Source organism: Micromys minutus, assembly GCF_963924665.1.
Source record: "Micromys minutus genome assembly, chromosome: 27".
Taxonomy (NCBI): Eukaryota; Metazoa; Chordata; class Mammalia; order Rodentia; family Muridae; genus Micromys; species Micromys minutus.
In genome coordinates this window covers 35,595,244-35,849,648 of record NC_137962.1, presented here as the reverse complement: position 1 = coordinate 35,849,648, position 254,405 = coordinate 35,595,244, and the positions used below count along the sequence as shown (strand labels likewise).

Sequence of the window (254,405 nt, the reverse complement as noted above, 5' to 3'; positions counted from 1 at the left end):
TTATTTGAAGACAGTCTCCCTCTCCCTCTCCCTCTCCCTCTCCCTCTCCCTCTCCCTCTCCCTCCCCTTCCCCTCCCCTCTCCCTCCCCCTCCCTCTCCCCTCCCCTCTCCCCTCCCCCTCCCTCTCCCCTCCCCCTCCCTCTCCCCTTCCCCTCCCCTCTCCCTCCCTCTCCCTCTCCCCTTCCCCTCCCCTCTCCCTCCCCCTCCCTCTCCCCTTCCCCTCCCCTCTCCCTCCCTCTCCCTCTCCCCTTCCCCTCCCCTCCCCTCCCCCCCTCCCCTCCCCTTCCCCTCCCCCTCCCTCTCCCTCTCCCTCTCTCTCTCTGTAGGCCAAGCTAGCTTCTAACTCCCAGAGATCCTCCTGCCTCTCTGCCTCCTGAGTCCTGGATCACAAGCTTGTCTCACTAGGCCTGTCTTGTTCTGTTTGATTATTGAACTGTGTGTCAACTCTTAACAAATACTCTTCCCCATCTATAAAGAGGTTGAGTGCTGCCCACACACACGTCCTTGCTTTCCAGGGGGACACTGTCTGTCTTCCTGTCACCCTTCCCCGAGGAGACTATACAATCCTAGTCTCCTCCCCACCCCGTCTGATCCAGACTTTAACTCAGATAGGGAAGTGGCTCCCAAGATGTCAGACAGAACGAGCTGAGGGAGCCTATGGTCCATTTTCTTTGGAGTGAAGGAGATAGCTTTCTTCCCAGACTCCTCTGAGGAGCTGACAATAGGCCTTACAGAGGCATCCGGAAAAAGAAGTGGGGGACACTGGGAGCAGTTGGCAGTAAAGCTGTTGTTTTTTTTGTTTGTTTGTTTGGTTGGTTGGTTTTTTGTTTGTTTGTTTGTTTGTTTGTTTGTTCTACGCACACCACTCTTTCTCTCTCCCAGACTTTCATCCCCTGGATGACTACCAGCATCCCTGTTCTTTGGTGTGTTTTGTTTGTTACAATTTTTAATTAACTTTTAAAAAAGATGAAGAATTTATTTTATGTACTTGTGTACAATATACTGTCTTCAGACACACCAGATGAGGGCATCAGATCCCATTACAGATGGTTGTGAGCCACCATGTGGTTGCTGGGAATTGAACTCAGGACCTCTGGAAGAGCAGTCAGTGCCATTTCTCCAACCCTAATTCTTTTGTTTTTTTTGGGGGGGGGTCTCCCTGGATAACCTCAACTGGCCTAGAACTCACTTAGAGCCCAAGCTGGCTTTGAACACCAGCTCCGCACTCTTCCAGGCCCAGCCTCCTAAATGCAAGGATTGCAGACTTGCTGCTGCATCCAAACTCAGGTGTTCCCACCCACTCTCCTTCCAAGAACTTACCAGGCAGGTCTCCTTCTGTCTCCTCCCATCCAGATAAAATCAGAAGGTATTGGTGTCCACTTTCTGTGCCCTTCATGCCACCTGGCACTGGCCAGATCCTCCCAGGGAAAGACAATTCTTTGCTTTGCATGTGGGATTCCAACCCACAGCAACTTCATGATGGGTTTCAGAGTCCTCAGTCATCCTAAATTGACTGACACTGAAGTGGTGTACTTGGAAGAAAAGACATATGACCTAATGCCTCAAGGCCCTGCTATGACCTAAGACCTAATTTCCTTATCACCCCTTTCCTTCAGGCATTGGCAGAGAATCCCTGGCCTAGCCCAGACCCTAGGTTCTCAGAAAAGGCTGAAGGTCATCCCATTCTTGGTACAGCGATGAGTCAAGGCCCAGAGAGAACAGAAAATTGAGTTTTTAAATTTTGTTTATTTGTTTACGTGGAGGTAGGTATCCATGTGCCACCAAACATGTGGAGGACAACCCACGAGAACTGGTTCTCTCCATCCATCTTGTGGGACCCAGATGTACTGAACTAAATATATGAAGCAGGCACTATTAGATGTAGGACGTGGGGCAAGGGTTGCCAAGACAATGAGACAGGGAAGTGCTGCTAGAAGTTTGTGGAACCTTGAACACCAGGGTGTTCTGAGTTCAGCTACTAGCTTTGGACAGAGAGGACTTGAACTTAGAGGGTCATGGACAGACCATACTATAAAGTACTCTGTGATCCAGGCATGAGATACACACCTCAGAACTCGCACCCAGAAGGTAGAAGGTGGAGAACCAGGAGTTCAAGATCATCTTTGGTTACATAATGAGCCTGAGACCAATCTGAGATACATAAGACCCTATCCCAGACACACACACACACACACACACACACACACACACCCTCCCAAATCCAAGCCACAAGAAAGCATAAGAGTTTGTGTAACTCCAAGGAAGGCTGAGTAAGAGAAGGGACCAGGGACCAATGAGAAGGACCTTTAGTGACAAGGGTTCAGACCCTTGGTCAGAGAATAAGAGAACACTCTTGGGCTTGAGGCTCACCAGCTAGGAAGACCGGGCACAGAGGCATTGGATTGAGCAAGCTGCTGGACTGTGGCCTGTTGTGAAAGACCGTCAGGAATGGGGGGACTGTAAGAGAAGCTACAGAAAGCCCAGGAAACACTTGAGTTCAGCCATGGAATAAAAAGACTAGGTGAAGCCAGCTCTGGAAAGACGCTGCAGTGAGTTAGGGTGTTGAGCTGTAAGAAGCCCTCTGGAAAGAGATGTTTTAGCTCAGATTACCCCACCAATGTCATTTGTGCTTCAGGGACCCTAGGGCCAAGGTGGGGAGGGGAGAATAAGGTTCTCCTAGGAGGGGAAGTATAGGTTGGTGTCTATATGCAGGTGAGGGCTGGCATTAGTTAGGTCAAAGTGATATATGATTGGACGGTAGAGTGGGGTGGGAACAAAGTTTTCATAAGGCAGGAGAGAAGGAGAAGCAGGAAGAATCAAGATGGAGCTGAAGGAGGAGGTTCTAGACCCAGGTAGTCTTAATTGGTAATAGGTAGATATGATTATTTCTAAGGGTTTCTATGGATCAATTTGTTTTGGGTAGTTTACATCTCTTTTTTAATATTATTTATCTATATGAGTACACACTGTAGCTATCTTCAGACACACCAGAAGAGGGTATTCAATCCCATCACAGATGGTTGTGAGCCACCACGTGGTTGCTGGGAATTGAACTCAGGTCCTCTGGAAAAGCAGTCAATGCTTTTAATCACTGAGCCATCTTTCCAGCCTGGCGGTTTACATCTTTGTCAAATGGTTGTAAGCTTATTGTGTAGATGTATTGTGGATTGAGAATTAAACAAATAAATCTGATTAATAAATTATTGATTATTGAGTCATGATTTTATCAGGCTGTGGGGAATATGAGCAAAGTTCCTGGCTGGCAGGGAGACAGTTAGGAGAGGGCAGAGCGGATTGCCTGGGTCAAAGGAAGCCCGGGTCTTCGAGTACTTAGGGGCAGCATGGAACTGCTGAGATAAAGATTCCCCACAGTGCCATGTGGCCCTAATGGTGTCGGCACTATCACAGGATAAAAGGTTACCACATTTTTAGTTTTACTGCAACAGGGAAGCAAGAACCAGACGCATAGACACATCACCCTTCCAGCTAGATCCCTGCAGGGCCTGTGAAATGTTCTGCTGTGCTCTAAGGACATAATCCCTGGGCTTTTCCAGTGTGAAGGAGACTGTGTTACAAGGCTTTTAAAAAGGAAAGCAGGGTTGGGGATGCTCCAGTAAAAGGAAAGATAAATGCAGGCCAGAGGAAAACACAAATACCTTTCTGTTGGGTGTAGGAAGGGCCCTTAGTAGGGAGGGGGCCTCCCTTGAAGTCGCACAATCCAGATCATCCCTGAGCAATCTCTAAGCAATCAGGGCTGGTCCTGTTGAAACAGGCATTGGTGCCCATGCATGGTGTAGTAATCCTCTCAGGGTGTTGCTGAAGTCTACAGAATACCAGCCAGGAGGATTCATTACCTAGGGGGCAAGAAGAACCTGGCCCAGTCCCCCAGAGAGCAACTAAAACCCCACCCAGAGCTTTCGGTCTCATCTTACAGAGGCAAGGCCAAGGTTCAGCGACACATAATTTTGCCCAAGGCCACAGCCAGACAGTGAAGCTAGAGTTCTCCTCACCTGTGATCTACTTCCTTAGGAGACTGGTTCCCCCACCATCTCCTGCCTCTGGAATGAGGTGCTTGTCTTCTTTAATGTCCACCTGGAATGTCAGGGTGGCCAGGGTAGGGAATATTCTGTCATTCCACCCAAGATGCCAGAAATGTCTACATCTTGGTTGTTGACCATGACCAAAATCTTGACCTCTCTCTCAGCCTCAGTTTCTTCAGCCTTAAACTGAGGGATTATTTTTAGCTGGGTCTGGTGGTACATGCACTTGGAAGGTGGAGGCAAGAATATATATCAGTTCAAAATAGAAAGTTTGAGGGGCTGGAGAGATGGCTCAGTGGTTAAGAGCACTGGCTGCTCTTCCAGAGGACCCAGTTTCAAATTCCAATACCCACATGGAAGCTCATAGCCATCTTTAACTCTTAAACACTTTCCTCTGGTCTCTGAGGACACCAAAAACACATGGGACATAAATATACATACAAAGTAGTAAGATTAAGACAATTCTGGCAGGGATTAGGGGTAAGTTTTAATGCCAGGAATCATTCCTTAATTCCAAAAGATCACCAAGATGCAATTGCATCTTTATTTAAGCTCGAACTTAAGCCCTCAGCAGAATGGGAGGGTGGAACCCTGAGCTCTCAGTGGGACAAGGCTTTATAGGACAAGGCAAGCAAGGGTTTCAGCCTGGCAAGCATCTAACTGTATGACATATACCTGTCTCCGGAGCATTGATGGCTAGCCTTCAGTCCCAGGACTTGGGAAGCAAAGGCAGGTAGATCTCTACGAGTCTGAGGCCATACCGATCTACATATCAAGTTCTAGACCAGTCAAGGGGTACACAGCAAGACCCTGTCACAAACTAACAAACAAACAAACTTGCTTCTACACCATTTCCTCATGGCCGATGCCTATCAGACCTCTTCTTTCTTCTTTTCTTTCTCCTTACTTTTTTGTTGTGGTTTTGTTTTGTTTGGAGATAGGGTCCCACTGTGTAGAAACTTGCTGGCCTGAAACTATGTAGACCAGGCTAGCTCCAAACCCAGATATCTGCCTGTTCTAACTCCTAAGTGATGGGACTAAAGCTTTGCACCATGACACCAGCTTTATTATTTTTAAAGTCATTTCATTATTTATGTGCATTGTGTGTATGTGCAGGTCTGAAGATATCCTTGGGTCCCATGGAGATGTGGTGACAAGTAACTGTGACCATGAGTTACCATAATGGGTGCTGGGTTTTACACTAAAATTCTCTGGAAGAGCAAGTACTCCTTTTTTTTTTTTCTTATTTAAATTGCACATTGCTTCTTTATTACATGGATCTGGAATGAGACTTAGTTGGTATGCCCAAACAAATTCTGAACCCACACGGAAGGGTCAAGTAGCTAGAACATGATTCAGTGAAAGGCAAACTTGGACATGATCAAGGGGCACTCCACCTCTAAAAACAAGGCAAAGGGATCCCAACACAGCAAGAGGCACAAGGAGTTTATCCAATCTGATGTGAGGAATGGCTTATTTTCTGGTGACCACATAGGACTGTTTCAATTGCCACCAGCAACCTCAGAGTTGCTTTTGTGTGCTGATATATGTATATATACTATTTTTTTTATAAAAATAAATGTAACACATAGACTTGACAAGATTTATCCCAACCTTCTAGAACCAGCAGCTCTTTTAGGGTCAGAGAGAAAGTAGGGTCCTTTAAATCACCATGAGGTTACTTCCACTCTCCACTGGAATGACTATGCCCCCAGTTACCTAATTGTGGGAAGAATGCAGGACAGGTTCCAGGGACAAAACTGGACCACAGCTTCTCCTCATGGTCATACAGCGCAGTTCCTCCCTGACTTCCTCCTAAGCCGACCCTTAGTAAACAAAGGACTAAGAAAAACTATAGTTACTATCTCTCCACTCTCCTTGTACAGGGAGCTGTCCCTGGATGTGGACCAAGAACCTGCACTCCAGAGGTGTTATTATGACTAGATTCTATGAAGGGAGTGGGTGCAGGGGATAAAATACTAAAATGAACACGATAGCCACAGGTCCCCATCCACAGCTACAACTTAAGATCCTGAAGATGTAGTCAGTGTGGCAGGTGCTGGGGAGGGTGCAGGAGGCAGGAACAGGCAGGGAGGGTGTAGGGGTAGGAGTCTGCCTCCTTGCCTTCACTTCTCCAACTTACCCTGAGCTTCCATGGATTTACACACGATCTCCTCATCTCCCAGGAACTGCATGGGCTTGATGGGCTTCAAGTTCTTGTCCAATTCATAGACGATGGGAATGCCCATTGGCAGGTTCAGCTCTCTTCTGAGAGACCCTCCGGATGTTTGACGATGCCCCGTACCAGCGGCTGAAGCCGTTCACCAGGTTTCAGGCAGCCTGGCCATGCCTGATCAGCACCAGCTTTTAGGTAGCCATGGCGACAGACTGAGCAAGTACTCTTAACTGCTGAGCCATCTCTTCAGTCCCCAAACCAGAGCTGGGGGCAGGGCCGGCTGACCTCCTTGGGCACCAGGTACATATGTGGTGCACAGACACTCATGCAGGTAAACCATACATTAAAAAAATAATAATTAATTGGGGGCCAGAGAGATGCTCTTCCAGAGGTCCTGAGTTCAATTCCCAGGAAATCACATGGTGGCTCACAACCATCTGTAATGAGATCTGGTGCCCTCTTCTGGTGTGACTAAAGACAGCTACAGTGTGCTGCCATACATAAAATAAATCTTAATAATAATCTGTTTCTCGTTTTGAAATTTTATATTTGCAACCTTCTTATGCTCCCAGCAGGAGCTCTCACTCCCAGGGGAAGATGCCAAAGGTCACCAAAGGTTTTAGCAAGGTGGTGGTGGCACATGCTTTTAATTCCAGCACTTGGAAGGCAGATACAGGCAGATATGTGAGTTTAGGGCCAGCCTGGTCTACAGAGAAAGTTCCAGAACAGCCAGGTCCATAGAGAAACCATGTCTTGAAAAGTAAAATAAACAAACAAACAAATAAAATGCTCAGAAGACGCTGGACTCAATGTTTCTCTTAAAGTGTCTGTTCAGGACTTCCCATCTATGACAGGTGTTGTTGTTCATAATGACAGACTGTGGATTACAACTGGGGAAGCTGAGGGAGATGGCTCTTCATCAAGTTTTACCAGGCAAGACAACTGGAGTGGAGCTGGAGGAGACAGGAGGAAGCCAGGTTGGCAGATGAGTCCCTGCACTCTAGCAGGAAGAAGCTATTCTAAAAGACACTGGTGTTCTACCCCCGCCCCCAAAATCTGGCCGTTGAAACAATGGCTCTCAAGGAATTGGAATTTCCCCCCAGATGTCTCCTGGAAGGGGAGGGAGAGGATGAAGCCTGGCACCGGCCAGAGGAGGAACCTGTCTCCCATAAAGAGGTTCCCCAGTTCTGACATTTGTAAGACCACCTCCCAGGAGAGACTGATGGGCAGGGCCACACCTCTGCCTGCTTGTTTGGGCTAAATCTCACATCAGGACCAGAAGATGGGCTAGTGAGGGTGCCATGGGGGTGGGAGGTGTCACTGTATTGCTGGGAAAAGCAAGGTTCTTTGGGGGGGGGGGTTCTTAGTCTCGTTGATAAAAAAGAATTTACCAACAGACTTCAAAGGAAGCCTGAGGACAATTTTATTAGAGATTAAGAGAAAAAACAAGGCAGGCAAGCTGTAAGTCTCAGCAGGTACCAGAAGGGAAATAGAGAACACCGCGCTGATTTTGATGGAGACGGAGAAGGGGGCTTCAGAGAAAGCGGGGAAGAGCCTGGAGCATGTTGGAAAACACTCTCCAGCCAGAATTCAGAAGAAAAGAAGTAAATAAAAGGAAATTGTAAAAGGAAAGGTTCTGCTTTCCTATGTAACTCAGAAAGTGGTTAAGAACTAAGACGGAAATCCCGCCATTGGCTGGAAGCAGCTGCCTAAGAGAAGGGGCTTCTGGGCGGGGCCAAGGGGCAGGAGGGGGCGGGAGGGGGCTGTATATTATCTCATTGAAGGGAATCCTTAGCCTCCCAGTTTGGAACCCTCCCAGATCCTCTTGGGTAGCTTAGAATACCAGGTCTTCACCAGGGATAGAAATGGAACTTAGAACAAAGTCCAGATCACTCTACCCTTGTATGAGCATCACACAAAGCCTTATACTATAAGGTAATTTAAATGCCAAGGAAAGGCAAAGCTGAAGTTTACATTTCTAGCGTTACCAGGGAAACAGGAAGTTCTGGAGCTACAGTAGTAACATTCAGTCCCTCCGCTCCAAGTGACCTCACGGAAATAGTCGCCTTTCTCTGCTTTCCACTATTCTTTGCCACTTGCATTGGGGACATCTGACTAAGCCTAGCTTGTTACAGCTGCCAGGACAAATGACCTTAAAACCCTAGATTCTGAGTCTCTGTTTCCCCATCTCTCTTCCCCTCCCCACCCCCACCTTCTGAGACAGGGTTTTCCTATGTATTCAGGCTATCCAGGAACTCACAGAGGTCTCCAGCCTCTGTTTCTCAAATACTGGTACTAAAGGCGTGCTCAACCATGCTGGGCTCCTAGCCACATACTTAACAGGGTGTGGCTCGTAGACAGAGCCCTAATTCAAACTAGCTGCGTAGGAAGGTCGTGGAATGGCTGGCTCATCAACTGCAAGAAGAATCCTTAGGAGGGAGCCAGGGTTCCTCTTTCTCCTCTCCTCTTTCTCTCTCCATGGGCATCTTCCCTCCTGGGTCCTGCCTTAATTTGGTCCAGGGAAGCCGATAAGGAGAAAAAGAAAATCTGCAGGAAAAAACTCTGATTGGTCTGTTTTGTTACATGTCTGTCTTGGGCCACATCAATGGTGCCAGGAAGTTGCCATCCTTAATTGGCTCGGTTTAGGTCAGGTGATTATTCTTTATACTGTCATATTAGTGGGGGTGGAATTAACAGGAAGATCTAGAAACTCCAGGGACCAAGGTAGTGGAGCCTGTGGAATTGGAATGTCCTCAGAAGTAGCTGCATACCCAGGACCACCGGGGAGGCTGGAAAGGGGATGCTACTGGGTTCTGGAGCTGGGAAAGGCTCTCCTTTAGCTTGCTGTGTTTCTTTGAGCCATGGAGAGATGGGCAGGGGTTCAGGAGCTTGAAGCGGGGGTGGGGGGAAGGGAGGGAAGGAAGAGAGGAGAGGAGGGGAGGGGAGGAGAGGAAAGAGAAAGTTTTTTCTGTGAATAGAAAGAGACTTGGATGTGCAGCCGGACAGTGGTGGCTTTGGCTGGGGTCATGATCTTAGATGCTGATCTTCAGTTTGCCGTTTGTGCTTGCCCTGGGTCTTAGTCAGGGTTCTATTCCTGCACAAACATCATGGCCAAGAAGCAAGTTGGGGAGCAAAGGATTTATTCAGCTTCCACTTCCACATTGCTGTTCATCACCAAAGGAAGTCAGGATTGGAACTCACACAGGGTACGAACTTGGAGGCAGCAGAGGTCATGGAGAAGTGCTGCTTACTGGTTTGCTTCCCCTGGCTTGCCCAACTTGCTTTCTTATAGAACCCAAGAAAGACTACTAGCCCAGGGATGGCACCACCCACAATGGGCTGGGCCCTCCTACCTTGATCACTAGTTGAGAAAATGCCTTACAGCTGGATCTCATGGAGGCATTTCCTCAAGGGAGGCTCCTTTCTCTGATAACTCCAGCTGTGTCAAGTTAACACAAAACCAGCCAGTACACCCTGTCTTTCTCCTGCCCTTTCCCTCTGCTTGCATTGGCAAAATTCCGAACATCTGAGCTAGGAGCAGACTCCCTGTGCACCCTCAGAAGGACTCAGCGCTCAGAACCGTCTTCACCCAGGGAAGGCTTGCAGGTCTTCCCACATAGGATGCTTTTGGGCAGCTAGAGAAGAGGACACTAGGAATGGACACAGTCCAGGGTCTCATGACTGCACAGGGCTCAGCAACAGGGTACGGGAACACACTGCCCGAGAGGGGCTTTCCAAGTAAACCCAGACTACTAGGCCAGAGAAAGGAGGTTGGCTGGGAACTGCTTGATTTTAAGCACTCCCCTCTAATTTGCATAAAGAAATTTGAAGATGGGAGCCCCAGTAGAAACTGTAGAGGTTGAGTGAGCTTTGCCAGAGCTACCTGCCCCTCAGGTAGAAACTCCTGAGGCAGAACTAACTGCACCAGGTTGAGATCAGCCTGATACCGGAGGCTGCCACTTAGAAAACAGGGACTGGGGGCTGGAGAGATGGCTCAGCGGTTAAGAGCACTGACTTGGCTTCCAGAGGTCCTGAGTTCAATTCCCAGCAACCACATGGTGGCTCACAGCCATCTGTAATGAGATCTGATGCCCTCTTCTGGTCTGTCTGAAGACAATGACTGACAGTGTACTCATATACATAAAAATAAATGTTGATTAAAAAAAAGAAAACAGGGCTGTTTGTTTCTTCGTGTAAAATGTGTGCCCAGCACACACATAAAACCTTTTGCAGTTCTTATGGCAACTCTAGGAGGTCTGGGAAAGCCTAGATCCCAGCCCTCTCTGTCTTATAGGTGAAAGAACTTGAGAGAGAGTGAGAAAGCCTCCTCAATTTACACAGCCTCACAGCAGAGGCACCTGTTGACACCCCCATTTATTTATTTATTTATTTATTTATTTATATACTTATTCATTTATTCATTCCCTCCTTCTGCCCCTCCTTCTCCTCTTCCTCTTTCTTCTTGGTTTTTGAAACAGGCTCCCTGTGTCCTGGAACTCACTCTGTAGACCAGGCTGGCCTCAAACTCATAGATCCGCCTACCTCTGCCTCCTGAGTGCAGGGATTAAAGGTGTGCACCACCATACCCATCTCATATCCTTAGGTGTGGCTACACACACTAGCTTCTTCCACAGCACACCAAACTAGAGCCTATGGAGTCACGAACTCACCATAATCATTCTCATTTTACAGGTGGGGAAACTGAGTCACGGAGAAGCCAGGTGCTAGGGTGACACCCCATTTTTAAAAATTACTTATTTTATGAGTACACTGTCACAGTCTTTAGACACACCAGAAGAGGGCATCAGATCCCATTACAGATGGTTGTGAGCCATCATGTGGTTGCTGGGAATTGAACTCAGGACCTCTGGAAGAGCAGTCAGTGCTCTTAACCACTGAGCCATCTCTCCAGCCCTCTCTCACTCTTTTTAAAAACTTAATTTAATCTAACATGTAAAAGCCCGAATGCGTGCCTGTGCATCATGAGCATGCCTGATGCTCACCAGAGACCAGAAGAGGCCAATGGAGTCTCTGAAACTAGAGTTATATAGAAGGTTGTAAGTCAACATGTAGGTTCTGGGAATCAAACCCAAATCTTCTGGGAAGAGCAGCCAGTGCCCTTAACATCAGTGCCATCTTTCCAACCTCCCCTCTACCATTTCTCCCATGTTCCTGAGAATACACCTCACAGTCCAGTAAGAATCTAAGATGGACTCACAGCAGGTAAGCTGGCCAGACACAACAGGATGGGACTAACTTGAAAAAGTACCTTTTGCTAACTGTGTGACCTGGAGCAACTGACCTAGCACCTGGCTTCTCCGTGACTCAGTTTCCCCACCTGTAAAATTCGAATGATTATGGTGAGTTCGTGACTCCATAGGCTCTAGTTTGGTGTGCTGTGGAAGAAGCTAGTGGGTGCAGCCACACCTAAAAACACAAAATAGGCATTGTTTGGATTTTTTTTATTTGTTTTGAGATAGCATCTCTTCTTTGAACTTTAAAAGAAAATGTATGTTTGGTTTGGTTTTTTTTCTTTCGAAATAGAGTCACAATAATATAGCCTAGCCTTGGCTGTCCTGGAACTCACTGTGTAGACCAGGCTGGCTTTCACAGAGATCTGCCTGCTTTTCAAGAGCTGGGATCGGTAGTACACACCATTACACCTGGTATAAAAAAAATATTTATTCATCTTAAAGTGTTTTAAAATATTTACTATCAATTTGCACATGGAGATCAAAGAGGAACCGTGGAGCTGGACTTGTCCTTTAACCTCTGTGTTGGCTCCAGGGATCAAACTCATAATTACCAGCAAAGCAAATACTTCACCTGCTGAGTCACCCAGGTGGCCTAAAACAAGGTCTCCTGGGCAGGCCTGGAACTTGCTATGCACTGGAGGAGGACCTTGAATTTCTGAGCCTCCTGCCTCCATCTCCCAAGTGCTGGATTCCAGGTGTGCAACACTCTGCCTGACTTACACAGGGCTAGTAACCCAACCTAGGGGTTTGTGCACTTCCCATGGGCCCAGTATATGCAAACCACCACACTGCTCCTCTTAATTCAAACCCAACATCACTGGAAAAATCCCCAAATAAACCGATCTCTCCTGGTCAGTTTGCAGGCGTTTACTCTCATGTCCCAGGGACACTCTCTCTATGGCATATGCAACAAAACTCAAGACACCCTAGAAATGGGAACTACATCAGCTAACCAGCCTTAACCTCATTCCCTGCCTCTTCTATAGCAAAGGGCTATGCTGAGCCTGTGTGTCTAATGACTATGTCTCACTGGTGATTGGAAAGCATCGGGTTAAGTGAGAATTTCTTCTGACACTCAGAGAATTAGGAGAAAGTTCATCAACAGCAACACCTTCCACTCTGGCTGATTCCCAAAGACAAACTCACCTTAACAGAGGCCTTCGCAGCTTAGACAACAAGCCATAACACTTCATAAGCTGTCACTGTAAATGTCTTTTAGGTTCCAGCCTCAGGTTACATGGTCAGCAATCAAACAAGTTTTATGTCAACTTGGCACAAGTCTAGAGTCACCCGAGAGGAGGGAGCCTCAGTGGACAAAATGAGGCATAAGATCAGGCTGTGGCAAACCTGCAGGACATTTTCTTAACGAGTGTTTGACTGGGGTGGGGGAGGGGAGCATACAACATTGTGGGTGATGTCACCACAGGGCAGGTGGTCCTGGGTTCTATAAGAAAGCAGGCTGAGCAAGCCATGAAGAGCAAGACAGAAAGCAGCACCCTTCCATGGCTCTGTATCAGCTCCTATAAGAGACCCCCAGACCTTAGGAGGCCCACTTAGTGCAACTGACTCCAAGATGGAAGGACCATTTAGGCTGTGAAACCCAGCACAGAGACAGCACCACCAGCCAAAACTAAAACAAAGGCCTAATCCATCAAAGCCCATAGCTCTGGAAAAGTCTCTAAATGCGCTAACCTTGCTTTTTTTTTTTTTTTTTTTTTTTTTTGCTTCTGTAATTCTGCTTCTGGGTACCTGTTCTTGGTTTTGTTGTTGTTGTTTTGTTTTTTTTTAACTGTAAATAGTTGTAGGAAGCACCCCACACCTTAGAACACTTTACTGAGGCCTTGTTGCTGAAGTTGGTAGACACTGATCGGCTATAAACGTTTTTCTGGACTTGGTCCCTGGTTACTCTGCAGAGCCCTCCCAAGTTGCTGGACCTTAGGACACCTCTGAAGAGTGGGAAGAACAGTACCTCCTAAGTGCTTCAGAGGTAAAGTGGGCATTAAAAGGGTTCTCGAGTTAGAACTGGGGTCAGGAGTGTAGGCTTAAGCCAGTGCCCCGGGCAATGTTCCCTGAGATAAGTCAAGCCCCAGCTCCCTGACCTTTCCAGAATAATGGGTGGGTAAGGGGAACAGCACTGTAGAGGGGGCAAACTTAGCATCTCTTATGTGGAAGTCATGCTGGGCTGGAGCAGCCAGCACCAAGCTTGGAGACAAAATCTTCGGGAGTGACCACAGCAGGTAAGACTGAAATGTCACTGGGAGCAGCCATGATCATGTACAGCTGCTGTAGGCGCTCCAGCTGGTTCTTGAGAAATGTCAGGTCCTTAAGCTTGGGCAGAGAGTCTTAGGACAAGGGAGAAGCTCCAGCAGACTTCATAACTGTTCTTGTTAACTGGAGTATGTCAACCCAGCACATGGTTTTTGCGCTCAAAAGCTCACCCTGAGAATGTACTACACTGGGATCCCAAACACCCAGTATAGCCACCTGTTGGCTAATAAAGACTTTCTACTGGCTTAATGTTGTGACTGAGGAGTCTTCTCTAATGGCTGCCCCACAACACTCCTCCTCCAGGTTACTGCCCCAAAGGACTATATTTTTCACAACCTACTTTAATAAGGGTTCTTAAACACTTCAACCCCACTTCTAGCCCACCACCCACCAGAGGTAGGGAAAAAGAAAGGTTAATAGAAAGGATGGGGGGGGGAGGGTTGTAGGCTCATTTAGAAATAGTTCATTATGATGATTCCATCCTGCATTGTCGGCAATCCAGTTGAATAGCAAACATCAAACACGAATCAGTAACAGAGGCTAAGCCCAACAGAGAAAACAGGGCTCCTCCAAATTAGCACAAGTCAATAGAAGCAGCAAGAAGCAGCTGGAATAACACCAGAAGTTTGGTGCCTTTCTCTCTGTGAAGTCAAGACAAGAAGATCAACAAATACCAGCAAAGTGTTACAAGGCGGACCGGTGCATGTGTTGCAAGGCAGACCAACGCAAGAGCGTCTTCTCACTGTCTGTGGGATTATATTTATATTCTTTATAAACACTGTCGCTGCCGTCTCCGACTAGCAGAAAAGGAGCGACAACACAGCGTTCTTCTCAAAACAGTTTATTCAGGAACCTTACAGCATGCCAATGAAAATCTTTTCTGTCCCCCGTCTGTCTCCTAGTTTCTCTTTCAGTTTCTCTTTTTCATCCTCCCCCATCCCCCACCCCTGCCTCTAAGCACAATCCTATTGTCCTGATCTCGAGTCACGAGTCACGGGTGCACCTTCGTGCACAGTGGGAGTGGCTAATCTGGGGGGGGGGAGCAGGAGGAAGTCAGGTGCTAGTCACAAGACCAGGCAGGAGTCCCAAGCATTATCTTGGGACTGCCACCACACCTGTTCTCCACAAAACATCACACACCCTCTCAAGCATCCTTCCTAGCAAAACATCACATGCCCTTCCATAAGACAGCTTCCAGAAAAACACCACAGGTCTGTTCCCAGCAAAACATCCCGTCTTGTGTCTGCTTCAGCGAAATGAAGTGCAAACTTAAGGGTACTTTGGAGAATCAGTAGTGTTGGATGGTGTTTTGCTGGGGCAAACATGGGAAAGAGAGTATTTTTCTGAAGTGGACACGGGTGAGAGACTAAGGCAGACTCATGAAGGAACGTCTCATTGAAGCAAACACAGAAGAGAGGATGTTCTGTTAAAGCAAACACATAAAAGGACATGTGATGAAAGATTTTTTTTTTTTTTGCTAGCAGTGTGCATGTATTGGTCTGCCTTACATTGCATTGTTGAGCTGTATTTGTCAGGACTCCTCTGACTCCGGGCTGATTGGATGCACAGACTGAAGCAAAACATGTGCTGAGGCAAGGCATGTGATGTTTGGAGGGGACAACTAGGACTCCACGAAGTGACAGGGAGCTTGGCTTGCTGGTAGAGCTTGTTGTGCAATGCTTGAGGGTCTCACATCTTCGCTGATCTTCACTTCCCTGAGAGAGGCACAGCTGACAACTTCTGGTGTTCCTGCTGGTCCCTTCTGCTGACTCACCTGTCTGTCTCCCCTAAGTCGGGTCACCACTGTTGCTAACCCAACTCTACCAAACTGGACTGCTGGTGTATCGGTGAAGTGTTTGTGAGTGGATCGAGCTGCTGCTGCCTGCTGACCTGTGACCTGAGCTGCCGATTTCCAGACAACACAGAGGGGGGGTGCTCCAAAGAACCTTTCTAAACACATCCACTTCCCCTGTATCCTCTCTTTTCCACTACCTCTGATGAGTGGTGGGCCTCTGCAGGCAAAATGTTCACACACGGAAGTTGCAGGATGTTTGATCACACGGTGAAACTGTGCAATCTGGAAAAAACCTGTTTCTAGCTGTGGTATGGCTCACACCTTTAATTCAAGAGCCTTCTGCTCATTGTGAACAAGATTAAATAAAGTCAACCATAGGCCAAGAGGTGGAGCCAGCAGCCAGTTGATGGGGGAGTGAACATATGGAAACAGTAACAAGTCACATTTTGCAGAGGTTAAACAGGCAGAACCATAAGGCCACCACACTTCCCATCGGGTCCAGTCAGGGGCAAGCAGGTACCCTGAGGTATTTTTTGCCTGAGTACCTCCCACCTATATCCAATCAAGCACATCTGGAGCACTTGGGTTAAACTAACTTGTTTAGGGGAGCAAATATATAAATAAATGCCCTCTAGCCCTTAACTGTGTTGTGGATGATTTGGGCAGCTGAGCAGGAAGGCCAGCCCAGTGCTTTCTCTGCCTCTCTGGGCTAGCAGGCCTTCACCCCAGAATCTGACTCCTGGGTCTTCGTTGGTAATATTGAACTTTTGAGATTAACAACACACATAAAATAAAATAAATCTCAAGACAAAGTTTCGAAGGTCAGATGATCGAGATAATCGGTTAATAGTTATTACCGAAAAGTCTCTGTGTTTGGGGTCTTCTGAGGACATGAATTTGAGCGCCTATTGGAGGAGCCAAAGCCAAGGCTGAAAGCTACAGACGTAAAGAAAAAGACCCTTTCTACAAGTTTTTTTTTTAAATACATATCTATGGGGTGGGGTTTTTTTCTGTTTTTTGTTTGTTTGTTTTTTGTTTTATGTATATGAGTACACTGTAGCTGTCTTCAGACACACCAGAAGAGGGCACCAGATCTCATTATAGATGGTTGGGAGCCACCATGTGGTTGCTGGGAACTGAACTCAGGATCTCTGGAAGAGCAGTCAGTGCTCTGTGTGTGTGTGTGTGTGTGTGTGTGTGTGTGTGTGTTTAATTACGAAATAGAGTTTATTCAAGTCATGAGGGAGTTAAGAGGACAGTAGAGGCAAAGAGAGAGAGAAGAGAGGAATAGAGGAGTAGAGTAGAGGCTGGCCATGAGCACAGGGAGAGAGGAGACAAGGGAGCAGGAGAGAGAACAGAGAGCAATTAGTGCTCGTAACCGCTGAGTCACCTCTCCAGCGCCCCCTTTCTACAAGTTTTAATCCAGTCTGAAGCAAGCTTTAATTCTTTAATTAGATACTATCCAGGACGATCGCCAGGTCCATCCCAGGGTTCCCAGAGTAGGGTAACAGGTCATATTTTGCCTCCTGACCTGAACTCCCCACCTGTCCTTTTGTTAGTCCTCTGTTAGATAAGCTTGTCTGACCAGGTGTAATCAGCTTCCTGGAATTCCTGAAATGGTTAGACTTCCAACATTGCTAAACCTGTGTTTTTTCTGTCCTCTCTCTTCTGGATTTCTAAACTAGCCAACTGGGCATAGACTGTAACACTGAACCTCAGTGAGGAACAGCCGAGCTCCCCCTTGAGTTAGGGATAATTATCAAAGGTCACTGGCACAGTGGCACACACCTTTAATCTCAGCACTTGGGAGGCACATTCCAGTCAGGACTACATAATGAGACACTGTCTCAAACAAAACAAACAAAACCCCCAAAAACCAGAGGTCATCTGTGCCATGTGTGCTGCTAGTTCATTGGCCAGGCTTTGGGTGGCGTGCCACTTTTACAAAAAGAAATTGCATGGCCAAGGTTTCTTCACTTTAACTGTTCCTCAGTGCAGCCGAGGTTACTCTTTTCCCACTGCATGATGAGGCAATCAAGGGGAATAGTCATCCTCAAGACCCTGGGGACCTTCCCCAACATCATTCCCACAAGTTAAAGCAAGCTAAGGCATGGTCAGACCTGGTGGCACGGGGTCACAATCCAACCTACAGGCTTCGGCTGAGGGCGGGAGTGTCTCAAGTTCAAGGCCAGCCCAGACAAATTTAATGAGACTTTATCTCAAAATACCACATGGGTGATGAGGACAAAGGTTTCATTCATATTTTACATACCAACCCCCCCCCCCTGGATTCCAGGTTCTCCCAGCATTCCCTCAGTCCCTACCTGTCACAGAGCATGGCTGGTATCCCCCACCTGAACTTTCCAACCCAGGGCCCAGGCTTCCCCTCCTCCAGTGTTCTTTCCTATATAATCCAGACTGCTTCCTCCCTCTCTCAGTCTCTCTCCCCTCTCTTCTCTACCTCTCCTCTTTTTCTCACATGCTTTCTCTCTCTTTCTCTTCCTCCCACCCTCAATCTCCGCTCCACGGTGACTTCACTGAGCCATGAACCAGGGAGTTCGTGGCGAACTTTCAGAGAGCTGTCCCCAATAAGCCTGCCTATATACTTGGCTTGAACCTACTCATGTCCTCAGCAGAGAATAACTTCTCAGAGTCCTCCAGCTGCCTTCTGCAATAGTGCTACCAGTAGATTCCATTGGGATAGAGCTCAGCTTCCTCACAGGCCACAGGGCAGCTGATGCACAGGTCTGCAGGGGAGCCAAAGTCAGCAAGGGAAAGAGGCAAAGAGCAGCTCAGAACTCCCAGGGAGTTGATTGACTCCCAAGCTACCAGCAGGGTGGAGCTTATAGCCCTGTTTCCCAGATGCTGTAACTGAGCCTCACAACCGGGCACAGGTGTCCCTACAGCTGGCTGATACTTCATCCCGGGATGGCTTCTCACGGCTGATCTACCTCTCCTGTCACCATTACATAGCCTAATGATTCCTGGGCATCACCCCACCCTACTGGGCAGATTTTCTGCAGATCAACATGAAGATATACTCTCTCGTGTAGACAAACTGATGATTTCCTGATTCCTGATAATGATTTTTTATAGGACTCCTAAACCGATACAAGTCATTTCAAGCCCTGTATAGAAAAACAAATAGAGCTCTGCGATCCTTCATGTGTCATGGGCTAATTGCACTAGAAAAAGAGAACAGGCTTGGAACAAATGTGATCAAAGAAAGCTCTCCTTCTAGGTTAGCTGTAAGCCCATTATCTGGTAACTAAAGGTCATAAACTGGGAATGGACAATTCACTGTAGGTGTAAGGACAGAAAATAAAATATTGACTAGTTTATCTATACAAAACTTTAAAACTAATCAGACAGAAGGCAGATAGATAACTTGTCTCTTGTCAAAACCATGCTAACTTGTGACATAAAAATTATTGCTTTAAACTTATAATGAACTTACAGGGGGCCTAGCAACAGATAATGAATGCTTCATCAGATACTAGTCTCACTGAAAAGACATGTAAACAATTCTGTTATAATTCCTTAAGTCTTATCAATCTACGACCTGAATTATTGCCTTAAACTTACTATGAACTTATTGGCATGTAAAAGTATTTAGAAATCATGTAACCAATTATACTGTTCTAATGGTTCCGCCTGACGCTTGTAGGAAGTAATTTTTTATAGAAAGTATAAATACTGACAACAGAAATAAAGATTTATTGGAGCTTTTCTTTTTGTCTCATCCACAGTGTGTGTGTATTTTCTACATACATGTCTCTTCTTTTCTCTCTTTTTCTTCTTTTCTTTTCTCTCTGGTTCATGAAGAGTTAATGAACTCCAAGCCTCTTGACTGGCCAGTAAGGGACCTTTGAGACAGAGAGAATAGAAACTAGGCCTTTTTTCTTAATCCCCTGCTGCTAGCAGGAACTAACCACTGGAAGTCAGTGGCTTTTAGCCTTAGAACAGCAAAGAGTTAAAGGAAGAAAAAAGAATTGACAGACAGTAAGCAACTCTTGTCCCAGCAACCACTGACACCACCCATCACTGGCACAGTCTACCTGAATGTCTAGCTGCCCACAGGTAGGTAAACAAGGAAGGGGAGACACAGTTCAGGGCACATGTGTGTGATCCTAGGGGCCAGAGTCTGGACCATAGAACCAACACAACAAACTGATATGCATTTCTATATTATTGAGATAAAACACCAAAACCAAAAACTACTTGGAGAGGAAAGGGTTTATTTAGTGTATACTTTCATATCCCAGTACACCAGTGAAGACAGCTAGGAAAGAAAGTCTGCAATTCCACACTGGAGAGAGGGCAAACCTCTACCAGCCACTAAATGCACCAGGCATGCATGTGGTGGACATATATATATATGTCCAGGATTAAACAGAGACTGGGGGAGGGGGCGTCTCACTGTGTAGTCATGGCTGGCCTGGAACTTGCTCTGTAGACCAGGCTGGTCCCTAACTCATAGAGACCCACCTACTTCTGGCTCCTGAGTGCTGGGATTAAAGTGTGCCTAGACCAGAATAAAATGAATCTTAAAAAAATTTTTTTTTTCCTGTGGCCAAAGGCCTTCCCCCCTCTCTGCTCTCTTCAGATTACTGAGGCTTCTGGGAACCTGTGACTCTCAGGGGGAGTCCACATTGAAAGACCCCCGGAGGGTATCTTCCGTCTGAAGAGACCCGTCCCAAGGAACAGCGAGACCACTCACTTCGGATGCAAGTAGCAAGAGGTTTATTTAGATACACAGGTACCTGTGGGCACACAGTCTCTCGGAGGACTTGCGCGCCGGACACAGGGGCAGTCCCCTTTTTATAGGGCTTGGGGGGCAGAAGCAAGGTACAGAAGCAGAAGCATAGGAACAGGGCTTTAATTGGTTAGTTTAAATGTGGCCAGGGAGTGAGCCCAAGGACATGGCTCTAAGGAAACAGCTCCTGATACCAGCTGGGGCTGCAGCTCCTGAGAATAGTTGCCTCGGGCTTATCTAAGTGTGGGAACTATGGCAGACATATGGCTCCAAGGACACAACTCTTGGTTCCAGTTGGGGGCTGCAGCTTATCCGAAAGCTGGGCTTGTCTGAATGTCTTCCTTTCTTTGTCTATTGCTAGCTGGCCGCCCACCGGTATCTTGCTTGGCCACCTGGGACCCTGACCCAGCCTGCACAGCCTTACAGACCCAAGTTCTCAGAAGAGGAGGGCGGCCTTGGCCCCTCCTTTGGGACAAGGAGTTGTTTTTCGTCCTTGCTTCAACATGTGTGGTGGGATGTCCTTGCCTCAACATGTGTGGCAGGATGTCCTTGCCTCAACATGTGTGGCAGGATGTCCTTGCCTTGGTCCAGGTGGTCAACTGCAGATATTTTTGTTCTGACAGAGACTGGGCTGTCCTCTGGCTCACTTTTGTTTCAGTATTTTTTTTTATCTCTGCCTGTTCTGGGCCTAGCACAAAATGGCGTTACTGCAGCTAAAGCAGGAGGGGGTCTTTCACACATGACACCATATCTGGGTATCACCAAAGCACCTTAGGACAGTCCCACATAGTGTGAACCCTGATGTCACAGTTGCAGCCTTGAGGTCCCACCTTCTCTGCAGTTTGCCTGAGTTCATCCGTCCTGTAAGCTGGAACCTTGCTGTTTCTGCCTTCGGCTGATTTCTTGCAGTCTGGTTAGAAGAAAGCCAGTTCTGTGGCAACCTCTGGCCCTGCCCCCACCAGGTCCTGTTCCCCTCCTGCCCCTGTCCTATCTAAAAACACCCATACCCCTTTCCTACTTTGGTTCCTTCCCTCCTGGGACTTGCCCTGGATGTCATGGGCTGGGCAGTTACAGGAGTGTGAGTTCCTTGAACTTATCCAGACAGAGGTGAGTAAGCAGTCCTGTGGGGTCACAAGCCACCTGCAGACTGCAGCTAAACACAAGGAGGTATTTTGGGGATGGAAGATGTGAGGGGGCTGGACTGAGAGTCTGGCTGTCCCCGGAGGCCAATGCTCAACCGTGCTCTGAGTCACAGAGGTATGAAGCTTCTTCACTAACCCAGGCCTGGCTCCATTTCTGCTCTCAGGCCAACCCTGGATAACACAAGGCTAGGGCTGGGTGAGGACGGGGCTGACGCTAACCTCCACAGGTACCTGGATGGGTGAAGAGGGGATGCCCCGTACCTGTTTCCGCTCTGGGAAGATGGAGGGGTGTGGCGTCCTGAAGGAAGACGTTCTAAATGGCTGGGTCAGAGAAGTCTCTGCAAAGTTTCCCCTCCCCCACCCCACCCCCGCGACAGGATTTTTCCATGTAGCCCTAGCTGTCCTGATATTCATGCTCTAGACCAAGCTGGCCTTGACATCAGAGATCTGCTTGTCTCTGCCTTTTGAGTGCGGGGGTGGGGGATGGGATTGAAGGCCTGTGGCGCCGCTGCCACCGCCTCCTTATCACACAGCTTCATTATCACAGCCTCGCTCTAGAAGAACAGCCTGAAGACAACAGTGCCCCCATGGGGAGAATTGGAGAATAGGTTCCAAACTAGCCAAACTTGTAAAATGACAGATGGCCAAGAGTAACCTCCGTCATTTTATCCCAGTGCCCCTCCCCTGCTCTGGCGCCCCAGCTACCTCATGCAGCTCTCAGTTTTATTATATTGAAAGACGGAATCCGGGCTGGAGAGATGGCTCAGTGGCTAAGAGCACTGACTGCTCTCCCACAGGTTCTGAGTTCAAATCCCAGCAACCACATGGTGGCTCACAACCATCTGTCATGGGATCCGACGCCTTCTTCTGGTGTGTCTGAAGACAGCGACAGTGTACTCATATAAATAAATAAAATAAAGATGGAATCCAAGGGGCCAGTGATGTAGCTCACTTGTGCTGTGTGACCGGCACCAGCTTCTAGGTTTGATTCTTAAGCATTGTGTAAAACGCTGTGGGGCACACCTGTCACCCCAGCACTGGGGAGGAGAGGACAGAGGATCAGAAATTCAAATTCTGGCCTGTGAACTGAATAGCAGGTAAAGGCCGCCAAACCTGACAACCAGAGTTCCTTGTCTCGAATTGGCACGGTGGAGAAATATCCTCTGACCTCCACGTGGCACCGTGACACGCGGACCCTCCTCCCCAGTAAAAAACTTTAGGGTATTTTTAATTTTAGATTCATTTTATTTTGCATGTTTGAGTGTTTTGCCTGTGTATAGGTATGCGACCACATGCATGCCCAGTGCTCACCAGAGGCTAGAAGAGGGTTCGGATCCCCTCTAACACATTGAAGGGCTGGAGAGATGGCTCAGTGGTTAAGAGCACTGACCGTTCTTCCAGAGATGCTGAGTTCAATCCCCAGCAGCCACATGGTGGCTCACAACCATCTGTAATGAGATCTGATGCCCTCTTCTGGTGTGTCTGAAGACTGTGTACTTATATATAATAAATAAATACATCTCTTTTTTTTTTTAAAGGAAAAGAAACACATTTAAACAGGTAGTCAGAACTTCCTTGAAGCAATGATACTTCCAAAACGAAGAGATTCCCAACAACCCAGAAGGCCACTCGTGAAAGGAGCTAGATCGGCCACCTCAGCAGATGCTGAGCTCATCCAGGGGGAATCAAGCTGAAGCCTTCAGAAAACACTACGGTTCCCCCACACCAGGAGTCACGAGGAGATTTGTCCTTTGTGAATCGGGCTGGACAAGAGCCTTGGCTGCAATGGTCGCACAAGGACCCGAATAAGGAGAGTCCATATCTGCCCCCAGCTTCCAACCTGCCCTCCTCTGTGAGTCTTCGTCCTGATAAGTCTCTGCTCCAGCCCAGATGTCTACTCCTTCACGGATGGGTTGCTCCATCTAAAAACATTGAAAAAATTGTTATCATTTCTTTTGGGCTCCACTCACTTGTGAAGATCCCCCAGAGACACAGAAAGTTAATTATTTTAATTAAAAAACATTTTCAGACAGAATTTGTCTGTTTAGCCTGCCCTGGAATTTACTTTGTAGACCAGGATGGCCTGGAACCCTCCCCTAACTCTGCCTCCCCAGTGCTAGGATTTCAGAAAGGCATGAGTCACCAACACCCAGCAAACTTTATAAAAATGACGTTTTTCTATTTCCTTGTGTGTTGGGAAGAGGGTCTGGGCCTGAGCAAGGAGGACAGTGTGTTACAGCTCCGAAGGAAAGGCTTTCCCAGTGGAAATGTTGCCACTCTGAGGGGAGCGGTTTCTCCAATAGAAGTGTTGCCGCTCTGAGGGGAAAGGTACCCTGAACAGTCCAGAGCCAAGGAATATCATATGGTCACGCCACACAAGAAACCTTACACAGAGATTTACTGGGAAAGACCCAGGGGGTGGCCACCTCTGCTAAAGTGAGAAGCCCCAAAGAGCTGAGCACAAGACAGATTTATACAGGATTTCATGGGGGTAGAGTTTTCCAGGGTGGAAATTTCTAGGGTGGGGACTGGTGGGATTTCAAGGCAAGCCCAGGGATTTATGGGTTTTCCAGCTCCAGAATTGGTAGGTTCTGGTGAATTCCTTTACCCTTCCAGACAGACATGCCAAAGGGTGTGGTCTTCTCCATCTCCTCCCTCCCTGGGTTTCCAGATGCTGTTGCACATCAGGCTGGGAAGATGAAGCAGAGTCCAGAATGGGTGGGGCCTGCAGGATTCTGGTCAGCTGAGTGTGTGTGTGTGTGTGTGTGTGTGTGTGTGTGTGTAGGCTTCTCCTACGATCATCAATGAAATAGCTCTCTGAGACAATCTTACCTTGTGTACAAATCAATGGATAGGCTTAAGGTTCTGGGGATACCTCATTAGCACGGAGAGGGATCCCAGCCTGTAATTTCCCCCAAGGATTACAGTAACATACTGTAGAGTGTAGTTTGGGCTCCCCAGATCAGATGGAGAAGAAGAAGCCCGGCTAAGAAAGAGAGTTCTCCATTTTGTGCTGAGCCCAGGAAAGCTGCCTGGACACTGTGGACTACAACCTTAGTAGGGAGGTGCAACATCAGGACCACTGCTGCAATGGGTTATCAGATCCAGAGTGGTGGGAGGAGGGGTGTCTGTAACGCAGACAACTCTGATTATAGCCCCCTGCTGTTGTCGAATCTCCTTCCCTCTGTCTTTCCTCCCACCCCTCCCTCCCTGCCTTCTATTCCCTTCTTTCCTTCCCACCGTTCTGTCTTTGTAACTTTGGCAGGTGTGTGCTGCCTGCCAGGATGCTTTGAAGAAATGGCACAGGCTCCGTGACTTCAGGAGTGGGGCAGCATCTGTAAAACAATGCGCGAATAGACCGGCTGAGACGAGGAGGTGGACCCTACAGGCAGGAAAGAGCCAAAGGAAGCGGGAGGAGGAGCAAAAGCAGATTCATATTTTCAAGGTGGTTTTCCTGACCGAGTTAAAACGGGGGAGGGGAGCTTCCTATCACACCACCCAGGGCCTCACAGCCTCAAGGAACTGGATCTTTTGATTGGGTGCTACGAACCTTCACTTGGATTAAGAGGCACTTATGAGAGGTTTGCGCTTTGGTTTGGTTTGTCAAAGCCTCCTGTAGTATCTCAGCCCAAAACAGCACAGACTGGACAATGGTAACTCTGAGCGCGCCCCAACAGCATCCTTCTCTGTGTAGCAAACAGTCCTTGGAGTGTTTTAAGGGTGATGGAGTACAGAGCTTCAGTTTAGCTGTGGTTCCCAGGTAACGGGAATTTAGGCGGGCTTAAGAGTGTGACTCCCTACTTTTCCGGGGCGGGGCTTTACACCCCTTGAGTAGTGGCAGCAGTGGGGGTTCAGATCGCTGTGGTGTTTCGGGTCATCGCAAACTGAAAATAAGTTATCACGGGCCAGAAGTAGAAAGGCACCATGGAGACCATCATCCTGGTGCAGTTAAATCCTAGGCGATCTCTACAGCTCCTTTTATTTTCAGTTAAGCGCTAGAGTCACAACAGGTGGCGCCGCCCGGTCCATTTTACTAGAAGAGCTTCTTTTTCTAGCCTTCTGTGTGGCTTCTACAGACATGACATCTCCCGGAGGACTGAAAGCACTTGCCCAGGGGTTGTGAGCCCATCTAGTGCGGGTCGGGAATGGGGTGGGAGGAAAGAGGGGAGGGAGGGGAATCTTTGTACAAAGCCGGACCCGTCTCTCCCGTGCTCTCCCAGCGTCCTCTGACGTTTGTAGTGAGCCGTGACTTCCCAGACTGCGGCAGCTGGGAGTGGCATTGGCTGGCTCTGAGCGCCCCCTGCCGGCAGCAGCTCCGCTAGCAACCCGATCTTTGACTAGGCCTGGAACATGTGTTCTCAGTTGTCTCCAAGAGGACTAACAGCACCCCACAGGGAATTTGCTGTGAATTAGTCTTAAAACACAAACGTTGCATCCGGGTGTGGTGGCACACGCCTTTTATCCCAGCACTTACGGGAGGTAGAGACAGACACCTGAGTTGGAGGACAAACCCTGCCTCCTTAGGGAAGGGATCCAGCCCAGCTGCTCTGACCCATCCAGGTAGACACAAGTCTATGATGTTCATGCCTACTCTGCTCCTTGAAGCCAATGCATGCTGCAGACATTTGCAACATTCAAAATGATGCTGTGTGGTTTCATCCCCACATGAGACCTGGGACCCCTCTTGTCATTCCCACCGCCCCCTTTTGAGACGGGGTCTCATGTAGTCTGGGCTGGTCTCACAGCCTCAATATGTATCTGAGAATGATCTTGAATTTAGGGTTCTGCCTTCACCTTCTGGGTGCTAAGATTACAGGATCTCTGTCACCACACCCAGTTGAGACCATCTGGCTGTGGGACCAGGCCTCCCAGCTTCATTTATCACCTCATTCCGAAAATGGGACCGTTTCTGACAACCCAATACCGTGGATACAGGATGCAAACAAAAAAAAAAAAATGCAGGTCTGAAACTGTAAACTGTGTGAGGAGAGTTTTCAGCCTGAGCATCCTAGGGGAAGATCACAGGATGAGGGGACCACCCCCCCAACTTCACAGACACCTGTGGGGTGCAGCCCTGGGATTATGCATGCATGACATCAGAGGACGTCAGAGGACAATGATTTTGAGCCAGTACTCTTCCCCCACCTTTATTTAGGTACTGAAGATAAAAACCCAGGCTAGCAGGTCTTGCTGTGGGGCCATCTCAATGGCCCACCCTTGAATATTTTTGATATGTGTTTTACTGAACCCATAAATGAGGAATCTTTGGTTACAAAGGCCAACAGTAGGTCCAGGCATGTGGGCCCGTCTGTAGCATGCATGACGTTCTGGGATTGATCCTTGTCCCTCCATAAAACAGGGATAATGGTGCATTCCTATAATCCTAGTACTCGGGGGAAGTGGGGACTCAAGGGAAGAAGGAATCCAGTCATCTTTGGCTGTACAGTATGCTTGAGGCCAGCCTGAGCTACAAAAACAAAACCATCACTAAGCCAACAGTGAAGTGCGCCCTGCTCCCCGGTACCCAGCTCACGGCTCTGGTCAATTGCTCTGATTATTTAAGCTTTTCATGGAAACTAGGTCTGTTTGCGGATAAAGAACTTGCCAAATGGAAGGAAAAAAAAAACAAACAAAGAAGAAACTTGCCAAAAGGGCAGAATCATGGCACAGTGGGATGAACCTTTCTCTCTCTCTCTCTCTCTATCTCTCTCAAGATGTATTTATTTATTATACATAACTACACTGTCGCTGTCTTCAGACACACCAGAAGAGGGTATCAGATCCCATTACAGATGGTGGTGAGCCACCATGTGGTTGCTGGGAATTGAACTCGGGACCTCTGGAAGAGCAGTCAGTGCTCTAACCGCTGAGCCATCTCTTCAGCCCAGCACTCATCTCTTAATGGAGATGATTACCTGCCCGTGGGGAAGGGAGGTGGGAAAGGAGGTTAACGTTGCTGTGATAGAAATCAGCCTCCTTACTGATAAGAGCAAATAATGAAACGTTGCAGTTTCTCCATCCAAGCCGGCGTGCACCTGAACCTCTCCTCTGCCTCCTTCTCTCAAGTGCTGGGATTTCAGGAGCACACACCGTGCCTGGCTGTACCTTTTTATCCCTGTCCATTTCCCTCCCTGCTGACTCTAAACTTGCAATCCTTCTGCCTCAGCTGAGACTGTAGCTGACTGTCACCATGCCCAGCTCCAACCTCCTAATTTTACCTCAGATCCAAGTATCTGCATGATTCCTTGCTTCTTCTCATAGGCAGTTCGTTCAAAGACAGATGGACTTGTTTGTTTGCTCTGACATTAAAAACCTTCTTTTTTTTTAATTGTTCATTTTGACTTTTACATCGTATACTCCAGCCACACTCATCTACCCATCCCTTCATATCGGTCCTCCACTCTTCCGACCCCTCCCTCCAAAAATAAATAAATAAAAACCAACATCTCACTGAGGTATCCCACAGTCTACCCAAACAGATACACTTGCAAATGTTCATTGCTATGACTCGTAGGTCTGGTTGGAGGCTTCTGGGTTCTTTGACACCATCAGTACTGGACCCTCACCTGTGTCATGGAGGTCCTGCAGCTCTGGTTCTGCAGGACCGGACCATCCCTTCCACATGCTCCTGCTGTTCACAGACACAGTGGATGTTGGAAAGGGACAGCTTAGAGCCCTGGCTCTCGACCTGGTTGGAAGCTGAGTTGGTCTTCCACCTACACCACCAGGGCAAGCTCTCCTGAAATGCCCCAGGAGCTGGGCCCCAGCGCTCCTGCTCTTACACCCTCAGGCCAGCTCTACAGCGCTGCCCAAGCCGGGTGTGGACCTGCCGCTGGTGAGAATAGCTGGAAATTTGTAATTGTTTGACCAAGTTGGCCTTGAACTCATAGAGTTCCGGTCTCTGCCGCCAGAATGCTGGAGATAAAGGTGTGAAGTTGCCGAGTCCTGTACAGCCTCAGGGAACTATAACCCCAGAAGGGAGTCTTGGCGGTCATGAGACTTAGCTGCCAAAATACATCTGTAGCTGCTTCATCGGGTCATATCTCACTTCTTGAGATAGCTCACCATCTCATGACTGGTGTCATGACTGTCTGTTATAACATGTCAGTTCTGGAACTGAGGCTTCCCACTGAAGGTGTAAGTTTGATAATAGCTGGTCGGAGAGCTGAGACGGTTCTCAGGCGTCCCCCACTCCACCATTTACCTATCTCCCCACTAACCGTCTGTTTTATCAGTGTCTTCTGGGAAGTCACGCCACACAGTGGCCTGCGTCTATTTCCTTCCTTTGAGGTGTGTGGTGTGTTCACAAATCTGTATGCTAATGGGTGTTCCCAATTTCTGACCTGCTGTATGTTTTAGACAAGGTTGAAGCTGGAGTTTCTGGGTTTGGTGAGACTGTCTGGTCAGCAGGTCCCAAGGATCCTCCTGTCTCTGCCTCATCAGCACTGGGTAGCAGGTACAAGCTGCCATGCCTAGCTTCTTCACGCTAGTGCTAGAGATCCAAATTTGGTTTGTGCAGCCATTACCACAGCCCTTGGCCTGCAACTGACAGAAAGTTCTGTGACAGGTATGGCTGACTTCCCCTTGGTAGCTCTCTTATAGAACAATAGATGCTTAAATCTATTCTTTTTTATTTTTAATATTTTTCATATTTATTTTTTATGTGTTATGAGTGTTTAGTCTGTATGTATGTATGCGTGTATTATGTGCATCAAATGAGTGCTTGGTAACTGTAGAAACCAGACAAAGGCTCCCATGATCCTGTGAACCTAGGGTTACAAACAGGGGTGAGCCACCATGTGGGTCCTGGGAATGGAACCAGTGCTTCTAACCACCAGATCATCTCTACAGCCTTGCACTAGACTGTAAACTCAGTACTTGCTTTCTTTTTTTCTTTTTTAAAGGTGTATTTATAAACCTTTATATATAAGTACACAGTGGCTGTCTTCAGACACACCAGAAGAGGGCATTGGATCCCATTACAGATGGTTGTGAGCCACCATGTGGTTGCTGGGAATCGAACTCAGGACCTCTGAGTGGAGTTTTTTGTGGAGTTTTTACTGAGAAAAATCTGAGATAAAGCCCTTGTTAAATTATAAGTTTCTGGAGCCTTGATTTGGTCAGAGTCCGTGGCAGGGAGCAATGATAGGACAGGGCAGGTGGGCGGACCAGAGCAGGTCCTAGAGCCACCAGGGACCAGCCACTGCTGGGACCGCTAGAGTCCTGATTTTACCGGGTTGCAGGGAATGTGAGCAGAGTTCCCTGCTGGCAGAGAGACAGCCAGGAGAGGGCAGCTAGAGAGTGCCTGGGGGTAGTGTGGTGTGGTGCCATGCTGGTCAGAGAGAGCCAAGGGCAGAGGCATGCGGAGTGGAACTTGAGGGAATTGGGCCTGTCTTTTTAAATACTCACTGTAACATAAACACAGGGTGTTGGAGAGATAGCTCAGTGGTTAAGGGTACTGGCTGCTCTTCCAGAGGTCTTGAGTTTAATTCCCAGCAACCACATGGTGGCTCACAACCATCTGTAATATGATGTGATTCCCTCTCTGGCATGCAGATTCAGTACTCATAGATATAAAAATAAGCAAATCTTTTTAAAATAAAATAAACACAGGAGTGACAAGGTAGCAGTGATCTCTAGGCTAGCTCTGTGGGGTGAATGTGGATGCAATGGTAGGAGCTGGAGCAGCCATTGAGGACCATGAAACAAAAGCTGAATGTTCAGAGGCAGAGAAAGATTTCAGAAGCCTGGGATGTTTTGGAGGACATTATTAATTGAACCCCCATTCTCCCGTTTCTAGCCTCTTACCTCAGAGAAACCAAGTCTTTTTTGGTCTAAGTTATTAATCCTATCTGTCTGTTTCATGCCTGAAACTCTAATGTAGGGAAGATGTTATCTAGCCAGCTGGGGTTCCAGCAGCTAGCCCAGGATGTCTCTGGTCCCTGCCAGTCCTGTGGTTGCAGGAGGCAGCAGGGCTGGACTGTAAGCTCACCCATCTTCTCTCATTCCCTCAGACTCCAGTCCTAACTGTTCACGATTGACCTGGGGGTTGAACTACATTTAAAACTAAAATGGAAGAAGAAAAACAGTCCAAATGGAAAAATTAGCCACTGCTTGGAGACATGCTTTTCTTGCAGTCTCTCTGAGAAGCCAGAGCGTTTACAGTTGTTGCACAACATCCAAGAGAAAGCTTATAAAATATTATTTCTTTTACCCCCTCTTACCAAAACATGAGTCATTTTTTAATTGACTCTGAGTGTTTTTTTAAAAATACTTAAACATTTTTTAAAGACTTACTTATTTATTATGTATAAGTACACTGCAGCTGTCTTCAGACACACCGGAAAAGGGGATCAGATCTCATTACAGATGGTTGTGAGCCACCATGTGGTTGCTGGGAATTGAACTCAGGACCTCTGGAAGAGCAGTCGGTGCTCTTCACCACTGAACCATCTCTCCAGCCCAATTTTTTTTTTAAAGCCTGATTTCCGAGCATGCCTAGGACATAGCCCTTCCCAGTGAAGAAATATTTAGGCTCCCGTGGTTTCTCTGCAGTCTGGCAGACAGCCTGGATTTCCCGCGCGATAGGGGGCAGAATGGGAAGGCCTAAGGCTTGGGATATAGGAAGTCAGAGCTGGGAGAGGGATGACTGGAGCCTTCCGCACAGCAGAAATGAGGCAGGCCAGTGTCGGGCAGTACCGTGGGACACACAGGTTTTTGCTGACACGATAGGATGCCCAGCTGTTGCTTCCAAGGGCACAGCCTCACCTGTGGCCCGTTCTGGGATGGGCAATGCTATTGGCATCCCTGCCTAGTCAGACTGGGCCACCTTAAGAGAAGCAGAAATCCAGCAGAGGGCGTGGGGAGAAGGCTCCGTTGGTAAAGTGTGCGGCACACAAACAGGGAGACATGAGCTGGATACTCAGAACCCGCTGGGGGAAAGGCTGCTGGGAGTGAGCCACTTCTGTCACTCCTGTGCTGAGGAAAGACAGGTGGGTCCCAGGGGCTCACTGACCAACCAGCCTAGCTAATTAGTGGGCTCCAGGCGAAGTGAAAGACCCCATCTTAAAAAATAAGGTGGGGCCCGGAGAGATGGCTCAGCGGAGTAACACTGACTGCTCTTGCCGTGGACCTAGGTTGAATTTCTGCTACGCACGTGGGGGCACATTACCACCTGCAATTCTAGTCCAGGAGATCTGACATTTTTTTCAGGCCCCTGAAAGCACTGCACACACGTAACACAGAGTCATGGCGGAACATCCATACACCTAAAATGAAAATAAAGGGGAGAAAAAAGAAAGTAGAGAGTAATTTAGGGAGATAGAAGAACATGTAGTATCTACCTCTGTCCTCCACACATATATGCACACCACACACACATATATATTCACATACATACCACACTCACATACACACTCACACACATATATATTCACATACATACCACACTCACATACACACTCACACACATATATAGTCACATACATACACATTAACATACAACACTCACATACACACACAAATATACACACAGTTATACACACATAAACACACACACACTCACACACACAAATATATACACATACAGTTAGACACACATAAACACACACATAAATATACACGCATAGTTATACACACATAAACACACACTCACACACACAAATATACACACATACAGTTATACATACATAAACACACATACTCACACATGCACTTACACATACACATACACACATTTACACACACTCATACAATACCGAACATACTCCCGAACACTTACACACAATTGCACATAGTCACATATACACAGTCTCACACAAGTCACACATACATAATCACACACACACACACACACACACACACATACACACTCAATCCAGGTAGTCTAATATCCTGAGTTTAGTCTCTGGAACCCACATGGTGGAGAACAGTGACTTCCTGATGTCATTCATTCACACCATGGCACACACACAAACACACACATACTCAGAGAAATAAATAAATAAATGTCATATAAAATTATTTTAATAAAAGATAGAAAAAGGGTTGTAGCCCACCTAACTATCCTATCAGCCCCAGATAGACAAAGACACCATAGGGCTGGTTTGGCTCTTTAAATAGACAGTTACAGCAGCCCAAAGTTTCTTTTGACTGACAGACATTGCGGGAGTCCTGGAGTGGAGGTCTAGGTTAATACACGGAGCGTTGACACCACACATCTACAGGTGAACCTGAGGTTCAGCCACTGAGGCTCACAGCCTTTGCGATGTCACTGCACACCATTCTGTTGCTATTGAGACAGGGCCTCTGCGTAGCCCTGGCTGGCCTGGAATTTGCTGTGTAGATCAGGTTGGCCTTGAACTCAGAGATCCACCTGCCTCTGCCTCCCAAGTGCTGGAATTAAAATAGGAACCACGTTGGGGCTAGAGGGATGGGTTAGTGGTTAAGAGCTACAAGTTACTCTTGCAGAGGTCCCAGATTTGATTCCCAGCACCCATGTGTGGCTCACAACTGCCTGTGACTTCAGTTCTGGGGGATATGATGCTTCCTTTGGTCTTTGAGGGCACCAGAAACACATGTAGTACACACACACACACACACACACACACACACACACACACACACTTACATATACATACATGCAGGCAAAACATTCATACACATAAAATAAATAAACCTAGCTTAAAAAAAAAAACAAACAGCACGAGCCACTGTGCTCAGTGTAGATTTTTTTTTTTTTTTTTTTTATTGATACAGGGACTCATGTAGCCTAGATTGGCCTCAAAGGTGTTGTATAGCCAAGGAAGAGTTCAAACTCCTGATCCTCCTGCCTCTACTTCCTAAGTGCTGGGATTACAGTATTATAGATAGAGATCATCATTCTCAGTTTGTGCGGTGCTGGGAACTGAACCCAGGGCGATGTGCATGCTAGGCAGGTACTTTACCAACTGAGCTACAGACTGTCTTATTTTACTTTTGAAGACAAGGTCTCACTAGGTAGCTCTGGCTGGGTTTGGAACTTGCTACATAATCCAAGCTAGCCTCAAACTTGTGCTACTCCTCCTGTGTTAGACACCTGAGTGCTGGAACCACCAGCTCCTTCATAACCATTGTCAAGTATGCAACTCAGTGCTTGAATTGTTGTGATACATCACTTTCTGAAAAGAAAGATTTATTTATTTTATTCATATGAGTACATTGCAGTGTCCTCAGACACACCAGAAAAGGGCATCAGATCCCATTACAAGTGGTTGTGGACTACCATGTGGTTGCTGGGATTTGAACTCAGGACCTCTGGAAGAGCAGTCAGTGCTTCTAACCACTGAACCATCTCTCTGGCCCTGTACTACATCACTTTACCTATTATAGTAGAGGATGGCTTTGACCTTTTGGCCTTCCTGCTCCCATTTCTCAAATTCTGGGATTACGGCATTCACCAAAACAGTGGGCATATTTGTAATGAATTAGATCAAATCAACCCCAGGACTCGGTTTTGCTCTGAAGTGAAGGGTGATATGTGGAAGTTATGACCAGTTCTTCCTCCCATCCACATGCTTCCAGAAACAAGACTCAGACTCAAAATATATTTATAAAAACCTTGGCCATATAGCTAGGTTCTTCTCTCACTAGATATAACTTGGAATGTTCCCTTTATTTCAGCCTACATTCTGCCATGTTGCTGGATACCTGTGCTCAAGTACCAGGTGTCAGGTGAATCTCCTGCTTGTCTCTATCCCAGAATTTTCTCTGTCTCCCAGATGTCCCACCTCCTGTTTCCTGACCAAGCCATAGGGCACAGGCTTTTTAATTGACAGGTGATGTATCCATACAATACACAAGATTTTCTCTCTATAGTGATAGAACTAGGGGACAGCCCTCTGGGGTCAAGATGATAGCCCCCCCCCACACACCTTGTCCCCACCTTGGCTCAGCAACACAACACAGTGTGTGCAAATATGCAGCTGTCACCCAAAACCCAGAGGGAGTTTTCTACGCTAGAGTAGGTGGTTAGTAGGCAGTTGGGTCTGTGACTCCAGCCAGGTGTGACACAAGGATGGCACCCTGATGAAGAAGCAGAAGTTATGACCCCAGCTGGGGACAGGACATAAGCATGTTGATTCTGGCTTACAGGTACAGTGAGTTGGCTGAGCCAGTGTAATGCAACCGGTAGGGTGTTAATGTAACTTTCATTCTCCTATAGTGATTGTCTCTGAACCCAGGCCTAGCCTTGGAAGTGTCTCACCTCTGTAGAACCTTATCTAGACCTAGACATTTTCAGCATCTAAGACTTAGTGCCAAATAAACTCACCCTTTCTTGTTCTTTCTGAACTCTGCCTGGCAGGTTCAACTCAGCTGTTCTGGCTCAAACTCCTCTCCATGCTGACTGATTCGATCTGGCTTCTCTCTCAGCCTCTGACTGAATTGCTTTGCTTGGCCTGATATTTACTCTCACAATCTATTCTTATCTTCTGGCTCCTTCTCATTCTCTGGCTTGTTCTGTCTTCACTAGTTTGTTTTCTCTTCAACCTGTCTCATTGAAACTCTCGATAAACTGCCTCCCTCCTTTCCTATGCACTGCCCCTTATATAGCTTCCCTTTCCTGTCTCTTCTCATGAGAGTCGGGTGTGTCCTATTCTGTCAAATCTTTCTCTGATTCATCACTTTGTCTGCCACTCAATTAGACATCACTTCAAACATGGCTGCTTCCTTCTTCAGGTGTGTACTAAGGGCGTGCTTGTATTCCAGCCAGAGGGATTAAAGGTATATGCTAAGGCTGAACCAAGCCACTAGAAACAGGTTTATTTTTTCAGTAAATAACAAAATCTTGGATTGACAGTGCTATCCAATATCCTACACCGGTAGGGAAGTAGGGAAATTTGAGGGTCTCTGTGACTTTAATGGAGAGCTGAGGAAGGAGTCATGGGAGGCAGTTCAAAATTCCAGTGAGCTCAAACTTTAGGAGCAGACTCTGAAGTGTTTAGTTTAGGCGTTTCTAAACACAGCACGTTCTGGTGATAGACTATCCTTGTGATGATTAACTCAAACCTGCATTCACAGCAGAGCCTATCTAAATCTCCAAGGAACAAAGTAAACGAAATCCATCAAAACCCTTTGAATAGCACATGGGATACCTTCCATGAGGATGGGTTCTTCAGATAGACTGAGAAAAACAAATCTACAGGAAGGCTGTACTGGTGAGCACAAAGACCTGTGTTCCCTACAGGGAAGTCCATGTCACAGAAAAGCCCTTCCCAGTTCCGGACACCTGGAAAGCTGATGGTATCACCAAAGCCTGAAGCAGGTAGCCGGAAACCCGGGATGCTGGAGTGAGTCCTGCTGTTTGCAGTCCCAGCCTGATCCTGGAGGGATAGGCCAGGGTGGAAGAATGTGGCCCAGGCCCTGCCGGAAGAGACCCTCTCACCCTGTTCCTTCTTACTTGGAGCCTCAGGGACTAGGTCATCCTTCAGACACCGAAGGCAGGCCTTTCCTACCAGTTGCTAACTTCCCAGAATACCCCAAATAGGGTTCCACTGCATTGTTCCCACTGTGTAGCTGCTTCAAACACCAGCTCAAGGGTGTCTGCCTCCTCTCCCCAAGCCCATCTCCGGGTGTGGCAGCTGCTTCTTGAGAGACCACTCCTTGTTCTTCCTCTCCGCCCCTTCTAATGGCTTGTCTCACTTCTTTTTCTAAGTTGCCTATTACATTCTCCCTTCCCTTTCTGATTTTCTTTTCAGACAGGATCTTATGTAGCTCAGGCTAGCCTCAAACTTAATACATAGCTGAGGTTGGCCATGAACTTGGGATCCTTCTACCTCTACCTCACAAGTGCCGAGCTTACTGGGCATACCTCTGTGCTTTGTGCATTCTTTGTGATAAAATAGTTGGCAAGGTTCCTGACTAAGCACGCTGCTGGTTTGCCGTGACTCTAAGAGAGGCCCAGGCTGGATAGTCAGCTTGAGAAAGAGAAGGGTTTGTTTTGGCTCAGAATTGTAGACATTACAATCCATGGCTAAGCAGGTATTAGACTTCTGGTGGGGTGCTGGATGGGAAGGGAGAGAGCACAATGCTTGCTTTACCCTAGTGAGCAAAACAGGAAGGGACCGGGTCCCAAAATTTGAGGGCATGCCTTCCATTGCCTTAAAAATCTTCTATCAGGCTGAAGCACTGAAGTTCCACCATTTCCCAGGAATACACCTTTAGGGCATTCAACAGCAAACGATAGCAGGAACCCTGTTTTATTCATTCGGCTACCAGGGTCTCTTCCATTCATTTAGCAAGCAGCCATGGGTCTTCCCCGCGCCAGGGCTCAGGAGTGATGACGTCAGGCTCTCGGATAGATCGATGGCAGAGGCAGTCATCATTAGAGGGAACTAGCCTTAGGTCATTTAGCTTGAGGTTCTACTTTCCTTCCTCTTCTTCAGTGCCTGTGTAGAATGTGGTCATGTTATGTTCAGCCAGATGGGATGTGAGCAAAATTCGAGTCACGCAACTGAATTATGTCCTTAGACACTAGTGTACACCTGTTTGGTTGACTGGAAAGTGGCCATAGTTGAATCCTTTACAAACTACAGCCCAGGGAAGGCTGAGACAAGACTGGCTTTTGACCATGTGAGGAAGACACGATTTTTGCAAATCACTGGGCCTTTTTTTTTTTTTTTTTTTTTTTTTTTTTGTTATAGCAGCTTTCAGGATACTGTTCCAATCTGTCATGGACAAATAGGAAGTTTTGCAGTGGCAGCTAGGTGCCTCTGGGGTCCCACTTGCTTCCCTTTGGGAGTTGACTAAACTGGGTGGAATTTGGGTTTTGTTGGTGGCTTAAGGACATGAGGAATGGCTTCTGGTTTCCACTTCCCTGTCACCACCAAATAAATGTTTTTGTTTTTGTTTTGTTTTGTTTTTTTTTTTCAGATTCTACTGGAAGTACTTTATTGCTGGCTGGTTTTATGTCAACAGGACACAAAACTGACATCATTTGGGAAAAACAAAAAACAAAAAAAAACAAACCTTGGCCTGGAGAGATGGCTCAGTGGTTAAGAGCACTGACTGCTCTTCCAGAGGTCCTGAGTTCAAATCCCAGCAACCTCATGGTGGCTCACAGCCATCTGTAATGAGATCTGATTCCCTCTTCTGGTTTGTCTTAAGATAGCTACAATGTATTTATACGTAATAAATACGTCTCATAAAAAAAAAAAAAGAAAGAAAGAAAGAAAGAAAAAACTCAGCTGAGGAAATGCCTTCACCAGATTGGCCTATGAGGCAGCCTGGGTGCATTTTCTTAATTAATGATATTAGAAGGCCCAGCCCATGATCCGTGGGGCCATCTTTGGGCAGGTGGTCACCGGTTCCATAAGAAAGCAAGCTGTGCTAGCCAGGAGGGGCGAGCCAATAAGCATTATCCCCTCCATGGCTTCTGTACCAGTTCCTGCCTGTGTGCATTCCTGCCCTGACTTCACTGGATGACAGACTCCAGACGGAAAGATGACATAACCCCTTTCCTCCCCAAGTTGCTCTTGGTCGTGTTTTATCACAGGAAGAGACCCTAAGTAGGAGATGCTTGCTTTCTCCACTGCCCTGCTCCAGGAGAGATCATACTTGAATCTTTGCCCACTCTAGACCTCCAGCCTCACAAAACTCCCAGCATGCCTAGCGCCCAGCTGAGCCTAAGCAGAGGCTTGTAAGTCCAGCAAGAAAGCAGACTTCCGGGAATGGGGTCCACAGTGCTCTTCGATCCTTGGCCTCTGTTCAAGTGCTCCGATGGAGCAAGGTCCAATTTAATATTTAAACAAGAGGCTTAATGTCGATATAGGAGCGGGAAAAATTAGTCCCCTATCCCTGAGCTTCTGAGAAAGACTTTCCTGCTGGCCAGTGCCTGGCTGGCCAGCCTGGAATCTTCATTAGGTAACTGATACATAACTTGCCGTGGGCCCCTCCGGGTTCTGTTGTCCTCAGCCATGGGCAAAAATTATCTGTGAACAGACCAGTCAGTGAGAAACCATAGCACAGGGAACACATTCTACCCAGGCAGCCTCTCCCCTTTCCTTTCTCAGAATCCAGCTGCGCATCCAGAGAGAGGCAGCCTGAGGTTGCCAGGGTATCCACTCTCTGGGGGGTTGGGCCTGGACTGAGGGTCTAGTCTGTGGATGCACTGAAGTCATGAGAATCCCAAGCTCCCAGCCCACACAGCTCCACAAGCCTGTACCTATACATCGCTAACATCACATAGGGTCTGGACCGAACCTCCACTTCCCGATGTGGAAGATAGGATGTGATAATGAAGGATTTGAGTGCACACAGTGTGGCTCCTCTGATAGTCCACACTGAAGCCAGCATGGCTCAGCTCCTTTTTGCAAAACAGGAACAAGCCTAAACTGGCCACAACTCAGAGGCTGGCGGCTGGCAAAGGGCTTTAAGCTGGACATTAAACTAGACTTCCCAGCCCAGTACATGAAGGAAGCCTGTGATGCTGGATGCTGGGATCCCCTCACTGGGCCTCAAGGCCTCTCATCTGGGAATGAGTCAGCCCTCGGCTCCTGTCCTCCAGGTCCTGCCTCCCTACTTTCTGCCTACTCACCTGGGTAGGCTGTTATTTCTGGCACACTGTATTTTGACTGGCAGTTTATGGCAGCTGGAATAAGAGGTCCAGAGTGAAGTGGATGGGCAAGACATGGGCTGTTTGGATGAAGGGTGGAAGAAAACAAAGAACCTCTCTGTTTAGTTGTTGATTCTCTAACATTCGATCGCTGCTTTTGGATATGGCCCAGCTAGCCATGACTTGAGGAAGGTCTGGGACCAGGGCTGCCTCCTGGATCTGTCAGAAGGGCCTGCCCAGAGGTCAGAGAGCACTCTGCCACTGCTTCATCCTGCAGAGGGGCCCTGGGAATGAACCTGAGATGCATTTGGCTAAACTGGGATGATCCCGAGGTACTGTGTGGCTGGAGGAGGCTCAGTCCCAGGCTTCCAAAGAGGCAAGTCTGCATTGTGGGTTAGCAACAAGAGGTGGTTTGGGAGAAGCATTGCAGGAAACATGGCAGAGGCATGGTGTTAAGATGCTGCTATGAGAAAGAGTTCTAAGGGGCCAAAAATTAGTTTAGTATGAATAGTTATAGGAAGGCCTTGAGCAGTGTGCCTAAGTGTTTTGTTTTTCCAGAGAGCTACGGAAGAGTTTATGGGGAGGGAGAGATGTATTTCACTCCTGTGTTCAAGCATGTTTAACTCTCATGAGACTGAACCCCCAAACCTAAAGGGTTATTTCACTTTTTCACAAAGAGTGTGTGTGTTGTTAGAATAATGCCTGCAGTTCTAAAGCAGCAAGAAATTAAAGATCGAGGAAGCTGAGCCAGGTAGCTCATGCCTGTAATCTCCTCTTGGGAGACTGAAACAGGAGAATTCCTGAAGATTGCACAGCAGCCATCCTGGACTGTAGAGACTGTGTGTGTGTGTGTGTGTGTGTGTGTGTGTGTGTGTGCGCGTGTGCACGTGAGCTCAGGAGCTAGCGGAATCCAGAAGACATCAGGGTTCTTGGGGCTGGAGTTATAGGTGGTTGTGAGCTGCCAAACTTGCCCCAAACTTGGGCAAGCAATCTCGAGTCCTCTGGAAAAGTAGCAAAAGTGCTCTTAATGGACGAGCCATCATCACTCCAGCCCCTTCGGTGGAGACCTTTTCAAATGATAGTTATGACTGACTAGAGAAATAACCGGCTTACAATTAATTTATTGTCATCACCAAAAACCTCCAGGTCTTGGATACCTTTGGAACCAGACAACTCATCTCTTCACTGCCCAAGTGCAGGCAGCACACAGAGGCTGGAGAGCAGTTAAGGGCTCCCAGCAGCCTCCTGGCTTCCCACCCATCCAAGCGAAGAATCAGCTGTGGCTGCAGAGATGTTCCTAGTACTGCATAGCAGGACACTTCCAGAAGTCCAGTACCCAGGCCAGGCTTCCAGGGTGAGGCCAGAGTTCCCTTCCAGGCTTGGCTAAGGCTAGCCCCTATTCCCATGCCTGTGGTTCACACTGAACCCCATTTAGGCTAAAATAAATCTAGGCTTATTAAGGGTCCCAAGTAGGCTGGAACTCCACTTCGGCTAACTGGGAGCCTTGAGAAGTGAGGTAAAACCACAGGCTGCTCCCATTGTCAGCCAGCCCCGGCCTGCTTCGAGCACAGCCTCTCCAAGTGAATTTTGTGACCCCAGTGAAATGACCACCCTCCAGCCTGTCCCCATTTGTAGAACAGTGAGCACAGAAGTCTAAGTTCACATGTGTGCTATGTGACCATGTGGCGTTACATGTCGATGAGTCACTTTTATGATAGCCCCTAGTGTCTACAACAGGGAAAAGATTTAAAACCATTTTCTTTGGAGCCTAACGAATTTCCACATCCCTGGACACTGGAACAGGCTGTGACAGATCTTCAGAGCAGTGTCCCAGGGGAGGAAAGATGGTGTTCCCAGGGAGCTCTACTCCTCCACATTTCTACAAAGGTTTTTCAGAGCTGTGCTTCTGACTGTACCTCGAACCAACAACAGTCTTTCACCCACCTTAGAACGCTCCCTGTTTTTTTTTTTTAAGATTTATTTATTTATGTATATGACACTGTCATCTCCAGACACACCAGAAGAGGGCATTGAATCCCCATTACAGATGGATGTGAGCCACCACGTGGTTGCTGGGAATTAAACTTAGGACCTCTGAAAGAGCAGCCATCGCTCCAGCCCTCTTCAGTGTTGTGATCTAGCCCGTTAAGACCCCAGATGCTAGTAATTTGGGAATCACTGGTTCGCCTAGAACACTGGACAAAGTGTATCTCCCAGTCTCCCTCTGGCCTGGAGGGGCAGGTTTGGAAGTGGCATATGTTTCCCAGGCCAGCTTGGTCTCCTGCAAAGTCAACAGTAGCATCTCAGAGCCCCTTTTTTCCTGTCTGCTCATCTTGCCTCCCTGGAAAGGCAGTGACAATGTTGATAAGGCTGCAGCCTGCTAGGCTGTCACAAGTACATTTTCATGGCTCTGTGTGTCGTAGGGCAGTAGCGAGCATGTAACTGGGCCAGCAGAGCCCTGGACGTGGCCTCTAGATGTGTACCCTGACTTTTCTTGTTCCACACGTGGACAGCATAGGTGGCATTGAACAGCTGGACCAGCCCCGCGGGGCTGATGTCTTCAAAGTATTTCTTCCAGTTCTGCCAGGGGATGGGGTAGAAGGCTTCAGGGGGCAGGGCAGTGACCCCACGGCAAGCATGGCTCTCTTTCAGGCTGTGGATGGAACACCACCTCTTGAAGACTCGGGTAAGCAGTTGGGGGCCCTGGTGGCCCCAAATCCAACCATTGTAGTGGGTCACAAAGTCACGTATACACAGTTTCAAGAACTCATGCTTGCGCTCGAAGGCTAGGAAGGCACCGTTTAGGACATAGCGGGATTGGGTGCCCAGCATGTTGGTCAGGTTTCGAAGGTTCTTGAGGACGATGAAGTCTGTGTCCAGGTAGATGCCACCAAACTTCCAGAGGAGTGCAATCCGGGAAGCATCAGACAGTACTGGCAACAGGTAGGGCTCCCACCTGTGCTGTGCCTTCGAGTACCAGGCTGCCAGTGGCGTGTCCTCAAACAGTTCTCGCAGGTCCAGAGGTCGTATCCGGACATTGGGAAAGCAGCTCAGAAGAGAGATGCCGAGGTTCCGGGGCCGGGCTGTAGTGTCTCTAGGCAGCCCTTTCATGAGTACCACCACCTGGGACTCAGGGTGTGCCCTGGCAGCTGATTCCACTGAACACATAAACAGAAAGCTGGGACTGATCCTGTCTGATGTCTCTAGAAAGAAGATGTTGCCTGGGGTGGAGACTCTAGGAAAGGCCAGCTGGGGGCAGGGGAAGTCCACTGGTAGGCTATACTGCTGTCTTTGGTCCTTAGGTGCACCCACCGTGTGCCAGTAGATTAGAATGGAGACCAAGAATGAGAACTTGAAGCTGATAATGAAGAGGGTGAACACCCGCTGTCTGGGGGTGCCCCTGAGCATCCGAGGCAGGCAGTCAGGGGGCTTGGACATGGTCTTCTCCAGGTCAGAACAGGAGATGCCCATAAGGATGGACTTGTCTGTAAGACAGGAGCATCAGCATTCAGGTAGGCCACACGTAGGCATTTGCGACCCTCAAGTATCATGTTCCCTGCCGACACCAGGGAGAGATAATATTCCAAAGCCTAGGGTCTCTGGGACCCAGGAGGCATGAGCTGCACCCTGACAAGCTGGCTGCTCATCCGTGAAATAGGAGCTGTAGGTAGTGTCTGGGCAAGGTCCTTTTTGCTCCTTGTGTAATAAACCTGTGAATGTCTAGGGACCAGAAGCAATGTAGCTCACAGTGCACAGCGAGTCTAGCACATGCAAGGATAGTCAGAAGCAACAATTTTGTCACATAACACCTTCTACCAGACCAAGTTGGCCTCTTCTGGATATTGGGGTGGTAGCTTGTCCTTTGACCCTTTTGCTCCATGAACAAGCTTTGGCTTACTCAAAGACAGGTCACACTAAGTGCCTCAAACACATTTGGCATAAAGACCCGGGTTTAGGATTGCAGAGATGTCTCATGCCCAAGTATGGGTACCTGCGTTCTGATCCAGGGAGCCCACAGGAGAGACAGAAGCAGCAGTGCATGCATAGAACCCTAGCCCTGGGGGCATAGAGACTTGGTCCATGTGATTTTTTATTTTCCCTAAGGATTTATTATATACCATTTATTTTATGTGCATGGGTGTTTTTCTGTGTATTTCTGTGTACCACATGCATGAAGTACTCTTAAAGACCAGAAGAGGGCGCTGGATCCCCTGGGACTGGAAATGGGAGGTTGTGAGTGGTGTCATGTGGGTGCTGGAAACCAAGCCTGGGTTTTCTGGAAGAGAGAGAGTCCTTGAAACCACTGGGCCATCTCTCTAGACTCAAGTTATTTCATTTTTAATTACTGGGGGGAGGGGCATTGCACATACGTAGATGCCTGCAGAGACCGAAAGAGACTGTTGGATCACCTGGAGCTACCGTTACGGGTGGATGTGAGTCACCCAACATGGGTCTTAGGGACCAAACTCAGGTCTTTTTTTTTTTTTTTTTTTTTTAAAGATTTATTTATTATATATACAGCTTTCTGTCTGCATGTATGCCTGCAGACCAGAAGAGGGCCCCAGATCCCATTACAGATGGTTGTGAGCCACCATGTGGTTGCTGGAATTTGAACTCAGGTCCTCTGGAAGAGCAGTCAGTGCTCTTAACCTCTGAGCCATCTCTCCAGCCCCAACAGGATTAACAACATCTGCTGCTACCCCTGGCAGACTTTTTAAGTTGGTGAGGAAGACCTTGAGTTTGCAATATAGACCAAGCTGTTTTTTGACTCGTGATCCTCCTGCCTCAGCCTCCCAAGTGCTGGTATTGCAGCTCTGTCCCACCATACTGAAATGCTTCAGACATTTGCTCTTTCAATAAATGTTGACTATCTAAGATAGGGTGTTTCACACATAAAAACTGGCTAAGCCCTTACAGGCAATGTGACACAGGTTAATCCTTGCCTCTCCTCACCTGATTTAAGGATGAGGAAATGGACACAGTCTATATGTCCTCATGCTGTCCCCAGGCAGAAAGTGACAGGATGTGCAAAGGGAGGAGTGGGCGGGGTGGGCTGTCTGGGGAATAGCTAGCCCTGGAAGGCAGTAGTTAAGGGTGTGTGTCTGGTTCACTGGATGAACTCTGCCCTATAACCAGAACATTAACACCCTACCTGCTGTATGTTCTGGGCTGCAGTCACGGGACTTCTCTATGTAGCCCTAGATGTGATGCCCTGGAACTTGTTCTTTAGACCAGAGACCAGGCTGACCTCAAACCCACAGAGAGATCTACCTGCTTCTGCTTCCGGAGTGCTGAGATTAAAGACATGCACCCCTACCACCCAGCCAATTGTGTTACTTTGACATTAGGAACCAGAAATTTAGAATGGGAAGAGGTCACAGGACTAGACCGAGCCAGGGAGTTGCTATCAGGAGCTGAGAACTGAGTTCCTCCTGGGACTCTTGGAATTATCGTCCCACAGGGATGGGGGGTTTGGGCCACCTTGCTGAACTCTTTCCAGGTTAAAGAGCTACTGACCAGCTTGGGCAGTCCATGACAAGGAGCTGGGGGTCCTAGCAGCCTGCAGGCATCCTGGACATGTGCACTGGGTTAGGAGCTGATCTTCTGTGCCAACAGGAATATATGGCTTCTCCTCGCATGCTCAGGCCTGCCAAGCCTACCTGCAAAAGATGGAAGGCAAAAAATTCTGAGCCAGCTAGAGGCCATCAGCAAGTACACCCTCCCATCCAGAAGGGCAAGCCAGTCAGATCTGGCTTTCAGAGTCCCGCCCTGTTGCCAAACTGAGCACATTTGCCTATGCTCAGCCCTGTAGGAGCACTGTCTGGAAATAGAGGGACAATCCAATTGATTAGAGCCCCCCTGGGTAAAGTGGCACTTGGGCTGGGCACCAGAAAATGAAAGGAGAGCCAGTCAAATGGAGGAGGCACTGGCCAGTAGGAGCCTGCACCTTTGTTGGCAGCACAGGCTGGAAGGGACCGTGGGAAGCACCAAGGAAGGCCGCTCACATACTTGTCCCAGATCAGCTCATTACTCAGCCAATGAGTCAAAGGCTGAATCTCAGCCCTGGAGAGGCAGAGGCAAGAGGATCTCTATAAGTTCCAGGCCAGCCTGGGCTACACAGTGAGACCTTGTCTCAAAAGCCAAGAACCAGAACAAGATGAAACAAACCCAAGAGCTGTGCTCAGTGACTGGGGGACATTTTGAGTTCACATACAAGTTGGTAGGACCAGCTTGGGCAACAAAGCCAGGGGCAATTTGAGAGCAAATTATAGGTATAGCGTTAAATGCCTTTAATCCCAGCACTCAGGAGGCAGAGGCAGACAGATCGGGAGTTTGAGGCCAGCCTGGTCTACAGAGTGAATTCCAGGACAGTCAGGACTACGCAGAGAAACCCTGTTTCACAACAAGCAAACAAAAAAACAATCATTGAGCTGGATAGCTCAGTAGACAAACCTACTGTAGCTGCATCAGACTGGAGTTTAGACCCCGCCACCACTGGTTCACAGTGCCTGTAACTAAACACATGTGCACACACAGAGAAATAAGTACATATAAGTAAAATGAGTCTTAAAAATCTGGGGGTCTAGAAAGACAGCTTAGCAGTTAAGAGCACTGACTGCTCTTCCAGAGGTCCTGAGTTCAATTCCCAGCAACCACATGGTGGCTCACAACCATCTGTAATGGGATCCAGCACCCCCTTCTGATGTGACTCAAGATAGCCACCGAGTGCTCATAAATAATAAACAAACTAACAAATCTTTTAAAAATGTAATCTGCCTTTAATCCCAACACTTAGGCAAGGCAGGCGGCTCTGAGTTCAAAGGTAACCTGGTCTCAAACAGAGGAAGTTCCAGGACAGTCAGGGCTACATAGAGAAACTCTTGAAAAGCAAAGCAAACCCACCAAACAATGTTTTCATCACTACAAAGATGAGACAAGAGGATCTAGACTAGCTATAGTTACTATAGTTACTATAGCTATAGTTACTTACTATAGTGAGTTTAAGTGATCTTGTACAGACCTCAAGAGACTCAGGTCCCCCTGGCCCTGCATATGCCTTGTAACTGTGTTTTCCTTTATACCACTCTCTCCCTGCCTCCTTATCTAAGCCACCCGTGAGTGTCTCAGAACTCAACCCCTTGCCTCAGAACCTGCCACTCTCTCTGCTTGGGTGGCTCTCTCTCCACTCATACCTCACGCTCAAGCCTCTAGCACCGTACTCTAGAGCTCCCTGCCTTCTGCTTTTGTTTATTCTCCCCCAATACTGTGCTTACTGTATAGGTAATTTATTTAAAAATAGCCCAATATGGTAATTCGGAAGAAAATGGCTCCCATAGGTCCATAGGGAGTGGCAATGTTAGGAGGTGTGGACTTGTTGGAGTGTGTCACTTGGGGGTACGGATGGGGAGAGGTCCCAGATGTTCAGGCTACACCCAGTGTCTTTTTCTCCCTGCTGCCTGCAGATCTCTATGTAGAACTCTCTGCTCCTTCTGCAGCACCGTGTCTGTCTGCGTGCCAACATGCTTCCCACCAAGACTATAATGGACTGAACCTCTGAAACTCTAAGCCAGCCCCCATTTAAATGTTTTCCTTTGTAGGAAAACATGGTCAGGGTTACCATGGTCGGGCTGGAGACACGGCTCAGTGGTTAAGCCTGCTGTTCTTCCAAAGGTCCAGAGTTCAATTCCCAGTAACCACATGGTTACTCACAACCATCTGATGCCCTCTTCTGGCATGCAGGTGTATGTGCAGACAGAGCACTAATACATTTAAAAAAAAAAAGTTGCCACAGTCACAATAAAATGTTAAGACATCCAACAACAATAGACATGTTATTTTATTGAGTAACCCATGTAGAGCAGACTAGTTTCCTAGTCTCCAATTTACTATAAAACTCAAAGATGACCCTGAACTTCTGATCCTTCCTCCTCCTTCCACTTGTGAGCAAGGTAAACACTCTACCAACTCTGCTACGTCACAGCCTTATGTTTCTGTTGTCTCTGAGCCAGGGTCTCGGGCTAGCCTCGAACTCCAGATCCTGTTCCCAACCTTCCTTCCTGCTGGGAGGAGAAGCTCACGAAGGAAAAACATATCTGGAGTTCGTATTTGTTCAGCCTCTGAAATCCAGCTCCATAGGTGTTGTTAACAAATGGGCAGGAGGGAGAGTCAGGGAATGATGACAATGATGAGCCAAGGCATGAGGAAGTCTGGGAGCCAGGAGATCAGTGGCTGATCAGGGTAGCGGCTAAATGACCAAGAGCACCAGGGAGCGAGCAAAACCGGAGCCAAGGTCAGTGAGGCCTTGTGGGCCCAGCCGGAGTCATACGTGTGGCAGAGCTGAGACAGACCGAGGCAAGACAGGATCCCTGTCCTCCTCCTTTGAGGAGTGAGGCTATTTGGGTCATAAGCATTTTGGTTTCTTTTATTTTTCAAGAAAGGCAGGGTTTCTCTGTGTAGCCCTGGCTGTCCTGGAACTTATTCTGTAGACCAGGCTGGCCTGGAACTCGGAGATCTGCCTGCCTCTGTCCCCTGGGTGCTGGGAACCCAGGACTACAGGTGGATGTATGGACAGCCATCAGCAGAGTGGACCCCCTGAGTCCTTGAGACCATGGTGTACGGTGGAGACCAGGCCTGAAGTATGCTAAGGTGTTCACAACTGGAGGGGCTAGTCTCCGGCTACACCATATTTGGTATCAAATATGGAGCTGAAGGTCCAGGAATAGAAGCTACGTACCCGGCCAAGTTGGCCACAGCTCAATACCCATGTGACTTTAGATTCAAAGTATGGTCCCATCCCCCACTGGATGGGCCTTGCGGCTGCACCCAAGCCCTAGCCCTTGTCAGAAGAGCCTGGTATCCTGTTACCTTCCCACCCCACCATCCTCAGGCTTCCTTCCCTAGGGCAGGGACTGGTTGGTGTGTTAACTGCTCACACTGATGCTCTAAGCCCTTCCCAACACCCTCCTATCAGGACCCTCCATGAGTCACTGTAGGCCATGAGACTGGGCAGAAATACAGACTGGCAGAGACAGAGCTTGGCACCAGGTCCAGCGCTGTTTTCCAGTCTGAGAGCAACACTCTTAATGGGTGTACCTCCATCTGTTTCCCTAGCTGACCGTGAGCCAAGATGGTATCCTGGGGATGCTCAGATGCTGCCCACACTGAACCCCATAGACCTCACCTCTGGGCTGAGTACCAACAGAGTGAGCCAATGGAGAGTCAGGCGTTCTGCTGCGGATACAGGAATACAAGTATGAGAGAGATGGTCACTCAGGCAAGGCCCCCACCCAGGCTTCCTATGGGTGGTAACCCACCAGTCCCTCCCCCGAAACCCCCCAGGCCTCTGCAGACAGAATATGCAGCCCTATCGAGAAATCACAGAAGACTCTATTCTACAACCAAGCAGAAGCTCATGGGGTCACTGCTCGGAAAACCAGGGACATAGAGCTTAAGGAGCTGAGTAGGTGTTGTACAGTGGGGGGGGGGGGGATCCCAGGAGGTCCTTGCAAAGTGGGATTGGTGGTGGTAGCTCCTTAGAGAGCATGGGCAGGTCTGCTGGGGTTTTCAGGCCACCAGAGAAACTCAGGCCTGGATGGGGTGAGTCCTATGGCATGTGACCCTAGGAGCGGCAAGACAAAGCCCCAGGTTGGGTGAAGGCTCTAAGCTTTAGCAGCTTGGAGAACAGAATGTGTGTCTGGGACCCTGCCTGAAAGACAGGTCTCCACAGACCACAGTGACACGTGTATTTTTGTCAGCATCTGTGACTGGGGGAGGGGGATGCGTAGGGGAGCTACTGCGCAGTCTCTAGGGTTAGGGAGTTCCAAGTTCAGCCTCTGACCAGGACTGGCCCTCTTTTTTTTAAATACCATCCCCTGAGCTCTCAAGAGTGAACGGTCAGAACACAATTCCAACTTTATGGTTTCACTTACTTCCAGCGTAGTCAACTCAGGTCCTTCTCCCATTGCCTTCTCCCCTGCTAGACACAGACTAAGGGATCCCAGAGTTCCCCAGTCCACTTCAGTGCCTTTCCCAGGAGGGCTGTGTACAGGACACATAGCACAAGGCAAGTCACCTCCCTGAGCCTTGGGTCCCTTGCCTGTTCATTAGAGTCTCCAGGGGGCTGTAGGAGGCTCAAGGAAAGTGCCATTTCAGCGGCCTCGTGAGAAAGCAGGGGGGAGAAGAGGCTCTGTCTCAGTGGGAATAAAGTAGCTTAGTTGTGACTGCTCTTCTGTGGAATCAAACACAGCACAGAAAAATAAAGTGATGGCTTTAGAGAAATCGAGGGTACTGAGAAAACCCTAAATTCTCACGCACACGTAAGCATGGTCCAAAGCACCTGTGAGGGGCATTGGTGGCACTGAGGTGGAGGAAGGGGACGGATGCACAGGGACCCAGGGACAAGGACCCCAGAAAATTTCAGTGGTTGCCAGTTCCAAGGGTCACTACTAAGAGGGAGATGGGAGGAGGCAGGAGGTGTGGCCTAAGTAGACCAGAAGGGTGTTCAAGGTAATGACACGGCCCTCTCACAGTATGGTTAGCTAATTAAACGTTGTAGTCTACCATTTTCTGAATAGCCTTCTGAAGTAGGTGCAAAATGGCAGACTCCCTTACCAGCAGGACTTCTTCTCTGACCTTGTATAGGGAACTCGAAATCCTCACAGACCTCTACCTGCAGATTTTCACATAACCTTGGGTAGATTACAGTTTCAATTCCTTTCTACCATTAAGAAACCATTCAGTAAGCACTGAGATCCCTGAAATGCCCCTCCATGATACTGAGGCAGCTCAGTCCCTTAGCCTTCAGCGTAGGATCTCTGCCTACCCTGAATACTCCCTACTGGCTTTCCCAAAACTATATAGAACATTGATTCACACAGAGTAAAGTTGATCTGTCTCCCCAAAGCTGACCCTGGAGAGACATCTGCTATTTCTTTTGTTTGTCTAATCTGCTCCCTTAGTCCTTGTGGCCAATGACTGACCAGAGTGGAAGGGGGGAGAGAGACCCACATTAAGGGGAACAGCTGGAGGCATCTGGAAGAGTTCAGATGCACAGAGAGAAAGAAGTAGTCCGAATATGGACCCAGCCACAAGAAAAGCAGGAGCAGAGCAGAAAGATGGCGGTGGGGGAAGTGGAAAAGAAAGAGAGCAAAAGATACAGTTCGCAGGCAATAGTAGGATTACAAGGAGAACAAGTGAGAAGAAAGAGCCCAGGGGATGGCAAAGCTTAGGGAGGAGGGGAAAAGATGTGAGGAGAAGGAAAAGGATGGGAGGGGACGGGATGCCTGCAGGGACACACACTTCTGACCCTAAAGGAGCCCAAGGCCTGCATGCCCTTTGGTACACTAGTACGAACCACAGGTAGCCTTTTGTCCCAGTGATAAGGGAAATGGCTCCTTTGCAGAGAGGGAACTGGCCTCACAAGTTCCTGAGAAATGCTGGTTTTTTGTTTTACTGTCAGAATTTGGGAGTGGGGGTAGAGTTTTCTCTGAAATTGCCAAAGTGGTTGGAGACACCTGACTTCCCAAACGAGGGTAGCTCCAGAGAGAAACCATCAGGGCAACCACAAGAATAAAGGGGGGAGGGGAGGAAGAGGAGGCAGCAGCTTTTTAACAGAGACCTAGGGCTTAGCCCCCCCCCCCAACTTCAGGCCCCTTGGGATGGTGCAAACCTTTAATTTGGAGGCAGACACAAGCAGATGCTCTGAGTTCAAAGCTAGCTTTGTCTACACAGAGATTCAGTCTGGCCAAGAACAAAAAACAAAAAACCCAACAACAACAAAATCCTAAACTAAACTTATTCACTGCTGGCCTAGAAAAAATATTATTTTGAACAAGGGGGAGTAGGTAAATTAGAGAATTAAAGGTTAGTGAAAACACCACTTGAAAGAAAAGAGATCCGGTGAGGAAATCTAATCTCCTCACATGGGGCACCAATGAAAAAAAAGAGAATGTTAGGAAAAAGATGGGGGGTGTGCTCCATGGAGGTGAATCAAGGCCTGGGGGCAAGGGAGATGCCTCTAGGGGGCTCATGTTGGGAATCCCTTCCCTGAGGAACCAGTCACACAACGGTATAGTACAGAATAGCGTTTATTCAGGTCGTGGGAGGAGTTAAGAGGGTAGTAGAGGCAGAGAGAGAGAGAGAGAGAGAAAGAAAGAGAGAGAGAGAGAGAGAGAGAAGAGAGAGAGAGAGAGACAGAGAGAGAGAGAGAGACAGAGAGAGAGAGAGAGAGAGAGAGAGAGAGAGAAGAGGAGAGGAGAGACAGGACATGAGCACATGGAGAGAGGGGGAAGGAGAGAGAACAAGGGTGTAAGAGAAAAAGAGAGAAGAGGGGGCAAGTAGCCCCCTTTTATAGTGTCAGGTAAGTGGGGCAGAGAATACCTGGCTGTTGCCAGGTAACTATGGGGCATGGTTTACAGAATCACAACACCACTGCTTTGGCAGATAAGAAGAAAATTGCTGGCCCAGGAAAATATTATTAATTTGAATATGGAGGGAACTAGGGAATTAAAGGTCCAGGGGAACACCACTGCTTTGGTGATATGAAGAACATCTGGCCATCCCTATCAGCCACATAGTCAGGGGAGGTTTGACTGGGTCTGGAAGGACGGAACTATTTTCTCTCTTTTTCTGTCTCTGTCTCAGCCTCAGGTCTTGGCTAGAACTTAAGCATGTTCTTTCTGGTACTGCTAAGATTTACACCTTGCCAGTCCTAAGCTGTTTTTCTTCTAAACTCTGATAGAATTGTCTTCTGACTTTTAAAAAAAAAAAAAAAAAAAGGACTGCTTGAGATTCAGAGAGATGGCCTCAGGTAAAGGTGCTTATGCTTAAACCCGCCAGACTTGACTTGAACTCAGGCCCTAAAACCCACATGGCAGAAGGAGAGAAGGGTTTCTGTGTCCTCTGACAGACAGAGCATGCCCAACCACCCACGATAAATAAGCAAATGTAAAATAAATTAAGAAAAGAAAAAGAAAGAAAGGAAGGGAGGGAGGGAGGGAGGAAGGAAGAGAACCATGAAAATATGGCAACCCAGTTGTTATGTCCCAATCCCTCAGCTCAGGCTAAATTCTGAAGGATTGCTGGTGGCTAGATAAATGATTATAGTTGGTGCTCCTTGGGAATCTATAGAAGGAACCCTTGGCTCTCTGGCTCTCTATTGGAATATACCTGTGGTTCTGTATCTAAGCTCATGCTGACCCCAGGTTAATTCCCAGCCTCGGAAGTCAGGCCCATAGTTAACATTTACCCGTTACCAATATCAAAACCTGGGGTCCCAGAAACTCCAGAGGCAGGGGGATTTCTGTGAGTTCCAAAGTTCAGCCAGGGCTACAGAATAAGACCCAGATCTCAAACAACATCAAACCCAGCAGGGTATGGGGGTGGAGTGGAGTAGGTGCTATCAGGAGACATGGCTTTATTGGTTAGATCCCTTGCCTAGAATGCATGAAGTCCAAGATTCAAACCCTGGCAAAGCCGAAAACCAAACCAAGAGAACAAACACAAATCCCTGAACACCTGTCGAAAGAGCCAGAAGGAAAAGGAGAAGTGGACTCCTTGTGGTGGCTGCACCCTTGCCCTGCAAGGGATAAAAGCTAAGACCTAAACTGTGAGGGTTCAGGGTGTTTATAAAGTGCAAAGATAACGCAGATGAAGGGTAATTGGGTTTCATTTTTATTGACATTTATCTAGGAAACCTGTTCAAAAGGTGTACCCTTATCATCATGCACCAATAAATAAAATGGTACCAATTGTAGAGGCTGATATCTTTTATCGTGCAGAGTGTTGGGGACTGAACCTAGGCCTTGCTCACGCTAAGCACCAGTGTGCAATCAGTCACGGCTGTGAGGCCTGGCTTTGCTGTGGTTTGGCCCTCTGCCATCTACTGCAGGTGGACATGACCTCCCTGTGGCCTCTAGAATTCTTCAAGCTGCTGAAACCACTTCTAGTTTGTCTTTGAAACAGGTATAAATACTCAGTAGCTCTGGGTCGATCTCTGTGGAAGCCCATTAGGGAAAGTTATTTCTCTGGCCTGGAGGTGTCATGGGGGGGTAAGCATTTGGAGCTACCTGAAGCATAAAAGGCTGGTTGTCTGGTTGGGCAGGTTAATTACCTGGCTAAAGGATCCGATTCTCAGGAGGGCAGGACTACCCCTACCAAAGTAGTCCATCCACCCTAAACCTCACTCAAGAGATGGAGGAATGACCATGCTTTTGAGATAATGTATTTCTCCTTCCCAGAATTCCCAGTCCTAAGCATACCCCTCCCCACCCACCATGAAGTTCTGTTGAGTCCTTTCCCAGTGCAAGGCAGAGCTTAAGTACTCTGGGCTTCTTACTCTTTCTGAAAGCCTCTCTCTCTGTGACCTTTATGCCACGTGGCTGCTTAGCTGACACAAACTGAGCTCCACTCCTAACTCGGGAGGAATAACTCACTCCGTTTCTCCCTCCCTCTCTTTTAAAGATTTATTAATTCATGTATGTGAGTACACTGTTGCTGTCTTCAGACACACCAGAAGACGGTGTCAGATCCCATGACAGATGGTTGTGAGCCACCATGTGGTTGCTGGGAATTGAACTCAGGACCTCTGAAAGAGTAGTTAATGCTCTTAACCACTGAGCCATCTCTCCAGCCCCCTCCCTCTCTCTTAAAACATCCCCTCTGTGGTTCTTTAATTCTATTTTTCAAATTCTCAAGGCAAGAACCCAAAAACCCCTGGGTTCTTGGGACCCCAGCTCCCAGAATGAGCCCATGGCTCTCAATGATTCTCATGGTTCTAAATATTACCATAATTACCAATATTACCATGAGGCTAGGAAGCTGCTTTTGCCAAAAGCATAGGCTCCTTGCCTGAGTTCATTACAATACCAAAGTCTGGCATCTCTAACTCATGTGGTGCTCATTTCTCTTACTCTGGTTGAAGGCACAAAGGCAGAAGTCATTCTTAACCTTTCCCAGAATCCATTTGGAATAAAATCAGGCAGAACAAAACATCCCCGCTCCCCCCATTCTAAGATCAGAAGGGAGCACCCTGTAGCAGCCAGACTGGATACCCTACCAGCAACAAGGGAGAGAAGAGCTTTTTCCCTGTTGTCTTACAGAACTCGAATTGCAACACCAGCCAGACCACATCTTGACATGGGCTGCCCAGCTCTCCCTCTTTTTCAACCTAAAGCACATGTCGTACTTCACAGATGGACTTGGTGGGGTATTGTTCTTCCCCAATGTGGCCGCGGTGAGAAGTCTCACCTCTGTCATTCTCCACTACTGGGATGCCCAGGCTTTCTACTGAAATATGCCAGGGGAAAAAGTCACTCTCTCTCAGTCAGCCATTCAAAGTAAGTTGACCCCAGAGAGAGACTGCTAGGGTCTCTTCACTGCAGGGTTTTCTTCCTCTCTCTCTCTCTCTCTCTCTCTCTCTCTCTCTCTCTCTCTCTCTCTCTCTCTCGGCCTGGCCATAGCAGGAGATATGACTGTCTGAATTCCATGGGTCCTGAACTGATGGTTGGTGAGCATTCATCTATGGAGTACACAGGCCTTGCCCTCCGTTTGCCTTGTCAGCTTGGAGGCTCTTTTGAGCAAGTCTGGAGTTCTACTGGACTGTCTGCCACCGGTTTTTGGGTTCCTTTAAAGCAGATGTGGGCTCTGTTGAAGTAACAGGGGTGCTTACATTCTATAATTTTGTGATGTTAGCCACCCAGAAACAAAAGTGGTTGGGCATGCACATTTCTATCGGAACATATGGAACTATGGGAAATGCTAAGTCTGAGAGAGCTCGATGGCCAGGGGAGAATTCTGGAAAACTAGCCTTTCATTAACATATCTAGGAGTGTCCTCTGTTTCAGCTGTGTGCAGACATGTGCATATGTCACATGTATCAGCCAATTTGTGTGCACGGAGGGGAGGGTACACGTGGGAATTGGTTTTGTCATTATTTTCAAGAGGGTCTCTTTGGTCCTTGAGTTCTATGTATCTGAGGATGACTTTGAACCTGTGATCCTTCTGCACTTGAAACAGTGAGATTACAGTCCTGTACCGCCACGCCGGGCTTATTCAGTGCTACAGATGGAACCCTGGGCTTCCTACACGCGAGACAAGTAACAAACTGAGCTGCAGTCCCCACTCATGGCTCTCACCTTAGGCAAACTAGACACAACCACACACTGTCCACTCTAAGTCATACCTCTCTATAATATAAAAAACAGACATTAGTCACTGTGTTCGTTATTTTTAAAAAGTCACTGTCCCCAAAACCACACAGAAAGAAGCTTATGGGCTTGTTTAGTGTCCATCATGACAGAGAGACTGCACGGGGTCCAGTTCCTGGTTCTCTCCTTCTTCACTGTTCTTTCAGCTGCTCTAAGGATCTCCCCTCCCCCAGCCTGGGATAATACAGCCCACTTCAGGCTGAGTTCTTGTTCCTCAGTGTTGTTCTATGGAACCCCTCAGAGCTTCAGCAACACCCTAATCTACACGTTTCTCAACCCAAATAAACCAAAAAAAAAAAAAAAAAAATTACATACATTTCTAAAAATAGCATTAATGGGAGTTGGAGAGATGACTCTGTGGTTAAGAGTGCTTGTTGCAGGACTGGAGAAATGGCTCAGTGGTTAAAAGCACTGACTGCTCTTCCAGAGGTCCTGAGTTCAATTCCCAGCAATGTGGCTCACAACCATCTGTAATGGGATCTGGTGTGTGTGTCTGAAGACAGTGTACTCATATAGTTCCCAGCATCTATGTAGATCAGATTGCAACCACCCCTACACACACACACACACGAGGGAACAAAACTTAACAACACTGGATGGTCCTGACATAACGCTGTCTATCAAAAATATCATCCTAATTTGCTGAGCTCACAAGACATGACTGGACAGTTTCCTCCACTGCTGCATCAGCAGTTAGACTCATGAAAAACAAACACTCTAACAAGGACTCATTTCTTTTTAGGTCTCTTTCTGTTTCCTGAGGTTATTATTTTTTTTTTTTTTATGTGTCCTTTCAACTCACAGTGACTTGTCTGCTGACATTCCACATAAGATAAACAGCTCACACTTTAACCCAAGCAGACAGACAGCATTAAATGTGAGGACAGACTCTACGTTCTGTCCTAATAGTCTCCTTCCAAACCTTTGGCCTTGTTGAATTTGGCCAGAAAGGGTTTGCCAGCAGGGGCTCCATCCCAGGCCAACAGGGGCAGCTCCCACCCTGGTGACCAGGCACAGTTAAATACACAACCAGAGACCTAGTCAATGTCTTCATGGAAAATTGTCCAGAGATGAGGTGGGAAGTTGTTCAGAATTAAAGTAAAGTGACCCAAGCCCAGTGGCACTTGACTCTAGTCCCAGCACTTTGGAGGCAGAGGTGGGTGAATATGAGTTCGAGGCCAGCCTGGTCTATAAGACCAGGGCAGGGCTACACAGAGAAACCTTGTTTCAAAAACAAAACAAAGGAATGAAGTGTCTGGGGTCATTGGGACAGGTATGAAGTCTGGGAGGCTGAAACAGGAAGGATTGAGACCCTGTCAGTACACACACCCTTTTAGAGACTAAGGCCTAGATGAAGCTAATTACCTATCAGTAGGAGACTACACCCCACTATGACAGTGGCCATCATTTGGAAGAACCACTGACCTACTTGAGCAATGAGAGCAAGGATTTCTGACCACATTGACCAGACCACACTTTGACTGTTTCACTAGCATGCCTCCCCTCCCCCCCCCCGCCCCATTTCTTCCACCATTTAAACCTAAAGCACACCAGTCACCAAGGTGGCCAGACCACACTTTGACTGTTTCACTAGCATGCCTCCCCCTCCCTCCCCTCCACCCCATTTCTTCCACCATTTAAACCTAAAGCACAACAGTTACCAAGGACGAACTAGGAGTGACTAGACTTCTATTCCCATGTGCTCACACCGAGTGAACTGGCTTTCACCAGTCCTCCTCCCTGCTGTGTGCTGGGTAGGTGGCCTCCCCAAATCTGATGGGATTGCTATGATCACATCCCTGGCTTTTGCCCTAAAAACTGTAGCTACGGGGCCAAGGAGATGGCTTCGCTGCCCACTGTGATGACCTGAGTTTGATTCTCAGAACCCCTGGTGGAAGGAGCAGAACTGTCCCCATGTCACACATGCTATGGGCCTCAATGGCGCTGAGAGATGCCAGAACTCTTAGAAGGCTTGCTAGAGCTAGCTGCTCATAGTATCAGCTAAAATAGGGCAGAGCTAGAGGAAGGAGAGACAAAAGGCACCCCTCTCTGTTCACAGAAGGGAAACAATGTTACATGGGGGGGACTGGGGGGGCTGGAACTTTTATCATTATAAATAACCACATGTGAGCCAGCCAGAATTGACTATGAGCACCTGTTTTCCCAGGACTTTGGAGATGGAGAATGGGGTATCTTGAGTTCAAGACCAGCTTGGGCTACAGAGCCAAGACGCTATACAAAAACCAAACCCAAGAGATGGGTCAGAGAGGTGACTCAGTTTGGTTAAGTCCACTTGTTCTTACAAACGATTCAGATTCAACTCCCAGCACCAATATGGTGGCTCACAACTATCTGTAAATCCAGTCCCAGGAGATCGGATGTCCTCTTCTGACTTCCTCAGGAACAGGTATGCACATGGTTTGCATATACTTGAGGCAAAACACTCATGTATGGGTGGTCGAAGGACAACTTTAATGAGTTGAGGGCCTGAAATTAACCGTAGTTTTGCTATGTTTTTTAGGTTTATTTTCTGTGTCTGAGGAGTTTGCCTGCATGTATCTACTCGTACTATATGCTTGCCTTTTCCTTGAGGAGGGCCTCAGATCCCCTGGAATTGTAGTTATGGATGTTTGAGAGGCATGTCGGTGGTAGGAACTGAACCCAGGTCTTCTGCAAGAACAGCCAGTGCTTTTAAACATGGAGCCATCTCTCCAGCCTCTAGTTATCAAGAAGCAAAGTCCCTTTAGGATGGTTAAAAAAATCTTCCCAGCCCATCACATGGCAGAGAAGACTGAAGACATCTGTCTCATGAGTAAACAGGATAGACTCACTTAGCTTGTTCTGTCTCTCTCTCAAATAGTTTGACCCCAATTTTATATTTGAACTCACATGTCTTTAAGAAGAAAAGGATTTTAAAAGTTACATTATTCGTTCACTTGTTTTATTTTGTGTGTGGTCATGGTGGCAGGTACATGTGCCATGGTTTACTCCTGGAGGTCAAAGGACAACCAGTGGGCGTCACTGTCCACCATGTGGGCCCTGGGGATTGAACTCAGATCACCAGGCTCTGGGCAAGTACCTTTACCCACTGAGCCTTCTGGCCAACCCTGTCTTGTAGTCAAGAGACAAGCTGGGCTTGGTGGCATATGCCTGGAGAGGTGGAGGCAGGAAAAACAGAAAAACCAGGAATTCAAGGTCAGGCTGCACACTGAGTTCCAGTAAACCCTGCCATAAAGGCTGGAAGAAGGGATGAGATGGGGGAGGGGCAGGGACAATGTCAGCATGCCCTTAATTCCAGTATTCTGGAGGCAGAGATGGGGGGATCTTTGAGTTCCAGGCTAGTCTGGTCTACAAAAACTTCTGAGACAGCTAGGGCTAAGTGGAGAAACATTGTCTCAAACAAAACAAACAAACAAAGAACAAGTGCTCTTAACTGCCCCGCTCTCTCTCCAGCTCCCCCACCCCCAATCTTTAAGACGTTTCAGAGCAGAGATAAATGGAGAAACATTCGTAGGCATGTTAATTTGAACATAGGATGATCCTCCAAGCCAAATTGCCCCTACCCTGAAGTTCTGCTGGGCCTGCCCACCCCAATCCACAAAATGGGCAAGGGACAATTTGAACACACACAAAATATGACCCTCTAATAATTATGCTAGATCAAGTATAGTTATTTTGTTGCTGTTTTAGGGACAGTGTCTCAAGATGCCCTGTGGGCCTTAAACTCCCTATGGGGCTGAGGAAGAGCTTGAACTCCAGCTCCTGCCTCCACCACCGGAGCTTCATGCATGTTCCACGGGCAATTCACCAACTGAGTCACATCCTTAGCTCCCAAGGACATTTTTCAGTGGAGGAGAAATAAAGAGACATATTCAGGCGACATCTCTCAAAACCCCAAACACTGGCTTTTAGAAAGGCTGGAGGTTAAGTATGCATCATGCAGCATGTCTATGGCTGCAGTGAAACACGGTGACCAAAAAGCCAGTTGGGGAGGACAGAGTTTATTTGGCTTACACTTCCACATTACTGTTCATTAAGGGAAGTCAGGACAGGAACCTAGAGGCAGAAGCTGATGCAGAGCCCTTGGAGGGGTGCTGCTTCCTGGCTTGCTATAAATGGCATGCTCAGCCTGCTTTCTTCTAGAACCCAGGTCCACCAGCCCAGGGATGGCCCCCACCCATAATGGGCTGAGCCCTCCCCCATTGACCCCTAATTAAGAGAATGCCTTACAGCTGGATTTTATGGAGACATTCTCTCAATTGAGGCGCCTTCTCTGATGACTCTAGCTTGTGTCAAGTCATAAAACAGATTAATAATAATAGGCATCTGGGCAAGGAGATGGCTCATCAGGTAAAAGTACTTGCTCTTTTCTCTCTCTTTTTTTTAAAGGTTTTATTACTATATATAAAAGTACACTGTCACTGTCTTCAGACACACCAGAAGAGAACATCAGATCTCATTATAGATGATGTGAGCCATCATGTGGTTGCTGGGATTTGAACTCAGGACCTCTGGAAGAGCAGTCAGTGCTCTTAACCACTGAGCCATCTCTCCAGTCTCCAAGTACTTGCTCTTAAAGCGATGAAAGCAGCCTGAGTTAAATCCTTGATACCCATAGTGAAAGAATCAACATCCTTTGATATCCACACGTGTGCATGCTCATGAACACACACACATGTACACATGCACACACTCGGGCACACACACATATCATACTCACACATGCAACACTAATTTTTAAAATATATGGAAGGGTATGTTACCTCAATGGCAGAGTACATTTGTAGCATGCATGAATGCAAATAAGGAAAATATAGTGCCTAGGTATGGTTGAGGAGGTGTTTATTCTAAATCTGAGAATACAGTCAGAGGCGTCTGGCAGAGTCCAGACTGAATGGGAACCTGGAGATGAGAGAGGAGGAGGAGGAAGAGGAGGGCCAGTGGACCGAGTGAGGAACGGAGGACCCAGGGAGGAGCAGAACCGAGAGAATTCACGGCTGAACGGCAGGTTTCTATAGGAAGGAGAAGCTGGCCCCTGGGTTGGAGAGGTGTAAGGTGGATCCTTAGTTACCCATGAGGGCTGGTCCAGAAGTGTTGGGAGGAGCCACAGGTACTGAGTGAGCCTTGTTCTGGGTTTCATTCCTGACAATGCACAAGGCTTTGGGTCCAAGTCAGCGTCAGAGAAATTAACTTAAAAGCATGTGGAAGATGTGTGCAGGCTGCATGCAAACCCCGTGCTAGGTCATAGAAGCTACTTTAGTGTTCTGGGACTCTAGAGCAATGCCTCATGGGTCGCTAAGGATCAGTCTGTGTGGTGAAGCCCCAGTGTTAATGGATCCCAGCCCCTATCTTCAAAGCATCCCTCCCCTCTTCCTGTGGGGGAAGGTTGCTGCCGGCCTTACTCCTCTTCCCCACTTTGCTGCCAGAAGCGCTTTCCACCTTTGGACTTTCAGAAACGCCATGGCAAACTTATATCCTCATACTTATCATTTAGAAAATCTGAAATTACTCCAATATGGCTAGCTCCTGGAAAGGAGAGTTCTGGGTCAAAGGCAGGTAAACGACCCTTTACAGACACAGTGACAGCCTGTTTTCTCACCGGGCACAGGGCTGTGCTTCACGCTGGTACATCAATTGCTTTGTGCTCTTCAGCCTGTGAGGCACTTTTCTCAGGTGAGAGTCTTTTATACACCCTGCCCCCAGGTTAAGTACATCAACCTCAGAAGTGGGTAGAGGAATGGTCACCAGAAGTTAGGGAGGGGGAGAAGGGGTGGAGCCTCGGATTGCTGCAGACCCCAGACTCTGTTAGCTGGTCTGCCAGCTTATATTCAGGTAGCAAACTGCCCCCTGAACATATCCTAAAAACACTGCCCCTCAATCCGATTTGGTTCTTTTCTGGGGGGTGGGAGGGAAGCAGGATCTGTCTTGTGTAGCCCTGGCTCTTCTAGAATTAGATCTGTAGAACAGGCTGGCCTTAAATTCAGTGATGCATTTGTCTCTGCCTCCCAAGTGCTCGCCTTAAAGATTTGAGCCACTACGCTCTGTTCAATTTGTAATCTTTTTTAATAAGGTTTTTTTAAAAGACGTATTTATTATTTATGTGAATACACTGTCGCTGTCTTCAGACACACCAAAAGAGAGCATCGGATCCCATTACAGATAGTTTTGAGCCACCATGTGGTTGCTGGGAATTAAAAACTCAGGACCTCTAGGAAGAATAGTTAGTGCTCTTAACCACGGAGCCAACTCTCTAGATCCTCAATTTGTAATCTTAAAGAGGGTTGAAACCAAAGCCCAGCTGGGAAATGGAAATGCTGGGTGGGGTTCAAACATCATTTACCAGTAGAAAGAAGTCAATCGCTTGAGCGGGGGTGGGGGGGTGGGGGGGTGGTTCAGGGTCACGGTGACAAAAAAGGCTGGATCTAAGTTTTGTCTCAAAAGGACAGCTGAGATTAAGAATAGTCTGGCCCCTTGTGGGGCTGCCACCGGAGACCTTCCGGAAGGAGCAATGGGACACTACTAACACTTGGATAAGTGTTCCTGATCAAGTATCTCTGTCCAGTCCTCTCTCCCCTCACCATCCACACTGATTTTAAACTCCCCTGACTCCTGCCTGTAGATGTGAGCCACTGCACCTGCTTGGGAACAATGTCAACCCCTTTATCATTTTCCCATATCCAGCTGGCTTAGAGCTTCTTTCTTCCCCAAGCCTCCGGTTCATTTGACAGTTTACACCGGGAGGTGTGGCCTCAGAGGCTTCGTTGTTAGATGTTAGGTGGAGCGAGCTTGTGAGAATTGGGGTCCAGGGGAGAGCTTCAGGCTCAAGGGTGTACAGACCCTGGAAAGGAAATGCCGTTCCTCACCGGGACTGTTGGGCTCCAGTTTTTGAGATTTACCAGACAGAAAGCTCAGAAGGGAAACAACCACCTTGAGTATTTCTCCATCTCTAGTGTGTCAGGGGTGGGGTGGGGCAGCGTGTCAACACCTGGTATCTCACATGTGAGAGGACTCCAGAGACTCAAACAGCAAGTCCAACCCTAGCAGAAGGCACTAAAAGATCTTTCGTCTGGTTGCAGAAGCCTTGCCCTCCACTGAGGCGTCCCATCTTCCCCAAAGGTGGTCAAAGAGTGATTTCTAAGCCCCTTTCCCAGTTCTTGCCTGTACCTCCCTCCAGAGTAGGCTCATTCTTTCTCCGGTCCTGGGTTCCCTGAGGCTCAGTCTATTGACCAGCCACCCCGCTTCCTACACCTGGGCCTCCTGCAGACCCCCTTTTCTAGCTGTTCCCAATCCACTTCTAAATGCAGCCAAGACTCTCCCTGCTCACTCGTGGAGATAAAGCAAAATTAAAATTAAAAGCATGTTCCTTGGAGCTGGGGGTGGAACCCAGCTTCTAGACTGCTAATATGAAGGTAGCCCTGGGTTTGATCCCCAGCACCCTATAAAATGCCCATGATAGTCTAGGTAGTCCCAGGACTCTCTTAAAACAAACAAAAAACCCTAAACTAATAAAAACTCAGTTTCTGGGACTGGCTCAGCAAAAGAACACTTGTTGCTCTTTCAGAGGATCCAGGTTCGATTCCCAGCAACCACACAAAGACTCCCAACTCCACTTCCAGGGGATCAGACACCCTTTTTGATCTCCAAGAACTCCATGCACGGGTGAGGTGTATATACCAACCGGCAAAAAATGCTCATACATAGAAAATGAATAAATTCAAAACCAAACCAAACAACAAAAACAAAACACTCCGGCTCCTCAAACATATCCATGTAAACTACAATAAAGGAGACACACTTTGCCAAAGAGCAGCCAAGGGGCAAAGCCCTCACTGCAGAGTTCACACACCTGGCAAACAGCACACAAACTCTTAGCTGCTTGCTGTTTGACTCAGTGGTTTGGATTCTAGGGAAAACAGGTACATACCTGCAGTCTGAGGATGCCCAGGCTAGGGGCTTCAGCAGAGCCAGCTGCTGAAATGGTCTCACACACTGAACAGCTAATTCTTTTTCAGGAAAATCTAACCATTAGTAAATTGTATGCATTTATAACGATGTAACAGTATCTGGGTGGGCCATGGTGACAAGGACCTCTAATTCCCAGCACTCTGAAGGCAGAGGCAGGCAGATCTCTGACTTGGAGACCAGTCTGGTCTACACAGTATTCCAGGGTAGCTAGCTAGGGCTACACAGTGAGACCCTGTCTCAAAGGGTAGCAGCATCTAAAAGAATACTGGCTGGAGAGATGGCTCAGTGGTTAAGAGCTCTGTTCTTCAGAGGTTCTGAGTTGACTTCCCAGCAACCACACGGTGGCTCACAGCCATCTGTCATGGGATCTGATGCCCTATACATAAAATAAATACATCTTAAAAAAAAAAAAAAAAAACCAAATGCATTGATGAGGCTCAGAAAGTAAAACTTACTTGGGGCCATTGATGGTTAGGACTGGGAACCCCATCTTCTACCTGTTTTGGGGTGCTATGGTAGGTCACAGTTGCTGAAATCTAGAGATTTCAACCAACCCCTGCCTACACCCTAGACATTCATCACTAGTGAACAACCTTTCTCTGGGACTAATCCTTGTTAAGTGGAATCTGCCAAGGAGATACGAACTTCTAGCCCCAGATGCTCGCCCTAACGTGAAGGGGGCGGATAGGATAAATCTCCCAGGTGCAAACTCTCCCAACCCCAGCCGGCTTCCGATCCCACCTCAATTGTTCTCATCTGAAGAAGGGGGTGATCCGGGACCAAGCTCTGGGACGGGGGGGAGGGGGTGTGCTCCGTGCCTGCTTTCCTTGCTCCCCAGCTTTTTCCAGGCTACCCACCCCTCCACCTGAAAAGCTTTTTCCATGCAGGTCCGAAGACAGAGCATCCAGAAAGCCCAGCGCCGCAGCCCCCAAAGCCCTCCCTGTAGCGCGCAGCATTCCGTTCCCCTCCTGAACGCGCCCCGCCGCGACCCCCCCCCCCAGGTCTCCTGCACGCCCAATGTCGCCCAGCAGCGCTTTGGGATCTGGACTTTGGATCCCCAGTTGCCCCTCTCCCCCAGTCGCTCCCTTCCAAGGGCCACCGGGGCTGCGGGAGGGAATTGCGGAATTCTCGCTGGCCTCAGACTAGCTCGCGCTGCGCTCAACTTTGGGGAGCAGCTCGGATGCGGGCGGTGGCTGAGGGACCACGGCACGGAACTGATGCCCGCACAATTGTCGCCTGTAGAACAGGTGGCCAGGCGGGGGACCCAGGTCCCTGGTGTCTTGCAGCTCACCTCCCTTTCCGGCCTAGAACGGGGTGCTCCGATCCCAACGAGATCCGTCCCCCCCAGCCCACTGCCCTGTCCCTGAGTCCCAAGTACCTCAAGCTCCCGCGGCGGCGGGCGGCTACTGCAGCCCTGGAGGGCGGTGGCTTGAGCCCAGCGGACAGGAGCGCCGCCCCTCCAGCCCTGGGCGGGGTCGGTCCGTCCTGCCCCTCAGGTCCCTCTCTGTCTGCATCTACTCCTGTCAAGGGGGCGCGACCTCAGTCATCAATAGTCAGTAGCCAACAGGTGTGAGTAGCCTACCGGCCACCCACGCCTCTCTGGTCACGATCCTATTCTAAACCTTCAGGTTCTCTCTCTCCAGCTCATTCTGCCCCAGAACTCCTAGCAACCCTCCTGCCTCAACCTCCCAAGCCACTCCTCCAAGACAGGGAGGGATGAATCCTCTACCCATAGCTCCATTTCCCCCTTTGAACAGATGAAACACATAAAAAAAGTCAGGCCCAAAGCGGTTTGGTTTATTACATGAATGTCCTGCAGTTGAGAAGGGGCAACATCCAAGTCTTCACTTGCGTCAGCCTGACGCCACTGCCCGGAGTCCATTCCAAGTACTCCTTACTCCGTACCCTGGCCTGCTGTGACCCTAGAAAGGGCCATGCCCACCGCATGGTCTTCTTTAGTAGCAGTTTCCCTGGGCCAGCTCTCCTCTTGGGCTAGATACCAATGCGCCCTCGCTGCCCTCCACCCCTCCATCTCTCTCACCACACAAACCAGTGTCCAGGACACTGAGAAAATGGAAACACCCTATCCCAACCGAGAACAGTCTGGATAAACAGGTTTTGAATAAGCGAATCTGTGGAAAATTCTCACCTCTCCACTCCCCTTCTGACGACTACCCAACTCTTGGCTATGCCCACCCTTTCCCATTTTCCAGGAGGTCTCCAGCCTCCAACTGCCAACCATTGGTGATCCTACTCTTCCTGGGCCATTCCCATTAATGCCCATCACTCCCAGGTTTGATTTTCGGTTTGGCTTTGTGAGACTGCTCCTTATTTTAGCCAACAGTTTTCTTGCAAACCACAGTGGCCTCAAACTTGTGACAATCCTCTGGCTTCTGCCTCCCAAGTGCTGGGATGACAGACTTTGCTAATCTTAAAACTCAAGCAAGGAGTCCTGCCTGTGCTGTGATGGTGTATTTCTTTTCAATCCCAGCCCTTGGGAGGCAGAGGCAGACAGGTTTCTGTGAGTTTGAGACCAGCCTGATCTATGTAGATCTTCCCAGGCCCAGCTAGGGCTACACAGTAAGGGATAATGGTGGTATGTTGAAGACACCTCAGCAGTTAAGAGCCTTTGCTGTTCTTCATGAGGAGCCAAGTTCCATTCCTAGAACCCACACTAGAAGGTTTACAACTCTAGCCCCAGGGAAACTCTTCTGGATCTACACATATGTACTCACAATTTTAAGAAAATTCTTAAGATTGCTGTTTAGTGTGATGCACACTGGTGCTGAGATACACTGTTCTTCAGATTATCAATATTAGCAGAGTTTCAGTCTCATGACCACAGGCAGCCATTATAGGATCTTGAAGGGAGAGAACCTTCAAATCCAGGAGCAAAGAACACTTTTCTTTCTGTTTTTGTTTTGAGGCAGGGTTTCTCCGTATCCCTGGCTGTCCTGGAACTCACTCTGTAGACCAGGCTAGCCCAAACTCAGAGTCGGCCTGCCTCTGCCTTCTGAGTGCTGGGATTAAAGGTGTGTGCGCCTCCACTGCCCAGCTCAAGGTTTCTCTTTTTTCTTTCTTTTTTAAAATTTATTATTCTATGGGTATGTGAGTGTTTGGCTTTGTTTGTTTTTTTTGCCTCTGTTTATGTCTGTGTGCTATGTGCATTCCTAGGTCACACAGAAGCCAGAAGAGGGCATCAGATCCCCTAGAACTAGAGTTAGAGATGGTTGTGAGCCACCATGTGGGTACTGGAAACTAAATCCAGGTCCTCTGTAAGAACAGCAAGTGACGGAGTGTGCAAGTCTTTTGCGAAGAGTTCCAGGTATTTTTGTTTGTTTTGACCAGAGCACATTGCAGTTGGAGATGTCCTAAATATCTGGGTCGTCTACCATTGCACAGGAAAACGTGTTAGACCTTCATGTTGAAGCATGAGACTTGGACGACTGAAGTCATAATGTTGGCAGCCGGAAAAAAAAACAAAACAAACCAGCAAGTGACTTAACCACTGGGCCACCTCTTCAGTTCCCAAGGAGGGTTTCTTGTTGCTATAGGCTGGCTGGGGAAGAGGCCTGATGTCGTCTACACGCTTCTATAGAACTTGGGGTTACTGCAAAATAAAACAGCCAAATTAGGTCTAGAGCAGTGGTTCCCAACCTGTGGGTCATGACTCTTTTGGGAGTTACATACCATGTATATTTTGCATATCAGATATTCATGTTATAATTCATAACAGTAGCAAAATTATGAAGTAGCAACAAGATAATTTTGTGGTTGGGGGTCGCTACAACGTGAGGCACTGTATTAAGGGGTCGCCCTGTTGGGATGGATGAGAAACACTAGTGTTGTGGAACTTTTGGGGATCCCACGTGAGGTTTAATAATAAAGACGCAGAGACGTTTCTACAGTATAAGTTTGCTGGCCTTTTGCTGGGGCTGACCCTCAGCTACAATCTCACTTAACCCAACTTCCCTGACCCCATGTCCCTCCAGTGGACCTCACTCTCTACCCCCCCCTCATTCCCCACCAGCTCTTTATTCTCCCCAAACAAGCCACATTCCAGTGTGAGCCAATCAGCCAATCAGCGGCAGGACAGCACGGCTCCCCTTCGTGGGGTTTGCCCTTTGGCTGGGATAAGGGCTACTTGACTTCCTTCTAGGCAGCTTGGTTTTTTGTTTGATTTTGGTTTTGTTTGAATCTGATAATCTCAGAGAATCAGCTTCCCTGCAACTCTAAACAAGAATTTTACACACAGAAAGCTGGTAATGGGTCATAGAAATGACAATACCAAATACCCCTCCAGCAATTAACCTTTGAAAATACAAGGACACACTTCCAACCCTTTGACTCCCAACAGTTTAGAGAGATAACTCAGTCCTGCCTGCCTCAGAGGTTAAGAACACTGGCTGTTGTACTTCCAGAGGTCCTAAGTCCCACAGCCTACAGGGCAACTCACGATTGTCTGTAAATCTGGGATCTAACACCCTCATACAGACATGTATGCAGGCAAGACACCAATGCACATAAATTTTAAAAAAAGTTATTTTAAAAAAGGGAGAAGTGCTCCCAGAGTTTAGTTCTTTTCCCAGCACCCTCGTTAACAACTTCAGCTTGAAGGTGCCCTCTACTGGCACACACAGGCACCTGCACCTATAAGCACAGCCACATACATATATTGAACGTGTGTCTGTGTGTGGGTATGTGCATAAGAGTGCAGGAGTTTAAGAAGGCCAGGGCTGGATGGCTCAGTGGTTAAGAGCACTGGCTGCTCTTCCAGAGGTCCTGAGTTCAATTCCCAGCACCCACATGGTGGCTCACAACCATCTGTCATGAGATCTGATGCCCTCTTCTGGTGTGTCTGAAGACAGCTATACATAATAAATAAATCTTAAAAAAGAAGAAGAAGAAGACCAGGGCTGTTGGGACCTCTAAAGTTGGAATTATAGGCAATTGTGAGGCACCTGAAGTGTGTGGTAGAAAAAAGTCCTCTAGAAGAATGTTGTGTGCTTCAAACTGCTGAGTCATTGCTCCAGCACCAAGAAAAATCTAGAGCAGCTCAGAAAAAGGAGACATTATTCAATGTGAAGAGATGCAATCACTCCCCTCCCCCACAGTCCACCTTCAGGGTCCCGGAAGTGAAGTTGAGCTTTTGGTAAGAGCAAGAGGTATGCTTTTCTCTGCAGCTGTCAGTCAAGGTGTGGTCCCGCCTACTGCTAACCATCCAGTCTAAGGTGGGCTAACAAGTGGTAACTCTCTGGAAGAAAAGTTTCTCTCAAGACTTTCTCTTCACCCAGCACAGGTTTCCTGGGTGGGTGGGGGGGAGCTAGTTTCTTGGGGTTCATTACTTTAATAGTCTCATTGCCGAAGTGTTCCTTTCGGAAGGCTTCATTTGCCTTTCCCTGTTATTGCTGGAACACACCGGCTAAAGTAGTTATAATTCAGGATCCCCTTAGGCCTGGGTTGAGGGTGGGGAAGTAGATTGGAAGGCTGGAATAGACTGGCTTATCAATTTATCAACTTTCGCTGCCACAGGGGAACGGCTGGGGAGCAGGGTAGGGGTGCAGAGCAGGTTAAAGTTTACCTGTGCTCCTGCTCGGGAGCTGAACAGGCTTTGGGAGCCCTGGGAAGGCCTGGAAGAGATACCATCAGAGCAAGCCTGGAAGCTTGCAGGGCTGAGGGAAGGTTCTGTTTCTGCCCGGAATAAACCCCCCAGCTGCCCAAGTTTCCAGGATGAACAAGAGAACTAGAATAGATTCCCTTCTGAGGGACACCGGGGACACTGGGAGAGGAGATAGAAAAGAATGAGTCTGAAAAGGGGACGAAACCTCGGTGGTGAAAATCATCTGGAGTCCCATCTATGCTCACCTGGGGCCTGGGGAAGGTTTCTCAAAGCTGAGAAGGAAGTGAATAAGTTTTCAGAGGCTGTAGGGGCTTCCTGCCTAGCACTAGCAAAGGTGAGGCCCTGGGGTCCAGCCCCAGCGCTGCAGAAAGGATAGGAAGTTAGGTAAGATCCCCAGCCTTGGGGGCCTGTTGTCTCAGGATTCTGATCTTCAAGAGTCAGAGTTTTCACCAAGGCGGAAGTCCGGAGTGTGAGGCAGAGGGTGAGAAAAACAAGTCATTTGGAAACACGGGTCTCAGCAGCAGAGAGCAGGCATGAGTCCTAGGTTCAATCCCCAGGCCCCTGTGAAACCAGGGGTGGTGGCGCACACCTTTAAACTCAGCTTTTGAGGAATGGAGGTGGAAGTTAAAAGTCATCCGGGGCTACATAAGACCGGCTCATAAAAACAAATCGGAGCTGGAGAGGTGGCTCAGGAGTTAAGAGTACTTGCTATCTTTTGAGAGCAAGAAGCTAGATATCTGTAGTTGGTATAACAAAAATGATATTTAATTATGCTGAGGGTCATCACGCAAAGTTCACAGCCCTCGACGTTCCTATGATCCTAAGCCTAACTCCCAGCGCTGCTCACCTGTGACATATCTCACCTGAAGGGCAGGTCCAGTCTCTGACTCTGATTCAAAGAGGAGGGTCCTGGGGGAGACTCTCCATCTGCAGATCATGGTGGTGTCTCCAGATGTGCAGAACAGCCCTCGATCTGTGCTTACACACTGTCCAGTGACCATCCTGGGGTTCCAGGACTGTGTCTGCTCATCTCGAGTGTGTAATGTTCTGGTTATCAGTGCAGCCTTGAGTGGGTTCCTAACTAAGGTATTTTTACATTGCAACAAATTTAGACCAAAACAGGAAAAGGAGAAAGCATACTGTCAACATTCCAAACACGGATAGACAGATAAATGTAAGGAGAGAAATCTCAGGCAACAAAGCATGCAACTGTTGAGGAAAACAGTCAGAACAACGTGGCACCCCCTGTCGACTGGTGTGTGTCACAGGGCGTTGCCATGATTTCTAGGGCCTAGGCATATTTCCTGAAATTGGTTTTTTTCTCCATGTTTGGGATGCACCAAGCTGGAAAGCACATTCAGAAATAAAAGGTAACGCACTCAGTTTCAAAGAGAAATGTTGTAGAGTAAGGGAGGCCACAGAGGGGTCGTAGCTGTAGGACTTTGAGATGAGCCAACCAGTACTTGATCAGAGCCAAGTAGGAGCACGTGGGACATGGCTGTGGGCTGGGGAGTTATTCCTTTATTAATGAAAAGTCGCCTGAGAGTCCAGTGAGCTTTATAATTAGCGTTTAATGTTGCCTTTTAGTTCTGTGGATGCTAATGTCATAAAGTCAAGAGATGGGTACAGGGCATCAGGGAGTCTGGTGAGTCTCCAGAAGCATCCATCTCGGGCCTAAGACCAATGTATGCACACCATCTCTTCTGGCAAAAATGGAATTTATTTGGTGGGGTAGAAGCAAGCATTGGAATACAATATTTCTGGCTTGTGGTATCACCTTGGGGGGGGAATCTACTGAAGAAGTTTTCTCCAGTCATGGTTTCTACAGAGACGTCTGCCAGAATCATACTTAGCTGGTTTGTTCTTTCTGGTGCAATAGTAATCTCTGGAGCCTCTTGCCATAGTTCTTCCCGAAATGAAGTTTGTTAAACAGTGCAAAATAATCATAAGGAGTTTGTGTGCCAAAAGGGCCAATATGATATTTACAAAAAGCCAAAATCTCTCCTTTATCCAGGGGCACAAGTTCCATGTGGACAAGCAGGAATAATTAAATGTAAACACTGTACCAATCACATCAAACAAAGAACATTTTCTTAAAAGATTTGCAACTTGGGTACAGCAGAGTCTTGCTGATCTGTAGAAAGGGGCTGGGACCAGTCTGCCTCTACTCTTTGTAAAGGCAGTTTTGAGTCTTACTCGGATACATTCTTCTCTTTGTTCCTCTGGATACATTGTATCAAATAATTTTAAGCTAGCCTCCGTTGTATATTTGTTAGTTTCTGCCAATTAGATTAAATAAATTTAGTTTTCTTTAATAAATTTAGTAAAGGGCTGTGGATCAGCTTTTGGGAAATAGCCCAGCGTCAGACAAAGCTTTAACAGCAATGGTTGTTGTTCAATAAGATTTCTGATGTCTTCTATGAACGGAAGATTCTATGCCAGCTCCAAGTAAGGAGCTAACCAGCATAGCTCGTGCCGCCATCAATTGTAAACTTTTTTATTTGCAACAAACCTATTTCCTGAGGAGTGGAAGACTGGTATACTTAGAAGCACAGGTTCAGTGCAGAGCAGAGTTCTGTAGGTGGGAGCCATGATTTAAGGTCCAAGGAGAGTGAGATTGTCAAGATCCTAGGTGTAAATATATGTCAGGCAGGGAGGTGAGATCAGGCGCCATCTTGGGTGCTCTGTTAAGTAGTAGTGAGGAGGCAGAGGGGCTGACAAATGCCACCTTGTAGGGGGCTGTGAAGAATTTGTTCGTTTGTTCTTGTCTCCTCCTCCTCTGTCACTGACAATGTTAATGCTTCCAGGGTTCTAGTTTGGAAAGCATTTATCCCTGTAGTTTTGCACCAACGTAGGTTTCTGTTGTCTGCCTTTTTTCATGTGGTCCCTTGGCTCTAGGGCATCCCCTAATTACAAATTGTACCATGTCCACTCTTGGTTGATGTACTCATGGATGCTGTCATTTGTCACCTCGTTTTACTGTGCTGGCAGCCAGATGTGGGGTTCATCTGCCATACATGTGGGGTGAAGAACGCTGAGTGGAGCTTGGTATTTGCTGTTATTTCACGGTCAAACACGGAGTCTTCCGAGTCTGACATCTCAAGCCTTATTGTCCCCTTGCTGTTCGCTGTCAGAGAGATGGATGAGTCAGGGGACAGGCCTTTCCAGTGAGTACAGACAGCTGGTGCTGCTGTGATATTTCTCCAAAACCTGGGTTAAATGGCGTTTCAATGGGTTTCTTCCCCCCCTTAAAACTGCTGTTTTTAGCTTCCTCTCGGTCACCAGAGACTGGCTCTCAAAGTCTGTGCAAAATGGGCTTTATCCTTCCTCATCCGTTCCTCCAGCTGTACCAGACTGTATTGCCAGTAGCTGCACAATGTCCATCTTGAGCATAGAATGTATTCCTGGTAAGGGTTAGTGTGAAGAATTCATGGTCTCAGCATTCTGGTAGGAACACCATCCAAGGTGTCGTAGGGTAAGTCACCAAATGTCATTCTTTTGTCTGCAAAGAATGTGGACACATTTGGAGGAATGTGTTTCTGAACCTTCCTCCCTGGGGCAGTGTTGTTGGAATCTGACCTTATCTTGGGAGTGGTCTTATGACTTTGATTCTCTGAAGGAATGTAGGGTTGGTCTGGGACTTCGTCTCGCCTTGCCCTTGCCTACAAATGGGCACCTTTTGAGTGACTTTGTCCATGGTCTGGTTTGCTTCGATTCTGTCCATTAGACTCAGGGATACAGTCTGACCTGTTTTGGGTTCCCTAGTCCATTTGAAGAAGGCGATAGCTCCTCTAACACTGTGGCAATTGGCCAGATTTGATACCATCATTAGTTTCAGATGTAGAGGGGTGATCTTAGAATTTTCTGCTCCAATAAAGAGTGGGTTTCCCCTCTGGCTATATCAAACATTTGTTCTAGGCCTTCAAATATATGGGGGTTTTCCCAAGTCCCCTTGATCCCTTTCATTTCTTCTGGAGTTAACATTACTGCCTCCGCTCCCTTTCCCCGTAAGAGGGCTGCAGAGGATGTATCCTTACCTCCTCTAGTACAAGATCTCGTCTTACTGGCTACAGCTCTGTTGTTGTAAACAGTCTACATTCTACTTTAGTGGTCACATGACTGTTATTGGTTAAATGGCTAGAGGTAGCCTTAACTTCACTGGCTGTTACAAGTAGAGCGATTTTGGTGTTTTTGAAGTATCTGACTGAGCCCTCGTCAACTGCTTCCACTACCATTCTGGAGGCCCCAAATCCAGTGCCAAGCACCAGACAATTCACACTACCCATAACTCTAGCTCCAGGCAATCCAGTGCCCTCTTTTGGTTTCCATGGATACTGCACACTCATGGCACACGGGCACACGCATAAATAAAAATAAGTCTAGAACTAACAAAATAAAGGCTGGCGAGATGGTTTAGTGATAAAAAGGGGCTGGCTTCCAGTTCTAACAACCTGAGCTCAATCCCACATGGTAGAACCACACTACTAAATTCCAACACATTCGCTCTTTCAACGACCCCCTTTAGCACACTGTGTGTACACATGTGTTAAAAAAAGGAAAAATCAGGCCAAGGGTGCTGGGACATTTAATCACAACATTTAAGAGGCAGAGCCAGAAGGATTGCTGTGATTCTGAGGCTAGCCTGGTCTACATTGTGAGTTCTGGGCTAACCAGAGCTACATAGTAAGAGCTCTTAAAAACAATAGGTAAATAAAAATTAAGCCAGGGTGATGGCACAGGCCTTTAATTCCAGCACTGAGGAAGCAGAAGCAGGTGGATCTCTGTGAGTTCAAGGCCAGCCTGATCTACAAAGTAGGTTTTAGGACAGCCAGGACTACATAGAGACCTTGTCCCCTCCAAAACAAACAAACAAAAACTGAGTTAATCAAAATTATGTTTTGAAAATGAAGAAGAATTCAAAGTTGGAAGTCTCAGGGAAGGAGAAAGCCTAGTTCTCTGTGGTGTGAGAAAGAAGTGTGTTGTTTCCAGAGGCTCAGAGGTCTAACTGTCAGGTAGGTTTTGGTGGCTTTGCCTTTCCTACTAACATTTCCTTTTTATTTAATTTTGATGTTTCTAGGCTGACTCTGAGTGTGGTGGCTCAAGCTTGCGATCCCGTCACTCAGGAGTCTGAGACAGGAGGATTGCCTTTAGTTAGAGGCTAACCTAGACTAAAGAGCCTAAAACCACAAGTGCTGCACTGGCTTTGGGATCAGCCCTCCCCTGCTCCTGCCCCGCCCCGCCCCGCCCCGCCCCGGCCCCGCCCCGGCCCCTGCTGCTTTTCCCCTGCTCCCTACCCAATTAGCTCCGCAGCAAACAGATTCTTTGCTGTGAGCCTTATCACAGGTCCACCAGGAAAACCGAATCTTCTTCCTCTTACCTGGTTCCAAAACCTTACTTACTACATCCTATTTTATGCCCTTGAAAGCTAGAAAGAAGCTGGCAGAAACCTCGGGCTTGTTCCTCGATTGCTACAGTCCTATCTCGGACCAGAGACCTCTCCTCTATAGCCCGTAAAAGGAAGGAAAATTCCTTCTCCTCTGTTGTAAAGCGAAGTCAGTCTGTGCTTTGCTCAAGGATCTATAGTGCAATCGTCCCACTGGGGGCGGTCCTGGTTACTAAAGGGTATTTCACTTGACATCCAGTTCTCAGGGTTTCTATACTGACCCTGAAACGAATCTTCATTATTTAAAACAAGTGTGACTGTCTCAAAAGAGAAAAGCGTAAGTTCCAGGCCTGCCTGAGTCACACAATCATAATGATTCCCTTTCTCAAGGGAAAAAAAAAATCATGAATGAATAAGATTTCAAAAGTAACTTCTATGTACTTTCCTCCCGGCAAGCTGCTTCTACCTCTATCTGGTTTCTAAGAGAAATGATGCTTGTCCAATTCCATCTGGGCTTCAGTTGGAAACGACTGGATGAGACTGGTATGGGGAACGACGGGGAACAGAATGATAACCAGGTGAGCCTGGTGTTAGTCCCAAAGTTGGGGAAGAAAGACTAGTGACCCAAATCATCAAGGTCAAATCAATTAAAGCAAGTAATTAATTAAAGTAAGCTGCCTCCCCCTAAGGTAGGGTTCAAGAGGTCAGCATTAGATGTGAGGAAGAGGCTTTTCTAGCTTTTTATAGCTCAGGGGTAGGGGGTTTCCAAATGGGGGATATTCTTATTAAGATTTACTTATTTTAAGGTTTGTAAGTGTTCTTTTTGCTTGTACACTGCATGTCAGAAGAGGGCATTAGATCCCATTACAGATGGTTGTGAGCCACCATGTGGTTGTTGGGAATTGAACTCAGGACCTCTGGAAGAGCAGGCAGTGCTCTTAGCCACTGAGCCAACTCTCCAGCCCCCAAATGGGGGATTTTGTGGGCAAAATAGCGTGGGCTACAGAAGACAAACAAATTCTAACGACCTCCTGGAAGAAAGACATGGTTCCAAGCTGGACATCACAGGGTCGTCATAACAACTAGGCAGTCACGGGCTGGAGTATAACCGTTGGAAACAAAGGTAGGGTTGTACAGTGATTATAAACAACTCTTTGAAATAAAAACATGGTTGGCACTCCTGGAACAGGCAGTGCAGAACCACTTGTAGTTAAGGTTACAGGTGGGGCATAGTCCGGTCCTAGAGAAACAGACTCAGTCATAAATAGGAACAAACCTGGTTTGTCTTTTCTACAAGATGGCTTTCAAGGGCTGGAAAGATGGCTCAGCAGCTGCACAGACATTCTTCCAGGGGACCCGGGTTCAAGTCTCAGCACACCACAGTTACCTGTCTGTAACTCCAGCTCCAGAGCTTCTGACCTTCTGACACCCTCACACAGACATACATGCAGGCAAAACACCAATAAACAGAAAATAAAAGTAACACTATATATATATATATATATAATTATATCCCAATATAGATAGATAAAGATGGCTTTCAAGCCCAAGATGGAGGCATGCTGGTTCATCAGCATGAGTACACGTGCACACATGCACACATGCGTACACACAATTAAAAATAGAATTGAAGGATGGAGAGATGGCTCAGCAGTTGAGAGGTTAAGAGTGCTGCTCATTCTTTCTAGAGGACCCAAGTTCAATTCCCTGCACCCATGTAGTCTCTCAGAGGTTTAAGACAGATACCAGCCTGCAGCTAGAGGAAAGAAGTCTGATGCCTCTGGGGCACCCCAAGTGCACTTCAGGCTGAAAAAGGACCGTAAGCATTTTTTTTCTTACACCAGGGATGTCTGCCTGCATGTCAGCTATGAGGTACTTGCTATAGACGTCAGGGCAGAAGTGACAAATCTCCCATTCTGCAGGAAACAGCATATGGAGCTAGAGACGAGGCCAGCAAAAGGGATGATGGGGAACTAAAACAGAATCCCTGGTCACCGCCCCACCCACCTGGGAAGAAGGGGAGGGAGGGATTTGAAGGTCTGAGGGAAGGCTCACAAATTGAAATCTGAACCTTCAGGGCCACACCCTGCAGCTGCCCCAACACCAGCCAGAGGTCTGGCAGGAAGCTAAGTCCAGTTTTCCATCTTTGGAGGTCCAGGGAATCAGAATGGTCTGAAAGCAGACACTCAAACAACCAGAGAACAAGTGTATTTACCTCCTCTTGTTCTGAACAAGTCAGATTATCCCTGGAGTCACTTCCCCTGAGTGACGGCGGTAGTAAAAGCCTATAGTCCTGGCACTGGGGAGGCTGAGGCAGGAGGATCGAGAGTTTGAGGCCAGCCTGGACTACTTTCTGTTTTTCTTTTGTTTTTGAGAGAGATGGGATCTTATTATTGTTGGGATTTGGGAAACTGCCATCCAAACCAAGCACTGGTCTCAGTTAAGCAAGGATAGTTTATTGAACGCACACTGTAATACTGGACATCCAGGACTGAAGAAAGGACTGCAGGAGTGTGATGGTGGCATGTCTGTCCTCAGGGTAGACTTTTTATAGGAAAAACAAGGTCCACAAGTTTAAAAGGGCAGGGGGGTGGGGAGGGCAGTTGGCTTACTAGGCAAAGTATTACCAGCTAACCTTTAAGCTGATTGGTGGTGAGTGAGGCTTATTTTTGGGCTTATTAGTAGCATTTGTCAGTGTCAGCCACAAAATCCACAGTGAGTTCATACATATGTGCAGGAAGGACAGCCCAGTGGTCAGCTCTGACTCAAGATATTTCAGACATAACAGTTCATATCGACCTTTGACTTGAGGGGTCCTATGTAAAGCTTCGTGGAATGTCCTAAGATTAGCAAACCTCGTACTGAACTTTATGTGGTCAGCATGTCCTTGAGCCAGGTCACTTCCCCGAGTCAGTGACTGGCAGGCAGGTTACAGCAGCAATATGAAATAGCCCCGGCCGGCATGGAACAAAATGGCTGCAGTTATGTAGGGGCGGGGGTCAGACCGTGACGATTATAGCCCAGGCTAACTGTAAGCTGGCTGTACAGCCAAGGCCCTTCTGCGATAACCTCTCAAGAGCCGGGATTGTAGAGGTGCAAAGCACACTGGCAGACATTACTCCTTCTATGGAAGAGACTTGATCACCCATGAGGCTCCTGAAACAAATCCCCACAGTCCCTATGGATTATGAGGTATGAATTGTTAGCATTCTGTCTAAGCTCCACCCCACAGTCACCTGGCAACAGCCAGGTATGCCTGGCACTATAAAAGGGGCTGCTTGCCCCCTCCTCACTCTCTTGCTCTTTCCCTCTTTCCCCTTTGTTCCTTCTCTCCCCATTCCCTTCCCCCCCTCCATGCTCATGTGCCAAGCCTCTCCTCTATTCCTCTACTTCTCTACTCCTCTCTCTCCCTCTCTCTGCCCCTACTGCCCTCTTAACTGTCCTCCCCCCCATACCCTGAATGAACTCATGTGGCTGATCCCTCAGGGGGATGGGATGCTTCAACATGGGCCTGCCAGAGGCACCCTGTTCCCCAACACCTCACCTCCATAGAACATGTCCTCTCTTTATCTTTTTATAAACACAACATGAATAATAATGAATGATGATGACGTATTTTCGAGACAGGGTCTCTTTGTGTACCCCTGGCTGTCCTGGTACTCATTCTGTAGGCCAGGCTGGCTCAGGGAGATCCACCTGCCTCTGCTTCCTGAGTGGCAGAATTAAAGGCATGAACGGCCACTGCCACCACCGGCTCAGGGTCAGAGGTTTAAAAACCACTCTCTGGCACCAAATCAGCACAACAGCTGTTTCTGCCGCTATTGCTTTCTGTAGAGCGGCATATTAAAGCTATCTTTGTTTTCCCTAGTGCCTGGGGATCGAAGGCGTGTGCCAACACGCCTGGCTAGATCTTATTTCCCAGCCTGGCCCCAGGAGGTTTCTTAAGTATCCCCTACACTTGTCATTGCTGATGTCTAAGGTGGAGGGGGCATCCACGGCATGACGGGGAGATGCCTGTCTTTGGGTTTCTCCAGGTGCAGCTCCAAGTGTCTCTTCGCTGGATCAGTGGGCGCCCGGCGAGTCTGGCCTGCCTGGCGCTATAGGAACGATCCTGAGTCTGGAGAAAACCCGCTGGGGTGCCCGGGTTCTTGAGGGTCATAAGGAGGATTTGGACTGGGGCCACATGGCTGATGGAAATGGAGATGGGTTATTCATGAAGTACAAAGGACTCCTGGGAAGAGAAGCAGGCTGGAGAGCTAGAGCCCAGCTTCCCCGAGTCATTTATTTACATATTCACCAGGCATCTGCTTCTTCCTCATTGGGAGAGCAAGGGTCCGTTTCTGGCATGTTGTTTTGTTACAAGTAGCTCGTCCCCCCCCTCCCCCGCCCGTGTGTGTGTGTGTGTGTGTGTGTCTGTCTGTCTGTCTGTCTGTCTTGTTCAGTCTTCCTTATCATCGGTTTCTTTCCTCTTAAAAACCTTCTATTTGTTATTATTGTGGGGACAGGTGGCACCTGTGCTAGGGCACACAAGCGGAGGTTACAGGACAATTTTGTGGTGTCAGTTCTCTTTCCAGCTTCCCCTGGGCTCCAGGGATGGGGGTGAGGTGGGGGATTAGGTTGTGAGACCAGGAAGGTAGTCTGGGTATGTCATGAGGTGACCCCTGATGCCTCACAGGGTGGGATGAGCCTGGATACACATCCAGTGAGACTGGTTGTGCAGGACTCCACCGTCAGAACGGGGCTGTGGTGTGAGGTGCCAGACCCCAGGGTATGCTAAGAGTCAGGATGCTTCCTAATCCCAAATAGGAACAGTTAGACCCAGACCAAGCAGGACCCTGTGAGCTTCAAGGCTCAACAATTGGAAACTTCTAGACAGGCTCTTCCATGGAGTAGAGACTCCTCATCCTAAGACCTCAAAACACAGGAGTAAGGGCCCATCTGCACCATGCCCTTTACCCTTGTGGCTCTGGTCCTGCTGACTGAGCCAAGAGGCTGGCCAGCATGTAGGAAGCCTTGGGGCATCATTGAGGCTACCCGGTCCTGTTCTCAGCACTAGGAGGCAGAGGCAGGCAGATCTCTGAGTTTGAGGCTAGCCAGGGTTCCATATGAGACTCTGTCTCAAAACACAAACCAAACCAAACCAAAGGGAGAGATTTACCAGGACACCACGGAGCAGGAAGCCTGACATCAGCATAGAAAGGTCTGCTTTGTTTTTGTCTTGGAGATGGTTTCGAGTAGGCCTTTGTCTTAGTTTGGGTTTTCATTGCTGTGAAGAGACACCATGACCAAGGCAACTGTTATAAGGGACAACATTTAGTTGGTACTGGCTTAGAGGTTCAGAGGTTCGGTGCATTATCATGTCGGGGAGCATGGCAGCTTCTCATCCAATGACAGGCCTCGTTTTATCTAGTGCCTGCCTTCCTGCATAAACATGTCGCCATTCCTATTCAAACCACCATAGGGGCCTACCTGGGAACCAAGGGGTATCTCTGGGCAGGGGGCTGCCAGGTACTGAAAGGGACCCATGGGAAGGGATTGGTCAGAGGCAGCCAGGACCAATCAGTGGAAGTGCTAGCCAGGGCACACCTACCTCTGGTTGGCAGGAAGAAGGTTGGGAAACCAACATCTTGTCTCAGCAGGTCCTACTCTAGGATTACAGGCCATTCAGACCCTCAGGGGCTTTTTATCTGCTAAGTGGGGAGACTGACTGTCTTCTCTCGGGTTCAGGGTATCGAGCTGTTAGCAGGACTCAGAGCAGTGCACCATCAGTCACAAAGGCTGTGGTTCTGGGAGCCTGTGCTCTCCCTAATTGAGGGGGTGGGGCTGTCCATGTCTGCTCAGCCTGAGCCCTAACTGGATTAGCTAGGCATCTGGCTCCAGTTCTGGCAGGTTCCCTTGCTCTCCAAATAGGCAAGGCCAGCTGATTGATCCTGATTATGTCTTTATGACGTATGGCTGGGCTTTCCTAGCCTGACACAGAATCTTCCAAAGGGAGCCAAGCAGAGAATGAGGTCAGCCCTGTTCTTCCAATATGCCTCTGTGCGCTCTGCCACGCCCCCAGACCTGTAGATGGTCTGCATCTCTAATGCCCTGGAGGACCATATGGCTCTCCCCTCCTTAAGTAGGTTATGTCTCCCTTTGAGGCTCTGAGCTTTTGTCCTCTGCCCCAGAGTAGTGAGAAGCAAAAGAGAGGAGTCTAAGCCTGCTCTCTGAACAGGGTTGCTCTGAGAATCACAGGGTATGCCTAAAATGTGCAGGGTTTCCGCTACCACTACCACCATTATCCCCACCACCACCATCACCACCACCATCATAATCTCTATCATCATCATCGAACCTCACTACTCCCCTCCTCATTCCTGTCATCACTGTGGTCCATTCCCACCGTGAGACGTTATGCAACACTAGGAATGAAAAAACCCACAGAAAAGCCTCCCAGAGGCTGGGGATGTGGCTCTATTGAGTGGCCTCCAGTCACCAAGGTCTGTGCGCTCTTGCTTGTGTGTTTTGTTCTTTTTCCAGACAGGGTTTCTCTGTGTAGCCCTGACTGTCCTGGAACTTAGTCTGAAGACCAGTGTGGTAACTTGAATGTGCTTAGCCCAGGGAGTGGCACTATCAGGCGATGTGGCCTTGTTGGAGGGAGAGGGCAGAGGCTGATAGGCAGAGACCAGTGGGAGAGAGCCCTCATTTCTGGGTTTTGAAGCTTCATGAAAGATGTGCTGAGAGCCCCGACCCTCTCTCTGTAGTTTAAGGGTCTAACAAGAAGAGTAAAGACAGGCTGTCGGCAGACATTGGGTCTGCAGGGCCCTGACCTTGGACTGTTCTCTAGTGTTAGGAGAGACCAGTGACCGTTTCTTTTCCTCTCTTCCTTCCTCTTTTTCTCCCCATTTCTTTTCTCTCTTTTTAAGACAGGATCTTAGCCTGGGCTTGGTGGCAGAGGCAGGAAGATCTCTGTGAGTTCGAGGCCAGTCTGGTCTACAGATCAAGTTCCAGGACAGCCAAGCTTCACAGAGAAACCCTCAAAGGCTAGAGAGATGGCTCAGTGGTTAAGAGCACTGACTGTTCTTCCAAAGGTCCTGAGTTCAATTCCCGGCAACCACATGGTGGCTCACAACCATCTGTAATGAGATCCGATGTCCTCTTCTGGTGTGTCTGAAGACAGAGGTATGCTCACATACATAAACCTTAAGAAAAAAGTAAAGAAAGAAAGAAAAACAAAATGCACTTGAAGGACATGAAGGGGCTTTCCTGGCAGGTTTACACTGTCTCTCTAGGAAAGCCAGAAGACTGGGGAAGAATATTCCTGGCTCTTTCACAGGACTCAGGGTGATAAGACTTACCGCCAGATGTGTCACCTTGCTGCTCTTGTATTTGCTTAAGCTAACTGTAAACACCACCTCGTGTTTTAATAATAACAGGGTGAGCCATAAGATGAGAGGCACGTGTGAGCCACCCTTGCAGAGCTTCAAGGACATAGTTTGTGCAATTCTTCCTAGTACGCCAGCCTGTGGAAAGAGCATTCGGTGCTCTGCCTCATCCATAGCTCACAGTGACTTCACAGATTTTTATTTCTTTACCCAGGCTTCCGCATAGTGTCTTATTTTGAATTGAATGTCCTAGTGTCAGCGGGGGCCTAGTGGCAAAGGTTGGTCATCCAGAACTTGGAAGCAGAGGCAGGAGGATTAGTTTCCACAGTGTGAGTTCAAGGCCAACTGGGGTAACGGAGCTGAGGTGGGGTGGAGACAAATATTGCAAAGGGGTCTGGGGATGTGCTTAGCATTTGTGAGACCCCATCACCACAGTGAAAGCATTGGGGAGTGAGGACCCCTCCCGCCAGCATCTGGACTAACTCCATCCATCGGTGGTCATCACAGGGACTGTGTATTTGCATATAAAATAAATTCATCTAAATAAACCCTGATGTGGTTTGAATACTGTTTATCTACTCTAGAATTTCCTGTTGAAAGCCTACCACAGTCAGCAGAGCAGGTCATTCAGTTCCTTCCCCTTGCCTTGTGGTTCCACTTGGACCCCAGGCAGGTTGGGTGAAGCCACTCACCATGGTGGGGAGGGGAGGAGGGACCTTCTCTATCTCTTCCCAAACATCCTCACAGGCTCACTTGGAAATAATGTTTTATCAGCTGTCTGGGAAACTCTATTTTTTGTTGTTGTTGTTTGATTTTTGTTTTGTTTTGTTTTTGTTTGTATTTTGAGACAGCTCTCCACAGCTCTGACTGGCCTGGAGCTCAGAGATCCACCTGCCCCTGTATGCCAAGTGCTGGAATTAAAGGCTTGCACTGCCACACTGAGCACCTGGGCAGCCCTTAGGAAGATGAGCCACCGGGCCCAGGGAGTAGTTAAGGGCACCTGTTGCTCCTGCGGTGGCTCTCAGTTTGGTTCCCAGCCCACAGGATGGCCCACAGCCATCCATTAACTCCGATCCCAAGGAATCCAAAGCCATTCTGACTTCTGTGGGCATCAGGAACACATGTGGTGCACATATACACATGTAAGTAAAACGCTCATAAAATAAAATAAAATGTGCACGTGCACACACACACACACACACACACACAAGTGCGAGTATGCCAGAAACTAAGCTTCCACACAACATGAAAGCTGTTGGCTCTTTCAGCATGGTCAAAGGATATGTCCTTTACCACAACAGTCAAGGTTGCTGCTGGCCTTTCTATTTAGTTTTTATTTATTTATTTTATTTGTCTTTGCCAGACAGGATCTCTCTATCACTTTGGCTGTCCTGGAACTCACTCTGCAGACTAGGCTGGCGTCCTACTCAGAGAGATCCACTTGCCTCCTCCTGATTGCTGGGATTAAAGTTGTGTGCATCGGACATTTCTCAGTTGACTGTAACTCCCACCCTAGGGAATTCAATGCCCTTCTCTAACCTCAGCAAGTACTTGTACACATTCAGACACATAACTAAGTGACCTGTGTGTGCTTTTCCTCTCTGCCGCCATAAACAGCAGGGCCACGTGCACACGGACTCCACCCGCTCCCGAGTGTGTGCTCTCCCGGGATAAACAGATGTCAACCGACATTAAACCATAAGAGTGAGAGGCGTGCCTGGGATCCCTGGGAGCGGCAGCTTGGGAGCTGGGTTCCATCAGCTCTGAGCCAGTGACCAAAGAAGGCTGCAAATGCAGCTGTGCCCACAATGAAAGACATCCCTTTGGAGCATCTGAGAAAGAACAGGGCCCTGTGTCGGGGCGCATGATGGCTGAAAGCATCGGGAAGAGTGAAGCTGGTGAGGAATTTCAGTGCTTGAGCGAAGGAGGCAGCAGCATCTAGAGTTGACAGCCATGTTTACCTACACTGAGTTCGAGCCATCCTAGGCTACTTGAGGCTCTGAATCAACAAACAGAGCAATAGCAAAAGAAAGAACAAATGAAAGGGCTGGCACATCTTATCAGTGCCTTCACAAAGAAAGAGCATGCTAAACAAAGAAAGAGCATGTTAAACAAGCATTTACACCTGGTGCAGGATCAAAGCCAGTAATGCACGCCTTTGATCCTAGCACTTAGGACGCAGAGGCAGGTGGATCTCTTTGAGTTTGAAGTTAGCCTGGTCTACACAGTGAGTTCTAGGACAGCCAGTCAATCAAACAAACAAAATTTCTTAAAGACGTGAGTTCAGGAACTAGAGAGATGGCACCGTGGTTAAAAGCACTTGCTGCTCTTGCTGAGGACTCAGGTTTAGTTCCCAGCACCCACGTGGTGCTACCACACCCAAGATCCAGGAGAGGAGGAAGCGGGGTTGTAATCAGGATTTAAAGCGAATAAACTAAAAATATATATTGATAAACCTTGGAAAAGAAACAACAGACAAAACGAGAAACCACTTACTGGGAACAATGAAGCGGTAGGTGAGGGGCTCAGAACGCAGCCAGCCTACGCTGGATACCATGAGCCACCATGGAACAGGATACAGGAGCTTGTATGGTCACAGGAACAGTGGACGTCAGTACACTTACTGCCCATGTTGGTGGGAGCATCAGGAAGGCAGCTCACAGCCAAGGTGGGAAGTCTCTTCTGTAGATTCAGGATGAGCAGTGGCCGTCCTTAGCTGGAGGGTTGGTGGAGGCTGGAGGTCAGCTACACTTGGGGACACACTCTGTGATGAGTATCTACTAGTCGGGAGACGGGTAAGTTATGCAGAGTTTAGCTAGATGACTGCAGCACCATGGAGCAGTCCCTTCCTGCAGCCAGGGCCAGGCAGTTGGCAGGGTCTGTACTACAGAAGGTGCTTTATCTCATGGAAGCCTCTCACAGGAGCCTCATCCCTTGGCGAGGACGCCCCACAGCCTTTGAATCCACACCTGGAGAGCAGCAGTGTAGGGGCCCCTCATTGACTTACTCCATCGAAAGGCTCCTTTTTCTTTTGTTTTGTTTTAGAGACAGGGTTTTTCTATGCAGCCTTGGCTGTCCTGAAACTCGCTCTGTAGACCAGGCTGGCCTCAAACTCAGAGAGATCCACCCACTCCTGTCTTGCTAGTGCTGGTTTTAAAGGTGTACGCCACCATGCCCTGTCCTTTTGAGTTTTTTTTTTTTTTTTTTTCCTTTAAGGTTTATTTATTTACGTATGAATGCTCTGTCTTCAGACAAACCAGAAGAGGGCATCAGATGCCTTTACTGATGGCTGTGAGCCACCATGTGGTTGCTGGGAATTAAACTCAGGTCCTCTGGAAGAGCAGTCAGTGCTCTGAACCACTGAGCCACCTCTCCAGCCCCCACTTTTGACTTTTTATTGAGATAATCTAACTAAATTCCCTAGGTTGGCCCTGAACTTCCTAGCTCCGACAAACCATGAGCTTTCAATCCTCCTGCCTCAGCTCCCCAAGCAGCCAGAATTTTAGCCTGCTCCCAAAGGCCTGGCTTTGATGTCATCATTATACTTTTTCATTTTATTTTTATAGGAACAAGGCATCAACCAACATTTCTGTGTGCTGTGCAGGGGTCGAGAGCAGAGACTCAAACGCTTTTTTATTTTTTTCTTGAGCCAGGTCTCCTCGAACTCATGACCGTCTTGTCTAAACTTCCCCAGTGCTGGTTATAGGTGTATGGCACAACACTGGGCAAACAGAGTCTCTTCAGAGACCTCCTCGGTTCGGCTCACAGATGAGCAGTATTCTGTGACAGCTGACATCATGTTGCTGTTGTTGTTGTTGTTTTTATTATTATTATTTCTATCTTGCCAGTGCTGGGATTAAACCCGGAACCTGACCTTCTCACGCCAGGCAAATGCTCCACCGCTGAGCTCTGTCCTTTACTTTAAAAGATAATTTCTTTTTCTTAATGCACACTGTATGTCTGTGGGAGGTGTCAGATCCTGGACTTACAATGAGGTGTGAGCTGCCATATGGGTTCTGAGAGTCAAACCTGGGTCCTCTGGAAGAGCAGTCAGTGCTCCTAACTGCTGGGACATTTCTCCAGCCACCTATCCTCTCTCTCTAAACAACAATAAAAATAAGAACAAAAAATAAACAAAACAAAAAGCATTTATATTGAAACAGGGTCTTATTAAGTGGGGGGGGGGTGAGTTGGAGGGGAGCTGGTCCTTACCTCAGTCCGTAGCCTGGGAAGGTCTTAGACATTTGGTCCTCCTGTCTCAGCTTCCCTGGTTGCTGGGAATTCCAAGGCGGGCTATCAGGCCCAGCTCAACTTTGTCTTCTGATGAAGAGATTTTGCTGACAGCATACTGTATGTTCTGGCCTTACCTCTTGGCATTTTTGTCTGTTCTGTTGTAACACCCCACCCTGAGCTCCCATATCCATAGGGATTTCTCACCGTTGAGGGAGGTCACAAGTCCAAGCAGAAAAGACCAGCAGGAGCATTTTGCTTTCTTTACAAACCCAGTTATATTATGTGAATGTTTTTGTTCTAATCCAGGGATGGGATATAGGGCTGCGTCAGGTTGATTTTTGCCACCTACAGATCATTGACATTTGGGATTCTGCGTACTCTTGAGAGGGTATAAATTCCAGAGCCCCAAGAGGGCCTGGGGTGGCTGCTGCTCCCCCTGCTGCTGCTGGTTCCTAGTGTCTTCAACTTGTCCATTCTTTGTGCTCCTAGCAGTAATCTTGGGACAGCCTCTTGTCACGTAGTTCAGTGTTATGCAGGCTGTTTTTAATCTAAACCATCCTCAACGTTAGCTGTGTCTGCTTGCACCTGACCATCACAGCTGGGCTTGTCGTGTGTTGGCATTCTCTGGCAGAAGGGCTGTGGGAAGGGTCACTGAACCCTCACCTGGGTATCTCCCAATCAGCTGTGAGCAATCCTGCCCTAATTTTATGTGGCCTTGGGGAAGGGCTTGAGGATGTAGGTGGCTGTCTTAGTTACTTTTCTGTTGCTGTGATAAGACACCATGGCCAAGGCATCTTTTAGAAGGAATGGTTTATTTGGGCTCATGGTTCTAAGGGGATGAGTCCATCATGGTAGAAGGTGAAGCGGCAGGAGCAGGAAGCTGAGAGCTCGCATCTTCAAACATGTGAAGCAGAGACAGACAACAGGAGGGAGGGCAGGACTACATAGTCTCAAGCTCATCCCCCTTCATCCGTGGGTGTGGGTTTCCTCCAGCAAAGGTGTGCTCCTTCATCACTGCCCCCAAAGCACAACCAACCGGGGACTATGTGTTCACATGCCTGAGCCAAGAGCTGTGTTTATCATCCAAACCACTAGAGTGAGGAGAGACTAGAGGTGCTGGGGTTCTCTCTACGTGACCATGGTAAAGTCATCATCTATGACGGGTACAGGTCTCCCGGGGTGGCTACTTTAAAATCATGTCTGCCACTGCCCAGAACCCCTTACCCATTGCTTTGTGAAAAATCCTAATAAACTCACAGGTTGCAGAGGGAACTTCGGTGGAATTGCACTTTGGATTGTTATTGGGACCTTAAGAGGAGGGACAGCCACTGTTTACCTCTCCTCTAGGGAAGAAATTTTAGCAAGCCCAGTCTGGCCTTGAATTCTTCATCTCCCTTCCCCAGCCTCCCAAGTGGTAGAGCTTTAGGCTGAGTTCTTATTGTAAGGACACACATCACTCTGGGGGGTGAGAGGGTGGGGACAGCCACAGGGCCAGCTTCCTCTAGGTTGGTTGCTTCATTATCCTGTTCCAAATGCAGTCACCAGCCGAGCAGGTACCTGGAGTCGGGACCTCAGGAAGAGCATAGTTCAGGTGGAAGGAGTAGACTTTCCTGAGTCCATCATGTGGCAAGACCTTACCCACTGCAACGAGGCTGCCACGCTTGTTCAGGAGAGATGGGGCAGGAAATGCCATCTTTACAGTTTGGGTATCTCTCTGCCTTTGGTGTTAGGATCAGTGTTTTGTTATTATTATTGTTGTTGTTGTTGTTATTATTATTATTATTATTATTATCATCATCATCATTATTATTTGTTTGTTTTTGGGGGGGGGCTGTCAGGAGACCTGTACAGATTTCTGTTGCTGTAAAACTAGTGTTGAAGATGGGGTTATTTATTTAAAAAATTTACCACTAGGCTGTGGTGCTGCACACCTTTAACCCCAACACTCAGGAGGCAGAGACAGGTGGATCTTGAGTTCAAGGTCAGCCTTATCCACAGAGTGGGTTCCAGGACATCAGGATTACACAGAGAAACCCTGTGTTGAAAAAAGAAAAGAAAAGAAATTTACTTAATGCTCTCAAGGCTGGGAAGTTCAAGGCTATGGTGCTGGCCTCCTGCCTGGGCTTCTGCATACACTGGACACAATGTGGCAAGACCTGAGTTTGCATGTCAGAGAAAGCCCATCTGTGTTATGAAATCACCGTCCTGATTACGGAGTTCTCTTACAAATATCAAATTATAACAATAACACTCATCAGCGACCTGCCTCCAGACTCCAGGATGGGCGACCGTGAAGTTATGGGAGATACATTAGAACCCAGAGAGCATCTCACAACATCCACACCTGCACACAACATGGAGCCGGGTCACTGGACTGGGAATTAGGAGGGCTTGACGCTGCAAGTGTGGACCCCCCCATGTCATCCCCTTCTCTGTCCTCGAAGTCCGGGCTGTGACCACACCCTAGCTGATCTAAAATCCTATTTTCCCTTGAACTTGCATTCTCCTGCCTGTACCTGTGTCCACAGCATCGGTCTGAGCTGTGGAATTCACACGACTCGCCTGAATCCTCATGGGCTGTTCTGAGCCAGGTAATTGTCAAACCAAGCTTGGGGACATGATTCCAAAATAACAAGGAGTGTGCCAACGTGACCCGTGAACACAAACAATATAAAAATTCATCAGCTGAGATGGTCACTCTTCTGGACCTCGGAAGTCACACTGGTCAGAAAGGGGCAGGAGTCAGGGTGGGAGACGTGACTCGGTTGGTGGACCTGGGGAGGTGCAGGCAGGAGGATGAGGGGTTCAGAGTCATCCTAAGCTTGAAGACAGCCTGGGATGCTCAAGGCAGGGAATTCAGAACAAAAATGGGTGGAGCCAGTAACTGTAACCCCAGCTGCTCAGGAAGCCAAGGCAGGAGGATTACAATTTCAAAGCCAGAATGGGCAATGTAGCTTAACCCCAATTAAAAATGGATGTGCCTTGTTACATGGAAAGTTGTTGTTTTATTTTGTGAAAGGGTCTCACTATGTAGCCCGGGCTAGCCTGAGACTCAGTATGTAGACCAGGTTGGCCTCAAACTCACAGAGATCCATCTGCCTCTGCTTCCCAAGTGCTGGGATTAAAAGCTTATAGTTCAATTCAGTTACAGTGAATGTTAATTGAAATTTAGGTAATGTGTTTTATTTTTAATTTCTTTAGATGTATTTTTATTGTTTGTGAATGCATATATATATGTGTGTGTGTGTGTGTATGAGAGTATGTGTGTGTGTGTGTGTGTGTGTGTGTGTGTGTGTGTGTGTGTATGGATATATACCTGGTTCTCTTGAGGACCAGGAGAGGCCAGAAGAAGGTGTCCAGAAGAACCTGTCTCCAAGGTTCCTGTCCTGTGTGAGTTTCTGCCCTGACTTCCCTCAGTGATGGATTATGATTGGGACATGTAAAGCCAAATAAACCCTTCCTTCCCAAGTTGCTTTCTGTCTGCACGTTGAACCACAGTGGTAGAAAGTGGACCATGACACATGATGGTGAGTCCAGGCTTGGCACCAAAGAACTGCATTCTGGATCTGACTTCATTCATTAATGGGCAGAACCTCAAGCAAAGGAGGATGATGAGGGGTGTAAAGTTAAGAGATGACGTGCTGTTGGGTGCTGAGGACAACCTCCCTGCACCATCCCCCATCCCTGGGGAAGAAGACCCTGGGGATGATGGTTTGGGGTTTGGGTTCACTGGGAGGAGCCCACAGTTGTCTCTAACCAATCCTTTGTCCCTGAGTTTGCATGTCAGTCGTGTTAGCCAGTCTGGTGACATTCTGGGAGATCATGGAGTTGGCATCCTTTCCAAACCAGTTTGTCCGTTCTCCCTAAAACACAAATGCCAGGTGGTAACTGAGCTCTGTCCTTTTCAACAGGGACAAGTTGGTTCCTGCAACAGGCACAGTTGGGCTCAACTCCCTGGAGACTGAATCCTGGTATAAGTTGGGGTGCAGGGCAGTGTCTTTGGGGGTTTTTTCATCTGCAGTCTGTGGCCAGCATGTGGTCTGGTTGGGGAAGGTTTGTAGCTGGAGGTTTTACCCTGGCACTAGATCTCAGAAAGCCTTCAAGGACTGAGACCTTTGTTTCTATGGGGTTAGCACAGTCAGACGGGGTGACCCATAGTCGTTAGTCCTGCCTGTGGCTGCTTGATTCTGTCTCTGTAGAAGTCAAGACTGGCTTCTCCTATAAGGCTCTTGTTTTCCCACGGGGTGAAGCTGCCTAGATGATCCTGTTTTTTTACCAGGAGTGGTGTAGGTACACACATGCTTTTCTCAGCCTCCGAGGCCCATTTACCTCTGTACGTGTCTCCCAAAGCCAGGGCTCAGGTGAGGCTCAGTGGCTGGACCACACCCCTGGGATCAGACGCAGCTGTGTCAAACACTGGGTCATATTGCCTGAGCTGCCTAGGATATATGAGGGGTGGAGCCAGTCTCTGGGCCAGACTTAGCCACACCTTGAAAGATGGCTTTATTCTGGAGGGCTTCCTTCTCCCTCCTCCTCTTTTTCAAGACACAGCTTCTCAGTGTAGCCCTGGTTATCTTCTTGCTCTGTACTCAAGAGATCTGCCTCCTGAGACTAAAGGTGCCCATGCCTAGCACCACCTCCGTTTCTGAAATGTGTATGATCTGCAAGAAGAGCAGAGAGTACACAGCAGCCCCACATTTCCCCTTCTGTCTGGGCTTCCTCCACTTCCTACCAGGCTGGTTCCAGGCTCCGCCCCCTTTTCTTTTCCCACCTGCTAGTTACTCTTCTACTGCTGTTTAGGGACATCATGAACAAGACAACTTAGAGTTATTTAGGCTTACAATTCCAGAGGACCGTCATGGTGGGGAGCATGGTGGCAGGCAGGTGGGCATGGCACTGGAACAGCAGTTGAGAGCTTATCTGTAGGTAGAGAGAGGGAGAGACAGACACTGGGGGTTGTATGGGCTTTTGAAACTTTAAAGCTCACCCCCAGCGACACCACCTGTAACAAGGCCACACCTCCTAATCCTTCACAAACGGTTTCACCAACTGGGGACCAAGCTAATGGGCCTATAGGCCATCCTCATCCATATCACCGCGATCCCCTCCAGCTGTGGTCAGGCAGATGTTGCTTCTATCTGAGGGCTGTCACAGATCCCAGGGACTCTCACGCTGCTGTCCCCCTGGAGCACTGGGCTTTGAGACTTTAACCCAGTCTGCAGGTTGGCCTCTGTGTGCCCAGAGGTGAGCCAGAAGGGGCAATTCCGTGGCTCCTCTTTACCTGCCGTGTGGGTTCTTCATTTTCTCCCACTGTGCTGCATACCACAGGCCCTGCCACAGAGCTCAGAGACCCAGCTGCCCACGGGCCTGAATCACACAGGGAAGGGCCCGAATCTTGGGCCTGAACATGTCCCCTTTGACCGTCTTGCTGTTCGAGTTCAAAGCACACTTTCCAGACATAACCTCTGTGTAAGATTCCACAGTGACTTCCTGACCAAGCACAGTGACAAACCACTGAGCAGGGGGCGGGGGCGGGGAAGTCTACGATTGTGGTTAGGGTGTAAAGTCCACAGACCTGAATTTTGAAACATTTGAGGCATCAGCAGTGTGTGTGTGTGTGTGTGTGTGTGTGTGTGTGTGTGTGTGTGCATGTGTGTGTGTGTCCCAGGCACGTATATGCGTGGGACACATGCAGGGTACCACATACACCAGGCTTTTAAACTGTCTCAATTTCATTTTCAGAACTTACTATTGTCATTTTATATTTTACCTGCGTTGGGGCCTTGCAGCCTGTGTGTGGGACTTGGTTCTCTTCTACTGTATAGATCTGGGGACTGGATTCAGGACATTAGGCTTGGGGTCAAGGGACCACTGAGCTATCATCCACAGTTTTGTTCTCCTGATGGTTACATTTGTATCTGATCTTATGGTTAGAGTTTTGTAATTTGTTTTTTCCTACAGTCTCCCAGAATGCCTTCCTGAGGGGATCAGTTGGTGGCATCCCCCACACCCCAGGGCACATTCCCCTTTGGAGTCAGGTAGGGTCTGTCACCATCTGGAAGAAGTCATAGAAGTCCTTGCTTGATTTAATGCAGGTCCTATGGGATGTTGTCCGAAAGTTGAAACTTGGCTTAGCCAGCCCAGGGAGGAGATGCATGTCCTAGAGCCTGTGGCACTGAATGTCCTAGTGAGCTTTCTGTTGCTGTCTAAACATCACGCCCAGCCCGGGGAGGGAAGGATTATTTCAGCTTACATCCAGAAGTCCACCACGCAGGGCAGTGACGTCAGGAGCTGAGCAGAGGCCACGGAAGAATGCTGCTTTCTGGCTTGCTCCTTATGACTTGTCCAGCCTTTTTTTCTTTTAAAGTTTTTTTTTTTTTTATCATCATTGCTGGTTTTATGTGTATGGGTGTTCTGCCTGCATATGTATATCTGTGTATCACACATGTGCAGAGCCTGCAGAGGCCAGAAGAAGGTGTTGAAACTGACCCCCCCCCCCCAACCAAAGTTACAGATGGTTGTGAGCCACTATGTAGCTGCTGGGAACCTAACCTTAATTCTCTGGAGGAACAGCCAGTGATCCTGACTATTGAGCCTGTTCTCCAGGACTCTATTAGCCTGTTCTCTTGTACAACCCAGGACTACCTGCCTAGGGGTGGCACTGCCCACAGTGGGCTAAACCCTTCCATATCAATCACTGGTTAAGAGACCTGCCTACAGGCCAAGGGCGACATTTTCTCAGATGAGGTTCCCTCTTCCCAGATGACTCCAGCTTGTGTCAAGTTGACAAAACTAGCCAGCACAGGGCCGAGGACCTCACTGCCTGGCCAGGCTCCACTGGGTTCCAGCTGCTTCTCTCTGGATGGTCTGATGAGGAACTACCCTGTTAGTGCTCTGTAAAGCCGGGGAGGGGAAGGGGGGGGCTGGGTCACTGATGGCTCTGCAAGGGGACTTTCCAGCAGGATCTGATAGCAGCTAAGAAGGTCGTTTAAAAATATATATATTTCCTGTTTACTGCAAGTCTAATACATGGATAAAATGTATTTCAATTTCATTCACCTCCTCAACTCCTGGGATTCTCCCCATAGCATTTCCCGGGTTGAGGTCCTCTTAGGGAGGTCTTATTATATGGAAGGCAGCCATTGGCTCCTTCTGGCTCTTTCAGGCTTTACATCCATTTGCTTTTCATTGGTTTCTACCTTGGCATTCAGCCAACCCTCATTATCCTCAGGTACCTACTACTTTCTGACTCTTCTACTCCAGAGCCAAGGAATCTGGACTTTGTACCTCTCACTGTGCAGGCTCCAGACCAACTACCCAGCTTGGGCCAATAGAAGCCCTGGAAACTGATGTTTCATCTGAAAAGCCTGCAGACCTGCTCAGTTGGGGCCTGGCCAAGCCCTTTCTTCTCCAAGGTCTAGGAGGTGGGGTGGGGCACATAAATTGCCCACTTCAGGCCAAAAGGAAAGGGCCATTAAAGTTTTTTGCAGATCAGAGCTTAAGAGGCTGGGCCTTTTGAGACCTTGGAACAATGGCTTGAGGCAAGAAGCCAATACATCAGAGCCCAAGTCTGGGGAATGGGGGAGGGAAGCCAGGGAGGTCCCTGAGGCTTCTGGGTTAAAACAGAGTCATGAGGGTGACCATGAAGTATCATCCTAGTAGCTGGGTGAGTTGGTTTCTTCAACCAGAAGACACTGTCTCCTCTCAGATCTTCTGCTGCAGGCACTTCATTCCTGATAACCTGTTTGTCTGGTGAGTGCGTGCGTGCGTGTGTGTGTGCGCTGGTGTGTGTGATGGTGTGTTGGTGTGTGTATGTATATTAGTGTGTTGTGTGTGTGTTTTGTGTGTCTGTGTGTGTGTGATGGTGTGTTGGTGTGTGTATGTGTGTTAGGGTGTGTGTGTTGGTGTGTGTGTGTCGGTGTGCGTGCTGGTATGTGTGTGAGATGGTGTGTGTACCTGTGCATTTTGTGTCGGGGTCACGGGTTGACATCAGGTTTCTTTCTTAATTGCTTATTTATCTTGCTCTTTTCAGTTTATTGCATGAAGGAGTTACACTAGTCCAAGTTAAAAGCAGACATTATACAAGATGTGAGGTTTTTAAGCTTGTGACAAGGGCCAGAAGGGAAATTCTATTCACTGCAAGGAAATCCTCACTTAAGCTTCAGAGAGCACTTAAAACCCACAAACCTTCAGCTGATCACCCTTAGCCAGTCCAGTCTATCAGGAACTGGCCTATATTCTTGGGCTGGTCACCCTGAGTTACGTCTCCATGTTCTGGATGCTCAATTACAGGGCCATTGCAGGCAAAGTGCTTCTTAAACGCCTTCACTAGTTTCTATCGGCGATCCCTTGGACAGTTTTAAGGGTCTTCCTGCTGTTTCTCTGATGAATTCTTATATGGATATAATCCTCAGTGCCAGCAGGAAGCCGGTCATCACCCTTACCTGCATTAGCAAAGGGGTTGAAAGAGCGAGCGGAGGTTCTGGATATCGGACATACGATACAATCCCTTGGTGGAAACTGGGGGAGGGGGACGGTGTTGGGAGCCGAAGTCCACACTATGCCACACAATGTTCTCATTCCCCATTCCCCCTGCGTGAGAGCATGAACTTTTCCCAAGGCCCTTGGTGTTTATACAAGATAAGTTACAGCTCCGCTAATGACTGTGCATTCCGGAGCTCCGAAATCAACTGTGTCCAGGTGTCCCAGGAGATAGTTAAACCCTAAATCTCCTAGCTAACAACTGACAAGATATCTCCGTCTGTGCTCACCCTGCATCCCATCCCCTTGTATAAAAGAAAGAACCTGTGACAATTAAAACAGACCTTGACAAGGTTCTGCTCGGTCTCGCTCTTTTCTCGCCCATTTCTACCCAGGGTAGGTCCCCCTCGGTGTCACGAATAACTGGATCCCGCGGGTCGGGACAGGACGGAGCATCGGGGAGCGAGGGGGTTTGAAGGGGAGGTGGCTCAGTGACTGGGGTCTCCACCTTACTTTTTGATAAGCCTTTATTTCCTTACTTGTGCGTATGTATGGGCCATCCATCCGTCAGAGGTCAACGCGCAAGGCGTCAGTTCCCCCCTCACCACCCCTGCGAGCCCCAGGGACCACACTTCTCAGGGTTGGTGGAAGATACTTTTACTCTCTGAGCAATCTTCCTGGGCCTCCGATTTAGTTATTTAACTTCCTTTATGTGTATGGGTGTTTGGCCTATATGTGCATCTGTGTGCGATGCCCCACAGAGCTCAGAAAAGAATGTGAGATCCTCTGGGACTGGAGTTGGAGACAGTTGTGACACCCCATGTGGGTGCTAGGAATCAAATGCAGGTTCTCGGCAAGAGTAGTAGATGCTCTTAACTGCTGAGCCATCTTTCCAGCCCCAGCCTTAGTTTTTGAGACTGTCTCTCACTGAACCTGGAGCTCACTGAATTGTCTGGCCTGGCAGCCAGTGAGCTGCTGGGATCTGGCTCTGCATTCAGAGTTCAGCTTGCAGAAGCCACACTTGCCCCTCCCCTGCATTTGTCTCCTCTCTGTTGAGATCCGAAAGCAGCTGAGTCTCCCAGCTGCCAGTTCTTCCCCAGTACAATTTAATGTCTGCAGAGGGGCAATGCAGGCAGCCTTTCCTTTCTCCTTAGCAGCTCGAAAGTAGCAATTTGTGGCCATTAAGAGGCAAAGGTGGGAGTAGGGTGGGGGAGGCAAAGGCAAAGCCAGGGTTGCACATAGTTTTCTTCCCTTTCCCTGCTGGGTGTTGCAAACTCCTTGGCTAGAATTAGGGAAGCCATGTTGAGAGCAAGTGGATGAAAGTCACCCCATGATATTGGTGAAGATGCTAAGCAGGGATCTGACGGTTCTGATTCCCGATGTCACTGTGGTATGGAGATGTTCAACACATCTGTATCTTGATGTATCTAAATACAAATTTCCTTTTTTCTTCCTTTTTAAAGTTTGAGACAAGATCTTGGGTAGCCCATGCCTTCAAACTGACCATGTAGTTGAGGATAACCCCAAGCTTCTTAGCTCCCTGTTTCTACCTCCCGAGCGCTAGGATCATGATATTTCAGGTGTGTACCATCAATTCCCAGTTTATGCTGTGCTGAGAATCGAGCCCAGGACCTTGTACAAGCTAGTCAAACACTTTATCAACTGAGCCACCTCCCCAGTCCTCTGTTGAATCTCACTGGGTGATGGGTTCATACCAATAGTCGCTCACTATCCTCCTGCATTTGAAGCTTTCTCATCGCTGAGATGCCTCATCGATGGACCATCTACCCTTCTGTGTCTGGCCATTCTCTCTTTCTGTATCAGCTTCTTCCTCATCTGACCTCTGGCTTGTTATTGGTGGGTCCTAGCCTTGGGTAGTCCCACCCAGTCTGTTGTCCTTGAAAGCCAGCTCTAGCCTGACAGCTCACATGGGCCTCTGTGACGCTGCCCTCCTCTGAGCCCCTGACAGAGGCAGACACATCTGTAAGAAAACAGGACCCTTCATTTCTCGTCCTAACTCTTCCACCTGCCCCATGCCAACCACTCCCGCCTCGCTGGCCCTTGACTTCTTCATACTTTACCAGGGTTAGCTATAGCTCTCTTCCAGGCACAGAACAACTATTCTCCCTGGACATTCACCATGGTCACTGGGGGAACCAGAGTGTATGTAGGGAGAAGGTCATGGCAAGCTGAGGGTCCGTTCATAGTCTGACAGGAATATCCCAACTTGGTGTGAAAAGCTGAGTAATGACCATCAGGTGACTTCTGTTTGGCCACCCAAGTAGGGACTTTCCAAGTGCAGCGAAGTCTGCTGAGGTACAGGGAAATACCTGTCAACTTCCAGGGCTACAGATGAGGGCTGCTGGAGTCCGTTGGGTACAGGGGGCTGGGGATATGGGATATGACTCATTTGGGGGAAGGAAATCATATTGGTGAAGGAAGTCATATTGGTACAGGCGTGGGAAGGGCCCCAAGAGCCCAGATGCAGTACCAGGCCCCGGTTCAATGAGGCCAGACCCATCCTTTCTGGACAGTGCCCCTGCATTACCTTAGCTGCCTCAGTAGGAGCAGCAGAGATGCCAAGCACATGGGATCACAGACGAGCCATTTGTATGTCCAGTGGACAGTCTGTGCTGGGCCTGCAGGGGGTGTTACAACCTCTGACTTTCTATAGCAGGTGAAACAAAGGCCTGGGGAAAGCACCAGAACCACATACAAACAGGACAAGCTGGGCCAGAAGAGCACACAGAAGAGCAAACATAGGCCTTAGAATACAGCCTGTCCCCACTGAAGGCTGTCACTGCTGCTCCAGTGGGGACAGGGAAAGCCTGTTAGTAAAGGTGAACAAATGTCCAGAGGAAAGAATAACAGAATGACTAAAATCGTGCCAGTACCCCAGCCTACCATCATCCCGGTGGCTCCTCCCAACAGAGGAGTGACTCAGGATCTTCAGTGTGTTGCCAAAGTGCTACCCCCTAACAAGACAGACCGACAACCTTGTCCCCAGGGCACTTATGTTTTAAGTCAGAAACAAGCTGGGAGGCTGTCCTCAATTCCAGGAGGCCTGCGTGGAACTGGCTGGGGAGTGGAAGGGTCAAGAGGCCTCACAGCAGGGTCTGAAAGGTTCTGACCACAGCGAGGGCTGATGGACAGAGATGGCAGGGGCTAGAGACTGCAGCAGGGTGGGCTGGTAGCCTGGCTCACAGCCAAGCTTTGAATGACTGCAGGGACATTAGCAGGGTTGGCGGAGAGGTTAACTGCAGCCTGGCAGACTGTAGATAGAAAAGGGGATGTGTGAGGGGCTCCACCAGCTTCCAGAGGACAGGTGGGCCTTGTCCCTTAGATTTCATCACTCCAGCTGAGGGGCCTCAGATTTCCCAGAACTGGAGGCAGGCTCTCCGAGAGTTGCAGGGTAGTGGTGTCTCTTGCTGGGGCCCTTTGGATCTCAGAGGAGTCAAAGCCCACAGGATCTCTTCCTGGCTGGCACTCACCTCTGTGTGTTGTTTTAAGACAGGATCTCACTGCATGGCTGTGGCTGGCTCAGTACTTATGTAGACCAGGCTGGCCTCCAAGGTGGAGGCATGAGGTGTGTGTGAAACACACATGTTGCAGGCAGAAGGGGGTGTTTGATGTTTTGGAGCTGGGGTTGCAGGTTGTCAGCCAACTGATGTGGGTGCTGGGAACAGAACTCAGGTCCTCTCCAAGAGCAGCAAGTGCTGTTAACAGCACGGCCATCTCTCTAGTCCTCCCAGGGTGACTTTGACATTTTATCTTAACCAAGAGTTCTGGAGAAAATGCTGCTTACCAAAACCTCTCTCCAGGGTTTCTTTGCTAGACTTCTCAGCATAAAAGCTCCAAGAGGAGTTGCCTGGCTCTCTGGGCTTCACACCCAACAGTGGCTACTCTTGGCTCCCCCAGCTCAGGCCCCAACCTGTGACGGGTTCCCTGCAGCTCCTACCACGGCTTTCCTCTGTCTATTCTAAACCTTGAACATGATGGGCAAGCACTCTGCCGCTGGGCCACATTCTTGTTTGTTTGTTTGTTTTACTGTTTGTGTTTTGCCTGCATGTTTGGATACCATGTGCATGCAGTGCCCACAGAAGGCAGAAGAGGGTACTGGGTTTCTTGGAACTGTAGCCAAGGTGGTGGGAATTGAACCCAGGTCTTCTGGAAGAGTAGTCAGTGCTCTTAACCCCTGCGCCATCTCTCTTCAGTTGTCCTCATCTTTTTAAAAGAACAACAGATCCAAAAATGTGTTTCACTCAGCCAACAATAGCAACTAGCTTTAAAGACTGGAGAGCAGTGGTTAAGAGCACTGGCTGCTCTTCCAGAGGTCCTGAGTTCAATTCCCAGTACCCACATGGTGGCTCACAACCATCTGTAATGGGATCTGAAGGCATTTTTGGGCACACAGATGTACATGCAGATAGTGCACTCACACATAAAGTAAATAAGTAACAGTGAGACAAAAACAAAGAAAGAAACAAACAAGCTCCTCCAAACCCTACTAGCTTTATAAAATGTTGGTATGGTGATGAAACCTCAGGGTTTCTACAGCTGAGCCACATAGTCTCACCACACCCCACACCCCAGATATCATAGCAGGGACTCTGGACAGGCAGTGCTGGAATCAGCTCAGTGGACTATTGCAGGGCCCAGCACTCAGCCCTGTGTCCTCACTGAGATATCTGGACGCACTAAGACACCCCAGAAGCATGCTGCCCAGTAAGGCGGCTCCATGCTTGGGGACAGATGAGCAAGTTGCCTGAAGATAAGATAGAGTTCATGGGGTATATGGGGATGTGCACAGGGCTCACTGTGGGATGGGGTCTGGACAGATCTGTTTCTGCCTCTGAATATCCTTGTGGGCTGTTAGTACTTGATGCCTCCTGGGAGTGTTCAGAAAGTGAACAACTGAGGTGTTCTTTGTGGACAGCTGGTCCTAGAGGCATCCCTATCAAATGATGACTGAGTGACATTTTTAGTGTCTGGTGTGTTTAAGGCCCTGGCTTCCAGCCCAACACTGAAACAATAAAGAAAAAAAGGGGGTAACACCAACAGCGCCCCTTCCCCACAGGTCAGGAATGGAGGCCTCTGGGAGAATCCACCCTCAGCATACTTGATCCTGTCATTCCAACCTACAGTAAAACCTGTGTGCTGCAGACATAGTGTGTGCTGCCGCGCCGGCTGCAGGGTGCTGGCAAAGGCTGTCTATCAGTTGTGTCACTGAAGCCTCCTCCTCTCCCGGAGACACCCATCTGCCCACGGTGCAGGGATGATGGCATCTGTCAGTCCCACCTGTAGGTAACCCAGTGTGACCAGCAAGTGGCAGTCACCCAATGCCCAGTGCACAGTGCACAGTGATTCATTTCAAGGCTCTTGAGGAATGACAACGCAGGCAACGGTTTGCTGTGCTGTGTGTTATATTTAGAAGTCTACAAATTGGACCTTTTAAGAAAGTCACAAAATAGTCATCTGAAATCACATTTTTGGTTCATCAAATTCCAAATATATTTTACTGTGCTGAACAATATATTCTGGTGCTGTCTAAAACACAGCCAAATGACTTTATTGATTTACATCTATCCTGTAACTTTTGGAACATCAAGGTCAAGATAAAAAAATATTAACAAAACTACCCGATTATAATTGCCCTCCCCGGATCTGAGCCTCGTCCTGACGCCCACATTGCCGTCCTCCTTAGTCTGCGCTCCAGGTACTGCTGACTTCTAAGTGCACTTGGGAGTCCTCAGCTGGTCCCGCTCTCTTCCTCCCAAACAGCATCCCTGTTTATTCCCAGGCCGCAGTGGACACCCTTGGCGTCACGGAAGCTCAGGGTTGTTAAAGGAACTGACTGGGGAACACTTTCAAGAGTAGAGAATGTATAACATTGTTTACGGAGTGACAGATGGCTTTAAGTGTGTGTTGTCTGAAATCTTGTGTGGGGACACACATGGAGCAATCTGTCAGCAAGGGGCTGGGCACTTCTGGTCTTGTTTTGTTGTTTGTTTTTCTCATTTGCAATGAGCATGAGCTGTGGATTTATTTCCCAAGCCCATCCAGCACCACGTGGTGCTGGCAGCCCTGAGCCCATAGTCCATGGATGCTCTCATGCGGCCCCCCACCTCCCAAGGTTCCCAGTCTGGAGAGAGGTGGGAGGAGCCAGCAGCTCAGGCTTCCAGTCCTTACAACTAAAGATGCCCCAAAGATAAAGCAAAGATATGCTTGACTGACTCAAGGAGCTAACCTAAACCAGAAAAGAAAGCAAAGCCCCACTGCAGAGAATGGGGATGTCTCAAAGGAAAGACAAAAACTCAATGGGAGAGCCGCCGGCAAAGCAGCTGGGGCCTCCGCGCAGCCAGATGAGGTCTCGGGTCCATCTGAAGTGGAGTTTTACCAGGTTGGATGCAGCCTGGCACCAGGATTAAGAGCCGTAGCGATCCTAGAGAGAACCAGACCAACATTTACTACCAAGACTACTAATCTCCTGCCGTGCACACACCATGCAACTGCTGTTGATGAGGGACACTGGCTCTTGTCCACCTCCACCCCCAGGCCATGTCCTGAACTGTCCTGAGCTGTCCAGGGAGCACGTGTGTGGGGAGTACCGAGGAGTTTGTCTGAAGTACCTGCTCATCTAGCAGAGATTTAATCTCTGTCTCTGCTTCTTCACTTATAAATGGGGACACAGTGGGAGGACTCAAATACCGGAAGGTCACATCCACAAAACAGAGATACTACCTGCCAAGGTACTGGTGCTAGCAGGACCTGAAGAAATGCCCAGTGGAGGGAGGAGAGAGGAGGGAAGAGGGAGTAGAGGAGCGCCCAGATTCTGCAGTTCCCAACAAGGCCGCAGTAGGGCTGGTCTGCAGAGGTGGGAGTGAAGGGTAGACGTGTGTGGGGGGGGGAGACATCAAGTCCATTCTGATCCTTCAGTAACCACCATGTACAATGAGTACAGACTAATAAATAAAGCCCAGAGATCACAGTGCAGCTCAAAGTGGAAAATGAGTAGATTAGATATGCACATTTCCACTCCATAGAAAATGGCTTCTAGAGAATTCTAGAGAGCTGCCTAGAGCATGCCACTGAGAAAAAGAGACCCTACAGTCACACACAATAGAACCCCCTCTTTACTTAAAAATCCATGCAGCCAGGAATGGTGGTGTACACCTTGAATCCCAGTACCCAGGAGGGCAAAGAGCCCTGTGAGTGCTGGGTTAACCTGGTACAAAGCCAGTTCTAAGCCAGCTAGGATACAGAGTGAGGCCCTGCTTCAAAACAAAGCACTGGGTGTGGTATGGCACGCCTTTAATCGCAGCACTCCTGAGGCAGAGGCAGGGAGCTCTCTACACAGTAAGCTGCAGTCAGCCAAGACCACCCAGAGACGTGACTCAAAAAACAAACAAACAAACAAACAAAAAACCCCGCAGAGGTAAAACAAGACACAGCAGAATGCTACAGGGGCGGCTCCAGAACAGAGAGATGGTGTGTGGTCAGTGGTTTAGAGCATTATCTGCTCTTACAGGAGACCTGGGTTGATTCCCAGCACTTACATGGCAGCTCACAACCATCTGTTAAGGACAGTTCTGGGGACTTAGTCCCCTCTGTGAGGCCAGGCATGCATACAAATAGACACACATGCAGTAAAACACTCTTACTATACATAAAACAAATGAATCTAAATTTTCTCAAAAAGAATTCTCCATTCTAAACTCAGATCTGGGGAAATACACGAATCCCAGTAAGAACTAGAAAACACTGAGGCAGGCTCTCAGCCCCCAGTGGCTGAGCTCACAGACAGAAGTACAGTATGCGCCATTGCTCCAGGCTCTCACGATGCCGGGGCCACTCTGCAGCACAGCCCCCACTCACAGCTGCAGCTCCAGGACCCCCAGGAGCTCCAGCATCACCTCACTCACCTGAATGGATGTCATGACCCCATTGGCAAAGACGGAAAGTTTTCCAGCAACGGAGCGCACACCTTGTTTGAACTGTGCCATGTCGGGGGCACTGGGCAGCACGTTCGAGAGGTTGTAGTTTCCTGCACACAGAGAGATGCCAGCTTGCTCCTCTTCTAAGGACCTTGTGTAGCTCAGCGAACCCACCCTGCTCTCCTCCCTCCTTCCGGGCATCAGTTGTGTTTAGAGAGGGACCTTGCAGTAGGGCAGGACTCCATGGGAAGTACTGTTTCTAACACACAGTCCTTCAGCTCCGCAGCAAGGGGGACAAGGTACTATGTCCAGTGGCTCTCAAGGCTCAAACTGGAATCAGGCATACCATCATGTCCAGCAATGACCATGGAGTTCTGGAGATACTGAGGAGGGTTGTGGCTCCTGTGCTGGGCAGCAGGCAGCCTCCAGGCTTCATTCATTCTTTATATATTCAACCATTCATTCAACAGACATGTGGCAAGGGCTCTGTGGAGTGCCAAGGGCACAGAAAGAGAAGATGGGTCCTCCCCATAAAAGAACTGTTGTAGTCAGGTCACTACTGCTTCACCCTTGATGTGAGTGTGACACACGCATGAGACACAGGTCGGGGAGGGAGAGCAGGAAAGACTAAGGAGCCAGGCTGAAAGCTGGTGACTGGGCACAAGGACAAAATGTCAGCCCAAGGACTGGGCTCTAGCACATGTGTTGAACTAGCAGAGAAGAGGGTATGGGGGCAGCCAAGATGAGGGCAGGACTGAGAGCAAACAAACAGAAAGGCCTGGACAAGGAGCTAGGGGGGCATCTAGGGGGTATCTAGCCCTCAGGGCTGTTCTCCTCCCCTTCCAGGGGAGACATAGAACTTCTTTAATGAGATATTATGGGCCAAATTCTCAGAAATGAGACTAATCAAGAGAAAAGTCTATGATTTTATGAATGACGAATGTCACAAGGGTCAAAACACCCGCAGCTGCTTGTCTGAGGCAGGCACAGAGGTCAGTAAGTAAGCTAGAAGCTGGGTAAGACGTTTGCAGGCAAAGGCCTGAGAACACACTGAGCCTGGAGTTGCTGGCTTGCATCCCTACAAAGGCTGCACGCCTGGCCCTTGAGCCAACTTTACATGGAACAGCTCAGGATGTGGGGCCACGGGCTATGCTACTCTGGAGCAGTGTGTTCTTGAAGAAGACACTGAGGGGGTTGGGGAGAAGGCTCTGTGGATAGCTTTCATCAAGTGTGAAGATGAGCTCAGGTGTGGCAGCCAGGGAGGAGCAACCTTGGAGTTAGACTAGTCTGATGCGTGACCTCTGGGTTCAGTTAAGAGACCTGCCTCAAAGAATAAGTGAAGAGTGAAGGAGGATTCCTATCAGTCTCTGCTCTCCACATGCACACACACACACACACACACACACACACACACACACGCACGCACGCACACAGACACACTCACATACACACACACACACACACACACACACACACACACGCACGCACACAGACACACACGGACACAACACACTTATATATGCTAAAAGCACCAAGTAGCGGGAGAGTGGGAAACAGCCTTTTTCTAACATGCCTGCCACAGTTTCCCTATTCTGCTGTCTGGGGCCCTGAGCACCCCATCCTTCCCACACAGGGCAGCCACAGCCCTCATGCTCCCTGGCCCTGCTGTGCTGGTGGCTTTGGTGCTCTCCGTGTCCCTCACTCAGTCAGGGATCAGCCCTGAGCTCCATGCTTGATCTGACCCCTGCTAGTGACTGATGAGATACGGCCAGACTAGCGGAGGCTCTTTGCTGAGTCTTTAGCAGGCCAGCCTGGTCTACAGAATGAGTTCCAGGACAGCAATGAGTAATCCTCTGTGAGGCCATCCAGCAGCTCAGGGTGGTGGCTGCAGATGTCCCAAGAGGAGCAGGGGTAGGGTTCCAGACAGGCAGCCACAACCATCTCACCTACCTGGGCTCAGCAGAGGGGCAAGCTTGCTCAAGGCAGACTACCAGCCATAGCCTGGGGATGGCCTCGTGCCCTAGGGGGTACCTCACAAAACCTACCCTAGGAGGCACCTCACTTGTTGCTAAGGACCCAGTATCTGAGTTCAGTGGACCTTTGTTTTGTGGTGTGGTGGGAGGAAGTAAGAGCAGCCCGAGCTCAGTAACAATTCCAAGGGCAGAGGGTGTGTTTGCTTCAAAGAGTTCTCTTTTTCTTTCTTCTTTTTGTTTTGTTTTTTAACAATAGTGTTTTGGAGTAAATGTTCCAGGAAATTAATTAGAAAAGCATTCAGAGACTTCAACAGCCTTGGTCTCGGGACTGCCGGTCAGACTGGCTCCAGCACTGCCCGGCAGGCACAGCTGGGAGACCTTGAGGAGGCTGAGTTCCTTTATGCCAGGGTCATATCCCCGCAGGGAGCCAGCCTGACAAAGGGCTAGGACTTGAGGGTCAGACTGAAGCCAGGAGTCAGGGCTGGTCTCGCTAAAGCTTCAGTGGTAGTGACTGACCAACAGCAGCCTCTGCAGCTGAGGTCAGGTAGGATGGGCTTGGGGAGCCAGGGCCCATGCCCATCCCCATCATGCACTAGACCAGCCAGCCGCCCACCTATTTCAACATTGGTGCCTACCTGCCAGTCACTGTGCCAGCACAGGCCAGCCTAGAACGGCTCTCCTGGCACACTGCATCTAAGGCCCAAACCTCCACACAGAAAGTTCTAGACAGCTGAGACTACCCTACTCTTCCTCTGTTGAAGCTGCATCTAGTCCACATGTCTGAGAGGCGGTGTGGCTGCCAGGATGGTGACCCCACACACACACTCGGGCCTCTGTCCACCAAAGCCAGTCTGGTTGAGAAGTGTACAAGCCAGTGCACAGAGAGCACCCAGCCTGCGACGCTGGCTCCTGAGACCTCTTCCTCTTGGTTCTTTTCCTGAAATGACCTCAATGGCTGCTGTCATTTCACGCTCGCCCTGTGGCCTGATGGGCTGTGGGTGTTCATGCAGGCCTTCCGGGATAGGGAGTACACAGGAAAATGCAGAAGACACAGCTCTGCAGGCAGTGAAGGGTCTACCCTGAGCTCATGGTTAGACTCCAGCCCTGGATGATCAGACGCCTTGGGGGCTTGTAGCAGGGCAGTGAGTCAGGCTCTTCCTCCCCACATCCCCACTTCCAAGCTGCATTGGGTCTTTCCTGGAGAGCTATTTCCCACCAGTGCATCCTGAGGGCCAAGGGCCTGTGAAGTGACTCTGGGGATTCACTCCAGGACTGATACCTTACACAGTATCTCAGGCCAACTATTTCACAGGCAGGAGACAGAGGTTAACTAGCCAGTGGCTGGCATCGCACAGGTCACAGGAACCCCCTGCCTCCTCTATGAACAAGGTTCTGGATACTAAGTTGCCAGATGACAGGATTGCTGTGGCATAAAGGTCATCACTTGGTCTCAGGGGACACCTCAGCTCTCATTGCTCACACAGGGACAGGGCATAAGGTGCTGGGGCTGTGGATGCCCTGGACCCCGTGAGCCCCTCACCTGTGGTCTGCTTCCTCTGCTCGTCGAAAAGGTCTGCAGAGCTTATGGAGGAGCTGGCTGAGAGCCTCTCCAGCCGCGCCCGGGTTTCAAACTAGGCAGAAAAAGAGGCAGAGTCAGACTCCTCAAACTGCTGAAGAGAGGTGGGAATGGGTTTGTTCCCTTGGCTCTCTACCTCCCATGTCACCCCAAGTCAGAGCCTGGAGATGGATGTGTTTTGCAATGATGGAGGTCACAGGTGGGTGGGGCAGCCCGAGCTCACACACTGCTCTCAGCTACTCCTTAGAAACACCCACACTTAGCTCATCAATTTGAATGGCTTCAAGTGTGTGTTTGTGTACGTGCTGGAGGGATCCCTTTGGCAATGAGGCCTCTGTTCTCTAGAGAATGCCTGGTCAGAGGTCAGCTCTCCACACCCACTCCCCGAATTTGAGCACTAGGAGGAAACAGGAAAAGGGCTTAGCTTCACTTTAGCCAGACTTTCTGAGACAGGGACAGCTGGGTAATGTAGCATCTGCCCACAAACATAAGCAGGCTTCACTTAACTGCGGTTAAACTGATTAAAAGCAATTGCTGCTACATAAAAACCTAAATTTACTCAAAAGCTACTTAGTGGCTGATGCTCTTCTCCCTAGAGAGGCAGGACAGCAATGAGATGGGGTCCCTGACTCCTCAGTCTCTCAGGTGCCTCAGGCAGGCCTGGGCTCCAACCCTGTTGTCTGGGAGTGTCTGGCCAGGTCCCTTCTCTCTCAACACCCTGTCCTCACATGGTCCCCACAGCTAAGCTTTCTTCCTGGTTCTCAGGGTTCCTATAGGAACCTCTCCATGCGCTTACATCTGTCTGGGCTTGTATTCCAAAGTACATGTCCGAGGAAATGGCCTTGACGTTGCCAAACTTCTTCTGGGCTTCATCTGTATTGCCAATGGGCTCATATTCTGGCTTCCGGTGAGCACTGGGCCTACGGTGAAAAAGACCAAGCTGTAGTTAAGCAGACTCAGCTCACACCTGTACTTGTCTAGAGTCCTGCATCTCACGAGTGTTAGAAAACACTAGGCTGTGTGAACACACAACAACAACACTGTCAGCACACAGTGTATACAGGACATCCCAGTGAGGGGGCGACCCCAGCTTATATGTGTAAAGTTCCTTGTGTGGACAATACATGATGGCCTCCTGTCATCACCTGTAGAGGAAGCTCGCCAGCAGGTGAGCTGTGGAGGCCACCCCATCCACACAGCACCTTCCTGCATGGGAAGATCAAAAACCAAACTGGCAGGGGCTTGTGGCTGAAGACAGAGCAAGGGACTTGGGGGCAACAGAATGTCCTATGCCTTGTTCTTGATGGTCATTACGTGGTCATGTGTTAGTCGAGATCATGAGAACTGCATCAGTTCTGATGTGGTGGCATAAGCTGTAATCTGAGGCAGATGCAGGAGGATGTCAATTTTGAGGTTAGCCTGGGCAACTCAGTGAAACGCTGTCCCCAAATAAAACATAAAATTAAATTTAAAAGAAAGGGCACAGGTGTAGCTCACTCAGTACAGTGTGCTTGCCAAACATGCTTCAAGTGCTGGGTTTAATCCACCATACCCTCTGGCCCATAGACATCAGCCCCCTTCCATACATACAGACACACCCCCACAGACAGAACTCACCCCCATATATACCCAGAAACACAGATCAGACTGCACACTGTTTTCTAGAAAAGGGGACCCTTATAGTTTGCAAATAGTCTCTGACCCATGGGCTGAGAATCCCTAGGGAACTGGTCCTCACGCCTGCTTTCTAACAGCCATAGGTGTTTCTGACACATGCTCCCAACGCACAGCCACTTCCTGAAGGAGCACAGGACACTCAGACACAGGTATTGCCCACTGGTCCTATGATGGAGGGACCCGGCTCCCCGGCCTTCAGCTCCCACCTGTCTGAAGTGCTTTTCCTGGCAGGCTCAGGGTCTCTGCTGCTGTCTTTCTTCCAGTAGGAGTCAGCACCGTCATCCCAGCTAGAAAAGGAGCTGCTTCTTAACTCCATGGGGTCATCAAAGTACCTGCTGGAAAGGGAGGAACAGTGATGGGGAGTACTTAGGGATGCTGTCCTATTGGGGTCTCTTGCTTCTGGGTATGGGGGACCAGTCAGTGACAGACACTAGGTTGGCCATGAACATGAACTGACAGGAGGCATTCCTTTTAAGGTTGGGTTGCAGCCAGCCATGCTGAGGGCTTCAGGGGAGAGGTGCAGCCTTTCCACTGCTGCAGCCTCAGGCTGCTGAGACTTCCATCCCCCTGGACAGCCGCCCTTCAACTTTCGACACAACTGAGAAGAGGGTGGGTGGTCCTTCCAAAGAACATGGGGAAGGTGTCAGCACTAGACAGGTAGGAGCCGAAGTATTCAGGTTTTTGTCAACAGTGAAACTCTAGGCTTAGTGTTGAGGAGATCAGCACCACCCCAGGGCAGGAACATTCTTCATCTACCTGAATCAAAAAATGTGTCTGGACTGGAGAGCATTGGGCCACCTTTAAATTGCAAAAGCAGATACCACCTGCATAGGAGCTGTGAGCAGTCCACATGTGGGTCTTCCCCACTCCTCACTCACTCACAAGGGACTCTCTGCTCTGGGACCCTGTGGGGGATACCCAGTCACTCACAGGTAACACTACGCCAGCCAGTCTGCCCACACATGGGTCTCATGCCAGGACTCAGCAGCTCTCCCCATCACTGACCTTCCCAGCATGGGCTTTCATTTCTGGGTCCTACTCTCCTATGAACTTTCCCTTCATGCTGGCCCTCACACTGCACCCTCCTCCCCTCTCAACACAGCCCTGTAGTTCCTGTCAAAGCCCCTAACAGCACACTGTCCTGTGTCAGTCACATCCCCCACCAGAAGCCATCTGGACTCTGTGGGGCTCAGCAAGGCAGTCCCTCTCATTATTCTGGATGCATTGCTATAATTATGCATCATTTCTAGTCTGCAAATAATGGAACTCACTGTGAAACACCATGCAAGGATATGTCCCCCGTGCTTAATAGAAACAGCACTCTTCCATAATTCACAATATGCAAGTTCTAATGGCTGATGAATAATTTGGAAGCAGTAAAAGCACTCTGTGGCACCGACATGCTGGCTTTCAGAGTGTATTCACTTCACCTCTGGTGCCAAAGCACCTTATCCAACCCTGCTATGTCACTGTGGTCATCAAGGGAACTAGAGGGATGATTCTGTCCCTAGACAAAACCCACACTTCACCATCCACAGCACCAAAATCTCTGCTCTACACGTAAACACCATTTACCCCCAGGTTTCAAACTGAAATTGGTCCCTGGCACAGTGGCCTCTGTGGCTGACCCTTCTGATTGAGCCAAGGAAGAGAGGTTTCTAGAGGCTGCAAGGCATATATAGAGGTTGTCTGTGACACTGACGGTATCATGTTATAGGGGGGCCCTGCACAGGAAGTCACTCCAGTGCACCTCGGCCCAGGTCACCATCCACACAGCATCAACGTTTCTCATGTTCTACATCTAAACACCATTTGCCCCCAGGCTTCAGACTTAGAAGCTGGTCCCTGGCACAGAGGTTTTTAAACCTTAGGGACTACCCTTTGATTTGAGGCAAGGAGTTTCTGAAGGCTCCAAGGCCCCATGCGAGTTCCTCTGTGACCTGATGCTGTGGGGATGGGAAATGTCCCACTCAGCAGGAGACCTTGCCTAGAACCCTCTCTCACCTGCCCTGCTATCTGAGCACAGAACTGGCTTTCCATGACAGTGACTGCCTCTTTCTACACAAGCCTCCATGGGCATTACTAAGGAGACGGGAACCACCAATAGGTGGGAGAGGCAAGGGTCCTCAGCCCCAAGTCCAGCCCCCACTGAAACCAAATGTGAACGTGTCTGATGTGTGGTTTCTGGGTCCAATCACAAACTTGAATTTCTCCTGTAAAAGATGTATTTCATTTTTCTCAAAGGCACAGTATGGACAGAGTCACACATGCATATGCATGTTAGAGAGGTGCAGGCAGCCTCTGACTAGGCCAACAAGGAGCCACAGAGCAGCCAGCTCCCTTTCTAAAATACTGAGACTCAAGTAACTTGGAGCTGTGCTTAAAAACAAGGCACGAGCTGTCTGTCCACAGAGCACCTTTCCTAGGAGCCTAGAAGGGAAAGCCAATTGCTTCACAGTTGATTATAGATAACATAACCTACAACTGTTCTAGCACTAAAATCCATGTCTGCTGGCCTCATGACACCAGGACGGCTGCATGACTGTGGGTAGCTGGGTAGCAGCCCCATCACCAACAGATGTGTCCCATCCTCACCAACTCTGGATGTGAAGGGTCCTGCGCATGGTTAATGCAGCTGCCCAACCGGCTAGTCACAGAGCCACGTGTCTGGATGAGTTCACAGGAGGACCAGACACCAGAAGAGCCAGCTACTCTGTAGGGCCCCAGCTCTCCCTATGGATGCTGCAGGGCAGACACCACCAGGATCTTCATTTAGACAAGGAAGCTGCAGCATGGAACACTTGAATAACCTGGCCATTGCTGTGTGGTTCTTAAATGTCACAGCAGGCATGCGACCTGGGCTCCGGCTTTCTGTACCTACATGCTATGTCAAGACTATCCCAATTTCCTGTAAAGTCAGCTTCTGGGTGACCCTGACAACACGACTCTATTCAAAATGACTTTTGTTCTCAACCACAATCAGCCTTATGCCAGTCACAGGTTTTGCCCTAGCAGACAGCAGACACAAAAGGACAGGACCAGGATGTCCTAGTACCATGGGTTCCCCTCAGAGAACAGTCATGGCTTTCATCAATAGATTCATATACAAATACTATTCATACTGGACTTGCTGGCGGCTTCCAGAAGCCAGTGTTCTACCCCAGAAGCTGCTGAAGGTCTGGGTGTGCCCCAGCCCTGGTCCTGGAGTCACCTCTGCACTTCTCACAGAACACAGTACATCCCACCTACCTCTCATTTTAGCCCTCAGCTTTTAATTGCACCAACACTTTCCTAGTTGTGAACACAGCTCCTTACAGTTTCCCTAGCCTTTGTTTTTACACACAGATACTTGTCAGCCAGAGCATTCAGATGGCTCCCAAGGCAGATAAATCCCTAACACACCCATACCTGCTGCTCTGTTCAGACCACTTGGAGCTGGAGCTGAAGTACGCGTCCTCTGGGTCCTCCTGGTACTTCCTCCTCGGCTTTGCCAGTGTGGGCGATTCCTGCTCGATGGTCTGCATGTCTGAGGTCACTGAGTGGGAGATGCCACTTGGAAGGACAAAATAAAACAGGACATATTACATCACTGGGTTCCTAGAGGTTTTCGTCTTACCAAACCAAAGGATCTTTTGAGGCGTACTCTGAACAAACACAAGGTGGTCAGGAGAGCTGGGAACCCAGTATGAGCTTTGGAACCTGGAAGCCATTGTGAGGTCTGGACTGCCAGGAAGACAGCCACATGCAAGGGGTGTGCCTGCGGCACCCACTCCAGTGTACACTTCATGGAAACTCACAGCTATTTCCTTCTCTCCAAGAACCACGTGTACCATTTGTCATAACACACACACACACCCTGTCTCATGTAGCCTAGGTTAGTCTTGCTATATATATAGCCCAGGCTGGCCTTAAAGTTCCTGATCTTCCTGCTTCTACCTCCTGAGAGCTAGGATTTGAGGCACATGCCACTAAGCTTCAACCGACTGTTCTCTATCTGTTGGCTGTTTTGAGGCAGACAAGGACCCTTGGAGTGAAGAAAGGCCTCGAGTGGATCCCCAGCCTTGGTTTCCAGCCCAGGACTCTGTGCACACCTCACCTATGACCTATGCAGCTCCACCTCTCCCCATACTGTGCTAAATACCACAGCAAAGCAAACAGCGAGGAAGCGGAGAGTACCGAGGAGATGAGCCCCCGGCCAACTCTTCACGGTGAGCAGACAGCCCTGGGCTACCCTACCTCCTGCAGCTTCCAAAGCCCATGCCCAGCCGCTCAGCTTCCACCTTCTTCTGGCCGCTCAGGTTCAGTCTTTCATCTTTCTTCCCTTGAATTTCCAGTTCCTTGTAGGCCAATCGCAGCGATGAAACACTGCTGGGAAAAGCACATTATCCTCAGCCAGGCTTTAAAGAGCTCGGCCTTACCTTAGAATCCCAGGCAGTCCAGGGACTGTAACTCCTGCTTCAGCTTCAGACAATGGCTTTGAATCTCTCAAACACAAGCTCAGGTCTTTTGGGCCATTCTACTTGTCTGGTACCACGGTGAACGCCTCAGTGACCTCCCCACAGGGTCCTCCCTCTTCCTGACATCGGATTACACTTCCTGGGACACACCAGTGCAGCAGGTTAGTCCTATTTATCCATGTTCTTTCAGATAAAAATATGGGAGCTACCAGCCGTAACTCCAGCTCAGGCGATCTGACGCCCTCTTCTGACCATAGAAGGCACCTGCATGAACATGCAAACTCCCACATAGAGACAGGATACATTCAATTAATTCTTCTTAATTAAAAAAAAATGAAGGGGGCTGGAGAGATGGCTCAGTGGTTAAGAGCACTGGCTGCTCTTCCAGAGGTCCTGAGTTCAAATCCCAGCAACCACATGGTGGCTCACAGCCATCTGTAATGGAATCTCATGCCCTTTTCTGGCTTGGAGGTGTACATACAGATAGAGCACTCATATACATAAAATAAATAAATCTTTAAAAAAATGAAAATATATCTAAAATTGACTTCATAAATATATAAATCATTAGCTACATTTCAAATAATTTCCTCTAGGTTACTTTATGTATCAGGCTTCTGAGAGCATTTAAATGGATAGTCACTATGTAGCCAGCCAAGGTCTTTAGTTTTAAAGACTTATTAGGCTGGGCGAGGTGGCACACACCTTTAATTCCAGCACTCAGGAGGCAGATCTCTGAGTGTGAGCCCAGCCTGGTCTAGAGAGTGAGTTCCAGGACAGCTAGGGCTACACAGAGGAACCCAACCATTTTATTATTATTGTGTGCACACCTGTACTGTGTGTGGGACGGGGTCGGGTGCACCATGGCGTATGTAGAGCAGAGGACAAGTCGTTGAGTCAACTCTCTCCTCTCGCCACTGGTTCTGGGGACTGAACTCAGGTTACCAGTGAGCCATCCCACCAGCCCACCATGGTGTCAGCGCAGTCGGACACTGTCCTGGCTCCCAGGCTTCCGCACGTGCAAGCTGTACCTAAGCTGGTAAGAAACGCTCTGTCTCCAGCAGCAAGATGGTGATGCCCAGTGCCACGAGAACTGACACCGTGCCTGCCTGCCACCTGCTCCCCAAAGCCCTGGACAGTGCCAGGAACCCCTCACCAGCATGCCCCTGTCAGAGCTCTAGGCAAAGGTGACTCCTGTGATGTGGCAGGGAAGACAGAGGATATCTTACTTGGGAAACTCTAAACCTGGTTTTGCTCCTTCCTTGTAAGAAGACACAGGATTTCTTGGGTTGGCTCTGACCTGGCAGGGGTCTTTTTTCTTTAACTTTTAAAGCATAGTTTTCCTTAACAAAGCAATGGTGAAACGTCAGGTGTTTTTACTGTCACTACCTGATCAAACTGCAGCAGACGACCCTCTGGAGACGGTAGGAGACCTATGAGGACCACGGTGAGGTCCTCTTAGCACTCCTGACAGGGGACTGTGTCCCCTCTGTTAAGGGTGGGCTGTAGGATGCTCAGAAGCAGGCAGTGTAGCAGACAGGATGAAGCACTGCCAGGGCCATTAGCTTCTCAGAGTGACAGGCAGGACGTGCTGCCCTCTCTCCACTGACTCAGCTGGAGCCAGGCACAACCACTAGCGACATCTGCTTCCAGAAGAGCACCCTCACTTTCCCAGAGGACCGAGACAGGTCTGTACAGCCGTGATGGGCGCTCAGTCATATGATGGCCTAGAGAGAGGCAGCAAAGCTGCCAAGTTGGGTTCCCAAGTAAATCACTCTTTCTCTCCCCACTACGCCCCTCTGCCCAGAGGTTTCCTGCATGGCTGGCAAAGCCCTCTACCCATAAGCTACAAGCCAAGCCCTCATCAATGTGCTTTCAATGAATAATCCTAAGGACAGACACATGGAAGGTGGGGGCAGCTGGCACCCCATGCTCCCTGTGTCCTGCCTCTTCAACCACCTGACCACACAAAAGAGGGTGTGGGTGCTTCCCAAAGATCTTGTCAGCATCAGGCTTCTGACTTTACCTCAAGCCCCAGCAGCACAGGCTTCCCAACAGCCAAGCTAGCCTGCCTCTGCTCAAGTCAGAAACCAATGAAAAGAGAAATTCAAGTCAACTCTCCTTTCCTCTGATAAAGAAATCTGTCTACACAGGTCAGTGCTGCCCCTGGTGTTCTGAGAGCTGACCAGGGAAAGTACTTCAAACCATCTGGGCTTACCTTCTAAGTTTCACTCAGCAAACCATCATCAGCACTAATGGGAACAAGTTACAATGGCCAAGCACCTACTGTGTGCTGGTCACTGATTCAACTCCTACTGTGTTCCAGGTACTGTTGTTAGAATTTCAATAAATGTCATCTAAGCTGTACCGTGAAAGAACTTCACAAAATAGGTTATTTATTTCCCTCATTACACAGTGGACTACAATTCCAGATAAAGCAGATAAAAAACACGTGAAGACGAGAGACCCTCAGAAGACAATTCAAGTAGAAACAAGACTACATGGAAGACAATCTACACAGAAACAAGATTCCACAGGAGACAGCCCACACAGGAACAGGGCACCACAGAAAACAGTCCACACAGAAACCAAACATCACAGGAGATAGACCACACAGAAACAAGCACCACAGAAGACAGTTCATGCAAAAACAGGACATCACCAAAGATGGTCTACACAGAACCAATACTCCACAGAAGACAGTCCACACTGAGCCAAAACTCTGAGGAGGACAGTTCACACAGAGACAATCACTACAGAAAACAGTCAGTCCATAAAGAACCAAGACTCCACAGGAGACAGGACATCACAGCAGACAGTCCATATAAAACAAGACTCTGTAGAAGATCCACACAGAAACAATCACAACAGAAGAAAGTCCACAGAGAAACAGGACATCACAGAAGGCAGCCCACACAGAAACAAGTCTTCACAGAACACTCACACAGGAATAGAATGTCACAGGAGACAGTCCACACAGAAACAAGCAGCAGAGAAGACAGTCCATACAGAAACAAGACTCCACAGAAGAGAGTCCACATGAAACCAAGACTCTACAGAAGATACTCCACACAGAAACAATCACCACAGAAATTAGTCCACACAGAAACAGAACACCACAGAAAACAGTCCACACAGAAAGAAAACAGTCCACACAGACACAGGACATCACAGAAGACAGCCCACACACAACCAGAACATTACAGAATGTGGTCCTCACAGACAGAAGACTCCACAGGAGACAGTCCATATAGAAATGAGACACCAGAGAAGACAGTCCACACAGAAATAAGACTCCACAGAAGACAGTCCACACAAAAACAGGACTACACAAAAGACATTTCACACAGAAACAAGACTCTTTGGGAGACAGTCCACACACAAACGAGATTCTTCAGAAGACAGTCTACACAGAAACAAGACTCTTCGGAAGGTAGTCCACACACAAACAATACTCCAGGGAAGACAATCCACATACAAACAAGACCCTATGGAAAACAGTCCACACAGAGACAGGGAGATAGTTTACAGAAAAACAGTGCACAGAAGATGGTTCAATGCAGCTCCCTGGACAGAAGGGCAAGAGGTTTCTGGGTATGACAGCCTGAGTTGGTCCCTGGTTCCCACATGATACAGAAAATCTACTCCTGCATGTCCTTTGACCTCCACACATGCAGTGACTTTAAGCATGTGTGTGTATATGCACATACAAATAAATACATTTTTAAAAAGCAAGAAAAAAAAAAAAAAAACTCATCCCACAGGACCCTGTTGTCTTTCCCCTGCTTTGGCAACACCCAACTGGCCCCTCAGCCTCTAACTCTGTGATCTTGTTGGATGTTTCCTGTGGGGAGAATCGTACCCTGTGCAGTTTTGTGTGTGGTTTCTTTGCATAAACTCTCAAAGGACATAAAAAAAAATGTCTGGTCTCGAGGAAATCTAATCTCCTCACACGGGGCACCAATGTAAAGAAAAAGACGATGTCCTGGGTTTTGGCACCATTGTTAGGAAAAAGATGAAGAGAGTGTGTGTGTGGGGGTGCTCCATGGAGGCGCAGTAAGGTCTGGGGGCAAAGGGGATGCCTCTGGGGGACCCATGTTGGGAATCCTTCCCGCTGAGGATCAGCCACACAATGGTATAGTACAAAATAGAGTTTATTCAGGACATGGGGAGAGAGTTAAGAGGGTGGTAGAGGCAGAGAGAAAGAGAGAAGAGAGTAGAGAAGCAGAGGCAGGCCATGAGCATGTGGGGGGGTGAAAGGAATGGGAAGAGGAGGGGCAAGGGGGAAGAGCAAGGAGGACAAGAGGTCAAGAGACCAAAAGAGAGAGGAGGGGGCAAGCAGCCCCCTTTATAGCATCAGCTAACTGCGGTGGAGTATACCTAGCTATTGCTAGGTAACTGTGGGGTGGGGTTTACAGAATCCCAACAGGACAGCCATGTATTCATTCTTTTCATAGCTCAATCAATTTGCACTGTGAGGTCACACCAGGTCCTCAGTGACCAGGAGACATGTTCAGGCTCCTTTTACTCTGCCCATCTGGGGCTCCTGCTGTGGGTGCTCTTGCAGACTCTAGGCAAGTGCTCTGCAACTGAGTTAGAGCCTAAGCTTCATTGCTTTCCCATTGCTACTAACACTATTACAATTACTCGTGTGCTCCAGCGTTCCAGACAGTCTCTCTGTGTGAACCCTCCTGCATGCTAGGTATGCACTGTGCCACTGGCCCAGTGCTTCTCAGTTTTCCCAGTGCTGCGACCTTTCATACAGTCCCTCGAGTTATGGTGACCCTCAACTTTAAAATTATTTTCATTGCTATTCCATAACTGTGATTTTGCTATGGTTATGAATTGTAATGTGACTATTTGTGTTTTCTGATGTTCTTAGGCGATCTCTGTGAAAGGGTTGTTTGATACCCTCAAAGGGGTTGTGACAAAAGCCATTTAGAAAGGGCTATGGCAAGCAAGTGAGTTTTCTGGAGACGGCTCACCATTTTGCGCGGCTGCAATGAGTGTGCTCTAGAGGCAAAGTCCCCAGACTTCATCCCAGGATTGCTTCCCACTGCTAAGATGCTTTTGTTCTCAATTACACAACTGGGCATCAGCCCACGCTATTGGGAAAACTTCCTACAGGCCAACATGTAGATGCACTCTCGTGTAGTAATGCTGTGTAGATGAACGGATGGTTCCATAGGTCTGATAATGATTTTACAGAATTCCTCAACTGATACAAGCAATCTTAAGTCCCCTATAGAATAAATAAACAAAAGCTGCAAATGGAGCTCTGAAAACCTTCATGTTCCACCGGCTAGTGGCAGTAGGAAAAGGAAGCAGGCTTGGAACAAATCTACAATCAAATAAAAGCATTCCTTATAGGTCAGGAGTGAGGCCACCATCTGGTAACTAAAGGTTATAAGTGGGAATGAGCAAGTTATTGTTGGTGCAAGGGCAGAAAATAAAAGATTGACTAGTTAATCTATATAAGACTTCAAAATGATAAGACAAAGCAGATAATTTGTCTTTTAGCAAACTGTGCCAAAAACTATTGCTTTAAAGTTGTAGTGAATTTAAAGAGCTAGAAAATAAGGAATGTTCAGTCAAGTGCTAGTCTTAATGGAAAGCCATGTAAAAATTCTGCTGTAATTCCCTAACCTTATCGATCTACAACATGCACTACTGCCTTAAACTTACTATGAATGTGTGGAATGTAAAAGTGCCTAGAAAACCATGTGATCATTATTCTGAGACGGTATAAAAACTAAGAACAACAATAAAGTTGGCAGTGTGGCCATTTCCTGCTTCACCTAGTGTGTCTGTGCCTGTGCCTGACTTACCTCCCTTTCTTTCATCTTTTCTTTCCTTCCTTTCTCTCCAACTCACTAAGAGTTAAGGAACCCCAAGCCTGGCCAGCTTTCTCCCACAAGTCAAAGAGAAAAGAACCCAAGTAACTAAATTTCTTTTTCTTAATCCCCTGTAGCTATCTTAGGAGTTAACTGCCTGAAGCCATCAGCTTTTGGCCCCAGGATAGCAGAAGAGAGTTAATGACCAGAGAACATCAGCCACTGGTCTACCTTTCTGCACCCCACCTTAGTACCTGACTGTTGGGGTGGCCATGGCAGGGAACACTTCCCTGACATTTTGTCCCATCTGCTCTTTCTGCCCATGGCTGCTCTCCAGAGCCACCAGTCCTGTCCCTTTCAACTTACATGCCTGTATGACACAAACGTTCGTGAAACTACACCCTGCATAGCACACCCACCAAAAATTCAAGGTACTTGGAAAACAAACTAAGCCAAGGATAGATAGCTCTCCTTACTAAGGTGAGTTAGAGAAAGCAAATGCCGCTCACATGGACTCCTCCTTCAGGGCGCCCCGGGCCAGGTCTTCCTGTTCCTTCCTCTTATCCACAGCCTGAGCTTGCTTTTCGATCTCAGTGAAGGATGTATTCGTCAGTTTCTGGGCTCCCAAGCTTCCTTTTTTGGCTCCAAGCTGAAACATATATAAGGTTTTATTTTACCTAGGGCTGTTAAGAGCTATACCTGCAGCTGTGTGCTCTGAGGTCTGTGTGACTCCCTGGCTGGTGACATGAGTTTAGTCCTCTCTGCTCTGTGAGGCCAGCAGTGTCCTTAGCACACTGCGGGGGAGAAGAGAAAGGTGGGCTTCACTTGGCTCAAGGCATTAGCCAGGACCACCTAGTGAGGTGTGGCTCGAGTGGGTGAGGGGCAGCGTGGGAAAGTGGGGGTGCTCCCACCCCAACCCCTGCTTGCAGGAATGACCCTACAGAGCATCTCCTTAATAGAAAATTATTCATAAAACCATCCTCTTTGATCTCACACAACACAGATACCCTTCAGAGTCACAAGCAGGAGAAAAACAAGGTTAAACATGCTGTAATGGCTGGTTCTATGTCAACTTGACACAAGTTAGAGTCATCAGAGAGGAAGGAGCCTCGAGTGAGAAAAATGCCTCCATGAGATCCAGTTGTAAGACATTTTCTCAACGAGGGAGGGCCCAGTCCATTGTGGGTGGCAGTCCTGGAATTCTATAGAAAAGCAGGCTGAGCAAGCCATGGGAAGCAAGCCAGTAAGCTGCACTCGTCCATGGCCTCTGCACTGCATCAGTTCCTGCCTCTGGGTTCCTGCTGTTTGAGTCCCTGTCCTGTCTTCCTTCAATACAAACAGAAATATGGAAGTGTAAGCTAAATAAACCCTTTTCTCCCCAACTTGCTTTTTGGTCATGGTGTTTCATCAGAGCGATAAAAACCCTGACTAAGACACATGCATACTAGAAAATACTAAATATAGTTCAACTCATTTCATTGAACAAAAAAAGCCATTAATTATATTATGGCTCAAAATAAATGAGAATACTGTTCTGATTAAGGGGAGATGGTATCTCAATGTAGTTTTTTTGAGACAGGGTCTCAATGTATAGCCCTGGCTGGCCTGGAACACACTATGTAGACCAGGCTAGCCTCCAACTCACAGATACCTGCTTGCCTCTGACTCCCAAGCAGAGGGATCAAAGGCATGTACCACCACTCTGGCTTGTGAAAGTCAGTATCATATACAATGAATATACTCCAGTTAAAAAAAACATATACACATACACACACAGGAGAAAGTGGATTTCTAGTTTGAGAGCTAAACTCCTGTATTTTTATATAATGTGATACTTACCCCCTTTTTTGCTTGATTTGGCTTCTTTTTTATAATGGATGAAACCTCTGCTAAAAAAAAAAAAATCAAGTCAGATGTGCAGAAACCATACATGGCCTGGCATCTCTGTTCTAGGAGTGGTGTACGTGTGCCTTGTTTGTTTGTGGTCTAGAAAACTAGTGTTTGCATGTTCCTAGGCTGGGGCTTCATCAGCAGTGTCAGAGCAGACTTTTCAAAACCACACTGGAGAATCAGAGCTCCCCAGGAGGTGCTTTTCCACAAGCAGTTTAAAACCGCTCTCCTGTGAGATGTCATCAAGTAAAGGTTACTGCCGCCTGATGACCCGACTTTGATCCCAGGGACCCATGAGGTGGACTCCTGCAAGCTGTCCTCTGACCTCTACAATATGTCATGGTATGTAATAAAATGCAATAAAATACTTTTTAAAAGAAATAATCGCTCCTATTTAATTATATGCACCAAAAGCTCGTAAGCACGGCCACTAGCAGGTGAGAAGAGGCTGGGTGCTTCCTTCCTCTGTGCAAGGGACACGGCTTGATGTCAGCCCTCCGATGTACCGTCCTGCTCAGCAGAGGGCCGTCCTGTTCCTGTAGTCTCTTTTTTCCATTTTATGTGTGGGGGCATCTGCCTGCATGTATACCTATGTACCCACAGGGGCCAGAGGAAGGCAGGCATCAGATTGCCCAAGACCAGGGTTAAAGACGGTTGTGAGCTCTGCAGGAGCAGCTGGTGTTCTTCCCCACTGTGCCATCTCCCCAGCCTCTGCTCCTGCTGTTTCTTTGGATGGCCTCGTCTGCTGCTTTCCACTCCCACCTCGAGCTTTGCTTGCTGTCCGTGTGGCTACCGGAAGCACTGTCACACCGCATGCCAAGTAAGCTCTGTCCAGTTTGGGCTCCAGCTGCATTCTGTGACAGTTTCTGGCAACTTCTGTCATTTGCTCCCAGGTAAAGACTGTCAGGGGGTGCCAGTGAGAACCTGGTACCCTGCCAGCTTCAATCCTCAGATCACACCTACCTGGTTGACAACCACAGCTCCACAGCCGCAGTGTGGATAGGTTCCACTCTGTACAGCCTTATCAAGTTGGTGAGGTGACTTCCATGTCTGTGGACAGTGGAGCTCCCAGGCCTGTGCTGCGTGTGCTAGGGCATGGCCTGATGTGACAAGCCCCAGTCCTGACAAGAACCTTTCCTCTACTCCAGTGCCCTGATAACCAGTAATAACTGTGTCCTGACTTTGATTCTTTCTTTAAAAAAAGATTTTGGTGCTGGGGCTGACCCCAGGGCCTCAGGAATACGAATAAGCAAGTACTCTACTGCTGGACCAGGTCAGTGGTCCCAATTTTCTTCCATGTGTTTTTGTTGCTAGGGTTAGGCCACAGGGCTTTATGTGTATTAAACAAGTGTTCTGTCACAAAATTATAAAAACATATTCTTACTGTCATCTCACCATCACTGTCACAGTCACCACCACCTCTACCACCATCACTACCATCACCATCACCACTACCACCATCACCACCACCACCATCACCACCAACACCACCACCATCACCACCACCACCATCACCACCAACACCACCACCATCACCACCACCACCACCACCATCACTACCATCACCATCACCACCACCACCATCACCACCACCACCATCACCACCAACACCACCACCATCACCACCATCACCATCACCACCACCACCACCACCACCACCATCACCACCATCACCACCAATACCACCACCATCACCATCACCACCATCACCACCAACACCACCACCATCACCATCACCACCACCACCATCACCACCATCACCACCATCACCACCACCACCATCACCACCACCACCACCATCACCACCAACACCACCACCATCACCATCACCACCACTATCCTCTTCCTTCTCCTCCTCCTCCTCCTCATCATCGTTAGGTCTCAAGGGCTCAAGCTGTCCATGTGTCTAGAAAGGCTCAAACTGGACTACAGGAGGGTTTCGGAGGTCAGATAAAAGCCAGCATAAAATGGATTCCCATCTGCTAAAAGGAGTCATTTTCCTTAGCTCTGGCAGAAGGGACATATGTCCTCCACTGACATATACCTGTGTCTGCATATCAAAGCTTATGTGGGTCTCCAGGCTCCTTCACTCCCTCAAGTACTTATTAGACACTTTTGACCCCATCTCCCCTCAGATTCCTACTGTCTTTATTACCCCACCCCCCAGTGTCCATAAATAGAACTGTCTAGCTCTGGCGTTCTTTCCTCTTGCTCTCTCCCTGTGCACAAGTCTCCCTTTACTTGCAGACAGCTCCAGCCACTCTTTTCCACTCTGCTCTGGACTATTCCAGATCCCTCGGATGTTCTCTTGTTCTTATTCATAAAGCCTTTCCTTCATCATGGAGCGGTCATGTTGGCTGTTCTCTACAGTGACCCCTGCGTATACCATCACATCCTCATCCCGTGCTCTACCACTGAGGTATAACCAGCTCCTTAAAAACCCAGCCCGGCACTGTGCAGCACTAACTCACGTGCTGGACTTTGCTTGCTGACCTGTGCACAAACCTTATCATCAGCCTCTGAGACTCGGGAGCATTCTGTCATTCAGTAGCTGCCTCTTTTCCACTAACACCTTCTTATCAACATTTGTAAAATTTCACAAAACTGTGAAAAGTTTCTTTAAATTACCACTTTGTGTCATTTTCAATGGACAGTTATACATTCTGGTTTTCAAATTATGTTTTAGTGACCTGGGAAGAATAAAATCTTGGGCTGGGGGTAGAGCTCAGTGTTAGAGGCCTTGCTTAGTATAAATGAAGTTCTCCTTCCACCCCAACACACACTTGCACCTCAGTGGTGGGAAGCATTTAATTCCCCCACTACAGCCCTGAGGATACACTAGCTTGGAAGGTGAGATGTGAAGGATGCCCAGGTGTGAAATCAGGTGTGAAGGATGCCCAGGTGTGAAGGATGCCCAGGTGTTAAGGATGCCCAGTTATGCAGTCAGGTGTGAAGGATGCCCAGGTGTTAAGGATGCCCACAGGGAACTCTATTTCCATTGCTCTGCTTTAGACTCTGTTTGCATCTGTTTTCCCAACTCTGAGGAATCTGACAGTTGGTGAAAATGACCAGAAGATTTAGTTATTTTCCATTGATGTGGCTACTTTCTAATACATAAAATATAATATACATCAATATTTGATTATAATTCCTTAAAAATAAGACACTCTCTTTGAAGTTCAGAATAAGAAGAAAGTACGGAGTTCCCAATGAGGGGTATGTGGAGCTCTAAGTCTGGCTTAGAGTAGGCATTTGTAGTAGAGTAGAGTTTGTGAACCAGCCTTTTGAGGAACATTGCCACACAGGCTACACGGGAAAGCAGATTTTCCTGATAAAACCCAGAAATGAGTTAGTTCCAATGCTGGATCACTTGAAGAACTGAGACAGGTGCAGAGTCAAAGATGGACCTGAGCATATTACCTAGTGCAGCCTTCCCAGGGGCGTTCAGACCTTCCACGCTTGGCCCTTGTCCTGGCCCACCTGAAAGTGTGAAACACTGATGTTAATGCAGAAAACGTTCTTGGCGAGTCCTCTTTGAGTGTGGGACACTTCACGTTGCTTCTGTGTTTGTCACCTCACCAGGTCAATCCTGGTGCTTTGCAGTGCCTTGGTCTAGTTCATCATTACAACTGTCACTGTGCCCATGCCAAGCTGGCACAGTCACTGAGCTATAAACCCCATTCCTCAGCATCAGTGACACAGGGCTTTACTAGGGAAACCAGAGTGCTGGGATTAAAGGATTAAAGGCGTGGGCCACCATGTGGACCTCATTACAATTTTGTTTCTTTGAGTCAGGGTTTCTCTGGGTAGCCCTGGCTGTCTTAGAACTCACTCTGTAGACCAGGTACTCGCTGATCTGCCTGCCTCTGCCTCCTGAATACTGGGATTAAAGGCGTGAGCCACCATGTGGACCTTCATTTTTTAAAATACGTTTTTTAGGTTGATAATAATAATCATATATATTTATGAGACAAACTCTCATACTTCAATACATGTGTGCAGTGGTCATGAATCATGTGAAACATCACCGCCTCTCTCTGGGAGACATATCTGAAAGCTCTCTGCTAAAAGACTGTCTGTCTAACAGCTCTACGTATGCTAAGATGCTGCAGAGCAGGGCAGACATTCCCCTGTCCAACTAGACCCTGGCTGCCTCACCACCCTCCCCGTGAGCCCCTCCCTGTCATGAGCAGTTTGACTGAGAAGTGCTGTCAGAGCCTGTGTGCTGTGTTCTCGTGCAGTCTCAGCCCCCAGGAGGTGGAGGCAGGACAATCAGAAGTTCACACTCACGCCCAGCAAAAGGGCTTGTGTGAGGCAACCTGGGCTACGGGGATCCATCTCAGAGAGAGATAAAAGTCCACTAAATGCAAATGCATTTTTAAATCATTGGTTTTATAGAATAAAAATTAGTGTGTGTGTGTGTGTGTGTGTGTGTGTGTGTGTTTTCCCAACGTATACCATTCACTGTTCTATTTTGTAACTGTTTTGGACAGGGTTTCATACAGCTTGGGCCGACCTTGAACTCCCTATGTAGCCAAGGATGACACTGATCCCTCATCTTCCTGCCTGTACTCCAGTGCTGAGACAGTCAGCATGTGTTACCACCCTGGCCTCAGTTTACAGTGAGGCACTGTATTACCAAGGGCACGTGGACTACCCACCCCCTCCATGGGGACACATGTCACATGCAACCCACTGGGCACAGCAATCTCCAGAACAGGGTGTGCTGTGCTAGGCCAGAGATAAAGTACAGAAAGCAGCCGTGTTGGGCGTGGCCACTGGCAGCACCTGGAGTTGCACCCCCAGGAGAGAAGGCATGGTGGGAATGGGGAAGATGCCAGCTAGACTCCTGTCTTCCTCCACGGTGGCTCAATCACAGGATGTGAAAAAAAATCCACAGGTTGTAAGCCACAGGTGAAAATCACCCATGGATGCCCACTTCTCTCCCAGGAAACAGAAACCTGAGCCGTGGCTTCTGGAGTGGCTCTCTCCTACCAACCTCCCGTGACAGACAGCACTGACTTCAATCCATTTCAGACACTGTCTTACTGTGTCCCCAACCAAGGGCTGGAACTGAGCCTCCATAAGCCAGCACGTGTCCTTCCTGTTTCCCTTATCCCAAGTTCATTGCTTGGCTGTCAAAGTACATTTTATTGCTAACTATAACATTTTGGCCTATGAAAGATACTCACTTTTAAGACAGAGGGGCAGCTATACATACCACATTTCTAATACATATGTGACTGACAATACTCACAATAAATACACAACTGGGTGTGGCAGTACACACCTGTAATTTAAGCACTCAGGAGGTAGAGCCTGGAGAATCAGGATTTCAGTCATCCTCACAACCTAATGAATTTTCTGCCAACCTGGGCTACGTGGGACTCTGCCTTGAAAACCAATAAATAAATAAGGTCCTATGATACAGCCACCAAGTATGTGTGACTTATTAACTGTGAACTATGTATTGGTCTTAAAACTGAAATCTTACCAGGCATGGGGGTGCACACCTTTGATCTCAGTATTACCAAGGCACAGGCAAATGAATCTCTGCAAATTCACTGCCAGCCTGGTCTACATAGAGAGTTCCAAGCTAGTTAGGACTATGCAAGGAGACAGTACTTTAAAAAAAAAAATTAAACTAAATTTGAAAAATCCTGAAATCTTGTTTTCCAATTATAAAAGCCCATACTCTTCCATACTGTATCAAAACAGAAACTAATAATCCAGTTGTCCCTTTTTCTAGTTAACACCTTAGTGGAGGTTCTTCTAGAATGTCTTCTGAGTCCATGGGCTAACACAACAGGTTCCTAGGGTAACTATGGCAGTTTTATCTTGGCCACTAGACCACAAGACAGTGTTCTAGGGAGACTCCATGGACCCACCTTCATGCTTCTCTGGAGTGGTTTCCAAGCCCCACGGTGTTGAAGAGGCTGGCTCGGGCAGTGCAGATGCCTGCATAGTCCCACTGACCTGCAGCAGGTGAGGGAAGCCATTAGCTAGCAGGAAAGCAAGGACTCCCCACCAACAGCAAACCAGCGATGTCGACTGTCCCTCTCTCATACACACACACACACACACACACACACACACACACACACACAAGAACTCAGTACTGTGGTAGAAGGTGACTCTGAACTTCTGCTTTTCCTCCTGTCACCTCCTGATTATTACAGATTGGATTATAGATGACCAAAACCTAGTTTATGTAGTGCTGGGGATAGAACCCAGGTTCCTGTGCTTGCTCTAGCCAGCATGCGACCAACTGAACAGCATCCCAGACTCCTCCCTTCTACGGGGTAAAATTTGGAATTTCCGTTGTCGTTTTGAGACAGGATCTCACGATGTATCTCTGGCTAGCTTCAAACTCACTTTATAGACCATGCTGGCCTCTGTCTTAGAGAGATCTGCTTGCTTTTGCTTTCTTAGTACTGGGCTTAAAGGTGTGCACTACCACGCACAGCTGGAATAATTTTGGATTTGGGCAAAACAGATCCAGTCCGTGCAGAACATTTCTATGCACACAGCCTCCTCTGGCATTAAAATGTCTTGCGTACCTGTCAGAGTGGGAAACTGTTACAGAGGGAGCACCCTTCAGCAAGGAAGGCCCTACAGGGCTCCAGCCTTCCTACCCTCAGGGTCTGGGGACCCTGGGGCAGAGAGCTCCCCTGCCCCCTGTAGCTTCAGATCATTTCTCACAGCCTTGACACTTTTGAAGAGTGCTGTCCAGTGCTTTTAGAAGCCAGGTTCGTTCTGATGTCAGCGTGACTCAACACTGGAAACTCCTGACCCTCGTAAGATAATATGGGCATTTTCCTTCCTTTCTGGACTTGGAGTGTCCCTTTGTAGAACCTGCCAGCTGAGCTCTACCTCCTAAGGGCTCCCACATACACGTTATGATCTGTGAGAAAGACCTGCCCTGCCCCCATCCACACTGTACTCAGAGAGGTCACACAGCACTGACGCTGTGGTTCAAACCGCCCAGCTCTGACCACTGGGAGGCCCTGCAAGCTGCCTGGGTCCTGTGGACAAAGCTTGCCCATTCTCTCCCTGCACCTCACTTTCTAGTTCTAGCTAGAACTAGTTTCCAGTTTCTAGTTCTAGATGGTCTGCACATGTGGCCCAGAAACCTCAGCAGCTGTTTTTTCTACAGGTAGTCCTGGTTTTTCTGAGGGCTGGAAAGACGGTTCAGTGGTTAACAGCACTGGCTGCTCCTATGAAGGAGACTCGGGCTCAGTTCCCAGCATCCACACCAGGCAGCTCATGACTACTTAGAACTCCAGCTCCAGGATATGACGTACTCTGCTGGCTTCTGCAGGCACCAAGCATGCACACACCGTACACATGCAGACACATACACACATAAGTGAGACTTTAGATACCAAGGTCAGACGCTGGAAGTGCTTGCTGAGCTAGGTTGTCATTGTCTCTGCAATCTCAGGGTAGGGGTGGGAGGCTGGGTGACGTGCGTGTCCTGACACACTTCTATCTAGAGCCTTCCACCAGCCACGTGTAGACACACACTGCAGTGATGACTCAAGATACGTGGGTTCATCTTAGACTCTCAAACCTGAGCTTAGTCTGTATCTTATTGAAACATCTCAAATGCATATTTATTATAACTTTCAGAATAAGAGTATTTGAGGGCTGGAGAGATGGCTTGGTGGTTAGAGCACTGACTGCTCTTCCAGAGGCCCTGAGATCAATTCCCAGCAACCACATGGTGGTTCACAACCACCTGTAATGGGATTTGATGCCCTCTTCTGGTGTGTCTGAGGACAGCTACAGTGTACTCATATACATAAAATAAATAAAACTAAAAAAAAAAACTATTTAAAAAAATAAGAGTATTTTAAAGTTATACAAAGCAGGGCTGGAGAGCTGGCTCGGTGGCTAAGAGCCTGCAATGCTCTTGTAGAGGACCTGAGCACCCAGGCGTGGCAGCTAACTGTGCCAGGGATCTGACGCCCTCTTCTGAATTTCATGGGTAGCACACTCACATACACGTGTGTGTGTGTGTGTGTGTGTGTGTGTGTGTGTGTGTATGTGTGTGTGTGTGTGTGTGTGTGTGTGAGCTACATACATACACATAATTTTAAATAAACATTGAGAACAAAGCAGCAAACTTACCTCCAGAGAGGCATGAGAGGCAAAAAAATCTTCCTCCTTTGGAGGAGGGGACACGGGTGGAGCTGCACAGCTGTCCAGCCACAGCTGGAAGGAAAACAAAGCTGAACTTAGCAGGGAGTGGAGCTTAGCTCCCCTCTGGAGCTTTCAGTCCCTCACCCACAACACTGGAGAGTGTCCATACAGGGCCCTGAGCACACTGCTGGAAGAAGGAATCATTCCAGAAAGTTCCACACCCCTAGGAGGTTAAGATGTAAGTGCAACTTCTAAACCACCATGACGTGGTGCAGCCTGGATTTCACACCTGATTTCTCTTCCACACTGAAGTCACTTGTGACCTCCACACAGCACTGCTAAGGTTTTTAATCTATCCCCAGACACACAGCAAAAATGAGCTATGGGAAAAGTGTGTTACTGGGCGAGGCTGAATCAGTGCTGGGCTGTCACTGTGTGCCAGCTAGCTCCTAGCATTAAAATGAGGCATCTTTAACCGCAAACCCATTAAGCAAAGCTCTGCAGTGGGTAGTTAATGGAGTCATGGCCTGTGTGAGAGAGACTGGAAGGAATCGAAAGTCCCCAGCAGTGACCTTCAGTGTCCGAGCGTGCTGAGAGCCAGGCTGATCTGGACAAGGAATGTTCCTTTTCTAAAATCTGGGTCACTCAGTGACAGTTTGGGGCCAGAGTCTTAGAGGACCTATGACTTCAGCTCCTGAAAACTCAACTCCTGCCTCCTACAGGGCTGTGGTCATCTGTCCCAAGGCTGCTGTGAACTTAGTCCATTGACACATTTGAAATACCCCGTGTTCCCTTTGTGTGACACTGCTTGACTAGCTTCCTGCTGACTTAGCTCCATTGTATGGTAGCCTTCTGCTGAGCTGTCACATTTGCTCTGCAAACTGCAATATAAGATGCTGCACTTAATAAACCTGCTCGGCCTAAGACACAGCTTGTGCAACATCACCTAACCCCCAGCTTCCCTATCTCCTCATCTCTTCGCCCTCCCACTCTGGACCCTGTCACTGAATAACCTGCTGGTCCAGGTCACATGTGAGCTGACAAAGCAGAGCCCTTCTCATCACGAGGGTCCACCATACCCTGGGCTCCTTGCAGGAGACTTCAGAGAGATTACAAAACACTTTACCAAATAAACTTCATCTAAAGGGACTCACATCGGTGCCGTGCCTGCGGGTGGCCTGGGTGGCCAGAGTCTTGATTTTCTCCCTGTAGAGCTGAGCCGCGCGGCTGTTGTACTTGGCATTGGTGTCCTTGGTGGCACACCCGTGCTGATGGAAGAAGGAAGACTACGGAGGAAAGCAGGCAAATTAACAGAATACCACAAGAGCTCTGATCTCCTGGTCAACGTGCTACTGAATGAGGGGCTTAAAAAGTCAAGAGGAAATTATGATCTAAGGCAATTTTACATTTTGGAAATCAGTATTTTAGACTTAGGATTTTGATTTTAAATATTTAAGCCTAGCCATAATTTTTGAGATCTATACTAATATAGTTTCTTTTTCTTTCTTTCTTAGACAGCATCTCACCATAAATCCTGGCTATCCTGGAACTCCCTATGTAGACCAGGCTGGCCTCAAACTCACAGAGATCCTCCTGCCCCTGCTTGTTGGGCAACAGGGTACCAGGTGTGGCCACCACATGGGCCCACATTTAATTTCTTGCACCTGGCTCAAATGCACCCCGGAAAGGACCCAGTCACCAGCTGGTATCGTTTGGAAACAAATGGGGCATCAGTGTCTCAAAAGATTTTTCTGGCTAGACTGTTGTCTTCTTTGTTTAAGGCATTCTGCTCGGGTTTTACCCTCTTACACCTGTCCCAGCCAAGTCCTCTTCTTCTCTCATGTCTTTTGTTGGCCTTGCCTTGCCGCATGGCCCACTGAGTTCACTTAGGGGTGCTTATGTAAGCATGGAGCCTGAACAACTATCCTGTGGCTATACCACTGAAGAAAATGAACCCTGTGGTGGCCCTGACGCTCAGACACACACACACACACACACACACACACACACACACACACACATTTCACTGAAGAGGTTTTTGTAGTATCACTTAGGCATCCTTAAAGCATTGCACTGCTGTTCTTTTCTCTTAGTCTGTTTAGTCTGTTTTTTCAGCTGTGCTGTGACTTGGCCCCCAGAGTCTTCTTGTTACCAGATGCCCAGCACCCAGCGCAGCAGGCTCTTGATGGCTTCTGAAGGAACATGCCTCTGGTGCTTCCACCAACTCAGCTACTTCTTGTCCCCCTCTGACATGAACTCCAGTAAGAGGAAAGGGCAAGTCTTGGGAACTTACAGCATTCGAGTTCCCTCCAACTTGCATGCATCGAAGCTGGAACCATGACCAGTTTGAATCCAGCTCTGTGGACCTGGGAGGAACACAGGGGTTACAAGATGTGAAATTGTCCTTCTCTGGCACCCATCTGCTAACTGAGCTTTCAAAACATTCCCTCAGGGCTGGAGAGACAGCTCAGAGGTAAAGAGCACTGGCTGTTCTTCCAGAGGTCCTGAGTTCAATAATGAGATATGGTGCCTTCTTCTGAAATGCAGGCAGAATGCTGCATACATAATAAATCTTTAAAAACAAACAAACCAAAAAAACATTTCCATGTGCTGTGGGATTATGGAATTCTTTGTAACTAGGCATGGTACTATAATTCCTGTAATCTACAGGGCCTTGCCAGAGTTCCATGTGACCCTGTTTCAAAGCCCTCAAGGGTGAGCACCATGGCTGCTGTGTGTGGGTGCCTTACACACGTGTCTGTGCACCGTGTGTATGCCTGCTCCTTCAGAGGCCAGAAGAGGGAGGTGTGATTCCCTTGAGTGACACACAGTTGTGAGACTCCACATGCATGCTGGGAACCAAACCTGGGTTCTCTGGAAGAATAGCCAGTGCTTTTAAGCACTGAGCCACCTCTGCATCCTCTTCTCTTTTCCTTTAACATTTATTTTTATTATGTATGTCTATGTTGCATATGTCACAGACATGCCTATGGATTCCCTGGGGTTGGGGTCACAGGTGCTTCGCCATCTGACTGGAGTGCTGGGAACTGAATCTGGGTCCTCTGCAAGAGGAGCAAGTGCTCTTAACTGCTGAGCCATCTCTCCAGCTCCTTTTTAGCTGACAGGGATTCCCTTGGAGCCCTAGACTCCCAAGACAAAGGATGCTGATGGAGGCCTGAGCATGTCTGCCCCTAACAGGCAGGAGCCTAGGGCAGCACCCACTGCCACAGGAACAGCTGCTGCTTGCAGAGTTCTATGAAAGCTGCGTGCAGAGAAAAGAGTGCCACTGTTAACCAATGAGGTAAGGAGATGGAGATGCCGGTATTTCTTTCGAATACCCTGAGCAGCCAGTCACCTGGCTTAGTCTGAGCAACCTTGTGAACAGCTCTGCCCGGGTGCTGGATGGAGCCGGGGCATCCCAGCCTCTGCTGAGTGTTGGGCCCAAGCACTGTGTCTAGTTTGTCTATAAACGCACTCCTCACTGCCAACGAAAGAAAGTAGAAATTACTTTGTCCTTTGTAAAATCGCTTTCATGAAGTTCAACCTAAAACCAAAAACTCCCCTTGGTTAAATATATCATCCCTGGCACACTTCACAGTGAGCACATGTGAGAGCTGTCTGTCTGTGTGTGCCTGTACTCATCTGTGTGCACGAGTGTGGCTGGCAGAGGTAGAGGAAGAAGGAAGGGAGGGGCCAGCGCAGGAGCTTCCATGTCTCACTTGCATAGTGGGGCGGCTGAAACTTCTTCACAGTAGGTATTTGTGTTTTTCTTTTGAGCTGGGTCTTTTGAGGTTACTCAGACTTGTGGGTCCAGAGCTGAGGTTCCTTGCATGTGACACTGTGCCAGGCTTGGGATGGCTTGTTTGACTGCTTATTTGATTTTGTCTCTCTCTGTAGACCTGGCTAGCCAGGACTTCACTATGTAGATCAGGCTGGCCTTGAACTCGGCAGTGAGTGCCCTGGCGTTTCTCCCGTCCACAGCCTAGGCAGCTGCCTTTTGACTCAGTGCTTCTTAGTTGTTATTTTTTGAATCTTCCATAAGCATGTAACTCATACATTTATCTGACTTTTAAAAGACACATGTTTGGACCCGCACAGGCCATCAGATCTTAATGTCCAGGCTCCTGGAACTCTGTGCAGGGGCATATGCCTCAAAGTGAACCAGAGCATAGGTCAGATGATAAGGAGGGGTAGGACAGAACAGCACAAAGCAGAGGGAGGGGTAGCTGTGGGTGGCCTCACCCTGGGCCTTTCTATACTCTGGACAGGGTGTGGCACTATGTATGAACAGCTCATGACCAATCTGGAAAAAACATTCTCAAAAGTAAATCTGGAAGCTGGAGAGAGGGGTGGTGGTACTGGTGGCACACATCAATAATTTTAGGAGGCTGAGGAAGAAAGATTATAAGTTCAAGGCCAGTGTGGACCACAGAGTGAGTTTAAGGCCAGTCGAGGCAGTGTATGAGAACCTGTCTCAAAATAAAAGTACGACAGGGCTGAGGGTCTAGTTCACTGGTACAAGAGTTGCCTAGCATACATTAATGTGGCACTGTATACATATAAGGTCCTCAGTTCTGTCCCAAGGGCACACACACACACACCTGACACACATAAAGTTAAACTAGACATGGTGGCATAGACCTTGACCTTTAGTCCTAGCACTTGGGAGGCAGGGGCAAATGAATTTCTTCGAATTTAAGGCTAGCCTAGTCTAGATAGCAAGTTCCAGGACAGCCAGGGCTACACAGTGAGATCATATCTAAGTAACAAAAACAAAACTCAAAGGGGTCAAAGATATAAATGTGCTATTTGAAACCATAAAATTCTTGGAAAAGAATAAGATGAAAACCTTATGGCAGTGGGTTTGGTGCATGGACCTTGGGAAGGATCCAAAAGGCATATGCTAACTGGGCAACAGGAAAGTTAAAACAGGTACATCAAAAAACCAGAGTATGGAGTCAGGTGGTGGTGATGGTGGCACATGCCTTTAATCCAGCAGGCAGGTGGCAGAGGCAGGCAGGTCTCTGAGTTTAAGGCCAGTCTGGTCTACAGATCGAGTTCCATAACAGACAGAGCTACACAAGGAAACCCTGTCTCAGAAAAAAGAAAGAAAGGAAGGAAGAAAGGAAGGAAGGAAGAGAGAGAGAGAAGAGTAATGATACATCCATCAGATGGGATGAAATATTTTCAAATTGAGTCTATTATCCTTATCAATAATATACAGCAAGAACTCTGAAAGCTCAACATAATGAACAACCCAATCCAAACCAGGCAAGAGCAGGAACAGAAAATCTGCAGAGCAGAAACTTAGACATCGACAACATCCACAGTGCATGAGAAGATGCCAGGCGCCAATACTGGGAAATTCACATCAGAAATACAAGGAGAAACTCCCTCACACCCAATGGCTGGTATGATGGGGGTGGGGGAGGAGTGAGTCTGGGCTAAGGGTCTGGCTCAGTAGCAGAATACATATGCAGCATGCATGAGGCCCCTGGTTTAGTCTCCAGCACCACAGGAAAGAAAACAGAGCAGGAGCAGGAGGGTGAGGGCCAGGAGGAGAAGAGGAAGAGAAAGAGGAGGAAAGGAGGAAGAGGAGGAAGATGCTGAGTGCCAAAGACACACAAGTATGCAATGGCACATTCCAAACATTCTGGAACCAGAATCTCTGACAAAAGATGACTGATAATTTGAAACAAGGAAGAATATACAAAGCAACTTCCTTTTCTTAGTAATTACCTATGCTACAACAGGCCCTCAGGTAGGGCTGGAGAGATGGCTCTGTGGATAGGGGTGCTTACTGCTCTTGCAGAGGAACTGAGTTTGGTTCCCAGAACCCACGTGACCCACAACTGCCTGTAACTTCAGCTCTAGAAGATTGGAGGGTATCTGCTGGCCTCCATAGACAGACAGACAGACAGACAGACAGATACATGCACACACACACACAAACATCCCTACATACACATAGACATACCAACACACTCACAGACACACAGACACACACATTCATATATATACCCACAGACACACATACATGCACATATCCACAGACACATACAAATGCACGTACCAACCACTTACAAACAAACAGACACACACAAATTTAAAAAAATAATTAGAGACAGAAGATGTTGGAGCCATCACTGTATAGTTTCTATGCTGCCATGTAAAAAGTCTCATCATCTTTTTTTACACAGGGACAAATGGTACTTCATGGTAGTCGCACTGTGACAATGTTCCTTAAGATCAAACCACAGGAAATCGTTCCCACAGTTCTTTCCCAGAAGAGGACAGGGAAACAGGCCAGCTCCTGGAGGAAGTGACACCTGCAGAAGGTGCCCTGACAAGGCCCAGGCAGCTGGCACACACCTTGCTGGGCCTCTGGTCTGACTCCGGCCTTTGCCTAGTCACCATTTCACTTCACTTCTCTTCAGAAGCTCTTTCCTCCCACAGTGGGGCTGCACCTTTCTCTGGAGCCCACAGTGTGGAGAGGCCAGGGTAGCCCATGCTCTTGGTAAAGAGGGAAGAGGGGCCTTCCTACATAGTCATGTGACATCACCACAAGGAGATGGACAAACTCCTGCGCCCAGGCTTTGCCCTGCTAGTGTCAGTGGGAATGGGAGCTGGAAGAGGATGCTGTGTGCCACACCTGGATGAGGACCCACCCTTCATGTGAACTCTCAACCTTGTGTGTGCACAGGAAGCCCCTTCTCTAGAGTGTGTACTCTAATTTCTTAGAAGCACTGGAAGGAAAGGAAGTGTTGCTGTGAGCCCTCACATCTGACTCTGTCTTCAACACCAGAGCTTTACTTCTCCCTAAAGATCTCCACAGAATCCTGAGAAGAAAATGGCATCATCATGTCACTAGCTGACGTAAGAGTCGACCCCGACCCCGGATTATGGTTATCTGTCCTTTTATCTGTCACCAGGTCAACATCAATAGAAGAGGGAGGAGACTGACGCTCATGGGGACTTCCTTTTGAATTATTCATATGTCTTATGTGCATGAGTACTGTGTGCATGAACATCCGCACAGCAGAAGAGGGCACCAGATCCCATGGGTCTGCAGCTGTAGATGGTTGTGAGCGGCTAAGTGAGCGCTGGGGACTGAACTCACGACTTCTGGAGGAGCAGTCTTTCTCCAACCTCATTGCTGGTTCATGTTTATTGCCAACTTGACTGGCTTCAGCATCACACGGGAAAACAAACACTGAGTGTGCCTGTCAGGGAGTTTCCGCGCAGGTTTAAGTGAGGAAGGCCCACCCTGAGCATGGGCTGCACCGTCCCCTGGCTGGGGAAACTGAGCTGAATGCCAGCATCCACATCTGCCCCCCGACTTGGACGCTATGGGGGCAGTTGTTTCACTCCTGCTGCTGTGGTAGACTGCACCCTCAAACTGTGTACCAAACTAACCTTCTCTCCTCTAAATTACTCCGGGGGAGACGGGTACTGAGGACATCCATGTGACAGCCAGCAGGGAAATGTACTCACCGAATAAAACTCAAGTGAACCCCAAGCGACCGGTGTGATCCGGAGCAGTCGATGCAGAGAAACACCCCATAGCTTATGCTTGCCCAGCTGGGATTTTTGGCACCGCAGTCAAAACACACCTGAAAGAACAAACAGTCATTAGACTTTGTTGGGGACTGGCTGGCATTAGCAGGTGACTCACCCAGAAGGCTGGAGTACAAAGCCGATATGAAGGTGGCTCAGCTGTCACACTTTTAAGCCAATGTGTCACCCAGAGGCTGGGTAAACTCTCAGTCTACTAAGTGCTGGCCTTGCAGGCATGAAGACCTGTGGTCCACCCGAGGGCCCCTGCGGGAAGGGAGAGGTGGGGAGAGGTGGTCGCATACTGTAAGGTAGGCAGAGACAGGTAGATCATCTACTTTTCAAGTTCCAAAGCAGTGAGCAAACCTGCCTTAAATTAACAAGGTAGATGGCATCTAAGGAATGACAACTGAGATTTGTCTTCTGGCTTCCACACACGTGTACACATGTGCTTATATACTAGCACACATGTACCCATGCATCCACAGGAACACACACACACACAGGAAGAGAAAGGATGTCACCTAGGTTTTCAAAACTCTCAAATTTCTCTTACTATAATAATGACCTATAACTACAGTAATTAGAGTGAAAAGAATATAGATCCATCTCTAACACTTTGTCTTTGAGCACTCAGTAGGGACCCTTAGTCCATAAATTCATGCCTGTGAGAAACATGGCTCTGCTGGGACACTGTTCCACACTGTCACCTGGGCAGTGGCTGTATCCTACAATGGCAGGCTCCTGGGTGTGAATCTTCTCTCGGTCAGGTTCCCAATCATTCCCCACCTCCAAATAGTCATATCCTCACACAATCTCTGCCCCTCTTCACTGAGGTGCTTTGTAGAAGGAGGTGGGAGGAACCATCTACCACTTTTGAGATCAGGCTAAGACACCACAGCCTCGTCACCCCTGGGTCACTACCTTTTGGGAGAAATCAGCTATGGTTTCTGAAGGAGATTCAGACAGCCCTGGGCAGAAACTCAAGTGCTAAGGCCCTAGCTGAACCGCCTGAGAAGAGCGGAGGACTGCCAACACCACACTGCTCAAATGACTGTTGCCACGTCACAGACAGGACACACCCAGCTGGCTAAGTCACTCCCCACTCCTAAACTCAGAACCCATGTGGGTGAAGATGCAAACTTTGGAGTGCTCCTCCAATGCTCCTCTTTGAAACATGACCACAGCAGTGTCCTCTGCTCTGCAGGCACTGAGGGTTCCTGCAGGGCTGGGCTTTTAGCCTGCTTTCTCTGTTAGCATAGGTGCTTAGTGCTGGCTGAACAGCTCTGGGTGTTTAGCTCCCACAGACCTTGACCCCGGAGTCCTTCCTCCTAAGCACTCTGTAAACCTTTGTAAGCCAAGGTAACAACAGCTCAAGTTGCTGCCAGCTTCGGAACCACCAGCAGACTCTTTAACAATGAGGACAGAAAACACTTGCTAGGCCACCCAGAGGGCTCAGTGGGTAAAGGTGCTTGCAGCCAAGCTTTGATGACCCGAGTTCAATTCCTGGATCTTACATAATAGCAGAAACAAATCCCTCAAGTTGTCCTCTGACCTACATAAGCAGGCCATGGAATGCATACACACCATGGTACTCATGTGACTCCCATCCACCACAAAATAAATAAATACGGACTTTAATATTTATTGTTAATTCAAGTTAAAATAGCAATTACAAAATTCCCACAAACAGAAAATTGTCTTTAAAATTGTTTTTGGAACCCACCTCACTCTAGATACAGTTTATAAAGTAAAAAGTTCCCTCAGGAAAGAGCTGCTTCAGGCCTTGAGAAAGGAGAAACCATGAGTTGCTAAAAGCCATCACCAGCCGGGCTCAGGCTGACCGGAGAGGGCGGGTGTGGAGTAACAGCTAGCCGTGACTCACTGTGGTGTCCTCTGACTGCTGGCTACGTGTCAGACACTGTGACAGGAGCCAAGGTACAAAGGCATGGATGCCCTCATAGAATCCAGCAGTGCATTCTGAGACCCAGGCTCTGCCAGGCCACGTGTTGGCCTAGGGGACAGACAGACACAGACACTGAACTGTGTACTTCCTATCCTGTGCTGTCCCTGGGACAAAGGTTGTCCCTTGGCAGCCACTGGTCTAGTGGGAGAGACAACTCGTTATGTGATCTTATGGCTTTAGGTTAGCATATAAAACAAGGTACCCTATGCAGGGTCAAAGACAGGACATGGCCCTGTGGAACACAGGAAGGCAGGGGTTTGCTGTGCACAGTCTAGGGCAGGCAAGCTGAGCATCAAGTCTGAGTGGTTGCTACAGGGGAAGGGAGACACAAAATGGGGTCTGCTCTGCTTTGATAGATGATCTTGAACAAACATGGTTCTCTAAGGAGAATCCAGTTCGCAGAAGGGGAAAAAGAAATGGCTTTTAGCTGATAGTGTTTGGCCCAGTGATGAAAACTTTCTTACAGAAATAGCAGCTAATGCTTCACAAAACCTCCACAAAAAACCTGGAGGAAAGGGCTTATCACCTCAGCAGCCTTGCTGACAGTGACACCTGGGAAATCTCCTGTCTCCTTGGCGGGTTTGTGGCAAGTTGAGTGTTGCAGTTCTAGATGTTTTTTAAGCGAGGGCATAAGCTCTGTTTTCTGCATTTGACAAACTAACCTCTGGCCTTCACCGTATTTTATAGAGAATAATTAATTGACCAAGCACCACAGCTGGGAAGTGGGAACCAGAGACGGAATGGTGGGGCATGCCTGGGAAGTAGAGGCAGGAGGATCAGAGTTCAAGGTTGCCTTTAGCTACACAGAGAACAGGAGGCCATCCTGGGATACTGGAAACCTTATTTCAGAACAAAAGGAAAACAAGGCAGGAAGTGGATGTTCGAGCTACCTTAGCACGGCCGTATGAAGTCCTTCATCTACCTTTTAAAATGAATGTAAGTGTTTTGCCTATTTGTGTATCTGTACACCATATGAGTGTCTGGTGTCCACAGACACCAGAAGAGGGCATTGGATCCTTGGGAGCTAAAGTTAAGGATGATTGTGAGTAACCATGTGGGTGCCAGGAACCAAAGTCAGGTCCTCTGTTGGAGACATAAATTCTCTTAACCACTGAGCCACCTTTCCAGCCTCCCCTATCTACTTTTTTAAAAAAAAAAAAATTATTTTGTTTCTAATTGTGTGTGTAGGGTGGCTGCCCTCTGAGTCCAGAGGCATCTGCCCTGGATTACAAGCACTGGTGAGCCACCGGCCATGGGTGCTGGGAGCCTCATTCGGGTCCTTTGCAAAGGCAGCACACGCTCTTCACTGCTGATCCATCTCTCCAGCCCCGTGCCTTCCATTTCCCACCCGCTACTGCAGGTTCCCTGAAGGCATGTGCCAGGTCTACACCTCCAGTGTAAAAGTCCTCAGGGCCTTATGTAGCCTCGGAGCCAATGGGAGCTGAACACCGGAGGAGCCCAGTACAGAAAACAGCCTTTGAGCTGAGACCTGCCATCCAAGCAGACTGTCATCAGATTCAAGGGAATGGACTATGAATTCCAAATACAAGCAAATCCGGTGGCTTTCTTTCGTTTCTTTCCTTTTAAAAGAAGATTTATCTATTTATTATATGTGAGTACACTGTAGCTGTCTTCAGACACACCAGAAGAGGACATCAGATCCCATTACAAGTGGTTGTGAGCCACCATATGGTTGCTGGGATTTGAACTCAGGACCTCTGGAAGAGCAGTCAGCACTCCTAACCACTGAGCCATCTCCCCAGCCCCAGCAGTTTTCCTTTTGCCCTTTCTGACAACATATTCTTGGACGCCTTTTTTTTTTTTCCACAGCCTCTCTCCCTTTTTAGACAGGGTCTCCTATAACTCAGCCCGAGTCACACTTGTTCCGTAGCTGTGGGTAACTCAATCCTCCTGCCTTTCCCTCCAGGTGCTGGAATTAAGTGTGAAGCACGATTTCATGCCTCCAGCCCCATTAAAGCAAAAAGTTCACTTGGCATGGTCTTACAATCCCAGCGGAGTCTTTACATAGTGGACTTTAAAAAAAAAAGTTTCCCTTGGTGAAAGAACCCTTGGCAATCCTCCTGCCTCGGCTTAAGCATTTAAAAAGTGCTCTTAAGCCAGGCATGATGACTAGATGGCTTGAAGCCATCTCCATCTTGTAACTAATGTCATTCAGAAAGTTGTAACAGGGACCTGCAAAATTCAAGGCCAGCCTAGGGTTGCTGGCCTGGGCTACACAGAAAAAGCTGTCTCAAAACAAAACAACAAACAAAAAACTAAACAAAACAAAACAACCCTTGAATATATAGTTTAATGGCAAAGTGCCTGCCTAGAGTACACAAGGTCCTAGGTTCAAACCCCAGTTCTACACCAGGATGGTGGGGCTTATTGTTGTCCAGTCCTTCTTGTCATTAAAACTAGTTTTCGCTAGCAGGGCATGGTAGGTCATGCCTTTGATCCCAGCACTGTGGAGGCAGAGGCAGGCAAATCTCTGTGAGCTTGAGGCTAGCCTGGTCTACAGAGTGGGTTCCAGGACACCTAGGGATACCCAGAGAAACTCCATCTCACAAAAACAAAAAACAGAATCTAGTTTCACCATTTTTCAGGTCAAAGCCATCCAGTCAGCAATGGCTTCAAGCCACGACCACAAAAGCTAATGCCATGAGACATGACAAGAAGCTACACTTTGGAATCTTTCTTTAGAAATCACACCACAGGAGAGTTGGCTCAGTGGTTAAGAGCACTGATGGCTCTTCATGAGGTCCTGAGTTCAATTCCCAGCAACCACGTGGTGGCTCACAACCATCTGTAATGGAATCTAAAGCCACTGGTGTGTCTGAAGACAGCTACAATGAACTCATATATCTAAAATAAATGAATAATTAAGAAAGTAGAAATCATATTACAAAACAAAGTTTCCATAGGTGTGCTCTTCAGAACAAAATGGGAAAAAAAGTGGCTACATTCATGTAGATTAGAATTCAACCAGGCTTTCCTTTGTGCATGTGTTTCTGTCTTTACATTTTGAGGCAGGTCTTACTTTGAAACACATACTAATCAAAAAACCACTACATATCTCAAGCTAGCTTTAATTATTGGAAATACACCTGCCTCAGTTTCTCTCAAGTGCTGGGATTATAGGTATGTACTCTCATGGCCAGTTGAACAATAATTTTAATTTTTTTGAGAGATAGTCTAATGTAGTCTAAGGCTGGCTTAGAACTTGCTACATAGCCGAGGCTGCCCTTGAACTCTTGTTCTTCTTGCTTTCACCTCCCAAGTGCTGGGATTACACCATATGCTACTGTAGTCAACTAGATTTTAATATGCAAGCCCACCCATGTGAGTTCCTTAAAAGTATCTTTTGGTATTGATGACACTTCTTATTTAAAAGGAGTGCGTTTCCTTTTTGTTGTTGCTTCTTGCTTTTTGTTTTGTTACTTAGCAGGGGCTTTTTGACACATTCAAAGAGAATACATATTGCTGTGGTTCACAGAGAATGTAGTAGCGTATGCAATTTTCCACCCTTCCAGCTGTAGATCCAATCTTGTGTGGTAACAAGCAAGTCCTTGCTACACACAGATCCATCTACATTGGAAAAAAATAAATCAAGAAAATCGTAGAGCAACAGACACTGGACAGTGCCTGGAAGCCAGCTCCTCTTTCTTATATCAAACAGTGTCACCCCTACTTAACCACTTCCTTCATCATAAAAACCTAGAGCTCCCTTCCACCATCGCGACAGAAAATGCCTGACTTTTGTGAAGTGCTGGAACTTTCTATGCCAGCCATTCAGGACCCCGTAACCCTGGCTGTGCCCATTAACAGATGGTTCCTCAGAGGTGAAGGTAGAGGCCAGATGGAACTCGGAGAGCCCACAGTGACACGACAGCCCTTTGCACTTAGGGTTCCACCCTACTCTGTCATCCTAGGGAAGTGGTCACCTTAACCCTGTGTATCATAACAACACTGCCAGCCACATGCTTAAAGTTATGAGGCTCAGTGGTTGGGGGGTGGGGACACATAAGGGAAAGGAAGATTGGTGGGGCCGACCTAAACCTCCATAGGGATGAAATTTTAGTGAGCTTCCTCAGGAGCACAGAAAGCTGGCAACCAGGGCAGAGAACCTTAGTTTTACTAGATTGGGAAACAGGCTGCCACCAAAGGACAATGGTGACAAGGATCCAACAGGTCCATAGATAGCCCTGAAGAACACTCAAGACAAGATTCATGGTGGGGAGAAGTCCTTCTTTCCCAGAACCTAGTACCACTTAAGAGCTATTTACCTTTAGCTCACAGAGGCCAGAAGAAGTGAACTAAGCCTCTCCAGTCTTTTCAGTGCCCAACTATACAATTGACCGACATCAACCCCACCATGTCTGTGCTGTCTCCAGACCTAGGCACCTCTAGATGCTATGAGTTAGCCTTCTCTCTGAACCCCTAGGTAGTCTAGCTTCTGATCCTGGACACTCCTAGAGGCCCATACCCCAGTTTTCTCTGTCCCTGAGATTCACTGGTCTCCTGTCCCAGATGTCCATGCCCCAGTCTTCTGTCTATCCCCTGGTGCTCTGGCCTCTGGTGGTGGATACTCCAATTGTCCATGTCCCAGGCCCCCCTGTGACTCCAGGCGCTTGCCCTCGGATGCTCGACATCCCAGTTGTCCATGCCCCAGTCCTCCCTGTAACCCCAGGCTCTCTGCCTTTTGGTCCTGAGCATAGTCGAGATGTCCATGTCCCTGTGCCCCAGTGCGTGCCAGACCCAGTACTCCGTCGCTAAGACCCTGGTGTGCGCCCCCCTTTCCGCCCCTTGTTGACGAAGGTTGGGGAGCTGCGGCTGCCAGGCCCACAGTGCGACGTGTCACAGGCCGGGCGGCTCCTCCCACGGCCGCGGCCACACCGGGGTCCAACGGGCCGCGGGGTCCCGAGCCCACCTGCGGTCGTTACCTTGTTAGTGGGTACTGAGCGCAGGCGCTTGAAGATGGCCAGGATGTCCTGCTTGCTGGGGTCCCCCATAGTCACCGAGAAGTGAGGTGAAGCAGTCCCCAACAACCGGGAAGAGAAGCGGTTGCCGCCTCCCGGAGACCGAGAGGCGGGGCTGCGCGTGACGACAGGCCCCGCCCCTGCCGCGCCCAGGCTCCGCCCACAAGCGGGCGCACGCGCCGTTCTTCTTTACTCCGGAGGTCTAGCGGCGCCACTGGTTTCTCCGGGTTCCAACTTCGAAGTCGGACACGGCAGGCGCATGCGCGGACGCTCGGACAGCTCCTTGCCTCCTCCAGCCCTCCGCAGTCTTTTCAAAGATCTCAGCGTTAGTCAGGGTCCTGCAGTGTGGGGTAGAAACCCCACGCTTTGCGCAGGGAGCACCAGGCATATCCACCGGGCTCGCCAGCATCCAATTGCCGGCCGACGGCCTGTCTCACACGCATCCCTCAGGATGGCAGAGCCAGTGGGTCCCATCCTCATGGATCTGCATAGTAGTAGTGTATGTTTGTACTCTTTCTCAGCTAAAGCCAAGCCCTGAATGAAAATCTACTGGAAACTTCTCTCATTTTCTCTCCCGTGTGAAACCCAGGCTAGCCTAGAGCCCACTGTGTAGTCCCGGGCAGGACTTGAACCGGAGATCTTCCTGCTTCAGTTCACTACTACCGAGATTACAGGTCTACACCAAGCCATACCGGTTTGGTAATTGTGTAATTATAAATTGTCTGTTCTGTTAATAGGGAGAGAGAGTACTTGCCTCTGGGCAAGTTCTGTCAGGGTCAGAACTGAGAACTCTAGAAAGATCAGAAGCATATCTGTATTTAGTGCTTGGGGCTCCATCTAAACCTTGAATAACATTAGTAGCTAGAAGGTTTGGGCTTGGGAGCAGGTGCCTCTTTTACAGGGGTCAAGGTGGAGCAGCTGGCAAACATGGCCTTAGGTAGCGCATAATAGAAGAAAAACAGGTTTTGGTGTCAAGTGTAGTGCCCCAGCCTCTGTCCCAGTTCAACCGGCTGCTTCCCAGCCAGGCCACTTTAGGTACTTGCTGTATGAAGGAGTTGGAGATGAAGTATGCTGACCAGAGCAGCATTGCAGCTTTAGGGATGTTCTGTAAAGGGCCTTGGTGTGGAGTTGGGACCTCACATAAGACAACTGGCATGGGACAAAGTTCTCAGCACAGTGACAAAAGAGCAGGGAGTAAGAGACCAAGACAGCAGACAGAGCAAGAAGAAAGGAAAAGGGAGAGGGGGAAGGGTTATTTGCTCCAGAGGGACAAAGTTCTCAGCACAGAGTGACAAGAGGGCAGGGAGTCAGAGACCAAGACAGCAGATAGAGCAAGAAGGGAAAAGGGAGAGGGGGAAGTGTTATTTGCCCCAGAGGGACAAAGGACTGCCTCTGGATAGAGGAGACAGCTTTGGCTATAGCCAAACAGCAGCTTATAAAGAAAGGCAAAAGGGGAAATCCCTTTAGGATAAGTTGGGTTTGATTGGGTGTGTTAATTAGGTGAAAGGCGGGAGCGTTTGATAGCTGGACCTTTGTGGTTAGCCTGAGGACGTGGTCAAATATGGTAGCAGACCTTGGTAGCTAGCTTTAGGAATATAATCTAGCGGTTTTTAGTAAGGAGAAAAAGGAAGGGCAAGGCCTGCCAGTGCCATGCTTGCCATGCTCAGGCCTGCTAGGTCCCTTCAGGCTGTGTATTCATCAACCCAGAGCTGGGCCTTTTCCAAGGTTAGGAGATGTGCAGGCTTCAGGAATAGCATGTTGCTTCTGCAGACAACCCTCACCATTTGAAGGCTCTTCCTATCTTCATTCAAAAATCTGTATCTGGGTAACTCAAAGGAGTTAGGAAAACAGCCGTGCCAATTTGGCAATGCAAGCTTTTTAATCTTTGGCTTTGGGAAGTAGATCTTTAGCCTCCGCTCAGGAATTCAAGGTCATCTTTGGCTACATAGTGAATCTGAGGCAGGCCTGAAGTACATTGAGACCCTAGATAAATTCTTTTCAAAAAGGAAACCATGACCTCGTCTACTGTTTAGGCTGGGATTTAAATGTGATGGATCCAAGGAAGTATCAGGATCAGAAACTAAGGCATCATCAGGTCACTTTCTCAGTTGTACACACGGTACTATTGAAGGATCTCCATTTCTGAATCGGCCAGCTTCACTGTATGTTTATGTTGTAGCTTTGACACCCTCCAACCCTTAATTATAGGCTATACAAGAGCTTCATGGGGAAAATGCCCTAAAAGGCTCATATTACCTGATGTATATGCCACAAACCTCAAAAATATTTCTAAAAATACCTTAAAATTCCAATGGAAGCCATGTGCCTATACTCTAGCAGCCCAGCCCACTGCAGTTTGGAGAGCTTGCTTTGACTAATTTGCTCAGTAAATATCTGCTGAAATTGTTTCTCTGAGCTTCTTTCCAGGTAAGAACTGAGCAGAGGGCTGAAGAGATGGTTCAGTGGTTACCAGAGGACGTCTGCACCGTCACTGTCACCGAGCCTTGGACAGAGGTCTGGGGGATTGAAAAAGAAACACACACAGACACACTCGGTGAATGCCAATCAGGCTTTATTTGGGACTCCTATTATATGGGGTGAACAACAAAGCCTGGGAAGGTCAGGTGCAGTCATGAGTGTTTAAAACAGGATGTTTTCAAGGTAAAGATGGCTGGATGGAAGTTTGGGGGCATGGTTAAGAACCACAATGGACACAAGGAATTCTTTAGCAAAACAAGTGGGGGAAGGAAAAATAAGGCCAGGCTCCAATGGCAGGTTACAACACCAGAGGACTCAGGTTAAATTCTCAGCAGTTACAAGAGGATCCAGCACCCTTATACAGATATACACACATGCAGGTAAAACACCAATGCACATAAAATAAAAACAATTTTTAAAGAAAAAATGTTACTTAAAAAATTGAGCAGAAGCTTCCCGTTGGTAAGTTTCATCCAATAAAGAACAATCTCAGCTTTGGCACTAGAGAGATGACTCAGTGGCAAAGAACACATACTGCTCTTGCAAAGGACTGGAGTTCAGTTCCCAGCACCCCGGGAGGCCCGAGTGTAACTCCAGCTTTAGGGGATCCAACCCCTTCTCTGGACTCCTCAGACACTGCCTTCACTGGTACACAAATACATACACACGCGCACACTTTTAAACCTGAGAAAAAAAATTAAAACACTGTAAGGAACATCACTTCTGGTGCAATAAAAATGCTAGATAATCTCCAAAATCATAGCTTCTCTTGAGCCTATTTAAAAGCAGAGATTGCTAGGTAACCAAGTAAGCTGAATTTGGAGAACCTGACCATAGCTTTTCTGAGTGGGCAGAACACTGGAGAGGAGGTGGCATGGCATAGGAGGCAGAGGCAGGAGGATCTCTGGGAGTTTGAGGCCAGACTGGCCTACAAAGTGAGTTCCAGGATAGTGAGGGCTAGATAGAGAAATCCTATCTCAAGAAGAAAAACAACAACAAAAACCCAAACCAAACCCAAACAAAAAAAATACAAAAAAGCAAAACAAAAAGTGTGGTTGTGGTAGTCTCTGGTGAACTTACTTCACACCAGTTTCTTTGATAAACAAGTTTTTATTTCTAACAATGTGGTACAATGTATACAATACTGTGAATACACACTATGCATATATATAATATTCACCTTTCCATACATATAGACAAAAACCCTTACCCATGTGTGTTAGTATCCACTGTTGTGACAAAACACTTGATACAACTGAAATGAGTAAACATTTGACTCATGGATTCGGTCCATGGTTCTTTGGCCTTATCAGTGTAGGCCTGAGGCAAAATTGAACATCATAGAAAGAAACACTTGACGAAGAGTTGCTTCCCTCACGATAGTAAAGGAGACTGGGTTGAGGACAAGAAACAGCCTTCAGTGTCCCCATTTCCTGCAACAGGCTGATGGGTTAACTGTCCAACTATGAAATAATCGATGGATTAAACCTCTGATGTCATCCACCTTACGATCCAATCATTCTTCAACAGTACCACCTGCCGAAGAACCTTCAAACTATACCCAAATGTGATAACCATAACAACCTGCCATAAGTGTCACAAAGTTCCACTGATGACACTGAAGTCCATGGGCTTCCTTGATTCAGGGGCTAACACTACCTAACTGGAGACCATGGCTACCCTGAGGCTGGGGCTGCTGTCTGGCCAGCCCTTTACAAAGTAGTCATTTTCCCAGTGCCCTTCCTTTTGGCCAAATATACACTAGTTCTGAGTCAGGTGTCCTGGTTCTTGTTAAGATAATTCTGGGGCATTTTGAATTACCTTGAGGTGATTGCCACAAGGTGCTGGCTTTTATCTATCCTTTCTCTCTTCTGACCAGGGTCTAGTCCTATCTCAACCTTTTATGTCTTCCTTTAGCTGTCTGGATCATGGGGTCTGAAGGCCTAGGGGCTTAGTCAGGAGTCTCAGATGAGGGTCTGGAATAATTTCACAAAAGATTAAATCCCAAAGTCAAGGTAAGTGGACTTCTAATCTAATTCACACTTATGCATTGCAGCAAATCATTCTTTTTCTTGAACCTCTTAGATGTGAATGAACCTCAATTAATACTTAGATGCCCATAGGGTGATTTCCAGGCCTACTCTTTAACTAGGAGCCTGTAAAGGATGTAACTTGTTAAATGTGAGAGGCAACTGGAACCCCAGGGCTCTCAGAGCTGCTCTTTATGTATGGCATCCTGGAAGTGCTAATGGTACCAGGCATGGGTACTACGGATGTGAGAACTAGAATTATATTGTAGGTGCTCACAAAGCAGGGCTGTGCCAAATTCAGAGTATCAGAAATCAACAGAGCCCAGAGGATTTCAGAAATGAACAAGGCACAATACAGTTGTGAGTAGGAGCCCTATCGCTTCCTTCCCTCCACCCTCCACTTTTCATATTTTTGAAGACATGTTTTGTAGCCCAAGCTTGTCTGGAACTCACTATGTAGCTCAGGTTGACTGCAACCTGACAATGCTAATACTTCATTCTCCTGAGTGCTAGAATTTCAGACACGAGCCACCAGACCAGCTCAAATGAAAGTTTCTGAAGCCAGAGTCCACTGGAATTTAGTAACTAGTCAGCAGTCTCAAACAAATGCATTTCTGAACCAAAGACAGAGCCTGAAGCCTGTTACAGTGCTGCAGCCAGTCTTCAGTCCAAAGAGATCAAGCTGGGGCCATCATGTATCATGATAGTCAGTGAACAGACCAGACAAACAGAGAGGGTTGCATTATGGTTGGCAGGTTGCACATGGCAAATTGTCAAAAGAGAAGCTACTGGGTATGAGTAACACAGAAGCTAAGGTGGAGTCACAAAGGCAGATTTGCACCAACGGTTCCCAAGACAGACAAGCAGAGAAAATTGCATTATGGTGGGCAGGGGTGCATATTACAAACCAAGACTGAGCCTACTGGATATGGTTGACATAGAACCCTAAGGCTCAGGCAACTACAAAAGCAGACTTGCATGAGCCATCACCAGGGCTGGTCCTCTACTTTAGGCCCTCTAAGATCCCTTGGTGGCCATCAAATATGTCAACAATTGGTCCAGGGGATCTTTTGTTCAATAAAGATAAAAATCACAAATGGCAGCTTGTAGCTTTCTTCTTGTTAGCAGCTCTGAACTGCTGTTTCAGATTAAGAACAAGCAGAGAGAAGTACTGGATGGCTAGCCAAGCAAACAGTTAAAACAAACAAAAAATAGCAAAGCAAAACAAAATAAAACAAAAAGTTAGCTAACCTGGTAAAGACCATGAGAGAAAAATGATGAGAACAGCCTTTTTCTTTCTTGGGGGACTTCAGTGTTAATGCCTGTGCCCTGTTGAAGTCCACAGCTCAAAGGATGAGCTACTTGGTATTTTGGTTTTACATCCTAAATCGGGGGGGGGGGGGGGGGGGGGGGGGCAGGGGGCAGTCAATACTCAACATACTCTTGACAAAGCAGGTTAAGAATCAGCTTTTGATATGCAAACTGTCCCTACCAGGGACCATATAAAAAGCTCAGCCCAGCTACTGAGCTGTAGGTTCTTTGCAGATGCTGTGACTACCCTAAGCTTCAGTTTCCTCATCTGTGAAATGGGGACAGTTATTCCTACTTGCTAGGGAACTGGCATTACTTATAGGGTGAGACATAAGCATGCTGCCTAGCAAAAAAAGGGCGTTCAGTAAGTGGGGTAACTGGAAAGTAGTGATATTCTTTTATGTGATGACATGCCAACAGAAGGATTTAGTTCAATGTCACCAACTACAAGAAGTTGCCTCTGTCGCCTAAGTAAACATGAGGAATCAGGCACCTTCAGAATCGCTTTTTGTTAGTCTGCATCACTCTTTAACCTATCAGATAGTCTCTGTCAGTACTTGGCCTGGAACTGTACAGAGAATCTCCATCTGTTGACTTGTTTCTGTTGGTAACAAAAGCAGGGAAGCTTGTTGTCTGGCAACACAGGATGAGCATGGGAGGCTGCACTAGCCTGTAAAGCAACAAGAGGCAGACTAGCCACTGCCAGGAATGTCTGGTGGACATTTTTGGTGGACAGTTACTTGGCAAGTACTTGTGGAATGAGATTCTTTGCTTTTTGCTAAGTAGCAAGGAAACTATTCAAAAGCAACATTATAGTATAACCAGAAAGAAATGACCAAATGAGGTCCTTTTCTGATGACTACTTGCAGTGATAGTGTACTCACATTTTATACCTGCTTCCAAATCTTGACAGTACACACATTCAAAACAAGAGGCAGCAATAAAAGCATTTAACACAGCTATGGGAAGTTTTGAGGAAACTAAATGGTTCAGAGCTTTCAGAAAGCTCAAAGTCCTCAGAACAAGAATCTGAAAATGAGAGTCTTCTGCATGAAGGCCACTTTCAGCAGCATGGCCATTCATACTTACTCTACTTGTAGGTAGAAGCAGAAGAGCGCACTATACAGTGTACAAACAGGAAGGCCAAGGAAAAGCTGATCTAGTGTACCTCCACCTGAGAGGCTACAAATTGAACACTGAAGTGACCACATGCTAATGGTCACTCTGAAGGTTAATCTCAGGCTATTGTGGTGTGCTGAATGTTGGCATAGTACCTGCCATAGGAATGCTTCTCACATGCATCCCAAAGACCCATCAATTGTTAAGAGACTTACATGGAAAGCCCTGTAAAAAATGTGTTCCCAGAATCCAGCTTCCCCTACTCCCAAGAAACTCCTGTCACCAAACAAAAGTGTCTGGAACCAGGGAAGCAATGGTGAGGACAGAGTACTCAAGTCTGGGTGGTTGTGGTCTTTGATCCTAAGCATACCTGTCAGGTGCTCCCTTTCCCCACATGCTAGGGATTTAACAGATCCCAACGGAAGACTTGCTTAAGCTGCACTGCACTGCTCTTAATGTTTCCTTTTACTTCAATGCCTTTCTGTGGACTGCCTTGTATAAGAGGCTGAATAGATATACTTTAGGAATGTTTCATTCATGTAGCTTTATGGCTGTAATTTAAGACTCAAAACACAATTCTCATTTTCTTATAAGGAAAGTGAGACCCAGGCCCATTTAGACCTTTCCGCTAAGGTGCCTCATATGCTACAGCTGCTGAGGCCAGAAGGTTGCACAGTACAACCATCAACACTGACAAAATGAACACAGGCATGTAATGAATGAGGAGGGCAGTATTGCCATCAGCTTAGATGTATGCTTAGGATCTAACACACCGAGTGCTGGGGTGCTTATCTCTCACCTACATCTACCTGCTTCAGCCTTGCTCCAGTGAGACACAGAACAGATACAGGGAGAAAGACTTGCCCTGAAGAAGCACAGGGACTGGGCTTGAACATAGAGAAAGTGGGCTTGGAAACTCTTGCTCCCACATTTGAAACCTGGGGAGGAAAAAAAAAAGGACAGGGAATGTATGGTAAACAGAGGAAGATGGAAATAAACCTGTTATGTGACAATTTTAACATGAGGAAAAATGAGTAGTCCTAGAACTTCATTAGAACACATCTCAGAGATTGGAGCAGGTGTTCAAATGCCCAGCACTTTGAAGAGAAGCACCTAAACTTTTCCTAGGAGTTTTTCATACCACATTCACAGCACAGCCATGGAAGGCCTGAGCAGGGTAGGCATGGTAGACTTGATGCTGTCAGCTCCACATGGGTCTGGCACTGTCTCTTCTGGTGCCGCAGCCAGACCCAGCCAGACCCAGCACTCTAGAAATCCATCTGGGCTGATGCAGCACTGCCCAAGCCTCATGTCTTCTGCCCCAGTCCCTTGTAGACACCTTCATGAGGCCTTCTCATCCCTGCTGCCAGCTTGAACCTGACATCTCGGTGGCTGAAGGTCTTGGGGGGACCAGAATAGTGAGACACTTCCATTTGACTTGAGATACAGCGTGCCTTCATCAGGAGAGACCCAGAGGACTGGGGACAGAGATAAAAATCCACTTCCTACATCCATCTGGGAGAGCCCTTGAGAAATCAATGTCAGGTCAAAGCTTGCTGTCAGAAGAACATGCCAGGTCCCTTGTCTCTTTAAAACGATGGAAAACAGTCCTTGCACGGCTGCTCTGTTGTCATTCATCTCATCTGTGTGACAGCCTGGAGAGTGGACAGCATTGTCCCCATCATGCTGATGAGGACACTGAGCTGCTGCACAGCTGTTAGAGGAGAGGGACAGGGTTGGGACTGTGTCCTGCTCTTCTGTGTGGGAGGCATCTTCACTACACTGGCTTGTACTTGGCCTGTGGCAAAGGCCAGAATCACTAGAGCTTGTCTGGATGATCTAGCCACCTGTGGGGAGGGTGACTCGTGCAGTGACTGCTAGGGCTGCTGTAACAGAATCTGGATGTCAGACAACAAGGGAAGCTCATCACTCAGTTCTAGAAGACGCAAGTCATAAACCAAGGTGTGGCCACACTCCCCCTGAGGCCTCAGCCAGGTCCTTCCTGCCTCTCCCAGCTTGTGGGATCTGCCAGAGTCCTCAGCTTCCTGGCCATCTGACCACTTCTCTCCAGTCCTCTAGCCATCTTTCCCTGAGTATCTAGAGCAGATTGTTCCCGCACTATAAGGACAGCAGCCCTGCCACGTGTTGAGCCTGCTTTAAGTTGCTCACATCTAAAAGGCTGCTTTCAGCAAAACTCACATTGTTGGATTTGGAGAACACAGGTCCATCCTTAAACAGAATAGGTATTATGTCCACACTGAGGCTCATAAGGAAACTGAGGCTCATAAAAGGGGCCACCTGTAGAGATAGATAGTAAGTGTGATACCAGGTCCAGCCAAGACCCAGGTTCTTGGCCCCAGGAAGCTGGGCTGGGTCTCATACATCTGCCCTCTTCCCACTGAGCTGTCTTTCACATGGGGAGGAAAACCTGAGAGAAATGGAGGGGGCACTGACATTCTGCTCTAATGGCTTTCTCAACGTGACCAGATTCTGTGAGACTGCACAGTTCTCCCCACATATCACACCATGATCTGATGATGCAGGGTGAGTGTCAGTGTGCTGCCTGTTTGTTGCTGGGTCCTAGGTTCTAGAGGATGGTGTCTGCATCTGTACATGTGACGGTCAGGAAACGGTGTTCCTCATGCATGTCTGGGAAACAGACTTGTGCAGGCTACCAAGATTGTCATGCAGGCTACAGGACCTGCTGTGGCTTTGAGGAATGGTGGTTGGCCCTGTCTTTTATTATATCTCTGATTTAGCTACAAAACCATTTACCGAGAGCAGGAGCAGAGCATCAAAGCTCCTGTCCAGCTCTGCCTGGCTGTAGCCCAGGCAGTAGCAGACAGCAAGGCTGGCCCACTTATGTCCTGCCCCTACCTGCCTCTCTGCACACTACACAGATCACCTGCCAGTCTCTCTGTGTATAAAGTGAATGCTCGAAAAGGGGGTGCAGAAGGACTTGAGTCTGTAGTCCTGGCTTCCTGGTCCTGCAGCTCACATTGCCTGGAGAGCCTGTGCTTTTTCATAGTGGTCTAGGTGTCTCATTCTTCCTTCAGTAGCAGTTGGCACTGTCATCCCAGCTACAAACTCCATGGGCTCATTGATGTACCTGTAGGAACAGAAAGGAGCAGTGATGGTGGGATGTTTATTTTTGTTAGTATTAAGGTCTTTTGTTTCTGGGTATGGTGCACACGCCTCTTCAGTCATGTGCTGAGGATAAATACATCTGCACCATATGGACAATAAACAGGATTAGATATGAGGTGTCATTTCCAAGGCCTTTAAGGTAACTGTTCAACCCAACCTATCTTCTCCTCAGGAGCTGAAGGGAAGAGGGAGTGCTTTCCAAGTGAATGAAACCCCACTGGTCTGGAATTGGAGTGCTATACACAACACCAGAATTCTAGAGCAGTGCTGCTCAACCTGCTGGAAGCCTTTAATACAGTTCCTCATGTTGGAGTGACTCCTAACTATAAAATTATCTCGTTAATTCATAACTTGAGTTATAATGTAAATATGTGATATGCAACTTCTGTCTGGATCACAACCCACAGGTTGAGAATTGCTGCTCTAGATAATCACATGCACTGAAAACTGACTTGCTAGGCACAGGGATAAGCTGCTGTACATCCAAGCCCTAAGACTGGAGGATGCTTAGCCAACATGACCTGGCCTATTTGGATGATACAGATCTTCTGCTTTCTAAAGTCACAGACTTTTGTTCTAGTATTGTTACAGATACTAGCAGGAGCTTCTGGCTGCCAATCTCTTCCCAGATCAGCATGTTAAACATGAATGATATAAATGGCAACCACTGACTTCCTGATGGCCAATCACTGGACCTTTCTCTAGTCTCCTGCAGAGTTATTGAAAAGTATCCCTAAAGGAAGGGTGGACTTTTGGTTTGGTTTCCTGTTGGTCAGCTAAGCATCATTAAACAAAGCATTATGCAGAAAATGTTACTCAATGCCAGCACTCCATCCTATCTGACAAGAAAAACTCCCTGAGAAGTTGCAGCATGGTTTGCCAGGATAGGACAGAGTTCATGAACTGTGAGAACAGTTCCATGACCATTTGCAATGGAAAGACATCCCAGGGAGAAGTGTCTCCATTTGAGGAGAGGCAGAGCCCACAGCTTAGGGTTTAGGCAAGGAAGGGTGATGCAAGAATGCAGAGGTCTTAACTTTGCCCTGAGAGTAAAGCAGACAGAAAGGGAGAAAAGCACCAAACTCCATAATATGAAGGGTTTCAGGAAGATGAATATGCCAGGACCAGGAGGGCAGAGAGCCAAAGACAGACAGGAGTCCACACCAAAACTGGAAGAACTGGGTCAGGAACCAGATGAGCCATGATCATGGTGAGGGTTCTAAGAACAAATACATTCTTTTCAGGCCAAACTCCACAACAAACAGAGTGGGATAAGCCCAATGCCTAACACTATTCTGAGGCGGAAAAAGGATGGAACCTCCCAGTTTTTTTTAAAGACAGTGCTCTAGTTCAGAGGTATACAAGTTTAACATCACTTTAATGAACATTCATCATTCGTATAAGCTAAGATCTTATAGAATGTAGGAGGCATCAGATACCTTTCAACTGCCCTGAAGAAAATACAGTTGCATAGGAGCTCTGAGCAGTCCACATGTGGGTCTTCTCCACTCCTCACTCACTCACAAGGGACTCTCTGCTCTGGGACCCTGTGGGGGATACCTAGCCACTCACAGGTAACACTACGCCAGCCAGTCTGCCCACACATGGGTCTCATGCCAGGACTCAGCAGCTCTCCCCATCACTGACCTTCCCAGCATGGGCTTTCATTTCTGGGTCCTACTCTCCTATGAACTTTCCCTTCATGCTGGCCCTCACACTGCACCCTCCTCCCCTCTCAACACAGCCCTGTAGTTCCTGTCAAAGCCCCTAACAGCACACTGTCCTGTGTCAGTCACATCCCCCACCAGAAGCCATCTGGACTCTGTGGGGCTCAGCAAGGCAGTCCCTCTCATTATTCTGGATGCATTGCTATAATTATGCATCATTTCTAGTCTGCAAATAATGGAACTCACTGTGAAACACCATGCAAGGATATGTCCCCCATGCTTAATAGAAACAGCATTCTTCCATAATTCACAATATGCAAGTTCTAATGGCTGATGAATAATTTGGAAGCAGTAAAAGCACTCTGTGGCACCGACATGCTGGCTTTCAGAGTGTATTCACTTCACCTCTGGTGCCAAAACACCTCATCCAACCCTGCTATGTCACTGTGGTCATCAAGGGAACTAGAGGGATGATTCTGCCCCTAGACAAAACCCACACTTCACCATCCACAGCACCAAAATCTCTCTGTTCTACACATAAACACCATTTACCCCCAGGTTTCAAACTGAAATTGGTCCCTGGTACAGTGTGGCCTTTGTGGCTGACCCTTCTGATTGAGCCAAGGAAGAGAGGTTTCTGGAGGCTGCAAGGCATATATAGAGGTTGACTGTGACACCGACGGTATCATGTTATAGGAGCCCTGCACAGGAAGTCAGTCCAGTGCCCATTCCCTTTATCTCTGCTGTCAAGAAGGGTACAAAGCTTCTACCACATTGTCCTTGCTACTATGGCAGTCTGACCAAGCATATAGACTAAGTGATTATTCATCAAACCCACTGAAACTGTGTGAGCCAGAGAAAATGCTTCTCCTTAAATTGTCTTTGTTAGATACTTGGTCTACAGCAATGACAAAAGTAAACACACATTTTCATTCAGCAAACCCAACTCTTGCAAATCTACCTAAAACACATATTTTTACAACCATTGAAATAACAAACACCACTTTCTGGATGAGAGGATAAGAAAAGGGGGATTTAGCTCAGTCTTAAGACAGAATGGAATTCTGACTTGTGCCACACAAAGCATGTGGTGGGACAACAAATACTTGAAAGAGAATTAAGATCGTAAGCTCATATTATGAACATTTACCACAGGAAAAAAACTGGACAAATAAGTTTGCCAAGTCTGTGAAAATTTTAAAAAAGAGACAAGGACAGGGAACACATTCCATACATTCTGGGACCCTAGTCTCAGATGAAATAGGATGACTGATATTCTTAAACAAAAAAAGAATATACAAAGCTGCTCCTCTTTCTCAATAATTATCTATTGAGTTATATGGCTATTGTCCTACCATTATAAACTGCTAAAAAAAAAAAAAAAGGTCAAAAGAAAAAGCCAGGTGTGGCAGCACACACCTTCAGTGCCAGCACCAAGCAGGCAGCCTGGACTACATGCTGAATTCCAGAACAGACAGGGCTATGTAAAGAAAATATATCTGGAAAAAGAAAAAGGAAAACAAAAAAATTTCCCAAGATTCCATGACAAAAGTTGTAGTTATCAAAAAGAAACTTATGTTGGAATTATTGCTCTTTTCTATGCTGCCATGTAAAAAGTCTCATCATCTTTTTTTACACAGGGACAAATGGTACTTCATGGTAGTCACACTGTGACAATGTTCCTTAAGATCAAACCACAGGAAATTGTTCCCACAGTTCTTTCCCAGAAGAGGACAGGGAAACAGGCCAGCTCCTGGAGGAAGTGACACCTGCAGAAGGTGCCCTGACAAGGCCCAGGCAGCTGGCACACACCTTGCTGGGCCTCTGGTCTGACTCCGGCCTTTGCCTAGTCACCATTTCACTTCACTTCTCTTCAGAAGCTCTTTCCTCCCACAGTGGGGCTGCACCTTTCTCTGGAGCCCACAGTGTGGAGAGGCCAGGGTAGCCCATGCTCTTGGTAAAGAGGGAAGAGGGGCCTTCCTACATAGTCATGTGACATCACCACAAGGAGATGGACAAACTCCTGCGCCCAGGCTTTGCCCTGCTAGTGTCAGTGGAAATGGGAGCTGGAAGAGGATGCTGTGTGCCACACCTGGATGAGGACCCACCCTTCATGTGAACCCTCAACCTTGTGTGTGCACAGGAAGCCCCTTCTCTAGAGTGTGTACTCTAATTTCTTAGAAGCACTGGAGGGAAAGGAAGAGTTGCTGTGAGCCCTCACATCTGATTCTGTCTTCAACACCAGAGCTTTACTTCTCCCTAAAGATCTCCACAGAATCCTGAGAAGAAAATGGCTCATTTGCTTTGTTATTAGGTAATGAAAGGTTTTTTTTTTTTTTAAGATTTGTTTTTTACTTTTTAAACTTACATATATATGTGTGTGTGCACATGGGTGTGTGCACATGAGGTCAGGTGCCCATGGAGGTCAAAAAACAGGCACTGGATGCCCCTGGGGATCATGGTACAGATTGTTGTGTATTGCCTAGTATGAGTGCTGGAAACTTAGGTCTTCATGAAGAACGGTATGTACTGTTAACCAAAGCCATTTTTCCAGCCCCAGTGATAATGATGCAGGGTCTAAACCCTCCTGAACTTCAATTATTCTGTCACTTTACTTGCTATCAAAAATCAAAGAAAGACTTACAGATAAAACTCTAGTGAACACCACGTGACTCCAAGCAATTGATGAAACATCCTGTAGGTTATATTTGCCCAGTTGTGACTTTTGGCACTGCAATCAAAACACACCTGAAAGAAAAATGTTACATATTGGTAATAATTAAATTATATTAGCAGATCCTGTTATATTATACAACACAGAACACAACTAGCTTGACAGGTGTCTAACATTCACACTTTAAATCCTGATAATTAGGAACCAAACCTTTTGTTTGGTACTGTGGCAGTAAGGCTAAGCTAGGTGTAACCTTCCTCCCATTCAGAGCCTGTTTTTCCCCTGTGACACTATGCTGGAATATGCCATATCTTTCACCAATGACTTCCTATTTCTAGGCATTGTGGTTGCCATCTCCAAGATGCCTGTGTCCCTGATAAGGCAAGTTAAGCTTCTACTGCAGGTATGGCTTATTAGCAAGCAGGTCATGGCTGATAAACCATCAGTACAAAGGCATCATGAACCGCATTATTTGCATCTCTAAAGGGCAGGATGTACTGTTTTTCTAGAATGGCAATCTGAAGAACGTTACCAGCTAATTCCCTTCACAAGCCCTCAACTTTGTGGTCAAAGATAAATACAAGCAGATCTTCCTGGGGCTGCAGACAAATGAATGTACATCTGGAGCTATTTTGACAGCAACCTGCCTTTGGAGGAGTTCTCCATTTTATCTTAGCTAGATTTCGCTAGAACCTCCTAGGCAGCTGATACAGAAGAATTAGGCACGGACTCTGCCAGCCTGTGGGACTTTGGTGAATATCACAAATTGGATGGAATCTGCTGTCTTTAACAAAGCTTTGACATCTCTGTTCAGGGTGCCAGAAAATACTTTATGGTGTATTTTAGTATATGCAACATAGCTGAGGGCTGTGATGGTTTGCATATGCTTGGCTCAGAGAGTGGCAATATTAGAAAGTATGGCCTTGTTGGAGGAAGTGTGTCACTCTGGGGCTGGGCTTCGAGACCCTCCTCCTAGCTGCCTGAAGATGCGCAGTCTGTTCCTGGCTTCCTTCCAGTGAAGATGTAGAACCCTCATCTCCTCCCACACCACACTTGCCTAGATGCTGCCATGCTCTCACCTTGATGATAATGGACTGAGCTTCTCCTGAACCTGTAAGCCAGCCCCAATTAAATGTTGTCACTTATAAGATTTGCCTTGGTCATGGTTTCTGTTCACAGCAGTAAAATCCTAACTAGGACAAGGGCATTCTGCGTGATCTCAAGAACATAGATATTCAGGAATCAGTTAGATGATCACATAGATAGTCATGGCCAGTGTCGCCTCCCCTCTTCCTCACAATGAGATGGATTCTGATATAGTTTACAGATATTACATACAGTGTCTCAACTCTTTTACCCAGACACTGTAAACTGTTAGAGGAATGTTTTTTGTCTGAAATAATGTCTCACACTGTAACTCAGGTCAACCTGAAACTTCCTATTTATCCCAAACCAGCCTTGAACTTGTGATCATTCTTCTGCTTCCCCCTCCCAAGTGCGGAGACAATAGGCTTGACTCACCATCCACTTTTAGGGAAAGACTCAAGATGAGGTTGCAAGCCTTCTCCAAAGGTGTATGGCCCAGCCTCCTTTGTGGCAGGAGCAGTGCTTTTGTCCTGCTGCTTTCAGTGAGCTGAAGAAAGTGATTTAAGCAGGGGCTCTCAACAGAAGCAGGACCAAGAGAATAAGAGATTTTCCACTGTTAAAGACTCAGTTTTGGTTCTGATCAGATGTCTGGGAAGGAGTCTTGAAAGGGAGCTAATTGTGGTCATTTCTCATCACCGGTACCCCATTCCATGTGTTAATTACTGGGGGATTAATGGTGTCATAGTGAGTCTTCCATCAGGCAGACCTAGAGTCCAGGCACTTTTAGGATGCATTATGTTGTATTTACTTAAACACCAATGAATCATGTCTTTCTTTTTGTATGTAAATGCCGTTTCTTCTTGTAGAGCTAAATATTTACAGTTATATCCTATGCCAGGTATTCTGCTGCAAAAAAAAAAAAAAAAAAAATGAAAAGAAGAGTTATTTAGGATTTTAGAACGTTAAATTTTTATTTTTATTTTGTATGTATGAGTTTCTTACCTGCATGTATGTCTAGGCACCCTGGTGAAGACATAGAAGAGGGCTTTGGGTCCCCTACAGTTGGAGTTAGCCATCTCTCCAGCCCAATTATTTTAGAATGTTAGACAACTGTAATAACACTGGGGCTGGGAGATGGCTTAGCAGTTAATAACAGTGGCTGTGGTCACAACACCTAGGTTTGGTGCTCAGTTAGCCACAATCCAATCATCAAACTCCAGTTCCAAGGAATCTGATGCCCTCTTCTGGCCTCCACGAGCACCAGGCACAGACATACAGGCAGGCAAAACACCTACACACCTAAAATAAAACTTTCAAAAATTGTCATATAAACTCTCTGTGGTCAGGTACTTGCTTAGCACGCTTGAGGGTTTGGCTTTGCACTCATGAGGGGTTATTCATGGCATCTAGAGAGAGTTATCAATATAATTCCTGTACTGTATTAGCAATACTCTATATGTGATATGCACTGAAGAGAACTTAGGTCTGTAAGCTATATCCTGCCCTACTTGCCTCTAAACCTTCAGTAAGAAACCTAACACATAAATGAATGCTGACCAGGACTGTACCCAGCTGGTACACTGTCCCTTACAATCCACTGGGCAGTGGCTGTATCGCACATAGCAGGCCCTTGAGTATGATTTTTCTCTGCACTAACCATTTGCCCAATCATCCTCAACCTTCTGTGTAATTTCTGCTTCTCTTTTACCAAGGTAGTCTATGCGACCAGAAAAATGTGAAAAAAAAAAGAAGACAACATACCATTTTCAAGATTAGGTTATAAACTAACTGCTAAATTGGGCGGTGGTGGCACACTCGACAGAGGCAGGCAGATCTCTGTGAGTTCCAAGGCCAGCCTGATCTACATAGTGAGCTCCCATAAAATAAAACAAACAAACAAACAAATAAATAAATCCCAGCACTCGAGGTAGAAGCCGGAAGACTGGTAGTTTAAGGCTAGCTTGGTCTACATAGTGTGACACTACCTGAAAAAAAAAAAAAAAAAAAAAAAAAAAAGATGCCGCCGTTTCTACAGCGGGCCACTTCTAAAAAATCATGTACCAAGGACCCTCAGACAGCCCTGTGGAGAAAAGTGACAAGAAAACCGGGTGTGGCGCTAGCTCACCAGCTAAAGGGGGACGGGACCAGGCCATTTTAGTGAGGTGTTGTTAACTCTTCCTGAGGAGACGCCACCAAACGCCAAATCACCCCTCGGGGACACCAACCACGATTTCACCCAAGTCTATACAACTCTCGGCGAGACCAGTGACGGTCCTGGACGTCTACGGAGCACGAGTGAGGGGTTACTCACGTGCCTGGGCGAGAAGTCCGCCAACTCAGAACCCTCGTGGGCGATTACGACGGTTGACCAACGGGGCGGCTTGTCTCCCTCTTCCCACGTCCGCGGCGGGGTTCCGGGCTCGCCAGGCGGCCGCTATATGGTTGCTAAGCACAAAGCGCAGGCGGTAGAAGACGCCCAGGATGTCCTGATTGGCAACATTCCCCAAGGGCACCTGAGGATCCACAGGCATGGCGCCGCGAGCAGGTAGGACGTCCTGACAGAAACTGTGGCCGCCTCACACTCCAACTGCCGTCGGCTCGCCCCTGCAGCGCGTGGAAGTAAGCTCCCCAACGCCCCGCCCACCACGCCCCGCCCACACCAAGAGCCGCAGCCACTCTTCTACCTCACACAGACCGCTCTGGCCCCGCCCCCAATCCCCGCCCCCTCGTGCTTCTCTTTCCGTTCCTTGCCTCACAGCCCCGAGTTCGGCGCGCGGACGCCCGAGGGCGAGGTGCGCCTGCGCCAGGCGCCTCAGCAGAAAGCGGTGTGGCGGCTGAAGCTGGACTTTACCCTCAGGCTGGATTGTCACGGCTCTTGTTTTCTTCTCAGCTAAAGCCAAACCCTGAATGTGTTGTAGGAATTTTTTTTTCTGGTAGAAAATTTTGTTTTCGGCTACTGGAGAGACCGCTCAGTAAGAGAGCTGAGTGCTCTTCAAGGGGACTTGAGGTTGGATTCCCAGCATCCACATAATGGCTTACAACTTTAGTTCCAGGGGGACTTCACACCCTCTTCTGGCCTCTACAGTCACTATAGGCTCGTGGCACACAGATATTCATACAGGCAAACCACACTAATAGGAAGTAAAAATCATAGACAGAGAAAGGGGGAGGCGGGGGTTGTATGTAGTCCAGGTTAGCATCGAACTTATCATGTAGTTGAGGATGAACTTAGCGTTTTGATCCTGCCTCCATATACTGAGCGTTGGGAAAACAGACACACATTACCACTGTATTTCTGCTCGGATGGAAGGGTATCCTGGGATTTGGAAGTCCAGGGACCATACAGCTCTGAGGGGAGATGGTATCCCAACGTTTTCTGTTGGCCACCTTCTCTGGGATGTGGTTGATATATCCAATGAGATATTAACTATGCATATCTGTGTTTTTGCGTGTGGTAATCTGAGACTCCTGGAGCTGGTGATCCTCTGGAAGAGCCTTAAACTGAGTGATGAGCCATCTTTCCAGCACCTGGGCTCCACCCCAACCTTACGCAACATCAGTAGCCGCAAGGCTGAAACTCCAGAGCAGGGAGCTGGAAAATGTGGCCTCAGGTAGGGAGCCGCTGTAGAACAGGTTTAAGAGTTTTAAGTTCAGCTGGCTGCTTCCCAGCTCTTTGGCTTTCAGCAGTTTCTTCTCTAGAGTGCTCATCTGCACTGTTTTGTTAACTTTTTTAGAGACACATTTTATTCTCTCTTTAACATAGGTAGGGCACCAAGGACAACTCTATGGCACCTAGGCACAATCAAATTTCCACCCAAATCTAGCAGGCCAAACCAATGACTTTAATCAGGGTCATTTACAGGAGCACTGGTGGTGGGGAGAGGGGGAGGGGACTACCATAAGATGAATGAGCAAACACAGGTAGCAGTGAAAAAGAGCTCCTACCTCAGTAATCATTGACAGCTACTCTAGCCTCTGGAAGGGACAGGGCTTAATGGGCCTGGAAAAGTCAGAGAGGTCTAATAGGCCACTTTGTTGGCCACACATGGGGTTGTGCACTGCCTCATGGGGTTGCTGAATCCTCTCTCCCCTTCACAAGTGACTTAGACAAGCAATGGCCTGAGTCACACCCAAGGACAAAGTTTGACAACACATATAAAGGCGAAGTCCTCCAAAGGCCTATGGCGCCACCTTCCAGAAATGTTAAGACTAGCTGAGCCTATCTGATAAGCCATCGTTGGGGGACAGACGGGGCAGCTGCAGAGAATGTGTATTTACAAGCCAGGGCTGGACTTTGTCCAGCTGCCACCAGAAGGAAAGCTAAATGGGCCTAGACAGCCATAGACTGGATCCAAGTGAGAACAGCAACAGCCTCTGTCCCTTGCCTCTGGAAGACAGCGCTAGTGACTAGAGTTGAAAGAGAACACATTAACGTCTGTGTAGGTCAGACACATCTGGTATAAACCCACTGAATCATGAGCAGCCATATCTGATTCCATCATCCTCTGGACTCTCTCAAGACACTGAAAACTTTAGTGATTTACCAGGCAGTGGTGGCGCATGCCTTTAATCCCAGCACTTGGGAGGCAGAGGCACATAGATCTTGAGTTCCATTTGGTCTAGAGTGAGTTCCAGGACAGACAGGGCTACATAGAGAAACCCTGTTTCTAAAAACGTACATTTAGTGATGTGTCACTGGATTATTAAAAAATGGTAGACGTTAATGCCATTTCCTCTTAATGAAATAAACAATTGTCTCATTACTATATTTGTAATTTGAGGTAAAAACTGACAAGAAGCATTGATACAAAATCCTGTACTCTTTGTGTATGTGGAAGTATACATGCTTGCATGTACACTTGGTTATGATGGCTCAAGATGATTTCCATCATAACTCTCCAACTTATCCCGAGACAGGTCCTCTCACTTGAGCCCAGAGCCCGCCAGTATGGCTAGTCTAGCTAGCCAGCTTGTTCCAGGGATCTGCTGTCTTCACCTTCTGAGCACTGAAGTTATAGGCAAGTTTGTGATGCCCACCCAACATAAGTACCAGAAATCTGAACTCAGGTCTTCATGCCTGCAAAGCAAATGCTTTTTCTACAGAACCATCTTCCAAGGCCCCCAAATTTCTGTACTAAAGAGCTTATACTACACATGTGTTTATTATTCTCAAATACTAGAAACAAATATTCTGTATTGGATGGATAAACCCAATGAACCCCAGTGTGCTTTTCAATGAAAACTACCCATAAGGAACAAAACGCTAGCACACAAAACTACAAGAATGAATCTCCAAAGAATCATGTGAAAAAAATCAATTTCCCTTCTAATGTGTATGTGGTATACATGTGTGTGCATGCACACATGCAGGTGGGTATGTATGTGTATGCAAGTACATGTAGAGACCCAAGGTTAACATTGGGAATCCTCAATTGCCCTTTACACTATTTGGGGTATAGTCCCTTAATCAAACCCACAGCTCCTTCTTGCTTCTTGATTGGTGGTTTGCCTGCTTGTATGTCTGTGTGAGGGTGTCAGATCTTGGGAGTTATAGTTTTGAGCTGCTGTGGGTGCTGGGAATTGGTCCTCTAGAAGAGCAGTCAGTGCTGCTAACTGCTGAGCCATCCCTCTAGTCCCAAACTCAGGGCTTTTTGGCACAGCTAGTCTAGCCAACTTGTTCCTATCTTGTTCTGAGGATTCTGTCTCAACCTTCCCAGGCTTGAACTATAAGTGGGATGAGTATCCCTTTCTGGCATGTTCTGGGAGCTCTGGAGACCTGAGCTCCAGTCCTCCCAATCACTGAGCCATGCCTCCAGCAAAAGGCTACCATTTGTATGATCTCAGTCATAAGAATGTCTGGAAATGGAAAAACTATAGAGATCAGTACAAGCCAGGCATGGCAGCTCATGCCTGTGGTCCTAGCACTTAGGAAACTGAAGCTGGCATAGACTAGACAGTGCATAAAAATAGTAATGCTATCCAGAATGGAGATCTAAAGTAGACTAGGAAGATGGGGAAACTTGAGAGTCCTTCCTTTTGACTGGTGTTAGTAGCATCAGGGGATAGCTGTACTCTAACTGGCTGTGGGTGACTTCTTCCCCCAGACAAGGGCTTGCTATGCACCTAGAATTCACCATGTATATCAGGCTAGCCTCCAACTCAGGGAGCTTACCCTGTTGCTGCCTCTCAGGATTAAAGGTATGTACCACCATATCTGGTGCTAAGTGTCAGGGGAACCAGTAGACACAGGCAAGGGACCCAGTGCTGTGTCCTCTGAGGCTCCTAGGCCAACAACATAGCCTAGCTTGAAGGAACCTGGGCTGTCATTCCTGGACCTGAAGTTTTACTCTGTTCCATAGTAGCTTTTCCACTTTGATCAAGTTGCCTCTGTGACTGTTTCCTCATCTATAAAATAAAGGGAGCACTATCAACTGCCCTGGGTTACCATGAGGATTAAACAAGTCAGATGTTAAAAGTTTAGTAAAGACTCATAAAAAGCAAGATGTCTACTCTGAATGCCATTTTAGAGATGAGCAAAACAAGGCTCAGGGAACACAAGAGCTTTCTGCAAGAGATCAGGTGACTGGGGTCACACAGGAGGATCCATGCTCGGGCGCCAGGGTCCTGTTAAACCTGACAGCAGATCCCAGTTTCTTCCTAGATAGTGCTGTGTCCTCATAGGTAGGAGAAATGGACAGGACCCCTCCAGCCTCCTTAATGTGTGTATGTGTACGCAAGTGCATGTGGAGACCTAAGGTTAGCATCCTACCCTAAGGACTTCACGCCCACGAGCCAATTATTTCTGTCAATATCCTCTAATGAATCGCCATCATTGTAGTGGGGAAGATGTCAACAAATGACACCCCACAGTCATCCTAACTGATCTCTTTGCAGTACTGAGGCTCAGGTATTTGCTAGTGTCAAAGTGCTGTCCTCTGTGGTCCATAGAAGAGGAAGGAAGGAAGGGAGAAGTCAGGATGTTTTGTACTGGAATTGGGAAAAAGTTTAAGAACCAGGGAGGGCTTTGCCTCATCCAATCTAGTACTGTGCTGGGTCAGAGACACATTTATCTGCAGTGGTGCTGTTCTGGCCTGGAGTCTGGTACTTCACCACAGGCTGAGCCACACTGAGCTTGGGCTGGCCCTGCCTGCTCAAGTGTTTTGGAACTGTCTTTATCATGGCTCTTGTTCTTCCAAATGTGGAAAATTTGAGTCTGGTTTTGTCCTGGCCCCAGGGTCCTTCTGCCTCTTCCGACTAGAGAAGACCTCACAGGTGAGACTGAGAGAGGTCACCGCCTATCCCTTTATCCCTCACCTAGAGTGTGGAGAGCCCTCGGGCAGCTTCCGGGAACTTGGGCTAGAACACAGGAGTAGGCTCAGATAAGAATTTGACTTTGGACTAGGAAGTAGGCTCAAGATAAATACAGGTGAGGAATGTGTTCTTTGCATTTTGACTGCAAAGACCCTGAATAATCATGGGACCTTAGTTTATGCCTTGTTTGTTCTTTGACTACTTTGTTTATGCCTTAGGACAGACCATATTTTTTGATATACCTAGAATGATGTAAAAGCAGACTGGAAAAAATTAAACTTGTTTCAGCCTTAGCACTTGCTGGGGTTATACTATAAAGTTGTCTAATTGTCTTTTCTTTCTTTATTCCTCACTCCCCCCCCTCGAGACCCTGTTGACTGACTGAGCTGGTTTGGTCACTAGAGTCAGCTCAGGAGCCCAAGAGGCCATGAGGTCCTGGGATTCCCAACCTGGGTGGTATAGAAAGGGCAGTCAAAGGCTGCAGAGGGTCCTAGCCCCAGCCTAGGTGATCATAACCGTAAGGACTTTCAGAGTTCTATGCCGCCCTACCCCTCCCTATCCTCCTGTGAAAACTGAGGCCACTGTGCACGGTGAGCTTCCTGTGCTTAACCCCCAGGGAAGGGTAGGGGATGGCAGGAGGGCTGTAAGGGACCCTCAAGCTTCCTTGTTTGAATAGAAGGTGTTGTCCCACTCCCAGCCCCCAGGACAGCAAGGAGAAGGTTGGCTGTCCCACATCTGAGAGCTGGGCTTTGAGTAAGGTCTGCTCACAGAGCCTTGGGCAAATCTTTGATCCAGAGCTTCTAAAACCTATTTTTCTAGTAACTCCAGCCTGCCACAGAGTGGCAGGCCAGAGGAGTTTTAGAGCACCTGCACTGGTGCCCCAGCCACGGCTGTAGTCTTACTGTGGTGTTCAAGATATATCCCCACTTCCGGGCTTGCCAGTTGTGGGGAGATCTGCCTCTGCCTTCTCTCACTTTGTCTTCTCTCTGCTGCTTGGAGCAAACAGAGGCAGAAGCTGGTGCACACCCAGAGCAATGGGTGGCCTGCTAATGGGCTCAAGTACTGCTCAGAAACCAGCAGTGGGGAGGACGCCCACCACACAGAGACTCAAGAACAAAGACTCAGGCTCTGCTTCTGCTGAGCAAAGTGACATGCAGAAAGGCCAAAGAGAGGCTTTACTCGTGCTTGAAGAGAGCAGCAGCAGCAGTCCGTTCCCCTGGACTGGTCAGGGCTAGCACGCTGGCTTTATCTCCTTAGCTGATCCCAATGGGAGGCGAGATCCGTGGAGGTTCTCTGTGCTCGTAGGACCAGCTGGGACCTGCATTGATCACATTACACCCAAAAGATCACCTACTTGAGAAAACACAACAGTGGCACACAAGGGTCAACACTCAGTAGGCACACACAGGTATGGGGGAAACTATGGGGAGGAATGGCTGCTGGTCTTGTTCTGTTAGGTCAGGGGAAAGAGGGTGATACAGGGGGTGCCCTCTACAGGGATGTCAAGGTGCCTCAAATCCCCAGCTTCTGGTGGCTGGTACTGAAACATGGCCCTGTGAAGGGATCCTATGTACTGGATCTTGCCGAGTTTCCAGGCTGGTATACTCCCCAAGGAGACAGGTCTATTAGCTGTGTGAACATGAGGGTGGATGCAAGGCAAAGGGGCTGCCAAACACACAAGATCATCTGTTTATTGAGTTTGTTGTTGTTGTTCTAAAATACTATACATTTAAAGGAGTTTCTAAACATTAAGGACTTGACAGCTTTGGGTCATTCTGTGTGGCTTAGAAACAAGAATTTCTGCTGGTAGGTTCTCATGACACACAGCCACAGCGAAACAGTGCTTGTGCCAAACACTGGAGAAATACAAGTTGCTGATGTGCACCATTGCACACTGTCCAAGCTAACAAAATAAAGTCCTCTTTGTGCCCATCCCTAGGGCTCACAACAGTCCCACTGCACCTGAGGACATGGGCAATTAGAGGAACGTGTGTGTGGTGGGTTGGGGGTGGAACCCTCCCTCTAACTCCAGTGAGTGACACAGGGACTGTGAAGCCTGTGACTACTACAGAGTCCTAGGAGCGTTTCCAGTGCTGTCACGGAGCTTGGAGCCTGGGCAGTGAGAATCAGTCTTCTCAGCAGCTCCGCTCGGAGGCTGCTAGCCAGTCATGCCTGTGCTTCAGTGCCATGGGCTTCAAGCAGTTGACAAGATCTGCTATCAGAAGCCACCAGCTCTCATCCAACAGTAGGTGAACTCTATAGATTCTCTGAATATCAAATAATATATACAGATATACATCGAGACACAACAGTCTAATGTAAAGAATCTTAGTCTACAAATACAGCTGTTTTGAAAAGTTAGTCTTTTTACTGTTAACTTTCCAAATCACTAATAAAACTTTTAATCTGCAAAAGCTGAAGCAGGGAAAGAGTGAAAATACTTTCTAAACATGGAAGTGTTGGGGAACGTTGCACAAGGTTACCCCTGCAGCTGGCACTTGCCATGGAACCCCTGCTGCAGCAACCCCACATCTGGACACAGCACAGAGAAATGAAGACAGCTCACATGGAGAACATCTCAGATCAGTGTGGGCCATAATTTAGCTGACTGGAAGAGCATATAAAAAAGTATAACTGTACATTGCCTTTAAATTAAAACCTCAAACTCTTTACTCAGAAAATGGCAGGTAAGTCTGTTCATTGAACTTGCAGGTAGAGCATCATCAGAGATAATAATCAATGGAACAAGAATCAGTTTGATCCGTCATTGACTCAGGAGAGACAAGGGCAAGAAGGTGCAGATCCATGATAGAGAGAGCTGGTGGGGTGGGGAGGGGCCTGGCTCTCGCTGTTGGACCTTATCTTCCTGTGCCTAGATCTGCCCAGATGTGTTTGGGGCCAAGTGCCCAATGCGACCACCCGCTCATCTGCCTTAGAGCACACCAGGAAGCCAACAACAGAGCCATCGTCTTTTGCAGGTGGAGTGGATGCCTACATGGCTGCTGGGGACACTAGAGGTGTCACTGCCCAGGCCAAGGCTAACGGAGCTCCTGAACGGCCCATGTCCGTCTGTCCGCCAGCCTGCCCATGGACTGTCACTGGGTAGCCTCGACATAGTTGGCTGGGTACAGGCCGACCTGGCCGCTGTCTAAACGTCCCTTGCACCAACCCTGTTCATCTTCATCCTCTATTTTGGTCAGCTCATCCCCTGCAAGACAAAAAGAGGGTGGCCTTAGTGACAGGGTGGGCAACACTGACCACAGAAAGTCATCTGTGCATACGAATCTCATGTAGATACAAAACATGCTTCTAGAAGGATCCACAGAAGGTCTCCAGAACAGAGGGTTAGGCATCCTCCCGAAGGTAAGGCAAGACTGTGGATATTTCACTACTAATTTGTATTCAAAGCTTCTGACACAGAGGCTACTGTGATCTGAAGATGGCAGCTCTCAGAGTGACCCTGGAGCAAGCAGCAGTCCAGGTTAGAACCATTCCAGGTTCAGCCTTGTGCCTATCCTGTGTGTCCCAGGCTGCCTTGCTTGGCAACATGCCCCATGTTTTCATTCAGTGTGGTGGCTCAAGGTGTCTTTTGGGCTTTGAGGCTTCGATTCCTGAGCCACCACTGGCCTGGCAGAGACCTGGGCCAACAGGATCTGCTCCCTAGACACTTCCATTTGCAGACAAGGAAACTGCCAAATACTAACACGAGGATGGAGAATCTGAGTGTGCTGAGCTGTCAGGACACAGAGCTCATTCTGTAGGCAGTACAGGAAAGGGCCCTAGTGAAAACAACCTTGGTTCACGGTGAAAACAGTGGGTCTGAAGAGAGTAGCACTGAAGAGGATGAACAAGATCAGTAGGAACATGAGATCCGAAGCTGCACAGCCGACAGTTTGGGCCTGGTGATGGCACTCTGACTAGCCCCCAAAGCCTTTGAAGAACACGTAAGTCATTACTGTTCTTATAGTCTTGCTTCTAGTGACAGGCTAAACTGTAAGCATGGCTTCTTGTGAGAAGCTTATGCCTAGAAGAACAGAGACAAAGAGCTAACACTGAGGTAGCCCAGAAATACTGCAGCTGCATGGCTTGGTGGCTGCAGTGTTGACTATTGTGTTAAAGAGGCAGGTTGATGAGTAAACATGAGAACACAGAAATCTCAATATAACTAACAGCACATGAGATGCCTACAAAGTCAGAGGTACTAACATTAGCTGGTTACTAACAGCCGACCAACAGTGAAGGTCAGTGGCTAACAAAGCACAGTCAGGGATGGATAGAGATGGTTTTCAGCGGGCCCTAGCATGAACAGCACACTATCATCCTCCTGGTTGGGACAGCATCAGGACATGCAAAGATCGGGTAGGGAAAGTACTGTAGTGGAGACCCTCACATGAAACTAGCAAGAATTTGACTTCAAAAACAAAAGACAAGTCCCCTCAGAAGGCCAGATGCCTCTATTCCCAGGAAGGTATCTGGGGAGGTTACCTACCAGCCTTGAAGCTCAGCTCATCGTGTTCCTGCCCCTCATAGTCATAGAGGGCCCGAACTCGCACTTCCGTTCCTGAGGTAGTGTCCTCATCAAACGGGTTAGAGTCCCCGTTGGCATCCGTGGAGGAGAAAGGGTTGTTAGCCTCATCGTCAGACCAGTCAGTAGGGTAATTCTGAGTCTTCTCATAGCTGCTGACACTGCAACAGAGAATGACATGAGGCTCTTAGCATAGGAATGAAGAGAATGGGTCCCTCCCATAGTTCCTGCCCCACAGGCAGGTGCAGCCAGGCCCCTTGAAGCCTTCATGCCATCCACACTCATCCTGAGCCTCAAGAGAAGCTGGAGGCTGTGAATATCCCAGAGTAGTGCCTGCAGGTAGAGCTTTACCCACTTCAGCAGGTCCCTAGTTTATACTGCCTGTCTGTCTTCCTGTAGTGGTGCTGCTCAGGCCTTAAAGGGTTAACAGGACAGAGAAAAAGCAACCAAAGAGTGTTAACTGTGCCCCCCCAGAGAGGTGGACAGGCCTGACCCTGTCCTAGCAGGTCTGAAATGTGCCCACGGTCCAGTAGGACCCCATACACTGCTGAAGTGCTGATGGGTGAGACCCCAAGAGACCCCTAGATAGAGAGAGAGAGGACACAGAGCGAAGTGGAAGCCAGAGGGAAGTGTGTGTTCACCAACTTTTTGGCCTTAATGTCCTCCTTCTCACTGACGCTGCTGCCCGTGTCGTCCTCGTCATCGAAGGGGTTGTAGCTGGACTGTAACTGCGTGGACTGGGCAAGGTTGCTCGGGACACTAAGGTTGCTATGGGGAGAAAGAGAGCTTTCAGGGACCACAGCTTGGGGCCCACTAAAGGCCCTGGAGAGGAAGACAGTGACAGTATCTCTAGAGTCATAGCAGCTCCTCATCTGATGAAGAGGAAAAAGGTGCTGATTAAAGATTATTTTAGTCAGAATGTGGCTATATGTTGTCGATGAGTCGATATACCTTAATCAACTGTAAGTTAACTGTCCACCACATGTGCACAAGTACTTCCTGTTTCAGGGTTTCTTCAGGCCCCTAGCCCCTCATTTCCACATAGCCAGTGGGACAGATGGATGGGAAGCAACGGTCACAGAAAGATTGTATCTATGGAGCAGGGGACTCCTCAGCTCTGTGGTGACCCTTCTAACTACTCAATAGGTCACTGGCCAGCTCCCTGGTGCTGGCATTTCCACAATCAGAAATAAAGCTTGCTGAATAGAAGGGTCCTCTAGTGCTCTGGAGTCAAATCATTCCTGTAACTTTGCCAATTTCCTCCCAGCCCAGTGTTAACTAGAGCGACACTGGGCACTAGGGAGAGGAATGGGGAGCTGCAGGGTGTAGAACACTACTATCAGAGAGCCACCACAAGAAAGACATATAGAGTCACCCAAGGCCAGCAATACTCAATCTTCGGGTCATGACCCCTTTGTAGGTGTGTCAAATGATCTTTTTATAGGGGTCACTTAACTATCAGAAAAACACAGAAATTTTCATTAAGATTCATAAAAGTAGCAAAATTATAGTTATGAAGAAGCAATGAAATAATTTCATGGTTGGGGTCATCACACCATGCAGAACTATACTAATGGGCCACAGCATTAGGAAGGTTGAGGACCACTGGGCTCTCTCAACAACAATTGCCACTTCCATCAGCGGCCAGGGCTTTGGTCAGCAGCATCCTTAAACTGAGCAGCTACCACCCCAGAGCCAAAAAGGTGAAGATGGGAAACCTTGTAGATGCCAGGGTGACCCTAATTGGCTGTCTGTGTATAGGTAGTATGTTTTACACTAGCAGACCCTCTGCCCTCCTAAGTTTCCAGCTCTAGCTAGCTTTGGAGGGTCTTGAAGTGGTACATTCTGTCTAGCCACTAGTCCACAGGACCTCCGAAGTCCCAGTTCCTTCCCTCCAATCCCTAGGCTTAATCACATCAGGAAGACCTCTTGGTTCTGAGGTTGAGGACTCAATACAGCTTTCTTCAGAGCCTCCAAGCACAGTAGCTGAGCAGGACCAGATTTATGTGACTAGGGAGATGGGATAGTAGGGGCTTAGTGCCTGGGCCATAAGCATGTCACTAGGACATTTGGGAATCATTCAAATGACCAAGATGGTAGCAGCTCAGGACCAGCAGACGTCCTCATTTCTGAGTTAAGGTGACCATTATCTAACCACAGAGGCCTCTAGCTAAGTCCTACAACATACGTTTTCCAGAATGTTCTAATGACCACAGTTGGTACTTGTTCTATCCACAAGCTTTTTTAAATAACGTCGTCAGAGTCTTGAAGACAAGGGGGTGCTCTGTTCAGAGTGCTGGACCTGAACCCAAAGCCTTGACTTGCCAGGTTTATTCAGAAATAACACCAAGTAAGGGGGACTATTCTGCATCTGTGAGCACATGCACACAGAAGTCCCAAAGGGATGATCCCACTGATATGTCTCTATCTGCTGTGTCCAAGCAGGGCTGCCCCATGAGATGAACACAAGCAGCTCACTCCAGCACCTCCCTTACCAGGACAGGCACAATGTGCAAAAGGCTCCTTCTCAGGAGCTCCAGATAGAGAATAGAGAGATGGACTCCACCTAGAGCTCCGGGAGTTCCCAGGACATTTGGGAATCATTCAAATGCCCAAGATGGTAGCAGCCCAGGACCAGCAGATGCCCTTATTTCTGATAATATGGTATGTTTTGACTGAAGCTGTGACTAGAGCTCACCTGCCAGGCTTGTTCTGTCCAGCCTGGTCACCTGTCTGGTTGATTCCTGTTAGGGTGACACCGTCAGCAGCCTTCTTCTTCTCTCTCCGGCTGAGAGTTCGATTCAGATCTGCAGACCACTCCTGGGCAAGGGGCCACCGGAAGAAAATGGAAGGTTCATTCTGGGAACTACAGTGGTTCAGAACACCTGCTCAGCCAGCAGCTACCCGTACCATGCAATTGCAGCATTTAGCCTTTGTGGCCCCTGCTCTCCCCTTTCCCAGCAAACCTCAAGCTGCCTTTTAAGCTTAAAGGTCATGACAGTTGGCACCCATATAACCACAGGGCCTGACATGAAGCAGATTTTATAGGACATGCTGGTGACAACAGAACTAGGTCTGAGGGATGGGGCTATAGTTTACTGGTGAGTGTCTGTCTAGCATACATAAGGTTCTATTCCCAGCAACATAAATATCACACATGTACCCCCTCAGAAACGCAGGATCATGGCTGATGATGCTTACTGTCTTTTATTACAGTCCTGGGGGAGCCTTCTAATCCCACTATTTGCTTACCACGGGTCTTAGGCTCTATCTTCCCCATGCCAGCATGGGCTCTTGTGGTCTTGAGCCAGTCCTGTGGGGAGCCTGGCTGAGGTACAAGGCTTAGTCCTTGAGTACTAAGGACCCTTTCCATTTATGCTCTGAACACTAAGTCACAATGTTAACAGCTATCTGACAGAACCTGAGTAAGTCTGCTACATAGAAAACTGAACCCAGGCCTGAAAATAAAATCAGAGGCTAGGTGGCTATCTCATGGCAGAGGAGGCAGACAGGCAGGCACTGAATGCTCAGGTTTCCAAAAAGCTCCCCCTGATATGTCATGCCAGTTTTTTTTTTTTGTTTTTGTTTTGTTTTTGTTTTTGTTTTTTGTTTTTGTTTTTGTTTTTGTTTTTTTTGAGACAGGGTATCTCTGTGGTGTTTTTGGCTGTACTAGAACTCACTCTGTAAACTAGGCTAGCCTTGAACTCAGAGATCTGCCTACCTCTGCTTTTCAAGTGCTAGGATTAAAGGCATGCCCCACCACTATATGGCTTGTAATACCACTTTTAATCAGAGTAACATGCTGGGAATTAACCGCAAGAACAGAGGGTTATGTCCTGTTATGGATTGCCCTAGTGCTGTTTGTATTTTGATATTAATTCACTTCCTCAAGAGGGAGGGGCTGCACCAGTGAGGAGTAGATCCCATGCTCAAGTGACTTCATGTGAACCTTCTCCCCATTTTAACTGGTAAAATAAAGGCTAGAGCCTGTGATTGGGCAGTGGAAGAGAAAGGAAGGCCTGGAAGTATTAGAGAGTAGGGAGAGAGGAAGGAGAGAGGCAGATGAGGAGACAGAGGAAAACGGAGGAAGAGGAGGTGGAAGGAAGATGGAGCAGAACCACGTGGCCTGGAGAAGCTACAAGTAACAAGGGCTCTCATAGCTGGGAACAGAGCAGTGTAGTGGTGAATCTGCCCAATCCAGGCATGCAGCTCATAAATAATATAACTGAATTGTTCTTTTAAGGGCTTATTGGGGCTGAAGATTTACTGTAACAATGTCCCTAAAGGGTTTCTGTTTTTTCCAACAAGAAGTTTTCACCAACTGTTGAAATATATAGTTGGAAAGGTGCTAGGTCTTAGTTTTCCAGAAAAATACCATGTGCTATCCTTAATGAGTCCTCTTTCCCTCCCATCTCCATTTAACAAACGAGTAAAATTATAATCAGTAAGATAGCTAATCAGGTAAAAACACTCTCCTTGAAAGGGAGACAACCCGAGTTCAAGCCCCAGATCCCACATAAAGACGGAAGGACAAGTACCAGCTCTACAAAGGAGTCTTCTGATTTCATACTCCTCGTCAAATTAAATTTAAATCCAATGTACCTTAGAACACAGCTTTGTTCCTTCTTACAAAGTATCAGGGTCATAAGTCATCTTAGATTTGCATTAAACCTAGCTTTTCATTTGTCAGATGATAAAATATAGAGGTAAAGAAAAACTGAAGTCTCTACTTAGTCTTGGGTGACTGTGTTGAAGGAAAGACGTGGGCTAAGAGCCTCAAGTTCCCACGTGAACTCTAAATATAAATGAACTCTAACAGGGCAGCTCTTGGAGATTGATGGGATCAGCACCAGGAACTTTGGAAGGAAGAACTAATATCAGCCTCTCTGCCACAGAATTGGGGGCCAGACAAGAGAGGGGACTGAGTGGGTGACTACATGCAGCAGGAAGCTTGGTGATCCATGAGTTAATCATAAAATAGGAACTTACTTCATCCTTGTGGCATGAAAAATGAAAACAAATTCATGAGAGAAAGTCAGACACAACCTGGTAACAGTTATCAATGGAAACACAGGAGGGCTTCTTCCCAGCCAGGGGCCCTCAGAGAGAAGTCCACAGACTCTGTTTCCCTAGAGGGAGAGCCTTGGCCAGTCTTTTCCATGGTTCCCCTTATTGGTATAACAGGCTTCTGAGGGAAGCAGCAGAGAATCATGCACATGGTACCCTGCCACACTAGAGTAACATGCAGATTGGAAGCTGAAGCCAAGGTAAGCCTAAGACAGCACTCAGGATACCTCCCCCTCCACTAGAAAAGACCCTGGAGCCCAGTGTCTCCTGAGGCCCCACATGTTCTGCAGCCTGATGTTCAGCACTGTTCCTGTCCCTTAGAGAAGTCATGAATTCTAGAAAACAGAAGGTGTGGAGACAAGAACGGAGGTGTAGACAAGGATGCAGGTGTAAAGGACTGAGGGAGTTGTGGGGAGCCCAGGTCTATGTGACAACCCAGAACAGATCAGCTTATGCCTTGCAATAACTCTAGGGTTCTATTTATACTTTAACATGGAAAACTAAGCCACACAAGGGATACCTGCTTGCCCGAGTCCCAGATCTGTTACAGCATAAGGACAGATGCAGCCCAGGCTCTGGTGACTATCAGGCCAGAAAAACCATAGGGCCATGCTGGAGGCATCTGTGTAGCTTGGAGGACTCTCCTCGGCAGCTAAAGGGTTGGGGCTCATAACACACACAGTGAATGAGGAGGACAGAATGTCTCATTTCAGAGAACAAGTACTTCTGGCCACTACCTTCTACACCACAGTCAGGGTTTCAAGATCCCAAGGCCCTTAGATTTATAGCATAAAAACACTGTACAGCCAACAAAACTGAAGAACAGGCAAACTCATTTGAGCTGAAATTCATTAGATTTACAGCCCAAGGCAGAAAAAAAGCACCCAAAAATGGTTGAGAAAAGCAGCTCATTGATACTGGCCCCATCTGGGGCCCAATATGAGGCTTGGAGACTGAACAGCCACCTCCTTTTTGGGATACCCTGTATGGTGGGATAAACACAAGTTTGTTTTTTGTTTAGTCTGGGAAAAAGGGAGTGCCAATAGTAAGTGACAGTATCAGAAGGAATTTAGATACAGTGCTTGGAACACTAGATACCTGTAAGGACAATTGCATAGACAGAGCAAGGAGTAAGAACATCATTTATAGCTCAAGTAGAGGGGCAACGGTCTTGGTTCCCAACTATAGGTGAGCAGAGTTGTAGGCACACAACCTTCTTACCTCAAACTGTGGCCAGTTCATAGCCATGCCTGGCCCATGGTTAGCTCGGAACCACCTTAAGTCCTCTACCGCATCAGCTGCTTTGATGCTCTGCTCCAGCTCTCGGTAAATGGTTTTGTAGCTAAATCAGAGATAGAATAAAAGACAGGGCCAACCACCATTCCTCAAAGCCACAGCAGGTCCTGTAGCCTGCATGACAATCTTGGTAGCCTGCACAAGTCTGTTTCCCAGACATGCATGAGGAACACCATTTCCTGACCGTCACATGTACAGATGCAGACACCATCCTCTAGAACCTAGGACCCAGCAACAAACAGGCAGCACACTGACACTCACCCTGCATCATCAGATCATGGTGTGATATGTGGGGAGAACTGTGCAGTCTCACAGAATCTGGTCACGTTGAGAAAGCCATTAGAGCAGAATGTCAGTGCCCCCTCCATTTCTCTCAGGGTTTCCTCCCCATGTGAAAGCTCAGTGGGAAGAGGGCAGATGTATGAGACCCAGCCCAGCTTCCTGGGGCCAAGAACCTGGGTCTTGGCTGGACCTGGTATCACACTTACTATCTATCTCTACAGGTGGCCCCTTTTATGAGCCTCAGTTTCCTTCTCTGCTGTGTGGACATAATACCTATTCTGTTTAAGGATGGACCTGTGTTCTCCAATTCCAACAATGTGAGTTTTGCTGAAAGCAGCCTTTTAGATGTGAGCAACTTAAAGCAGGCTCAACACGTGGCAGGGCTGCTGTCCTTATAGTGCGGGAACAATCTGCTCTAGATACTCAGGGAAAGATGGCTAGAGGACTGGAGAGAAGTGGTCAGATGGCCAGGAAGCTGAGGACTCTGGCAGATCCCACAAGCTGGGAGGGGCAGGAAGGACCTGGCTGAGGCCTCAGGGGGAGTGTGGCCACACCTTGGTTTATGACTTGCGTCTTCTAGAACTGAGTGATGAGCTTCCCTTGTTGTCTGACATCCAGATTCTGTTACAGCAGCCCTAGCAGTCACTGCACGAGTCACCCTCCCCACAGGTGGCTCAGATCATCCAGACAAGCTCTAGCGATTCTGGCCTTTGCCACAGGCCAAGTACAAGCCAGTGTAGTGAAGATGCCTCCCACACAGAAGAGCAGGACACAGTCCCAACCCTGTCCCTCTCCTCTAACAGCTGTGCAGCAGCTCAGTGTCCTCATCAGCATGATGGGGACAATGCTGTCCACTCTCCAGGCTGTCACAGAGATGAGATGAATGACAACAGAGCAGCCGTGCAAGGACTGTTTTCCATCGTTTTAAAGAGACAAGGGACCTGGCATGTTCTTCTGACAGCAAGCTTTGACCTGACATTGATTTCTCAAGGGCTCTCCCAGATGGATGTAGGAAGTGGATTTTTATCTCTGTCCCCAGTCCTCTGGGTCTCTCCTGATGAAGGCACACTGTATCTCAAGTCAAATGGAAGTGTCTCACTATTCTGGTCCCCTCAAGACCTTCAGCCACTGAGATGTCAAGTTCAAGCTGGCAGCAGGGATGAGAAGGCCTCATGAAGGTGTCTACAAGGGACTGGGGCAGAAGACATGAGGCTTGGGCAGTGCTGCATCAGCCCAGATGGATTTCTAGAGTGCTGGGCCTGGCTGCGGCACCAGAAGAGACAGTGCCAGACCCATGTGGAGCTGACAGCATCAAGTCTGCCATGCCTACCCTGCTCAGGCCTTCCACGGCTGTGCTGTGTGTTCCTCTGTAAGCACGTATCTGGGTATCTGGAATGTGGTGTGAAAAGCTCTGCCATCCCACGGCAGCTGAGCATTAACCTTCATGTATGCACAGCAGTCTCCCTGTGACTGACACTGTTGGGTTTTGCTCACAACTTACCTAGCCACATTGGACAGGTCCAAGTGCTTCTGAACCTCCAGTAGAACCTCCCGGAAGAAACGCAGGCGCTTCTCTTCAAACTGCTGGCATTGCTCGAACACCTGTTCCATGTTCTCCATGTACTGTGGTGTGGTCTGGTCAAGCTCCTTCAGGGCCTTCTCATACTTGTCCTTCGTCTGTGTTGAAAGTGTCATAGACAGAGGTTTGTGTCCATCTCATACTTGTTTACTCCATATGCCATGTGGCTTCTCCACTCCACCCTCCACAGGTAGATGGAAGTGAGAGATAGTCACCCCAGTTCTCAGATTGGGTATTGTTTGGCTTATTAGGGCTCTAACCTCATTACAAAATTCACACCTAGATGGATTATTAGAAGGCAGGCCCAGTCTGAGGATGTCTCAGAGACCATGTCTCTGTGGATCTACCCTGTTTTTGAATCCTCCCGCTCTGTGGTGCTTCTGCCTTTTCTATTGCATATTGCCGCAGTCAGGTGCTAAACTAACTTGAGCACTAGTTGGGAGCCCTGGATCAGAGACCCCCAGCACGGAGAAAACAGGAGCCTTCAAGCCACAAAGCCTCCTAGGAGCCTTTGGAGTAACACAGATGTTCCTCCTACTACTGGATTCCTCACTTCCAGCTTGATTATATTGAGGCCATTTCCTGTCCCAGAATCAATCAGGGACCAAACAGAGTCATCACTATTCAGAAACCCCCAATGGAGATGTACAAAGTCCCCAGTGGCTTATCACAGATGCTGTGCACCTGATGTGAACCTCCTCTTTGATGAATACTGCAAGACACATCCCAGCCTGAGCCAGGAAGATAGTCTGTGAGCAACACCGGATGCTAGCTTGTACACTTCTCTAGCATTCTGGGGCTACACAGAACATTCAGACTCTGAGATCACTGGCCAACCACCCAGGAAGGGAAAGTTCCAAAAGTGATGCCTCCCTGACAGACACTTCAGGTCAGACCTCATGCTCTGGGTCTGTTCTGCAGAAGCACCATACTGTTCTGTGCGGTGAAAAACAAGGCTCCTCCTCCCTCCCTCCCTTACACACACACACACACACAGACACGCCATGGATGTGCTTTATCTTTCTAAGCACCTTCCTGGGCAGCAGATTCCTATGGTCCTAGCAGTGTTGTTAAGTGTTCCCAAGGCCTTCAGTTTCTTGAACTCAAGTATCCACTTCTATCTAGCATAGAGGCCCAGATTCCTTATCTGAGGCTGTTTTCAGTTTTCCCAGTTCCTGACTCCCAACTGGGCTGGGAGCTACTGGAGGCATAGACCATTATGGAAATGGCATTTCCCTTTGTCAGGTATGGTGGTGAAGAAAACGGTAGTACAAGGTGCAGACTCTGGAGTCAGACTCACTGCTCTCACGAGAGCAGCACGCTCCTTAGCCTCGATGACCTTGGCTCCTTACTCATAAAGAAGAATGCCACCACGGAACCCAGAGGGATTTCAGGGCCTTATCGGAAGCCTGGTTAAGGGTGTCAAGTAGGTGCCTATCAGCTCAGCACGTGTACCTGCCAGCCCTAAGTCCTGTTGAGACCCAGCCTGCTGTGACCGCACTCCATCCGCTCCTGCAGACTCAGGCTGACCAGACCATAGGCAGGGAGGCTGGCCCTGGGCCATCACTTATAGAGCAGTGACAAAGGGGAGCAGAAAAGCCCAGCTCCCAGGAACTTCTAATTGAGAAGTTGCCAATTAGTATCTCATTCCCGTGGCTCTGGGACCACCCTACACTAGGAGGACACATCAGTTTACAACGTGTTCTGACAAAGCCATGTTCATGCTATCTTCTCACCAGCCCACTGAGGTAGCCTGCCTCACAGAGAACCCCCAGACCCGTGTGCTATGCGCAAGTGACACAGACATTCGAACCGGCAGAGCGGGTCTGTGGTTCACCTTTAGAACATCCTGCTTGCATTTCTCTATCTTGTCTTGCAGTTTCTTCAGCTGCTCAGGGTTGAGGGATGGATCTGCTTTGCTGTTGGCTTCCCGAGAGATGGCCAGTTTCTCCTCTTTGCACGCTGTGTGGTGTGCTTTCTTTGCTGCTTCCACCTACAGGAGAGTATTATCTCAGTGTAGCCATGCTGAAGTTCAGACCTTCAGACATTACACGGGTTGGGGAACTTTAAACAAATGTCTGTGCTTCATCCCTGAACAACTGGCAAGGCCTCACTCTAAGTATTTTTCCACACATGGCTCTAGGCACTGAGGACACAGGACAGATCAACCCATGACTTAATTTGTAGATTTGAATCAGGTGGCCAAATGCAGGCATGATTAAATGTTAGAGTAAATTAGAAGGGGCTGTGTGTCATGGAGGACAATCAAGCTGAGATATAATGGTTAACAGCAGACTCGAGGGACAGAATTCTATAGAGAAGGACGGGAAAGACCCCTGAGATTGCTTGGCGTGAAAGAGGTGTGAACACCTAAGGAAAAAGCATGTCAGGACAGCCAAAACAAGGTGCTCCAAAAAACCAAAACCAAAACCAAATCAAACAGAAACCAAAAGAACGTTGGAGGGTGTAATAGCGCATGCAGGCAGATCTCTGTGAGTTTGAAGCCAGGCTGGTCTAAAGAGATTTACAGGACAGCCAGGGCGGTTACACAGAGAAACCATCTCAAATAAATAAACAAAAAGTGAGACTGGGGGTGGAGATGGTGGTGGAATCTCTCACATGAGTAAGAGGCTTAAAGAAGGCTGGCAGGGATTGGGTTACAATCCCAAAGACTTTTTTTGACAAAGCATCATGATACGTTGTCTAAACTTGTCTCAAAAGTCAAGAACTTACATCAGTGATTCTCAACCTTCCTAGCTGCGACCCTTTAATACAGTTCCTCAGGTTGTGGTAACCCCCATTCATAAAATTATTTTCACTGTACTTCATAACTATAATTTGCTTTTGTTATGATTTGCAAAGTAAATAACTGTGTTTTCTGATGGTCTTAGGTGACCCCTGTGAAAAGGTTAATCCGACCCCAAAGGGTTCACAATCCACAGGTTGAGAAACACTGGTTTAGATGATAATCCCAGCTCAGCCCTTCCAAGTATCAGCCACAGTGCTTGGCTCCCCAGGTCTAACAGCTACTTTACACATACTCTCTCTCCTTTTCCCCATACCCCATTCCTGCTTCTCCTCTCTCAGACGAAATACGCACACTTAACAGTGACAGCCTTATCTGAACCCAAGCCTAGATTTCATTCTAGGAGAAAGAGAAGTGTGCAGTAACTGATGCATGGAGGAAGACTTTCATTTATGAAGGCTCAGGGCAGGCAGAGTGAAAAGAGAGGTGGGAAAAGCAAGACACAGAGAAAAGGAGAGCAAGCAGAGACGGAGGCATGCTGTGGAGGACACTGAGGAAAGCACGGCTCTTGGAAAGGTGGACAGGGTGGCATTCCAGTGAGAGGTGGCGGTCATGCCACACACAGGGTGAAGTGAACGTGCTGAGGCCAGAATGGCCCGGTGACACCCACCAGTCAGCCAAGGCCACATGGGACTTAGTGAGTTCAAATGGTGCTTTGAAACAATGGTATCTGGGTTGTAAGCTAATTTGGGAGAAAATCCACATACAGAAAAAGATAATTTTTGAACTAATTCTTTATATTAGCCCAAAGGTCTCCAGCTCTGGCACACACACCTCCCCAGGCTGCAGAGAGAGGTGTTACTGGATGTGAACTTAGGGCTTTGCTAGCAACATAAACGTCAAGGAGCTGGTATGGACTGCCTTTAAAGAAAGCACATATAGCAGGGTCTTGGCCCAGGGACAGCCTGTTCTTGACCAGCTTTGCTCTCCTGTGGCTAAGGCAAGTTCCTGCAAGTGCAGGAAGGGAGTCCTATCAGTGAAGTAGTCACCTAGAGAGAGATAAACTAGGGTTGGTCAGTAAGGTTGATGGAGGGAAATACCTCTTTCAGCTTCTTGGCCCAGGGCTTCTGGGCCTTTCGAAAGCCATCCTCTGCTTCCTTGGTCTCCTTGAAGCCTCCCATCATCTGCTTGTGAAAGGCTTCCTTCTGCCAGTTCTTGATCTTCTCAAAGTCTTCATTCATCAGTGATGCCTTCACTTCCAGGTGTAGCTCACTCACCCTCTCTGCTTCAGACATGACAGCCATCCAGGCCTTCTCCACGGTCCCATACTGTGGTCCTGACACAGGAGAAAAGGTAACTTAGCCTCTGCTAGCAGCCGGATTTCCTGTGACCCTCATAGCTGTCTACCTGGAAGCAGCCTGGTCTGCAGACAATTATTTTTCTAAAGTCTTTGAGCTCTTGTGTGTGTGCACTTGCATGTGGATATCCATGTACTTGTGTCCAATGTGTTCATGTGAGAGCATGTACACCTGATGTGCATATTTTACATGCACATGTATGAATGAGTGCACATGCGATAAACATACACATTTTCTCGTGTTAATCTTCCTTAATCACCTCTCTTTCTTCCTTAATCACCTGTTTTTCGAGACAGCTCACATGAAACCTGGAGCTCATGATTCAGCTAACAGGCTGGCCAGCAATTGCCCAGGATCCTCTAGTCTCTGTTTCACAGAACCAGGTTACAGGTTTGTAGTGCTATGCTTGGCTTTTTAAAGAAATTTCTTTTTTTTAAATTTTTATTTTAAACGTTTGCATATGTGTTTATATATGTGTGTGTGTGTATCTGTATGTGTATATATATTCACACTGTGTGCATATTTGGTTTCCATGAAGGCTAGAAGAGGATATTGGCTCCCCTGGGATTACAGGTGGTTTTGAGCTGCCATGTGCTTGCTGGTAACAAAAGCAGATCCTCTGAAAGAACCAGTCTCTTAACTACTAAGCAGTCCCCCCAGACTTGTGCCTGACTTTTATGTAGTAAGGAGTCGATAACCAGGCTATGTGCATGGCAAATGCTGCCCACCTAAGCCAGCTTCCCTGCTCCCTCTTTAAAACAATGCTTCCTGCATTTAGAGATCTCAATTTGTTTAAAGATTGCCAGAAAAGGGAGAACTCTCTGAAGGGAAAGGCCCACCTCTCAACCAAGAAGTCTCTTGCTCCAATGGCAGTCCATGATTGTGAGTGATCTCCGTCAAGATGAACTTACCTTTATTCATTCCCATGAGTGGTGGGCCCAGAGGAATACAGTGTCAATGGAGACAGGACAGAGAACATTTTCTAGTCCCAGTGGATTAGGGAAGACCCAAAGAGTCAATTTTCTGCTGGCCCGAAGCCCCACTCCTCTGTCATGACTCGTGACAAAGACTGCCGGTGGCTGTGAGTATTTAGTCACCCCGCTAAACCTGGTTCACTGTTGGCTTTGTTCTTCCCCTTCCTATTTAGACCCTTATCCAAAGTGACAGTCCTGATTAAGAGTTCTCCTCCAGAGCCTCAGGGAACTAGAAGGGAATGAATTGACAGTGTCCTCACACCATCCAGACTTCCGTGTGGGCCTGTGCAGTTTCTCTCTCCTCTCTTCCCTCTTGCAGAACAGACTTCCTCTCTGCTGAGGAAATGGTCGTCCTACAGGTACCCTCAGGCCCTCAGTAGCTGTTATTCTCCTGTGGATGACAAGGAAGCACTGCAACAGGAGATCAGGAACCTTTGCAGCTGGCAGTTTGGTGTCATCAAGGAAAGGTGACAGAAGCAGCCTGTGTTTACTAGGTTACAGGCACTGTCATGCCTTCCTACACACACACACCAAAAAACAAAACAACAACAACAACAACAAAAAAAAAAACCAAGCTGCAAGATGGCTCCTGGCCCACTTGTGGTATCGTCCCTGGTACCATGCCTGTGCTTACCCTTCTCTACAAGCTGCTTCCAGCGTCGGGCCCACTCCGTGAGCTGCTGTGCATATGCCTTCTCGATGCGTGCCCGCTCGTGTAGACAGTTCATGAGGTCACCACACAGGCGGTGGCCATCATCAATCCGCTTCACAGTCCGTTTGTAGTTCCCAACCTGTGAGACAGAGCTATGCTGAGAGACGGGCACTCAGCATGGCTAGCCTACCTGCTGCTGCTGTACAAACCAGGGCGTCCCTCATGTTCAGCCTAGTGGTTATCCCCACACCAATGGTTATCCATGTTGCCAGACACCCCCCATCCATTTTATTACTAACAGAAAAAAGTAAGTCACCAACTTGGAGCTTCTGAGTATAAAACTCCAGGTCAGATCCTATGGCAGAAACCAGTTAGCAGGTCAGGGAAGGAGGCAGATGATCAAGGAGCAGGGTGGAAGAAGGGAGGCTGGCAGGTTTTCTGGCAGATGGAGGAGGGGTGGCTTACACAAGCAGGTAACATGTTACTAAATCCTCATTTCTCAATTTAGGGATTATTACTTCCCAATGAGAGCAGTACATATACTTTCCCACCTACTGAGCACCTACTAGGTGCCAGGCACCTTCATAGGTGTTTCACACATTGCCTAATCCCTAAGTGGCAGCAACTATCCCCCACTTCAAAGATGAGGAAACTGAGGCTTAAAGTAGCTGAGAACTGGCAAAATCTGCACAGTCACACTGGCTGGGCTAGAGCTTAAGGCACTTTTAAAAATACTTTTAGTAGGACAGCCCAGATGGCAAAGCTCAGATTCTAATCTTTATCAAGAGCAAGATTTTGGCTATTCTTTTTCACATACAAAAGGAGAAGCTAGATTGTCTAAATTAGAAATGGCTATGAAAACCTTTTCAATACTGCGTGTATGGTATATACACATGCATGTGCACATGGGAGTGAAGCCACAGTCAATGTCAAGCATCTTCTTTAATCATTCTACGTGTGTGTGTGTGTGTGTGTGTGTGTGTGTGTGTGCGCGCACACACTCACGGCTTTAACTGTACTAGCCACCAAATCCAGAGATCTTCCTGTTTCCATCTCTCAGCTGAGGTCCAGGCATGTGCCATCACACTGCTTTGTGGATGCTGAAGATCTGAACCTGGCCACCATGCTTACATGCCAGTATCTATCTACCACTGAACAACTTCTTCAGACTGTTTCACCCTTCAAGCTGCTGCCTTGGAAGGGCCCACTGAAGACAGCACAGAAAAGGACTGCACAGTCTCATTAGTTTGCTACCAGTATCTCCAAACTCTTAAGCACTCTTTACCCACTGACTGAGCAGTACATCGTTCAGCCTCCAAGCCTCTGATGGAAGGTGGGCAGCCCTCTCTGCAGTGCTATGGCACTTTCAAGTCCCTCTTCTCCAGTGCTGAGCTAGCTAAGGGAGGAGGAGGGGTGCTGGAGATGACCTGCAAGAGGGATAAAGATAACACCTTGCAAAAGAACAGACATGCAGGTACTGCATGCACATGCAAGAGGAGCTAGAGATGGTGGCTACAATAACTAGAGAGAAAGGCTGTTCCTGGATCCAGAGCTCTAGGAAGGCTAAGGTAGTGGCCTACTGCAGGACACATAATCCCCAAAAGGCAGACAGCCTGGGAAACCAGAAGCCCAGCATGACTTTGACCCATTTACTAAAGAATGGACCACCTGAACCCACTGTTAATCATATGTGCTCCAGAGTCCACGCAGCCCCAGCAGAGCTGATGTCTCCTCAGAGGCTCATCTGTGTATACAGCTAAAGCTGAGCTGTGACTCAATACCTCAGCATTTCCTTTTCCTTACCACAAAAAGAAAAAAAAATCTCCACAACGTATACTTGCTCCTCTTCGAATGGGGCTTTGAAATTTACAGAAGAATAATACAAAATAAAACATAACTCAGTACCGCTGGGTTGGTGGCAAAAGGAACAGAGTGTAGTGAGAATTATGGAATTTTGGTTTCTTTAAAAAATAGCAATATTCTAATTCATCTTAATTCCAGGTGGAAGGATATGGGTTGCTTTGAAGCAGCTGACTGTGATTTGCTTCGTGCTCTAGCAGAGTTGTGGTTTTTCCAGCTGCAGACAGTTTTTGCAACTATGTGGTATTTGGAATTCTAGGAACTTTTCAGAGGGTATAAAATGCTAGGACCCTGAGTGACAGGGTGGGTGGGTGGTGTGGGGCATTAAGGGGATTGGCTGCAGTTTGTTAGTAGTTGTGCTCAAAGAAGAAAGAAATTAGGTTCAGATCTCTCCTCTCCTCTCCCCTCCCCCTCTCTCCTTCTTTCTCTATCTAGCCATAGGGGGTGAAACCAGGGTATAAAGGGTGGGAAAAAGAAGCACACACAAAGTAGGTTAAGGTCAGCTCCAACAGAGTGGACCTGACTGAGTTTCCATGGTAACAGGGAACCACATATAGTGTTCATTTGTCACAGCAGTGCTAAACTGGAGATGAAAATCCAGATGCTTATCTTAGCATCTGGAAACCTGCTCAACTTTTCAAAGGTTAAAGCCCAGAGGAAAAGATTTCAGGAAAAGAAAGAACATCTTCGAGTAAACCACAAATTATGCAGCCCAACAGCAGCTGCGGCCACACTCAAACAAGAACTCTTGAAACATGAAGGGCAGCCCCTAGTCCCCAGTGCAGGAGGGCTGCCTCAGCAAGCAGACATTTCAGGTTGTTAGAAGTGGGTCTGGAGGTGGCAGAAAAATCTAAACTGGTCCTGGGATTGCTTCTGGGGATAGGTGGTCACACAGACAGGCATAGAGGAAAGAGATAACATGTAACTTACTCTACCTCAAGTAAATTACCCAAATGTAGCCGAGGGCTCAGGGAGAGTATGTGGCCTTGTGCAAATGGAACCAAGTGGAGACTACTACCAATCTCATGTTCCCACCAGAGTAGCCTGGGTCCTGGGGTACTAAGAAATTCCCTACCCTGCCCTCCCCAGAGAGGGCCTCAGTGTCGCAAGGAACCCGAACAGAGAGGCTCTGCTATCACCAGACTAATCTAGAAATGAGAGTGGAAGCTGGAAGGCAGTGGCCTGGATCTGTAGCCCACACTACCCTGTTCTCCTCTGGGCAGGCAATGGCCAGTTTTGTCCTATGCCACAGCCAGGTTCACTTTTGGCACACCAGGCCTGGGTAGACCCAAGTTGCACAATGCACAAAGCACCAAAGGTCTAGAGTACGTGGACCAATGTCTCTGCCCATTCTTCTTCTAGGTCTTCTGCAGCAGGCTTCCAATAAAAACATGAACAGTAAAACGACAAGAGTAACCAGAAAGCATGTAGGCCAGCACACTCTACAAGTTAAGCTGGGATTCTTTAGCATTTCACAAAGCTACATGAATGCACACCTGCTATTCCACCAAAAACTAAAGATTTCTGTTCAGAGACAGACATCCTGAACAACTTTACACTATAAACACTGTCTCCTAACTATTATGTCTAAAATCAATAAGTGGTGCTAGAGACAGATCGATCAGCTGACAGGAGCTTTTTCCAGAAGACCAAGTTCAATTCCCAGCACCTATGTTAGATGGCTCACAACTGACTAGCTCCAGCTTCAGGAGGATTCCCCTCCAGCTTCTGTGGGCACCTGTACTAAAGTATACCTACCTACCTACCAATACACACACACACACACACACAATTTTTTGAAAATCTGCAAGGGAGTTAATTTTAAAATCTAAGTCCTAATCACCAAGGTTGAAAAAGACAGGGCTACTGCAAGGAAAGATGGGAAAAGGACCACAAAACACAATGGCGCCCTTAGGGACCTCTTTACATTATAGGTCAGCAGCACACACGAGAGAGATCTCAAGTGCAGGGTAGAGCAAGGCTCTTACCAGATAGAGTAGTAGAAGACAGACTGCTTTCAGCAACCAGGAAGTACTGAAGTCATCAGCCACCCACCCCTACACCTGAACCTTTGGTCAGGCTAATAGACAGCCTCATGTCCCAGGCAGACAGGAGACTGGGGATGACAGGGGATTCGTGGCACAGTAACAGATCAAAAGGCAGATGTGTGGTAGCCTCACCACCAACTAGAGACTGTTTAAATCGCACATGCTTGTACATGAAGCAGGGATAAACAGCTTAGGAAATACGACAATGAAATCTGCACCACTGTAAGGAGGTAAATAGGCAGGAATGGGAAGGGGAGCTGTGCAGAGTGGACCTGCACTGCCCGGCCCACAGTACCTTGCTTGAGAAATGGCTCAGCCTGTCTTCCCCATGGGCGCCTCCCTGGCCACTCACACTCTGCTGAGTCCACCTGCCAGCACTTGCGTCACCTGCATCCCTTGGCTGCTGGAACTGATTCCTCCAACCTGAGTCCTGACAAATGTTCCAGCTAGGGGTGACAAGTGCCCTTGCAAACAGAGAGCCCATAGCCACAGATTCTCAAAGTCACCTCAGGCACATTGGTCTTGGTCCTTAGCTGGACTAGACTCTCTTAGCCAAAAGTGTCACACATCCTATCATTTGAATTGCATCACAATAATATTTGTGTTTTGCCAGGCAGGGAGTGACATTCTCATTGTGACACACCATCTCATGCACTCTTACTGGGTGGGAATATTAGTGTTCCCATCTTAAGAAGAGTGATGACCAGCCATGATCATTCAGGAAGAGACAGCCCATATGCCATGGCCCCCTCTGAGTCAATCAGGGAGGATTAAGGGCTGCAGAGCAGAGCAGGGCCAGTCCCCACTCCTATTTCCACTGTACCCCAATGCAGCTTCGTCCCAGGAATCCCAGATCTGTATGCTACTAAGACAACTTGACACTTTATCCTCTCACAATGAAGGCTCAAGAAACACATCTGCCCTCTCCCATCCCTGAAAGAGGAAAGCATCTGTCAGCAGAAGGCTGGCAATGTTCTTCCTGGCAGGTCCATGCTTAGGAACTCAAATGTCTGACCCAATACTGATAAAGGATGCCTACAAGCTGTAGCACCTTCTTTGCTTGGAAGACACAAGGAATGGCAGATAGGCTTTGGGGGTGTGTACTTAATTACAGCTCTGCAGGTGGTGACAGTACAGACTAAAAGAACCTTTGATTTTTGTGGTCAAGCCCCTCAGTTCTCTTGGCCCTCTTTCCTCCACCATATCCCACAGAAGAATAACACAGATCTGGCTCTGCCCCACAGCATGTGATGTAAACAGTTATCTTCTCTGCTGGAGCTAGAGGGTGAGGTGAACACAGCACCTATGCGCCCTGTGTCCCAGAGGTTCACACTGCAGGTCAGGCTCCTCCCACCAGCTGTACTCTCATAAGCTGCATGGCAGGTATCTAAGTTCTTTTCTGGCTATTTCTTCACCTTGTCCACCCAGGGAAGGAGGCAGAAGCAGCTTAGGTGACCTCCAGAGGCCCTGCATGGTTCTGGAATCTTGAAATGAGCTGTGTCTGCCTCCAACACTAGTGAGCCAGCTCCAGATTTTGAGGCATTCCTGATTCTCAGCATCTGATGTTCTGGCAACTCCTCCTTGCCACCCACAAATATTTAATAAACACCTGCTGTGTGCCAAGGGCTATGTAAGGCAGAGTGGTGTCATAGTGAATAAAACGTCACTACTTTAGTCTGATGGGACTTTATAGTCAGATGAATAACAGCTCTGGGAAGGAACACTTCTCGGGTAGTCAGAGCTAGCCTGGAAACACGAGGCTGCGGAAAGCTTGGGGCAGGAGGGCATGATCCACACCACATCAACGATGCGCAGCGCCACTCCTCTGACATCGACACACAAAACAATGCCGCCACTCTGTTCTCCACGCCCATAATGTCATCTCAGGGTCTAATCTGGATGGTAGCTAGATCTGGATTCTCACTCTGTGGAAACGGAAAGGTCTGAGAAGTTGCTAGGATACCTCTCATCATGGACACTGCAGTAGCCTAGGGTCTTTTATTCACAAAATTCTCAACCCGGGGAACCTCCCCATCAACAGTCCAAAAGAATCAGCATGTTAGCAGATGGCAACTCTATCTTCTTAAGGTCACTACTGCTGTGATGAAACACCATGACCAAAGCAACTTGGAGAGGAGAGGGTTTATTCCAATCCCAGCTCCACATCACAGTTCAGCATCTAAAGCAGTGAGAGCAGGAGCTCACACAGGAAGCTGGAGTCGGAAACTGATGCAGAGGCCAATAAGTAGCACCACGCTCTCCATGCCACCTGCCCACAGATGGCACCATTCACAATGGGCTAGCCTCCTCCATCAATCGCCAATTAAGAAAACACCATCGTTACTGGGGTATCCTCTGACGAGACAGCAATGCCTATGGATCATTAAAGGACACAGAGATAAGCCACTGGCCACTTTTGCTACTTCTGACTTCTAGAGAGTGCTGTGCCACACTTATTTAGAAGTGCAGTGTGCCAGGTCACGAGTGAAGTTTCTCCTACAGTGCTGCCCTCTATATCATTCTGCTTTCCTAAGAGCAGAGCTTCCTGATCGATCAGTGGGATATGCCAACCAATACATTACAACTGAAGAGATAATAACATAGGTAAACAGATTAAGAGTTCTGAAAGCAAAGAGGGTATCTGGGCATGGGAGTAATATCATTCCAAATTTTAGAATTTTATCTTAGAGGACTCATATCAGGAAATAGGTTGGAGCCATTAACAAACAGCTGAGAATTTGCCTGCACCTCTGATAACAAGAGAGGCTTAGGTTCCAATACCCAGTAATTTTCAGCCCTGGCACAAGTTAGAGTCAGTGCAGTAAGTGAACACGTGAGCAGGGTGGGTGCTGATCTCAGCTATCCAGGGTCTGGTGAGCCAGGTGGGGTGGAGAGAGGTTACATTCATTTTCTGGAAAAACACAAGGGAAACCTCTCCCAATGGTTAAGCAGTGGCGCCGGTGACTGGCATTTACCTGGTATTATGTCTTTCCAGATCACCATAGCCATAGGTGCCCAGTGTTTATGACCTTGAGTATTCCTCTTGTCATCTGTTTTTTTTTTTCCCTTAAAGTAAGTAATGCCCTGTTAATAAGATGTTAAGAGTGAGCCTTATTCAGATCCACAGCTCATCTATCAATCTGTTTGTGCATGTTCTCCAATACATTTGGCCTTGGGATTATAAGAAATCCTAATAACGTGAATGTTCCATTGGAGACAAACGTGTTTAAAGATGAAGGAGAGGTGAGCAGGGCGACTTCTGCTACCACAAAACATTCTAGTGAGCAATGCTGTGAGAGACCTTCTCCCCCATCATCAGTGTGGCCATGAGAAGAGGGAAGTGTCTACCATGACATGAACATTTATTCTGACTGAACAAGGCAGTATGCATGACATCCATTTGCCATAATGCCCCTGAGATTTGACCCCTGCAAAGGTCCTAAAGGGAGAAATGGGGCACAGGCATTATATCCAAACCAAAAATCTGTTGTTTGGAGGAATTAAAGCAGGAAAAAAAATGTCACTTAAGGACTGTGCAGACTGCTGAAAGCAATTGTGAGTCATTGCATGCTACCTGAGGGAGGCCACTAAAGGTGTGATGCTACATTTGCAAGAGCGTTTCCTACACCTGGGATGAATGAGAAAATATTCTAACAGTGTTTCTGTGGGTTTTAAAAAATATTTTATTTATTTATTATATATAAGTACACTGTAGCTGTCTTCAGGCACACCAGAAGAGGGCATCAGATCTCATTACAGATGGTTGTGAGCCACCATGTGGTTGCTGGGAATTGAACTCAGGACCTCTGGAAGAGCAGTCAGTGCTCTTAACCACGGAGCCATCTCTCCAGCCCTCTGTGTTTTTTAAAGAGACTAAAATTCTCACTATAGTCACAACTGCTGGTTGTTTCAAGGTCATGTGGATACTGTAGGATTTAATTTCACTGGAAAAGGAAAGACTTTGGGTCGCTCATTTGGCCAGCAGTCATCACAACTTGTACAAAGCCATGAAAAAGGATCTAAATGTGGTGACAGCTGAGATTCGTCACCTTTTAGGCTGCGATATTCAAGCAATGCATTCAAGGAAGGATGTAAGGAAGAGTGCTGAGGCCTTCTTGCCAGGGAGCGTCCTCTTTTGTGAGAAGAATTTCTATTAGTGCCATCTTGCTTTCTTCTTTGTTGTTTTTATCACTGACCTTATCTTTACTTGCTACTAGGAAAGTCTACAGTGCTTTAACTGCAGCCCTCCCCCAGGCACCCAATTATGGCCGTAATAATAGACTAGAAAGGTTTAGGCGAGGAAGCTGGATCTTCTTTTCTCAACACATTATTCAAAGCTCTCTGCCACAGCTCTAGATAAAGCTACAGGAAACCAAAGATGTATCTGTAGAGACTCAGACCAAACTTTCTCTGACTTACGCATTTGTACTTTAATTCCTTTCTCTTTTAGCAGGCACATTACCACCTGCATTTGAGTTGCTCCTTGGCCCAACACAGAATTACCCATTCTGCACCAAGTTTTGCTTTTCCCTTTACCCTATGTACTCATATCTCCAACATTTGGGTGCCAAATTGCCTTTGTTACCAAGGCATCCCCTAAAAGACAGCAATGACCGTAGGTCAGTAAAGAAGGTGCAGAGAGAACCACTCCAGAGAGGGTTTCAGAGAACAGCATCTGCTTTGTTACACATGAGCCACTTACAGAGTGGAAGCCTATGGACTGTGATTGGTTAGCACATTACCTCAGGTTGGATAGTGAGTGCTCAGACCACCAGGCCTCTATTCAGAAACACATTGAGGACTGTAGACTCCTCTACAAGCCGGCTTCCAGCCACTCATGCTACATCAGAATTCAGTGTTCTGACTTCTGGGCATGGTGTGCCATGCTTCTTATTTAGAAGCTTGGTATGCAAAAAAAAAAAAAAGCCTAGAGCCCAATCTTATGAAGGCATTTTCTCAACTGAGATTGCCTCCTCTCAGATGATTTTAGCTTTTGTCTAGTTAACATAAAACTAGCCCGCACATCCATTAAGAGGAGCAAACCACTCCTCAGTTTCCATACTGAGAAGTGAGAGCACAAGCCAGTGGGAGGGCTCTGCTGATTCCTTGCTACAGCCTACAGAATCGCTGCTGACATCCAGGGCTTGAATATTTTATCACAAATCCAGTGTCTCAGTGAGGCTTGAAGGACTGCAGGATAGTCTAGTCTTTCTTCCCACGACTATAACCTGTAGCACCACTCCCTGTCACAGATGCAGCATCATATACACACCTTCAGGGGGACCTGCATCTCAGCAACTTCCTGTGACCCATCAAATCCCTATTCTGACCCTTCCAACTGGGACGAGTCCTCTGCTTTTTTTGTTCTCATCTACTGATCTTCGGGTTTTAAACTCTGTGACACTTGTGCTTTAAGAAACCAAAACAAGGGGTACCTGGAAACCCTTCATGCCCATGTCTTGCTTTTCAGGGGTCAGATGATGTTTTCTCATTCTCATTTCTACAGGGTTCTGATGATCTCACACTGAACTCTGTGGCACATGGGTAGGTGTTCCCATGAAACACTAGCCTAACACCTCACCAGGCTTCCCATCAGCACTGGATGATGCTCTCTACTTAACCTACAGGGCCCTAAGAGGGCCCATGGCTGGAGCTGTTACTGCTGTACAACAAACAGGCAGCCTCTGTCCCAGAGTAACTAACTCTCAGGAATGCCTAGTTCCCTCCTATCCCAGATCCAGATGTTCAGTTCTACCCCACAGTTCTGCCACCTTCTGTTTCTCTAACTGGTTGTCAGAGGAAGGGGAAGAAAATGGGATTCACCACTCAGCAAAGAAAACAATTTACTGTTCGGCAAAGGAAAGGGAAGGAAATGGGATTTACTGCTCAGCAAAGGAAAGAAAGGAAATGGGGCTCCTTAACTAGTAAAGGAATCCTTTGCTTGTTGACTGTTTAAAAGTGCAAACACCAGAGAACAAATTTAAAGGTAACTGAATCAATCTTTAATTATCAATTTAATTGATAATTCATTTTAATTGATAAAATTTAATTATCAATCTTTAATCAGCTATTCAAACTGAGAAACTTAAAAATGAGTAATGTGGAACTCTAATTTTTAAAAGTAGAATACACCAAGTAAGAGGGGAAAATATGTATTTAAACAATTAAAGCCTTTTTACTTGGAACTCAGGACAGAAAAGTGCTAGTGAAGTCTGAGCCCTCTGCTCTCTTCTCAAACCTGATGATCACCCGTGACCATGTTTCCATTCACACTAACCTCAGCAAACACCAGGACTGCACTCACCCCCACCCCACCCCGGAGCCTCCTGTGTCAGAAAGGCATCCACACAGCGCTGAAGACCACATTCCAGCTTATCTAGCAGCCTCTCCAGGAGCCAGTAATAGCTTCTCTTTTATAGACAAAGACTCTGACAATCAGGTAAAGTGGGCAAAGTGCCTAAGCTGTCACTGCACAGCTGGGGGTCAAAGCTGACAGGCCTGCCATCTTGCAAGGTTGGTCCTCAGTCTTGGAAAGAAGTTGCAGAGGTTTTTTCCATGAGGGTAGAATATGGTTAAGAGTTTACTTTCTTGGCTGGAGTCAAAACTCAAGTGTGAGGACCCCTGCCTCACGTGGATGAAGTGCAGAGTTCCATGCCTAGTGCCACTACCACCACCAACAAAATACAACCAGCTTTTCTTTAGTGGACAGGAAAAATAAGTGGGGTGTGGGAGAATGACTTCCAAAATCAAAACAAGTCCCTGGATAATTTCATCAGGAAGGGAGTTCCCAGGACAGGCTGCAGGTAGATCCTCTATCAAGATCCAGGCCCTCTGGTCACTAGCCTGCACTACGCAAAATAATGGCGTATCAAGGTCACTCATGTAAAATCTGTGAGACTGAGCCAGGTTGCCACTGTATGTTGTTGCCCATTGCATTAGACACCCAACAATATTAGAGCACAAGCCATCAAGACCTTTAACAAACACCCGTTGGCTTGTGGAGAGATCAGACATTCCAGGTAAGTAAGCTTGCACCTCTACTGAAGATTAAAACATTCCAGCACTCTCTAAAAACCAATGCCCCTTTCTCCTCCACAACCCATTTGATGGCAAGTGCCCAGGTGATTTTGAGTTCTGTTCCTCTCCTCCTGACTCTACCAACACCAAAGGTACACTGGACGCCAGCAACCTCGGATCTGCACTCATCAGAAGGGGAGGCCATTACCTCCCAGAAGCTGTCGCTGGATACTTCCACTCCCACAGAATCATCGTAGGTGACAGACATTTCTGTAGAGGATGAGGGGGTGGCAGCAGACACTCCAGTTCAGTGATCAGATGCTCAAAACCTGCAGACCTATGAAAGGAAAAACAAACAGTTATAGTTTTCACATTCTAGGACAGAAGGCAGGGCATCTTTATTGAATACATGGCACCAACTTCAGCATATCGGTCTCTCCTCCGCATCAGGCTCAGGCTCTCTTCCCTGCCCTGCCACTGACGGTCAGCTCACTGAGGTTCACAAGTACCTCCAAGACTCCAGAGCTCTAAGTCTCTATGTGTCCACTATGACACAGAGACACCACAGCAGCTCCTCTGAGAGCCAGCCATATCAAATAAGGATGAGGGGGCTTTACTCACATGGCATGAAGTTAGTGAGATGCCTAGTCTTAGTTGTCAAATTGACAACATCTGGAATTAACTGAAATTCAAGGGGCCGGGTGCACCTGTGAGGGATTTTCTTTCTTTCTCTCTCTCTTTTTTTGCCCCCAAGATTTCTTTGTGTAGATTTCCCTGGCCTTTCTAGAGCTCACCTTGTAGAGCATGCTGGCCTTAAATTCAGACATCTGCCTGTCTCTGCTTCCTTCCTGAGTGCTGGGACTAAAGGGTCCATACCCAGAGAAGTTATTTTCTTGATTAGATCATTTGAAATGGGTTGACCCACCTTTAATCTGGGCCACATCTTCTAAAGGTAGGCTATATAAAGGACATGGAAGAAGGGAACTGTTGCTCTTAGCCTGCTTGCTCTTGCCGACCAGTCCACTCCCTCACTGGTAACAGAGCCTACTTTGGGATTCTGGTGTACACTAAAGACCAGCTGAAACATTCGGCTCGTGGACCAAACTGCTGGATTCTTGGACTTTTTTGTAGAAAGATATTATTGTTGGATTAGCTAGCTGGACCAGAGCCTATACGCTACACTAATGAAGTGTATGTGTGTGTGTGTGTGTGTGTGTGTGTGTACATTCTATCCCTTTAGAGAAACCCTGACTAATAAATACAGTTAGCAATGACAAGAGTTACCTCACACAACAAAAGTGTCCACCCAGCACACTGCCCAAAGATAGTGAGAAACACTAGTTTCTGGAACTGGGGTTTTGTTACTGTTTCTGAGACAAGCATTTTCTCTGAGACTGTCAGCTTCTCTTCCTCGGGGTGGCCACCTGCTGCCAGGAGCTTTATGTGTTCTTCATGAATGCGCTTGGTTCAGTCCAAACTGGTAATCCTATGAGGCAGCAGTCATCACATGCCTCATTAGATCAGAAAGGGGAAGGAGTTTGTCTAGCTCTGGAGCTGGGTGCTGAATAAAGGCTCACAGCCTGTAGTAACAGCAGGGTCCTCAGGAGCTAGCTGAAGCGCTACCCTCAGAGAAGCCTGTTGGGCCTCCTGGTGGGACTGAGCAGTAGTAGCTCACTCTGGATCTGACTAGTGATTCTCTCCACAGAGCCTGGTGTAAACTACGTGCATCCATGCTGTTATTGCCATATTTTTTTTGTTTTGTTTTGCTTTGCTTTATGGAAAATTTATTGCAACTCTCCAACTGCACATTACTTTTTCTTTTCAACATTTTGCTCCACAGCTTCCTTTGCCATTTTTGTTCAAATGCCAAAGAGCCAGGCATTGGCACAGGCCATGCAAAGACTGGCAAAAGCCTTAATATTCTTTCTCTTCTGTGATGACTCTGGCCTTTGTGTACACATTCCAGATTGGCATCACAGGCCCTGTTAGCTGGGTGGTCAATCTAAGTTCTTCAGCAGAACTGTCTCCCTTTGGAGCAGAAGGCTTCCTGGGGAAGAGTATGAGCTTGGAGCGGCTCCTTCAGGTGCTGCATGGAGGTCTGTAGTGATTCCATGGATTTGTTTTGCCTCCTTGGGTCCACAAAGATGCGGATGGTGCAAGACATTTTCTTGTGGATATCAGCCACCCTGAGTTCCTCTAGGCTGAAGCCCCTGCCAGCCCGGACCTTGGTGTGGTATCTAACTGTAGATCACTTCACAATGGGCCTGATGGGACTGGACACAGGACAAGGGGCAATATGGCATGCTTTTGCCTGCTGGGTCTTGCGTCTGCGGATCTTGCAAGCCGACTGGTTGAACCAAGTGTCCACTTGCTGTTCCAATCCTTTTGGAAGTAGGACTTCAGGATCATGCCATTCCGGCTGGGCACCGTGGCTGCCTCCTATACAGGAGAATAGCCAAACAGAAAGGCACCACATATTCTAAATCTTTTTATAAATATTTCATTTTTTTTTTTGCCAGGCAATGATGACACATGCCTTTAATCCCAGCACTCGGGAGGTAAAGGCAGCGGATCTCTGAATTCCAGACCAATCTGGTCTACAGAGTAAATTCCAAGACAGCCAAGGGTAAAAAAAAAAAAAAAAAAAAAAAAAAAAAACCTGTCTCAAAAACAAAAAACAAAAAAAACAAAAAACAAAACAAAAAAAAAAAAAACAGAACAAAACAAAAAAACAGAAAAAAAAGCTCATTTTTATATTTAGGGGCGTGGAGAGGGAGGGGAGAGGGAGCGCACATACTTGAGTACCAAGCTCCTATCCTCTGCCGTCACTCTGGCCCCGCAGTCTCATGCATCAGCATTTACTGTAGTCAGTGTTTCCTATGACCTTTCCAGGAGTCTCTTTTGCTGATGTCATTCACCTTTGGTCACCTTACATCGGTTCTGTGTGTTTTTCAGTTTTACTTTTCTTATCCAGAAATATATGATAAGACACTGGAGTCACTTCTGACTTCTTTCCATGTAGAGGTCAAATTGTTCCAAAGCTGTTTGCTGGGGTTTCTCTCCCTCATTCTTTGTCTGTCCTAGCCAGTCTTCACTGCTGTACCTGAGTCTCACAGGAATCCCCCATCCGTTCTAGAGCAGCCAGCCATAGTCCTGTGTATCTCTAAATACAACCTTTCAACTTGCTTCTTTATTTTCACCAAACAACAAAGTTGGCTTCCTGTATATGGTGGTCAAAATGGATCAAGCCAAAGAACCTCATCTCTGGAAATCTACAGCTGGCAGTGTGACAGAACAGGCACTCGGGCTTTGGGATCACACAGGAGCATCCTGTAGCACTGAACATCTGAGTCCTTTCATAGACCAGAGGTGATCAGCACTGCTGATTAAATATGGCAAGATGACTCAGTGCAATTCCTAGGCCCACAGGAACCACCAGCCACAACCAGGCAGCAGAGCTGGTGAGGAGAAAAGAGTAGAAGGAAAGAGAACCTGAAGCATCAGGGGTCAGCTTACACTGGAAGGGCCTACCACGCCAACCACTGTTGGCTCTCATTCACTAGTGACTACTGTTGGCACATCTCATTCATTCATTCGTCCAATAGATACGGTTCTAAGTCTCAAGAACGGGTCAATGTCAGGGATACAAATGGACCATGGCCTACACCTTAATTCTCTTAAATATAGCTGCATGTGGTACGGTGTGCCTAACCCCAAGCTTCTCAGGAAACTAAAGCAGGATTCCTTGGATCCAGAGGTTCAAAGTTAGCCTAGGCAACATAGTAAGACCCTGTTCAAAATTTAAGTACATAAATAAATAGTGATCTTAATTCTAGCCTGGGCTAGAATGGGAACTAAATAAAGGATTAGATACTAATTAAATGAAAACAGAAGAAATGTTTTGTCCTTTGATGCTGTAAGTTAAATAAAACTGCTTGGTAATTATTGACAATCACAACCAAAATTTCTTCTAGTAGGGACCCTAACATGAGAGCCATCCCTTGTGTGTGAGAACCAGCTATCAACAAGAAAAGGTAAGTGGCACCCAAAACCAGCCATAGTTAACCACACAGGTTGACACTCAAAGATCATCAAGGAAGGAACTAGAAAAGTTACCTGATGATGCCACGTAAGTATTTAGTTACTAAGCAATGGCTAAATTATGCTCCCCCAAAAGGCTCTTATTCTGGAGGCAGCCATGTTTGTGTCAAATACAGCAAACCTGCTTTAGCCAGGTACAATTCTTTTTCCTATGTAGAAGTACATGGTAAGAATATGGAGCTGTCATGTTCTGCACAGCTCTCAGTACCAACAGGTAGTCTATGCTGAGCCTATGCAGCAAGTTTGTTCCACAAAACCTCTACACACATATGCTCCTGTTGTCACTTTACAGGCAAGCAAATGAGCATCCAGGATACAAACCACTGTCCCCACACCTGCTGTAGTTGGATATAGTTCCACATCTTCCAGAGGTTGTGCTAAAGGTTTGCTACTCAGTTGGTGTCCCAATCATTGAGAAGACTCTGATGATATCAACACATTAATCCCCCAAACTGCTTTTGCTCTGTAAGACTGAGGACATAATGGCATCAGTTGGAGGATGGAGGTCACTGGGGACATGCCCCTGCACACCCCCCCCACGCACTTTGCTGATCCTATGGAGATGAGCAGCTTTGCTCTCCCACACCCTTCTGCTGTGACCAGAAACAATGGAGCTATGGCTGTGGACAGAAACCATGAGCCAAAACAAACCTTTACTCCCATTACACTGTTTTTATATCTGTCACAGTAGCAGAGGGGGAGGGGAGGAGAAAAAGAAAACCCTAACAGAGTTACTCCACAATGTCTGCTGCATGTCCACCCATATTCTTCAGACTCAGCTTGCTGCAGGCCTGGAGGCCACTCCTTTGGGACAGAAGCTGTGGCTCTGGGGCTTCCCTACTGACAGTGATGGCCAAAGCATGTGCCTTCATGATTCATCATTCTCCTCTGTGGAGCAGGATGGAACATGCCACCTCCTGTAGCATTAAGGGGCTCGGATGGGCTTTAAGGTGTGGCTAGGTGGTAGACTGGAGGCCAAGGTTCAGGGATACACTGGGGGTGAGAGTGAATAAAGACTCTAGAAGAGCAGAAAAGCACAAAAAGCTATCACCACTTTTTCTAAACATGGGCTGGGTCTAGCATATGGTTTGTGCAGTCCACACTCTGGTACTCAGAAAGTGACGGGTGACTTCTTCCTAAAGAAACTAAGTTCTAATTCGTGAGCAGAGTGTTCGGAGCTCCGAGAACCCCAGTGCTGCTGCTGAGGGAGAAGTTTACTCCAGAAACTCAATGTTAAAGATGGAGCTAGTTAAGTGAGGAAAACTCGGGGATCTCCATCCCATCAGCCAGGAGGATAAAGACACATACTGCACATCATGAGCTTCAGTACAAGGTTAGGCAGGTGAGCGAGTGACTTGGTGGGTGCACAAGGACTCCCAGCTAAGGGCTACTCCCTTATGGACCTGTTAGAGGGAGGCAGAGCTTCTGCAGCCACTCAGTGAACTGCCCATCATGGGTGAGTCAATAGACAGTGCCTCAGTCCAGCTCTTCCCAGAGGTCTTAACATCCCAGTTACACAAGAGACAAAGCCAGCTTGAGGTATAAAGGATTTGTCTGAGCTCACAATTTGATGACACAATCCATTATAGTGAGAAAGATTCCCCAGTGTGAGTCAGCATGTCACACTGCATTCACAGCCTGGAGAGCAGAGATGGACTCAACATCCTCCTTTTTATTCAGCCTAGGACCCCCACCCACTGAATTGTGCTACCCACATTTAGAGTAGGCCTTCCTTTCTCAGGTACCTTGGATACACCCTCACAGACATGACTAGATATACTAAATCCAGTTCAGTTGATGATGCAGAAAACATGCAACTTGATAGCAAGAAAACTCTAAAAAGCCACACTGGTAGCCAATGCCTGAAATCCCAGCATTTAGGAAGCTTAAGAAACAAAAGGACTGCTGGGTTCAAGGCAGCCTGGTTACAGAACATGTTCCAGGCCACCTGGCCACAAGGCCACCACACAGTAAGTTCTCCTAAGACACTTACTAAGCAATCCTGTTTTAAGAGGCACTCCTAAGGAATGCAGGAGCAAGAATGGGGCAAGAGAGCCTAGGTCCCTACTTCCACAGCTTTGCTGCTGTACAATGTCAATGTGTGTCCCAGAACCAGTCTTTTGCCAGCATGCAGAAACTTAGAGGTTAACAGAGGAGGTCATATCTGCCCTTGGCCCCAGCTAAAGGCTGGCATAACCTCCTCCTACCATTTCTGGCCTGATAACAGGTATCAGGTAAACAAAGGATGTGTTACATAAGACTTCTAGCTTCCCTTTAATCCCTTTAGTTCATTCCAGAGGGAAAACCAAGAGGCCCTTCTTGAGGCCTACAGGCTACTGCAGAAAGCAATGGTCTAAGAACTGTGCTTGCTTGTCTCCCTGAAAGAAGAGCAAGCTCTACTCTTAAATCCTCGCCAAGCACTAGCCACAGAGGGCAGCAGTGGTACACACACAGCCTTTCCAGGCAACTTTGTAGTCCCCATGAGTACACAAGCTTCTTTCTTACTCATTACCTACACAGAAAATTCTTTGGTCCCTAGGAAATGTCTGCAACTTCCGAGCCACTGTGCAGCCCAAGGTGAGGTGGGCAGCCAGCATTCCTTAAACAAGGACACAGTTGGCCATTCATTCCACAAATATCTACCATGTACTAGGAACTGTCCTAAACTGCTGACAGGACAGTAGCCATAAGTAAGACACATTCAGTCTCTGTCCTCCTGGAGCTGATATCCCCCTAGGGTACCCTGCCATGCAGCTAAGTGACACAGCCACACAGTGTGTTAAATTAAATTCTAGGACAGAGGAAATACAGTGCTAGGGAAAGGAGTGTAAGGGGCAGGGGCTTGTTGAGATCAAGCACTGTCTCAGAAGACTACAAAAGATGTAAAGAGACAGGTGCCTCTTGGTAAAGGGACAGGAGAATGACAGGCCTGCCCTGTACTAGGCACAGGGAAGTCAGCACCAAAAGCTACAGAGGGGACCAATGGGGTCTCATCTACAGGATGCACAGTAACTTGGACTTTACCTCTGTGCTCAGCTTAATAGCATGCCCCACAGTAAGGCATGCTATTAAGAACCAAGCATGGAGCAGTTAAGAGCATTCACTGCTCTTGCAGGTGATGCCAGTTTGGTTTCCAGTCCATGTCAGAAAACTAAACCTCCTAAACATCCAACTCCAGGGGATCCAATGTGGGTGGCTTCTTTTGGCACCTGTCCCACATACACATGTCCCCTCTCCACACACACACACACACACACACACACTCATATAATTAAAAATAAATCTTAAAAAAAACAAAAACCAAGCTTGTGTTTTGCATTTGTCCTCTGCATACTGTCCAACCCTCAATGTGAGAAGTTACCATCTATCCTGAGACCTGTTTCAGCTGCAAGTTTACCCTACAGATAAGCTCAGCCAGGAGAGCCAAGAGGTCACTGTAGGACTGCTCATAGCAGCGAAAACACAAAACTGAAAAAATCAGAGCTGCTTTGATGCCCCTCAAATACTGCTACCATAACTGGGAGAAGTGGCTCGGACCTGTGTGTCACCTGTGTGTTGGGCACCCGGAGGCTGAGCAAGTAGAACCGACAAGGCCAGCTGTCCCAACAGTAAGTTTCTGTCTGAGAAAGAAGGATGAGAGGAGACTTAAAAGGAGAAGAGGAATACACTTGAAGCTTGGGACAGCAGGCAGCCAGCACAAGGGCTGTGCAGAGATGGGAACACAGGCAGCTATAGTGCAGCAACACATGTGCCCCCCTGGGCAGCAGCAACTGTGATTTCTCAAAGCTCACCACTGCATGGTCCGCACTCAGACACATGTGCCCCTGGCATGGGGAAAAAACTGTTAAAAGCCTCCTAAGCTATTTGAAATGTCATCTAACCACACAGAATGCTTTTGAAAGAAATACAAAACAGGCAAAAACATTGTTTCATGAATGATGCCATGTTGAGATGAAGCGTGGTCCCACATGACCACATCCTAGGACACCCTCACTCAAGGTCTTCCCATGCGCTGCTAGGCTGCTCACTCCTCTCTGCACACCCAGGGAGATCACCAGCCTGTCTCCTCCACTGCACTCCGGCATCATCACTGCCACTGTCACCTCTGCCCTGCATGCTAGCTGTCATGTCTCCGAGCAGTTCTCCAGCACACATATCAACACTGTGACCCTCTCACAGTCTAGGTCAACCTACTGACCACGCATGCCCCACCATGGCACCACAGCTGCAGCTCCAGGTCTTCCCACCAAACTGCCGGTCCCCGAGCTCGCCCTCCCACCCCACCCCATCCCCCAGAGCACACAGCTCCAACCAAGTAGGTAGGTACTCCACTGACATTAGCACTGCCAGGTACGGCCAGTTCCCTCCTATCTGCAATGTCCTTCCTGCACTACGGACCTGATGAGAGAGTCAGCATCCTAGCCTCAAACTCATAGAAATCCTTCTGCCTCTGCCTGATTAAAAGCATTAAAGGGATTAAAACTGGGATTAAAGGTATGCACCACACCACAAATGGAAACTCTGAGGACATGGTTCCACATTTCTTTGGGTACTATTCACTCTGCTAAAATTTGTCAGACATTTTAGGGTGAGCTGAACTAAAGAGTCTGAGTGACTTTGACTCAAAGAGATGAGATCCACAGAAGGAAACTATTTGAAAAGGTTTTAATTCTAGTGGCTTTACTTTATCAATGCAACTGTTCCTTTCTACTTTATTATATGCTCTTTTCTTCAAATCCTTCTAAAGGTTGAAAGAGCCTAGCACTGTACTCATTACAAGTGGGTTTTGTGGCGCAACAACAAAGATGAAAAGCTCAAGCCCTGCTCACTCCAACCACACAGGAAACGAACGCCCAGCTGAGCCCTCTGCTGCCAGCTTCAGCGAGTGTCCAGTCCGTCCCTTATAAAGGACAGGTGCCCTGCATCTCTTGAGTACCCAAGTCACCTTGCACATGACATGCCGTCTGCTCAGGCCTGAGCTAACACATGGCCTCACTCCATTGGTTAAGAAGAAACACGTGTTTCAACTCAGCTACCTGTCACAACCTATTTTGTTTCCAGTGACTTCATCTGGAAAAGGGAACATTCCTTAAAGGAAGTGATAGAGATCAGCAAATAAAGTGACTTCTCTCTCTGGAATGCTGTGTGGAGCACTCAACAATGAGCGGGGAACTGGCCGTCACAAGATGCTGGATTCTAAAGGTTGCTTAAGTGGAGTTGCCTGAGACCCAACACTTGGTCCCCCACCTGCCCAGGGCACCTGCCTGGCTTAATGAAAGTTTAGAGAAGGAGTATAATTTTAAATTATTTTCTTCCAAAAAGCATCTCCCTGAAGATGTAGTTGCCCTGGAAAGTACTACCTGAAAACTGAGTTGACTAGAGAAGGATTTCAACCATGTATGACACAGACTAGCCCACCAACTAGAGTGGGCTGGTAAGAGGCAAGCAATTTTAGGAGCTTCATGAGGGAACAGAACCATTTTCCTGAAAATAACCACTTTTAAAAACCCCAATTAAAGCCAGATGGTGGTTGCACATGCCTTTAATCCTAGTACTCTGGAGGCACAGGCAAGCAGATCTCCATGTTTGAGGCCAGCCAGGTGTCTACAGAGCGAGTTCCAGGACAGCCACGGCTACACAGAGCAACCCTGTCCCGGAAAACAAGAACAAAACAAAATAACATTAAACAAACAAAAACAACTCAGAAAAGGGGGATGAGGTTGGTCTTACTTGGTTTCAGTCAACATTCAGGGCCCTTCTTCCCACAGGAGGAATAGAGAGAGGGAGAGACCATCAAGAAGGGTGAGGAAAATTATACTTTCCTAAAGTAACCCAGAGAAGTACTCCCCACTGCCACACATACAATTCCCACTCAGGAGCCACCTTCCACACGTTCATGCTGGCAGGCCCATGACATCTCTAATTCTAAACGACATTCCTTGGTTAGCATAGAACAGTTCCACCCACTTGGGCCCTCCATTTTCAGTACTTGGCCCTTCGAACCATCTACAGCTGAATCCCCAGCACCTAGCCACTGTAGCCTGCTTTCCTCCACTGTACAGATCAGCATCTCTCCCTTCCATGTTCTCAAACAGCATCCATCACACTGTGGTCCTGGGCTTGACTCCACCACATCCTCACCCTTCAGGTCACAGTCAGCACCACGACGGGGGGTGGTCCCCACTTGTGCAGCTTCCCATTTCTGTCAGGTTGCTTCCCCAGGTACTCTGGCTTCAGCACTCCAGATTGCTGGCAAATCTCTCAGACCCAGTTTAAAGGGCAAGCTCCCAAGTAACATCCTTCACTTGCATTTAAAGGGTAGGTTAGAGCAGGAGAAAGGAATGCCACTGTCTCTTGGAACATTTCACTGCCTGTTTACAGCCCTGTGATTGAGTCACTGTTTGTGTTATTCAATAGGCTGAGAACACCAGAGGAGGTGGTAACTTGTGCTATCATAGATGAGTAAGAATGGACAGAAAAGGAAATGGAAGAACTCTTATGAGAGCAAGAGCAGACAGGCATGCCTACTTAGAGTTTCCGTATTTTAGGAGCTGAAGAGGTGACAGCTCACCTGTCAAGAGCACTGGCTCCTCTTGTAGGGGACCCAGGTTCAGTTCCCAACACCACATGGTGACTCATAACTGTCTCTAACCCCTATTCAGGGAATCCAACGCCTTTTTCTGGCCTCCATGGGCACCTGTACACATGTGGTACATATACATACATGGAAGCAAACACTCAAAACATTTGTTTAAATGTCTCCTCCTTTCACTGTTCATAGGATACAGGAATCAGGCTGGTCTTGTTTTTTAAGAAACTTTAGATAAATGACACAAGATTTTATATATGGACCACCTTTAGAACAGAACTGCAAGAGAACTTCACCCTGTGCATATTAAGGACTACTGTCTTCTCAAGTCTGTGATGTGTCCACAAACAACCAAGCATACTTGAGTAGTTCAATGGGAATTATTCAGTGTGCTGAAAGTGATCACTTCCTTGTCTCAAATGTCAAGTTTACATTTGTTTTGTGACACAAAGTCTCACTAGGTACCTCAGACTAGTCTGGAGTGCACTTATATAACCCAAGCTGGCCTCAACCGTAACATCCTCCTGCCTCAGTGTGCCAAGTGCTGGAGGTACAGGTATGTACTACCATGCCCAGCCAAAACACCAATTTTAAAAGAAAAGTATACCTAGACATTCCTACACCTTCAAACAAAAACCAGTAAATCTGTGCCAATCATAATTTCTGGGAGCCAGAGAAGGGGCTCAATGGGTAAGAGCAGTAGATTCAAATCCCAGCAACAACATGGCAACTCACAACTGTCTGTAACTCCAGTTCAAGGGGTCCAATGCCTTTCTCTAGCCTCCCTGGGCACTGTACACACATGGTGTTCAGGCATACATGCAGGCAAAACACCCACACACATAAAAAACAAAAAAATTAAAGCTGTAAATACCCAACAAAACAAAAACAAACAAAATCACCATAATTTTTCATGAGTCAGAAGTACAATACTACTTTCAGATTGTAATTATGCATCTGTGTGAATGCATGCTACATGTATGCTAGCTAGTGTCCTCAGAGAGGACAGAAAAGATCAACCAGATCCCAAGAGCTAAAGTTAAAGCTAAGGAACATGGGTGCTGAGAACTGGCCCTGGGTCCTCTAGAAGAACAAGGAGTATTCTTGACTAATGAGCCATCTCTCCAGCCAAATGCCAGTTTTTTTTAATTGATTTATTTATCTTATAAAATATTATTATCAAATGCCAGTTTTTACAGTGATCTCAGGGTCAAAATTTGAAGATTCATTAAAAACTTGCACTCAATGCATCTGTGGAACTTTTGTCAAGTCCCTTATCTTTTTAGGTGTTCACAATCATCATCTAAGAATAGAATTAATCATCCAGGTATGGTGGCTCATGATTTTAATCCCAGCATGCAGAAGGATCTCTGAGTTCAAGGCCAGCCTGGTTTACATAGTGAATTCCAGAACAGCCAGGGTTACACACACACACATACACACACACACACACACACACACACACACACACACACACAGTCTTGAAATAACAAAAGGGAAAAAGAGAATAGAACTCATCTCTTGATGACTTTAAAGGGAGTTTCTCTGAAAGGGATTATGAGGAAACTTCCATAGACCAGAGGCTAGAGTGCATATTTATAGTGATCTTCAAGGCTGCAAGTGCATTCCCATTTCATCAGATCTGAGCCTTGTGTGTGCATCCTCACTAGGACCACAGTGGCTAGCCTGCCTCTCTTTTCCAGGATCTTGCTGTAAATCAAGACACAGTCTGTGCTTCCCAAGCCTATTCATGTCACTGAAATCGCTCATGATCCTGCTGACACAAGATCCCAGCCTTGTACTAAGTCCTGTTTGGACTAATGCTAAAAATCAAAAGGCCAGTGCTAAAACTAACACATGCATTTTACGCCCTGAGTAGAAAGCAGAATAAAGCCTTCTCCCAAGTGGGGCAGGAATAGGTGCAAATCACTGAGTTTGACTCAGACAGGGAAGGAGGGTTCGAAAGGAGCTAGTGTCTCTGCCAGAGCTCAAGTTCTGTGTGATATCAACAGGTCCATGTGCACTGATTCTCTCAGTTGCATTCATGAAAGGCCCCACACTAGTACACAGGAAAAGAAAAAGACTAATTACTTAAATTACTAACCAAAAATGTCCTGAACAAATAGAGGATGGGCAATTCTTCTATAATGGTCTGTTGGTCCATCCACTAAGTCACAGGATTTCCTATCCCAGGAGCACATAACATAGACGGCCACCTTGCTATGCTGCTCTTGTTCTTCAGAGAGGGTTGCTTGTGCATCAAGAGGAATCAGTGTGGGCGGCTAGATCAGTCAGTGCTGTACTTTTAGTCTTCCAAGTCATCATGCACATAGACAGCAGAACCTGAAAACATGTGGCCAGCACAGCTTCCCTTAAGAACCAAACACATACTCAGCACCTAGTATGAGATGACGTCATGCACTACTCCTGAACTAGTGACCTCTATAAGTACAAGACTTGGAGATGGACCTGTGCTGTCTCTTTCCATGCATAGTACTCTGGGACTATCTTTAAATCCTGGACAATCATCTAGGAAATACACTTTCTTTAAGAACTGGAGTGCAGAAAAGAACCTTATAGAATAATCCCAAATGCATGGACCACAGAGCAAAGTAAATGTGGTCAGAATACCAGCATTAGCACAACGGCTCTCTAGGACCTCGATGAAGTCCAAAGATAAGTGGCTAATAAGAATAACCAAAACAGGCATGGTGGCTCGTACCAGCAATCCAACACTTAAGAGGCTGAGGAGGACTTCTACAAGTTTTTACAAGCTCAAGTCTAGCCTTGGCTATGTAATGATTTCCAGGTCAGCCTGGACTACAATGTGAAGTTGTCTCTAAACAAAATGCAGGGGGGGGGGGGGACTGGCTCATGTTTGATGCTCTTAAGAACCAAGGGCTACTAGGCATACAGCACCAATATCTCCCAAGCCAACCTTTGCCTGTGCCCTCAACCAGGAGACCTGGATGGAAGGGCCCAAGGCAGAGGAGGGACTGGAGGCCTGACATCCCCAAGCCACTGCAACACCTTTCTCAGACCAGCTCCTTCTTGCCAACATTTGTAAGTGCTGCAACAACACACTCTTCCCACTTTAGAAAATTGCTGTTGCAGCTGGAGAAACACTGATCCGACTCTGACCAGGACTCAGTCCACATGGCGCAGTCAGGAGCATAAGTAAGCATATGCATAAAGACATATGGAAATATTACGGGGCCTTAGTAACAGAACCACAAGGAAACTCTGCTTGCACAGAACTGTTTAAAAATAAACTGGCACCAAAATACCAGCAACGAGCTGCAGTGACTCACACTGTCCTCACTGCTGAGAGGACAACGTTCCTTAACAGACTTGTCTCCCAGGCTTTTTCCCCAGCTGAGAAACAAGACAGGGTAAAGAGAAACCCCGAGGTCTAATTTTACCAGATGAGTAAGATCTTACATGTTTAGAGTTAGGAGTACAGAGATGAACATTCATGCAAAGTACTTCAACAAAGAAGAAATTCTAAAGCAGAACTAGAATTGAGTGTGCAACACTGATACCCACAGCAGTGCAACTAGCAGCCCAGACTCGGCCAGAAGGCACTCGTATGCTCCCTGTCAGGATGACTTCTTCTTCGCCATGCATACATCCTTCATTTTCATGCTAACTGCTTTCAATGACAGAAAACCCTAAGCGGCCTCAGCCTCTGTGAACAACCAACCACCAATGTGACACACTGCTGTCCCAGACTGCTTTTTCTGGTTAACTCTGAGTCACCCTGCAAGGCCTGGTGTGAGCATCAATACCTTCTCTACCATCCTAGTGAAGGCGGGAGTCATGCCAACATGAAAAGCCCATCCCAAGGCAAGACACCTCACTCAACCCCACAGAACCAAGTAACAGGAAAGTCTAGCACCCCTCAGAGGCTAGTCACATAGGCATGGGGCTGGCTCATTTCAGGCAGTCCTAGACTTTTTCAATCTTTCCAACACCTTCAAAACAAAGCTACACCCACCCAGCAGACTCCTCAGTTCACCTACCTCAACCCACACTCATGCAGAAAATAAACAACCTCGTTTTGCTAAATGCTTGTCTCACATCAACACTAAGAACCAATGGCATTTAAACAGAACAGACTTGTGTTTTTGAAACCAGCCAAATAATTACTTGCGATAGCGCTGGGAAGACCTGTGGCTATCACTGTGTCTGCATTAGAGCTCTGGTTTCTAAACTGCTTCCTGTCAGAAAGCAGCAGACATGAGAGAATATCGGGGTTTACAATGAAAATGAAGATGGTTCTGAAGTCAAAAAGGAAAGCCTAAATCACAAAGTACTTGTTAAAGCCTTACACCTTTGGAATGAAAGACAATGAAAGTCAATGAAAGACATGACCTTCCTTTTCTGGACTCTTACAGGAAGGGAAGGCATCACAGGATGGACAGCTGCTGCTCTCTGCCCAGCAGCTTCAGAGGACCTGAGAGAAGCTCCTCCCACCAGACTGTGCTATGTGCCAAGGCTCACACCAAGTAGAGGGTGCATAAACACTAATGCCCTGCTCTGCCAGGCCCTTCAGGCTCAGCTGCCTAAACAGCCTGTCCAGCGCTCCTGAAGCCTGTCTTCATTCAGCTCCTGGAGCCCTGTGAAGAACTAACTGGCTTTGCCCTGCTTATCTGTGTAGGACCCAAACCACCAGGCATGCAGGAAATGGAACAAGGAGGGAGACAGAAGTCCCAGGGGGTGATAAGTTGTGAGATAGCAATTTTTTAAAAAAGTGTGGACTCATGTAGTAACTTGTTTTGCCCCCCAGTGTCTTTTGTATCCTAATAGCACAAAGAAAAAAAGCTAAGGGCCAGGTGCTTTGGTCATTTTCAGAGCCCTGCTCTAGGGTAATGTCTGTCTCAGTCACAGAGATAGGAGGAAGTTCAAAATCAGAAGGTCTCAGGCCAGTTGTCACCCACAGGATGTTAACAGTAAAGGTCTAGGGCCCACAACATGCAGGCCCCCCAAGAGAGATTTCTGTTATGTAATGGGAAGAAAGCAAGGATTTTGTCTAAGACTAATCTCATGACAATATTCTCTATACCTCTGGCTGGCAAGTGCCCTAGAAAGGTAACATGGACACTCAGCTGAAGATTTCCTAGACCTGAATACCAGCTGATACTCTATAAAGGGCTACAATACCTGTAGAAGAAAAAAAATATCACATTTGAAAATCTGATAGTCACACAAGAATGCCAACAGTAACGTAAGGAAACACACAGAAGAAACCTAAAGATTGGAAAGAAAAACGGGAAGAGGAGACCCAGTTAAGTAGACTACCCAGTAAGTTGACTGCTCACAGTTCCTGAAGAGCTGCCCCTATAAGGAAGTGGCTAATGCACCCTAGACAGTGCTTTCGTGAGAAATACCCAACTCCTTTTGCTCTCAAGTTTGAGAGGGACTAGAATCACGAAACCTGGACGTGAGGGCTTCAATGTGGCTTTCATAAGCTAAGAAACACCAATGTAAGCCACTTTCCAATTAACCTCAGGCTCTTTACCTCCTACATGAGGGAGAAACATGCCCTGTCCTGCCTGGCTCTCTCCATTTAAGTGGTAGGTCACTATCACTGGCTTTTGTAGAAAGGACTCACCCACCATTCACTCAGTAATATCTCCTGAGTGCCTTGGGGGGGGGGGGGGAGCAACCTGAGCAGCTACCAGACCTTTGTGAGATCACTCCAGGAAGCTACTTAGCACCAGAACAATGGTAATTCCGGCTTTATACCTATTATCTGGTGCTGTCACTCTCCAGTCTGCCAGGATAAGTAAGGGTGAAAACAACTGGGAAGGAAGCATGGACTGGAATTCTATGTATATAAATGAAAAGGTGTCATACCATCTGTCTAGCAGAGACAAAAGTTGGATAAGGACAGAGCTCACCAATACAATGACTGCCTAGCTAAGGCCCTAGCTTCAATCTCCAGAACCCATGGGTGGGGGCACCAAGGAAGGGAATTATTTAGCAGAGGGCTGGAGGTAGCAAAAAGGCGTAACTATTGGAAACGGCTACTTTTCAGAACAATGTTTATAAGATACAACTTATGCATATTCACATACTCTATCCATTTAAAACAGGCAAAGTGATTGCTATCAAGTTCACCAAATTGTGCCAGCATCACCAGTCAATTTTTACATTTCCATACACAAAATACATCCCACAGCCTGGAGTAGTCCCCTCTATCTCCACCCTAACAATCACTGGATTCGTTCTCACTTCAGGGTTGATCTCTCTTCACAGGTCATATTAAAGGAACCACACAGGCTGTGCTCTTGCTTCCTCCACTAAGCATGCTCTGAAGTTCAGGAGCTGTGCCCATCAGTAGTTCACTCCTTCTTAATGCTGACTAGCATTCCATGTCTCTGCTTAGCCCTGCATACATCTTCATTTCTCTAGCTCGGACCTAGAACTGCTGGGTCATACGAGAAACAAGTTCCCACTGCCCTTTGGACAAACAACTACAGCATTCTGCACTAGCCTTAGCAATGTTCTAGAGCTGAAGCAGAGACAGAAGCAGATGCACTCACAGACACTGGCTAAGCCAGGGTGGCATGAGCTGTCCTAGCCACATGAGTAGAAAGGTGAGGCGAAGTCCTAACAATGTCCTTTCCTCTGTGTGCACCACTGAGGAAGTTTCAAGGGGTAGCTGTAGGAACAGTCTCTTAGATCAGCCTGGCCCCAGGGTTATCACTGTGTACAGGACTACACACCCAGTCACCACACAGGAATGTTGGGGAAAGTGGGGGTGGTAAGAAAGGCCAACATTTTTGTCATGCTCAATCCCTGAAAACTCGCTTTGCTTACTAGTGAGGCATAACCTAGATAAATGGAACACAATGAATTATGGGAGGAAGAAGCAGTGCTTCCTTAAAACAGGCCAATAACCTGCTGGGATGAAGCTATGGGAAACAGGAATATACTCTTACACTGCTAAAAGGCTTTATGGAAAAAAGTCGAGAAATACAGAACAAAGCTGATAATAGTTACCAACCTCTGACTCTGTAGTCCCACTCTGGGGAATACACCCCAAGCAAATAAACGCAAAGGAAAAAATAGCTTGAACAAAATGTTCATTCCAGTAATATTTATAACAAAACTGGAGACAAGTCAAATGCCCCAAAGCTAAGAAAACAATTGTGAATTGACAGGATAGACACACAGCCACCATAGCAGACAGGCAGAAAGGAGGGTTACATTTCAAACTGGAAATATACATGGAACAGCAGAGACATCTGATATCTGGGGGCAAGGGGTGTGCATCCTTATCCTTGTTCTCAGGACTTGGCATGAGGGACACACTTAAATGTCCAAGTAACTACATGTCTGAATAAACAACCACATCAATTCAGTGAGGAACAAGGGCTAGAAGGAGACAGTCATAGAGCCTGCTTCTGTCAGAGAAGAAAACAGGTTTTCTTTTAAATTAATGTTCACATTCATGAGGAAGTGTCACCAGAAATTCTATGGGTTACAATGTGAAAATGTTTTCATCAGACAGACCCTCCTCAAAGTTACTCAACACTGTGGTCTGGAACCTACCACCAGCATTTATATTACCTTCCTTCTCATTGGATTACATTACTTCTCAGTAGTCCTGGGCTAGCCACTGTCACATCCTCACCCCCAGGAATAGGGCACAGGACTGTCAGTTCCTTTATGTCTAGTCTAGCTCTTTCTCACCTGCCTAGAGAGAGGCTACCAATCTAAACGCTAGCCTCTTGTCTTGGTTTCATCGCCTACTGGCAAGCACTGGAGAACTGCCTCCCTCCCAGGGACTTTCTTCTGTGTGCTGGCCAATTCCAATCCTGCAAATAATTCCCTCCAACCTCTTCCTCTACCCCACTCCTCTCCTATCTCCCCTCTCCCTCCCTCAGCAGAAGACAAACAGCAATCAGAAGGCCTCCTGCTCTTCCCATTCCCTACTGCCACCTTCTCTAGCCAAGATTGTTAGTTTCCACTCTTGTCACAGGCCCTCTCTTCTACAGCACACTCAACCTGAACAAATTTCCTCATTTGCACACATCAAGCCCTCATTGCCACTCTTCAAACCGCCTTCCACCTTTTGCCCCATACCTCCTCTTAGGCTCAGACCGACACATCCAACTGCCTTCTAGATGCCTCCACTCAACCATCCCGAATCCCTGCAAACTCTGCCTCCCCAATCTGTTCCAGACCGTGGGTTGTTCAAGCATCAGAAAATGTCCCAGCACTCATAGGGTTCATGCCAAAAGTTCCTCTTCCCATACCCAAACCTTGCTGACACTTCTGCACAGGGTGGGGTAGGCTAGATGATAGTTTCTATAGGTTTTGATAGTCTCCCTTCAAATATGGTTAAGTATTTCTGATCTAGAGGCATCAAACTCGCAATGGCATATTTTCTTAGTGACCGATGGGGTTTCTACCCTAAATATAAGCATCCTATACAAGCAACCCAGATAGCCACATTCAACAAAGACTTGCTTTACAAAACTGCTTTACCTGCCTACACAACTGGTCATTAGTTCACTACCACATGCACACAGTCAGGTGACAGTGTGCAAAGTGGGTTGCCAAAAGGTGACAAAGTGCTATTCCAACAGTACTGGAATTCCTTTACCAGCAGGCTAGTGAGGGCTCAGAGGTTAAGGGCACTTGTCCTTGCAAAGGACCTAGGTTCAGTTCTTAGGTAGCTTATAATCATAGAAAAACTCCAGTTCCAGAGGACTTAACACTCTTCTGAGTATGTGCTGCAAGCATACCATGGTGCACATATACTTATGCACATTAAATAATATTTTTTTAAAACATGGCAGAGCTTGATAGATGGTTCAGTGGTTAAGAGTACTTGCTGCTCTCCTACAGGACCTCAGTTTGGTTCACAATCGAGTGTCTTACAATTGCCTTTACTCCAGCTGGCCTTTAGGGGCACTGGCATATATGACATATATAATATACACATAAATAAAAATCTTTTTATTATAAATGAATCCTTTCAGCTAGTTGTGGTGGCACACACCTTTAATCCCAGCACTCTGGATGCAGAGGCAAGTGGATGGCTGTGAATTTGAGGCCAGTCTTGTCTACAAAGCAAGTTCCAAGACAGTCAAGAGTTGTTATACAGACAAACCCTATCTTGGAGATCAGAGTGGTTTAAAAAAAAAAACAAAAACAAAAAAACCCTTTCACCATTCAACACACCTGTGTTCACGTATGTATATCTGGTAAGGGTCAGAGCTAGAGAGCACACAAGGATACATCAGCTCAGCTCTGTCTTGGCTTGCCTCTCACTTTTGTTCAACAGTCTTGAACAAATGGCAGATGGCTGCAGGTACACAGAGGCATGTCACAAAGCAGCAGAAATCTGGGATGGCAGCTGAGGTACTGCTGTTTCAGACACTCTCCGTACTTCACCTATGGCTCCACTCCCCTCTGCTCTAGCCTCTGAGAGGCACTGCCACAGCCCACTGTCAAGCCACATCAAACACTTCTCTGGAGACTCCCAGTCAGGGGTACTGCCTGCTCAGCTTCCATTCCAGAGGTACACTTCAACTCCCAAAAAAGTCACATAGATCCAGATGAGTCAGAAGGACTCTTCTGGCCAAAGTTGGAAAATATATATATATATAGAACAGGTCAAGAGGCTGTCCTTTGTTCAGAAGGACAGAAAATGGGGGCATTCACCAAGGGGATGAGTTCTGTCTGATGGGAGCAAATGTTACTGAAGCAGGTTCCCAAGCATGGACACAGGACATTGTTAACAACACATGAATCAGAGTCCCAGGTCAACCCCTTTAGCTCCTCTCAGCCCTCTACTTTGAGAATCCCCCCCCCCAGAAGCAGGACTTCCTGTCGCACAAAGGGCCTCTGTGGTCCTCTGTCCACAGAGGAGATGCCTTTCCTGTGCACAGGCAGCAGTTTCAGAGGCCCTTCCCCACAGAAAAGTCTGACAAAGCAGATGCCTCTAGGAACTCAGAGGTGACTGTCACTGAGCAGAAAGTTAGAAACAACAAGAGAGCAATAATGTCACAACACATGGCCAGGCAAGGTCTCTGAAACCAACGGCTGATTCTTCATAAGACCCCTGCCTTCTGCTGGTCTCCACAGCAGGCAAAATAGTTCTGAGATGTGAGACAATGTTCATCTGAAAAATGGAATCCAATCTGCTCTGGTGGCTGTGCGGAACCAGCAGCTTTCTGCTGGGGGGTAGGGTGGGTGGGATGTCCTCTGTCTTCCTGAGTGGTGGCAGTTGGGTGACCATGCCTCTGGCCAGGTCCTCAGCACGGAGACTCTGTTCTCACAGGACTTACAATCACAGAAAGGACTTCCTCCAACACAGTGGACGATTTCTTCAAATGAAGAAAGAACTGTGCAAAAGGGACACAGACAGGGTGCTTCAAGGTAGGAACATCACTGGGAAGCCACGAGTTGGAGGGGTGAGCATCCCAGGAAGAAACCTGTGTGACAACTAACACTGTACAGCACAGTAGGGCTGACTTGGTAAGGAGGAGGCTGATATTTACAATAACAATGTACATGGGTCAGACACCAGTCTGAGTCCTCCAGCCACCACAAGTGACTTATCTCAAAAACAAGACATAGCCTGTGTCACAATTTTTACATATTTTCAATAAAAATTTTAATTTATTCTGAAACCCTCAAAAATGAAGAAAAAGGGAGAGATACAAGGGCAACAACAGTAGAGATACAGTGAAGCAGGACAAACGACCCAAGAGTGGCGGCATACACCTTTAATCCCAGCAGAGACAAAGGCAAGCAGATCTCTGAGTTCAAGGCCTGCCTGGTCTATAAAGTGAGTTCCTGGACAGCCAGGACTACACAGAGAACCCCTGTCTTAAAAACTAAAAACAAAAAGAGGAGAAAGCAGTATTTAAGGATAATTCTTCAGAATACTCAAGACAGTAAATTACAGATTAAGGAAGCCTTACAAGCACAGGCTAGACATTAACACAGCTGCAGCAGAGAAAGACAGCTTGCCTTTAGATCTTCCATGACATCAACACCAACAGTGAGAACCGGAAACATGGAGCAATGACATGCTGAGCAACCATCACTGCCCAGGAAGAAGCCAAGCACAGCAAAACCAGCATGTACAAGCTGGACCTTCTAGACATGTATGCCACCCAAAAGCCCTGCAGAAAGGAACCTAAGGGCTGTGCTCTAGACAGATGCTCTCTGCTGGGAGTACTGTGCTAAGAGGACTCTCTCTGGAGATAGAAAGCATGGTGTCCTCCAGGTAAAGAGGACAGGTTAAAACTGAGCACCAGAGAGTGCTGAGGGAAACTGCTAGATACTAAGAGACAAAATAGGGGCCACCAAGCCTTAGTTGGCAGAAAAAGGTGGACTCTGGGCCTTTGTCATGTTGTGGGGATAGATGGACTAGACTGGAAGTCCATGAAAGACCATTCCCCTGGACAGTCTCCAGCATCAGAACTTAGGCCATTCAATATGGCACTTACCAGCTCTTCAATATAGGAATGTGGTTGGTTCAAATGAGACTCCAGCATCCACATGGTGGCTTATAACCTTCCTATAATTTTAGCCCCAAGGGATCTGATGCCAACATCTTGTTTGGGAGAGGGAGTTACTTCCAGAGGCCAGAAGAGGGCGTCAGATCCCATAGATCGTTGAACGCTTGGAACCAAACTCAGGTCCTCTGGAAGAGCAGCAAGTGTTCTTACCAGCTTAGCCATCTCTCCAGTGACTCCCCCTACCCCCCCCCCCTTTTTTTTTTTTTTTTTTTTTTTGAGAGATAGCCTCACTTTGTATCCTCCTTGGCTGACCTGAAACTTAGTAATACATAGACCATTCTGGCCTTAAAGTGACAGAACTCCATCTGCCTCTGCTTTCCCAAGTGCTGAGGTTAAAAGCATGGGACCTCACAAACGGCAACCCCCTAATGTTTTTAAACATTAGGTTCTGTAGTAACTCAGTGGTACAGCAGTTGCCTAACATGCCTGAGTTTATTTCCCAACACATGCATGCATGCACGCGCACACACACACACACACACACACACACACACACACACACACACCCCACCTTCAAATCTCTACAAAAAGAGGAAAACTGCAATTCCTTAGCTCACTCATTCTTTCATCCACATCTCTAACTTTTGCCCTTCCTGTTACTATTTGAGATACAAGCATCCTTCTCTTTACCTAGTGCTGAAGCCCGAGATAACTAGTAAGTTTCTTCTCTGAGGCTGTCACTGGATCTGAGTTTGAAGGAAGGCCCTAACAAGCATAAGAATGCAGAAGGCCCAAATGTCAGGACACAGATTCTCCGCCATTTCTGAGCTAGCAGCAGCTCTGGGGCTGTGCATCTGCCCGCAGCACAACCAGCACTGCAAGAGCCTCACACCCACCCCACATGGCTTTGACTTAATACAGGAGACCAAATGGGTAGAACCTGGATTAAGAATCACTATGTGTTAAACAGTATTTGCTGACTCCAGCAAGATATACTCAATTACATTATTAGGAAAAGGGAGCCAGATGAAATATTCTATACAAAACACATACCAGAACTACAAGAGGGGTTGGAGAGTTATTTCCAAACATTAAGAGTGCTGGCTGCTCTTGCAGAGGACCCAGGTTCAATTCTTAGCACTCACATGGCAGCTCACTCACCATCATCTCTAACTCCAGTACCAGGGGATCCCAGGCACGCATGTGGTGCACAGATATTCATCATACAGGCAAAACACTGGCATAAACAGACAGACAGACAGACAGATGGGAAGGTCGGATATAAACAAACAAGAAATTGAAAAAAACCGTAATGAATATGTAAGAGTGAGTCTAAAACACTGAGAAACAACCACTCAGGTGGCGCAGGGGCTGCACTGAGAAGCTGCTCCTGGCTGCAGCCTATTGCTTTAGGTCCATCAGACTCACATCAAAAGTTACAACTTTTTCAGGAATACTAACAAAAGGTGCCCATTACAGTGGCGTGAGAGTCCCAACTCTGCCCTGCAGCATGAACGTACCTCATGGAGCTCACTTCATCCTTGGCGTTTATAGATTATAGTAGGTATACTTTTATTAAATTCAATCTTGAGCATAAATAAGATATCTACAAAGATACCCATTTTCCAGGAGTGTATATATTTCAGAAATTTTATTTATAATCTAATCATGGTCTTGTCAGGTCTAAAGGAAACTCCAATTCCCCGGGACTTTAAAGGTGGCCCACCTATCCTCTGCTGAGCTCAGCCCCGGCTGCTGGAGGGCTTCTGGAGGTCAGACAAAAGCCAGCACTCCTCAGGAACTGGTGAAGCTGCTTCCCCTCTACCAAAGGAGTCATGTCCCTTACTGCTAGAAAAAGGGACACATGGCGACTTGTGGCACTAATCAACATATCAAAGCATATGCTGTTATCACACTACCTGCTACACATTTCAAAGTCTGTCCTTGCCCTCCTCCCCTCCCTAAACTCCAGCTCATGGGCTTCCCTCTCCCAAACTACTCATTCTCCTTATAACCCTGCTACCCTTGTCCTGTCCCTCTCTCTGTTTCTCTCACTGTTTTTTCCTTTCCCCTACCCCCCGTGCTACTTTTTCATCCCTCTACTCTGGACTCTTCCAAATCCCTCTGGCTGTTTTCTCTTTCCTATCTGCAGTAAAAGCCTTCCTCCTAACCATACCATGGAGCAGGCACATTGTCATTTTATACAAACCTCCCTGTGTAGCCATAGCTGTTCTGGAACTCAGGATGTAGAGCAGGCTGGCCTGGACCTCACAGAGATCCATCTGCCTCTGTCTACTGAGTGCTGGTATTAAAGGTGTTCACTACAACCTGTCTGTTTCATAAACTTTAAGGATTATACTCTAATATTTTAGAAAATAAAAACACATGCTATCTATAAACCTACCCCAGGGTACTAAGTAGGCTTTGGACATCGGCAGAGAGCCAAGGTGGATAGACAGTCATCCAATGTCTCAGCCAGTCTCAGGAGGACTCAAATTCAGTTTTTAGCATAGAACTTTGTGAAGGCTGGATGCTAAAGACTGAGTCCAGGGCTGTGCGTGCTAGGCACTGGTCTATTCCAAGACACTAAGTTTAAAGACTCTGAAAAGCTGTGAATAAATTCCACTTCGTTTATCTCTTTATTTACATAATAATTTTTAAAAAGTCTCTCATGTTGTAAAACCTGTCTCAAGACTTAAAAGCTGTCAGTATTCCCATGCAGGAACTGAAACACAAATACTAAGAAAAAGAAGCTTGTGTTCAGGGTTTTCCTGTCATGTTTCCTCTTTCAAAGAAGAACAAAGTCCTTGTCCATTTCTTGTACTAGATGTGATCATAATAGGTCTCGTAGTCTCCTCTACAGACGACACAGAATGGGCCTCACTCGGCTGGGACCTAATTTAGGAGAGAGGCAGGAAAGACCAGGAAATAGAGAGCTCTTTATTTTTCAGAAAAAGTAGCTCTCAGAGGCAGAGTTCTCAGTGCCCTTTGTACTGACAATGACCTCATTATACATTATATTCTATATTAGTCTACTTTATTATGCATCTATGCCAAATAGTACTCAGCAAAAAATTGTTATTAATAAAAGCTAAGTGTTTGGAAATAAAAAAAAAAAGAAAATGAACTCTTGGGCCCAGGGCTGTAGTTCAGCAAGAGAGCATTCCCGCCTTGAATGATCTGAGAGAAAAGGAGACCATCCACGGTGGAATGTTGAGAAAGAATGCCTACCAGGCACAAAGTAATGACCTAGAAAGCAGGACTCTTGGCTTCTCGACTCAGCTAACAGGCCGTGTGACCTTAAACAAGTCACTGCCCTTCTTAGTCTTGATTCCTTTATCAAAATGGAGCTACTCCAAGAGCACTCTAACTCTAAATACCAAGTTCTTACCTTTAAAACTAAGTCATGAAATACCTTAGTGTGTGGGTGAAGAGTCACATAAAAATAAGGAACAACAAAGACTTATTCTCACCTGCAAGGCATGCTTTGGCTTGAAGTTATCGAAACCTCTTTGTCATTTTTACAAACTTGGCATTTAAAGAATATCCAGCAGAATTTTCTATGATCCAGAACGTTTGATGAAAGAGCCATTCACAGCTACACGATCAAAACTAAAACTGGTGGGCCTGATTAAGGTCTCAAAGTCATGCATTATATACTGTGGAAGTTTCCATGACCCAAAAAGTACACAGGCAAGTCATAGCAGGGATGCTCCAACCAGCAGGTGTGTCTGAGTGGTGGCACTGCCCACACCAGCAGAACATTTACAAGGACTGCACCTGGTTCGATGTTCATAGCAATAGGTAACCCAGTAGGAGTAAGTCCTATAGGGATGGTCACTTAAGTAGTGGTGGTGGGAGGGGATGATTTTTCCTTTTTAAGCTTTAAGTTAAAATTACAGTACTATGAAAATGAAGGAGAAGTGGTAATTTTTCAGTTCCAGAATATGACTTTTGAGATAAGAAATAATTTAACATGTATACAAGGCTGATCAGTTTGTAAAACAGAATGCTTGATATCTAGTAAGGACATAAGGTTTCTAGCGATGGGGATAGGGCACAGGGTTTGAGAAGAGAAATGAAGAAAGAGCTGACTCAGGCCACAAACGAGCAGAATGCTAATTCGGAGAGTGCCCCCTCCTAAGCAAGTACAGCTAACTGGAAAAGCTCATTTGCTGGCTGTTCCTTCTATGTCTATAGATTAGCTTTGGCTTTTAAGAAAGAGCATAAACAATAAGCACACCATCTGAGAGTAAGGAAATAACAGACTCTCAGAACACATGGTTAACTCAGGTCAGTTAGCTAGGCAGTTAGAAACACTCCTCTGGAGGTATGCAAGCCGGAGGAAACCATGCCGAAGCAGTTCCGAGTCGTCCACTGGGAAAGGAACCATGTGTACATGTTCCAAGCCAGAGTCAAAGATTATAAAGCACAAGTATTCATTCTTTGTTCAGGTCAAAATCTAGCACAGGAGAATCAAGCGCTTGCAGTCATTTTCTCGGGGCATACAGGGCAAAACATTCCATGCTGGTTAATGTGGAACTTGGCTGAACACTTCCGTCAAGAACCTCTCAAACTGGGTCTGCTTACTTACAAGGTGAGACTGCTGGCAACCATGCGAACAAGAAAAAACAAAGTGCAGAAGAAATTCTACTTTCAGACAGGTCTACCTTAAAGCACACTCACGTTTCTCTGTCAAGCGCTGGCTGCAGCAACCTAACTGCAGATCTGCTCAGTACCTGCCTCCTTCCAACCCTGCTCGTAGGTCTGACCTCCCCCTCCCAGCCCAGTTCTCCCAGCACATTTCATCATTTCCTGTCGGCTGCTGAGAAGGTCACTCCTTACACTGCTGCATTCACAGTACAAGATCCAGGTTCTGACTGCTGCTGGCTCCTGCGTTCCCTGGCCATCACAGAACAGCTCTCCTTTCAGAAAGTGACCCCAGGAATCTCAGTATTCCCATGAAAAAACAAACAAAGAAAAAAGGGGTCTAGTAACAAATCCATGCTGTTCCTCCCAAACCAGTGTGTGCTCACCAACTTACATGACAGACTTGGCCTTGTCTTTAGGATCCTTCTACTGAGGACAGAAAAGGGCATGCTTGGGAGTCTCGGTCAGACATAGTGGCCAGTGTTCCCCAGGCTTGCCTCTGTGGGTGGGCTAATTTTGGTGTCCCTACAACCCATCTATTCTCATGCTGCACTCTCCAACGCACAGGGGGACAGGTATGGAGCAACTGTCTGCTAAGGAGGGCTCACAAATACTCGAGATTCAAAAACAAAAGCGACCCCACTTTTTCTAAAACAAAGAACTAAAAGAAAAAGAAAAAACAATGCTAAAATTTTGGGTAAAGTGTGTACATAAGAATGCATGGCCATGAACTCCCTAGATGGAGCAAGGGGAGAACCCCACCAACTGCTGGGAGGAGGAGCAGAAGGAGCAGGGAGCCTCTGAGTTTCTGGTTCTTTTTTCTCCTTCAGTACTGAGACAGAACCTAGGACCTCACATGGCACTGTATCACTGCACTACAGACCCACACCCAGGCCTTTTTTCTGGTTCTTGAACTAATTACATCCATGCTGTATATGTGAAAACCCATGCACATATCTGTACATTTTTGTACACATATTATTTGCCAATAAAGATTGTTTAAAATTACATGTAAGATGACTCTGCAGGTAAAAGTGCTTGCTGCATAAGCCCAGCTACCTGAGTTCCAACCAGGAAACTGTCTCCCAGAAGTCCTACCCCTTCCCTTCCACACAGCCAGCTAGGATGCTATGTTTAAGTGGCAGTGGCTAGAAAGGGGTCTCTTTAGGACAGTTTCTACCTTAAAATCTGAATCAAAAGGAAGAATGGAATAAAAATGTATATAACTGACAAGACAATACACTGCGGAGGAAATGATGCGCATGAACATTCAGTTATTTATCAGGGTCCCTGATGTCACTGTTCACTTGGGCATGTCACTCAAAAGTCAGCTAGTCTCACCTTGTACAAATCAGTTGGAGATCTCTTTCTTAAATCTTGTGCTGGAAATCACTTAACAGAGAGGTCAGAAAAGACCAACAGACGTTGCCACGTGATCTCAGTGGCAGAAGGAGAAGGGGAGGCAAGAGCCCTGCACTAGTATCAACCTTTCTGCAGATAACAAAGAATGGAATCCTAACAGTGTTAAGCCTGCAAAAGCAGAAGGCTCTTCTTGGGCTCCTGCATGGCTTCTGCCATCCCAAGGGGAGCAAAACTCCAGTAACAGAACTTCTCAGCAACTGCCACTTCTGCAGCACACCACACAACACTGGCCATCAACGGCACCGAAAGGTACCAGAGTCAAGGACTAAACTCCCTACCATTTTAGCCTGCGTATATTTTATTAAGACTCAAACTTTAAGGTCACTGACTCTATCAATGGTTCCTTCTGGTTAGCATCACTTAGCTTCTCTCTGCTGTCACAAGAGTGCCTTGCAGTTGCAGAATTCAGGTTCGATGGCTGCGAAGCAGGCAATAGTGTGCTAATTTATGATTTGCGCTTGTCTTCAAATACCAAGTAAAGTTTCAGATACTTACTACCAAGTAAAGTAAGGTGGTGTTAGATCATTTGGGGAGAGGAGGGTAGTGCCTAATTTCAATCCTAATGTCAGTCTTGCCTATTTTTTAGGAACCAGGATATAATGAGTCATCTGGATCTATTACTCCCACATCTATGCCAAATTTCTAACAGCCTCTATCAGAAAATGCACCAGCACAAAGCTGAACTATCTTTGGCAAAGTTTTAAAAAAAAAAAAAAAAAAAGGTAAAATCTCTTACATAAGCTTCTTTGCTTTTCTGGCAGTTGTCCAATCGTGGAGAAGGAGAGGGAAGGAAAAAAATAGAAAAAGGAAGCAGCAACACCAAGCTGATTAAAGCTGAAAGCCCAACTAAAGCACCAATGTGACAGAATGGTTTTTCCCTCACTAAACAGCTTGTAAAACCCCCAATACCATCAAGAGAATTGATACTTAGGTTCTTTGTGTGTGTGTGCATGCACATATGTTCAAAAGCATGTATGTGTGCAGAAATGTTTAAGGCAATCAGGTACCATCTGGCTGGTTAGGATCTCTCTGTGCAGATGAAGCTGGTCTTGAACTCACAAAAATCCACCTGCCTCTCCCTCCTGAGAGCTGGGACTAAAGATGTGTGCTGCCATATCTGACTTTTTTTTTTTTTTTTTTTTTTTTGAGACAGCATCTGGCCTGGAGTTTGCCTGGTAGACTAGGCTGGGTGGCTGGGTGGTCAGTACACCCCAGAAGTCTGCCTGGCTCCACCTCATCAGCAATGAGACTACAAGCATGTGCCACAGCATCCAAGTTTTTCCCAAGTGTTCTGGGATTAAATTCAGTCCTTGTCTTGCAAACTGAGAACCAGAAGCTCTTACTCTATATAATCCATACATTTTGGTCTATCTCCCCCTTCTCTCTCCCTCCCTCTGTATCCCCCCCCCCCAATTCCTCTGCTCTCCCTTTCTCCCCTCCCCTCCTCATCTCCCTCCCAATGGCAATTTTCCTGGCCTCCTTCCTTGGGACCAGTGAACCCATCCAAAAGCTGCTAAAAACAGAAAAGAGAGTTGGTACCTAAACTACCGCGTGTCATCTAGTTTATACAAAACTGGTTTTAGAGCTGAGTGGTGGTGGCACAGGCTCAGTGGTGAGGTAAGCCGACTCACCAATGAGCCTGTTTCTTCAACTATCACGAAGATCAGCCTCTCTTACTTCCCAGGTACCAAGAAGATAAAACTGCCTGGTGCTATGTTAGCTCTTCATCATGAACACTACATCTCTCTGAGAGATGTCAAGAAGAAAAGACTTTCAGATTGTAATTCCAAAGGATTCTGGCTCTTGGCTGTTTCTAGGCCTGTGGAAAGGCAAGGTATCATGATGGGGTGTGTGTGTGTGTGTGTGTGTGTGTGTGTGTGTGTGTGAAACAAGAAGGGAACAGGGCAAGATATAGACCCCAAGGATACATCCTTTGTAACATCATTTCCTCTCACTAGCTCTACATCCCAAAGTTTCCAGACTCTCCCCAAGCAGCACTACCAGCTGGGGACCAACCTTCACCACTCCGAATCAGTACCTACTTGCTTCTGGATATCCTCCATCTGCCCACTGTAGAAGTTAGAATAAAATATGACCCCATTGGCCCTGGTCTTTAATATTTTGTTCCCAGTTGGTGGCACTATTTGGAGAGGTCTAGAAAGTGTGGCCTTGAAGGAAGAATATCAGAGTATGCTTTGGGAGTTTATAAATCTGTAGTTCAAGATGAGCTCTCAGTACCCATGCCCACCTGCTGCCTCCACTCTGCCACTGTGGACTCTAAGCCTCTGGAATAGGAACCAAAGCAAGTTCTTCTCTAAATTGGTTTCCTTGGTCATGGTGTTTGATCACAGCAACAAAAACATCACTCCTACCCACTAATGGCTCCATCCACTGAATGAGACACTAAATTCCAAGGATCCAACAACTTTATCTCTACCTACAGCACCTTTCTTTCCGTTTCCAAGGTTGGCTCTGAACTTAAAGTAATCTTCTCACCTCATTCTCCCAATTGCTGAGATGATAGATGTGAGCCACTACATCCAACTCTAACACAGCACTTACTGTGAATGCCAGATGACTGGCACTGTGCCTGACCTGTTGACTGGAGGGGATTCTTATTTCTATTCTGCCTACTTCCAAATGACAGAGACATCTACCTATCAGGAAGGAGGGCTCTTCCCTAAATGCTCTTTTGTCCATGCTATGTTTACTACACACGAAGTAGAGGTCTTCCTGGAGAAGGCAGAAAGCAGCTACTGCTAACACGCCTTTGTCCCAGTGAAGATCATCCATTTGAGAGTCCTAAGCAATGAGAGTGCAGTTTATTTTCCTTCCGTCTTCACCTCTGTCATCCAATAGCAGCCACATCGAACAAGCAGATCTTTGTAGACCTAGCTGACTTTTGGAAAGACTGACCCTGGGCCTAGGATGTGGACACCAGAGTAAGCAATCCCATTTAACGAGTACTACAGAAAAGTTATATTCTACCACATCCCTCACGTGCTGAGCACACCCCACAATCACCTCTGTCTCTGAGTAGCACCTATGAGAAACACAGGTATCCCTGCACTGAGATGTCTGTATAAAGAAGGCTCACAGCCACAGTGCTCATCATGGTTTGGACCACTGAAGCAATCTAGTATTTGCTGACAGAATAAACTGTGGTCTGTGAATGACATAGGGAATTTTTGTCAACTTGACTTCACTAGCAAATACCCAGATACTTGACCATATATTCTGACTGCTTCTATAAGAAATGAAATCTACATTTTTAATAAAAATAATTTTTAATAATTAAAAAAACTTGATGTGCATTGGTGTTTTGCTTGCATGTAGATGTCTATGTGAGGGTGTCAGATCCCCACTGGAATTGTGAGCTGCCTTGTGGGTGCTGGGAATTGAACAGGGTTCTCTGGAAGAGCAGCCAGTGCTCTTTTAACCTCTGAGCCATCTCTCCAGTCCCCTGAAATCAACATCTTAATCAGCTGGTTTTAGATTGGCCTCTCCGGTGTGGATGGGCCTTGTCTAATCAGATGAAGATCTGAGCAGAACAAAACCAGTAAGGAAATGGCCAACTGCCCAGTTCAGGCTGGAAATGCTTTACTGGCTCTCGTGGGCCACAGTGCACAGCATGCGTGCACTATTAGCTCACAGAGCATTAATGCAAATGCATGCAAAAGACAGTCATGAGTCCTGCTTTAGAAAGCATATAGAAACAATAGATATAGTAATACAGATATATACTTAAATGTATAGTATTGTTTAAGAGAGAAAGAAAATCAAAAGAATGATGAAGGCTCTTTTATTCCTAGCAGGATGCAGCAGCTTCCCTGAAGTATACACAATGGTTTCCTTCTCTGGCTGGAAGGCTGGCCCTCATGGATTCAATGATATGCTTCACCATTTAGCTAACCAGAACTAGATACAACTCAGCAGTAAGCACACCTTCCTAGCTCAGCCTCCGGGTCTATCCACAAGACCACACACACCTGAAAGATCAAATAAATACAATTTGCATATCCATCCTCTTCTTTTAGATGAGTTTTAAGTTGTATTAAACAACACATTCCTAAACTAGAGACAGATGACAAGAATGTCAAAAAGACAGATACAGAAGAAACCTCTGTTTAACAAATACAGAACCAAAAGCAGGAATGTTGAGACACCCATAACCCCAGCTCCCACTCCCCACCCCCACAGCTTTTAGGTAACTCTAACAGTCTGGTCTGCCTGAGAACATCTACCCTCTTGTGTGGAGGTCATAAGACAGCCTACTTTCAGGTCTCCATTCATTCATTCATTCATTCATTCCCCACTGAATTTAATTAGGGTTGTTTGCATAAATACAGGGAGTAGATCTCTGGTTTTGAATTTTTTTTTTTCTGCACAGAAAAACACAGGATTAATAACAACAGCTACTACTTAATCACACTTTTTCTGTGCAAATTTCTTGGTAGCTACAGGAGGCAGAAAATCTCCCCACTGTTCACAAAGGGAAACACTGAAGTTCATACAATTCAGCCTAGCAATAGACTACTGGAACTGGCCTCAGATTCCAAATCATATGCTATGACCACATTATACATATCTATTTTGTGAATTCCCAGTTTCATAAAGGAAAAAACTAATGGTCATAGAAAAGGCCTGCTACTTACCTAATATATATATTGTCTGAAGGAGACTGGCAGAACTACTATATGCAGTTACTCTGCTAATTAACCTTCAACTATTTGTACAGCACATAAGAAATAACACTGCTCACATATTCAAAAGAAAGGTCAATGAAATGTGCAGTACTCTTGAGATCTTAAACTGAGACAGATGTAAACTCAAGGGAAGTGGAACCACCGAGTCTCAGAGTGATACCCACTGAAGCTTCCTCTTTAAGGCTGGTATGCTGTGAGAACCTGGAGAAAGACACCCACAGCTCTACTACCCACTGCTCTGCTACACTGAGCAGTCAGTTTGGCTTGACCTGAATTGAGTCTGAGGTTTATTATTATCATTACCACCTCCGTGTTTATCTTTTGTTTTATCTGAACATGAACATATAAAGTAACGAACATAGTAACTTGTAACTAAGAAATCCAATGAAAAGCACTGCAAATAGCCTTTGTTCACATGCAACAAAAAAAGTACATAGGGACCACATCAAGTTGGTGGCTGAGCTAAGAATCTACTCTGTCCTGCTGACAGCAAAGCAGGGCTCCTGGCTCCAGGCAATGACATTCCTCTGCCCTGAATTCACCCACCCACATGGGGCAGAGCTCAGGGTGGTTTCTATGTATGAACTGACAGTAAGTTTAGGAATGCAGTCTGGCCACGTTTGTGGCATTCCTGAGGATGATGTGCTGTGTTTCTGTTTCTGAAGTTCTACTGGACTCACCTGAGACTCAGCACAAAGGTGGTTAACATCCTGAACACAGCCTGGCCTAGTCTGTTATATCTCCCATTCTGCAGGGTGCTCTATCCATTCCCAAATGCAGCTCCTTCCCCAGGACCAGTTCCTCTTCCCCCTGACAATAGCATCTCAGTTGGGCTATGGGGAATCTCCAGCCCCTTGGAAACAACAGTCCCTGCCTGGCTCCTTTTCAAGTTTCCTGTATCTGTGAGGGTAACACACCCAATGTCTTCCAAGGATTGGCTTTATGCTCAGACTTGCTTAGATCACAAAATCCTTACAGTTTACTGTATTCTGCCAAAGTAAAATTCAACCCTCTTGACTATCACCCCTACACACAGACCACTGGCCTCTACAAATAGCTGAAATACTTCCAAAGCATCTGAAATGTTCTTGCCATTGTCCAATGCCTAACAACAACATGTGTTTAGATCTCTGCCCAAGAAATGATATTAGGTTAAACATAAAGACAATCAACTACATATAGATAGATACCAATGGCCCCAAATGCCTTCTTCATTATGATGTCTGTGATGCTTTCTGCTGGGAGTACATGCATTCACTTAAGGAAGTGGTTCTCAACCTTCCTAATGCTGACACTAATACAGTTCCTTACATCATGGTGATCCCCAACCATAGAGCTATTTTTGTTGCTACTTCATAACTATAATTTTGTTACTGTTATGAATCATAACATGTCATAAATATCTGTGTTTTTCAATGGTCTTAGGTGCCCCCTGTAAAAAGATCATTCAACATCATAAGGGGTCAAGACCACACAGGTTAAGAACCACTGACTTAAGGCATCTGCTTAACATACATGTAGTATAGATGTGGGTATTGCCCATGAGGCATGAAAATTCCTATTGGCAGAATCTCCTTGCCTACAGGCCACATGGAACAAAATTATCTTCACATTATCCCTAAACCTCATCCTGTAACAGTTTTGTTAGTGTAAATTTCCACATATAAATGCACACACAGACAGTGGCTGCAAGACAGCTCAGTGTGAGAGCCCTTGCTGTCTTGAGCTGGAATCCCAGCACCCTGATAAAGGCTACATGTACATGTAACCCCAGCACATATGTAGAAGACAGGGAGGGGGGGTTGGCAACAGGAAGGTGGCTGGGGCTAGATTACCACACCAGCTAGCAGAAGAACAGTGAGCTCCAAGTTCAGTAAGAGACCGTACCTTGAAAGAGTAAAACAGAACACACACACACACACACACACACACCCCTCAGACTCCACACACTGACTACACACTACCTGAAGTGACCCACCTTACTGCCCACTCCCTTGCTGCCAACAGGACTGATGTCTCCTCTAAAGCTACTGGCTACCTGGCTTCACTCTCATACCACCAGTGTGCTACCACTATGAAAAGGACACATCAAAGTCACCTTGCCTTAAGTTTTGGTCCTGTGCCATACACCACCTGGCCCAACCCTCCCACCCTTCCATGACCATCACCACCCACCACCATTCCCCCGAACCACCCCCAACATACACAATCTACCCTGAATAGAAGACTTTTATTACAAGGTCAACAGTCTCTTGCTATATAGTCTCAAGTCAGACAACCTCTAGTTGGCCTCCCTTTTGAATTACTACAAAAAAGTAAGCATTAGACAAGGGGAAACATGAAAAAAGAAAGACCAGAAGCTACCCTAGAGATTATGAAAGGGGGAAATGATGCTGCCACAAAGAACTTACCCAACATAAGAGGAAAAGGACCCAGGCTCAGCAAATTAATGTTGCTGTTGAAAGTGGCTGCCGGGCTGAAGAGATGGCTCAGTGGTTAAAAGCACTCACTGCTCTTTCAGAAGGTGGCTCACAACCATCTGTAATGGGATCAAATTATCACCCTCTAGAAAGTGACAGTGTACTCATATAAACAAAATTAGTAAATCATCCTTTAAAAAAAGAAAGAAAAGAAAGTGGCTGCTACCCTTACACCATGCCAGCTGGTTGGGAGAAAGTAGTGGTCACTCAACCGGAACAGCCACACATATAAGCCAAAAGCAGCAGCATTAACCCAGTCAAATGAAATCAAACATACCCAAATGACCAAAGTCCCCCTGGCTGCACACATTCCTTGTAGCCCACTCCAAAGACAGCTCTCACACCTGAGCTGCCCATTCCTACCGTGTACTCAGAGGACTTTTCCAGGTCACAATATCCAGAGAACAGAACAGAAATAGACAGGCCCTTCTTACATGATGTGGGCTGCCTGGTGAAAAAATCAAGAAACACAAAAACCCATTGGATGGCCCCTGCCAGGTAAAGAACATTCTAGGAACTGAGATGGATGTGTATAAAGACCCTGAAAAGAGGCAGAGGCAGAGCACAGGCATTTTGTCTCTGCACCCCATCTCTATTCTCACCTGTACATCCTAGAAAACCCTTCCTGAGGCCAGGTCAGATCTCACCCCATTCTTCTGCTTAGAAATCTCCAGATTACCACAGCCCGGACAACTAAGACACAGATGCTCATGTGAGTTTTATAAATACAAATGTGCAGCTCTACACACATGTAGATACTAAATTTGCTCCATGAAAGCCCTGAGTAAAAAAATTTCTCCTTTATGGCTCACAAGGTTACCACACCTAACACTTTAGTCCATAAGTATGGAGAGAGATGGCTCTGCACACTGAGAGTAATCCAAGTTCAAATCTTGACTCAGTCACTTATTTGACATATAAGTTGAAAGAGTTCCTTTTACTTATGTATTCGTGTATGTTTCTCCGCTTCATGTGTGCAGGTGTCCCTAGAGGCCAGAAGGGCTGTCTGATGTGGGTGCTAGAAGCCAAGCTTGGGAGCTCTGGGAGAGCAGCAAGGCTTGGAACTGCTGAGCTGTGTCCCTAGGCCCTGCCAGGTACTTGCAACCTCTCTGGGCCCCATCTATGAACAATAACAAGGCTGACCATGTAGAGTTGCAGTAAGAATCAGAGCCTAAATATGCACAGCTGCTTACTAAGTGCTCGGGGTCCCATAGGAAGAGCTCCACCTCAGGTCTCTAGACAACACCCCTCAACACAGCTGGCTTCTCCCTCCAGAACTTCAAGTGGTCACTCATTCACAAATAACTCAAAACACTTTTCCTTTGAACAACCACGACCCACACTGACCCAAACCATCATGTTCAGACTGTAGAGTCACACCTTAAGGTCTCTAAGAATTGTATTTTAAATACCCATTTCCAAAGAACATGGAAGAGGGCAAAAACCTTGGGAGTGCTGGGGAGCACAGAGGGCCCTAGAATGCTGCTCTTTTCTTCTTTACATGTATTTGTTTGTCTGTTTCTCTATCTATTTCTTTGGGAGGTACAAGTACAGAGACCAGAGGACAAGCTGCTGGAGGTCCTCCCAAGCACTTTTCCCTCTCTACCACTACCAAGTGCACCAGAAAGCTCTTGAGCACGGGGTACTTGAAGAGACACACTCAGATTAAACAGGTAGGCAAGGCTGGAAACGGAAGTTGACAATGAAATAAACCTGAACTCATGTTCACATTCATGTACCCCAACCTTCTATGTCCCTCTATCTCTCCTGTGTCCCCCTTCCTCTTCCACATCCCTACATTCCTTAGCTTCCCTTAAACACCAGGCAATCAAATGAGATTGCCCAATCCTGTCTCCTAGTAACTAAATGATACGACATACACAGTGACTGAAACAATCTGGTTCAAAGGTCAGAACCCCAAGAGCCTGTAGGAGTGTGCCTCAGGTATGCAAGCCAGGAATCCTCCCCACACCCTCCCAGAACCAAGCAAGCAAGAGCCAAGCCAGGCAGCTGCTTGTTGGTCAGGTCTACAGACCAACAAAGACAGCAACATTCCTAAGCCACTCAGAGAGAAAGCAGTGAATTCTAGAGACACCAGCCTTAAGCCATTCTAATTGTCCAAGGCCCAGCCCCTGCATTCAAGTAAGTTCAATTGTCTTTGAACTTACCATCAATATCCCAGCAGTAGACACATTTGGAGAAATCTGTTGGAGCAGCAAGATGACCCAGTGGGTAGAGGTACCGCTACAGGAAGCTCTGACAACAGGAGTTCAATCCCCACATCCCACAAGGTGTCAGGAGAGAACCAACCCCCAAGAGTTGTCCTTTGACTGCCATAGACAAACTGGGGCACATGCATTCCTGCACTCACACAAAAAAAATATGTTTCTGTTAGAGATACTAATTTTTTTATTGGAGAGAGAGAGAGAGAGAGAGAGAGAGAGAGAGAGAGAGAGAGAGAGAGAGAGAGAGAGAGCATGTATAAGCTTAAACATCCATAACCTTAATTAATTAATGGCTCTTGCCTGCAATCCTAGTACTCCACAGGGAAGCCAGAGACCCATCACAAGTGTGAGGCCAGCCTAGTCTACACAGTTAGTTCTAGTGCCATCCCACCTAGCCAGATCCTACAACATAGGGAGATCCCATCTCAGTAACAAGAAAAGGAAAGGGGGAAAGGGGAGTGGGAAAAAAGAGAAAAAGATAGTCCGTGTAATTCTCATCCAAAGAGAAAAGCAGCTGCAAACCCAGATCAACCTAGACAACCACTCTTCCCTCTCACAGTGAAGTGGATCCCAAGCCAAGGGTCCTCACGGTGCCCGTTTGTAGATTCCATAATCGTCTGCCTATACCGCTGCAGAGGACTGGGCTCCTTTTTAAAAAGACAGATCATGCAGTCCCTGACCTTCCTCAGCAAATCCTCTGGGAAATGAGGAGCACTATACCAAATGGCAGGCAGTCCTGGAGAGGAAGGTGAAGTGAGGACAAAGACTGGGAGCAAAGGGGAGTCACCTCTTCCTTGGAGGGAGAAACGCAGGAATGTGGCGAGGCATGAGGTAGGCAGAAGCCATTCTACAAGACTGGGCTTTTATTGTGAGGGCCACCAGGAGCCACTGAAGAACTGTAATCTCAACCTTCTGACCCTTTTCTACTGCTGACAATGAAGACCCGGGATGGCTGAGAAACCACTCTTTTAGGAGGAGGAGTGCAGGAATAGCAAGCAAATCAAACTTTAATAGCCAAACTTACAGCCCAAAGGCTTCTGACATGTTCCTCCGAGCCTTGGATGTCCCTTGTCATCTGCTCAGAGACCCATATGAAGCTGGATGGGCACTTGGAGCAAGGTGGAGAAACCCCTCCACAACAGATGGTGGGACTGGAAGGACCACAGCATCCCACCCAGGCCCAAGGCAAAGCAAACATTCTACTTCCTGGGAATTGCAAGCCTAGGGACTGCCCAGAGCTTCTCTGTGACTAAGAACAAACAGCACTACTTAGACAGTCATCTAGCTGACAAGGACAGTCAGACTGTGAAAGAGCCAGGTTCCCTCACCCAACAAGCAGCTCATCCCACTGTTGGGCCCCTCCTACCCAAGGTAGCCTCCACACAGCCACATCCCCAGCTTAGGTGCCATCCCACCTACCCAGGCACAGAAGACTTATCGTACCCTCATTTCTCTGTCCTGGCAGACCTCCACAGTCACCTCTGAAAATGAGACACTGCCCAGTACCCACCAACAAGGATGTCCATAAAGCCTGTGTGTCCAGGGCTCTGTGCAAACCTGAATGGGGAGAAAGCCCATGTACATCTATCTGGTCTATCTTCCCCTTTGTAACTTGCTACACTATGACAGGGCCCCTACCATTAGAGGCTAAAGATACAAGAAGCTACATAGAGCACAGAGAATAAGCAGCCAAGAACACAAAGACACCCAAGTGCTCAGAACCACAAGTCCTAGACCAATTAGAAAAATTTCCCTTAAAATTTGGAGAGTACTTTACTAACTAGCTGTTGTTTCAGGGAGCACAGGGACCTTCTACACACAAACACAAATGACTCAAATGGATCACAGGCCCAGCTGTAAAACCCAGACCTGTAAGACCTGGGACAAAATGTTTGTGACCCTGAATTAAGCAAAGATTTTACATCTGAAACTTAGCCCAAGATGCACAAACCTGCAAACATCTACTTCATCAAGTCCTAGGATTTCTGCATTTTAAGGCAAGCAGACAGGGCAATGGCTTCCTACCTGGAGGTGGAGGAGGGAAGGGATACGTGGAGGACTACAAAAAGGCAGGGGAGAGCTACTGAGTTATAGGAAAGTCAGCATAGTGCCATCCATTATTAGAATGGTGTTTGAAATCTGGGGAAAAACAACACAAAGCACTGACCTTTTATTCTGTCAAATAACAACTCTTCAAAAGTCAGCTTCTGAGCCAGGCCTGGTGTCACTCACCTGTAATCCCAGCACTTGGTCATCCTCAGCTACACAAGTTCCAGGCTAGCCTGAATTGAGACCAATCTCAACAAAACAAGCAACAACAACAAAAATAACACTACTTGCTCTATTGCCACCGCCAAAGAACAGTCTTTCTCTTTTTCTTTTCTTTTCTTTTTTTTTTTTTTTTTTTTCTTTTTAAGGTTTTTCAAGACCGTATTTCTGTAACAGCCCTGGCTGTCCTGGCACTCCCTTTGTAGACCAGAGATCTGCCTACCTCTGCCTCCTGAGAGCTAGGATTAAAGACCTGTGCCACCATGCCCAGCTATCTCTACTTATTCAAAACAATAGAATTACTTGAATTTTTTTAAGAGTCACAAACATCATTAAAACTCTTCTACCAGCAATACAGCTGCCTCTGAATGTTAAATACTGTTTATAGAAATCTGACTGAGAACAGTACTATCCAGACCCACAACACCTTCCCTCCTTACTCTATTCCAGCCTGGATTTCAAGAAAGAGAAGAGAGAGGAAGAAGGGGGAGATGAAAGGAAAGGAAAGGAAGGAAGAGAGGAAAAACAAACCACTGGTTTCCACTTTCACTCACACAGAACCCTTCCAAGGCACACTGAAGAGCCAGTCCACTGTCATTTCTACACTGGGGAGGACTCAGTTTTGGCCACTTTCTAGGACCCTAGTCAGAAATGCCCAGTTCACACCTTGCACGCTCACCTGGTAACCACTCTATCTTTAAGTCTCAATTCCTCCTGGAAAGGCAGCATCAGAGATGGCCATGTGGACTGTAGGACAGAGACTTCCCTCCCCTGCAGAAGACAAGAGCTGAGCAGTGATAAAATGCAAATATTTAAAGAACTCACAGCTGCTGATGCCAGCAGGGTAACAGCTTGCAAACTTCCAGTCAGAATGACTGTTATATCAGGCTGAGTCATGGTTGCAAACACTGTTCCCCCTCCCATCCTTCACAGAGGAGAGAGGATTTTAAAAACAGCTTTCAGAAAGTTACGATACCCAGTCACTACAAGAAAACAGCCCTGGAGAAAAAGCAAGTGTGTCCCCAAAACCCTGCAGCCAAGAAAGGAATAATACACCATCCACAAGGAATAGTCAGGACAAGAGGAGACTATGCAAGTCTGTGAACAGCAAACAGGTGTATGTGCATCATTACAGGTTGAGGTCTACCACACAAAGGACTGGATCCTGGTTCACACATCTTCCCACTGATATGACAATTCATCACTATAGGACAAAACTGACACAGTGCACACTTGCTAGTACTTCTGGCTCATCCTCAGGTCTGGCTTCCAAGTTCCACAACAGTACTCACAGCTCAATCGAGCATATGCCACACGTCCAGGCTTGGCACTTTGTCTAAGCTCAGCTTCTTCACCAGTCCTGAGGATGAATACAACTAGACAAAGAAAAGTAGGGAATCTGACACATCAGCCTCAGCATACACTAACCTGAAAATATCTGTGACATCAGACAACAGTGAAAGGTGAGTCAGGGACAATGTGATGGTCACACCTGCAACCCCAGCACTCCAGAGACGGAAACATGAGGACCACTCTAGTCCAAGGAGATCCCTTAGGAAGAATAGGAGAAAACAAGAACCTCTAATGGTCCAACCTGGGAATGTGGGGTTTGGACACCTTTGGGTTTTAGGAGAGGTTGAATCCCTCCCCAGGTTGGCAGAAGCCTTGCCTAATCTTAACTTATAGGTACACAGATTTCTCCAGTCTGTACTTCAGGGACTGGGAAGGGTGCACGAACATTGAGGGGGGGTATCTCAAGGCAGCCAGCCCTGAGCACTGCCACCTCCATAGTGAGGAAGGGATCCACAGAACCCGGTGTCAGTGGAAAGGTCTGTAATACAGTTAATGACTTTGCAAATGACATTTCTCAAAGCCTTAAGGACACTGAATTAAAAATACAGCCAGCTTGAGAGGTACATCACATGGTTCATGAGCAAACTTCATGCTGGAATTCAGATGCAGGACAATCCATTGTGATACATATTTTACATACAGAAGTGGACCTGACCTCCAAGTTCTCCCAGTATCCCTCAATCCCTACCTGTTACAGAGCATGGCTGGCATACCTTCCCCCAGAAGCTTTCCCCTGTATAATTCAGATATTTTGATATATTCATTCTCCCTCCCTCCCCTATTTTTTCTCTCCTTTTGTGCTCACTCTTTCTTTCTCTTCCCTCTCCCCTCTGTCTCCCTCCCCAAGACTACTTCCCTGGCCCAATTCTTGGGACCAATGAATCCTCCTGTCTTTCTTAGGGTTCTACTACTTTGAAGAGACACCATGACCCAAGCAACTCTTATAAAGGCAAGCATTTCACTGGGGCTGGCTTACAGTCTTAGAGGTTTAGTTCATTATCATCAAGGTGGGAATCATGAAAGCATCCAGGCAGACATGGTGCTAGAGAAGGAGCTGAAGTCTACATCTTGATCCGTGGTAGGCAGGAGGGGACACTCTTCCCAGAAACCTTAAAGCCCACCTACACAGTAGAGACTTCACCAGCAAGGCCACACCTATTCCCTCAAGGCTACACCTCCGAGTACTACTACTTCCCACAAGCCAAACATATTCAAACTACCACACTGCCCAAGAGCATCTTTCCAATAAACCTGCCTTTATATACTTTAATTTGGCTTGAATGGTCTCATCTCATAGACAGAAGTAACTTATCGCTTCAACCCTCACAGATTCATCTTTCACTGGACAGAGGAGACAGGCCCAGAGAATGACAGGAATTTCTTACAGGTCACAACCTCTGAAGGGCAGAAACTACATAGAAACTGCCATGTTTATTTACTTAAATTCATAATACTTTAAATATAATCTTATGTTTTGCACTACATTATTCGGTTATTCTCACCTACATGTCACATACACATACAGCCAAGGGTTGAATACACCTGACACAACCTGTAACTGTCAGGCACAGTCCTGAGGGACCAAACCCTTGGTAGTCACTTGACCACACAGAGCCAGGACCACTACGGAGCCATGACAATACTGAGTCAGAACATCGGTCCCAAGAATCAGGAAACTCCCTTCCACCTGTGTGTTCCATTGTGGAATCAGAGAACACACAGAACAAGCAGTGGTACATGAAATATGGTGCAACAGTCATCTACCCAATCATACAACAAGCCCCGCTGTAAAGGTGGAATGGGAAGAGGTGGCTTAGCTGTTAGGACCTGGGTTTGGTTTGCGGCATCCACAATCAGGGCGTTCACAACTGCCTCTTACTCCAGTTCCAGGAGGCCCACAGCACTCTTCTGGCCTCCTTGGGCACTTGCACAAATGCCATGAACATAAACTCACACACGGGAACACAAACAAACACACACACACACACACACACAAATACAATATACAAGTAAAAAGTAGATCCCAGAACAAATAGCAGAGCCAAGGTGAAGTCAGAGCAATCTAAGCACTGAGCATCCTAAGAAGGTACTACACATTCTTATACTCCAAAGCACAGTGCTGTAGCAGAGCAGGTAGAGAGTAAAGTTTGCAATCTTTGTGGATCCAAACAGGGTTGGCAATTTGCAAACTCCATTCCCAAGAGGGAATCCCTACAGTCCCCAGTAGGCTAAGTACTCTCTGCAACCAGTCACACAGCAAGTATGAAGCTTTTGGAAGGCAGGGTTATGAGAAGTTCCTCCACATTCATAAGATAGAACGTGCTATTTTAAATTATTTCTAAATGTCATGAACCTGGCTGTTCCCAGCAGAAGTAAAAGACACAGCAACTCTGGTCCAAAACAGTAATTCTGGAAATGAGCACAAGAAGTACTTCAGGAGAGATGGGCTGGGTTTGCTGAGCTTAAGAGAGGTGAGAGCTCTCAGCTCCTGCTCCCCCAAGCAACTCCAGATCTACACGTATAAAAGCAAAAAGAACTTCAAAGGGAAATAAAAGCTGCCAGTGAGTGAGTTTAGCAGGTAAAGCACTTGCTGCCAACCTGATGGCTTGAGTTAGACCCTATCAAGGACCAACTCCTGCAGGCTGCCCTGTGACCTCCACATGTGAACCATGGCATACCTTCACCCACACACATGCACAAATTAAAAAAAAAAAAAAAACCAAGGAGAAAAAGAAGCAGCTTTTAAAGAGAAGATAACAAAGGATAATATCACAGCAACCATTTTGCTTAGTCTTCTTAAAAGAACACATACTGTAGACACCTGCGACCTCGTCATACTTGTGTCCCTATTACACAGTCGGGTGCACCTGTCTGGCCCTCTGTAAGGCCACACTTCTTTGCAGATCAGCCTTTAGGCCCAGGTGTAAGAAACATAAGCAAGTTCACGGGACAGCAGGAGAAGCTGGGCCACAGTGCAGAGCGAAGAGCAAAGCCTGGGCTAGGAGCTACTGGAGCCATGGTCAGCCATGCCCCATGCCATTCTACCCTGCTGAGCTGGGAAGTCTGAGCAGGGATTTCTCAAGGAAATAAAAGGAAAGGTGGGGAAAGCACAGGGAGCGCCATTGGGGCTTGGCACTGGCCATCTAGTCTGTCTGAAAAGTTCCCACCCAGCCCCTGCAAGAGCCTTTGCCACACACAAGCAAAGTTCGGCCAGTTGCTAAGGCAACAATGACTCAGACATGTTTAGGCATCTGCAGAAAGGAAGCCAAAGTACAATTTCCACACTTGTGATAAAAACACAGGCTGCCAAGTACACAGTCAACCATTACTCTAAAATTTGGTCTTATTGACAGAATAAACAGGGGTGGGGAAGGGAAGCAGGAAGCTCCCAGTGCCTAGCAGAGCCAACTGTCAGGCTCACCCCAAGAACTGGCACTAAGACCAGCTTGTGCCAGGGAACAAAATGCCTCTTATGCTCCCGTATTGTCTGGGATAGTTTCCTCTTATTTCTACCTCCATCTGGAATGAAGTCTCCTGCTTTGGTTCAGCTGTGAACACAAGCTTTTCTTAGAAGAGGAACTAAGAATCAGAATTTTGCCCATGGTGAGGGGAGATAAGTGAAGAGGAAAAGCTTCTAGGGGAGAAATAGATGTGGGGGAGACACAGCAACTGTGCAAGGTCAGAACAGAGGTGGGCTAGCATAGCCCTGCACCACCATACACCATCCTATCCATCCATGCATTCGAGTGAACACACACACACACACATACACACACACACACCTTGTTCTTTGCAAACCATGAGAAATGAGCAATCAAGAAAACAGGACTCTGCTCAGTCTTCTATAGGGCAGTAAAAGGTGAACCGGTCAGCCAGCCAATGGGACAGAAGCGTTATATGATAGTAGAGCACCAGTCTGTAGCAATGAAGGGAGCTGAAGATTCTGTGAGAATGGCATCCAACCCACTGAGGCAAAGTCCAAAGGACAACCTGACCCCAGGCTGCTGTGATCTCTGAATGATCCCAGCACCAACAGCCTTGCACAGTCCTTTCCAATTCACACACGGCAAATGTGGAAAGCAAACCAGGACAAACACTGTCAGCTACTGTGTTCTGAGCAGCCTGACAACTTACAGCCTTGGGGAAGAGGACCACCTGCTCAAAGTCACTAGTAACAACTCTCTCTCCCCCCCTCCCTTTATGCCCCACCCCTCTAGGTGCTGGGAACTGAAACCAAGGCCTGAGCATGCCATGCTCTATCTGGGAGTAAAGACTTGTTCTTATTCAGGAAGAGAAAGCATCCCTGCAAGGAGTAGCCACTCAGGTTAGGAAGGAAATGTGACTCAAAAAAGCCTCATCAGCTTCCGGGGACGGTGCTTAGAGGCACTCAAGATGGTCCAGTGTCTGACATACCTTTGTAGGCTTTCCTACAATACAGCCTCTAACAAAACAAGGCTGTCTCGAACCCCTGGCAACAGGATTGTTTACCTTTACACCAAGAAGGTTGGGAAAGCACCTAAATCCGCATGTGGCGTGTGCCCGGGCAGACTGCAAGGGGTTCGTGCCGTGAGACCCAAAGTCCTTATGAGATTGTCTAAGACAAAGAAGCACGTCAGCAGAGCCTATGGTGGTTCCATGTGTGCCAAGTGTGTCCGTGACAGGATCAAGCGGGCTTTCCTCATTGAGGAGCAGAAAATCGTTGTGAAAGTGTTGAAGGCACAAGCACAGAGTCAGAAAGCAAAATAAATATGCAGCTTTTTTAAGTAATAAAAATCAAGACTTGAAAAAAAAAAAAAAAAGCCTCATCAGAGTTATCTCATAGATACTGACAAGTCCCAAAGACCAAGCCACCTTTTAGGAAGAATTCCCAGAGTTTTCTCTTACCTTAAATACTTTAGTAAATATTTTTACTAAAATATTTAGGTAAAATAAAATCTTTTACCTAAAAGACTTAACAAGAATTCAAACAAATTTCAAAACACTAAATTGTTCAAGCTTTAAAGCCATTTGTGGAAATTTCTCCTTAGGAATGGAGGGAGGGAGGAGGTAAGGAGGGGGGGAGGGAAGAAGAGAAGAAGGGAGAGAAGAGAGGAAAGGAGAGGAGGGGAGAAGGGAGAGGAGAGGGGAGAGGAGAGGAGAGGGGAGAGAGGAGAGAGGAGAGGGAATAGGAGGGGAGAAGAGGGAAGAGGAGAGGGGAGAGGAGGGGAGGAGAGGGGAGAGGAGGGGAGAGGACAGGAGAAAAAAGGGGAGAGGAGGGGAGAGGAGAGGGAAGAAGAGGGGAAAGGAGGGGAGAGGAGAAGAGGGGAAAGGAGGGGAGAGGAGGGGAGGAGAGGGGAGAGGAGAGGGGAGGGGAAAGGAGGGGAGAGAAGGGGAGAGGAGAGAGGAGAGAAGAGGGAATAGGAGGGGAGGAGAGGGAAGAGGAGAGGGGAGAAGAGGGCAAAGGAGGGGAGAGGAGGGGAGAAGAGGGTAGGAGAGAGGAGGAGAGAGAAGGGAAGGAGGGGAGAAAACTCAAGTACAAAATTATCTAATTAAAAAACAGTGGAAATAACCTAAAATGCCCAGCACCAAGAAATGTTTTAATGTCATAGAATTAAGGTTAACACTGGAAACCATTTAAGGAACTGGGGTGAATACAGCTCCACTTGGTAGAATGCTTGCTTTGCATGCACAAGACCCTAGGACTGATCAACACCTGAAAAGGAAGAAAGAACTTCAACAGAAATACAGAATAAGGATATTGAGGTCAGACATGGTGATATAGGAAAAAATGGTCCCTACCCCCAAAAAAGTCATGGACCATTTAAATTCTACATTCTAGAAGGTTCAGCTAGTAAGGGCACTCATTCCCAAGATTCTAGGTGGGTTGGCAGGTAAGGTCACTTGTTCCAAAGCCTGAAAACAGAAATTTGACATGTAATAAACAAAAGAACTATTTCTGCAAGTTGCCCTCTGACCTCCACATGGCACTCACAGGTGTGTGTGTGTGTGTGTGTGTGTGTGTGTGTGTATTGGGACAAGAAAATATAATTTTTTAATATTAAGTCATATGGCACAAAAAATGGTAATTAGCGCAAGCATAAGAACCATGTATCTGAGCAAGGGGTGATGGCACAGGCTGGCCACCCCAGTGTTTGAGGGCTAAGAAGCAGGATCTGAGGTCAACCAGGGCTATGCAGTGAAACCCTGTGTCTACAAAACAAAGTAAACAATCAGAACATCTGCTCTCAGGTACCTACCCTAAAAATCTTCACTTAATGTCACAAGGCAATAAAGTGAATTCTCCCTCAGCTGCCTCTTCAAGGAAACTTGGAAGATGGAGCAACGGCACCCACCAGGGCTCTGGAACTGAGAGCCCTGCTCCTCCACCCTCTGACTTCATCAACTGGAAGAGAAACTTGAGGGTGACCTAGACCGTCTGACCACACTCCAGCCTGGTAAGCTTTTGCCAGCTCCCTTCCAACCCTTATAAACTCCCTGGCTCTATAAACTGCAAATGTTCAAACCTCATAATTGAGTTAGTTGTGAACACAACTTCTACCTTAAATAAGAGACACATAATTTGCCCGTTTTTATGTTTCTCAGAAACAGAAAAGGAAATTTCAAAGATCTTTTTCACAATTAAGAGAAAGTGACTCAGAATCTACTTTCTCAAGGCAGCAAGATAAAGGGACAATGGTGTGGGCTTTCAGGGTCAACTTGGACAGCAACCCTCTGAAGGTCATTTCTGTGACCTTGATTACTCCTAGACAAAGTGGAGTTAACACCAACTGGTTATAAGAACTCTGTGAGCAGAAATGTAAAGGTCCTTGATCCCTCAGAAGATCCAGAACACAGAGCATACCCCATGACCACTGGTTCTGCCACCAGCCATGCTGACCTTATCTGATAATATATTTGCTGGTACAGAGGTTACAAGTGCTTAATTTAAAACATCATCACATTCGAGCTAACTGGTGCCCAGGCAAGCCAGCTTCAGCAAATTGGTGAGCTATAAAATCCACTAATAGCGGGCTTGAAGGTCTGCGTGGGAAGAGAGTCTAACCACAATTCACGATCTTGGCACACTCAGCTAGCGACAGCATAATTTGATATAATGAAATACAAACATTGTTTGAAGTATGAAAATGTTCACAAACTACAATTTGAACATCATTTTAAAATAATAAAATTTAATTTCATTCAAGAGACAACTTAGAAAACTAGCCACGGCTAATTCTAGACACCATAGACTGTGCTGCAGGCCCTGTGCCTGCCTACCCCTCATGTGTGGGGTCTCCATCAGCGGCCTCTAAAAAGCTTCTGACACTTCTAACCTGCCTCTTCTCTTTCTTCTGAACCAGAACAACACAGCTGTTCTGAAAACAAAATGAAAGCTATGGGAAAGACCATGGTCACCTGCAAACACCTGCAACAGCCAAGTTACAGCAGTACATGCCTACCTTAATTATAAGGCCCATTAGAGTTTAAAAATTAACTCTAAAAGTGAAAGGAAAAATCCCCTAATTCTACAGGTTGAGCTACCACTGCTCTGTGTAAGTTTAACCCTATTTCCCCCTGGATCTCTGTGCACACAGCTTGATCCTTTATCTTCTCACGTCTTCTGCCATCATCAATGTGACACCCCATCACATCCTCCTGCCCCTCTCTGAACACTAGGTGCAGTCACAGCAACATTTCCTCAACCACAGAGACAGGCCAGTATGAACATCACATTAAGCTCAAGAACAGGAGGCAGGGCATGGCTTCCCTCACACACAGGCAGGAGGCACCCATTCTTTTGTTGTTTCAAGGCAGTGTTTCTGTGTGTAGCCCAGGCCACCTCTGTCTCCCAAGTGCTGGGACCAAAGGTATGTGCCTCCTTCCACACACAGCTAGGATGCACAGATTTATAGTCTCACCCCCACAAAGGAGGCAGAGGTCAATAAATCCTCAGAGTGGTGCAAAGAGGACATTTGTCTTACCAGGGTTTTAAGATTACACAAAGGGCTTGAAGCCTCACCCAAACTGGTGACCCCTGATAGCATCCCTGTGACCCTGAGTCACCACAGAAGATCCTAACAAGTACTCTAAGGAAAGAATATGTTTGTGAAAGACTTTTGGAAGAAATGGCTAAAATAAAACCAAAAGGAGTGTTTTAGGGTTTTGCTTAATTTACAAGTTTACCTAATTATGCTGTGATACAAAATGACTAAGTACTACGGACTGAGAGGTGCACAGCTACACATCTACCACAATCCAGACAGAGACCTACTCCAAATTTCCATGCTCAAATCCTAGCATTAGGAGGTGGGGCCTCAGGAAGCTAATTAGGTCATGGGGGTGAAGCCCCAAAGAATGAGTTTAGTGCCCTTTCTTAAGAAGGAGCTCAGAGAGCAACCATCCCCTCTTTCAGCTGTGTAAGAAAGAGTATGACCAGTTAGATCTATGACCCAGAGATGTCCCCAACACGACTGTAGCCTCACCTCTAGCTTCCAGACTCCAGAATTTTGAGAAATAAGATTTCTGTTCTTTATAAGCAGATGTCTAGAGCACTGTTACAGCAATTGAAAATAAGATGTCTAGTTTCTCGCTGCAAAGATGGCTCAGTGGCTAAGAGCACTGGCTGCTCTTCCAGAGGATCCTGATTCAATTCCCAGCACTCACAGGGCAGCTCACAATTGTTTGTGACTCTAGTTCCAGGGGATCCAACACCCTCACACAGACACACATGCAGGCAAAACACCAATGTACATAAAATAAAATATATTTTAAAAAAATAGACACTGGCCCAGGCGTGTAATCACCTGGTGGTACACCTCGGGCCTAAACCCAGGGCTGTCTGGCTCCAAACCCACTCTTCTGACCTCTGATTTGTTGCTGTAGTATTGCCTTTTCTCGACTGCAGAACTAGCCGACTAGCCTTACCGACTTGTGAGAACAAGCCAAACAAAACAGAAACAGGACACAAGCTATATGACAATACCTCCCACCCCCCCCCCCCCATAGCATAAGTAAACTTCTAGACCATGGAGCTAAATCAATGACTGAGACTAGCCTTCCCTGGAAGCCCCTTTCTTCCAAAATTAAGCTACTGCTTCCCAGGAATAGCCTAAGGCAATCTTCAAGCCTTGGAGGACACTGGTGGTTTTTGTGAAAAGGAACAACCAGATCACATCTCTCCCATCCACATCCCTGACTCTGCAACTGACCTCTTACTCTTGCCAAGATCATCCTGCTCATAAGCTGGAATGTTCCCCCAAGTTCATTCTCCAAAGGAAAGTCTAGACCCCAACCTTGGCCTACAAGAAGCTCATCATATTCTGAAGTTACCCATTAGACTTCCCTCCCCTACATAGCCCCCACATCTAACACACACCACCTGCACTTTTTTTTTTTTTTTTTTAAAGAGATAGGGTTTCTCTGTATAGCCGTGGATGTCCTAGAACTCGCAGTGTAGACCAGGATAGCCTTGAACTCAGAAAAATCTGCCTGTTTCTGTCTCCCAAGTGCTGGGATTAAATGTGTGTGCCATCACCACCCAGCTATCAATTGCCACATGCTTGATGACTCTGAAGCTCACTTGTGGTGAAGGCCACCTCCCTGGAGTTAAGTTCTGCAGCATGTAAGTGCAGCCAAACCAGCCCTCCTCTGTATCTCCCTAGATGTGGACCCACTTCTATTTGGTACTACTACTGTTAAACAATAACTTCTAGACCTTTCTACCCCTGCTGCTTCTATAGAGTATGAGCCCTTCCCCTTGGAACCTAAAGCTGTGATGAAGCAGGCACTAGGATCTCTACGTAAACAGTAGCCAGAACGCTCCCCTTTCACTGCCTTTTTCCCCTTTGAGCACAGTTAAGATACATTCCAAATGCTCTCAGCCCAAGGAGAGATGCCAAGTAAAACCCCTATAATCTAAACTCCAAAGCATTAAGGCAGAAAGACAATGAGTTCAAAGCCTGACAGCTATATTCTCTCTAAAACAGGAAGGACTGTTGAGACAGGAGAGATAGGTTCAATGGTTAAGAAACCCCACTGCTCTTTCAGAGGACCCAGGTTCAATTCCTAGCACCCACAACATCACCCACCCAGCAGTTCACAACTGTCTGCAATTCCATTTCTAGAGAATTGAACATCCTCTTTTGATCTCCTTGGCCACCAGTCAAACATTTGGTGCACATACATACATTCAGACAAAACACACTTAAAATATTAAAACAACAACAAACAGAACTATTAAGATGGCTCAGCATAAAAAAATTCAATGCAGGCCTGACAACCTGAATTTGATCCCTGAATCCCATCAAGTAACAGAAAAATATAGATTCTCAAGGGTTGTTCTCAGATCCCCAACAAATGCACACCTGCAAGAAATCTCTCTCACACACACACACACTCTAAAAACACAAAGTAAGAGTTAGACATGGTAGTGTACACCTTTAATACCAGTACTCAAAACACTGACTTCCAGGACAGTCAGGACTACACAGAGACGCTATCACAAAAGACCAAAGATTAAAAAACAAAGAGTGTAGACATAGTTTAGTAGTTAAAGCTTACACTGCTCTTCCACGTGGCTCACATTCAGTCCCAGGCACCCATGGTGGGTGGCTCAGAACCACTAATAACTACAATGCCTGAAAATTAAGAGGCGGTAGAGGGAGGCAGGGCTCAGGGACCTAGTCCATTTGCATACTAGGGGCAGAGTCCTTTATGGCCTCTGCACAACCTCCTCACACCTGAGAGTAGACCTGAGAGCATTGTCTAAATGGGCCTGAACTTGTCCCTGATGGCTCTCAATGCTGGGTGGTGGTCTTGAGGATGGCTGTTTGGGGACTTATTTTCCCCCTGATTTTTAATATTCAGATGGTTGTGCTGTCTGCTGCCTAGAGACCATCTTAAAAAGGATAGGTCTCAGGCTGCAGAGTTGGCTCAGTGGTTAAGAGCACTGACTGCTCCTCCAGAGGTCCTGAGTTCAATTCCCAGCAACCACATGGAAGCTCACAACCATCTATATTGGGATCAGATGCCCTCTTCTGGTCTGTCTGAAAACAACTACAGTGTACTCACATTAAATAAATAAATAAATAAATCTTTAAAAAAAGAAAAAGGATAGACCTCCTGGGGCTGGCAGATGGCTCAGTCAGTAAAGCACCTGATGTTCAAACATAAGAACTTGTGCTTGAACCGCACCAAAAAAAAAAAAAAAAAAAAAAAAAAATCAGGTAAAGATGGGTGATGGGGATGGATGACTCAGTGGCTAAGAGCCGTTACTCTTACATAGGATCTGGGTTTGGTTCACAGCACCCACATGGTACCACAACCACCTGTACTCCAGCCTCAGGAGACCATCAGTCCTCTGCTAGCCTCTGAGGACACCAGGAAGGCACATGGTGCACTTGCATACATACAGGCAAACACTCATAACTTAAAATTAGGAATCGTATAAAATGTAAAGTGACAGTCATCAAACTCTGGCCTGCACTTGCACACATGCACACACAGAATAGTTCTCCCGCTGCGCACCTGCCTGTAAGTCTACTCTTTGGGAGGAGGAGGCAGGGAAATCTCTAGTCTGAGGCTGGCTTTGGACTGTGTAAAGAGACCCTATCTTAACAAAGGGTAACAGAGTATCAAACCTTAAAAAAAAAAAAAAAAGCCAAGCACTGACACAATTGTATTTGTATACATTTATGCAAAAATGTTTAAATTTTTTTCTTTTATCTTTGTTTTTTAAAATAAAGTTTAAAAAAAACACAAAGGGTAGTTCTAACAATTCTGAACAAAGAGACTTTTTTTTTTTTGCATCTCTGTGGTTACTAGGTACTTGAGCTAACTATAAAATCCTGAAGATAAGGACTGTATATTTTAAAGGAGACTTCATTTATTTATTGTGTGCATTGTGTGTAGATTAGAGGACAACTTGCAGGAGCTATTTCTTTCCTTCCCAGGAAATAGGAATAGAACTCAGATCGTCAGGCTTGGCAGCGAATGCCTTTACCTGTTGAGCCATTTCTCTCTGTCCAGATATTCTCCTCCCCACACCATACAGGGTGTCTCTGTGGAGCCCTGGCTGTCCTGGAAGTCACTCTGTAGACCAGGTTGGCCTCAAACTCAGTGATCCACATGCCTCTGCCTCCTGAGTGCTGTGATTAAAGGTTTGTGCCATCACTGCCTGGCTTCTGTCCAGATTTGTAATTTTCATAGGTACTATATTTGATTGCATTTATTTAGTGTGTGTCTCAGTCAGAGGACAACTGTAAGAGTCAATTCTCATCAGTTTTCTCCTTCTACTCTGTGGGTTCTGGACATAGGTTGTAAGGCTTGATGGCAGGCACCTTTACCTTCTAAGCCATTCTGCCAACCCCTGCTTTTTTTCCTTTACCCGCTTCTCCCCAGATTTCCTCCCTTTCATGTGCTACAAGCTAGGCAAGCAGTCTACTACTAAGCTATGTGTCTAGTTCATTTTAAAAATTTTCAATCATAAAACACTTTTTGAACCTAGGCACTGAACTAGATTAGCCAAGGAAATCCGACAGCAGTCATAGTGCTGAGTCGGTGGTCAGAGTCCTCAGCAGCTGCCTTAGAAAGGAGCCTTGCTGGAACAGTGAGGTAGGACCTGATCTGGAACTGTGTGGCCTGCCCTTGGCCTCAGCCCTTCTTCAAGTGCTGACATTACGGGCTCGAGCCATTCCACTTAGCTTTAATGTAATTTCACTCCCTGGAATACCTGAGGGGAGATGGATGGGGCCCAGGGCTCTTTCTAGCCTTCCCACGAAGACGTTATGACATACAGATCTCAGGGTCTCAGATTTCATATTTGTAAGAGTTCTGAGAACAGCCATGAGGTAACCCTGCCCCAGGACAGGAAGCACTCATGTGAACAGCTTGGGGCCAGCATCCAGGGTGAGAACTGTGACACTCTAGCCCTAAGCAGCTCCTCCTGACCTGGTGGTGGCATGGGGAGCACAGCCTTCCTAACAGGCTGCCTCTCACCTCAGAGAATCTGTAATCCTATTTTCCCGCCATCCTGGAGCTAATAATAATGCTGACTTACATACGCGGAGGACACACATTTCAAAGGATTTATATCTCATTGTTTTGCACCTAAACATTTAAATGACATGGCTGTGATAAAGAAAGTGGTGTCAGGCCTGACTATTACTTTGCAAGAGTCCATGACCACAGATGTTCATCCTGGGTCCAGAACTTGGGCTCCTGGATGCCAGCATGGGGTTTTTCCACTAGGTTTTGCTTCCTTGGTGGCGGATGAGCTGTTGGCATTATAATCCTGGAATGTCCTTGTAGAAGTGTTTGTCCACAAAGGACTGTTTGTCCATGAAAGACTGTTTGTCCTTTGGAATTTGAATCCCTATATACCCTTCTCTCTTGAGTATGAAGACCTTGTTTGTTTCTTTAGGTGGTTTTTTAACCTATATTTTTTGTGAATAGGTATTCTGCCTACATGTGTGTCTGTACACCATGTGTATATGGGATTCCAGAGTCTGGACTTAGGGACAGTTGTGAGCTACTATGTGAGTGCTGGGAATTGAACCCAGGTCTAACCAGTGCTCTTAACTGGTGAGCCATCTCTAGTTCCCTTGTTTTTGTTTGTTTGGTTTTTTTGTAACCTTTCTTAGAGGGGAAAACTTGTAGGGTTTGAGTGTTTGGGGCAGTTCAAGCCAGCCTCAGACTAGAGATTTCCCTCCCTCCTCCTCCCAAAGAGTAGACTTACAGGCAGGTGCGCAGCGGGAGAACTATTCTGTGTGTGCATGTGTGCAAGTGCAGGCCAGAGTTTGATGACTGTCACTTTACATTTTATACGATTCCTAATTTTAAGTTATGAGTGTTTGCCTGTATGTATGCAAGTGCACCATGTGCCTTCCTGGTGTCCTCAGAGGCTAGCAGAGGACTGATGGTCTCCTGAGGCTGGAGTACAGGTGGTTGTGGTACCATGTGGGTGCTGTGAACCAAACCCAGATCCTATGTAAGAGTAACGGCTCTTAGCCACTGAGTCATCCATCCCCATCACCCATCTTTACCTGATTTTTTTTTTTTTTTTTTTTTTTTTTTTGGTGCGGTTCAAGCACAAGTTCTTATGTTTGAACATCAGGTGCTTTACTGACTGAGCCATCTGCCAGCCCCAGGAGGTCTATCCTTTTTCTTTTTTTAAAGATTTATTTATTTATTTATTTAATGTGAGTACACTGTAGTTGTTTTCAGACAGACCAGAAGAGGGCATCTGATCCCAATATAGATGGTTGTGAGCTTCCATGTGGTTGCTGGGAATTGAACTCAGGACCTCTGGAGGAGCAGTCAGTGCTCTTAACCACTGAGCCAACTCTGCAGCCTGAGACCTATCCTTTTTAAGATGGTCTCTAGGCAGCAGACAGCACAACCATCTGAATATTAAAAATCAGGGGGAAAATAAGTCCCCAAACAGCCATCCCCAAGACCACCACCCAGCATTGAGAGCCATCAGGGACAAGTTCAGGCCCATTTAGACAATGCTCTCAGGTCTACTCTCAGGTGTGAGGAGGTTGTGCAGAGGCCATAAAGGACTCTGCCCCTAGTATGCAAATGGACTAGATCCCTGAGCCCTGCCTCCCTCTGCCGCCTTCAGGTATGCAGCTGTAGTTCCCAACTGGAAAAAAACAGAGCAGGCACTTCAGCTCATGTGAACATGATTATTACCTACAGAATCTAAAGGGTGGCTTCCAGGAAGCAGGTACAATGGGATGGTAGATAAGCAGGCCAGAGTCAGCTGAGAGCTTGGTTTCAGGTGAGGCTGGCCAGAGAGCACTTGAGTATGCTTCACAAGGTGCCACTGCACTTAGTAATTCTGCTACTGTTATTTGATCTTCCATAACATCCTGCAAAGATCAAATGATGACCTCCTTTAAGAACCAGGATGCCTACGAATCCGGTCTTAACCCATCAGTGTGTACTTTCAGGTAAAAGCAAAGAATGAAAAGGGTGGCCAGGTATGGGGTCATACACTCAGGAGGCGGGGGCAGGCAGATCTCTGTGAGGTCCAGATCTCTGGTCTACATAGTGAGACCCTGTGTCCAAACAAAACAAAACCCCCTCAACAGTAAGAGCAAATGTCCCTATACCCCCCACAGAAATGCCTGGCCATCAGAAATCTGTACTGGCACTCAGGACCAAGGGAACACAACTGTCACCTCTGTCAGACAGCATGGAAGCTTAGATGTGTTTCTTCCAGCCACACTTTTACACTAATTATTATGGTCAGAAGTAACAAAACTCTAGCTCCCCAAACAGCATAAACTAAAATATTATTTCTAGTCCAATGAGTTAAATCTTTAAAAAAAATCCTGCCCAGAGAGAACAGATCTAATCTGTCATCTACTACTGTGTGCTCAGTTACTTTCCCAAGTAATAAACATCGATCAGCCCAATGGTCAGTTTCTTTAAAGCATCCAGACTACAGGGAAAAGAAAACACACATCGCACAAGTTTTTCATGTAGTAGCCTCATGGCTCAAGTAGCATAGCTTCACCAAGGAGACTGCCAAACTCTACAGTTAAGTGTCAATGCACAGACTCGAGTGTTCCAGGAAAGTCAAGAGAATTCCAACTACGCTGACTCTCATTCAGAGCTTCTGTGAATACGCGACGGAAAAGGGAGGCTAACACAGAACCCACCTGGCTGATCCCTTTGCTAGGGGCTCCAAGCTGACAATCCCAGAGGCGCAAAACCAGAATTTAAGCAAACTGAAAAACCTGCAGGGGGGGTAGGAAGGTGTGAGCTCACATCCACAACTCAGGATTAAATAGATTTACATCAGGACAGTGCAGGAGTGTTTTTGCTAAACCGCTAATGAGTAGCCCAGGAGACTGTCAGCAACTACTCCTCTTTATCACTAAACTGCGGCCAAGGAAAAAGGACGAGAGCCAGGAATAGTGCACACAACCCGGACCAGAACTTATCTTCCCTTGAGGACCCAACAAGAACGCAGCACCCCTGGAGCGTGTCTACTTCTAGGTCTAACCCCCAAGGCCTTGAGATCCCCAGCAGCTCCTCTGATCCATTCCTGGAACAAAAAGAAAAGCGGACCTTCTCAAGAGGAGTGACGGCAAGCCTGGGAGTCTTTGGGAAAAGAAGAACGCAGCTCTAGAGCCCCTATGGGAGGTAAGAGGGAGTTGACACTTCGGATCCATTGAGTCTAGAAAACTATGAAAGTCAAAAAGGACAGCACGCAGCCTTTCCTGTGTCTCCTCACTCTCCTAGTTCGTGTGCCACCGGGCAGGCTTGGCTCTCACCGCTGCGGACAGCGAGTATGGGAAGGACGGAAATGGAAGGCAGTCTGCAAAGCGCCCCATGAGTGATTCCGCGTGGGACTCGCCCGCTCCGGCCGCCCTTTGGGCCTCCCGGGCTCCGCCCGCCGGCGCGTGGCCCCTCGCGCGCGGACTAGAAGTTTCGAGCGGCGCGGCCCCGCGCGCTCGGCCCCGGCGCGGCCTGACAGGGGTAGGCGCGGCCACCGACCCGTGTCCCAACCGTCGCGGCGCACCCCTCACCTCGGCCGCCGCTCGCCTCGGGTCCCACTGAGCACGTCGCCCGGCCGGATTGCGATCCTGACCCCTTTCCGTTCCGCCCCGGCCGCACTCCCCGGCCCTGCCCAGACCCACCGCGGCCGCTTCTGCCGCCAGCCGAGACCGCACCGCCCCCGCCGCGCCCGCTGTGCTCGCCCTATTGGCTGCTGGACTCCAGACCCCGCCCTTCGGCCCTGCCGAGCTCGGGATTGGACAGATTAGAGCGGAGGCGGCACGCCCCCAGCAGCTCAAAGGAACTACCTTAGGCTAGCATTAGCGGCCTCTCCTGTCAGTCAAAGGAGGAGCTCCTACTTAAGCCGCTGAGAGGCCAACACCGGTCACTCCCTGGGAAACGCCCAGAGGCCAGAGTCTAGAGGACTTTTTTAAAGTGGGCCAGAGTTTTGTGGTTTTCCTAGCACCCAGAAGAATGCGGTCCCTGATCGAGAATTCAGATAAGGTGGACTTTGAGAAAGTTTCCCCGGATCTGAAGAAATTGCTGCTTTTCAAGAGGACCCGGATTCCATTCCAAGCACCTACATAGAGGCTCACCATGGTCTGTAATTCCAGTTGGAGAGGATCTGACGCCCTCTTCTGGCTTTTGTGGGTACAAGGCACGCACGAGCTACGAACATAAACACACACACACATACACACAATTCTTTAGAAAGTTTCTAAATGCTTTATTTAAAAAGTGCATGCGTTGAATCGCAGCACTCAGGAGGCAGGCAAGTGGATCTCTGTGTCCACGGCCACTATGGTCTACATAGTGTGTTTCAGGCTAACTAAGGCTTATAATGAGGAAGCGGGGTGGAGAGGCTTCCCTCCAGAGAATACAGATATGGCCACCAGAGCACCAGGCAATTTACAGACTTTCTGCTTCTCTCTTAGTCCTGCCTGATAGGGAGGTTAACCCCATGAACAGAGGGAAATAATGAGCCAAAAAGGCTAATACTTTGCTGAGCATTACCTCACACAGTCCCAGTCCGGAGGACAGTGATGCCCTGATGAGGGTCTGAGAAACTGACTGTATGAACTAGAGTAAATGATAGCAGACAGTGGCTTGTGTCTATAATCCCAGTACTCAAGAGGCTGACACAGGAGAATGGCTAGAAGCTCCAGGCAGTCTGGGCAACCAAGTACTTGGAAGAAAGAAAAAAAAAAAAAAAAAAGTAAAATGCCTATAATCCCAGCACTTGGGAAGCTAGAGACAGGAGGACCTTTGAAAGTTCAAGGTCAGCCTGGAATACATAGTGAGACCGGGCCTCAACCTCCCTGCAAACAAAACAGAAAAGGCAGATGTAGTGGCACAGTACTTGGAAGGTAGAACAGGAGGGTCAGGAGTTCAAGGTCTTTCCTAGCTACATAGGAAGTCCAGGTTTCAGGCTGGACATAGTGGTCCCTGCCTGTAATCTCAGCATTTAGGAGGTAGAGGCAGGAAGATCAGGAATTCACAGTCATCCTCAACTACACAGAGAATTCAGGTCAGCCTAGACTATGTAAGACCTTGTCTCAACTCTCTCACAAGCCCTTACCCCACCCAGAAAACACTCATATCCTCTTCATGACCAAACTTTTTCAATATTTACTTATTTGCTTATTTAAACACCCAAAGGCAGCTGCATTGATCGTGAAATAGCCTTTCAACAACGATGCTTGCAACCCTTTCAAGAAAAGACATCTCAGTCATTTTCAGTGTTTAGAAGCAGAGATAGCCACGCATGGTGGTGAGTGCCTTTAATCCCAGCTCTCAGGAGGCAAAGGCAGGCAGAACTCAGTGAGTTCAAGTCCAGCCTGGTCTGCATAGTGAGTTCTAGGACAGCCAGCTACATAGTGAGACCCTGTCTCATCAAAACAAAACAAAAGAATGCACGGGGAAGGCAGCTCTTGAGTGTTTGGTAAACCTAGAAAAGACAAAGAAGGGACAATATCCAACACAGTAGCATTTTACGGCCCCAAGGTGGATAGAATATGACAAATGGCAAAGACCTCTTAGAAAGCAATGATCCCTACAGGGAGAAAGGGGTTCCTCTTGGCTGGAGCGCTTCAGGCATGCAAGAAGCAAGGAGATATGAGTAGGGAGGGCTGCTTGGCAGCAAACA

At 47.4% G+C, this 254,405-nt stretch overlaps 4 protein-coding genes and 2 pseudogenes across 13 annotated transcripts; 1 reads left to right on the top strand and 5 right to left on the bottom strand.

Annotated features, from left to right (window-relative positions):
- Positions 1–41,410: 41,410 nt before the first annotated feature.
- A4GALT (alpha 1,4-galactosyltransferase (P1PK blood group)) lies at positions 41,411–42,460 on the bottom strand (the record flags this gene model as incomplete). Its single annotated transcript, XM_080939244.1, has 1 exon — positions 41,411–42,460. The coding sequence occupies one exon, from the start codon at positions 42,458–42,460 to the stop codon at positions 41,411–41,413; it is 1,050 nt and encodes a 349-aa protein (XP_080795370.1).
- Positions 42,461–93,967: 51,507 nt separating this feature from the next.
- LOC308438373 (eukaryotic translation initiation factor 1-like) lies at positions 93,968–94,375 on the bottom strand (annotated as a pseudogene). The gene has a single exon. The product of its transcript is annotated as a eukaryotic translation initiation factor 1-like (transcript).
- Positions 94,376–99,693: 5,318 nt separating this feature from the next.
- On the bottom strand, positions 99,694–142,353 carry ARFGAP3 (ARF GTPase activating protein 3). 6 transcript variants are annotated; one of them, XM_080938953.1, is made up of 16 exons: positions 142,226–142,353; positions 135,257–135,375; positions 130,056–130,128; positions 128,917–129,048; positions 127,751–127,834; positions 125,506–125,593; positions 123,038–123,097; positions 119,567–119,616; positions 118,237–118,376; positions 111,673–111,804; positions 110,845–110,988; positions 107,643–107,771; positions 106,556–106,679; positions 105,724–105,814; positions 102,199–102,320; positions 99,694–100,718 (listed from the first exon to the last, which is right to left on the bottom strand). In XM_080938953.1, the coding sequence occupies exons 1-16, from the start codon at positions 142,292–142,294 to the stop codon at positions 100,701–100,703; spliced, it is 1,575 nt and encodes a 524-aa protein (XP_080795079.1). In that variant the 5' UTR covers positions 142,295–142,353; the 3' UTR covers positions 99,694–100,700. The 6 variants fall into 6 exon arrangements, with proteins under 6 accessions (XP_080795079.1, XP_080795082.1, XP_080795080.1 ...); XM_080938956.1 differs by having other exon boundaries at positions 107,643–107,768; XM_080938954.1 differs by having other exon boundaries at positions 111,673–111,801.
- Positions 142,354–166,761: 24,408 nt separating this feature from the next.
- On the bottom strand, positions 166,762–252,428 carry PACSIN2 (protein kinase C and casein kinase substrate in neurons 2). Of its 3 annotated transcripts, none has more exons than XM_080938932.1 (11): positions 252,292–252,428; positions 194,697–194,825; positions 183,546–183,702; positions 181,680–181,915; positions 179,671–179,826; positions 177,756–177,931; positions 175,898–176,018; positions 172,308–172,429; positions 170,255–170,377; positions 169,574–169,770; positions 166,762–168,292 (listed from the first exon to the last, which is right to left on the bottom strand). In XM_080938932.1, the coding sequence occupies exons 2-11, from the start codon at positions 194,754–194,756 to the stop codon at positions 168,180–168,182; spliced, it is 1,461 nt and encodes a 486-aa protein (XP_080795058.1). In that variant the 5' UTR covers positions 194,757–194,825; positions 252,292–252,428; the 3' UTR covers positions 166,762–168,179. The 3 variants fall into 3 exon arrangements, with proteins under 3 accessions (XP_080795058.1, XP_080795059.1, XP_080795060.1); XM_080938933.1 differs by lacking the exon at positions 252,292–252,428 and adding an exon at positions 221,354–221,435; XM_080938934.1 differs by lacking the exon at positions 170,255–170,377.
- Positions 196,297–197,615, bottom strand: LOC308438372 (large ribosomal subunit protein eL13-like; annotated as a pseudogene). Its single transcript has 2 exons — positions 197,592–197,615; positions 196,297–196,927 (listed from the first exon to the last, which is right to left on the bottom strand). The product of its transcript is annotated as a large ribosomal subunit protein eL13-like (transcript).
- On the top strand, positions 240,164–240,517 carry LOC308438274 (large ribosomal subunit protein eL34-like; the record flags this gene model as incomplete). Its single annotated transcript, XM_080939622.1, has 1 exon — positions 240,164–240,517. The coding sequence occupies one exon, from the start codon at positions 240,164–240,166 to the stop codon at positions 240,515–240,517; it is 354 nt and encodes a 117-aa protein (XP_080795748.1).
- Positions 252,429–254,405: the final 1,977 nt, after the last annotated feature.

Excerpts from the sequence above, each read along its gene's own strand:
- ARFGAP3 (XM_080938953.1), bottom strand. The coding sequence starts at position 142,294 with ATGGGGGACCCCAGCAAGCAGGACATCCTGGCCATCTTCAAGCGCCTG. Across the intron at positions 130,129-135,256 it reads GTTCACTTGAGTTTTATTCG|GTCCACAGAGCTGGATTCAA; the intron begins GTGAGTACATTT and ends TGTTCCTCCCAG. Across the intron at positions 102,321-105,723 it reads GCAGAGGAAGCAGACCACAG|GAAACTACAACCTCTCGAAC; the intron begins GTGAGGGGCTCA and ends CTCTGTGTGCAG.
- PACSIN2 (XM_080938932.1), bottom strand. The coding sequence starts at position 194,756 with ATGTCTGTCACCTACGATGATTCTGTGGGAGTGGAAGTATCCAGCGAC. Across the intron at positions 179,827-181,679 it reads GGGCCAAGAAGCTGAAAGAG|GTGGAAGCAGCAAAGAAAGC; the intron begins GTATTTCCCTCC and ends ACTCTCCTGTAG. Across the intron at positions 168,293-169,573 it reads TGAGCTGAGCTTCAAGGCTG|GGGATGAGCTGACCAAAATA; the intron begins GTAGGTAACCTC and ends TTTGTCTTGCAG.